Raw genomic sequence first — 267,905 nt, forward strand, 5'->3', positions numbered from 1 at the left:
AACCCTCATTGCAGGACTGCTTTAGTTGCAGTAAACGTCATTTGCACCGCCTATCACAATACACTTGATTCCAGATTGTAAGTGCTACAACACCGAAATTATTATTGTGTTGCACACGCGCTATTTAGCTTTGTGAACTCGAGTGCGTTAAATAAAAAAACCCTCGTACTTTCCGAAATTGAAAACACAATTGTTGTTGCGTGTAGCACCTTAGACGCAGAATAACTTGTTTCGCTGGATCGGCCGACACTTGTGGCGCACTGGTGGTAATTGACGTCACGATCGGTGTTTCTTCAGTTGTAGTTGTGTAGTTGTTACTCGTATTTCAGTTTTGTCACTAAATTAAAATAATTCCGAATGATAAAACAATCGCGGGGCAAAGGAGAAAGCACGCGGGCCGCTTATGCCCGTGTTTGCCTCCTGCTGCCCCAACTTCATCTACTTCGATGGGTCGATTGCCGTTAGTGACCTCCGTCAAGTCAATTGCGTTTACCTATACCAGGCAGAACGCAGAAGGCACTGTGTGAAGTTTGGAGATAGGTCAGGTGTAGCTGTTAATAATGAGAGGGAAGCAGGTGTTTCGTATATTTCTGCTGAGCTTTTGCTTGCAACTGGGAGTTAATGCTGCAGTACCGAGAATAGGTACGGTTCAGGGAATCGAATGCCGATTTTCTGTAAGGTGCAATTTGAAACTATGTACTGTATGCTAGTATGCCGGTAAAACGAATAGATAATGACAGCTGAAGTTTACAACTGCAACCGAATCTCATTCAGCCTTCGTAAACTTTCTTCTGTAGTATCCACAGTGGTTTAAGAGATATGTTAGTAAGGCGTTCTGCAGATACGGGCACCCCTAAAAGTAAAATTGTGGGAGCCGAATGGTAGAGAAATGAGAAATAAGTTCCTAACCCGCGCCGTCATTCGTTGGACACTCAGGCCGTAGAGGACAAGAGAATATACTCTATTAGTCGGTGTCAAAGTTTAGAAACGTGACGACAAGTGCACTGTGTGTTAAAAAAATAGAAAAATACATTTACCACCTGTGGATTTTCGTATAATTTCTGTTCCACGTAACTGGTGAACTGCCGTTGCTTTGTATGTGTTACAGCTTGATACGAAATGCATGAAACACCGTTTTACCAGATACTACAGACAGTCCAAGCCTTTTGCTTTTGTCCCTTTTGTAAGAATTTTCTCCATAATTTTGCATCATGCAAGAAACAATAAATTCACCAGCCTCTGGTCATTTATTTTCACTCAGCAGTACGCACATCCACAAACCATATTCAATTTCTAAAAGTTTGAATTGTTTAGTTGTTTGGTACACATTGTTTGTACTTGAATTACAATAATCCATGTTAATTTACAGATATGAATTATTTGGGTTTCAGTCTGTTATTAGATTAATTTGGAGGGGAGGGGTCAACTGTCACTTAGTTTTAAAGCGCTTAAAAATTTATGCTTCATAACAAGGTACAGGATATAGTGTCCTGCCAAAACAAATCAAAAATTTTTCGAAAACTTGCCCTTCTTTGTCACTATTAATCTGTTGTCAGTCTGATGATTAAAGAATATGAACTAAAGCACATCACTCACTTGCAGGAGTTATTGGTGGAGGTATTGGTGGAACAGGAGCAGCGTATTTCTTAAGAAAACTCTTTGGACCAAAAGGAATTAAAATAGACGTTTATGAACAAGGAGCTATTGGAGGCAGATTGGCAACTGTAAATGTTGATGGTTTTGAGTATGAAACTGGAGGATCTGTAATACACCCAAAGAACCATTATGTTGTGGGGATAATGAAAGAGTTAGGTTTGTATCTGCATTATTATCAGCACATACTCTGAGCAACCATAAATACTTTAATTACTGAGATACCATTATGAATGAGTTTGTTAAATAAAGCTAAAGCCTTACTTGTTAATTTGCAGCACTAGTTGATGTAGTACATATTTTCAAGTTAGATAAGTGTATGGTGTGCTTGTCACTGGCCCAGGTCAGATCTGATGGTGAGACTGGTATTTTTGTAATCCTTTGTTTAACTCTGAATGCTGACATAGATAAGTGGTATAGGTAACTAGTTCCACTAATACTGGGTACTTCTGTTGCTGCTCACTCTCCCTGCCCCTCCCTCCCTCCTTCCCTTCCCCCATACTAACCCCACCCACCCCTACCACCACCATTACCTCTATTTTCCTATCATATACATGAACTGTCTGTGGAAATGACGAGTCAGAATGTCTTTTTTCCAGTTTCCTCATTATGATCATTCTGTGAGGTGTGTATTGGAGGAATTAAAATGTTGCTTGATACTTCATGAGTGTATGCTCTTAGAATTTTAGCAGTGAACCTCTGTGTGATAAAATATATCTGTTGTAGCCTTTAGCATTAAAGTATCATGAGTATCTCTGCAATTCTCTCACACTTACTAAACAAACCTGTGACCAAACAGTAAGCAAGATGGCACACTGATCAGACACCAATTCAAATTCAGGTAGACTGCAATTGAATTTCCATCAAGGCTCAGGTTGTCCATGGTTTCATTAAATCGCTAATGACAGTTGCCTTTGGAAACAGTATGGCTAATTTCCTTATCCAAACCTAGCCTGTGCTCTGTCCCTAATGACCTGATTGTCAATGGCAATTAAAACACTAATCTTAACTCCTTCCTTTTCTTCTCTCTCTAAGATTTTGAGTTTGTCTGGACTAAATCTATGCAAGCTGTTCCTGGGGAATAAGTCATTACTCCCCCACAAACCTCTCAGGTTTTTTGAGCGTACAAGCCTCAAGCCATTGTAGTACTTCTTCCTTTTCTGTGCTACCATTTTACTCTGACTATATCTTTGTTCCGACTTAATCTCTAGGTCCAATTCTCTGCTTGCTTATAGGAGATCAATTCTGGCTTATCTCTCATCGTTCCCTCACATTACACCATGTAATTCAGTTTGACCTCCACCTCTTCAAAATTGTTTTACAGATTGTGTAGGCTGTATGGGGAAACTTGCTCAGTACGCAGTATGGTATGGAGGGAGGGGGGATCGTCATCAGACGCTCAAACGGTTGCAGCCCTCCTGTACAAGCAAGAATTACACTATTAATGCCCAAGCTGTCATCTCCCCTCACATGCCAAAGAGCAGGTGTTTGTCCATATGGAAGCACCGACCCTCTATGCAGTGACCATCATGCCAGGTGGCCTTTGCTCTGACTGGGTGGGAAGAGATCTCATTTGGAGTAAGCGGCATCATGGCAGATATTTGGTGTTATGAAACAACCAAAGTTATCAGCTAGTGTGTGCAAGATCCTTGCATTGTTGTCAGACCGACCGCAGTTCATCGCCAGTTTTTATGACTCGAGGAATTTTCCATTCTTGGCTGTGCCATGGGAGAAAAACAAAATCAAGTGACTTGCACACAGTCATTGCCGTAATTGGTCTTTGTGCCCAAACAGATGAAGGGTTCTCTCTTAAGTGATTTTTTTGTGTGGAAAATACTCAAAATGTACTTGACAAACTCTCTTTCCTTAAAATTATGAGGCAGTTCCATCTTAATTAATTCGGCATATCGTACCCAGTCCTAGGTGCTTCTCATCAACAACTTGGTGATGCACCTTTTACCATCACACGCTATAAGATCCTCAACATGGTACATGGATTAATTTTTCTCTGGGGCCTTTCACTAAAAATAATAATAATAAGTACTCGAACATTTATAGAGCAGAGAGATCTACATCGTAGGTTATATGCAACAAGGCCTGTTGGAAAACAATGTAGAGATTAGCAGTTTCATCCGTTCTTTATTTCACTTCCAGAAAAGGTTGAAATCATCTGTGTTGTGAACCCATGTTTCCCACCCACAATGTGGTGTTTTAAATGCCAGTGCTTCAGGCATATGCCTTCCTGGCATACACACTACACTGTCAATTGCGGAAACGAAATGACCACCCTCAACAACCCAGAAAGTGTGCTAACCTCCATTTTCTCTGTGAAAGTACTTATCATTACCAGATATAAAGTTTTACGTACTCGTACGTCCTTTGCCAGCTGTCTTGATCTTGTCTCTTTGTCACTATTTTAACTGCTTTTAGATGTAACTGTCAGTATCAATGAAATCCTCCAACTGCAATCTTACTAAGATGTTACTTTATTTTATTTTGGAGCGTACCAATTTCAGCATTTCGCTATGCCATCTTCAGGCCCCATATGCATCTCTCCAAATAAACGATAATGTTATATAGCTCAACTAATTTCTGGATGATGTCAAATTAAACACCTTTCAACCATCTATTGTCAGCTTTATTTTATTGGGTTATTGGGAAACCAGTTTCAGCATTTCACTATGCCATCTTCAGGCCCCTGAGCTGAGCGACATGTAGGAATAATCTACCTTGCTTGTGATTAAAAACAGGGACCAGCAACACTGGTAGTAGTAGATATTTGTTACAGTGACCACTTCAACCATCACCTGCCTCAAAGTCAGCAGGTGAGGGTTGAAGTGGTCACTGTAACAAATATCTACTACTACCAGTGTTGCTGGCCCCTATTTTGATCACAATTGAGGTAGAATATTCCTACACATCGGTCAGAGGCCTGAAATGGCATAGTGAAATGCTGAAACTGGTTGCCCAGTCAAATAAGGATGACAACTGAAAGGTGTTTAATTTGACATCCTCTGTTGAACAGCTGAGTCCCGCAACCATTGCTAAAAAGACTTGCTATCAAGTCTTCAAATGAAGGACCTGTGAAACGTTTGAATTCATGACATCCAGGGATTTGTGACACTATATGACATTATTGTTTATTTGGAGAGATGCGTATGGGGCCTGAAGACGGCATAGTGAAATGCTGAAACTGGTAGCTTCCAAAATAAAATAACATCTTAGTAATACGGCTTTCGGAGAATCTCATTGATATTGACAATTACTTAACCAGCCAATGTCTCCTGTCCATGATGGATCTAAGGTGTTGGGTTTTCTGCCTTACCTATTTTCATTTGTAGGGGTAAATCTCCGATGGATAGTGTTCTTTCTCTTTTTAGCACTGTGACTGTTGTGTTTTGTGGGTGAGATGGCTGTGGGAAGGATGGCCTCCAACATATGCAGAACCACAGGAAAACACTCCCCTGGCCCCATCCACATACCTGACGTCCTGATTATTTCTCTGACTTTATGTTGTTATTTTCTGTCAGACTAATGCCAATTACAGTTTTTAACCTCGTCACTTCCTCTGGCATAAGATATTCTGTACTCTCTAACTGCCTTTCTCATAACTAGATTGACAGGAATTGGATGTTGATGAGGTTTCTCCTGCCACAGAAGCCCTGGTAGGCTTATTGTTTTCTCTGACTGATGGAATAGCTCGACCCATAACATTTTGCTTCTCCCTAAATTATTTTTCAGTCCTGGCATCAATTTTGCATTCAATACCTTGATTTTAGCACTGCTACATACTTTCATAATTCAGTTAAATTTCTGGCAGATGTCACTAACTCCAGATGAACTTCATGTTAACCAAGGGTCTGATGAGCCTGCTGTTTAGACCCACAACCAGCCCACATGGTGTTGATCAACCTGTGGTGTGTGTCTGAGTAGTTCGAGAGGGGGTGGGGCTCAGCAGTCCTAGGAATTTTCAGCACCTTAGACATCAAAAATTAAGATGGAGTGTATTATATTTGTGAAAGCATGTCAGAAAAGTATGTATAAACTAAAATTTATAACAAGTTTTTGTTACCAGTTTTCATGTATTGCAGTGGGACTTGGATCTTTTATTTGAATGCAATTTAAGTTTGAACAGAAAGAAATGTAGATATTCATGTTCATAGTGGTAGAGATTTTGGGGGGGGGGGGGGGACTTCAGAAACTCCCCGATAAAATAAAAACACTGAGACAAAAGAAATAAACCTTCCAGAAATCAGCCGTGGCACAAATAACACTTTGATATCATTAGCAATCAATTTTAGTCTTTATGCCTACTTCTCCACAATGTCATACCACAGTGAGCCTTTTAGTACAGTTCTGAATAGAATGCATTTGTTTTGGTAGACAGTATTTACACCACTGACGTTGGTTTAAAAAGCTGAAATACTGTTGAGATTCTAGTAATTATGTTGGTGAAATGAACTAAGCTTATGTTCCAAGCAGAGTATTAAAATTCTGCTTCATATTAGGACAACTCTTGGTCTATCTATTGTTGTAATCGATCAGTGACACCTATAAGAAGCAGATGTAGACAAGTAACCCCTATTGTCAGACCCCTTTCACATTTGTATTTTCTCGGAAATATTTGGAGACAGTTTGTTTCATGCTCCATAGATCATTTACATGATAAATGATGATGAAGTGGAACAGGGTCATTTTAGATTCAGATAACAAATTAATGTGGAAGTATAGCTGAATGCTGCTTTTTTAAAATATACAGATTTGAGTTAGTAATTCTTGCCTGCTACCTTTACACATTACAGTAACAGGAATTCTTCTACAGCATATGAGTAGTAGACCAGGAGACAAATTTTCAGTTTGTTTTCAAATTTTACTTCACTGTATGTCAGACATAATATGTCATTGAGTAAATGATCAAAATTTTGGGTGCAGAATTGTGCACCCCTTTTTTGCTGAAGGCAACCTTATGTGGATTAATAAATGTTTTTTTTCTCCTGGTATTGGAATTATATAATTTATTGTTTGTTTTGAACTGTAATGAAACAATAACTATACTGTGAAGCAGTAGTCAAAATATCTGACCTCTTAAACAGATGTCTGCAAAACTGTAGGTGAGTGCCACATGTTATTCTTACAGCACCTTGTAGAGAAATGAAGACTTTGTTAAAGATGGGTTAACCTAGAACATTATTCTATAAGATATTATTGAATGAAAATTTGCAAAATACATCAGCTTACTGGTTTGTCTTTCCAAGATTTGCAATGATTGCAAGTGCAAATGGAGCTGAACTAAGTGTTTTTTCCAGTTTAAACTCTCATCAGTATGGATACGGAAAAATTTATTTATTATTTCTTGACACTAATCATCAGTGCAGCACCTCTAAACGTATAGAACTGAATATGCTGTTGTCTATTTTAAACTGAGAGACCACTTGCAGAGAACCAGTTGATGATGCTTTTAAGAACAGTGGATATCATTTCTTCAGTTACTCTATGTATGCTTGGATTGATTACAATACTAGTGTCATATGCAATAAGAAATGATTCTGTTTCTTGTATATTAGACGGAAGATCGTTTATGTGTGCGAGGAACAATAGCAGACTTAAGATTGAACCTTAGGGAACCCCATATATGATTTATCACTAGTCAGGAGGCTGTTCCCTGATTACGTTGGTTGAATTACAAAGTACAACTTTCTGCTTTCTTTTGGTTAGATATGACACCATCCATGGATTGGCTACTCCATCAGTTGCATGAAATATCAATTTATCTATGAGAATACTGCGCAGTACCCAGTCAAATGCTTTAGATAGGTCACAGAAAATAGCTGTTGGTGCTATTTTGTTATTTAATACTTGTAAAATTTGGTGAGTGAATGTGTGTAAAAAAAATTGCATTCCCAGTTGAGTAAAACTGTTTATTATTGAGGGACTACCTGGAACCCTTAAACATTACAGCAATAATGGGATAGCAGAAAATAGCATGTCAAATTGTATTTATTCCCCCTTGCATACACACACATATCCATCCGCACATACACAGACACCTGTCCTTTTTTCCCCCCTAAGGTAAGTCTTTCCACTCCCGGGATTGGAATGACTCCTTACCCTCTCCCTTAAAACCCACATCCTTTCGTCTTTCCCTCTCCTTCCCTCTTTCCTGATGTAGCAACCGTTGGTTACGAACGCTTGAATTTTGTATGTATGTTTGTGTTTGTTTGTGTGTCTATCAACCTGCCAGCGCTTTCGTTTGGTAAGTCACATCATCTTTGTTTTTAGATATAAATACGTATATAGTACAATTCATACATTTAAATATTCTTCATTGGAGTAAAAGCAGCTATGTTGTAAATATGACTTTAAAGATTTTTCAATGATTTTGACCTCTGTGTTTGCATTTATGTTTTCAGGAAGTTGGTTGTATAATTTAACTCTCATGTGAAAAGTATTGCTTTGGCACAGGACTGTGTTGATTTGGGTCATATTCTAACTACTCTGTAATCAGATGACTGAACTTTGATTTTAATCCCTCATTGCTGCAGTTAACATTTTTGTAGCCTGAACTCTTTTTCTGTGACTGCTCTCAACAAAAACTGTTCTAGAACTGAGCACACAACCAACTCATAACAACTGACTTATGTGTTAACTGTCACACAGTTGTAAGGAATATTACAATAACTGACAAATGATTTTACATTATTGGAAAGATAGTTTTGACAAAATTGCTATTAAAATTGTAAAGATTTATGAAAGTTGCCCAAGACATAAGTTACAGTGTGTTACACATCATCTCGTGCCGCACTTATATTTCAGAATATTTTATGAGCTTTGTGAGAAATTATACTACATTACTTTTTATAACAGTGTTTTTGACTAATAAGCACATTACTTCCAAATTACAGTAGGCAGTTTGCTTCTAATGTTACTTCAATATCTGCATGTAAATTGTTGACCTAGTGTATAAAGACATTAAGGCTGAGTACCTTGACAATAATGCCAGAATGTTTTTATCCGTTACTAATTTGTGTAGTGATATTGTGGATCTGGCTCAAAGTTACATAAATATAAAATAGAAATTGAATACATAGTTCATACAACTTAATCATTGCACCTTGCGTGTGTCTAAAATACTCTATTGTGGTTTCCGTTATTGAAACTGACTTGGACTTAGTTAATTTGGTAAATGTTATACCACTCTCAGATTCAGATTCTTTATTTGTCATTGACTACATGCAGTAGAATAGGCTTTCTTAGTGATAGCAACTTATAGTTGTGATCGAAGTATTAAAATTAGTGTTCATATATGTACAAATTAAGTTTCTTATATACAGTTATAATTTTATATAAATGTTAGCATGGGCTGTATCATAAAATGCTTTCATATGGCAGCATGGACTTTAGGTAGACAGTCATAAAATTTTAATTTTAATTTTTTTAAAAATAACAAGGATTGAGCAGTGAGAGGAAACTTTATGCAAATTTCATGTTATTGCTAGCATGTGTCTTGGAGTGTTAATATTTGCCTCATTTCTAGTGTTATATTCATAATTGTTTCTCTGATGACACATTCTTTAATGTCGTTTCAAGAAAGAGTGCAGACTCATAGATATACAGATTTACCACTGATAGTATCCTAAGCCACTGGCGGCAGGAAGGCCATATGGCCACCCCTTAAATTAACCATGCCAAATCCGACCTTAACCATGCCGACCCTGTGAAAATATTGCGCAAAGGCACAAGAAAAAGAAGAAGAAGAGTACCCTAAGCCTGGTGAAAAGAGGGTGACAGTGCTATTTAGGACCAGCCTTGTAGATTACATATCAATATTTGTTTGGGCTTTTAAAATGTTACTGGTATGAAGAGAATGTCCCCATATGAGTAGGTTATATGATATATGTGACTGAAAGGGTGTGAAATATGTCATACAGAGATAATTGTTGCTGACCATAACTTAGTTTCCACATTAGGTGGGATGCTTATGAGACTTTTTACACACTTGGGTGATACACTTTTCCCAACTGAGTTTGTAAGAGTTTGACACATTTATTATCTACATTTGTAGACAGTGCTAACATAATCTTTTGGGTTTTATCTGGATTACAAAAAAGTTAACTAGCTGCAGGCCAATTGAAAGCAGAGTCAAGAATTCCGTGCGTAATCTTATCAAGAATTGGGAAGCCGTGATGTGAAGTAAGTGAGGTTGTATCATCAGCATAGCAGATTGTTATACACAGTGAAGCACGTCAGTGACAGCCACAATGAAAAAGAAGGGGCCAAGGATAGAGACCTGTGGAGCACCTGTACCAGTTTCTACTAAGGGGGTGTGTCTATTGCTAATTGAGACAAACTGTCTTCTGTTGTTCAGGTAGGAAGAAATTAGTACTAATATAGGTTTTTCTACACCGTAATACTCCAATTTTGTTATAAATATGTTAAAAATGAATGCAGTGACATGCTTTACTTGATCACATAATACAAGTAAGCTATTAATGTCTGAGTGACAATTTGCAGAACAGCTGCAAATAGATTGTAGTAAAGGAGGTCATGCTTTTCAAAATAATTGCTTAGTTGAATGCAAACGAGCGATTCAAATATTTTTGAGAGTATTGGTGCAATAGAAAGTGGTTGGTAGATCTGGGGTAGTTGTTTATCACCATTTTTGAATTTTAGGGATAACTTTTGAGATAACTTTTGAGATTTTGAGTGGATTCGGAAAAACCCAATACTCTAAACATTCATTAAAAATCAAACTCAGTCGCTTACTTGTAATGTGAACTCTTCATTTAACAACATAATCAGACATTAAGTAGCAGTCCATACTTGCGGAAGTAGATAATTTGGTAACAGTTTTACAGGTGTCATTGGGCATGATTCTATCCCAATGAAACAAAGGCCCTTCAAGAAAGATCCCTTGCAAATGTGTTTGTGGCCTTAATTTTGTTTCCAAATTCTCTGACTGATGTGACAAAGTAGTCATTCAATTCTTCTGGACCTAGCAGAGTTTGCCATACCTGTGTGGAACAATTGTTTTGTATAATAACTTCTCAAGCTGCCTTACACGTGTTTGGAGCAACTTCTATGTGCCTTTCACTTGCTGCTTGTTTGCATGTATGAGCTTAGCTTTGTAATACCTTTTTATTACTAAGGTCAGCATTGTAATCTAAATCCTTCTGTTGAGCCCCTCGATTATCCCTACTTTTACACAGGATGAGTCATAAACGAGGAAAAATATGTTGAGGACCGCATGCTGCTATGCGTAACACGTGACGCACCACTGTTAGTTTCGTTCTCCTCGGTGAACTGTGTACTTATAACAAAAACACCTGTTAACCATTGAACAGGATACTGACAAGCCTCACGATAATCACGACACGTCATTCACCCATAGATACAACACATGACACGCCAATGAGCTGATGTGTATCTGCCAGCATTTGAAAGATACGAGAAAGAAAAAAATCTCTGCGTAATGCATGTGAATATATATCGGAACTTGTGAATCACATGTTGCCGGCGGTAATGGGGCGTGCAATCCCATTTTAGGGAACGTGTGTCCTGTAAGTGGAAAGAGTGGTCAGCGGCAGAAGTAAGACTGCGGCGTGCATGACGTGTTTACAACACCTCTGCACTGCTCACTGCGCCCAACACTCACCGTGTCGACAGCTGCTAATGGCTGCGTCGCAGTGTTACTACAATACCGTGGCAAGTTTCACAAACGAGGAATACGCTGACATCCACCTCACCTACAGGCTTGCTGATGGGAGAGCTGACATTGCAAGGCAACTGTATCACTAGAGGTTTCCTAGCCGGTGCCTTCCATCCGCAAAAACATTTTACTCTGTGGACAAGCACTTGAGGGAGTATGGTGCATGTGTAGCACCTCCAGGATTTAGTGGTCATGGCTGACCATCGGCATACAGTGCTGATGACGAACAAAAAGTGTTACAAACTGTCGCGGAGGACAGAACAATAAGTACCAGGTCTCTCGTCACTGCGGTCGGAATGTCACAATCTACTGTTATGCAAGTACTCCATAGAACCCGTTACAATCCCTTTCGCATGCATAGGTACAGGCATTATTGCCGGAAGACTACCAAAGGAGGACTTCTGCAACTTTATCCTATGGCGTCAGATCCATGACCAGCATTTTTCATGAACAATATTGTTCACCGACGAAGCCTACGAGGGGCGTTTGAAAAGTCCATGCAAAGTCCAAGAGATGGCACCACCGGCACATATTGAGGTCATGTTTAGTTAGTAGCATCTTTGGATAGAATGCACACCAAGTTTCAGCCATATTGGTCTATTTCTTTGTGTTTGGCATTCGTGTGAAACAAGGAAGTCGAGTAATTGTCAAAAAATGGATGTAAAAGAATTTTGTGTGGTGATTAAACATTACTTCATGAAAGGCAAAACTCCTCAGGAAACTAAAAAGAAGCTTGATGAACATTACAGTGACTCTGCACCTTTGATTAGAACAGTTTATAAGTGGTTTCAAAATTTTCGGAGTGGCCATATGGGCACAAGTGATGCTGAACATTCTGGAAGCCCTGTGGAGGTTACGACCCCAGAAATCATTGATAAAAATCCATTATATGGTGATGGGTGACCGAAGAGTTAAGATGCATGAGATTGGTAGTGCTGTGGGCATCTTGAATGAATGGGTACATAATATTTTGCACAAACATTTGGACATGAGAAAGCTATTCGCAAGATTGGTTCCGAGATTGCTCACACTTGACCAAAAATGGAATCATGTAAAGTGTTGCAACGATGCCTTGCAGCTGTTCAGGAAGAAACCACAGGACTTTAAGCATCATTTTGTCACTGTGGATGAAACATGGATACATTTCTATACTCCTGAGACCAAAGAACAATTTAAACAATCGGTTACCAAGAGAGAATCTGCAGCAAAAAAGGCAAAGACCATTCCTTCGACCGAACAGGTTTTGGCGACTCTCTTTTGGAATTCTCAAGGTATAATCCTCATCAAATATCCGGAAAAGGGTAAAACTATTACAGGTGCATATTATTCATTACTATTGGACCGTTTGAAAACCGAGCTACAAGAAAAGGGCCGGTGATTGTACCACAAAAAAGCCCTTTTCCATCACAACAATGCACCAGCACACACCTCAGCGGTTGTGGTCACAAAATTAATGGAAATAGGATTCCAACTCGTTTCACATCCCCCTATTCTCCAGACTTGGCTCCCTCTTACTACTATTTGTTCCCCAGTTTGAAGAAATGGCTGGTGGGACAAATATTTTATTCAAACGAGGAGGTGATTGCAGCAACTAATAGCTATTTTGCAGACTTGGACAATTCCTATTATTCGGAAGGGATCAACAAATTAGAACAGCACTGGACAAAGTGTATAAGTCTAAAAGGAGACTATGTCAAAAAATAAAAAAAGGTTTACCCCAAACATACAAGTAATTTTTATTTTGCACGGACTTTTCAAACAGCCCTCGTATTTCACAAAGGAGGTATAGTGAATTTGCATAATTGGCACGAGTGGGCAGAAGAAAACCCCCACAGCACAGTGATGTGAGGGTACCAACAACGATGTGGTGCCAAAATCTGGTGTGGTATTATTGATCACCATCTCATAGGGCCACATGTGCTACCACAAAGGCTTACAGGAGAGCGGCACTTTCATTTCCTGGATGCTACATTACCGGAAATGTTGGAAGACGTTAGTTTGGCCTCTGGTATGAACCTGTGGTACATGCCTGATGGTGCCCCCACTCACTTCAGCGGCACAGTGTGATGACACCTGAACAATGCCTTCCCTTCGAAATGGATCGGTCATGGAGGCCCTGTAGCATGGCCCGCAAGATCGCCAGATCTGAATCCCATGGATTTCTTTTTGTGGGACCATCTGAAATCTGTGATTTATGAAGAAGAGGTTGTTGATGTCAACACCCTTCAACGCAGAATACAACATGCCTGTGATATTACGCAAAGAGTACAGACATGTTGGATCATGTTCAGCAATCCTTCATGCGAAGAGTTCAATTTTGCCACACACATCGTGGCCATCATTTCGAACAGTAATTATAAACCACCACTGCAGCATCTGGTCATGTATTTTTATGTTAGTTTTGATTTTTACAGCTGTATTGTGTTTGTTTGTATTAACTGCTACATACCTGTATAGTTGTATTTTGTATTCTGCATCTCTGTACTTGTTTCCTAAAACTAAGTCCAGGACACAAAAACCAAATTATAAAACATACATGTACAGTAGTGCAGCCCCTCCTCGTGTTCCTTTCCCTATGCCAACTAGCCACAATACATAATACCCGGCTAGCATAACCGGTATGAGATAGATGTGGATGCTGTCATTGCTCGCGTTGTCACGCAGACCGTCGCTTGAAACTGCATGTCTCGCCTTCTCGTGAGCGGATAGACTACCTACGACACGCGCATGTTATGCCCTGTTGCCGATCTATCCCCTTGGCCAATGTCGGCACACAGTAACACCCAAAAGTTCACTTCATATTTCCAGGTTTTTACCATTCAATTGCACCATCATTTATTGACATAGGAACATGTGGAAAACGAATTTATGTTTGTAGCTCAGTGTGTGACAATTTGCACAACATATTTTTCCTCATTTATGACTCTCCCTGTATACAGGGTGTTACAAAAAGGCACGGTCAAACTTTCAGGAAACATTCCTCATACACAAAGAAAGAAAATATGTTATGTGGACATGTGTCCGGAAACGCTTACTTTCCATGTTAGAGCTCATTTTATTACTTCTCTTCAAATCACATTAATCATGGAATGGAAACACACAGCAACAGAACGTACCAGCGTGACTTCAAACACTTTGTTACAGGAAATGTTCAAAATGTTCTCCATTAGCGAGGATGCATGCATCCTTCCTCCGTCGCATGGAATCCCTGATGCGCTGATGCAGCCCTGGAGAATGGCATATTGTATCACAGCCGTCCACAATACGAGCACGAAGAGTCTCTACATTTGGTACTGGGGTTGCATAGACAAGAGCTTTCAAATGCCCCCATAAATGAAAGTCAAGAGGGTTGAGGTCAGGAGAGCGTGGAGGCCACGGACTTGGTCCGCCTCTACCAATCCATCAGTCACGGAATCTGTTGTTGAGAAGTGTATGAACACTTCGACTGAAATGTGCAGGAGCTCCATCATGCATGAACCACATGTTGTGTCGTACTTGTAAAGGCACATGTTCTAGCAGCACAGGTAGAGTATCCCATATGAAATCATGATAACATGCTCCATTGAGCGTAGGTGGAAGAACATGGGGCTCAATCAAGACATCACCAACAATGCCTGCCCAAATGTTCACAGAAAATCTGTGTTGATGACGTGATTGCACAATTGAGCGTGGATTCTCGTCAGCCCACACATGTTGATTGTGAAAATTTACAATTTGATCACGTTGGAATGAAGCCTCATCTGTAAAGAGAACATTTGCACTGAAATGAGGATTGACACATTGTTGGATGAACCATTCGCAGAAGTGTACCCGTGGAGCCCAATCAGCTGCTGATAGCGCCTGCACACACTGTACATGGTACGGAAACAAACGGTTCTCCCGGAGCACTCTCCATACAGTGATGTGGTCAATGTTACCTTGTACAGCAGCAACTTCTCTGACGCTGACATTAGGGTTATCGTCGACTGCACGAAGAATTGCCTCGTCCATTGCAGGTGTCCTCGTCATTCTAGGTCTTCCCCAGTCGCAGGTCATAGACTGGAATGTTCCGTGCTCCCTAAGACGCTGATCAATTGCTTCGAACGTCTTCCCATCGGGATACCTTCGTTCTGGAAATCTGTCTCGATACAAACATACCGCGCCATGGCTATTGCCCCATGCTAATCCATACATCAAATGGGCCTCTGCCAACTCCGCATTTGTAAACATTGCACTGACTGCAAAACCACATTCGTGATGAACACTAACCTGTTGATGCTATGTACTGATGTGCTTGATGCTAGTACTGTAGAGCAATGAGTCGCATGTCAACACAAGCACCGAAGTCAACATTACCTTCCTTCAATTGGGCCAACTGGCGGTGAATCGAGGAAGTACAGTACGTACTGACGAAACTAAAATGAGCTCTAACATGGAAATTAAGCGTTTCCGGACGCATGTCCACATAACATCTTTTCTTTATTTGTGTGTGAGGAATGTTTCCTGAAAGTTTGGCCGTACCTTTTTGTAACACCCTGTATATGATACAACATGTAAGTTTTTGTTTAGTTTGGTTGGTGATCATGAATATCACAATTTTTCCCCAATCTGCTATCCTTGATTGTCATTTATAGAGAATATAAGGGTTTTCATAATGTAGATACATGATAAAGGAGGGGTATTAGAGATCTTAGACAGAGCTTTACAAGAATCTCTAGATTTGCAACCAAGCATAATTCTGATGACCTTTTTTGCAGTGTGATAGATGCCTTAGAGTTTCGCTAAAATGTGACCCCACATGTGAGTTGAGAACGTAAGTTGGAATGATATTGCACTCTTTACTGTTTCCTCACTACAGCAGGATTGTAGTAAGCAAAGAATATAGCAGGTATTGCTCAATTTTATGTTAAGATAGTCTATATGCTTATTCCATTTTACAACACTTTGCAGCCATAATCTTAAGAATTTGGTTTCTGTACTGGTACCAATTGACACAACATTGGTAGGGAGAAATGAGATGTACATATCGTTATTCAGTGTGTTGTGAAATTTTTGTGCATTATTTTTTTACTCTTTTTAAAAGCTGATTATTCTGTGCCTGGTTGCTAAGTTGTTTTGTGACATTGTTTACTGATTGCTGTTATTCTATCATGCCTTCCCCTTTTAAAAGAATTGTGGTGTTTACTGCAAATATGATCATTTTATGAGCACCCACATTTAAGCTAAAGTTGTTAACATCAAAAAGAACAGAAGTGCTTCCATTGCTGATCCTTGAGGTACACCATATTTAATTAGATTATGCTCTGACAAGTGTTTAGTTGTTGGTTTGCTGCCAATTGTGGAAGTCGTAATCCCACAGAGACTCATATTATGCAACTTCAGACAAATAAAAATTACATAGAGGCACTACAAAATGATGTTAATAGTGGCCAATTAAATGGAATACTCTGAGTAAAATTCATAGGGATCCAGTTGAATACAAGCTAAACTGAAGTTAACATACAGATGAACAATCAAGAACCTGATTACATGGTTTGTTCTTAAAAATCTCTCTTGTTGTGTTGACTTGAAGATCAGGGTGCTGACTTATTTTGCTTCCTTCATGTCCCAGTTTGTCTTGTAGGATAATTTGGAGCAATTCAGTTAAAGTAAACAGCTTTTTCAGCCATTAAGATAGTTCTTAATGATAGGATACAGGAGTTGGCAGTCATATGTTGATGTTTTGGGCAAAGTACAGTGTGTAATTTACCTGTGAAACTCAATGTAATTAGAATACACATCCCTCCCTCAGACACTGCTTCTTCTATAGATATGATTTTCCTGCCAAATGTCCACTCATGTAACTGTAAGTGGTGTGTTAGTGGCAGATCTACAGGAGTTGGATTAAAATATAGAAACATTGCAAGAAACATGTTCTTGAACATAAATGCAGGTGCCAGTAATCCTGCAGTTTGTGCTGTAGTATTTGGCCATGAACATCACCTGTGCAATGTTCTTGGTAAATTGCAAGTGTTAGTCACGGTCAGAACAGTATTCAGTGAAGAGTTGCAAGTGCATTATGTTGGTACTAAGTGTTCTCGAATTCGGGTAACTTGTAGGCACTCGTATGGTGAGTGCTTCTGTAACCAAGGAAGCCGAAGTATGTGGTGTTTCAGAAGACTCTATATCGAAGATTTATACCACATACAGGGAAAGCAGAAAAGCATCATCTGCTAAATCACAATGTGGACGGAAGTGTGCATTGGCTGATTGTGACGGGTGGTCATTGAAGAGGACTGTAATGAAAAATGTGAGGAGGACAGCTGCAGAAGTCACTGCAATATCACACACATGAATGCTGTCAGCATCTAAAAAACATGAAGGAAGCTCCATAAACAGGGAATTCCAGAGCAAACTGGAATTCCGGAACTACTCAACAGTGATGGGAATGACCATATTAGGTAAATGTGGCACTGAAGCCATAAAACCTGGTCTGTGGAGCAATGGAAGAAAGTCATTTGGTTGTACGAGTCTTGTTTCACACTGTTGCCAACTTCAGGTCAAGTTTGCAATCCAAGAGTGAAAGATGGTGGCAGTTTGGTGATGATTTGGGCAACCATATCATGGTATTCCATGGCCCCCATGAGTACTCTGTAAGGTTGCATTAACACCAATGATTATGTGACCATTTTGGCTGATCAGGTCCACCACACGATACAATATTTGTTCCTCAGTGGTGATGCTGTGTAAAGATAGGGCCACTGTTCATACAGCTTGCGTCATCCAGTACTGGTTTTCTGAGCTTGAGGTTGTATTGTCACATCTCCCCTGACCACCACAATCACCAGATGTCAATGTTATTGAACCTTTTTGATCTACTGTAGAGGGAAGGTGTAGGATTGCTATCCATATTCACTTTCATTACCTGAATTTGCCACTATTCTCCAGGAAGAATGGTATAAGATTCCCTTGAAAAATGTACAGGACCTGTATTTATCCATTCCAAGATGACTGGAAGCTGTTTTGAATGCAATCAGGTTTCCTACACCATATTAAGCATGGTAATGTGTTTTCGGCAATTCTGTATTTTGGCCAACCCTTGTATGTGCTCTATACAAGAGAAGCAGGGCAAGGGAAAAATAGTATACTACATCCATCCCACATATCAAGAGATACAAATTACATTGATCAAACACATTACCTGGCCTTGGACATAATATATGTTTCCTTCTGACAACTGTTAGAGAACCAACCCCTCTTATGGTGATTCAAGCAGATATGCACTGTGCATCACTGTTGTTAGAGGTGACCAGAAACCTCTGTATTTGAGCAAAATGAAAGCCCTGGCCCAGAGACTTTAGTGACTCTATGACAGTCTAAGATATGTTTTGTTAAACTTATCACAGAATTGAAATCTGTATAATTCTCCTAAATGGCACAGTGGCAGTTAAAAGTTTTGTTTATTGTTATGTGGAAACCATGTCAGGGCTTTTTAGATTGTGTGACTGCTTGTTTAAAATAATTCTATTCACAGAAGCCTTCAAAACACATCAAACCAAAAGAAATGAGAGCATCGAGGTAAAAATCAGAAACTAACCTAGTCACATATTTGAAGTAAACATCAGTGTATACAAAAGGACAGATTACTTGGAAAAGCTCACACACACACACACACACACACACACACACACACACTTTGTCTCACTCTGTTACCTTTGTTTCCCCTCCTGCAAGTCCAGGGGTTAGAATAGGCGCGAGGTATTGCTGGCCTGTCGTAAGAGGTGACTAAAAGGAGTCTCACGCGTTTCGGCCTTTATGTGGTGGTCCCTTGTTAGGTTTGACCTCCATTTTTCAAAATTTTATCGAAGAGCGAGCCAATTGGGAAAGGGCGCCTAACATGGTGGATCGTGTCCACCATGTGCTGAGACCTCTTGTGTCCTTTGTCACCATGGATCTGCATTTCCGCCCATTCTCCAGGTATTGGGCGAGCTCAACCTCCTGGGTGTGTTTTCCTCTGTCCAATGTGCCGTGTCGCTTTCTGCGCTGATGACTATAATGGACTTCTTAGCTCGTTTGCACCTGATATCCAGCATGGTATCCAGTCCGTTGTGGTGGGGCTGCCATGTACCCTGTTGGTTGTAGCCCCCCTGACCCCAAGGGATCGCTCTGCTGATGCCTGCTTGGTTGCTCCTGACGTATGCCAAGGAGTAGATGCCCATCCCCCGGGATCGTCAGGACTCCCGGCAATGGCCATCCTGACAGGTGGCCTTTGCTGCTGCTGGGTGCCACCTGTGGGGAAGACCCCTGGTCTTAGTGGGTGGCATCAGGGTGGTGACATGCGACGAAGCTCTGTACATCATCTCTTGTGCTGGATAAACACCAGCAGTCACTAATCATTTATGGGGTCAATTCAGTGCACAGAAATACGACCCCAAATCATTCACCTCCCTGACCACACCATGGGAGGAATGCCAGGTTAAGGATGGCAGCGCATCTTATTTGCCCCAGTACCTTGTATGTTGAAGAGCTGATGGGAATCTTTCGTGCTTCTGAAACCTCAGTTTTTTGTTGAGCATTTAGAGAACAAGTTTGTGGAGGTGGAGGGATTGTCCAAAATGTGATCGGGTCAGTCTTGATCAAAACAGCATCCTCTGCCCAGTCAAGGGCACTACTCGCCTGTGACAAGCTGGGGGATGTTTCTGTTTCCATCATGCCCCATAAGAACTTAAACACGGTCCAGGGTTTCATATTTCAGAGGGAACTGCTTTTGCAGTGTGATGATCAACTTGTGTGCCAATTTAATGCAGCGAGGTGTTCATTTTGTCCGGTGCATCCACCTGGGTCCGAGGTATAATCAGGTTGCCACCGGTGCCTTCATATTGGCCTTCGAGGGTGACACATTACCCGAGAAGGTCAGGGTGATGGTCTACCGCCATGATGTGAAGCCATATATCCAATACTCCACGTGCCCCACCTCCCGCCTGTGTCAGCTGCAGAGAGCCTTGCTCGCCATACTGCAGGATTCTCCAGAAAGAAAGGAAAATAATGAAATACAAGAGCCTGGACCAACTGACCTCCACCGAGACTAAGAGAAAATATAAGGGGCTACATCCTATGCATATGACTTAAACCTATGCTACCGATACGACAAAGGTTCTACCATCTTCCGTTCCGCCGCGTACAGTTGGCTCTCAGAGTCATCAGATTCCACCTGCCACCTTTATGGTGGGGAACACTTCCCTTCCTGTTGCTCCTGCACCATCTACTTCAGGAACAACCCTCCCCCTCCAAACATCGGGGACTTCAGTCCCCACTTTTCAGACAGAGAAGCGAATGTCTTCTTCGGTTCCTCTCACTAGGAAGTGGTCCCTTGGGTCACTCCCTCCCAGGTTCCTACCAGCGGCAAAGCTGACACCTGCCAGTGGTTGAAGTGACCACAGGTCAGGGCTTCATGATCCTCCTCATTCCCTGAGACTGAATCACTGAAGCCATCCCTGCCGAACAAACCTAAGGAGTAGCAAGAGAAACCAAAAAAGCAAAAGACCCCCAAGAACCAAGGCACTGCGGTGGCACCCACACCACTGCCACCTACAAGCTCTGCATCTGAGGATGAAGTGGAGATTCTGGCCTCCGCTGATGACATAGATCTTACTGGGCGCTCAGACCCAGGTACTCATCTGGTGGCAGCAGGTGACCCTGAGGCATAGACTGCGTCATTGAGTGTTTCATGCCTTCCCAGTCTCACGATCACGTCATCCTCCAGTGGAATTGCAGCAGTTTTTTCCACCATGTGGCTGAGCTATGGCAACTGCTAAGCTTTACACCTGCTTTCTGCTTTGCCCCCCAGGAAACCTGGTTCCCAGCAATGCAGACCCCTGCCCTTCTTGGCTACAGGGGATATTACAAGAATTGTAGCGAATATAATAGAGCGTCAGGTGGAGTTTGCATCTATGTCCTGAACTCGGTATGTAGTGAACCTGAGCTCCTTCAAACTCCTCTTGAAGCTGTGGCTGTCAGGGTACGGACGACACAGGAAGTAACTCTCTGCAAATGGTGCAGTACCACTGAATGTATTGGCTGCACTGATTGAGCAACTCCCTAAACCTTTCCTACTTTTGGGAGCTATTAATGCCTATAACCCCTTTTCAGGGTGGCACTGTGCTTACTGGCTGAGATAGAGATGTCGAAAATTTACTGTCACAACTCGGCCTCCACCTCTTAAATACAGGTGCCCCCACACATTTCAGTGTGGTACATGGCACATATTCAGCCATTGATCTCTCGGTTTGCAGTCCTGGCCTTATCCCATCTATCCACCGGACAACCTGTGTGGCAGTGACCACTCCTCCGGCATCATGCCCATGGATGCCTACCCAGATGGGCCTTAAACAAGGCAGACTGGGTAGCCTTAACCTCTGCTGACACCGTTGAATCTCCCCAACATGGTGCCATCAATGTTGTGGTTGAGCAGGCCACTAAGCGATCGATTCTGTGGTGGAAAATGCGATTCCTCATTCTGTAGGGTGTCCCAGGTGAAAGACAGTCCCTCGGTGGTCGCCGGATGTCGCTGAGGCTATTAAAGAGTGTCGGCGAGCTCTACAGCGGCACCCTGCCCTAGAGCACCTAATAGCCTTTAAGCAGCTCCGTGCCTGTGTTTGCCAGCTTATAAAATGATGGAAACTGGAGTGTTGGGAGAGATACATGTTGACTATTGGGTGCCATACATCACCTCCCTTAGTCTGAACGAAGATCAGACATCTTTTCGGGTACCATATGCCAACAGGTGTCCCTGGCGTGAACATCAGTCGTGTGTTTTCTACCGACAAAAATGTGATTGCCAAGCACTTTGCTGAGCACTATGCTCGAGCCTCTGTGTCGGAGAACTACCCCCCAGCCTTTCGCACCATCAAACGGTGGATGGAAAGGAAAGCCTTCTCGTTCACTACATGCCACAGTGAACTCTACAACGCCCCATTTACAGAATGGGAGCCCCTCAGTGCTCTTGCACATTGCCCCGACACAGCTCCTGGGCTCGATCAGGTCCACAGTCAGATGATTAAACATCTCTCATCTGACTACAAGCGATCTATCCTTGCCATCTTAAACCAGATCTGGTGCAATGGTGTATTTTCATCGCAATGGTGGGAGAGAACCATCATTCCGGTGCTCAAACCCAGTAAAAACCTGCTTGATGTGGATAGCTATTGGCCCCTCAGCCTCACCAACGTTCTTTGTAAGCTGCAGGAATGAATGGTGTGTCAGCGGTTGGATTGGGTCCTGGAGTCATATGGCCCACTGACTCCATCTCAGGGCGGCTTCCGCCAGGGTCTCTCTACCACTGATACTCTAGTTTCCCTCAAGTCTGCCATCCGAACAGCCCTTTCCAAATGCCAATACCTGGTTGCTGTCTTTTTTGACTTGTGTAAAACATACAACACGACTTGGCGACATCGTATCCTTGCCCCATTGTATGAGTGGGGTCTCCGGGGCCCACTCCCGATTTTCATCCAAAACTTCGTGTCATTCCATACTTTCCGTGTCCAAGTTGGTGCCTTCTATAGTTTCTCCCGTATTCAGGAGAAAGAATGGCATTCCGCAGGGCTCTGTATTGAGTGTCTCTATTTTTAGTGGCTATTAATGGTCTAGCAGCACCTGTAGGGCCGTCAGTCTCACCTTCTCTGTATGCGGATGACTTCTGCATTTCATATTGCTCCTCCAGTACTGGTGTTGCTGAACGGCGCCTACAGGGAGCCATTCACAAGGCGCAGTCATGGGCTCTAGCCCACGGCTTCCAGTTTGCAGCTGCGAAGTTGTGTGTCATGCACTTCTGTCGGCATCATACTGTTCATCCGGAACCATAACTTTACCGTAATGATGATCCATTCACTGTAGTGGAGACATATTGATTCTTAGGACTGGTTTTCGACACCCGATTGACTTGGCTACTTCACCTTCATCAGCTTAAGCGGAAGTACTGGCAGCATGTCAGTGCCCTCCGCTGCCTGAGCAACACCAACTGGGGTGCAGATCTCTTTACACTGCTGCAGTTCTACAGAGCCCTTGCTCAATCCTGCCTTGACTATTGGAGTGTGCTTTACGCTTCAGTGGCGCCCTCAGTGTTGTGTGTACTCGACCCAGTGCACCACTGTGGCATTCACCTAGCAATGGGAGCTTTTAGAACGAGTCTAATGTCCAATGTTCTGGTGGAGGCAGGAGTCCCTCCATTGCAGATCTGACACGCACAACTGCTCGCCAGTTATGTTGCACATATTCGTAGTTCTCCAGAGAATCCAAATTACTGTCTCCTTTTCCCACCCGTGGCAGTTCATCTCCCGCATTGGCAGCCCAGGTTAGTGCTAACAATTGCAGTTCATGTGCGATCCCTTCTGTCTGAACTGGAGTCCATCCCTTTACCACCTCTGCTTGAGGTCATTTCACTTACACCTCCATGGTGTACATCTCGACCGAAGCTTCTTCTGGACAGCATAACAGTAGGCAGAATAAACTGCGTGTCGTTAAGGAGACTGTGGATTTGTGGATCTCTTCCTTGCAGGCTTCTCACATGGAATCAGTTGTCCTTTGTCGGCTCCACATTTACCATACGTGGCTAACACATGGTTACCTCCCCCGTTGTGAGGACCCACCTCAGTGTCACTGTGGCTCACAAATGACAAGTCGTCCACCTCTTGCTGGACTGCCCACTTTTAGCCACTCTGGGGCTGACTTTTAACTTTCGCAGCACCCTACCTTCGGTGTTGGGAAACAATGCCTGAACAGCAGCTTTAGTTTTACATTTTATTTGTGAGGATGTGTTTTATCATTTGATCTAAGTTTTTGCACATGTCCTTCATCCCTCTGTGTCCTCCACCCTAGTGCTTTTTGGGTGGAGGTTTTAATGTGTTGCAGAGTGGCTGGCTTCTTCTTTTTATTTTCATGGTCAGGCAGCCGTGCTAATCTGCTTTCTTGTTTTAATCTCTTCTACCTCTTTCTTGCTTCTCTCTGCAGTTTTGTTGTCCTCTTTTGTTCTTTGTAGTGTTTGTTGCCTTTCCTTAGTTCTTGTCATATTTCTGTCCTTTTGGTATTGTGCTCTATGTCTCTTTTGTTTTCTTCTTATCCCTATATGATTGTTTTAACAGGAACAAGGGACTGATGGCCAAGCAGTTTGGTCCCTTCCCCACCTTTTAAACCAACCAACCTACCTAACCTGTGTTTTAGTAGCCAGTGATGCTAACTACTAGAGTGCAATGGAGCCTAAGGGACCAGAGATTTTAGTAGGGATCTTGTTCCAGCTGGCACACACGTCCACGTACAGGAGGCTGTGATATATTCCTAGATGCCTAATGTAATACTTGTTCTCAAAACTTTCTAAGTAAGTTTTTGCAAAATGGATTGTGTATTCTTCAGGTGTCTGCTAGTACGTGTTTTGCAGCATTTCCTTGACACTCTCCCATGGATCAAACAAACCTGTGACCATTTGTTCTGCCCATCTATGTATATGTTTAATATTCACTATTAGACTTATTTAGAATTGTTCAAGAACGATTTCATCGATCTTCTTAAATGAAATAATACAGATGGGATCTGTAACTGCCCACACATACTTTCATTCACAAAATATGATATACCTTACTTGAATAATTTAGAGAGTGGTGGAAAGACACTTGCATCATATCATTTTCAAGAAACAACTAAAGCTTTTTTTAACCTTTTCTTAAGTCACTGGATGAGCAGGGAAACAGTAAATTTACAGTATAATGCTTACCATGTAGGAATACTTTTATCGTGGACCTACTGTATTTATACTGTCATTTGCTTAAAACATGCCTCCTCTCTAAGAGGTGCTTTGTTCCATTTTATACTTTCTTTACTTTTGATGTTTTTGTACCAATAACATCTTTTGCTGTGTGCATAATTATTTTTGCTAAGTGATTTCCTCTTTCAGCTACGTCTGTGGATTGTTCATTTTCTGAGATGTTGAACTTGTTGCTTAGTTTAATTTGGTACATCTATCTGTTTTAAATAAATTCTTGTGATTCTATGTTTCTGACTTCATGCCTTGTGAGATTTTCTTTCTACTTTTATATCTATTTTTATCTGTGCATTATGAGTCTGTGGTTCCTTGCAATTTAACACCTTTTAAACCCATCACATGGTGAAAATTTTCTTTGTTTGAAAAAATTTAATCAATTTAATTTTTTCCGCTTGAAAAGTCCATTTTCTGTTTGTTATCTTCTGTAGAAATGGGTTATGGACAAACTTATTGATGTCGTAAACTCTACTAACATATGACCTTGATAATTTCAAGTATCATGCACCCATTTTATTTATTCATCAGATTTTGTGAGACTATGGGAGCAGAGCTGTTTTGGCATGGAATAAGTCAGTGTGTAGTTTAAACAGTGATTGAAAAATTTATGAACAAAAGAAAGAAAATAATTAATTAAAGAACAAGAAATGAGAGTATATGAAAAATAACAAATCACAGAAAAAGGTTCTCAGCTATTGTGAGGAACTCTTGTATAAAATAAAAAGAATGTACCACAAAAAACCTTTCATGTTAGATTTGAAGACTTGGCACTATTATTTTTTCTTAGTTCTGCTGGAAGCCCGTTGAATGGCGAACACCTATCTGTACAATTTGGTATCCCAGTGCAAATCATTTTTCAATATAGTATTCATTGTATTCTAATACAATCATTTTCTGGTCTAAGAATTTTGTTCTTTAGTGCACATGTTTGCCCCATTATGTGATGACATGAGAGATAGTAGAGTAACAGTAAACAAGTGTTTGCATTTCAGTGTTCGAAACATTTAACCTTGGTCTAGTAGTGAAGGTAGCAGAATTCAGTTTCTGCACAATATCTTGAACATAATACTTCCAAGAAAGCTAATTCTTTCAAGAGAGCTCTCAGTCCTAAAAGTTCAAAATGACCAACTTCACTGATGTTTGCTTTTACAGAAGTTCAGTTTCAGAAACTTTATGTGTTTTAATTTTTTTGCAGTTACACTTTAATCTGTCCTCTAAAAGTCATGTGTTGATTTTATCTATTAACCAACTTGCTTGTTCATTTTCATTCCATTCCATGCCTTTCACAGAAACACTTGTCATCTGCAAAGATCAAACAAAATCACTGGTCATCTGTAAAGAGAGATTTTTGTGACAGCTATCATTTTTAGTGGCAGATCATTGTTACACTTATACCAAGGAAAGCAACTGATATGTGTATGGTGTCTGTTCTTTTGGACATGTCCAAAAGAACAGACACCATGGAGGATTGTGACAGTCGTGAAGAATCAAATTTCAATGAATTACAAACATCAGCTAAGCAGGAGATCTCGGGTTCGAATTCAGGTCAGGCATGCATTGTTTCAACTTCCCCATTGATTTCTATCAATCAGCTAATGTTTGTAATTCATTGGAATTCCATTCTTCACAGCTGTCGCAATCCACCGTGGTGTCTGTCCAAAAGAACAGACACCACACACATATAATTACAGTGATCACAAGCCAAATATCATTTCTGTGTGGATGCATACCTATACTCAGGTAGGGAGCACTACTTTTGTAGTGTGTGGAATAAGTTGCAAATGTGAATCTGCTGGAGAGTGTGCTTGGGATAATTCTGCGCAGTCGCACCAGTTCCTGTGTTGTCGTTCCGTATGGGTTTGAATGCCTGCCTAGTAAGCCGGAGATCCTGGGTTCGAATCCTGTTCGGCCACACATTTTGTCAGCTCTCCCTGTTGATTTCTATCAATGTCCCGTACACAGCTGATGTCTTTGATTCATTGAAATTTTAAAAGCAGTTGACCCAGAACAGAACCTTCCACTTTCATAGATTCAAATTGTTTTCCCTATTTGTCTCGCATACAAAACAATAAATTTCATTTCATGTGGATACTCCTTTCTTTCAGTCATACTGTAAATCTGACAACAGATTATGTGTACTGAGATGTGCCTTTACTCTCTTATACACTGCTTTGTCAAAAAAATTTAAAAACACCGATAACAAAGGAATTGAGTGGTAACTGTCTGCATTCTCACTTTTTCCCTTTTTACAAAGATGTGTCACTAATGAAAATTGGTCTGTCAGGAAATTGGCCACATCTGACACATTGCTCAGATGGCTGTGCACACAATTAATACATGGTGCGTCAATTCTCATAACCTTACGTGATATTTCACTATACTCATGGGAGCCTTTACTCTTTGGTGATTTAGTAATTGATTCAATTTCATCTTTGATTGTTCCTTGTAGCTGCATGTGGTATGTCTTAGAGCATCAGCTTAAGGGTTCTGCTTACTTATCTGTACATATAAAATTTTGGTGCAATTTTCTGGCTGTTGTGCAAAGTATTTAATAATGAATTTTTGTCATCTCTGTGGGTCCCTAACAGTTTCAGTCTCCCACATGAGAGGTGTAATATCGAACATTCAGCATTCTGCCCTTGTACACTTTCAAAATTGACCATATAGTTTTAATTTTGTTCTGAGAGCTTGCTATTAATTTGGTGTAATGCATTGTTTTAGTCAATCCAATGATGCTACTGCACGTTTCAGTATTGTCAGTAGCAACTGGGCTCTGACTGCCCTTCATACTTCCTTGAAGTGACCGCCTGAGTGTTCTCAGTCCACTACTTGTAATATTCTTTCCCCTGGCTGAAATACCAATGTCCTAGCAACAATCACTCATCAGCAGGTCCTCAGAAACGGTGCACAAGTCTGCCAGGCCCCAAAGAGTAGAAACAGTAGTAAATATTGGCAGATATATTTTCACATTGGTCTCAGCCCAGGCCTGTTTGCTTGCTAAATTTCAGTAAAAGTCTTAATGCATGACCAGTTTGCACAATAATAACATATTAGGAGGGACATCATATCGGTATTGTTATTTAGCTGTCTGTCTATCATGGCTCATAATGTAGCTTGCTGAATAAGTTTGAAGTGTTTTCCCATAAATGTAATAAGCATACAGATACACATAACAGAGACCTTAGTCATTAGTAGTATATTCTCCTTTACTATTTACAACAGTCCACCAATGCTGGGGTAACTTTTTGATTCTGCTACTATGAAATCACATCGTTTTGAGGTGAAGAACATGTTGACCCATGTTCAGAGCAAATTTTCATCCAGGAAGGAAGTTCTTTGAAGGTTGTCCAATAGAAAGCAGGAAAGGTGAAAGCATCCAAGATGAGGTGAATAAGGGATGTGTGGAATATCTTCCCAACCCAACTCCTGTATAGCATTTTTCGGCAGTGTAGTAGAATGCAAACAAGCATTATCATGGATTAACATCACTACACACAGTTGTCCTGGTCACTGTTCTCAGATTACATCTGCAAGGTGCCTCCGTTGTCAATAATAAATATCAGCAGTGATGGATACACCTTGGGGAAGCAATTTATAGTACACCACACTGTTACCTAACATTATCTTTAGTGGATCTGCACAGGTCTTTGTACGGAGAGTTGCTGCTTTGTTTGGGCTCAACCATTCCTTTCTTTTCCTTATGTTAGCATAAAGACACCATTTCTCACCAGTAACAATACAGTATAGGAATGATTGATGTTATTCATGAGCCACTTGATGATGAGCAAGCAGAGATGCATGTATGGCCACCCGCTGATTTTTGTGATTTTGGCTTAGAGCATGTGGTACCCAACCACTCAATCTTTGAATCTTCCCCGTTGCATGCAAATGTCTCATGATGGTGGAATGATCACAGTTCATCACATTTTGCCAGTTCTTGAGTACACTGAGGTGGATCATTGTGGATTAATGTGTTTAAACGATCTTTGTGAAACCCAAAGGTCATCCTGAATGTGGAGAGTCACTCATGTCAGAATGATTATCCTTAAAACAAGGAACCCATTTTCTTGCTGTGCTCTGTCCAGTGGCATTATCCCCATACACAACGCAAATTTTTTTCTGGCTGCCTTCACTGCTGTCGCCCTTCTATTGATTCCAACAAAAGAATTTCTCCAATTGGTTCTCCATTTTCTAGCATCCACAGCTTCACTTATTCTCCCCAAATGACAAAACGACAATATGTACACTCAAAGAGCACCAGTGAACTAAAAATAAGAAATGACAAACAATAAATAAAGCCAAAGCAACATGTGAAACAAAAACACTACAAACTTATGAACCAATCTAATACATTTGGTCAAAAAAAGAAGCAGACTTGACTCACTGTGCTGTCTGCAGTGTGGGACAGTTGGCAGCTCATCCATATTTATTCCCTACAAAGTGAACAACCAAGACTATCTAATGGTTGCTGAGTGCTGCATCCAGGAGCTTCTAGACTGGATATTGGGATCATCTTTGGTTGTTTCTTTTAATCCTCTCTAAGATGCAATTAAGCTCTCTCCTCCTAGTTCTGCTCTCCTCATTTTCAACCTTTCTATGCATAAAATCATAAAAATATAAAATGACTATACAGATATTTACCTACTTATTAATACAGATGTACTTGCCATGAAACCTCTCTGTACTAGATGGCAGTTACAGTTTGACCTCCTTTTGATATAAAGGAAGCTGCTGCAGTAAAATATTTCTGATAGTGGTAATAAATTTTGACACTGCATTTTTTTATTATTATAATTTTTGTACTTTTAAGTCTCGAACGATGATGTTATGTGTCTTTGTAAGTTGTAAAATAACTAGAACACATATGGCAGAAAGCTTTATCTGATGTACATCTATAAAAAGTGTGCACAGAGCACTTTATCTGCTGAATAACATGTGGTATGTTTTATAGGTTTGGGACGAAGAAAAACACATGAATCAACTTTTGGTCTCTATGATGGTAACAAATTTCTTTTTCGTGAAGCAAACACTTGGAACTTCATTAACACACTTAAAATATTGTGGCGGTATGGTATCAATGTAATCACTTTACAAGACTATGTAAGTGACATGCTTGGAAAATTTGAAAGGTAAAGTTTTCTTGAGAATATTATTTTAAATTGTGTCATTGCAAATGCGGTGTGTGTGTGTGTGTGTGTGTGTGTGTGTGTGTGTGTGTAACAGTTAAAGGCATTCATCAGTGATGAATATTGAATAATCATGAGGATTATGAATGGAACATTAAAGATTCCACTATATTTTTCCCATGTGCCATAAAAGCCCTAGGGATCCTTTCGTGATGTGATTTAGGTTTTCTGTGGTTTTCCTAAACTGATTTAGATTTTCTGTGGTTTTCCTAAATCAGCTGAGGCAAATGTAATGATGATTCCTTTAGCAAAGCCACAGCTGACTGTTGTCCTCTCTTCATTAAATACATCTGTATTTATTCGCATGTCTGTGTGTTTGTCTTATGTTTCTTTCCTTTATTAAGCTGACAAATTCTATATCATTGTAGAATGACCCTGGAATCATTCATTCATTCATTCTGCATGCATCTTTTCCATAAATCTCATAAGGAAGTAGAGCTCTTTGCATGTGAAACCAGCTGAGTCACACGTTAACAGGCAGTTGCAACCACTGATAGTTACTTCTGCAAAGTACAGTAACATCAAATTATGACTAGTGCTAATCTCATCAAATTGATTATTTTGTGTAGACTGCTTTATGTAAGTATGCAAGGAGAAAAACTCTCACTAGAAAAAAAAAGAAAGAGCTCAAAATTTGTCATTTCTGTGTGCACACTAATCCTCTACAGGTAAGTCATTGCCTCTCCCTTATTTTACATATTTTTTCCATTAAGGAGAAAAACAGCTACTTTGGGCAAAACCACTGCTCCTCCTCCAGTACTACTCATCTCCTGTTATTACCTACCATTTCACCTGCCTGGATAGCTGCGTGTGTTAACACGACTGCTTCCAGAATGGTAGTGTACTCTGGCCACTGACAAATCCAGCCGGTGGATTAACAATGATGGGTTGGTGTACCAGCCAGCCTGAATGTGGTTTTTAGGCAGTTTCCCACATCCCACTATGTGAATATCACTCAGATGTATGCTTTGCAAATATTTGGAATGCTTTCTTGCCCTTGCTCACAGAATTTAATCTATACTCAGACAGATTGGACACATTGTTTCTGTCTAGGAGGTGAATAGGAGACTGATGACCTTTGCTGTTTGTCTCCTTAAACACGTGATCAGCAACTGCAACATCTAATATTTCAAACAAAGCATTTATTTAATCTTACATGGATCACTAATGGGAAAATTAGGATCTTTCTAATACAAATATTAGAGTTATGTGGAATTTGCAGGACCTTTCTAATACAAATATTAGAGTTATATAGAATTCGCATTCTTGGATCCATGTAATCTTATAAGTTGAAGGAGGAGTGACTTCATTAGTCACTCCTCCTAAAGTGGTGTCCCATTGCCCACCCAATCTCCACAACAGCCCAGTCCATCCCTATGCCATTCCCAATCCCAACCCCTTGCCACAAGGATCATATCCCTGTGGAAGACCCAGGTCCAAACCTGCCCGATCCACCCACACAGCACTTCCTTTCTCAGTCCTGTCCCAGGTTTATCCTAACCCATCAGGGCTGGGCCACCTGTGAACGTAGTCATGTCATTTACCAACTCTGTTCTAATCATTCACAGCTTTTTATATTGGTATGAATACCAACTAGCTGTCCACCAGCAAGAATGGCCACCGCCAAACTGTGGCCAAGAGCAAAGTAGACAACCTTGTGGCACAACATGCAGCTGTGCATAACACACTTGATTTAATGGCTGCTTCATTATCAGAGTCATCTGGTTCCTTCCCTCCACCACCAGCTTTTCTGAACTGCACAGATGGGAGTTATCCTTACAGCACATTCTCTGCTCCCTTAATTATCCCGGCCTCAGCCTTCAGTAGCATACTGTCCAAACACTCTCCACCCAACAGTTTCTACCCCCTCCGTCCTACCATCTCCTCCTCATTCTCTTCTCCTACCCTGTTTATTTGCAGTGCTCTGCCAACACATCCACATGTCTTTACCCACTCCTCTCCTTTTTTCCTCACATCCCTGCCCCACAACCTCCTGATGCTACACCAGTTCGCAGTCTAGTCTCTGCATACTCCACCACGCAGCATTTGTCTCTCTCCCCACCCATACACTACTATCCCTTCCACCACCCCACCCCCCACGCCATCCAGATTGCTGTTTCCATCCCACATTATGTTGCATTCCAGCCAAAGATACTGGAGTTGGTGGTCGTGTGTGCATGAGGTGTGTGTGTGTGTGTGTGTGTGTGTGTGTGTGTGTGTGTGTGTGTGTGTGTTTTACTCTTTTACTGACAAAGGCTGTGGCTGGAAGCTATATGTGAGTGTCTTTTAATTGTGTCTGTCTGCAACTTGATGTGTCTTATTTATGGTAGGGTCTAAGTAACAATCTGTCTTTCCTATATTGTTGATATTCCTACTTGAAATTTCCATTGTTTGATAATGAAGTATTCTTTTACTTTATTTTTAAACATTTGAGGATATTCTTTCCTGCATAACATGCGCTGGTAGTGTGTTATAGACTTTTGCCCCAGAATATAAAACTCCATTCTAAACCCTAGAGAGGGACGTAAAGTCTACATGGACATTATTTCCACTTTTACTTTTGTGGTTGTGAATTTATCTTCAATTCACTCTTGTTTTTAACCACAAATATCATTAGGCAGTATTTGTATTGATGTGTACATGTAAGAATTCCTAGATCCCTCAGAAAGCTTGCGCCAACATGTTTGGTTATCAAGTTTACAAAATATTCTTATTTGCCACTTCTGTAGAAGGAACACTTTCCACCTTAGCTGCAGTGCCCTAGATTATTATCCCAAGGATAGAACTGAGTGAAAGTATGCAAAGTATGTTAACAAGTCGTCCTCCAGTTTGACATAGTGAGAGACATTTCTAAGTGCCCAGTAGACAAAAACTGAGCTTGTTCATTAACTTGTTCACATGCTGGTGCCACCTCAGTTTGTTATCCATCTGGATACCCAGGAACATGACATTTGAAGCCTTATCGAGTATAAACACACTGATCTCTACTACTAGTACCTGGAAGTCATTTTTATTTGTTTGGAACTGCACAGTATTAGTTTTTTTTTTTTTCAATATTAAGGTTTTAGTTGCTGATTGTGAACAAGTAGTAAGCATGTTTCGTTATTGTCCTGGCTTAATCTGAAATGGAAGTGCTTGAGCCTTTTATCAATATACTTATCATCAGCAAACATCTGAAGAGACCTCAGATTTCCCCAATAAATCATTTATCAAGAGCAAGAACAGCAGCGGTCCAAGCGCTGAACCTTTCAGCATGCCGTAGTTAATGTTTCCCCCACTCTTAATTTAATCTTATTCCTATCATATTATTTGCTAATGTGACACACTTTTTTTCTATTGCTAAGATATGGCTCCATCCATAGGAGGAAGCCCTTTAATACCATAACATTTTAATTTCCATAGCAGAATTTTATGATCTACACAATCAAAGGCCTTTGCAAATTCACAGAAAATGCGAACAGAGTAATTTTTGTTGTTTATTTCCATGCAGAGTGGAGTGCACTTGATAGGGGGTGTGGTGGAGTGGTAGGCTGGTGTGTCCAGTTACACACAGGTGGCAAAGGGAAATATTTTGTTTAACTTCAAATATGTATCATATCATTAGCAATGAGAGGCAGACACGTCACACATTGGTGGCATTGGCTCGCAGGTGGCTGGCTCCTGCTATGGAGAAGAGATGCATGCATCGACACCCTGTGTTGCTGACATCAGCAATGGCTGGTGGCTTGGCAGTAGGCTGTAACTTTGACATCAGCAGCCCTCTCCTAACAAATTTCACTACACACTGGGTAGCAACACTACAATTCCTCTCTCCATAGGGAAGACTCTGCCGTTCGGTACTTGTTGAGGACTGCCTCCACCCTTGATGCATTATAAAAAATTACACACTCTCAATATTATACTACAGTAACAATTTTAAAGCGTATACATTTACATCAGTAAATTACATAGCTGTTTCCCAAATTCCTTATGTGCTAACAAATTCATTTTTAACTGATATCAATACTACATTATTTCTCATAAGCTTACTATAGCTGTTGTTACCTTGGAGTGTCTCCTTATACTGCTTAATCTCTCAAGAGCCCCCTGCTGTGTTCATTATCTCAAATACTACAAAATGTATTTCAATGATAGGTCTCTTGCCATGCCCATGCACAAACATTCCAGACTTAAAAACTAAAAATGACACTTATGTGTATACTGCTGATGAAGATTTCTTCAGTAAAAATGACACTATTTCTTTCTTAATAAATTATCCTTAACATGTCACCTTTGACAGTACACAGGCTGGCTCTATTAAACCATTACACTTGGCACCCCATTTGTCTATCTGGTGGTTTTTTAATTGTTTGTTTAGGAACAACTTTCAAAACTTTGTCCTTGCAACAGATTCACCCTTTGGCTTCCCAGCAAATATACCCCCAACAGTATCATCATAAGAAAACCACAAACAGCACTACCATTCAAAATACATTGACAAGTTGTCCCATTTACTCCTCCCCTGTAGTACTTATTACAGACTAAATTTCCCTTGAAATGCTTGGTTTTCTGGTACTTCTGCTCATCCGAAACAACTTCCTGATGCCTAGTGGCACTATATCATGCAAATCGTGCCTTAGTGTATTTGTCCATGGTTTAACTGGTTTATCTTGTACAACAGACAATCTTTGCGACAGCTCTACACTGGCAACAGCTTTCTGTTGCCGAAGGTTAACTTTGTCATGATATTCAGTCAGAATGTTTACTTTCACATTGTACCCTTCACCCACTTCATATTTGTCATGTACATCAGTTGTCACTGTGCTGTAAAAAGCTCACTGCGTACGTCAGCTGCTTGCCGTTTTTAATCAGCTAGTTATTGTACACTCTGCGCAACTTCTCTCCATTTTCCGGAGATTTTTGATAAGCTATTTCCTTCTCCTCGGCATCAGGCGCTTCTAATATCTTAGACTGCTTTGCATTGTCAGATCGCACCTTATCTGATTTGTCTCTTTAAAATTCTCAGTACCTCCTATTTGGTAGCACTCTGTGGTACTGAAAGCCCTGCTCCCTGTGGTACTGACCATGAGATTATTACCTCTTATCAGTTATGCAAAACATAAAAGAAAAGATACAACTAAACATGCCACAATCCCAACACTGAATGTTACTTCATTAAATACTGAGCCATATTCCTTGCTCTCCACGAAACAAAACCAGATTATGAGAGCACTTAACTGTAACTCTGTCATGTCACTTCTAGGTATAACTTAACTACTGTCACCTGAGTGGCTGCTTGTAATTAGCACTACACATTGAAATGATGACTGAACTCAGCTTCATATCCTGAACTGCTACTCACGGTTAACACTTGTATACTGCTAGACAGTGACCCATGCCTCTTGCCTGTGACACTCATATTGACCATATTAACCAGATGAAAACTAACATTTATCTTACACCTCCTCAAAATATGGCCTGCGTTCATAAAATCCACTGACTTACCATGACACTCACAATGAAAAGGGTGGTATTGGGGGGGGGGGGGGGCACCAGGGGGTGGGGGGGTAGGGGGGGGGCGAGGGAGGAAGACTCCACCATGTATCACTCCACCTGCATCCCTGCAGCAGTAGAGTCAACTTCTTCATTTATGGATGATGGTTGTTGGCATTGTCTGCTCCCTCTGCTGTCACCAAATGGTGTGGTGACAGGCTCGAAGATCCCACTCTGTAGGGTACGGTCAGCACTTGGAAATGTGAGTGGTGGAGTGACAGACTAGTGAGTCCACTGACACACTGGTGGTCAAGAGAAATGTTTTATTCAACCTCAAATACACATCACATCATTAACAATGTGAGGTAGATGTGCCCCACTTCAGTGACCATGGCCAGCGCCGGCTAACAGATGGCAGGCTTCTGGCCTGGTGAAGATATGCTTACATAGGCATCCTACATTGCTGATGTTGGGCTAAGCAACATCTGGCGGCTTGACATGAGGCTGCAGCATTGATATCAGCAATGCTCTCCTAGTCCAGCTGCGACAGCATTCCACTATGGAACGGCCTCAGCAGGCAACTCAGGCCCCTCTCACATCTACCATGGAGGCAGGTGAAGATTACCATGCACAGAACATGACCCGCTGCCCCCCCCCCCCCCTCCTCCCCCTCCTCCGGCAGGATTCCAGTGACAGCAGGTGCAGACGGCAGGTTGGCACCAAGTCGAGTCGTCGTCATCGTCGTGGTTGGGTCTTCAGTCCAATGACTGGTTTGATGCAGCTCTCCATACTACTCTATCCTGTGTGAGCCTCTTCCTCTCCAAGTAACTACTGCAACTTATGTCCTTTTGAGTCTGCTTACTATATTCATTTCATTGTCTTGCCCCCAGTGCTAAATTGGTGATCCATTGATGTGTCTCAGAATGTGTCCTATCAACCAATCCCTTCTTTTGGTCAAGTTGTGCCACACATTTCTTGTCTCCCCATTTCTATTCATTACCTCTTCAGCTTTACTGTATGATTACATGATGATGGCGTCCTCTTGGGTAAAATATTCCGGAGGTAAAATAGTCCCCCATTCGGATCTCCGGGCGGGGACTACTCAACAGGATGTCGTTATCAGGAGAAAGAAAACTGGCATTCTACGGATCGGAGCGTGGAATGTCAGATCCCTTAATCGGGCAGGTAGGTTAGAAAATTTAAAAAGGGAAATGGATAGGTTGAAGTTAGATATAGTGGGAATTAGTGAAGTTCGGTGGCAGGAGGAACAAGACTTCTGGTCAGGTGACTACAGGGTTATAAACACAAAATCAAATAGGGGTAATGCAGGAGTAGGTTTAATAATGAATAGGAAAATAGGAATGCGGGTAAGCTACTACAAACAGCATAGTGAACGCATTATTGTGGCCAAGATAGATACGAAGCCCACACCTACTACAGTAGTACAAGTTTATATGCCAACTAGCTCTGCAGATGACGAAGAAATTGAAGAAATGTATGATGAAATAAAAGAAATTATTCAGATTGTGAAGGGAGACGAAAATTTAATAGTCATGGGTGACTGGAATTCGAGTGCAGGAAAAGGGAGAGAAGGAAACATAGTAGGTGAATATGGATTGGGGGACAGAAATGAAAGAGGAAGTCGCCTGGTAGAATTTTGCACAGAGCACAACATAATAATAACTAACACTTGGTTTAAGAATCATGAAAGAAGGTTGTATACATGGAAGAACCCTGGAGATACTAAAAGGTATCAGATAGATTATATAATGGTAAGACAGAGATTTAGGAACCAGGTTTTAAATTGTAAGACATTTCCAGGGGCAGATGTGGACTCTGACCACAATCTATTGGTTATGACCTGTAGATTAAAACTGAAGAAACTGCAAAAAGGTGGGAATTTAAGGAGATGGGACCTGGATAAACTAAAAGAACCAGAGGTTGTACAGAGATTCAGGGAGAGCATAAGGGAGCAATTGACAGGAATGGGGGAAATAAATACAGTAGAAGAAGAATGGGTAGCTTTGAGGGATGAAGTAGTGAAGGCAGCAGTGGATCAAGTAGGTAAAAAGACAAGGGCTAGTAGAAATCCTTGGGTAACAGAAGAAATATTGAATTTAATTGATGAAAGGAGAAAATATAAAAATGCAGTAAGTGAAACAGGCAAAAAGGAATACAAACGTCTCAAAAATGAGATCGACAGGAAGTGCAAAATGGCTAAGCAGGGATGGCTAGAGGACAAATGTAAGGATGTAGAGGCCTATCTCACTAGGGGTAAGATAGATACCGCCTACAGGAAAATTAAAGAGACCTTTGGAGATAAGAGAACGACTTGTATGAATATCAAGAGCTCAGATGGAAATCCAGTTCTAAGCAAAGAAGGGAAAGCAGAAAGGTGGAAGGAGTATATAGAGGATCTATACAAGGGCGATGTACTTGAGGACAATATTATGGAAATGGAAGAGGATGTAGATGAAGATGAAATGGGAGATATGATACTGCGTGAAGAGTTTGACAGAGCACTGAAAGACCTGAGTCGAAACAAGGCCCCCGGAGTAGACAATATTCCATTGGAACTACTGACGGCCGTGGGAGAGCCAGTCCTGACAAAACTCTACCATTTGGTGAGCAAGATGTATGAAACAGGCGAAATACCCACAGACTTCAAGAAGAATATAATAATTCCAATCCCAAAGAAAGCAGGTGTTGACAGATGTGAAAATTACCGAACTATCAGTTTAATAAGTCACAGCTGCAAAATACTAACACGAATTCTTTACAGACGAATGGAAAAACTAGTAGAAGCCAACCTCGGGGAAGATCAGTTTGGATTCCGTAGAAACACAGGAACACGTGAGGCAATACTGACCTTACGACTTATCTTAGAAGAAAGATTAAGGAAAGGCAAACCTACGTTTCTAGCATTTGTAGACTTAGAGAAAGCTTTTGACAATGTTGACTGGAATACTCTCTTTCAAATTCTAAAGGTGGCAGGGGTAAAATACAGGGAGCGAAAGGCTATTTACAATTTGTACAGAAACCAGATGGCAGTTATAAGAGTCGATGGACATGAAAGGGAAGCAGTGGTTGGGAAGGGAGTAAGACAGGGTTGTAGCCTCTCCCCGATGTTGTTCAATCTCTATATTGAGCAAGCAGTAAAGGAAACAAAAGAAAAATTCGGAGTAGGTATTAAAATTCATGGAGTAGAAATAAAAACTTTGAGGTTCGCCGATGACATTGTAATTCTGTCAGAGACAGCAAAGGACTTGGAAGAGCATTGAATGGAATGGACAGTGTCTTGAAAGGAGGATATAAGATGAACATCAACAAAAGCAAAACAAGGATAATGGAATGTAGTCTAATTAAGTCGGGTGATGCTGAGGGAATTAGATTAGGAAATGAGGCACTTAAAGTAGTAAAGGAGTTTTGCTATTTGGGGAGCAAAATAACTGATGATGGTCGAAGTAGAGAGGATATAAAATGTAGGCTGGCAATGGCAAGGAAAGCGTTTCTGAAGAAGAGAAATCTGTTAACATCCAGTATTGATTTAAGTGTCAGGAAGTCATTTCTGAAAGTATTTGTATGGAGTGTAGCCATGTATGGAAGTGAAACATGGACGATAAATAGTTTGGACAAGAAGAGAATAGAAGCTTTCGAAATGTGGTGCTACAGAAGAATGCTGAAGATTAGATGGGTAGATCACATAACTAATGAGGAAGTATTGAATAGGATTGGGGAGAAGAGAAGTTTGTGGCACAACTTGACCAGAAGAAGGGATCGGTTGGTAGGACATGTTCTGAGGCATCAAGGGATCACCAATTTAGTATTGGAGGGGAGCGTGGAGGGTAAAAATCGTAGAGGGAGACCAAGAGATGAATACACTACGCAGATTCAGAAGGATGTAGGCTGCAGTAGGTACTGGGAGATGAAAAAGCTTGCACAGGATAGAGTAGCATGGAGAGCTGCATCAAACCAGTCTCAGGACTGAAGACCACAACAACAACAACAACCTCTTCATTAGTTACATGATCTATCCAACTAATCTTCAACATTCTTCTGTAGCACCACATTTTGAAAGCTTCTATTCTCTTTTTGTCTAAACTGTATCTTATCTATATTTCACCTCCATATATGGCTGCACTCCAGATAAGTACTTTCAGAAAAGATTTCCTAACAATCAAATCTATATTCAATGTCAACAAATTTCTCTTCTTCACAAATTCTTTTCTTGCTGTTACCAGCTTACATTTTATATCCTCTCTACTTCAGCCATTATAAGTTTTTTTGCTGCCCAAATAGCAAAAGGTATCTGTTACTTTAAGTGTCGCGGTTCCTAATTTAATTCCCTTAGCGCCACATGATTTAATTCATCTTATGTTAGTGTTCATCTTATATCCTCCTTTCAAGATGCTGTCCGTTCCATTCAACTGCTCTTCAAAGTTGTTTGCTGTCTCTGACAAAATTACAAAGTCATTGGCAAACCCCAAAGTTCTTATTTCTTCTCCCTGAGCTTTAATTCCTAATCTAAATTTTTCTTTGGTTTGCTTTACTGCTTGCTCAGTGTACAGACTCAATAACATTTGGGATAGGCTATAACCCTCTCCCATTCCCTTCTCAACCACAGCTTCCCTTTCATGCCCTTCAACTCTTACGACTGTCGTCTGATTGCTGTACAAGTTGTAAATAGCCTTTTGCTCCCTGTGTTGTATGTTGCTACCTTCATAATTTCAAAGAGGGTATTGCAATCAACATTGTCAAAAGCTTTCTGTAAGTCTACAAATGCTACAAACGTAGGTTTGCCTTTCTTTAACCTACCTTCTAAGATAAGTCATAGGGCCAGTATTGCCTTGCATGTTGCTACATTTCTCCAGAATTCAAACTTATCTCCGAGGTTGGCTTCTATTAGTTTTTCCATTCTTCTACAAAGAATTCATGCTAGTAGTCTGCAACCATGATTTATTCGATTCAATTCAGTTTATTGCTCGTAACATGTAATTTTACATGCATGTGCATTTTCAACTGTGTAGAAAGTTTTTACAATTACAATTTTTTTAGTTTACGTTATTTTTCATTACATTGTAATTCATGATAAATTCAAGTTATAAGGGCATTTTTGGATAAGCCACTGCTTGACTCGCATTTTAAAAGTATCCACTGTCAATATCGTAACTTCATTTGGTAACAAGTTATTAAAAGCAGCTCCTTTGACATAGGGGCTTTCTCCTGTTAATCTTCTGTTAACCATATGAAAATCTTTTCTATGCCTTGTTTCATAGCTGTGAATATCCATGTTTCTTTTTGTGATGTTAGTGTATTCTTTCACTAGCATTATAGTTTCTAGTATATACATGGCATATACTGTGAGAATATTGTGTCTAATGAATAGGGGTTTGCGTGAATTCCTGGTTTTACTTTTGATATGGTCCTCAAGGCTCGCTTCTTCAGTATAAAAATCCTTTTCATATTAGTTTGGCATTTCCCCTTCACACAATACTATTCCATAGGACAAGAAAGCATACAATAATCCACAATATACGCTCCTTAGGGTTTCAGAATTAAGATATGGTGATAATCTTCTTAATCCATGAAAGTCAATCATCTATGCATAAACCCAAGAATTTACAATCTGTACAGGTTTCGAGCAGAATTTCATCAATCACAGTAATTTGTCTATTTGGACCACTTGGTTTAAAACGAATAGTATTATTTTTTTATATGTTTACTTTTAGGTTCTATGTTTCAAAGTGAGCTCTTGCTTTTTCAGTAGAGTTACGTGTCTCTTCAACTAGGATGGGCTCATTGTCTGCATAGCAGACACCAGTTGTATCGTCTGCATACATAGTGATCAATTGCTTATTGTCAAGAGAAATTGGGAAATCATTTACACAGCGTATGAATAGGACTGGACCATAAATGGAGCCCTGAGGAACACAAAAATTTATATTTCTTATACTTGACCTTCTCCTCTCCAGTATTTCTCCATTAGAGTACATAATATCCATGCACCATTGTCTATCCTTTAAATATGTTTCTAGCAATTGCATGAGCTTTCCAGTGACACCACTCTTCACAATTTTTGATAAGAGCGTGTGATGATGAACTCTATCAAAAGTCCTTGAGAGGTCCAGGAATACTTCTGCTGCTTGGGATTTTTCATTTATTTTTTTAGGTACATGATGGACAAATTGTACTGCTGGCGACGTGGTACTTCGACCTCTTCTGAAACCATGCTGGAAATCACTTAATATGTCAGCATTGTTGTAATGTTCAAACATTTCTTAAATATAATTTTCTCTATCAGTTTGCTGAAAGTTGAGATTAGGGCAATGGGTTTGTAGTCCTGAACATGCTTTATTTCCCCCTTTTTGTGTATTGGTTTCACTACAGACAGTTTCAACTTGTCAGAGAACACACCGTCTTTGAGAGCACAGTTTATTAGATGAACTTATGGTTTCATTAGTTCATGGTTGTTTTTCTTCAATAGATATGGAGAAATTTCATCTAATCCTGCTGATTTTTTGTTTCTCAGGTTATCAATAAGTTGCAGGATGTCACATATGCTTACTGCGAGTAGTGTACTGCAGTTCTGTTTGTTACAGGACTCAAGTGTTCTGTATATCCTGTTTCATAGACACATCATTTTTGATAGAATCTATGAAGTAATTATTAAAAATATTGCTGACTAGAAGAGGATCAGAGATATATTCGTTACTCACAGTTAATTGTACATTATTAATTTTAGTTTCTGTTTCATTGTTTCTGACTTTATTTACAATTGACCAGCAAGCCTTTGAAATGCTATCTGAACCTCGTATCTGTTGGCTGATTCTTTCTGATTTTAATCTCCTGACTTCTTTGAGGTACTTATGTTTGTACTGCTTGTAGAGTTCTTTATGTAACTCTGTTTAGTCAGTTTGTGTAAGCTATACATGTTTTCCATTTTTTCTCTCAGATCTTTTGTTTTAAAATCTAATTGCGAAGGTTTTGATTTTGAGGGTTGATTTTTCTGGAAACTCACTTTTTTTAATGGCATGGCTCTAGGTGCTCAGTCATAATTTGTGTGAACATGTTCCATTTATTGTTGACCCCAGTGGTAGTCATAACTGATTCCCATGATTCCTGGCTTAAACTATGTCTTAGTGTAGCAATGTTGTTTGCAGATAATATTCACCTGTGCTTGTACATTTTTCTTGGTTTGAATTTGGTATTACATTTTAGCATGCTTGGCCTAAATGATCTGAGAGGTGACTATTTATTACATCTGTTGAGATGATGTGGTCATAATTTGTGATAACATGATCTATTGAACTACTATATTTATTAACTATTCTGGTGGGTACTAGTCCAAGAAGATCTTGAACCCCATAAGGCAGGATACAATCTGTAAAACACTTTCTTTCCTGACCATCATGTAGTGTTGATGTTCAGATCACCCTGTATGACAAGATTTACACTTCTGCAGCCTGGCATTAATTTACTTAAAACTCCATCAAGTGATTTCAGAAAAGCACCAAAGTTTCCACAGGGCGATCTGTGTCTTCAATAGATGTGGAGAAATTTCATCTAATCCTGCTGATTTTTTGTTTCTCAGGTTATCAATAAGTTGCAGGATGTCACATATGCTTATTGCGAGTAGTGTACTGCAGTTATGTTTGTTACAGGACTCAAGTGTTCTGTATATCCTATGACATAGAAAGGAACAGTCCAAAATGTGATTTTAAGAATTGCAATTTCGAAATCTTTGTCAACACAGAAATTGTTCCCCCATAGCACTTTTTTTCCATGATGGCTATGAACTTACATTTTCTTGAGTAGATGGGAACACCACCACCTTTATTGCATGTTCTGCAGTAGAACGTAGCTAGATTGTGGCTTTCTAATTTGCAATATTGAATGTTGTCCACTGTTTTCTAGTGTTCTGTAACTATTACTACATATGGATATAGTCCTGTGATAAATTATTCAAAAGCATCTGCTTTGTTTCCTAAACCCTGTACAGCATAATACAAAAGTAATAAATTATTCTCATGTGGAATGACTTCTGTTTGAGGCACATATAAAACACTTACATTTACATCTGGTGGTGTGCTGGTGGAAGGTTTTATTGTCGTAAAAAAATATTCCTCTTGTCCTGCCAATGTATTGTTTTACTGACCTGGCATTTCTCCAAAGTATTTGTTATTTTTGTCCTTGGAGGGATGGCCTCTGTTGCACAACACAGTACATTCAATTTGCTGTTCTGTACTTCTTGGATCCATTTTATTACTGAGTCCTTCCCTAGTCTATTGAGATGTAAGCCATAGTATGTGTGGAATCTTCTTCCTACGCAGCTTATGTCCACAAGTGCAGCATTTTCAAATCTTGTGCATATATTTAGGATTGGTTTATTTGCACTTCTTTATTTACACACGACCACATTGGCAAGTCATCTCAATGTGGAACAGAGAAGACGATCATGTTTGAGCTTCTCAGCTCATGTAACCTTCTTTTAAGTGAGATTACTAAGCCTTTCATTTTGTTTTTTGCTACGTCATTTGTTCCCACTAAGAACACGAAAAAGTTGTTATTTGTTGTTGCTGTTTTCATGTCATGGTTCATGGAAGTCACTACTTGAAATTTTGCTCCTGGTTTCACTATGCTAGTTATTTTTTGACTGCTTCTAAACTGAAATTTGGCTGCTATGTTCCACCCTTGACTATCTGCAAACAGGTGTATTGTACAAGCTTTTGCTGGTTGATGATAACTGTTTTTAGACCTGCCGGTACTTGGATGTTGCATGGTGTCACTGTCTGTTTTGTCTTTTTTGTCTGTATCAGTCGATTATCCATCTTGGGGAACACTTGATTTTGATTCACTGTCGGCGACTACACTGGCGGTTGAATTATTGTCCCCCCCTGTGGTTGAAAATGACTGTGTCATTCTTTATGGTGTCCTTTTTCTCTGCATGCAGTTTGATGCAGCTTGTTGAAATATCACAATCTACAGTTAAAAGCTCTTCAAAAGGGTTTTCGTGCACAAACATTGTGTCATCGGTCCTTTTACCATTTATACGATTTTGCAGTTCTTGCTTGCTGTTTCTGTAAGTGACTTTAGACCACTTTTCGCTAGCAGGCGCAATGCATTATGGAACTTGTCAAGTATTCCGCTCACTTTTTCCAAGCTGAAAATTTGAGAGATCCACTTTGAGAGCACTGATTATAAATTGTAAGCTTGACACACGTTCGTTTAACTTCCTGATTTCACCTTTAAAATTTGCACCTGCCTTCTTTTTAACACCAAAATTAACACTTCTCCTCAGAGAAACATGTCGAACTTCCACATTGGCCGCCATGTTACAAACATTGCCAATTATTAAACTGATAGCTCAGTAAGTGTCGTACCTGTCAGCAACTTCTTTCTTTGGAAGTGGAATAATTAGATTCTTCTTGAAGTCAGATAGTATTTCACCTTCTCATACATCATGCACACAAGTTGGAAGAGTTTTGTTGTGGCTGACTCTTCCAAGACTATCAGTAATTCTAATGGGATATCCCAGGGTCTTGTTTCGGCTAGATCTTTCAGAGCTCTGTGAAATTCTTCTCAGTGTTTATCATCTTCCATCTTATCTTCATCTAGGTCCACCTCCCATTCTATAATGTTGCCTTCAAGTTCATCTCCTTTGTACAGACCCTCTATACAGGATGTTACATAAAGGTACTGCCAGACTTTCAGGAACCATTCCTCACACACAAATAAAGAAAAGATGTTATGTGGACATGTGTTCAGAAATGCTTAATTTCCATCTTAGAGCTCATTTTAGTTTCGTCAGTATGTTCTTCCACCTACGCTCAATGGAGCACGTTATCATGATTTCATACGGGATACTCTACCTGTGCTGCTAAAACATGTGTCTTTACAAGTACGACACAACATGTGGTTCATGCACGATGGAGCTCCTGCACATTTCAGTCGAAATGTTTGTACGCTTCTCAACAACAGATTCGGTGACTGATGGATTGGTAGAGGCGGACCAATTCCATGGCCTCCACGCTCTCCTGACCTCAACCCTCTTGACTTTCATTTATGGGGGCATTTGAAAGCTCTTGTCTACGCAACCCCGGTACCAAATGTAGAGACTCTTCGTGTTCGTATTGTGGACGGCTGTGATACAATACACCATTCTCCAGGGCTGCATCAGCGCATCAGGGATTCCGTGCTACGGAGAGTGGATGCATGTATCCTCGCAAACGGAGGACATTTTGAACATTTTCTGTAACAAAGTGTTTGAAGTCACGCTGGTACGTTCTGTTGCTGTGTGTTTCCATTCCATGATTAATGTGATTTGAAGAGAAGTAATAAAATGAGCTCTAACATGGAAAGTAAGCGTTTCCGGACACATGACCACATAACATATTTTCTTTCTTTGTGTGTGAGGAATGTTTCCTGAAAGTTTGGCCGTACCTTTTTGTAACACCCTGTATACTCCTTCCACCTTTCAGCTGGCCCTTCTGTACTTAGAAGTGGTTTTCCTCTGAGCTCTTTATATTCGTACAGCTGTTTCTCTTTTCCCCAAGGGCCTCTGTAATTTCCTGTAGGTGCTATTTATCATTCCCCTAGTGAAATATGCTTCTAAATCCTTACATTTGTATTGTTGGCAACAATCAGATGAACAGTCAGTTTAGACAGTTGTTGGAAAACAATCAACTCATTTGGTTGTAACTTTATGTATCATTTAAATTATTCATTTGTTCTTTTGAATGAAACCAGTCTTAGGGAGCAACCAAATGGAGACACGCAAATCAGTCGGTTGTAGCTCTGTGTATCGGTTGGATTATTACACTTTCATTTCTTTTGAGTGAAACCAATCTATGGGAGCAAATGAATCAAAACAGTCGACAATCCTGCATACTGGCCCAGTTATTTGTTCTTTCTTTTCAAGTGAAACCAGCTAGTCTTTTTAACTGTAGCTAAGTGTCCTGCACATTCAACATCAGCATCCTGCTGCTGCCAGGGCCAGGGTAGCAGCTGGCATCGCCGCTAGCACAGATCCTAGTAGTGCTGCTTGTGCCGGCCACCACACTACCTTCTTGTGCTGGCTGCACCCCTATCCCTGGCAGCAGCAGGAGGCGGCTATGCCAGCAGCGCCACCCACTCGCCCCCATTGGCCATCATACCCATGGAAAATCGTGAAAAGTATTGGAGTTAAATCACTCAGTCTCTGGGACTGAGTGATTTAACTCCAATACTCATATAACTGATGTAACTGACAGACACTTGTCTCAGTCATTTGTCTCGCATTGAATGAAATCACTCAAACCAGGTGTGTGAGTGAAAACATTCATGTAATGGCCACAGTTGACAGATTTGTGTCAGTCGGTTGTCTTGATTTTGAATGAAATCACTCAAACTAGATGAGTGAGTGAAAACATTCATATAACAGCCACAGCCGATGGAGACTTGTTTCAGTCGGTTGTCTTGCATTGAGTGAAACCACTTAAACATGGTGAGTGAATGAAAACATCTGTATAGCTGACATGGCTCCAGAGACTAGTTTCATTCGTTTGTTTCATCTGACTGAAAAAACCGACTGAAGAAACAAAAAGCAATCAGCTGGCCAGTGTGTTGTTGAAAACAGTCAGTTGCCCCATCACTATACATTTGTCCTCTAGCCACTTTGCATTTCCTAGCAATCTAATTTTCTAAACATTTGTATTCCCATTTTGCCTGCTTCATTTGCTGCATTTTATTTTTTTCATTTCACCAATTAAATCCAATATCTCTTGTATTATCCAAGGATTTATACTAGGCCTCGTGTTTTTACCCATTTTATCCTATGCTGCCTTCACTATTTGATCTTTTAAAGGTACCCATTTTTCTTCCACTGTATTCCTTTCCCCCGTTCTCCTCAACCGTTGCCTAATGCTCACTCTGAAGTTCTCAGCAACCTCTGGTTCTTTCAACTTACCCATGTCCCACCTCCTTAATTTTGTATCTTTTTTCAATTTCTTCAATTTTTATCTACAGTCCACAGCCAATAAATTGTAGCCAGAGTCCACATTTGCCCCTGGAAGTTTCTTACAATTTGAAATCTGGTTCCTAAATGTCTGTTTTACCATTATATAATCAGTCTGAAATGTTCTGGTGTCTCCAGGTCTCTTCCACATATACAATCTTCTTTAATGATTCTTAAACCAAGTGTTAGTGATGATTAAATTATGCTCTGTGCAAAATTCTACCAGGCAGTTTCCTCTTTCATTCATTTTCCTGAATCCATATTCACCTGCTATTTTTCCTTCTCTTCCTTTTCCTACTATCAAATTCTACATCTACATCTACATCTACATTGATACTCCGCAAGCCACCCAACGGTGTGTGGCAATTCCAGTCCTCCATCACAATTAAACCTACTATCTGAATAATTTCTTTTATATCATCATAAAATTGTTCATTAGCTGCAGAGATAGTTGGCATATAAATGTGTACTACTGTAGTGGGTGTGGGCATCACGTCGTCATAGTGTTCTCACTATGTTGCTCATAGTAACTTTCATGCATTCCTATTTTCTTATTCGTTACTAAACCCAAATGTGAAGTATGGAAATGTAAACAAAAAGGATGTTTACTTGTTCATGAATTTTGTGAACCCCTTTGACTTGATCTACAGGCGAAGCCTTTGGAATGTAATGATGAAATTTGGATTTCTGATTAAACTTGTAAATCTTTCTAAAATGTGTGGATCATAACATATGCAGGGTGTTGCTAAATGAAATAAAATGTGACCAAAAAGTTTGGACCAAGACAGGGAAGAGTCTCTGCCCCTCTTCTTCTTAATGTAGCTTTGGAGAGAGTTGTGAGAAACTGCTCACTGGGATCATCCAAAGAAATAAAGGTGTTAGAATACGCAGATGGTATTAATAAAAGATCTGTTATCAGATTAAGCCCGGAGAATAATGGTACATACTAACAAATGTTTCACAATGGTTTATCCTTAATCTGGAAAAAAAAAACATGTATTGTGAAATTTCAAACAAATAAAAATTACTTCTAGGTACCAGATGTGTAGAGTTGAACAAAACAACCAATCATGTCTGATAATCAGAAAACATAAATTCGGACCCACTGAACTGTTCAAATTTCTGCATGCAATGATTGATGAACAAAATCAGAGAAAGTAGAATTGAAAATGAGACTACAAAATGCTAACTGTGTTTACTACTCCATACAGAAATTTCTAGGTTCTGATGTGCCTAGGCAAACTAAAATGAAGCTATGTAAAGCAACCCACAGATCAGCCCTAACCTAAGAAGCAGAAACAAGGAGTTTAAACTGAAAGAACACCGGTTAAAAGTTTTTGAAAACAAAGTTTGTAGGAAAATTTGCAGTCCATATTATGGTAATGAACCACAAAGCTGGAAGAGAAGACACAACACAGAAACCCACATGTTATCACAACAAGCAATAACAGTGAGACTAATAAATTCCAGAAACTTAAGTGGAAAGGCAATGAGATGAGAAGGCCATGTGATTACAGTAATATTCAAGAAGAAGACCAAGCAGGAGACTCAGGAGAATATGACTATATGAAATTAAAATAATACCCAAAGTGTGGCCATTAATAATAATAGGCAAGAAGTAGCAGAAGACACAGAAGCTTTTGAAGGCAACATGTCAGATTGGCATAGGATCGTCAAGTCCTTTAGCAACCAAGAAGTACAAAAAAAAGAAGAAGAAGAAGAAGAAGAAGGACATTCTACTAGAATTAAGTTCATGAGGTCATATATTGCACACTCTTGAAGGGAAGCCACTATGGAAGCCAGACTGAGCTATTGTTAAAAGATTATTCTCAGAAGGTGGTTCAGTATTCTGTTTAAAGCTAGTTTCTCAAAAAAATTTGAGAGCAGGAGAAGGAGGGAGACTGGTTTCCATTTTTGCATATTGCTGTTACTACTACATATTTCAGCTTTCAGGAAGTATTCCTTGTCTCATTGACTGATTACAAAAATAAATCAACCATCAAGTCAGCATATGGTTTTGGTACATTGTCTAGTAATATCATCATTGCCAGAATAGTTAATATTTTTTAGTGAGCTAATGATTTTTATATTCTCTCGAACAACTCAATTGGCAAAACTGATGTTTGATGGTGGAGTACGCACTGCCTGTCTAACAAGAAGACCACAATGGCAATCAGATTTTTGTACTTTTTTATATTTGTGGTACATGAAGTTGAGAACTCAAATATCAATCACCCAAAGCAGTCAATGCAACTCTCAGTCATTCTCAAGAAAATTGGCTTTGAAATTTTTTGAGCATCTGTTGTTATATCCTAAAGCAAAGCCAATTTTTTGTCCAGTAGTGTGGTTCTGTGGTAGAATGTTTGCCTGCCACATAGAGGGGCCTGGGTTCAACTCTTGGCCAATGCCAATTTGTAAAAAAAAAAAAAGGTGCATGTTCTGTGAGCATTGTCCTGAAGCCTAAAATATATAAAGATGGGGAAAAAATCAGTCTTGTTTCAGCATTCTTGTTTCTAGTTCCCTGCATCATTTAAATATAAATTTCATCAAATGTGCACTGATTAACGCATATCTGTCATTTTTATTAATATAATTATTTCTAATTACATATTGCACACAAAAATCCAGTATTCACTGCAAACATAAATTCTTAATTACCAATTTTTTATAAAATATTATTAACAAAGATTATATAATTGGATAGATAAGAAATCTACTCACGAAGTGGCAGCAGAATACGCACATAAAAGACTGTTGGAATTGGCAAGCTTCCAGAGTCAGTGGGTCATTCTTTAGGCAGAAGGGTTGCTGCCTTTGTTGATCAAGGCCTGCAACCCACAGGTCAAAGACTCCCCTGCTAAATCAAAGATACCAACCATTTCCTAGATCGTCTGAAATCCATGCCCATCCCACTCCCGCTACACACCTTGCTTCTCACCACTGATGCCACCTCCCTCTATTATAATATCCCCCACATACATGGTCTGTCTGCTGCTGAACATTTCCTCAGTCAGTGCCCACCTAATTCCAAACCTATGACATCCTTCCTACTCACCTTAATCAACTTTATATATACCAACAACTACTTCACCTTTGAGGGGCAGACATAGAAACAGACCAAGGGTACGGCCATGGGAATCAGGATGGTTCCTTCCTATGCCAGCCTTTTCATGGATCTCTTGGAGGGGGCTTTCCTGGGATCTGTGTCTTCAGCCCCTGGTTTGATTTAGATACATTGATGACGTCTTTCCTATATCGACTCATGGTGAGGCTGACCTGCTAAAATTCCTGGAATCTCTAAATACCTTCTCCCAATTAAATTTCACATGGTCCTGTTCTGAATCCCATCCCAATTTCCTTGATGTTGATCTCATCCTCACTGAAGGCCAGCTACACACTTCTGTCCACATTAAACCTACCAACAAACAATAGTACTTACATTTTGACAGTTACCACTTCAAAGTCAAACATTCCCTCCCATACAACCTTGGTATCTAAAGCAAACGTATTTGTTTGGATGCAGACTCTTTGCAGCAATACACCACCATTCTCACCTCAGCCTTCACTGCACATAGTTACCCCACCAGCCCATTTAAAAAGCAGATTTCCCGAGCCATCACATCCAATCCTGGTACTGATGATCCCTCCACAAAACAGCTTCAGAGCACACCATTGGTGACTCTGTATCACCCTGGTCTGGAATGTGTTAATCATGTACTTTGACAGGGCCATGACTTCTTAAAATCATGCCCTGATATGAGATCCACTCTGTCTGAAATTTTGCCCACCACACCTAGAATAGCTTTCTATCACCCTCCCAATCTCCACAATATTCTGGTCAAACTCTATCCTCCTCCCGCACCCATCTCCCTACCCTGTGGCTCCTACTCCTGTGACTGTCCCCACTGCAAGACTTTCCCTATGCACCCTTCTACCACCACCTATAATAGCACTGTAACTGGCAAAATATATATTATCAAACAGAGAGCAACCTGCAAAATGACACGTCATATACCGGCTATTATGTGAACCCTTTTCAGCCTTCTACATCGGCATGACTATCACCAAATTATCAATTAGGATAAATGGGCACAGGCAGAGGGTGCATACTGGCAATTCACAATGTCGTGTTGCAGAGCATGCTCTACAACATGACATTCATAACCTTGGCACCTGTTTCATCACACACACCATCTGGATTTTTCTCCCAGACAGCACTTTCTCAGAACTCCGCAGGTGGGAACTAGCACTACATGATGTCCTTGATTCTCGCCACCCACCTGGCCTTAATTTACATTTATTTATTCACTGTAAAACTACCCTTTTCTTCACTCTGTTTTATTTTTCTATATCTTTCATTGTCTTTCCCATCTATTTTTCACCGCCCACATCTGTTCTTTACAATGCACTTAGCTTTTCACTCTTATAACTTCACAATGTCTTAGTAGTAATCTCTGTCTTGCATATTACCCTGTCTTCCTCCTTTAAGCTCTCAGGTTTTCAAATCTCGTCTGATGCAGTTCAAAACAATCAGTCTTTCCTTCTCATCCCATACAGTTAAGTCTCCCCTGACTGCAGTTCTGGGTGACTTTCCCAAAATCTACCCCTTTTCCTAGACTTCTCCAGTCCTTTTCCTTCACCCTTCTTCCTTCCTCTTCAACCCTTCTGTCTGAAGAAGGAGCCACTGGCTCTGAAAACTTGCTAATTACAAGTCTTTTATGTGTGTGTTCTGCTGCTGCTTGGTTAGTAAATTTTTTGTCTATCCAATTATACAACTTTGTCAATAATTGATTGTTTCCACTGTTATATTAACAAAGATTGTTTTTAAAAAAACTATGAATTAAGTTTTTCATATTTATGTAGTCTAGCTTCATGAAAATGCTCATGTAACATGCACTTTTGTTTAAAAATTTACCAAGGCTAGGAATTGAACTCGGGCCAATCATGCTGTAGGCGAGCATCCTACCACAGAGACCCATGGGGCATTGAAAAAATAACCTTGCTTTGGGGCATTAAAGGTGATTTACTTGAGAATTTTTTAGATACACACTAAACAACTTTGTCATTGATACTTGATTTCTGAACTTCATATACCATAAATATTTAAAAAGTACAAAAATCTGATTCACAAGCTGCGACATTGTTGCGAATAAAACAGTGACCCATATATACAATAAGTTTCCTTTAATTTACTTCTTTGGTCACAAACTTTTTGTTAACAGATTACCAGTTTCGGTCTACAGATTACCAGTTTCGGTCTATAATGACCATCATCAGATCTGCAGCAAAAATGGGAAAAAATGTAAATACACCACAATGAAAAGTACTACTGACAAATATATGCATTTGAGCACTTTTTAAGTATGAAGAGGCATACCTGTTTTATAAAAACAAAGTCCTAATGTACTGCAGCCATAGTGCCATCGTCAAATGTTAAATGCAAAATCGGCACCAGCATCATCAAATATAAATAAATAACATCATATGTATGAGTCATGTTGTCAGTATCACTACTGTTCAAAACAAGCTGCCATACAGTAGCCACAAGATGTTTGTGTTGCAGGTTCACCAGATGTCACTTATGTCTGCATAAACTAGTTTTCAGTAATTAATTGAACAATGTAAAATAAAGGGAGTAGAATAGTTGAAGTCTGTAATGAGCTTATAATGTATAAAAGGCATTACAGTATCCCCCTTAGACTGTCAGAAATTCTGTTTTGTATGTTTCCAAATCTGTTACTGAATAACATTGCTCAAATAGCTTTTCAGTACAGTATTTACTGAGATCTGAGGCCTTGGACTTTTTTTCCACTTTTTTGTGTATGCAGCTATTCCACCTTTCCTTATATTACACCTACAGTAATGTGCTACTAACTTGTATGCATCTAGGTACATCTGTTCAGTTTCTCTGACTTTCAGTTGATGTTCTGCTGTGCGTAGCACATCTGTAGAAATACCTGTAGATTTTTCAGTGACTTGTATTGGTATTAGAAACTCATTTTCCTAATGAACAACTTCTTATATTTTATATATCTAAAAACAAAGAAGATATGACTTACCAAACGAAAGCGCTGGCAGGTTGATAGACACACATACACACTGTGTACACTGTGTATGTGTGGATGGATATGTGTGTGTATGCGAGTGTATACCTTTCCTTTTTTCCCCCTAAGGTAAGTCTTTCCGCTCCCGGGATTGGAATGATTCCTTACCCTCTCCCTTAAAACCCACATCCGTTCGTCTTTCCCTCTCCTTCCCTCTTTCCTGATGAAGCAACTGTTGGTTGCGAAAGCTTGAATTTTGTGTGTATGTTTGTGTTTGTTTGTGTGTCTATCAACCTGCCAGCGCTTTCGTTTGGTAAGTCACATCTTCTTTGTTTTTAGATATATTTTTCCCACATGGAATGTTTCCCTCTATTATATCCACTTATTATATATTTTAATGGACAAGTCCTTATTATTATGACTGTTAACTCTTTGTAGCAACTGTGTCTATAGTTATTCAGCAACTCTATCTTTTAAAAACATCCATCTTAAAAAACGCACCGTGAAAATGTTGTAAATTGCAGGGATTGGACAGACAGTGATCTGGCTGTACCGAATGTGTCTGGAAATTAGTCATGCAAGTAACAGTCTTTTGCCTGACACATACAGGTACAGACTATGTCATTTGGGGTGCAACTGCATGGGGGTGATGTATTGATCATATCCACTTGTGATGCCCCAAACCATTTTGTTGAGCATCTTGTGAAGCTCTGCATTTACACATTCACCCAGGCATGTCATATACTCTTAAGAGTGCCACAATCTTCACACAAAACCTTTATGAGGACTGTTGAATCAATTTGATCCTTCATGAATCAGTTGCTGTGTACTGTACTTTTTACTGGCTTACAAAGGAGACAAAACAACCGTGATCTTAATGCACTGTTGCCCACACCAAAACTGAGTTTATTGTGTGATTTTTCTCCCTGTAATTCTAGTAAAGCTGGTACCTTTTAAGAGTAGCAGGTCTTTTACCAGTTCTTTATTAGTAACAGTTTCTTCAGGAATTAATGACCTGAATATTCTGAGCCTTTCGGTCTTTTATTGGATGATTAAACATGATGCAGTTTTGACCTCCTCACTGCGGTGTCTGCACATAGGGACTTCTTTCTGCAGGTATTTCCTTAACTTCCCATGGCCAGTCAATGGCCCTCCCTTTAGTTTAATCTGTCTCCTCTTTTAGTCCAGGATGACGAACTTCTCTTGAAACGTGACTTTGGCATTGTTAGCTTCCCACGTTTCTATTTTGGATCTTAGTCCAATATTCTGCATGGTGCTTCCTAATCCAGCTACTTAGTTTTCTTCTTACTGTCTTCTTAGTAATCTGATGGAGTTGTTGCACCTATCCTGGCCAGCCTGTCAGGTTGTTCGTTGCCACTGTTTCCTGAGTGACAAGGGACCCACAGCAGGTTTACACTGTTGCTTATTCCCTAGTCTCACATGTGCTTCATGGCAGTCTCCAATAATCTTTGATCTACTTACAGAGATTCAGAGCTGTTTGAATGAATGTAGATGCCGTGATCTTGTAGCAACTACGCAGATTTTCCTCTACTTGCACTCTGATAGCAAATATTTCCACCTGGAATACCATGAGCAGCTTCCCTAAATTGGTTGCACTTTCATCTGTTTTCCATCCGTCACTAAAGTAGACTCTGTCTTGTGGAAGGTATTTAGGTTTGTTCTTCCACTGCTCCTTACTTCCAATTATTACCTTGAAAGGTTTATTGAAGCAGCTGGAAGTAGTTGTACAATCATCTGGCATTTTCCCTGACAATTCCTATCTTTACTGCACCATTCACAGTATTGGTGTGGAATTCTGAATTTTCTAAAGGTTTCCAATTATTTTGAGTTTGTAACTCCATGCCCATTCTGCTGCCTCCATTGTAACTCAAACAGCATATCCAGCCTGGTCTCCATCCCAGCAATGTGTCTGTTGCTATTTCTACCTGTTACGTCTAAGTGGGCCAATCTCTTTACCTTGCCAAGCTCCTTAACAGCTGCCTTCTGTTTTACTTTATTCCACTGTACTGTAGCCCCATAACTCATCATACGTCTTACTACAGTGGTGTGTATCTAGTACAGGACTATTACAAATGATTGAAGCGATTTCATAAATTCACTGTAGCTCCATTCATTGACATATGGTCACGACACACTACAGATACATAGAAAAACTCATAAAGTTTTGTTCGGCTGAAGCCGCACTTCAGGTTTCTGCCGCCAGAGCGCTCGACAGCGCAGTGAGACAAAATGGCGACAGGAGCCAAGAAAGCGTGTGTCATGCTTGAAATGCACTCACACCAGTCAGTCATAACAGTGCAACGACACTTCAGGACGAAGTTCAACAAAGATCCACCAACTGCTAACTCCATTCGGCGATGGTATGCACAGTTTAAAGCTTCTGGATGCCTCTGTAAGGGGAAATCAACGGGTCGGCCTGCAGTGAGCGAAGAAATGGTTGAACGCGTGTGGGCAAGTTTCACGCATAGTGATGTGGAAGATTCAGTGTTTAAACCTCCTCTACCAAGAAACGTGCCAGAACTGCGAGCTTGCATCAACAATGCTTTCGAACTCATTGATGGGGACATGCTGCGCCGAGTGTGGGAGGAACTTGATTATCGGCTTGATGTCTGCCGAATCACTAAAGGAGCACATATCGAACATTTGTGTATGCGTAAAAAAACTTTTTGAGTTTTTGTATGTGTGTGCAAAGCACTTTGAAAATATCTCAAATAATAAAGTTATTGTAGAGCTGTGAAATCGCTTCAATCATTTGTAATAACCCTGTACATGAGGCATTTTTAGCCAGTAAGTTCTTTATTCCTTTATCCAAATAAAAGTATTAATTATGTAATGTGTGTGTGTAATTCATTAATTAGTGAGCTATTCTCTGTTTGTTCTTTCAGGATCTATGGACTACAAAAATCAGGATTTGCATTTCCAAGTGTAAATGATTTAATGGCAGGAACAGATTTAGAACTTGCAGAGGCTCTGCATGTGTCACTTAAGGAAGCTCTTCTACATGAGGGATTTTCCAAACTGCTGATTGACGAATTAGTAACAGCAGCAATTGTTGTAGACTATGGTCAGACCACAGATGTCCATCAGTTTGTAGGTGAGTTAAAAGTTAATTGCTCATAGCTGTTAAGAACCCACAAGTTTGATGTTTGTTACAAATGTTAGGTATCTGTTTTGACACACATACACTAACCTTAGTTAGTAATGTTATTGAATCATGCAGATATTAAGAGCATATCATAAACCTTTATAATTAAAAAATATCTCATGTGTAAACATTTGGTCATACATTTTGCCCAGTCTTGCCAATGGTACACAGTTCATTATTGTCTCTATGCTGCTCAACAAATTATTTTCTCTCGTAGTAATAGTAGCACTAGTATAAAATATAGTTCTTGTTAGTATGAAAAGCGGTGTGCATATTGGAATGAAATTTTCCCATCACCTTGGCTCAGAGTTTAAATGTGAATCATTCCAGCGATTGGCGGAGAAGGCTGAGAAGACCAGTGTGTTTCACAGAATTTCAAAACAGCTTCAGTCTGCAGCGTTGTTCCCAAGACTGACACTGTCCCTCTGGCCCTGAGTTAAGTGGGAGGCATGTACCAGAGACTTTCAAGTTTCTGTACTGTGTCAGCCCCATGCTGTGACTTCCTAGACTTGCATGATAGGGCTGAGAACCATAGGGTCCTCCTGAATGGGTCAGAGTTGCACTTTAAGCTCATATTTTGGTTACATCCCATAAAAATGCTGATGTGTTGCACCTTGCCAGCATTGTGGAAGTGTCTCCTTTTATTTGGTATTCGAATATTATATTTCATTTGAAAAGGGGCAATGTTTGGTAATATTTAAAAGAAAATATGCTTCACTGAACATTTTTTGTTGGATGTCAAGTCTAACGAGTCACAGAAGTCAGACTGTAATTAGTTGTTTTGTCATAACAATGGCGGATGCCACAATTTGCCTAATAGTTAGACGTACAAACAACACAAAAGGTGTAAAGCTAACTCTGTTGTTGTCATTCAAAGGTGTTATTTGTTATGGACATAAATCTTTATAAAACACTAATATCACATGTTTAATTTATTGGTTTTTATGTTGTTATTCACCATGTGCTCAGATACATTGTCGAACCTCTGAACGGTACTTTCATTTCATTGTTCATTGTTATAGTGTTTACATTGGGGCTTCCCGTCATGTAGGAAACAGTCATGCTTTGTTGCCTTGTACATTTTTCAAACAATCCATCATTTATGGGGTTGTGAAAAGTCCCTGGCGATCAGTGCACCTGCTTGCTTTGAGGCCAGAAAAGAAAAGTCATGAGCAGTTCAGTATCACAGCTAGTAATGAGAGCATCTGAATGTTTCAGTATTAGTGAAAGTACACTGAAAGGAATTTCAAGAGGATATAGAAAAACTTCTACATCTATATGACTACTTTGCAATTCACATTTAAGTGCTTGGCCGAGGGTTCATTGAACCACAATCATACTATCTCTCTACCATTCCACTCCCGAACAGCGCGCGGGAAAAACGAACACCTAAACCTTTCTGTTCGTGCTCTGATTTCTCTTATTTTATTCTGATGACCATTCCTACCTATGTAGGTTGGGCTCAACAAAATATTTTCGCATTCGGAAGAGAAAGTTGGTGACTGAAATTTCGTAAATAGATCTCGCCGCGACGAAAAACGTCTTTGCTTTAATGACTTCCATCCCAACTCGCGTATCATATCTGCCACACTCTCTCCCCTATTACGTGATAATACAATATGAGCTGCCCTTTTTGTGTCTGTATAACCAAAAATAAATTGTGGCAGGAGACAGATGTTTGCATTGGATGAGTTTACACAAAGGAATCATAGAAGGAAAATCTACAACTCCTGTTTGGGAAAGCAGTTTCTATCCATAGTGGGCGTATTGAAAAAGTTGAAGACTGAAATGTAAGACTTCTCTGAATGCTATTCAGAAATAGGCTTCAGATACAAACTGAGTTGAGGGAAAATAACTGAGTACCAGGAAAAAAGAGATGAGTTCTTGCATAAAGTAAGAGACTTGTGAAACACTGAATGGGCTGTTTATTACATTGATGACAGTTGGTGTAGTGCAAATCATTCAAGAAAGTTTGGATGGCAAGAACAAAAAAATGCCTTATGCGTCAGAAAATGTATACAGTAAAAAATGCCTTATGCATCAGAAAATGTATACAGTTGACAAGGAGAAATAGAGCATTTGACTGTTTTCTGGGAATCGCCTTAATGGTTAATTACATCATTTTATGCTCATAACATGGTTATTTCCCCTCTTGAAATTCTGTATTTTTTTATAAAAATGGAAATCAAATTCAAATAATTTGAAAGCCCACTAAAATGCTCCACTCAATTCATATGATACCTGTGACATTACTGCTACCTCGCTGCTCCTATTATCATAAAACTTGTTCACAGTGATGTCTTGTTGTGGAATTTACATTTCAGAAAACTGATTACAAATTGTGTGTATTGCCACACTATACAAGTACATCCATAAAAACTCTTGAAAAGTTGTTTTAGTGTGTCCCAAAGGATGAGAAGGTGTGTAAAAAGTGGCTGCACTGCTCCAGCAAAATGCCACCACATTGATGCCCAAGTTCCCTTGGTTAATTAAAAAACACAATGACATCAAATTCTTAGTAAAACTTATTATACTCGCTTCATTGTGCATCATTTGGTAGCTCGATTGGTAAGAGTGATGGACTATCGAATATGTGAAGATGATATCCATAGGTTGCTGGTTCGAATCCAGCTATCAGAAATATTTTAACATTTTGTAAAACAAATTGACAGTCCTTTTATATGAAAACCAAATCACAATTACAAAACTTCACCACACAGGTTAGAAATGTAGTATATTGTTTTTTCTTGGCATTTGCATGTGCTTACATTTGCAATAGTTAATGTGACCACACACTATTTCCTTTTGTGAGAAACCATGTGTTCTTTTAAAATCTTTCTACTATCTAATTAGGATCCTTATTGTTTAAGTTTTTGAAGTTTCATCAGCTTACATAAGATGAAGTTAAGTCTGATGTTAGCTTACACTCACAAACAGCACAGCCCATATTTTGTGTGTTGTATGTGCTTTGTATCTCTCCGCATACAAAACTTCATCATCCTTCACCACATTGTACTGTGGGAGCATGTTGATATCTTCACTAATAGCAGTGCTTTCCAAATGAGGTAATTGTTTTTGAGCAAAGTAAATGCATTTGTCCTCAGTTGTTTGCAGTCCATTGTACTATATGTTGCACCACATAGTGCATGCTGCAGGTAGCACATCTGTTGAGTGTCTTATATAGCGGAAATGAGCACTAAGATTTGTCAAGAATAATTTTATTGTTCTTTGTCATAATTCATGACTGATAGTCAACAATCTACGTCTAAGATATGGGCATATTTCCTAAAGTTCTACATTTGCCTAGTTTTGTGTGAGTATAATTATGTTCCAGGGAACAGGGACAAGAAAGTCCATCCTTGCACATATTGCTGATCTAATTGAGCGGAGCATAAACACATCAACTTTCGTAAGGTTTCCTCTATCAGCATTCACAATATTCCTCTCTATTGTTACTTAAAAGTTGTAAATACGTTTTTCATCACTGAATTGAAATGGAAATGGAAATGGAAATGAAGTTCCATGCTTCTTGATGGAGCGTAGGGGAACAATGCTAGGCATGATCCTAATGGGTGGTTTTCCGTTGCCTTCCTCTGACCGTAATGGGGATGAATGATGATGATGAAGATGACACATCAACGCCCAGCCGTCTTGGGGCAGGTGAAAATCCCTGACGCCACCGGGAATCGAACCCAGCACCCCGTGCTCGGGAAGTGAGAAGCTACCGTGAGACCACGAGCAGCGGACCATCACTGAATAGCTAAACTATATGTAAAAAAAGTACATAAAAACCTAGTAACTTCGGCTAACACTCCTGTAACACACACATAGCTTTGTCTGTGACATCATCAGAGCTTTAGCCAATAACAGAATTTTTTCAGTCACATGATGAAATCTTGATATTTAATGATTTTTAAGCTTTAATTACATAAAAATACCAGATAATTTTTAAGAATATTGACTGTAAATGAGAGTTACATATTATAATCATTCAAAATCACAAGTGAAACTGTATTTTTAACGTAAACTGTTGTTGAAGACTGGAATGGCTGGAAAGGAGGAATTCAAACACCATCTAGGTCTGGGATTATAATGTGCCACATTGGGAATGAAGATGGGTTTGTGTAAAATGCTGGCTTAGAATTTATTGGCCAAAAAGAAGATGCAGATTATCATTTTGGGATAAATAGCTGACACGGCAACAAGTGGTTTAGGAACATACTTGAAGAAATTACCAAACAGATCTGTAATTATTATAGATCAGACTCCATAACACACAACGATAAATCAAGTACCATGAAATCCACATGTGAAATAGAGGAAGGATTCTATTATTGAATGGATAGAAAGCAATAATGTGACACTTTCATCTAGTGCCTTGTGATATGAGTAATTTACTAAAGCAAGCGTACTGCAACTCACACATTCTCACTTACAATTTCATGTTTTATTTTCCTCTACTCGAAACGTCAACTGTATGCTGCAGTGCTGTATTGGAATGCTGGTACAAAGTTGCCATTCATTGCTGGTGAATAGACACTTTTCAGATATTATAGTAGTGGCAACGCACTGGTGCAACAATTATGTTCCATGATAGCCTTGCATGGATTGCAGCTGCTAACGCAGTTCCTTTACAAACTTTTAATGACACACACAGAGAGTATTCATTAGTAATGACATACGATGTAACGAACAAAAGCTCAGACTTTACTCCCATGCTATGCTGTCTCTGCTGCAATAGCTGCAGTGATAACTCAATTGCAGCATCTTTCATTAGACATTATAGCAATGAAATGAATAATCAGAAATTAATGGAAATCTGCCTGCAAGTAGAAAAAGAATTTCTCTCCTAATTGTGGTCTGGCTTCTGTGACTCCACATTGTTGACACTTGCGAAATAATGCACAAAATAGCATACTTTCTCTTAAATATTGCCGCACGTGTCGCCTGTTTTCAACTAAAATGTGACATTCGTACACCAAATAAAAGTAGGCCTTTCCGCTATACTAGCAAGGTACAACACATCAGTGGTCGTCATGCAGTGTAACCAAAACATGAGTTCAAAGTAAGGGGTGTACCATTATGAAATGGGTAACAGGTCGCTGATTGTGCGTGGGATGTACACAAGACTTCATTTGATTAGGCAACTCCCATCCAGTCCAGATAAGAAGGTTGTAGGAGACCTTACTGTATTAGTATAAGATCAAAAGAAATACCACACTATCCTCCACCCGACCCCTTTTCCCACAAACCCCCTCTGCAGATAAAACTATTAAAATGCTAGAGATCAAGTATGTTGTGATCCTCTCTATTCATGTTGTGTATTAATGATCTGCCAGAAAATATTAATAGTAACCTCAATATTATGAGAAGGAAAGTTGCTACTCACCATATAGTGGAGATGCTGAGTCACAGGTAGGCACAACGAAAAGACTCTCACATTTAAAGCTTTTGGCTGTTAAGGTCTTCATCAACAATAGACACACACTTTGGACATTAAGGCCTTCATAAACAATACACACACACACACACACACACACACACACACACACACACACACACACACACACAACTGCCGTCTCAGGCAACTGTGACCACACTGCGACTAGCAGCACCAGTGCATGATGCGAGTGGGTGGGGGTAAGGAGGAGGCTGGGGCAGGGAGGTGGAGGGACCATATGGTGGGAGTGGTGGACAGTGAAATGCTGCAGGTGGGCATGGGAGAGGTGTAGAGGGGGAAGTAATGGAGAAAGAGAGAAATAAAAAGACTGGGTGTGGTGCTGGAAAGGCAACATGGTGGATGGGTGAGGACAGTGACTAATGAAGGTTGAGGCCAAGAGAGTTACGGGAACATAGGATGTAATCCAGGAAAAGTTACCTTCAGTGCAATTCAGAAAAGCTGGTGTTGTGGTGTTGGTGGGAAGGATCCATATGGCACAGGCTGTGAAACAGTCATTGAAATGCAGGATATCATGTTTGGAAGTGTCTTCAGCAACAGGGTGGTCTACTTGTTTCTTGGCCACAGTTTGTCGGTGGCCATTTGTGTGGACAGACAGCTTGTTTACTGTCATGCCTGCATAGAATGCAGCACAGTGGTTGCAGCTTAGCTTGTAGACTACATGACTGGTTTCACAGGTAGCCCTGCCTTTGATGGGACAGTGATGTGGTGACCGGACTGGTGTAGGTATATGGGACAGATCTTGCATCTAGGTCTGTTACAGGGGTATGAGCCATGAGGCAAGGGATTCGGAGCAGTGATTGTGTAAGGATGGATGAGTATATTGTGCAGGTTTGGCGGACGGCAGAATACCACTGTGGGAGGGGTGAGAAGGATAGTGGGCAGGACATTTATCATTTCAGGACACGGCGAGAGGTAATTGAAACCATGACGGAGGATGTAATTCAGTTGCTCCAGTCCTTGGTGGTACTGAGTTACAAGGGGAATGATCCTCTGTGGCCGGATAGCGGTTTTGAGGTGGTGGGAGACTGGAAAGATAATGTGTCCGAGATTTGTTTTTGTACAAGGCTGGGAAGATAATTATGGGGATGAGAAGATAATTATGGTCAGTGAAGGCTTGAGGTACTGATGTAGCCATCTTTGAGGTGAAGGTCAACATCTATGAAGGTGGCTTGTTGGTTGAGTAGGACCAGGTGAAGCAAATGGGGGAGAAGTTCTTGAGGTTCTGGAGGAATGTGGATAGGGTGTCCTCACCTTTGATCTAAATAGCAAAGATGTCATCAATGAATCTGAACCAGGTGGGGGGTTTAGGATTCTGGATTCTTAGGAAGGATTCCTCTAGATGGGGTTTGGAATCTGCCGGGCATTGGGAAATATAGTTTCAATAGCAGTAAGGCCATGGCCATTAGGAATGTTAGTGTGCAGGGAGGTGGCATCAATAGTGACGAGCACCGCACCGTGTGGTAAAGGGACAGGAACTGTGGAGAGTTCGTGGAGGAAATGGTTGATATCTTTTATATAGGAGGGTAGGTTCTGGGTAATAGGTTGAAGGTGTTGGTCTACGAGAGCAGAGATTCCCTCATTGGGGGCACAGTACCCGGCCAGAATGGGGCGTCCTGGGACCTTAGGAAGCATGTAGAAGGTAGGAGTATGGGGAGTGGTAGGGCTGAGTAGAGAGATGGACTCCGGGGAGAGGTTCTGGGATGGGCCTGAGGATTTGAGTAGTGACTGGAGATCCTGCTGGATTACTGGAATGGGGTCACTATGGCAATATACTCATCCATCCTTACACAATTGCTGCTCCAAATCCCTTACCTCAAACTGTTTGCAGATGGTTCACTTATCTGTAATGAAATATTGTCTGAAACAAGCTGCACGATCATTCAGTCAGATCTTAATTAGTTTTCAAAGGGGTGCAAAGGCTGGTAACTTGCTTTAAATGCACTTAAGCGTAAAATTGGGCAGTCCCCGTAACATATAAGGGTAGTCTCCTATAACTTTTACATCAGTGAGTCATAGTTCAAAATAGTCAGCTCATACAAATACCTGTGTGTAATTACTTTTGAAGATATAAAATGGAATGGTCCCATAGACTCATTCATTGGTAAAGCAAACGGCAGACTTCGGTTCATTGATATAATATATGAAACATGTAGTCAATCTACAAAAGAGATCCATTACAAAATACTTATGCATGCCATCCTTAGAATGTTGTTCAAAAGTGTGGAACCCGTACTAAACAGGTCTATCAGGATATTGAATATGTATAAAAGAGGACAGCACAACTGGTCACAGGTTTGTTTCGCCCACAAGAGTGTCTTGTGGGAAGCTGAAACGCCTGAACTAGCAGACATGGGTGGTAGATGCCAACTATCCTTCAAAAACATACTTACAAAGTGTCAAGAATCAGTATTATTTGAGGAGCTTAGGGATGTACTATAGCCTCCTATATATCATTGTCATAGGACCCACGAAGACATGATGAGACTAATTACAGCGCACACACAGAGTCATTTAAACAATCAGGTTTTTTTTTATTTTCCATACGCAAATGGACTGGGAGGGTATCATAAAATGTGGTGCAATGGAAAGTATCCTCTGACATGCACTTCACAGCAGTTTGCAGAATGTAGATGTAGACATTGAGGAATATCTGTAGCATTGTCTCAGTTTTCATTAGACTTCATCAGTATTGTGAGCAATTCAGAATTGGAAGAGGAATTGGGCATGGGCCTCTTATATTACCAAAACTATTCTCAACATTCTTAGAGGAAGTGTTCATATTCTTAAAGAATGCAGAAAGAATATGTGTCAATAGAACATATCTGTATCATCTTAATTTTTTATGGTGTTGTACTGCTTGTCTCCAATGCAGATAAGCTTGTTAACAGAACAAGTGTGAAAGTAGACCTGAAATTCAGTTATAATGAGAGTTAAATAATGTACAGTGAACACATTGAAAAGAAAATTTTACAATATAATAACCCCCCATGAACCACGGACCTTGGCGTTGGTGGGGAGGCTTGCGTGCCTCATCGATACAGATAGCCGTACCGTAGGTGCAACCACAACGGAGGGGTATCTGTTGAGAGGCCAGACAAACGTGTGGTTCCTGAAGAGGGGCAGCAGCCTTTTCAGTAGTTGCAGGGGCAACAGTCTGGATGATTGACTGTTCTGGCCTTGTAACACTAACCAAAATAGCCTTGCTGAACTGATACTGCGAACAGCTGAAAGCAAGGCGAAACTACAGCCGTAATTTTTCCCAAGAGCATGCAGCTTTACTGTGTGATTAAATGATGATGGCGTCCTCTTGGGTAAAATATTCCGGAGGTAAAATAGTTCCCCATTCGGATCTCCGGGCGGGGACTACTCAGGAGGACGTTGTTATCAGGAGAAAGAAAACTCGCGTTCTGCGGATCGGAGCATGGAATGTCAGATCCCTTAATCGGGCAGGTAGGTTAGAAAATTTAAAAAGGGAAATGGATAGGTTAAAGTTAGATATAGTGGGAATTAGTGAAGTTCGGTGGCAGGAGGAACAAGACTTTTGGTCAGGTGAATGCAGGGTTATAAATACAAAATCAAATAGGGGTAATGCAGGAGTAGGTTTAATAATGAATAAAAAAAATAGGAGTGCGGGTAAGCTACTACAAACAGCATAGCGAACGCATTATTGTGGCCAAGATAGACACGAAGCCCATGCCTACTACAGTAGTACAAGTTTATATGCCAACTAGCTCTGCAGATGACGAAGAAATTGATGAAATGTATGAGGAGATAAAAGAAATTATTCAAATAGTGAAGGGAGATGAAAATTTAATAGTCATGGGTGACTGGAATTCAAGCCTAGGAAAAGGGAGAGAAGGAAGCATAGTAGGTTAATATAGATTGGGGCTAAGAAATGAAAGAGGAAGCCATCTGGTAGAATTTTGCACAGAGCATAACTTAATCATAGCTAACACTTGGTTTAAGAATCATGAAAGAAGATTGTATACATGGAAGAACCCTGGGGATACTAAAAGGTATCAGATAGATTATCATAATGGTAAGACAGAGATTTAGGAACCAGGTTTTAAATTGTAAGACATTTCCAGGGGCAGATGTGGACTCTGACCACAATCTATTGGTTATGAACTGTAGATTAAAACTGAAGAAACTGCAAAATGGTGGGAATGTAAGGAGATGGGACCTGGATAAACTGACTAAACCAGAGGTTGTACAGAGTTTCAGGAACAGCATAAGGGAACAGTTGACAGGAATGGGGGAAAGAAATACAGTAGAAGAAAAATGGGTAGCTTTGAGGGATGAAGTAGTGAAGGCAGCAGAGGAACAAGTAGGTAAAAAGACGAGGGCTAGTAGAAATCCCTGGGTAACAGAAGATACATTGAATTTAATTGATGAAAGGAGAAAATATAAAAATGCAGTAAATGAAACAGGCAAAAAGGAATACAAACGTCTCAAAAATGAGATCGACAGGAAATGCAAAATTGCTAAGCAGGGATGGCTAGAGAACAAATGTAAGGATTTAGAGGGTTATCTCACTAGGGGTAAGATAGATACTGCGTATAGGAAAATTAAAGAGACCTTTGGAGAAAAGAGAACGACTTTTATGAATATCAAGAGCTCAGGTGGAAACCCAGTTCTAAGCAAAGAAGGGAAAGCAGAAAGGTGGAAGGAGTGTATAGAGGGTCTATACAAGGGCGACGTTCTTGAGGACAATATTATGGAGATGGAAGAGAATGTAGATGAAGATGAAATGGGAGATACGATACTGCGTGAAGAGTTTGACAGACCACTGAAAGACCTGAGTCGAAACAAGGCCCCTGGAGTAGACAACATTCCATTAGAACTACTGACAGCCTTGGGAGAGCCAGTCCTGACAAAACTGTACCATCTGGTGAGCAAGATGTATGAGACAGGCGAAATACCCTCAGACTTCAAGAAGAATATAATAATCCCAATCCCAAAGAAAGCAGGTGTTGACAGATGTGAAAATTACCGAACTATCAGTTTAATAAGTCACAGCTGCAAAATACTAACGCGAATTCTTTACAGACGAATGGAAAAACTGATAGAAGCCGACCTCGGGGAAGATCAGTTTGGATTCCATAGAAATGTTGGAACACGTGAGGCAATACTGACCCTGTGGTGTCACCCCCAGACACCACACTTGCTAGGTGGTAGCCTTTAAATCGGCCGCGGTCCGGCAGTATATGTCGGACCCGCGTGTCGCCACTGTCAGTAATTGCAGACCGAGCGCCACCGCACGGCAGGTCTAGAGAGACGTCCTGGCACTCGCCCCAGTTGTACAGCCAACTTTGCTAGCGATGCTACACTGACGAAGACACTCTCATTTGCCGAGAAGATAGTTATCATAGCCTTCAGCTAAGTCAATTGCTACGACCTAGCAAGGCGCCGTATTCAATTGATATTTATTATACGAAGCATGTATCATCAAGAGCGATGTTATACAATTATGGATTAAAGTTAAGTATTCCAGAAGCTATGTATTTTTCTTTATAGCATTCATTACGTATCCTGTTTCAGACCTCACGCCAGCCTGCGTGAGTTTAAGAGCGTGCCTTTCGGCTTCCTCTCATTGTGTCTAGGCTGTCTTGTCTAGACACAACAGACCCTACGACTTACCTTAGAAGAAAGATTAAGAAAAGGCAAACCTATTTTCTAGCTTTTGTAGACTTAGAGAAAGCTTTTGACAATGTTGATTGGAATACTCCCTTTCAAATTCTGAAGGTGGCAGGGGTAAAATGCAGGGAGCGAAAGGCTATTTGCAATTTGTACAGAAAGCAGATGGCAGTTATAAGAGTCGAGGGGGATTGAAAGGGAAGCAGTGGTTGGGAAGGGAGTGAGACAGGGTTGTAGCTTATCCCCGGTGTTATTCAATCTGTATATTGAGCAAGCAATAAAGGAAACAAAAGAAAAGTTCAGAGTAGGAATTAAAATCCATGGAAAAGAAATAAAAACTTTGAGGTTCGCCGATGACATTGTAATTCTGTCAGAGACAGCAAAGGACTTGGAAGAGCAGTTGAACAGAATGGACAGTGTCTTGAAAGGAGGGTATAAGATGAACATCAACAACAGCAAAACTAGGATAATGGAATGTAGTCTAATTAAGTCGGGTGATGCTGGGGGAATTAAATTAGGAAATGAGACACTTTGCTATTTGGGGAGCAAAATAACTGATGATGGTCGAAGTAGAGAGGATATAAAATGTAGACTGGCAATGGCAAGGAAAGCGTTTCTGAAGAAGAAAAATTTGTTAACATCGAGTGTAGATTTAAGTGTCAGGAAGTCGTTTCTGAAAGTATTTGTATAGAGTGTAGCCATGTATGGAAGTGAAATGTGGACGATAAATAGTTTAGACAAGAAGAGAATAGAAGCTTTCGAAATGTGGTGCTACAGAAGAATACTGAAGATTAGATGGGTAGATCACATAACTAATGAGGAGGTATTGAATAGAATTGGAGGGGAAGAGGTGCTTATGGCACAACTTGACTAGAAGAAGGAATCGGTTGGTAGGATACGTTCTGAGACATCGAGGGATCACCAATTTAGTATTGGAGGGCAGCGTGGAGGGTAAAAATCGTAGAGGAAGACCAAGAGATGAATACACTAAGCAGATTCAGAAGGATGTAGGCTGCAGTAGGTACTGGGAGATGGAGAAGCTTGCACAGGATAGAGTAGCATGGAGAGCTGCATCAAACGAGTCTCAGGACTGAAGACCACAACAACAACAACAACAACAACAACAGCAACAACATGACAATGAAATCATAGAACCAGGCAATGATCTCGCTTTATTTTGGGCAGTTGAGGACACTGATTAGTAAGAGAAATAAACAGAAGACTGAAATCAGCATGTTGTTTCTTCGGTAAAAAAAAGTTTTCAAAATTAAGCTTCCAATGTGTCTAAAACAGGAAATTTACAATCATTGTGTATTAACACTTTTTATGTACAGCAATAAGACACAAACTTTTAATTAAAAAAAAAAACTTTCAAACTCTAAAACCAGACTGTAAAGAAGTGGAGAGATAAATGTTAGAAATTATTAGGAGAGATACGCAAAGAGTGGAAATGAAATGGTGATTGTTGGAGAATATAGTGAGATGAGTGATGATTCCTGGACGAAGTAAATTCTTTGCTGAATTCAGAAACATAAGAAATTCCCAACATGATGGTTTAATGGGAAGGGAATAGATGACATTACAAAGTAAAGCAGTTGGAAACTGAGCATGAACAAAACAAATTATCATTAATCTTTATTAAATTTCAGAGGAACTATGTTCTGTTGTTTACTGAGGCAATGTTAAGGGAAATATGAGTATTAATCTACTAAAATTGGGAAGCATGTAATTTCAGATAATTTTATTGGTCTCAGAAAGTTTGTTCTTTAAACAATTTTACAGTATAATAACCTCTGGTCACACTTATGTGTTCATTTTTGCTGGTGATGAGCATTTAGTATCATCACAGATTGAAGTTGACAGGGCACAACCCTATCATATGCTATTGGCCAATGCCTAGTAATACCCATAATTTCATAGATGCCAGCTACTGTATAAAACTAACAATGCGTAAGACCTCCTTTTGATGTAATATTTTTCAGTCACCTTATAGCATTTCTACTATTTCTGATCCAATAAATGCTGAATTTGTTTCAATTTTCCCTCAAACATAGTGAGTAGCTGTTGCTTTTTTTCCCCCACGGTTATAATGTAAATTAATGCTCTTGGTTATGTTTACTTTGTGTTAATGCTTCATACTTCCATTACTGAGAAGCATCTACCTGCTCCATCCCAATTTCAAAGTATATTTTTGTCATACAGGTCTGTGAATCTTCACACTAACAATAACTGCATCTCCTACCAATCAAATAAGTTAATAGTCACAAAATATAACTTTCAGGTTAACTTTCTTCTACAATACCCACATGTCTATGAACTTGTCACATCAGTTCAGAAACTGCTATCTGCAGCTTTGGTGTAGGTAACCAATCATTACCTCTGACATTTTACATAATGCACAAATTCTAATAACCACAACTTTCCCTCAAGGTGACAAAAGTCATGGGATACCTCCTAATATAGTGTTGAACCTCCTTTTGCCTAGCATAGTGCAGCAACTCGATGTGGCATGGACTTGATAAGTTGTTGGAAGTCACCTGCATAAATATTGAGCAGTGCTGCCTCGTAGCCATCTACCATTGCAAAGGTGTTGCCAGTGAATGATTTTGTGCATGAACTGACCTCTCGATTATGTCCAACAATGATTCAATGGGGCTCATGTTGGGTGATGTGGGTGGCAAAATGATTTACTCAAATTCTCCTGAATATTCTTCAAACAAATTGCAAACAATTATGGCCCATGACATGGCACATTGTCACCAATAAAAATTCCATCATTTTTTGGGAACATGAAGTCCATGAATGGCTGCAAATGGTCTCCATGTAGCTAACTTCATTGAGGCCCCAGTCCATTCCATAAAAACACAGCCCACACCATTATGGAGCCACCACCAGCTTGCACAGTGCTTTGTTTACAACCTGGACCCATGGCTTCTGGGGTCAGTCCACACTTGAACCCTACCATCATCTATTATCAACTGAAATCAGGACATATCTGACCAGGTCATGGTTTTCCAGTTGTCTAGGGACCAACCGATATCGTTACGAGCCCAGGAGAGTGCTGTTAGAAAACTCGCTCACATTGGTCATCTGCTGCCATAGCCCATTAATACCAAATTTTTCTGTGCAGTCCTAACAGATACTTTCATTGTACATCCCTCATTGATTTATGTGGTTATTTCATGCAGTGTGGATTATCTATCGGCATGGACAACTCTACTCAAGCACCACTGCTCTCAGCCATTATGTGAAGGCCACTGACCACTGCATTGTCCATGGTAAAAGATAATGCCTCAGATTTGGTATTCTTGGTACACTCTTGACACTGCAGGTCTTGGAATATTGAATTTCCTAATGATTTCCAAAATGGAATGCCCTACCATCTAGCTCCAACTACCATTCTGCATTTGAAGTATGAAGTATGTTAATTGCCATTGTGTGGCCATAATCATGTTGGAAAACTTTTCAGGTGAATCACCTGTGTACAAATGAGAGCTCCACTGCCCTATTATACCTTGTGTACGTGATACTACTGCCGTCTCCATATGTGCATGTTGCTATACCATCATTGTCATCTCAGTGTATGTCTATTAATCAACCACTTGTCTCATGCCAGGCTGATTCATAACATGGTATGCATCAGTACTAATACAGGTGGTTGTGCAAAAACTAATGGTCCATCTCCGAGGTATATGGGGCTTTAAGTTGCCCAGATGTGATTATCTGATTCCACCCAACATCTAATAGCCCAGGACCTTCATACAGCCACTGCACATTCAAGTAAATGCTGTGTTTCAGGCATTCACCAAATTCTGTACATTGACTCATCACTACATAAAACAGACATCAACTGCTCCGCAAACCAATGACAATCTTTTTATATTATTCTAAGGGAGATCACACACAAATTCTTGTGACCAGTGGTTTACAAGCAGCAAAGTGCCAATGATGACAGATACCTATTTCTCTCAACCATTTACTACGTTATTGTAAGTACCTGAGCATTGGTTAAAGTGCTTTGCAGCAACTGATAGGCTACCCAATGATTGACTTTTACAGTATGATGGTAATTAATAATTTTAATTCATAGATGTAATGGAGTGATTGGGTTTAATGCTTTTCTTTATGCTCCCACTGCAGCTTAACAATCCATAATGCACATTGTCCCATCAATTCCTGCACAATCTCAGACCTAATGCCCAAACTTGTGGGCCCATACATTCTCACCTCATTTGAACCCTTTCTGGGAAACAGGTAAGCTGATACACTGCCATAGAAACCTGTAATTATTAAAAAAAAATTAAGAATGCTATATTGTCCTATTAACTGTAATCTTACATTTGAATGAGAAGATTGTGCACCAGTGGAAGGCAGCATGGCTGCAGGTGAAGGACAAGAAGCTTCATATAGTAAAAGAAACAATCTGTAGGTAGCATTCATCCTGCTTGCACTTACCTTTCTCTATGTGAGAAATTGACCCTTTATGCATGTCTTTTTACTCTGATGGGAGATATTATCTGATGACAATGTATGAAATTCAGTACATTATTTTTTTAAAAATCAGTTTCATATTCTTTTTTATTTAAGGACATTAGTAAATTTAACCAACCAACCTATCCTCTTATTGTACCTGAAAATGAAATTGTTGTAAAAGTTTGACAATTTTGACTACTGTCTTGATTCCAGCCTAAGCTTTCAGGTTGGAGAGTGTAGTGTTTCGCAGAAACTGGTTATTCCTTTTTTCTTTTAATTTTTTAAATTTTTTGTGGGACCAGTCAGTCTTGCATTTCTGTTGTGTGTGTGTGTGTGTGTGTGTGTGTGTGTGTGTGTGTGTTTTATCTTTTCCCTATAGACTGATATAGTGTATGATTTATCATTGCTGTAAGTGCATATACTCCTGTACACCTTTTAAGAATTTTAGTGAACTTAGTGATGTTGAGTCCCCTAAATCCCATCACCATTCTACCTGTGATGTTTATGCATTATTCCTGTGGTTATATACCCATTGCACATTCAGTTTGATGTTACACTGGTGAGTTTGGTAGGATGTACAGGAGCAGCCTTTGGTTTAGTGTCATTGATATGCACATATGTGACTTATTTTAAAATAGATGTATACTTTATTAGAGAGTCAGTGTGAAATTAGTTTGCTTCAGCACTGAGTTAATAGAAACAATGTAAATAATAACAAGATCTTTAAAGATGCAGTAGAATATAATAGATTCTGGACATTGGCTAATGGTGGGAAGGTCACGTGCTGGACGCAATGAGTCATTAGTTTGCTGTGGTGAAACAATGTAAATAATAACAAGATCTTTAAAGATGCAGTAGAATATAATAGATTCTGGACATTGGCTAATGGTGGGAAGGTCACGTGCTGGACGCAATGAGTCATTAGTTTGCTGTGGTGATGCAGGATGTAATGGGTTACAATGATAACTTTTGGAATGTGACCAAGCCAGCTAAGATTTCAATATTTTTTTGAAATATCATCATAGCCAGAAGAGCTACTGCTGTTCAGTGACTTAATGATCTTTGTGATCTCTCTAACAGATGATTTGGCAAAACTGATGTCTGACAGTGGAGTATGCAGTGCCTGTCTAAGACTAATGGATCTGATTTTGATGGCCCATTTTATGCCCCTATGTTTTCTTTTAGTGTTAGAAAGAATTTTTTGAATTTAGTGACAAATTATTTGAGTTTAATATCATTTCATGTCTGATAGTACTCCATATTGCCTCTGCTTTATCAGAATATTCAATTTTTAGTGCATCATGCACAAAGGTTTGGTTTTTTGAAGTGAAAGTAATGAAATTTGCTATACTGTTAAACTGCCCTTTTAATTATTGATTAGAGCTGGCCTTTTGCATTAAATGAAGTTGAAGTTCTCACCTTCTGTCACTAGTGCTTAGGTACCATATGTTAGTCTCTCTTTTGTTGATTCCCACTGTAACTGTTCCAGACCCATTGCAGAAGAAAACTGAATTTGTAGTATTGTAAGAATATTTTTAGGAAAGAATTAAATTCCCATCTTCTGTGTCTCATTCATAGTGTAGTCTTTCTGGGTTCATGACTGTATCAGCATTTATGATTCTATGAAATTGTGTGTTCTTTTTTAGTTAAACTTGTTTTATGGAGTGCTTTATTCTTACCTTTTGACCACCATGGTTTACCTAAACCATTTACTATGGCACTCATATCTATTTCATGAAAGGCAGTTGGATTTAGATGTAAATTCCCAAATGCTGTTCCACTATGTTCTCTTGTTCTTGTTGGGATTTTTCTATGGGGACTTAACATAAGTTGGACATTGGCAACTGTCAGACACCTTCAATCAAAGCTATCTGAAAAAAAAAATCTATAATTGGTTAATCAAGCTTAAAATATATGTTTTTGGGGGTGGGTTTGTAGACTGTCAGAATTCATTGCCTTGTGTGTAAATTGCATTAAAAAGAGAAACTAGAGGAAAATAGAAACTTGTTAGAAAGCATGTTGAAAATGGGTTCTACATCTGTCAGTGTATTTCAGAATAAAGAAGAGTGGGCTGGAGTTCTTCAAAAAACAATTCTTCATTTTGGGCAAAATTTCTAATACACAGGGTGAGGCATTTAAAACTGTTTGTTGGAATACTTGTCAAAATACGCATAGGATTAAAAAAAGTGGAAGTCAAATCAGGTGAACGTGCAGGCCGTGATTGAGGGCCTTCTCGTCCAATCCATTGACCCAGGTACTTTCGATTCAGATCTCGAGCTAGTCATGAATAATGTGCTGGATGTTGAAACCACACTTCCAGTCTTGTTTGAAGTGCAACATTGTCCATTAGTATGGTAAAACATTATCCACAATGTTGCTGTGCATTTGACCAGCCAGATTACCTTCTGTGAAGTATCGACCAATTACCTGGGTGCCTAAAATACTGCACCAAATGTTGACACTCCATGGGCATTGACATTCAACTTGCCTTACCCAATGGGGATTCTCCAAGGACCAATAATGCATATTATATCGATTCACTTGACCACGATTCGTAAAATTTGATTCACTGGAGAAAAGTATCTGTGAAATGAAATTATCATTGACTGTCAGTTGTTCCTGTATGCAGTTGCAGAAATTCAGGCAGTTGTGAAAATTGTCACCATGCAGTTCTTGATGCAGCGATAAATGAAATTGGTGTCATTTGTATGCATGCAGTATGCGTAGCACATTTCTTTGTGAAATTCCTGAACCTCGCACAATTTTCTGAGAACTAACGTGAAGATTTGCAGCAACCACAGCTAAAACATTCACTATGTTGTTTTCGTCATGGGCCACGGTCGGACTCTTTCTCTAGGTTTAACACTTCTCATTTCAATAAACAGGTGGACAGTACTGTGAAACTTCATTGCAGATGGAACATTCATATCGGGGAACAGAGTGGCATTCCTTTGACAAGCTCTTCAACATTTCTATGGGCCTCAAAATACGCAGCAATGATATGGACTCTCTCTGCAGTCGTTAACATCATGGAACAATTGCGATGAGATGTCTACAGTCCAAATCATTGAAGTAATGTGCACAGGCTGAGCAGAGTCTGTGCTTCGTTTGATTGTGGGAGGTGTCACATCATAGCATTACCAAAAATATCAAAAAGGACTTCAATTGTCATAATATGATGTGTATTTGTTTGAGATAGTACCATTCTGCAACAGTTGTTACCTCATTCTCATGTTTGCTGATTTCAGTACCATCTCTCATGCAATGAAAGAAATATTTCATTCAAAAGGTACATATTTTTTCATGGGGAATCCAAATATGCAATAAAAAATAGGGGCTCTTATTTAAGATTTCCAAGTAACCCCTCCTGCCCCTGGGGGTGATGCATGGGGGGTTGAGCGTCATGTTAATGGATGCCGCTCTTCAATTTAAACATCATTTATTACCACTTTTTTTTTATCCGATGTGTATTATGCCAAATATTCTGACAAACAGTTTTAAATGCCTCACTCTGTATGTTCAGTTAGTGTACTGTGTTCACATTTTTGTGCCTGATTATCAAAGGAACAATAACTTTTTAAAATTATTGATCACGTGATTCTTAGTACAACATCGGTTTGATGCTGAGTACATTAGTTCAATTTTCTGTTTGGCCACTATAATCTGAATTTTAAGGTAACTTTACTCATCTTTGCAAAAACTATGTTAGTGCACCATCTGTTAACACTCTCGATGTTAGTGAGCATGTTGTATCTAAGTCCCGTTGGGATAGAGTTTAATAACAATCTCATAACAAGGCATTCAGTGCACCCTAAGAGGTCTACACTAAAAAAATAAGTGGTGAATAGAATAAACATTTGTTTAGTCAGATTTAATTAATGTTACATTTCATTGTGCATATGGAAATGTTTTTTTAATTTATTTACGTAACAGCTCTTAAGGTTTATTATATGAATTAACCACTGTTAGTTTGTGTGTTTTTGCATTTCATGACTTACGCAAAGGGCTTGAATCGAACTCTGTGGAATTAAATTATGTTTAGGAAAGAAATTAAAAAATAGTCTTATGTCCTTTCTTTGACTAAATGTGAACCTTTATAGTTCTTATATACTTTTCAGTCTAATTATGTGAATGAATTTTTGAATCAGTGAATATTTTCAGGATCCGTTGCTCTTGCTGGGGCTGGTGCTGGTTTGTTCGCAGTTGAAGGTGGGAACTTCAAGTTGCCAGTTAAAATGTTAGATGCTTCCGGTGCTACTTTAAAGAAAGTACATGTGTCATCCATTGAGCTGCTCAATACAGGAAAATATTTAATACATAGCACAGGAAATCATTCCATAAAATATGATGCTGTTATTATGGCCTTTCCATATGCTGAAAACATTAATTCCAATTTTACATTTAGAAATTTCCCGTCTACATTTATATATGAACCCTCTGGTAATTATCATCGTACAGTAAGTACAGTTGTAAAAGGAGAACTCAATCATACATTCTTTGGTTTTGAAGATGCTGCAGATGTTGTTGATGAGATTTTGTGTGTGAGAACTGACTTAGCATTTAATTCAATTGGTAGGATCTATCCTGTAAGTGGTACGCCCAACAAAAAGTCTGATGTATGGAAAGTTTTTTCTCAAGTACCTTTGTCAAGAGAACAGATAGATAGTTTGTTTAAATCAGTAGATAAAATAGTTGTGAAAGATTGGCTGGCATACCCACACTATCGTGCTGATTGGAGACATGATAAATTTCGAATACATGATAATCTCTATCATATCAATGCTATAGAATGGGCTGCAAGTGCAATGGAAATGAGCTTGGTTGGTGCCAAAAATGTAGCACTCTCATTTTATCATGATTGGGGAGAACCCATAGTGGAAGCCACTGTTGAAGAAACTGTTAAGCTGAACCTAAAAGTAGATCTGTAGTTCCAAAACAGAGTTTTTATACTCCATTTCATTGTCAGTTATCTACAAATGTCATGAAAAACAAGTTATAATTTGAGTCTCTATAAGTCCATCTTTATACCGGATGGTCGAGGGACTTTGGCTGTTCAGTATAAAAGTCAGATCAGAAATACCTTTAGCTGCCTATATTTCAAATATAATTTTACTTAGGTGACCAGTTGCATAATTGGTGTCCATAGATTACTTTTTTAACAATGTGACCCACTGCAGTTAATGAATGAAGGGATCACATTGTTTTAAAAAAATGGTCTATAGGTACCAGTTACTAAATGCAATTCCCTATTTCAATTGTGGGCACGACTGGATTCTTCCTAAATGTAGGTCAAGGGGCTTGAAGATGATGTAGTGAAATGACGAAAGTGGTTGCATAAGTGAAATAAAATTTGAACTGTAGACAGTTGAAGGTGATTCTGATTTAACGCTTTATAGTTGTAATTTGTGATCCACTTCTGTATTGGGATGGAATTCATTTACTCTTGATAGAGTGCAAATTTTGCGGATCATCTGTGACAAAAGTAAAACTGTGGATCATGCCAGGACTTGAACTGGACATTTGGCTATCACAGGTCCTTTTGTTTCAGTTGGGGTTTGAATAGCTCCCCACGAGTCAAATCAGAGCTTCAGTTTTGCCACTAGCTGCTCTCTGTTCCTTCCAAATTCAAAAGAGGCTCACATGTGAAGAAGTGGAGTTTGGAGAGGAGGCAGTGGCAAATTGTAGCCTTGTGGCAGTCTAGAAGTCCCTATGTGTGACAACTGGAACAGCCCAGTTCACACAAGACAGTTGTCTGGATTTGAGTCCTGGTTTAGTCTACAGTTTTATCTATAATGTAATATTATATAACATATGTGTTATGTAACAAAGAAAAGCTCTTAATTTGTTGAACAATATATTATCCACAAAAGTTTGTCAACAGTGTCTCCCACTGTTCATGTATGGTTGTGAAATTTCATAATGAATCACAATGCATAGACTACACCTTATCAGTATTAAAAGCTTAAGTATATATTTTTTTTAATTTACCACATTGTAATACAACTAATTATGCCTGTGAAAGTCCCAGTGAATCGAATTATTCTGGAGTAAGGCTTTCATTGGAATCAACTGATACCAAAAATGGTTTTAAACAGCTGATATCCTACCATAATTAAAAAGACTTTTAATTAAGGAAAAGCTCTTACCTTATCCTTTCGTGCTAGACTGATTGCAGAAGGTATGCCTATATTGTCTTTCACATGTTGGCAGGTCTAAACAGCATTAAACACCAAAGAGAACTAACATTTAAAAACTGTTAGCATAATCTTCATTTTTGTGTTGTGATTGACAAAGACCCCTATAATATTTGGAAAGGGAATACTATTATCTAAGAGAAAAAAGAGTATAATTATCTGTTAGCATTCTACACTAAAAGAAATTGCAACACACTGAAGGATCAATAAATTAAATTTATACTTAAGAATATTTGTGTTTTTCCTGAAAACCAGCGACAATTATTGTGACAACACAGGATGTGTGACAAAGTCCGGGATGACAAATTTTCACCGTTTTAAAATGTGTATTTTGTTATTGTCAGTATACATTAATAATATAGCATCTGCAACATCAGCCTTCAGTACAGAAATAAATGACTCACAATAAGAATTTTTGTGCTGCGTATTGTGTTACAGTAATGGAAATTCCAGATGGAAACCATAAACAAAAATCTGGAAAGGCAAACACTCGTCTATACCTGATGAACATATGTTGCATAGAAACAGGTAATAGCACAGAGACTATAGTATCTTGTGCACTACACCCAAGTGCTCCTACCCATAATCACAGTGGCACTCAAGGAAAGCATTTTTTGTTTATCATAGTCAGCATCAAATACTGAAAATAATTTGGAGAGATATGTTTTGATAAGTACATAAGACATGGGTTAAATTATTAACATATAGTAATACCATGAAACAATATATGCAGTTATGTCAAAATTGTAACAGTGACTGACTAGATTAGACTAAATTGATGTAAATATATTACATCACCACAAACCTGGGTCAAATTTACAAAGCACTTGGCAGCTGTGCCTCTCCAAAACATGGGACCTCATCCCACATCACTGCCATACTCACCTGTGATGGCCATTGGGGTTATGCAGAACTGTGATTCATCGCAGTAAAATATTGTCAGCAAAAAATTGGACCAACTTAAAAATTATTCACTTGCTAGTATACCAGTTCCACTTGAGCATCATTACATTGAATAACATATCTAATACGTCAACAGGTCATAGAAATTCAATTCTTCTCCCAATTACTATAAGGAGTTGTGGCACAGTTGGACAAAATTCCCCATTAAGTAGAAATATAGTAACTTACATTTTTCAGATATTTGAAACATTTTACCAACAGTACCAATAAAAGATTTTAATTTGTTTAATATTTTTAAGTTGTCACATACACCAACAAAAGTGCCAACTTGTAGACTACTTTATTTTATCAGACATTTAAAATATCTGCCTTTGTTTCCTGATTATTTGGTTTGATAATATCCTTGTTCACTTCCCTATCCTCAGTATGAATCTTCTATACTTCCTTATCAGGGAGACAAGGTAGTGGCATAATAAATAATCAGTGAATTAAACACTGTTCTGAGTAAAGGCAACCAACATTGAAACAAAAAAAATACATTGTAATAAATAAATGATGAAATTTTCTGAGTCATTAGACCACATCATTGACATCCACTATAACATGGTCAGCTAAGAATGTAAAGATCAACTGGGAAACAACTGATGTGGCAGCAATATTATTTGTATTTCCCCTCTCTTTAAGCACCTGTTTCATTATTTACCCAATGACAACAGCTCACCAATAGCTAGAGGATTTTTACTCAGTAATTACACTTCTCAAAATGGTGAGGAAAAATGGTCTTTTGTAAGTGCACATGACTCTCTTTATCCAGTGTTCAGTCAGTCAGTGGAACCCTGAAGAAGATCCCAGCAGACAGATTGAAACATCATTCATTAAAGAAGTTTAAAGACAAATGTGATGCAGGCTAATGACATAGAAGATTTTATCATTAATGACAACCACCACAAAAGCCTGCATATTTAATAAAGGTATAAATAAGCATAAAAATAATACATTTACAAAAGAAAATCTGAGTATACACTGCGTGAAAAAAAAGTGAAGCATATAGAAGGGTATGATGGAACAAAATGAAAATCCATCAGTCGAGAAGTTATGTGATGTTATTTTTGTGCACTATGAGCGCTTATTACTATGACGTTGCATCCCCACTGACTTGGGGTATGCAGGGAAGAGTGTTGTATCTTCTCCTGAAGCAAGCTAGCCTACTACGTCTGTTGTAATTGATCCTCGATATCATGGAACTGGGACAGAATTGACATCCGAGCTGGTCCTACACACGTTCTGTTTGGTAACAGATCTGGAATCTTACTGGCATAGGAATACCTCAGCCTCATGCAGATAGGTCATAGAGACAAGTGCAATGTGTGGACGAACATTGTTATGTTGATAAATGACACTATGTTACTGTCACACGAGAGGCAGCACATGAGGGCACAGGGAGTTTGTGAGTTACCATTGTACCATCAGAGTTCCTTCAATGACTACCAGCTAAGAGCTGAAGTCATACCTAATGGCTCCCCACAGCTTTGGTAATTAAAACAGGTATATGTATGACACATATCCTCTCCAAAACACTGGAAGAATCGGACCTCTCCTCAGGTCACCAACATACTTGCTGATGATGGTCAGAACTGTGATTCATCACTGAACACAGTGCAGTGCCATTCATCAGCAGTCTGTGTATCCAGTAATGGCACCGATTCAGATGCAGCTGTTTGTGTTGTGTTAATGACAGTCTATGAAAATGATGATAATCCCATTGTCCAGCTGCTGCTAGTTTTTGTCCAATGCTGCAGGATGACAGACTGTCACAGGGATTCTATTTCTTGTCCTCAGGTAGCTGTGTTCTCAGGTAGCGGGTGCAGATTTGAAGGGTTTAAGATGTGATTGGTGCGCAATAAGATGACCTTCCCTTGTTGTGGTCAGATGTGATCAGCTGGAACCTTGACGAAAAGTATGTTTGCCCTTATGTTCCCATGCAGTGTAACATTGGGCTGCTGTCACATCTGAATGCCCCACAAATCTGTATATTGCACACTTCTACCAACTGGCCAAATGGAGACCGACAATGAAGCCCCTCTCAAATTCTATCAGGTGCTGAGAATATTAGACAACATTGCTGTATCCTTCACAGTGATCACTCAACATCTGATGCTCTTCACACCCCTTATATACCCTAGAGGGCCTGGTAACAACACTGATACTCTGTGCTGCTCATGCAGCAGAGAATTGAATCATAATCATTTACCTACCAATTGATGATGTGCAAGTGTATGAAGTGACACTACACATTCAACCATGTCTTCTAGGTGCTTCACTTTTTTTTGTCTGACAGTGTATACAGCAAATAATGAAGCCTAATGAACAAGGGATCATAAACAATCTTGATGAAAGTTGGCAGGTGTGTAGAGGGCGAAAAACAGCACAATAGATATTTTTTGTTTTTGCCCAATTTCACTCTTAACGGTACATCCAGAAAGGTAATCTGATGTATTAGGTTTGGAGGGAATATCTTCAAAACAATGACACATAAAAATGTTTCTTGTATAAAAGTTGAATGCAGTTAACATTCTTAAAAACTATGTTATAAAATTTTGTAATAATTTGAAATTTCACAAAGTACCCCACCACCATTAATTAATTTTTAAAAATAAAAACTTTTTTATAACAAATTAATGAAGCTTTCAAGCTATTTACATCCATGTGCAATAAATCTGATTTGTGGAATACTACTTCTGGAAAATAAGCCATACACAATGTGCTGTCAGAGTATTTTCAGCGTACCTAATTAAAATATCTAAACATTCATTACTAGTCAAGCTATTTATTTTACTTATGCTTGTTTTATGTTTTAAGTTGTTATCTTATGTTGTACATTCATGTTTGCTTGATTTTGTTTTATGGTTTCACATGAACATATTTTGTCAACTGAAAATAATAACTAACTCTAATTACAAAATAATTACAATATGATAATCCGTAAATCAATGTTTGAAACACAATGTTTTCTTACACCATGCACAAAAGAATGATTTTCTTCACATTATATACATGACTGAGAACATAATATAAAATAAAATTCCCCCATCTCTGCACATCCGCCAGTTTTATCAAGATCATTTACTGACACCTGGGAATGTTCCCTTGTCAGCTGTGCTGACAATATAACTACAGCAACATTTTTGAGACCGTCAGTAACAGAGCATGGGCAGTGATGGGGTGGAAATGAGGGAGGAGAGGAAGTACTATTTCCTTGCTCCTGTCATCACTTCACTCGGGCATTCTTCTGAGGTACGAATTGTATGTACACAGTGAATCTTGTCAGGAACTCTGTGACACCAGTAAGCAGCCATTGAAATTGTCTGTACTTCGTCATTTTCTTGTCAGTAAAACTAAGTTGTGATTCTTCCTTATTGAACAAGATATTGAGGTCAGCTTTCTCAATGTATTCTTACAATAAGTTCAATTTCCATTTTTAGGTGTTGAGAAATATGTCTATGTAAAAACAAGATTCCAGGGCACTGACACTTACACATTGAAGGCATCATACTGATGTATTTTGTATTTACATTTTTGTGTGTTCCTTTCAATGTAGTGGACTGTTACTACTCATACCCAAACATGTAAAATTTTAACCATTTACAGAAAGGTCATGCATTGGTTTTCCATATTAAAACTGGCATCAGTAATCATGGAATAGATGTGACAACAAGGATTACTGAAATACAAAGGGCAAAGAAACAAATAGAAAGATGTGGATGCCCTGTAAGGTGGATAAGGAGGCAGTTATAGCATATCTTAAAGAGGAACAGTGGTTGTCAATCTTTATTGCTCAAGAGCTAATACTGACATTGTGGGATGGACCTCGGGCCACATATGTACTGTGACACCAGTAAGCAACCATTGACGTTGCCTGTACTTTGTCATTTTCTCGTTAGTTGATAACCTACATAAATTAGTATGTTAAGAGCTCCCACTGGCTTAACTACAACAAGAGTGTGATAATTTGGCTGAAAGCCCGAGTACTGATCATTAGACATTGATATCATTCACCACAATGTGTGTCGACTTTTCAGATTGCTGCCAACCTCAGGAGCGCCAAAGCTGTGACAATGTAATTGCTTGATGAAATGTTGTTATGTTGTCTATGTCAGCTGATGATTAACTGATTAATAACAGTAACTGTGCTTATATTTCCGTCCATTGTACAATATGACATAAGATCACTGCAAGTAAGTGCTGCATTTGAAGATGACCATCTCTGTAATTCACATTCACGAATCCATCTCACTTCAGTACCAAAATTTTTACCATAGCAGCTAATCAGTATGAATCACACATTCCTGTGAGTTGTCAGTACTGGAAGACAAACAATGAAACATTCCCAGGCTCACATATTCTAGCCCTGCATTAGCTACACTGCTTAGCCTCCTATCCCTGAGGTAAGCAGCCAACCTAGATCAGGGCCGAATTCACCAGTGTCAGTTTCATCTGTCTGTAACTATTTTTGTTTGTTACTGAAAAGGAAAACTACTCTCTCACGATGCCCTTATGTTAGTTGAAGTTTTTGGTTTTGGCTGTTAGTTGCTAGAAGCATATTGTAACAAAGTATGAATGTACAGAATATCAGACCAACTGTGTGAGTGAATTGAAGAGTTTCTTGCAAACAGGACACAGCATGTCATTCTCAATGGAGAGAAATCTTCAGAAATAAAAATAACTTTGAGCATACTCCAAGGGCTTATTATAGGGTCCACTAGTTTTCACATTAAGTAAGGAGTTCAAATGAAAATATTGAAATGTTGTAACAATCAAACTGTTAAAATTTGCATTTTCTGCTTTGGAATAATGTAGTGAGACATCTAGGAATGTGAATGTATAGTGTTGTCATCTCCCCCTAAAAATTCAAAGCTGTGTCCTCAACAGGCAAGGTGATGCTCACTGTCTTTTCCGACATCTGAGGTCTGATATGCAACAAATTCCTTGAATCCACAAAAACCATTAACAGTGACATGTACCCTGACACACCATGTAGCCTGCACAAGTTCATCAAGAGCAAACGTCCTGGGATGCTCATGGAAGAAGTGATTCTGCTCCACAATAATGCGTGTCCACACATCTCCAAAGTCGTACAAAGTGTAATGGCCAAGTTACGGCCAAACCGGTCATCCTGTGATTTCCATGTGTTTGGTCCACTAAAAAAAGAACTCAAAGAGAGCACTTAAACTTGGATGTTGAAATGAAGGACACAGTGGAGGACTTGCTTCCATCGCAGCCATAGGGATTCTGGGAACAGGGAATCCTTTGGTCTGTGAAACAGTGGGATAATTGTCCTCTGACATCTGTTAAGTACTTTTGAATGAAGACTTCAATTACACCAACAGTGTTGTTTTGTACCATTTCTTTTGAACACCTCTCATATATAAATGATACAACATTGGGAAGTTCCACGAGGATTTTTGCGGATGGTATTGTGTACAGAGAAGTCGCAACTCTAGGAATTGTATTAGCAGTAATTTTTAAATCTGTTGAACCAGACAAAAACATTTGACTGGCTCATAAAATTATCTCCAAAAGCTGTTTTTAATAGTTCATGAGTCTCAGAAGCTGATTTCCTGGTTTTAAAACAAAATTTCACACAAACTCGTTGCTACATTTTTACGTCCATTTTCATGCAGACTGAATACGGCAACAAACCCTAACAGACCCACACTCAACCAGCTGCCACAATGAACTGAACAAAGGAAACACAGTTTCCTGTCAGAGGGTGTTCAAGTACAAGGCAATGACTCACTCCTCATCCTCCATGCACCTGCCCGCCAAAGCAGTAAGCAGTAGTGGGCCCATTCTTAAAACTTTCCAGCTCCACCTCATATGTTATGACAGTAATTTGGTTTACAAAATATGTAATTGCAATAATTTTTATGCCTGTGTTAGGAATAACATATTTGTGAGTACAGGTGCCATCTTAAAAATTATGATGAATTAAGCAGTTTCTTAATAAAAAGCTTAATTACTTAGTGAAGGGTGTCATTCTGTTCATAAAAATTAGGGCAACAAAAGGACAACTGGAACCCAATAAGTACAATTGCTAAATCTCCAATGGAAAATCTAGGTAGGTTATCTGGTAGATTAATTAGTTTCAGGAAAATCAAAGTATGGTACTATAAATTCTCAATACTAGTCTCTCTGAATGATGCCAATATGTCCTAAATAACATTAGCTCACTCATAGTCAAGTGCTGCATACTGTAGTAATAAGTTCAATTGTTAGTCTCTTTCAGTTAACTGGTTTTACCATAAAACTAGAAACACTAATGGGATCAACATGTTGAAAATAACAATCTGAATAATAAATCTAAGTGAGACATAGTCACATTAATGATTTGATAAATTCAGGTTCATACTACATATGCACTATGTAGATACTTGGACAAAATGTGAAAAATGAGTAAAGAAAAAAATTATTATTACCAGGAGTCCAGTCGTAGCAGATTTAATAGTTCCAGCTTGCTGTGTTATAAGTGCTGTCCCTGTTCAAATGTCATACTACTGCAAAGATTATTGATATAGGTATTACTGTAAGTGGGATTCAGAAGCAGCAGAAATCACTAAAAAAGCTACAGTGCTTGAAGGAACTTTCTTTCAGATTCTATACAGAATTAGCAGCCGAGCTAGTTCCCATTTCAATAATAATTATCATAGATCACTCTCACAAAAAACTATGCTCAGTTGCTGAAAGCAAGCACAGGCCACACCTGTCTACAGGAAGGGTAGCAGAAAGGATCCACATAACTGGCAACCAGTCTCATTGAATTTTTTGAGTTGTAGACTCCTGTAACATACTCTGAGCTTAAACATAATGTGGTATCTCAAATGGAATAATATTCTCCTTTCCAACTAGCATGGATTCTCAAAACATTAATAATGAGAAACCCAAATCCTATTTTTCTCACATGACCTTCTGGCAGCCATAGAGCAAAGCATTCAAGAGGGTGCAGTATTTCTTGACTTCCATAAAGCATTTGACATGACACACATCAATCATTATTATCCTAAGTACAATCACATGGGGTATCAAACAAAATTTATGGCTGGACTGATAATCTCTTTGGAGGAAAGATGCTGCATTTTACCTCGAAAGGGGAGTGATTGACTGCAATAGAAGTAATGCCCCAGGGAAATGTATTGGGATCCTTGCTGCTCTGGTACACTTATGACCTAGTGGACAATACTAATAGAAAGCTCAGAATTTTAGCAAATGCGGTGATCTATAATGAAGTAATATCAGAGATGCCCAGTCCACACATAGAAAATGTTGTGGGGAAACCAAATCAAAGACAGCATTTTATTGACATAAAACTTAGAAAATGCTGCAAATCTACTAGAGATACTGCCTACACTATGCTTGCCTGTCCTCTTCGGATTAAGGCTTTTTTCTTGCAGTGAGATCTTTTCACACAGTTACAATTGTCAACTTTCTACTCTGAATGCCAAAACATTTTATTGACCCTCACCTACACAGGGAGAAATAACCACTATGAAAATATAAGAGAAATCAGAGCTTATGCAGAAAGATTTTGGTGTTTGTTTTTTCCACATGCTATCAGAGAGTTGAATGATACATAAATAGTCTGAAACTTGTTCTATTAACCCTTTGCCAGACAGTTAAGTGTGAATTGTAGAATGTATATGTTGCAGCAGAGTGGAATGAAGCAGAGTTTGGAGCCAAGAACAGCATGCCAGGAAATGGAAATCGGCCACTGCCAGCTGTTGCCCCTGCTTGATCAGCACCCCTCAGTAGCAACAAGACATTTCCATGACATCATTCCAGGCTTCAATGACCTGAGCCATCCTTCCAGAAACCACTTAGCTTGACTGACTACTGCGTCATCAATGTGTGCTGCCGTTTGCAACAGCTGTCACGGAAATTGCCTTTGCTCCATATCATTCAGAGTGACATACAAACACAGCCACTACTATCAAATCAGCAGGGAATAGCAGTGTTTAAGCTCCTCCCAGACCAGCCATATCACTGTTGAACAGCTGGGCACCAATGTAACATGCAGTCCATGTTGTTCAGCACTGTATGGATGATGCTGCTGCATCTACTATCACCAAGCTCCAAACCTCTGCCCACCGCCTGAGAATTCAGGTGCTCAGGCACTTCACTGCCTTCTCAGGACTATAATCAGGTCTACCCAATTCCACCTGTGCAGTAGGACCAATTAAGGACTTCCGTGTCCTACACCACTGGATGTGGCACAGTCTGAAATAGTCACTGTAGAGCAGCTATACTGGACTGGTGTGACAAGGGCCCTGTCTTATGCAGCATCTGTAGTGGTGGCATCTGCTCAGTGCAATTTCCTTCAAACCATGCCAGAGGTTGGTGCACTGGGTGATGCTGAGTGACGTATTAGCTTCGTTTACCAGTGACACTAGCAGCTTCATAGTCTAATGATTGTAAACAAATAGCATAAAATTTGTATTGTAAATAAGAATTTTACAGATTAAATGTTATAGGATGAGTAATGATGATGGAAATAACATGTGTATTAGTAATTAAAGATAGGTGTCATGTAGAATTGAGGTTCATGGCTAAGTCAGGCATATTAGCAGATGTAATCTTGGAAAATGTGACCCCCAGGCAAAGCAATATATATATCTGTGTGTGTGTGTGTGTGTGTGTGTGTGTGTGTGTGTGTGAATCAAATATTGTAACATTTATTGCTAGATTTCAGAAATAAAATGTAAGTAATATAGTATTAATCCTCATTTATTTCATAATATTTGTAAAATGAAATAAATGGCAAGAATACTTACCAGAGAACGTTATGTGAAATCCAGTGTCACAATTGTTCTCTGGTAAGTGTACTTACCGCCCCATAGGACACCATGCATTTTGAAAATCAAAAAATGAGTATGTTATACAACCAACGTCTTGTAATGGATATGAAATAAAACCATTTCTTATTTATTTTTGGACGTACATAATACTGCCCTGTGAAAGATTAATTTGGCCCACATCTAGAATGTTCTGGACACTGCTGCCTTGCATATATGAGACAGAGGCAGATACTTATACCTTCACATCCCATACTACTACATTTACTGGGTACAGCTGATACTCCCCAGACCACAACAAGATCTGAGAATGTATGCTTATATGCAAACTGCTGTGCATATTGGTACAGACATGGTACACAAGAGATATGTTTGACGCTAAAATATTTTGTGGTCACAGAGCTTGGAAGTGTGTTTGGTGGTCATCACCACCAGTGGGTGTGCATATACAACCTGACATTAAGTCTGTAGAAAACGTAGAATAAGAGAAAAACAATCACTCGCCTATAGTGGACTGACGTGTGGCACATAGACACACATAACAGAAAACAAAGTTTATAAGATTTTGAGCTCTGGCTCTTCATCTAGTAAAAAGTACATATACTCACTCACGCAGCCACATAGACACCCAATTGCACACCACTGCAGCCATAGTAGTGTGTGTTTGGTTGTCTATGTGGTGGTGGTGGTTGTATGTGTACTTTCCAGTAGGAAAGGAAGCAATTGCAGCAGTGGGTGTGTGTGCACATTCTACTAGATAAAAGACCCTGAGCTTGTGTGTGTGTGTGTGTGTGTGTGTGTGTGTGTGTGTGTGTGTGTTCACATTCTACTAGAAAAAAGAGCCCGAGCTCAGAAACTAGTGAATACTGTTCTGTGTTGTGTGTGCCAATGGATCACGCATCAGTCTGTTATAGGTGAGTGGTTATCTTTCCCTTATTTTACGTATTATTTCACCCAAGAATTTCCATTATTACTATAAAGCCTGTAGAGTTTAATAACATTCAAGAGATGGAGGATGAAATGTTGGAGGAAAATCATTGATCTTAACAACAATGTTAACAGGAATCTTTACTGGTCTCCCTGTTAAACAAACTGCACTATCTTGCTTGATCCCTGCCTGTAGAAGAGGAGAAAACTACATGAGAGAGAAGTTAATGAGATATTGTTATAACAGACAAAATGAATGAACCATGGAGAAGGTGGATTGGGATAACTAAAGTATGTAAGGTTGGAAATACAGAGAGAAAAAAACTAAGATAAGAGTTAGGAACTGTCTCAAACACCACGGCATAACTAATATTTTGATATTTTTTCCATTCGCGTAAAAGCAATGAGCTAAAATTAACTTCAGGCAGTCTCTATTTATATTTACCTTGGAAACAAATGGCATTTCAAACTCAAATATTCAGATTAGATCACATCTGTTTGCTTTTAATTTATAAGGTTTTCAAAGCTGGATTCTACCATTTCATTTATGTGATTTACAAGGAAAACAATTTCTCCTGGTTACAGAAACAGATTTTTTTTTTTTTTAATAAATAAGTTACAAATCATGATGTTTGGGTAAAGCAGGTGATAGACTTCGGTTTATTGGTAGAATACTGGGGAAGTGCAGTCAGTCTACAGGAGACTGCTCACGTATCACTCATGCGACTGGTTCTAGAATATTGCTAACTGTGTGGAACCCATACCAAATAGGTCTAACAGGTCATATTGAATGTATACAGAGAAGAGTAACATAAATGGTCACAGGTTTGTTTAGCCATGGGAGAGTGTCACAGTGATACTGAAGGAACTGAACGGGAAGACTCTTGAAGATAGATGTAAATTACCCTGAGAAACTCTATTAATGACTTTTCAAGAACTGACTTTAAATAATGGGTCTAGGAATATACTACAATCTCCTATGTATTGCTCACATAGGGATTGTGAGGATAAGATTATAATAATGCACAGAGGCTTTAAACAATCATTCTTCCTGCACTCCATATGTGAATGGAACAGGAAGAAACCCTAATAACAGGTACATGGGGGCATATCCTCTGTTACGCACCTCACAGTGGTTTGCTGAGTACAGATATAGATGTAGATGTAGATTTGTGAATTCAGCCAAGCAGCTACACTTACTTTGTTGAAAGATTATCTTTTTATCTGAGGAATTTTTATTCACAAAGTCCCATACTGAAGGAGCTGGAGCAATACCATATTCTCATCATAGAGCATTTTCTGCTCTTTTCACTACAACATATTAGCCTTTTCTTAAATGTAATACATTTTGGTGTAAAAAGCTCACGCGTGTATGTGAATTTCCACCTTGACAAATAAGATAAATCTGCCGATTAGTCTGTGTGTTTTTCCCAAAGACTGATACACCTCCAGTACCTTCTAAATCTACTTCTACATTATTATGGGTCACGGGGGGAAAATGGTTCATAGATACAAGAACATCTGTATTGCTGTTTGTTTGCAATCATTGGACTTTGAAGCTACTAATATCACTGGCAAGTGAAATGAACACATCACTCAGTGTTACCCAGTGTGCCAACATTTGGCACGGTACAAAGGAAATAGTGCTGAGTAGGCATCAGCACTGTGGCTGCTGCGTAAGGGAAGGCTCACATGTCCTGGCTCATGTCAGGCTGATCCAGCATAGTTGCTCAGTGATATGGGACATAGAAGTGCCTAGTTACTACCCAACCAGGGTTGGTGGTGACTAGACCCCCACATTATAGTCCTGAGAAGGCAGTAGAGTGCTCATGCCAGGATACTCAGGCAATAGACAGAGGTTTGCAGCTTGGCGACAGCAGAGGTGGCAGTGTCAGTGATGTAGCACTGAACAACATGCACTGCACATCACATTGCTGCCCATCTGTTTGACGACGATGGCTGGTCCGGGACGAAATTAAATTCTGCTGTTCTCTGTTGACCTATTCCTGATTCAGGTTATCAGTTACACTAGGAGTGTACAATGCAAGATTCTCAGCAACCTTCTCAGAGTACATTTTAGAGATGTCTTCATCTCTGAGAAGGTTGCTGAGAATCTTGCATTATACACCCCTAGTGTAAGTGATAACCTGGCTCAGGAATTGAACACTTGCAGGGGTGCAGTCATTGAAGCAGCAGAAGAAGTGCTAGTGAAAGAAGGAAAATAATTGAGGAATTCCTGGTTTGATGAAGAATGCAAGAGAATAAGTCAGGAGAAAAATCTGGCATACACATAAATGCTTGAGAAATCATATACTTGTTTAGCGGTAAGGAATTATCAAGATAAAAGGAAGGAAGAGAAGAAACTGCATCAGAGAAAGAAAAGGGACTGGGAAAGAAAGCAGATTGAAGAACTGGAGACTAATGGAAAAACAAATGACGATAGAAAATTTTATCAGAAAATTAATAGTGAAAGAAGAGCATTTAAGCCACACATCAACCTGTGTAAAAGTAAAAATGGGACACTACTAACTGATGACCAAGAGGTGTTGGAGCATTGGGTGGAGTATTTCAGTGTGCCCTATCGAAGATATCCCAGTCACTTCAGAAGATAATGCCATAGTACCTCCCCCTTCCCAAGGAGAAGCGAACAGAGCAATTGCCCAATCTGAACTATTGAAAGCTGGAGGAGTTGAGCTAAATCATAGGATATACAAGATTGTGTACCTCATCTGGGAAAAGGAAGAGTTACCAGAAGAATGGAATGTAGGGATAGTGTGTCTGGTGCATAAGAAAGGAGATCTATTGCATTGAAGGAGTAAGTTTTTGTCTAGTGTGTAGCTTCATCTTACAGTTTTTTGAGTATTTATGAGTAATCTATTTGCATCAAACCAAGATTGCAATTGACAAGTAGTTTCATTGACTACATCTTGCAATGTGTCACCTCTACTGGTTATCAGGATATTTGTTTCATCAGCATCCAGAAAGCAGCTGGCATTTGGTATGTGTTCTGCGAGATCATTTGTATACAATCTGAAAAGAACAGGGCTAAGAACAGATCCCTGAGGGACGCCATTTGTTGTATGTAGTGTATCTGCCCTGCCCTGGATATCTTCAATTTTCTTATTTCTACACATTGCTTTCTTTCACGGAGGTAGCTACACAACCAATTGTGGGCTACACCTCTAATATCATACTTCTGGAGTTTCATAAGAAGCAGCTTGTGGTTGACCATGTCAAATGCCTTGCACTGATCAAGAAATATACCAACAGCACATTGTTTATGGTCAACGAAACTTGAGCACTTTTCTAGAAATGCATACAAAGCATATGTGGTGGATCTATTTTTCTGAAATCATATTTTAATGAAGTAAAGAACATGGGGCAGTTTATAACAAAACATTGTGTTTCTTAGGATTAAGCAGCTCTATGATGAGAGCTGTTTTACATGGCATTTAAATTGACATAAATCTGTATCTTGTATAAGTGTAACTCAGTTTCCACATTGCCAACATCAAATGAAAAGAAGAGACATTAAGGTTTTCATTTAATTCTTCAGAATTCTGGTTTGTGGGGTTGAAGGGACCAGACTGCTACGGTAATTGGTCATCAGAATTCTGGAAACAGATCTCAAATTCGTTGAGAAGATCACTGAGTATATTTTGATAAATGAACATTACATATTTTGCTTTTCACTAAAACAGCAATACCTGTTACCAGTTTTGAGCACTTCTAATTCGAAGGCAAGCTATTAAATTGAAGTCTGTCAGTGAGCTTCTTTGGGCAACTTTCGTTCTCTTCACAGTGGAAAGAAGTTCCTCATGTACATATATTGTTCCAAACTTCGACTTAATCATAACTGTAGAGTTGTAAAGTCATGGAAATTTGTCTCGAGGAAAAGTTTTATAAAAGTCTGTGTGAGTAATTTTATTATCAAACATGTCATATAACTGCCTGTCACACAGCAGGTCTAGAAGTTATAATGCAGCTCAGTTTCCACATTGTCAAGGTCAGCTGAAAAGAAGAGACATTAGTGTTTTCATTTAACCTTTCAAAATTCTTGAAATGGATCTCAAATTTATTGAGAAAATCACTGAGTATATATTGATAGTATTCAAAATACCAATCTGTTCTCATTCGTAAATATGACAGCTTGGAAAAATGAGCAGTGTTCCCACTTCCTAGCTGTGTATTCCACAAAGAGACTTACACCTTAAAGCCCTGAATACAGTGATACATCTCTGAAATTAACCTTTTTCTTACCCCACAATGATATATTCAAAGCATTCATATGGTATGTAATGTTACAGATGAAGGCCACATTTGCTATACACCATTCGTTTTTCAACTGAGCAACAGGATTTCCACTCATGACCTTAGATATATCTATAAAATCTCTCAAGGACTTCATCTTGACTCAGTCAGCGTATTCACTGTGATGTGGTGCATCGCCATAAGTGTTTTCCAGGTCTTCCAAAGGCTTTGAACTGGCCATATTTAAGAGCATGACTATGGATGAAATTTGTTGTGTAGGTCAGAACGCTCAAATACGTTGCTGCGGTAATGGACTCTCGAGTCCGGTATGACCAGTGAGTGAGTGAGTCTGAGTCAGAACACTCATCACTTCTCTCAAGTTCTCTTGGTGGAGAATACAATGAATTGAAAAAAATCTCATATCGACTGGGCAATGATTTTAGCATCTCTCATAAAAGAGCCACGAAACTGATATTTTGACCAATATTTTGCTGCGATGTCTGTAGACACAGGAAGCAAGATTCTTCTATTGTAGACCCATATTTTCAACACTCTCTTTGACACAAGCGAGAATATCTACCACTGTTGTTGTTTATATTATCAGATCCACATGTTGTAATTTTTCTGGGGCGATCTACTTTGCAAATGTAAACTACCAACTGAGCAATGTCAGAAACGTCTGTGCACTCACCCAGTGCCATAGAAAGGCCAATAACTTTTTTTTGCAAGAACCATTACCTTATCTGCAGTGTTATTTACTATTTCTTGAATTGTGGTCGATCAGATGAATGAGAAAGATTAACTGTCTGAAAGTCTTTAAGTCTCTCACGAGCTATATGTTCAGCAGTAGACATCGAACGTCTCCTTGCAAACTCTCATTCAGCGAAACTGCACATTGTTATGGCAACTTTGAAAAGCAAAATAGTAACTATCTACACACATCAAAAAAAAGTTGTGCATCACCCCAGTTCCCAGAACTCCTGAAAATAGACGTTGACTGTGGAATATTGTACCACAGACAGTCCCTTTGACTGTTCAGATATATCACTAAACCTGCCCAAAGATGTAAACAACCATGCTTGAGCAGCGCCTATTAGACTGAGGGCATCTGACAGCCGATCAGTTCCAGTCATTCCACCAGGAAGGAGGTATACAGCACGTGTTGTCTGTAGTTCATCCATGTCTAGACGGTCGATACCGCTGTTCGATCGCGTCCGCATTGTTGCTTTGTGCCAGGAAGGACTCTCAACAAGGGAAGCATCTCAGATAGAACCAAAGCGGTGTTGTTCGGACATGAAGGAGATACAGGTAAACAGGAACTGTCGATAACATGCCTTGCTGAAGCTGCCCAAGGACTACTATTGCAGTGGATGACCGCTACCTACGGATTATGGCTCGGAGGAATCCTGACAGCATGGCCACCATGTTGAATAATGCTTTTTGTGCAGCCACAGGACGTTGTGTTACGACTCAAACTGTGTACAACAGTCTGCATGGTACGCAACTCCACTCCTGACATTCATGGTGTGGTCCAGCTTTGCAATCACGACACCATGCAGTGCGGTACAGATTGGCCCAACATCATACTGAATGGACCGCTCAGGATTGGCATCACATTCTCTTCACCAATGAGTGTCGCATATGCCTTCAACCAGACAATCGTCGGAAACATGTTTGGAAAAAAACCAGTCAGGCTGAACGCTTTAGACACACTGTTCAGCAAGTGCAGCAAGGTGGAGGTTCCCTGCTGTTTTAGGATGGCATTATGTGGGATCGACGTACGCCGCTGGTGGTCATGGAAAGCGCCATAATGGCTGTATGATGTGTGAATGCCATCCTCCAACTGATAGTGGAACCATATCGGCAGCATGTTGGCGAGGCATCCATCTTCATGGGCGACAATTCGTGCCCCCTTCATGCACATCTTGTGAATGACTTCCTTCAGGATAACGACATCGCTCGACTACAGTGACCAGCATGTTCTCCAGACATGAACCCTATTGAACATGCCTGGGATGGATTGAGGAGGGCCGTTTATGAACGACATGGCCCACAAGCTACTCTGGGGGATCTATGCCGAATCGCTGTTGGGGAGTGGGACAATCTGGACAGTGCCTTGGTGAACTTATGGGTTGTATGCCACGACGAATACAGGCATGTGTCAATGCAAGAGAATGTGCTACTGGGTATTAGAGGCACCAGTGTGTACAGCAATCTGGATCACCACCTCTGAAGGTATCGCTGTATGGTGGTACGACATGCAATGTGTGGTTTTCCTAAGCAATAAAAAGGACAGAAATGATGTTTATGTTGATCTCTATTCCAGTTTTCTGTACAGGTTCCGGAACACTCGGAACTGAGGTGATGCAAAAGTTTTTTGTATGTGTGTAATTTTACACGTCTGAAACTCAGTGTATCTATGAAATTATGAGTGTTTCCTATAAGCTATAGATTAGTTTTTTTCTTAATTGGGATATTCATTTTCCTGGCTGAACGACTCTGCAACTTAACCTCATAGCTTAAAATACTTAACCTTTGTTTTCTAACATAAAACAATGCACTACAATATTTTCATCTGACTGCAGCACGTACTTAATAATAATACGATTCTACATTCTTTACATCAATATTCGTCTACACTATAAAATCATCTTCCATTAAGTAATCTTTTAGATAGTTCTGGAATGCCCTTCCACTAACACTGTCCTGTAGACTCTTAAGGAAGTTGCTTAACCAATTGTATACCTGAGTATCAAGGGCCATTTTCAGCAGCTCTCAGTCTGTGAGGTACACTTCTCAGCTGACCTTTATGTACTGTGTCATATGAACGAACATTTGCATTTTTTCTAATTCCTTTTGATTAATGACATTGTTGTGTTGTACATGGGAGGAAAATCAATATTTTTAGTTTGCTGAAGGGAGTTCTATGTTAGTCTGTTTTTTTTTTTATTCAGAATGGTCCTAATGGCCTTTTTTCAATCTAAATATTCTTTCTGTATTATTAATGCTGGAGGTTCCCCAAACAGTAATTTCATACTGTAAGTGTACTTCATATAGAGCATTGTACACTGTGAATAGAAGGTTTGTTAACATAAAACTGCAAGCTGTTCCACAATAAATACTACTGAGCTTAATTTGCAACAGACATTGTCTATAGATTGTCTCCATGGGAGCTTATTGTCAACAGTACTTCCCAAGAATTTTGTAGATGCAACTACTTCCAACCTTGTTTCAACTATGAACATAGCTAGATGATCTTCCTTTTCTCTATTCGTGAACACCATGAACATTGTCTTTTTTAGATTTACAGTTAAGACATCGCGTATGAGTCGCTGTACAGCAGAATATAAAACTTCATTGTCATCTCTAGAAAGGGAAACAGTCTTTCTGGAAAGTTGAACTTGTGGTAATGTGGAAGTGAATTCTACAGTTCACTTTTAATTCACTCTTGCTATGAACCATATATTAAATTAGGATTTCGTTAATTTGATTAGCTCTTTGTGATAAAGGGGCCACAATGAAGTTTTCTCTATTGTTACCATTTCCCTTTTTTCCATAGGGTCAACCGCTCGAATTTCCTGTATTAATTCTCGAGTGTGTGCATCGTTTTCCATATCACAAGCGGACACATGGTGCACTTTGTACTCATGTAAAGAATAACTGTCTTTATGTTACCAAGGTAAACATGTATGAGCAAAATCATAATTTAATCTTAGTTTAATTAAACAACGATAAAATAAACTTACATCATGTGTGATAAATGACCATTTGATAAACAACAATAAAATAAACTTTTCATTACATCATTCTGTTGCCACATGCAGTTATCATTTATTCCGCAGTAAAGACACACTAAACACTACCATTACATTAGATCCCTGCGAATCACTTATTTGATTAGTAATTATCTCACAGATAATTGTCTCTTTGTGGAATGATGCTCCTGGTTCTGAATCTGTGTCATTTTCTTGCACAGATCGTAATTTTTTTCTCACCAGCTCACTGTTTACTTTATATTACTGTTGTTCACTTGCACATATGGCAGCATAACTTTTTATGGTGGTTGAAGCAATAATGAAGCAATAGGTATGCCCTGACAGTCGTGAAACAATAATGAAACGGTACAAGGCAATGTTATTTGTGGTTGGCGCACTTTATACATTGACGTTCCCCTCGAGGTTTAAAATTTTTTTAATCTCAATCGCTGTTTTCCTAGCTCTTAGTTATCCAGAAGACGTGTGTTACTCCCATGCATTTCAGTAAATTCCGCAATGAACTATCTAAAGCACTTATGCGTATCTGCCATTTTAAAATACACTGTGCTTACACAGAGGAGAAATAATAGACTCAACAATCGGCTGACTCAAACAAGTCTTGCGCCCCAGGTTTACAGCGATTTCTTGTCCACACACAACGATTTGTTTGCGTGAAGGTGGTTGTTGCCTAAAGGTCCACCATATGCAATGATTTGTCTGCGCACAACACAGATAGATCGTTGGGTGTGAAAAAGAGATTTGTGCAGTATGAGATATGTGCGAACCTGGAAGTTGGAGGTTTCATCGAAATTGCTCGAATCACATCTGTGCAGATATGTTAGAACGTGTGGGCAGGATATCGCAGCAAATCTGACACTAAAATGTGTTTGAGTCAGCTGTTTGTTCAGTCAGGTGTTTTCTTGTCTGTGTGTGGACAACGATTTTTAAAATGGCAGAGTCACACCAGTGTTCCAGATAGTTGATTGCCGAGTTTATCGAACTGTATAGGAGTCACGCATGTTTGTGGAAAATTAAAAGCAGGGAATACAGCAATGTGGATAAAAAGGCAGCTCCTTCTTTAACAAATAAATACGATAGGTTGACCCAACACCAGATAGGGGAAATGGTACATAACAAAATAAATAAAGGGATCGATACAGACTGTTTACCGACCTAGTGCTGGGGGGACTCCTAGCATGCTTTCACTAAGTACTGTCATATGCCACAATAAGCTCTGTTTGTGCTACAGAAGAAAGCGATCATAATATTATGTCAAGCTGATGATGGAAGATCTTGGAACAGTGTCTTCAGGGACACAGTTATTATTAAACTTATTTTACCTCATAATGTAATACATGGTTTATAAAAAGAGTGATTTGGAGGTTTGCTGTAGCACTCACTACCACAATACTGGAAGTAAAACTTTCCAGTTGCACTGGAGGTATGAATTAAAAAACGCCGACACGAGTGGCCGTGCGGTTCTAGGCGCTACAGTCTGGGACCGCGCGACCTCTACGGTGGCAGGTTCGAATCCTGCCTCGGGCATGGATGTGTATGATGTCCTTAGGTTAGTTAGGTTGAAGTATTTCTAAGTTCTAGGGGACTGATGACCTCAGCAGTTAAGTCCCATAATGCTCAGAGCCATTTGAACCAATTAAAAAACGCCTTCTGTCACAACTTTTCGTATTTTATTAAATACACGACGAATTTCGGACCCTGTGGGTCCATCATTACGCGTAATTTGTCTTAATGAATGTTTTATTTTTCTCTTGAATGAGGTGAAATGAATATTCCACAAAATCTAAGAAAAGCGTTTTTAACGTTTTAGAACCTGCAAACATTATTTTCTCCATCGTTTTCGTACATGCACTTCATTCAAGAGGCACACTGGTACAAACACAGAGGTGAAGGGTTTACAAACATGTGTGTGCAAATGTGCCCCTTGAATGAAGTGACATGTACGAAAATAAAACATGTATTGACAAAAATTATTACTGATGATGGACCCACAGTGTCCGAAATGCATCGTGTATTTAATAAGACACAAAAAGTTGTGAGTGAAGACGTTTTTTAATTCATACCTTCAGTGTGCTGAATACAGTCACGTTTGAAGCTGCAAAATATGGATAAAATTAAACTTTCCAGATGTACAGAATGGAGTTTTATATTCTGGTGCAAAAGTGTTGGTAGACTTCAGGCAGGGAACAGGAAGTCCCGACGTCGAAACAAATTGAACTATATCTTATTAGCCATGTATCTAACTTCTAAAAATATACTGCGTCTGAGACACGTCTAAAACTGTAAAAATATTATCTCTAACTTGGCAGAATTTATATACACTACTTTAATTGCTTTCGTGAGATCATCCTTCACGACAGAGTAAATAGCTCGCGTGTATTGGGTATAACTTCACTCAATGCTTATTTAAAAATTGCAGTAACAGTTTCTAAATCCTTGTAGTTCCTATTGCCAGGAATCTTATCGTCACCGTCAACCACTCATGTGACGAAATTGCTTTCTTCATACAAGTTATATATACTAGGAGCCATCAGCGTCAAACAATAATCACACTTTTTAACTCCAACCTCTAATAGTTACACCAGTCCCCGAGTCCACCTTGCAACTCGTGAAGTAAATTTATGTGGAGAACGCCTTCACTTAAGCAGCCACTGGTCTTTCTGTTTCCCACATTTTGTTTACAAGTTTTCAGCAACATAAACTGCAAACACCGTCAAATAAACTTTGAGGTTACTGGACAAGTCTGCGGTCGCTTGCCATGAAATTTTGTAGTGTAGTGTGTACACTAACAGATGGTATGTGAGCAGTAGATTGGAACATAGGTCATGTGAACGTACCACATTTGCAGCGATTTAATGCGTATACAGACTTTCCAGTTTCCACAACTATCTATGCAGGCAGATTGTTGCATGTGGATGGGGATTAACTCCAGCTTCCAAGTTTGCGCACATCTTGTTTGTCTGCATATCTCCTACCCGCACTTACCGAACTGTCTGTGCAGACGTGATGTGCGCAATAATTTACACACATAAATCGTTGTATCTTTCTGGGCCTTCAGCAATGAATTCTATGGCAGCTACGAGAGGCAGGTGTCTTTGGTCGCCAGGTCCCAGGGGACAGTCTCGCGCCAGTAAACCGCCTGGCTTCGTTGACCACTTTCACGTCACTAACTGCCGTAAACTCCTACCGGCAATTGCAGATGAACAGCTTTCGTGGAGCACTGTGCTCGAGTAGCTATAAAACTCGTATAATTTTCCTCATCTTGATCTCTCAGTTATCTATATGCACTAAACAAATTAGCGAATATACTAAAGTGCCCGACTGCTATTAAAGGAAGAAAATATGGTACCAATTACATTTCAGTTGTGCTTAAGAATTTTCACTTGAAAGAAAGCATGTAATTACTATTTTTGTAAGACTTATGTGTGACTCCATTGTAGAAACAGACGCAAGATTAAACAGTAGTCGCCATTTGTTGTAACGTACATGGTCAAGGCAATTGTCATTCTAAACTAAATACTGATGTATGTTTTATGGTATTGAAGCTTTTCCTACAAACTTAATACAGTAAGACCATAGCATCTGCTACTGCTACTTTGGGGATTACTTTAATTACACTCAGATATTTTAAATGTAATTATTATTCCCTGCCCAAAAATTACTTCAATGTCGTATGATTGTTTGTCTAAACCAAGTAAAAGACCTTCAAATTTCATAAACATTTCTCTGTTAGTGCTTTGTGTAGGACAGCAGACTCTCATATTTTTCTAGGCTTCTGTATCACTGGTAAAGGTCATTCACGGGTATCTCCATGCCAGCGACGAAAAAACAATCGAGTTTTACGCAGTCTGGAAACGAAATCTAGATTACTAACAAATGCAGGATCATGTCTGTGTACATAACGTCTTTGTGATAATGACTCACTAAACTTTGATTTACTGTTGGAATAAGGCATCTTTTTAGCATACAGTTAAGTTGCAAATTACTGAAAAGGACGGCCTGTATACTCAGTCATGTACAGTATTAAATATTCCTTTCATAACTCTGTTTAATGTAGGACTAATGTTACTGTACATTAATTTAAGCAGAGACTAATACAAAGGAAAAAATGTTAACAGAAGAAAGTGTACATGTAAGCAACTGTTTTTCACTTATAATGGTTTCTAATTTGTGAAGGATGAAACCGTAGTTAATAGCTTGCTGCATATCTAATGAGTGTGTGTTTAACATGTCAATTTGAGGCCTGGATGAACGACTAGCCATCTGACTCAGCGTACTTTTTAACTCTGTCACTGAGTTTGCAATGGAAAATGTAAATAGCATCAGCTGCAACGTTATTTGCAATATAGACGTCACGTGAAAAAAAGAGAGTACCTATTATGCCTAATTTTTTCCAACCTTAAATGTGGGATAATATTCTAGAGTGATTTGGCAGGAGCTAGGCGAGTTTTCAAAATTCAAAAAAGGCCATTAGAATCACAAAGGACGTGAACTTAAAAATTCCTGTAAGCCCCTGTTGAAGAATCTAGGTACTCTACCTTTACTGTGTATTTATATTACGGAAACTCTCGTCTACTTTAAAACTGATGTAACGGGAAATGTATAGCAGACTATTTAAACAGTGACAATCGTCGCCATAACAATGTTGCTGTTGTTATGATCTTACGTCCCAAGACTGGTTTGATGAAGTTCTCCAAGCTACACTATCCTGTGCAAGCCTCTTCATCTTTGAGTAGTTACTGCAGCCTACATCCTTTCGGGCCTGCGTACTTTATTCGTCTCTTTAACAGCATTAACTGTGTAAGATGTAAATAAATTCCAGCAACAAATATCAGACAACAGAAACAAAAAATGACAAAGAAAGCAAGCATGTGAGAAAAAGTAAGCGTTATGTGAGTATACAAGTATAGCATATACCCCCGACGTAGCCAGGCGTTTTACTGGTGCGAGAAATTCCCGCACGGCGTTTCACTGGCGCGAGACATCTCCAGGGGTCAGTCTATCTTTGTTGCAGTGCTGCCACTCATCTTTGCTCTTGTTTACGTTTGGGAATGTGTACAGTTGTACACCAGTCAGCTGATACGGGTAATGTTGCCGAAGTCGCGCGTGGTTACGTTTCTTGGCGGTCTGTTACCGACAACGATAACATCTTTAGACAGTGTTGACAAGGAGAAACATGACTATTTATCACTTTACAAGTCTTCGAACGCTGAAAATGGATGGGATAGAGTACGGATGATGTTCAGCACAGAGTAAGCAAAGTTTGTTATGGACTTCGTCATTTGTAGTAATACGTATATGACATTTACCAAAGACGTGGAAGTGAAACGTAGGCGATAGAAAGTTGACAAGAAAAGAAACTTTTTAAGTGTGGTGCTACTGAATAATGTTGAAGATTAGATGGGTTGAGCGCTTTGCAAAGGACGAGGTACTAGATAGATCTGGGAAGAAAAGAAATCTGTGGAATAACTTGACTAAAAGAAGTGGTTCAGTCTCTTAGATTTATTTTATTGAGTTCAGAAACCGTGGGTATCGTACACACATATTACTAGAAGAGGTATAATTTCTTTCGGATTTGTAAACTGCGTAGTGTATTGTTGATTATAATTAGAACGCAGGTTTCAAGAGCAGATACTATTCGAAATGTTGTTAGCATACTTTCCCAATGCTGGGTAGGTGCATTAACGGAATGACGTATTGTATGTGCTATTCCACCGTGGAAAACCACAGCAAATTTCCATAACAGATTCAACTGTAGCGTTGATAGAGGTATAGATTAGGCTGGAAGTTGACATTTTTAATGAGAGTTTGTGAAGTTATTGAAGAATGTTGTGGTAATTGTTTAATATGTAACGTAACGCGATACCTATGTTCGTGCAATATTTAACTCCCTTTTGTTATTAAAACAGAAACTGAAAGGAAAATTTGAAAAAAAAAATAAAAACTGCTTCTACCACGATGTTTGTGTTGATGATTGTGTATGTGATGATGGTACCCAGATTAAAATTTCACTCTGCAGCAGAATGTGTTCTGATTTAAAACATCCTGGCAGATTAAAACTGTGTGCCAGACCAGGATTCAAACCTGGGTCCATGCCACAGTTTTAAACCACCAGAGTCCGCAACTCGTGGTCGTGCGGTAGCGTTCTCGCTTCCCACGCCTGGGTTCCCGGGTTCGATTCCCGCCGGGGTCAGCGGTTTTCTCTGCCTCGTGATGACTGGGTGTTGTGTGCTGTCCTTAGGTTAGTTAGGTTTAAGTAGTTCTAAGTTCTAGGGGACTGATGACAATAGCTGTTAAGTCTCATTTTTTTAAACCACCAGAAAGTTTCTAGTGGTGTGTATTTGTTGAATCCAAGTTCAGGTGACAAACTTTTGGGAAGGTTAAATACGTTATCGACAGATGGATGTACGGTGGGTTTGAAAGAGTTTTGAGAACAACAAAACACTTGGTTTTAAATGTGCTTAAAAATGTGTGCTACTATTTAGGAACAACTGTCATTTCCCAGTGCTTCCAGTCTATGATAGCCTGTTGGAAAAAGGATTCTTCCAGTTATGTGTGAATTTTAGTTTATTTTTTCCAGAGATCACACTTTATGATGATACACCGTCATATTGCAAATTTATGCATAATAAACAGCACACATTTGCCCAATTCCAACATATCAAAAATCACAGCTGCGTACACAAACAGTGTAAAAGTGATATGATCTGTAATAAAGTTTTGTGTGAATGGTATGAATAATTGCAAGAACCTTTTTGCCTCATATTTGTTTGAATGCATGTTGTGGCGGAGGAGATACAGTGGTGAGAATTATTTATTTATTAAATTTATAGAATAATTTTGTAGAGTTTATAATAATGTATAAAGTTTGTGTTCTGTTCCATTTTGTTGTTTCTGATTATAACTTCATAGTAGCCTCAGGAGTAAAGGAGCTTATTCACCAAAACGCAGAAGCATTGAGTTGTCAACATGCACTCACAAATCACGCGCGCCCGCTCGTTGTGCAGTGGACTAGACGTTGTGTGGTAGGGAGGTGTTGAAGGGGAGAGAGAGAGATAGAGAGAGAGACGGGAGGCACGAAGAGGGGTTTGGGGTGGGTAGCTAATGGCTTGGAGGGAGGCAGCTGCTTTACTGGCTACGAATGCGGGACGGAGAGGTGACAGGTGCGTGTGTTTTGGAGCTGATGGGGACTGGTGCACAAGGAAGGTAACAGGAGTAGGAAATGCTGGATGGGTGGATTGGGCAGGTTTTGGACCTCGATTTTCCACAGGGATATGATCCTTGTGGCAAGGGGTTGGAAGTGAGAGTGGCGTAGGAGTGGAATAGGATGTTGTGTAGGTTGAGTGGGAGACACCACACCACATAAGGAGGGGTGGAAAGGATTCTGGGTAATATGTACCTCATTTCAGGGCACGATAACAGATAATAATCAAAACCCTGGCAGTTGTTCCAGTCCAGGATGGTAATGGGTGGCGAGGTTGATGCTTATTTGTGGCTGATTCTTGGGGGGAGATTGGAGGACAAGGGTGTGTGAGGATATGGCATGGAAAATCTGTTTGTGGGCTAGGTTTTGTAGGGTATTACCTGTCTGTGAAGGGCTTCATGAGGCCTTGAGTATACTGTGCAACTGAGTTCTCTTCACTGCAGATATGCCGTCCACAAGTTGCAAGGCTGTATGGGAACTTTTTTATGTGGAAAGGATGATCGTTCCCAATTGCAGAAACTGTTGGTAGTTGGTGAGCTTAATATGGACAGAGATGTGACTGGAGCTATCAGAGAGGTGGAGGTCAAGATTCAGGAAGGTGCCACATTGTGTTAAGGAGGATCAGGTAAAGTGGATGGGAGAGAAGGTGTCGAGGTTGTGAAGGAATGAGGATAGGGTGTCTTGGCCCTGAGTCCAGATGATGAGGATGTCACCAATGAACCTCAACTAGACAATGGGTTTGAGGATATTGGGAGACTAGGAATGTCTCCTCTAGATGGCTCATAAAAAGTTTGGCTTAGGTGGATGTCTTGTTGGTGCCAGTGGCTATACCGCAGAATTGTTCATGTACCTTCACTGAAAGGAGAGGTAGTTGTGTGTCAAATAGGTAGCACAGCCATAACAACACAATAAGGCAAGTACACTGAGGTGATAAAAAGCATGGGATAGTGATATGCACATATACAGATGGCGGTAGTATCATGTACATAAGGTATAAAATGACACTGCATTGGCAGTTGTGTCATTTGGGAAATACGGAAGCGTCCGATCCCACCCGTCTGCTTTGCCCCATGACGTCACAAATATGGCGGAAACAAAAACAAACACACACACTTTCCACAAGAAGCCTAATGACACTAATGGGACAAGCGCGGGAAATGGAGTGTTTTGGGTGGGGGGCAAACTAAATATAAACAAATTTAGACGCCTTGCGTAGCTACAACGTGTAAATTAAGACAGCCATGCATGAATACCACCTCCCCAGGGGTCGTAACCTCTGCAACCCATAGAAGATAAAGATGCTTCAGTAGCTGATTAGTGTTTTTTGTCTTTAAAAAAAAAATCTCACGGGATAGAACGAACAAATCAGAAAGATAAATATAATAAACTAAAACAGAAATTCGAGGAAACAGATAATTAAAATAAGTAATAAGTGTTTTTAAATTAAAAAAAAAAAATCTCACGAGATAGAACGAACAGATCAGAAAAGTAAATAAAATAAGATAAAACAGAACTGGAGACAGCCACACTCAAACCAAACTCCGCGCCGTCATGATGTCACACACGACAACACCCTTACATCACGGGTCAAAGGCGACGCGTGGGATCAGACGCTTCTGTCGACCCGTCATTTGTACTAGGTGATTCATGTGATAAGGCATCTGACGTGACTGCGGCTACACATTGGGAATTAACAGACTTTGAAACCAGAATCGTAGTTGGAGCTAGATGCATGGGACATTCCACATTGGGAATCATTTGGGAATTCAATATTCTGAGATCTACAATGTTAAGAGTGTGCTAAGAATACCAAATTTGTGCCATTTCCTCTCAACGCAGGCAATGCAGTTGGTGACAGCTTTCTCTTAATGAGCAAGAGCAGCAGCACTTGCAAAGGGTTTTCAGTGCTAACAGACAAGCAACACTGGGTGAAATACTAACAGAAATCAGTGTTGGATGTAAGAGGAATGTATCTGTTAGGACATTGCAGCAAAATACGAGGTTAATGGGCTATGGCAGCAGACAGCTGATGTGAGTGCCTTTGCTAAAAGCACGACATCGCCTGCGGTGCCTCTCCTGGCCTCGCCACCATATCATTTGGACGCTATATGACTGGAAAACTGTGGCCTGATCTGATGAGTCCCAATTTCAATTGGTAGGGTTCGAGTGTGGCGCAAACTCTAAGACACCGCTGATGGTGGTTCCATAATGGTGTGGGCTGTGTTTACGTTAAACTGACTGGTTCCTCTGGTCCAACTGAACAAAACGTTGACTGGAAGTGGTTATGTTCGGCTACTTGGAGATCTTTTGCAACTATTCATGGATTTCGTTTTCCCACACAACAACTTAATTTTAATGGGTGATAATGCACCTTGTCATTTGGCCACAATTGTTCACAACTGATTTGAAGAACATTCTGGGCAATTCGAGCAAAAGGTATGATCCCCAGATCACCCGACAAAAATCTCATCAAACATTTGTGGGACATAATCAAGAGGTCAGTTTGTGCACAAAATCCTGCACTGGCAACTCTTTCGCAATTACGGATGGCTATAGAGGCAGTATAGCTCAATATTTATGAAGGGGACCTCCAGAAACTTGTTGAGCCCATGCCACTTTGAGCTGATGCACTATGCTGTGCAAAAGGAGGTCTGACATAATATTGAGAGGTATACCATGACTTTTGCAACATCAGTGTGTTACTGTTAGAAAATGTATATTTATCTTAAGGCAGAATAACTGATGGTGCACAAATACAAAGACTTTATTCATCTATTATTTGAGAGTGAGAGTTCGTAATAACTTCCAACAAACTTTACACACAGTTTCAATATTTAACACACTAACTCATTTGTAAAGCAATCAAGCATTTGATGTGGTTTTATACATGGGAGTTGGATTCTTTAAAGAGACAGGATTTATTGGTTGTAGCCTAATAGACTAAGATACCTGCTGAATTCATTTAGGATGCATAGGGCATTACAAATGAGCGCACAGACTGGTAACCGAAAGCTGACTCATGAATAGTCATATTCAATTCCATCATTTGTCAACTGATCTGTTCCCAACATTGTCATGCATTGGTGGATATCAGATTAAAGGTCTACAGGGTTGTCAGGTGATCCGAGGACTTTTCTGTGTCACTTATCATTTCTTTAACTTCTGGAAATGATTCGTTGATGTTAAAAAGGCTAGGCGGGGTATCAGTTAAAATAGCAGAGGGAAAGGATATACCTCATTCATTATTCTGTGTCATGTAAAGCACTGCAGTGTTCAAACTAATCTTTAGTTTGAGGACAGCTTCACCTTTAAGCTGGCAAAAGTCGCTGTCCAAACAGGCATATGCTGTTCAAGTGAGGGTGTCGTTTGTCAGTGAATGGTATGTACAAAACTGCTGGTTCTGTTCATGTGCCATTGACTGAGATGGGCCAGTCATAAGAACTGGACTCTTATTCAAAAGGGCGGCAGTTCGAAACTCAGCTGGATTTGGGTTTGCTGAATTTTTAAGGCAAATACTGTGATGGTTTGTTTGAAAAGGTACGACCAGTTTCCTTTCTCTTTCAGAGCTTATGCTCTGTCTCAAATGTGTATGCCATTGCTAGGATGTTAAATCTTAATCTTTCCTTCAGGTGATATCATCTCAAATCATACAGGTCATGTCGACTCACGGTCATGAATTTCTCTGGAAAAAATATGTATTAGACGTCTGTATCATAAGTGTTATGAAATAAAATATTTTAGTTTTATCTTAATTTTTGTAAAGGGATGACCCTTTGAAAAATATTTATTTTGTAAATAACTCTTAAAACAGTAGAGGGCAAAAAAATATAACTAATAAACTAAAAGTACTGAAGACCTGGCGGATGTTTTGTGTTAAAGCTCCCTCTTAGTGTGCTAAAATTTAGCTGACACCCACATGCTTACGGGCTTCCTTTAACTTATAAATTTAAGATGAAAATATGAGATTTAAGTTAATTTTTCCAATTAAAAAAAAATTTTTTTTTTCTACTTTGGAAAGTCCCAGAACACTATCTTTTCTGTCATATTACCAGAAATGACTGGTGTAATTATAAACAGTATCTTCTCAGTTCCAGCTATCTGTATTATATAAATATTTGTTACTAAAAATGTGAAAAATTGCATTTTTTTTAGTTTTTATGGATCATTTACTTTAAAACCACCAGTGGAAAACTTTTGAGAATCACGCAAAATATTGTTTGCTTAATATGTTAGTAGTCAGTGCAAACACAGTGGGCAATATTTTTCTGTGTAAAGTGTTAATAATTTTTCAAAATTCTGCATATTTCGTATCACTGAATTTCTAGTGTAAAATATGTATGTTGAAAACACTGCTTCCAATGCTCTTCTGTTTATAACGAATGAGTGAGAACTTGCACATAAGCCATTCTGCATTGAGTATTGTGTTTGTTTGGTTTAACTTTTTGTTAGATATGGTGTCAATGAGTAAATACAGTAGGCTAGTGAAAGAGTGTGGTGTATGGACTGTGAAAAAAAGACACAAGAAAATAGTGTTTAAGAAAAGTGAAAAACACTTCACAGTTGTTGGAAATCTGTCAGATTTATTGCAAAAATATCTTGGTCTTCAAGTAACGGTATTAGCATCACATCCTTTCTACAGGAGTTGCTATACTCACTACAAGAAGAAATTTAGTGACAATCCACCTGAATGATCACCACCACTCGAATATGAAACTGAAGAGGACAGTGCAGATGTTTATATTCCTGGGTGCGAAGTTGTTGATATGTTGAATGTTAGCATACTATATCCCCGCTAGAACGTCCAGGAAAGGTAAGAAGCACAAGAAGAAAACAGTATGTAAAAATAAAAGTGGAAGAAATTGAAACAAGTTTTACACAAGCAATGGCTTCAAAACTTTGTGAAGTGTATAATGTAGATGCCCTTGGTGCAGAACCTGGACATAGTGACATGAGTACGAAATGTGATGGGTGGTTTCAAAACCTACATACTGCTATGACAGCAGCCACCTATAATGAGGATGCCAGGTAGTTGCTCTAAGCAACTGATACAGAAATATATACCCACTTCCTCCCATTATTTGATTTCAAAAGCTCATAAAATACAGAATGGTTAAAGGTATTTGGGAATGCCCAGATTGTTGCTGTGGGCATCCGTTGCAAGAATATATGCTTACTGTTGCTCTGGAATATTACCTAAGTGATGTCAAAGATTGCAACAGGCAAAGCCCTAACAAGGCTGACATTATCTCTGTTAGTCAAAATGGTGAGACACTTAAAGAGATATATTACAAGATCAATAAGAGAAGCATACGTATCTCCTAATGAAGAAGGAGAACCCGAATTTAAAAATTGGTTTCACAAAATTCTACTCCATGCGACCGAAATGGGTGAAATGCTAGGAGGTGAAGGGAGTTTGCACATGTATTTACTGCACCAATTTGAAACTTGTTTGTTTCGCCATGGGCAGTGTCAGAGGAAAGGTGTACACAGAGATGGAGGTGATCATTTTGTGCACATGTCAAGAGCTGCAAGATAAATGTTGGTTCCAGGAGTGTGCACTGTGTCCTGGTGCTGAAGCGATGGCTGTTTAATTATTACACCTTCAGGATACTGACAATGATGTAACTTATGCATTGTGGAAGAGAGGAGAGTTGGTGAAGAAGTCAATAGAGATAGTGAAGTTTGTTACTGAAGTTAGGCATTGGGTCATGAAAGGAATAGCTCACCATCATATCTGTAGGATTCAGAGACAGGCCATAGCACAAGCTAAATCAGCTACATCCCACAATATTGGCACATTAGTTCTTCATTTGGCCTTTGCTGAGAATGGGTCTGTCGTTTTGCAGAACAAAATTCAAAGTTACCACTGGCACACACCACAGGTATCAATATTTACATGCGTTGCTCATTTCCTTGGAACATCATGTTGTTTGGCTATTGTCAGTGATGATGTCATTCATGACAGCTGCACATTCACGCTACATCTACATCTACATGATTACTCTCCAATTCACATTTAAGTGCTTGGCAGAGGGTTCATCGAACCACAATCAAACTATCTCTCTACCATTCCACTCCCGAACAGTGCGCGGGAAAAACAAACACCTAAACCTTTCTGTTCGAGCTCTGATTTCTTTTATTTTATTTTGATGATCCTTCCTAGCTATGTAGGTTGGGCTCAACAAAATATTTTCGCATTCGAAAGAGAAAGTTGGTGACTGAAATTTCGTAAATAGATCTCGCCGCGACGAAAAACGTCTTTGCTTTAATGACTTCCATCCCAACTCGCGTATCATATCTGCCACACTCTCTCCCCTATTACGTGATAATACAAAACAAGCTGCCCTTTTTTGCACCCTTTCGATGTCCTCCGTCAATCCCACCTGGTAAGGATCCCACACTGCGCAGAAATATTCTAACAGAGGACAAACGAGTGTAGTGTAAGCTGTCTCTTTAATGGACTTGTTGCATCTTCTAAGTGTCCTGCCAAAGAAATGCAACCTTTGGCTCGCCTTCCTAACAACATTATCTATGTGCTCTTTCCAACTGAAGTTGTTCGTGATTTTAACACCCAGGTACTTAGTTGAATTGACAGCCTTGAGAATTGTACTATTTATCGAGTAATCGAATTCCAACGGATTTCTTTTGGAACTCATGTGGATCACCTCACACTTTTCGTTATTTAGCGTCAACTGCCACCTGCCACACCATACAGCAATCTCTTCTAAATCGCTTTGCAACTGATACTGGTCTTCGGATGACCTTACTTGACGGTAAATTACAGCATCATCTGCGAACAACCTAAGAGAACTGCTCAGATTGTCACCCAGGTCATTAATATAGATCAGGAACAGCAGAGGTCCCAGGACGCTTCCCTGGGGAACACCTGATATCACTTCAGTTTTACTCGATGATTTGCCGTCTATTACTACGAACTGTGACCTTCCTGACAGGAAATCACGAATCCAGTCGCACAACTGAGACGATACCCCATAGGACCGCAGCTTGATTGCCAGTATGATGATTGATGTTGTAGCATCTAGAGCCCATGTATTTCCTAAACATGTGTATGTGACTGATGGTGCGGCATCTCATTTTAAAAACTGCCTTCAGCTTTGTGAGCTTGGTAAGCACTGTACTACAGGAATTAAGACAAAAAATTGATATTTTCAGCGACAGGTCATGGAAAAAGTGCATGTGATGGGGTAGGAGGTCCCTGTAAACATCTTGCAACAAGATTTAATCTCCATCATGAAGCTGTTGACACTATAAGAGATGTTACTGGATTTGTACACGCTATGTCAACATTAGTAACGTACATGAAATTCTTAATTCTAAATGAAAGTATGTTAAGGGAATTCCATTTAAAAATGAGTGGCACATACATTACAAGAAAGGTTCTCCACAAAATGCAACCTGTTACTGTGTGTGAATGCTGAGACCACAGTATACATTAGAAGACTTTGTAGTGAGCCTCTTCATTTCTGATATGCATGATAATCAGTAGTGGGTGGGACAGATAATAAGTGTGTCTCATGAACTGCTAGATATAACCATCTCCTTTATGACAACTGATAGTTCTGTTAATGCTTTCAAAAGATCAGTGTGCAGTTCCTGTTTCCAAAGTACTGGTCTTGTTGGATCATCCTAGTCTGTGTGCAAATTCAGCTCGGCTATACAAGTTCAGTGAGAAGAGAAAAGAAAACGAATGAACTCTTTTTCAGTGGTGCAGTGTTGATTGTTACATTTTAGGCGATTTTAATTAATGGAAAATCATGAATAAGTGAACTCATGGCAGAAGACAATAATAATTTGTGAATAATATCATTAAAAATGGGTATAAATATTCTGTATCTCATTTTCGTTATAAAACACTTTCAAACAAAACTATGAATTGTTTTCCCACTCATTTATAATGTAGTACAGTAATTATTTTGATACGGAAATACCAGTTTTGCATGACATTTACTTAAAATTAGTAGTCAATTTAAATAAGTATTGCCCACTCTGATTGTACACTTCATAAGTAAAATGACCCACTACTGTACCATAAAATTTTTACAACATTTAGGATGGGGTTTTTGAAGAAAATAATTTTTCAATGACCAACAAATTTCAAATTCTTTCATCTTTATGTTCAAATATTTTGACAGTTTAAGAATTTCATGCAGTATTGTGATAGCTCACAATCAGCAGTCCTTACACTTTATAATTTCTAAAGGCAGATAACATGCGGTGACTATTCATACTTTCAAACCATAATTTTGAAATTAGTACAATTCTCAAGGCTGTCAATTCAACTAAGTACCTGGGTGTTAAAATCACGAACAACTTCAGTTGGAAAGAGCACATAGATAATGTTGTTAGGAAGGCGAGCCAAAGGTTGCATTTCTTTGGCAGGACACTTAGAAGATGCAACAAGTCCACTAAAGAGACAGCTTACACTACACTCGTTTGTCCTCTGTTAGAATATTTCTGCGCAGTGTGGGATCCTTACCAGGTGGGATTGACGGAGGACATCGAAAGGGTGCAAAAAAGGGCAGCTTGTTTTGTATTATCATGTAATAGGGGAGAGAGTGTGGCAGATATGATACGCGAGTTGGGATGGAAGTCATTAAATCAAAGACGTTTTTCGTCGCGGCGAGATCTATTTACGAAATTTCAGTCACCAACTTTCTCTTTCGAATGCGGAAATATTTTGTTGAGCCCAACCTACAACTAATTTTCATAGTTTATTTTTCTTCATATCTCTATCACTGTTGGTTTCTTTATTACAATTTCTCAGTTTTCCCTTTCATTTCAACATTTTCACAAATACTCCCTTTTGGAGAGGTCTGTAGCATTTTAACATGTCATCAGAAAATCAAAATATTGTAGCTTTGGAGAGCTGTCATGTGGAACTTCAACATATATTTTTTCAGAAAACTGAAATAGTGATGTGTGACATCCGTTATTGACCCGTGTGATTTGAGGCGAAATCACCCCGTCATAATTCATGTATCTCACAGGGGGCTCATGGCTTGTGAACACAGCAATTGAACAGTTGCAGCGTTATTTCCTTTCCCTTATTGCAGTCTCTCTCTCTCTCTCTCTCTCTCTCTCTCTCTCTCTCTCTCCCACCCTCCCTCCCTCCCTCCCTCCCTCCCTCCCTCCCTCCCTCCCTCCCTCCCTCCTTCCCCCCTCTCCCCCCTCTTTCTTTCAGAATTAATACACCACAGCACAATAGGGGCTATAGTATGCCTGTGGTAACACCTGCCTGGAAATTAATACAAGGTTATCTTTCATGACCGCAACTTGGCATTCGTTTTACAACCTGGAGGGAATGCTTTACTTGAGATGACATTCTCAATTTACCTCATTAATTAATCACTTATATCTTTTTGCATTGATACATTTTTCAAAACTTTACAGAAGTATGAACCAGCTGCAGAGACACACTTATTTAGCACAGTCCCTATCCACTGTGCGTGAAAACCTAAATCACTCATCAGCTGAATGGCTTAACACTATAGCCCAGCACCCAATTTGGTACCCACCTATGTTGGGGCGGGAGGGGGGAGGAAAGTTCCTCTACAGTTGCAGCCACCTTACTGTCAGTGAAGAGATCAAAATGCTGATGTGTGAGCTGTAAACTCTTGATGTCAGGCATGCCAAGGAGTAGGTGCATATGCATTCTGGGGCACTAGGACTCGCAGAAAAAGGCTACCATGCCATGTATTGCTAAGGCATGTCCGCACACATGTGAAGGGATTCCAGTCTGGACTGTCTGCAATGAAATGGGTAAAACTAACACACAATGGCAGCCACACTGAAATGGGTCTCTAATTAAATCATTAGCAAGGAATGAGAATTTTAATACAGAGAACTATAGTTCCATGGTTTGTCTGTTCTTATCAACAGCATGGGAAGATGGTCAGATGAGGAGAAGTTGATTCAAGGAATTTGCCCAGTACCTTGTTTGCTCAAGTAATAATGGAGAATGCTATGGCTACAAAATAACATTGAAGATAGGTTTACTGAAGTTGCTTTTGTAGAGGAGATGGGTAGGTGCTCTCAATTAATCAAGACACAAAATGCTGCTTAGTCAGATGCTCTTCAGTCTTGTGACGAACTAGGCAACATACCAGTCTCCTTTACTCCTTATAAAATATTGAACATAACTTGGAGCTCCCATTTCATCAATATTTCACACTACAAACTGCTGAGGAACTGTACCCTAGTTATGAGTGCTGATGTGTTCACTTTGTTCATCAGGTATAGTGAGGACTTTAGGAAAATAGAGTAAACACCAGCACATTAATCCTTTACCTTTGAGATGTGCATCGTACCATAAAAGCCTAAGGTAATGATGTACAGATGTGAAGTTAAACCCTTCTCCTATGAGGTGTTTTAAGTTCTAAGGCTTAGGCATATGTCTCCCTACTGGACCTGCAGTCTTAACCGAATTAGGCTAATGTACTAAGAAACGCCATTCTAACAGTCTCCATATACGTGAACTGCGGGGCAACATTACCCTCTTTTGCTAACCACCTCTGCATTCAAAAAGAGGATAATGTAAGAAAATAAAACTCTTGACTGCCTCCTATAGCAAGACACCAGAAGGAAATAGGAGACATACTGTCCAGTTGACACAAGTTCAAGCTTTGTGGGAGCAGTAATAAAACTATCTTTAAAATCTGCATGAATATTCAGACAGGTGATGATTGTATTTCAGAGTGGTGCAAAGCTTGAAAGCTTGAGATAAGTACTGAGAAATATAAAATTGTGCATTTCACAAAACTAAAAACGTAGTATCTTGTAACTAAAATATCTTTGAGTGATAATTGGAACCGGTCAACCCATACAAACAATTTGTGGGTACTTGAAATGGGATGATCACAAATGTTCAGTATAGGTAAAGCAGGTGGTAGACTTTGTTTCATTGACAGAATAATGGGAAAATGTAATCAGTCTACGGAGTAGTTCTCTTATAAGATGCTGGAGCAATCTGTAATATCTTTGAAGTATGTGGGATCTATATCAAATAGGTCTAATGGGAGGTATTGAATAAATTGTCACAGTTTTGTTTGACCTACAAGAGTGTTACAGAAATACTGGAAAACCTGAACTGGCAGATACTTGGAGAGAAATGTCAACTTTCCCCCAAAAGCCTACTTACAAAGTTTCAAGAACCAGTATTAAGTGAGGAATCTGGAAGTATATGATTGCCCCTTTACATTGCTCCCATAGTGACCAGGGAACAAGATTAGATTAACTATCGGACATTGCATTTAAGTTGTCATTCCGTCTGCAATCCATACACAAATGGTGTACATGGTACTGTGCAAAGTACCCACTTCCATGCTCATCATTGTGGATTCCAAAATATAGATATGGATGTAGAAGCTTAAACTAAAATTTCCTTCAAGACAAAGTGGAGCTTAATGTATTTTACTATCTTCTAGCTGAGTACCCCAACTGAGCTCTACTTATCCTGCTATCTTTGTTGCACTATAAGAAACTACACTCTAAGAAAACTTTAATGCATTCAATAAGCACTGTTCTAATTCTAACACAGCATTTGGGGGAATTTGAAGACTGGTTTGCTCTTATATCTATTGTGAGCATGTGTTCTTGAACACTGTATTAGAAACAGTTGCATCCATGTTCAGATTCACAATATCGTAACATTATGCTGTGCCTGTATTCCACCAGACATGGAAAATACATCCCAAGATATAACAGGCCTTATGGAACAGCTTCTCCCAACCTTATAACTTCTGGAGGACATAGATGTTGACAATCCACTGTTGGGTAGTACAAATAAGTCTAGAAGACATAAAATAACAGGAAAATAAGGACAAAACTCAATCTGTGCCTATAGAATTCTAGAGCTCCATCTCATTTTAGTACAATTCACGCCACATACTTTGCCATAGGCCTCACAATTATGTTCCAACCCTCAAACATTTATTTCAATAGAGCACCAATGATGACCTATGCCACAATGATAATTTTCTCATTTTTGATCCCTTTTGATCTAGCAACCAATAGAAAGTCCAATGTGATGGTTATTCAGAAAAGCAATTTGGCCAGCTTTCAGTATTTAAGTAATATTCGAAGTTAAGCAGAAGAAGGGAACTGGTGATATCACACACAAAAAATAGAAACAATAATGCATGACATGGAAGAGAGAATCCCAACCCCTTGGGGGCCATTCCATCAGTAACTTATGCTCTGGTGGTCTAAGGAGATCACTACAGTCATCAAAGTGCACAGACAGGAGCCTCATCAGTTCAAAAGTCCTCTTTCCACAGCAAATCTTTTTATCTTTACAAGACTTTAGGTAAAGGCTCACTTTTTAAAAAGAACAGGATATAATGAATGCTGGGTGCAGTGTATGTTATTAATGGTGGTCACACACATTTTCACTATTATGGGCTAAATATGGCCATATTTGTGTCCAATAGCTCTCTGCAACAGTTTACAGTGCCCTTCTGCCATAGAGAAGCTCTTTGTGTTGCACTTAACTAAAACGTCCACTCTCAGAAATTTCCATTCCTCATTCTTCTCCCATAACTGCACAATGGTGTCTGACAATATATCACTTTGTACTCAACATCTGGAACTGCATAACTTTCCTTTCAGTGAATGGGAGCTCCATTTGCACTGTCTCGAGACATGCCACCAGAGACAGACAGAATTCATTATCAAATGTTGAAAACATAAGCAGTTGTAGCAAAATCTAGTTTCTTGGGTTCTTTAATAACATGTTGCGAGAAGGGGAATTTCCCTACCAGTGGTGAGAGAGTATAGTTTCCCCAGGCTTGAAAGGACGTGCGTCTTTTGAAAAAGTACAGATTGATTTGTCTCATGTACAAGATGTGTAAACTGCTACTGCTCAAAAGGTTGGTGAACTGATGACTCCTCTGATGTTTGAGAATTCTGTGACAATACCAACCATCTTATACGGAGCATAATTTGAGAGTCATTAATGTACCACCAGCATTTAATCACAATATTATTTTATTTACAGAAAGTGTACAAAACTACCTGTCACTACCATATCCTTTCAATAAGTGGAGATTGCAGAGTTGCTTACCAATATTTATCCTGAATATTTTGCATTCCAATGGTTTTGTGTTTGAGTTGGAACATCCATCAGCAACCAATAACAAAAGAGAATGGAGTCCCCCAGCGATATGTCTTGAGTGCCACCAATGTCACCCTTTCTGCAGTCACTATCAATGGAATCGCATTCACAGTGGATGCCTTGCTTTATGTGGGTGACTTATGTCTACTTCACAGCTCCAAATCAATGGGTACAGCTGAGCACCAGCTCCAGAGAGCCATTCGAAAGGCTCAAGATTGGATGCTAAACAATGGCTCCCAGTTTTCCTCTGTGAAAACCTTCATTACATATTTCTGTAGCCTCTGAAGTATACACCCATATCCCAAACTTTACCCAGGTAATAAAATTTTAGAAGTGTTGATGTAATTTTGCTATATAGGTCTTATTTGTGGTGAGAAACCAACTTGGTTACCACACACAAGTCATTTATTTTCATCTACTACATCTACATCTATACTTGACAAACCACTCTGAGGTCCATGACAGAGGGTATGTCCAATTGTACCAGTTACTAGGGTTTCTTCCCATTCCATTCAAGCATGGAGCGCAGGAAGAATGATTCTTTGAATGCTCCTCTGAGTGCAGTAATTATTCTTATCTTATTGTCACAATCTGATACATAAGGGGTTTTAGTATATTCCTAGAGTCATCATTTAAAACTGGTTCTTGAAACTTTGTTTATAGATTCTCTCCGAATAGTTTGTCTATCTTCAAGAGTCTTCCAGTTCAGTTCCTATAGTATATCTGTGATACTGTCCCACTGATCAAATGAACCTGGGACATTTGTGTTGCTCTTCTCTGTACACATTCAGCAGCCCCTGTTAGTCCTATGTGGTAAGGGTCCCACACATTTGACCAATATTTTAGAACTGGTTGCTCAAGTGATTTGTAAGCAATCTTCTTTGTAGACTGATTGCACTTCCCCTGTATTCTGCCACCTGCTTGACCCACAACTGAGCCTATGTGATCATTCCATTTCACGTCTCTACAAAGTGTTACTCCCACGCACTTGTAAGAGTTGGCCAATTCCAGCAGTGACTCATTGATATTATAGTCATATAATACTACAGTTTTTTGTTTTGTGAAGTGCACAATTTTACATTTCTGAATATTTAAAGCAGTTTGCCAAACTTTGTACCACTGTAAAATCTTATCAAGATCAGACTGAATATTTATGCAGCTTCTTTCAGACAATACTTCATCATAGATAACTGAATTGTGTGCAAAAAGTGAGAGGTTATTATTAATATTACCTACCAGTTAACTGATATACAACATGAACAGCAAGGATCCTAACACATTTCCCGGAGGGACATCTGAAGTAACTTCTACATCTGATGATGACTCTCCATCCATGATTACATTCTGCATCCTTCCTACCAAAAAGTCCTCAATCCAGATACAAATTTCTTTTCATACCCCATATAATCATACTTTTTACTGTAAATGTAGGTGTGGTACTGAGTCAAATGCTTTTTGGAAATCAATAAATACTGCATCTTCCTCGCTGCCTTGATCCAAAGCTTTCAGTATGTCATGTGAGAAAAGTGAGAGTTGGGTTTGACATCATCAGTGTCTTCCGAAATCTGCTGGTTGACATTGAGGAGGTCATTCTGTTCAAGATAGTTCATGTTTCAACTCAGACTATGTTCTAAGATTCTACAACAAATGGATGTCAAGGATACTGTACAGTAGTTGTGTGAATCACCCCTACTACCCTTCTTGTAGAGTGGTGTGACCTGTGTTTTATTCCAAGAACTGGTCATGGTTTTTTGTTCAAGGGAGCTATGCTAGATTAGAGCTAGAAGAGGGTCTAACTCAGCCAAAAATTCAAAATTCTATCAGGCCCTGGGGCTGTGTTTGATGTTAACTATTTCAGCTGTTTCTCAACGCTACTGACACTAATACTTGTTTTGTTCATCTTTTAAGTGGCACAAGGATTAAATTGGGGCTGAAAAAACTCGGTACTCTCTGATTCCTCAGAAGTATATCCCACAGAGCTGCTTGTACTGTTCTCATATGACTATATAAACCCTTAATCCTCCCTTGTTTAGATTATGGTTATGGGTGCATAGTGTATGGATCCAAAAAACTGTCAGTATTAAGCTTGCTAGATCGTGTTCACTGTAACTGTATGAGGCAGCCACGTGATCCTTTTGCACAAGCCCCATTGACAACTTTCTGGCAGAAACAGGCATACCACCATTGTGAGTCAAGTGTTAGGCAATAAAAATTTGGTAGAAGCCTAGCCACCCATGCCACCAGTTTTATTTGGCAATGTAGAATCTATACACAACATTTCCAGAGCCAGTAGATCAAGTGGAATTTGACCAGAATTGTTAAAAAGTTATCTTCAGATTCCTCCATCTGACTGCTTACACAGATTCTCTCCTCTTACTTCTTCTTTGTAGCTCACCCAAAGGGCTGCTTTGACCTGGTCTCTGGACCTACGGGGAATACAGAACCTACATATGAGTATTTATTACAGTCCTTATTGAGTATCCGAATTCAGAAACCATGTGCACAAATGGCCATGAATTGCTCTTAGGAGCTGTAATTGTGACCATGGGCTGCTATCTGTACCAAATCCATGCAGTCTGTTCTCTGTGGAACTGACAACCAGCACCCAAACCTTATTATACATTAAAAGCCAAGACGGTAAATAGTTGTTGTCATTTTGTGTGTGTGTGTGTGTGTGTGTGTGAGAGAGAGAGAGAGAGAGAGAGAGAGAGAGAGAGACTGAGACTGGGACTGGATGGACACACTCTGCTCTCTGACCATCCCAGTTTTTCTAAAAACATTACTTCTCTTTCATGCACTAAAAATTAGAAGCGTGTATTATATGTCTGGACATTCTTCCCTCTTGTTATGGCTTTATTTGACTCTGAAAAAGCAACTTTTTATCACTATATTCCTCATCATCATTAACAGTAGAGTTCACCAAGGATGGGCTTTTTTATGGAGGCCTCATTCAAAAGTCATTCATGCACAACCAAGTTACTTACTGGTGGATGATGGTAGCATGTCCAGAGCCCCATACCAGGAATCGAGCTGTGACCTGTGCATGTGTTGGGTCACTGATGATGCTGTTGAGTGTAGTGTGGACAGGAGTTAAACTAAAACTGGTAGTTAAGTGCATCCTCCACTATGCTGTGACACAGCTATCATCAGAAACTTTTGTATTCCTCTATGGCAGTGCTGTGTTTCAGGCTGTACTGAGTCCCTTTTTATAAGCCTAACAGTATCCCAAGCCTCCCCCTCCCCCCTCTGCCCCAGTTCCTTAAAGAATTGAAGTCTCATGTATAAAACAGCTTCAAACGTCTGATTGCTCTACAAATGATTGACATTGTGGTTGGAGACCCAAAATCCTAATTATGGTAGTTTTATTAGTTTTGAGTTATTCACCCATTGACTATTTGAAGAGTCAAATCTAAAACCATCTGCAGAATATTTTGTGAATATAGTTAGTAGTAAAGAAGTAATAAAGTAAAACATGCCTGATGCTGAAGTTTTGCTGCAGGAACAGTGAAAATGTACCAAGTGATAAACTTTTTTCCTGTTGTCGTTTTGTGGGCTGTGTCAGTGGAGAAAAGTGTCAAGTATGATTGTGAAATTATGTGTGAAATTTGCTAAATGCTCTCATTCTCAAATACTAGATGAATGTAGACTGCATAGTTTGAGCAGTGTGTATTATGGTGCCTCAAGACCTATACACAGTTTCTAACATTAATAACTGACTTAGTGTGTTAAGCCTTTAATGCAAGACTCTCTCTTAAGGAACAGATTATGACAGCATTTTAAATTTCTAAATTCCGCCAGGAATTGTATGAAATACTAAAAAATCAGATTTTTGTTGCCCCTGGAAGCCATTTGATAGGCGACCTGCAACTGTATGTGGTGACTGTGTTAGCCATTCGGCAATATAGATCTGTCATGAGAATATTATTGCCTTCATTATCACAAAGTTCCAGAAGCGAGAAACTGGTGATGTAATATTTATCGTCTCATACATTATGCACTCACCTGCATACAGTCAATGCTATATTATTGCAGATTTATATGATATTGGCCTTTATTATGCCGGTTTTGCACCGTATGGTGTGTCTGGCCAATATGTCATTCCATACTGTTGCAGAATCTTTTATACATATAAATCTTTTTCCCTAAGGCTGAGAGTATATTTGACGGGACCCAGTAAATTCCTCAGTTTTGTAGGTCGACAAAAGCTACATCTGATATTATGTTTGTTGAGAACTCTTATAATTCCTAAGGAAATTCGGATGATGTACAACAAGAAAGCTATGGCAATGTGTGCCTCCATTTATTCATTTTATTCCCTTGGCTGGACTTGTTTTCATTGGAATGCACAATGAATTTATGTTTTGAAATATGTGTTTTGTCAAAAAATGCCTTTAGCTGTTCAAGTTCACTCAGCAGGCTATAAACAACACTTGCTCTGTGAACCAGAGTGCAAAATATGCAACTGCGCTATGCTGTGTAGTGACAACTTCTAGCCCGAAAATATGTATTGGCGTGAATGGGTTTGCTATGCCCCAGTGTTCTGTCAGCTTTCCTTTGTGCCAAAATTTCCAGGAAGAGTAATTTGCATCTTTTTCCATGTACGTTGTAAACTGAATATTTGGAAGGAGCAAATTTAAATGTAGAAGAAACATGGGTAGTGTTTCTGTTCCAAGAGTCTATACCGCAAATGTGTCATCTACATACTGCAAAAAGCAGTAAGGTTTTAAGGCTGATGAATGCCATGCTTTCTGTTCAGAGTCATCCATTCAATAGATAGCTATCATGAGAGATAGAGAATTACCCATGGCCATCTGATCAATTTGCTCAAACTACCATTTACGAATGGTAAAAGACATAACTATCCCTTGTTTCTTCTGTGTCAGGTTTGTGTCACCTAGAACTAATTTGCAAAGTGTATGTATTTTTATGAGTCTAGGAGCTCCAACAAAAATAAGCCAAGAAGAGTAATGCAACAACTGTAGACAGCTATGAGTTGTGCAACCCACTTTCAATGTGTGTGGGTGAATTTTCATTCTCTCTCTCTCTCTCTCTCTCTCTCTCTCTCTCTCTCTCTCTCTCATTTTTAAAACTCTTACATGTGGAACCATGTTCACATTTTCTTCCACAGTTTTTTTTTTTAACCGCTGAGCTAATAGATCTCATTTGAGTAGATTGCTGATTCTGGGAAACATTGAGGGGTTAAATAGTAGGACTCGGATGATATTCCACATTTTTGTACTAACACAGTATTTATTGCCAGAAATGGTACATTATAATGCTGAGATGCTGGACTTTACATTGGAAATAGTCAAATTGATCTTCTCACATTACTTAAAAATTTCTGTGATTCTTTTTTCTAAACTGCTGTAGATGGATATCAGGATGAATTTTTCGAAATCGTGACAGCCAATACTTCCTACAGTTATCAAATGCTGATTTCATGAATAACCTCGAATGTTTTCACTATGTGTGGTATCCTTAAGAATGGAGAATATTTGCAGGAATCAGTATCTTCATCCATGTTTATGTACCAACTAAGTTTGTTTGTTCCTATGCTTACATCCACAGAAATATTTTGGAAAATGTGGTAGAAATAATGCAGGTATAAAACTGTCATATATGGTCCACATTTTGAACAGAAAATAAATAAACTAATTTCCGAGGAGCTAAGTCCAAATCATCCTGTGACCATCAAGATTGAAGGTTTCCATGGCACCTGTAAATCAGCGGAGGCAAACTCTTTGGTGGTTCTTTGTGTAAGAATTGGTTGTTTGCTGTCCCCATCCTTGTCCAATGAACATAACCTTCCTTCCATTTTTGAAAAAAAAAAAAAAAAAAGATGAATTGTGAATTGTGGTTTATTAGTCTCATAACGTACATAATCTAAATCATTTAATTTAGGTACAGGAGACACGTCAAAATTTTGGTAAAGTTTTACCATATACATACAACACCTGATTTTGACAAATGGTACCATAACAATAATACAATATAAAAATACACATACAGTAAAAAAAAACTAACAATTAATTACAACAACTTATTTTAACAAATGGCATCAGATGGTTACAGGTCAGATAAAATCTCCTGTACCGCATGTTACTAGATATTTAATTCACCAGTTTTTGTGACAGCGTGGAAAGTTATAAAATCTTCATAGTGGAAATATCAATAATTTAGGAAAAGACAGATTGCTACTTATCGTAAGGAAGACATGTTAAGTTGCAGACAGGCACAGTTAAAAGACACTTACATAAAGCTTTCGGCAACAGCCTTCATCAGTAAAAGAGAGAGACACACACACACACCATTCATACACACAAGCAAGCACACCTCATGCCCACATGATCGCCTTCTCCAGCATATTGGGTCAGTGCAAGATGCTTGAGTTTGCAGTTATGTGGGCATGAGGTGTGCTTGCTTGTGTGTGTGAATGGTGTGTGTCTCTGTTTTCCTGATGAAGGCTGTGGCTGAAAGCTTGATGTAAATGTCTTTTAGTTGTGCCTGTTTACAACTTAAGGTGTCTTCTTTATGGTAAGTAGCAATCTGTCTTTTCCTCTGTTGTTGATACTCCTACATGGAGTTTCCATTGTTTCATACTGGAAGCATGCAGACATCACAGTATACACTAACCTGAAGCTATTACACTATAAATCTCTTTTCCAAAGATTTATTTTTTACTGACCTTCTTAATTAAGCATGAAATTACAACAATGTTATGGAAAAGGGTAGATTACCATTTAGAGCGGAGTCGCAGGCATCCACAATAAAATGACTGCTACTCATTTTAGCTTTTTGTCAAAAGGCTTTCTTCAGAAGTAGAAAACACGCACTATTCACACAAGCACAGCCAACACACACATTACCACTGTCTCTGCCTCCTTACCCCACAAACAGATTCCTGTTCCCATCAGGTGGATTTACGACTCAGTCCAGCTACTGAAGCCAGAGACAGCGGTAATGTATATGTGAATTTTGCTTGTGTGAATGTTGTGCGTTTTCTACTTCAGAAGAAGATAATTTGGCCAAAGGCTGAGATGTATAGCAGTTATTTCATTGTGCATGTCTGCAACTCAGCATCTCCTCTATGCGATGAGTAGCAATCTACCCTGTTCACAGTGTTGTTGTTATTCTATCCTGGACTTCCCATTGTTTAATTAAACATCAAACTTCTTTTTATCTTTCAGTGAATTTGGAAACATCAGTCCAGAGGTATTTAGTGTTCTTCAGACTGCATTCTTTGGTTCCTTTCTAGGAGGTTGTTATGGAGGCTTCCTTTTTTCACGAAAAGCATATGTGGAATTCATTGAACGCAATCAGGCCACATCATTTACAAGTCACTTAGAAGCAAAGGTAAGCTTTCTTTTTTAAACTCTGTTTAATGAATAACCTATATAAACCAATAATGCTGTTGCTTTTCTTTTTTCTGTTGAAGGTTTATATTTCAAACAAATAAGTCTATTCTCATCTGGTTTTGCCTTGCAGGTATCTGTAACCTACTGAATGTCTGAAAACAAGTTCCCCTCAGCTCTTGCTTCTACCTCTTTTGTTAATGAAAGAAAACCCCAGTGTCTGAGAAGTGCCGTCTTTTGTGTGTCTGTCACTATCTGATATGTGGTTTTTGAATTTTATTAGGTGGTAAAGATGATACTAAATTATTTGTACAATGTACAGGATGTACCATTTTTATCTGGTTAGTATGTACTTTTTATAGATATTTGAAGACAAGTTATCATTTAGCAAACAGGAGAGACACTGAGAAGCAGATACACATATAGTAAAGGCAGAAAAATGCTTAGTGTTTGGAGGAAGTTCTTTGATAGAGTTGACAAACAAATTTGACCCTCACACACACACACAGCTAATGTTGTCTTTCATATGCCTACCATCTAGTATTTGAGCCTACTAACTGTTATTTCTTACACGAAGAAAGAAAGGGTTGTCTGTGAAAACGCCAATCATATACTAACTTTACTGCAGCCATTTTAGAGCTTTCTCACTATTATGACCATAAAAAATTATCTGATTGCATGAACTGTCATCGCTACATTATGGGCAAAGGCCAGTTGGAACACCTGGTTGAAGAGCATGCTGAACAACACATTTGGCTGTCTCCAGTTGCTGCTTGACTTTCCCTGCAACCAGTCCAGCTGTTCTAAGTCTCTGCTAATGCTGCTACCCAGTTGCTTTTCCATCTACACCTATTCTCCTCCCTCCCCCCCCCCTCCTCCCCCCTTTGTATTCCTCCTAGTGGGCGTCTTGCACACATATACTTCTTTCGCCACAGCACCACATTTACTCCCATTGTCCCATTCCTCCCTCCCACTGCTCCACACAGCCCCAATCTATCTTTATTATGTGTCCATTTGCTGCTGAAAATCTCTCCCATATTCCATCATGGATTTTCTGTCAGTGCTATAAATAATTACTTGTTTTGTGTTAACAGTGATAGGGTCTTACACAAGAATTTATTGTATTGGCATAATCTTATAGTTCTGATATTTTTACAGAGACAGTTACAGAACCATGTAACAGTTAATTTTGCAAAAGGTGCACTAAAATGGGCTTGGCGTGTTGGATTTTTTAGCAGTTCATATGTGTAAGTATTTTGATGGATTTATTACATTTCTTATTAAGTATTAAAGAATTTTATTTAACATTAAGGTCCCTTTCTAGTGTATAATTTTGGTAGGTGTCTTGATATGAGACACTGAAGTTTTTAATGTATGATTATGTCTGTTAGAAGAAAATAGGTAAATAATTCTAACACATAAACAGAAGCTCCATACTGTCACATGTTACGATGCTCTACTGTCTAGGTTGCTTTCCACAATGTTCCAAACATACCGGGGAGAGTCACGCCTAGTTGATTATGTGGCTGCTGGTGGAATTACAGGAGCTTGCTACAGGTTACATCTTGGTGTTCGTGGTTTTCTGGTTGGAGGATTACTAGGTAAGATTTTATGAAATTTTTGTTTGTTTTTAGAATGCAGCTATATTATTTACAAATGCTATTTGGTATGTTGTTAAATATTAGTTTGCAGGTGATTATATTTTTCTGTGTTTGCAGTAGGCGTAAATACTCTGTAAATATAATTATTGTAGCTACATTTTTCTGTGTTTCCAGTAGGTATATATACTCAGTAAATATAATTATTGTAGTAGAAAGTGCAAAAGACTAATATGATAATAGGAGATTACTTATCAAAAATATATATATTGTGGCATTAAGGTAATTGCTATTTTTGTGAACTTTGTATATCAGTCACAAATAGTGATCATGTTGTAAATGAACTCGTGAAATGCCATGGCCAGTTTCATGTCACATTCTTGTCAAGCTTAAATGTGTGATTTATCTCTAATAACTTCATTGTCAATGGGACATTAAATCCTAATCTTTCTTTGATTTAAGTTTTTTTTGTTCCCATCTTCATTACTCCATTTTTGTATTTTTTGATGAAATTTTGGTACATGTGTCCACTTTATTTTCTGTTTGTTATGCAGACATTTTTTTGTGAGCTATGAATAATTACAGTGTAAATATCGATTTGGGTGTAGACAATACCAGTACCAAAGAATGTTATCATTTATGTAGAATGATCATAATTGTTTACAATAAAATTAATGTTCCTTTAAAAAGAAATGAGAGTTGGACTTCCTAAATCTAAGGCAACTGGATAAAATTATTAAAGCCCACTTTTGAAGACTGTGATGATTGGAAACTATTTTATGTGAATGAATCACATATTTTCTGTTTTCTATAGGACTGTAGGACGCTGTATTTGGCTTATGACTGCTGAGGAATACTGAATTGTTTCCTATAGTTAGTTATTGCTTGAAAGCACAAAATGTGAAAAGGGCTTTACTACACTGCAAAATGCAATGCGGATAGTTAAATGCGTTGCCGATCAAGATGTGATTATAATCAAAATTAAACTTCCAAAACGCTGTATAACTAACACTACAGGCCAGAATGGCGTCAAATTTCAATGGAATATTATCTACAGCTGCATCTACATGTACATTTATACTCCGCAAGCCACCCAACGCTGTGTGGCGGAGGGCACTTTACGTGCCACTGTCATTACCTCCCTTTTCTGGTTCGCGGGAAGAATGACTGTCTGAAAGCCTCCGTGCGCGCTCGAATCTCTCTAATTTTACATTCGTGATCTCCTCGGGAGGTATAAGTAGGGGGAAGCAATATATTCGATACCTCATCCAGAAACGCACCCTCTCGAAACCTGGACAGCAAACTACACCGTGATGCAGAGCGCCTCTCTTGCAGAGTCTGCCACTTGAGTTTGCTAAGCATCTCCGTAACGCTATCACGATTACCAAATAAACCCTGTGACGAAACGCGCTGCTCTTCTTTGGATCTTCTCTATCTCCTCCATCAACCTGATCTGGTACGGATCCCACACTGATGAGCAATACTCAAGTATAGGTCAAACGAGTGTTTTGTAAGCCACCTCCTTTTTTGATGGCTACATTTTCTAAGGACTCTCCCAATGAATCTCAACCTGGCACCCGCCTTACCAACAATTAATTTTATATGATCATTCCACTCAAATCGTTCCGCACGCATACTCCCAGATATTTTACAGAAGTAACTGCTACCAGTGTTTGTTCCGGTATCATATAATCATACAATAAAGGATCCTTCTTTCTATGTATTCGCAATACATTACATTTGTCTATGTTAAATGTCAGTTGCCACTCCCTGCACCAAGTGCCTATCTGCTGCAGATCTTCCTGCATTTCGCTACAATTTTCTAATGCTGCAACTTCTCTGTATACTACAGCATCATCCGCGAAAAGCCGCATGGAACTTCCGACACTATCCACTAGGTCATTTATATATATTGTGAAAAGCAATGGTCCCATAACACTCCCCTGTGGCATGCCAGAGGTTACTTTAACGTCTGTAGACGTCTCTCCATTGATAACAACATGCTGTGTTCTGTTTGCTAAAAACTCTTCAATCCAGCCACACAGCTGGTCTGATATTCCGTAGGCTCTTACTTTGTTTATCAGGTGACAGTGCAGAACTGTATCGAACGCCTTCCGGAAGTCAAGGAAAATAGCGTCTACTTGGGAGCCTGTATCTAATATTTTCTGGGTCTCATGAACAAATAAAGCAAGTTGGGTCTCACACGATCGCTGTTTCTGGAATCAATGTTGATTCCTACAGAGTAGATTTTGGGTTTCCAAAAACGACATGATACGCGAGCAAAAAACATGTTCTAAAATTCTACAACAGATTGACATCAGAGATATAGGTCTATAGTTTTGCGCATCTGCTCGACGACCCTTCTTGAAGACTGGGACTACCTGTGCTCTTTTCCAATCATTTGGAACCTTCCGTTCCTCTAGAGACTTACGGTACACGGCTGTTAGAAGAGGGGCAATTTCTTTCGCGTACTCTGTGTAGAATCGAATTGGTATCCCGAATTATCGGAGAAGTGGGAAAATGTATGCCAGAAGAAAAAGAATAGTATGAAAATTGATCAGTTGGTATAAACATGCTGGGTAGAGGGTTTTCCTCCTTTGGCCTCTTAACGTTTTCCATGTCTGTCTCAGTGCAGGAGCGCGCTCTGCTTGTAAAGCTGTTTTACAAGAATGATAACTGTGCACATGTCGCTCTGCAGAAGTTCCGGACACTGAAGGGTTTGGAAAAAGGTATTGGTCTGATCACTGCCATGAGTCTGGAGAAAATGGAGAAAATGATTCAGAAATTCGAAAAGATGGGTTCTTTTGGTGTGCAACCTGGTAGAGGGAGGAAACGAATTGATTCGACATCAGTGGAAGCAGTGCCCACAGAAATGCAGAGGAGATGACTGGTGGTGTGCAAATGTGCCTGAACATTGGACATACCCATGAGCACAGTGCGTAAAATCCTACGTAACATCCTTCTTTGCTATCCATTCAAAATTGTCCATGTGCACGAGTTGCTTCCTGGTGACCTGCCAGCGAGAGAGACCTTTGCTTTAGAATTTCTTCATCATCATCTTGGACAGTTTCCAGCCACTGCTTGCAAATAAATGGACAGTGATTGGCCGTGGAAGATTTTGTGGACATATGAAGCCCACTTCCATCTGACAGGATATGTCAATACACAGAATTGTCGATTATGGGCAACAGAAAATCCACACGCAAATCTACCAGTACCACTTCATCCTGCAAAGGTCACTGTGTGGTGCGGTTTTACATCATCATTTATCATAGGCCCATATTTTTTCGAAGGGACAGGTCCTTCCAATCGTGTTACCTGTCCCATCACTGCTGAGCACAATGGATGTCTTTGCTGCTGCACCTCTTCTGAAATTCTCAGCCTCTAGAGGCTTTCTGCTATGGTGAAAAAGTAACATTATAGTGTAAAGGCTGTGGAAGTGAATGGCTTGTTTACATACAACATTCTTTCTCTCAGCTGTTGACTGATGCTGAAATGAAGTTTTGTAGAGACAACACTACTTTGAGTGGCACAAGAATGATAAAGGAGCTGTAACATTAAGTTTATTCATTAGGAGAGCTTTACTTGCTCAGCTGACAGAGCAGTGCCTATGAAAGCCAGTGGTGCATATTTGAGTCTCTCTCAATTCAGAACAATTTTAATGTCAGTCCTGCTTCAGCAGAAACTGCTGCCGAATGGAACACATCATTTAATAATACACTGCTTACAAAAATGCCTGTACCCTTTGTATAATGTTCAATGATCTTTCTGATCCTATTGAGTGTGATGATGTGACAGATAAGTCAGTGCCTCCTGTTTAGGAGAATCCCAATGTGATCCACTAGATTTAGTTTTTTTTTTGCGGTTTCTTTCAGTTAAGACAAATACCAAGGTGATTCCATTGAACAAGACATGCCACCTATCCAAGCTTGTGCACAATCTCAGTGGTGCCATCACTGAAGGTACATCCAACCATTCCTTCTTCATTCTTTTTGCTCCAACAGCATTTCATTGTAACTTTCTAAATTTTTCATAAATTGTAATTTTGTTCACTGATAGTTGATGTACCTGAAAATAATTAGAATCTTCAATTAGCATATGTGATATGTATTAACTGGGGGATGGGGACACTGCTGTATAACTATTGATTTCCAGAACCGAAGAGCAATAATATTGCAGTGCAGATGAAATAATTGTGGATTGTACCTTAATTTTGCAAGTGCTTTTCAATTATTTGAAACCTCAGAACATGTGCCTACTGTCTTCTTGATACTATTTTGATAATTTTAAGAATAACTCTGGTTATTTAAATTTTTGTTTGAAGTATCTGAACGGTAGTAAATTATTGTTTTCTTTAACAGACAACTACCAGTTATATGATGATAGCTAGATAAATATTTGAAATTTTGTGGCAGATTAAAACTATTTTGCCGAACAAAAACTAGAACCTGGTAAATGCTCTATTGGCTGAACTATCCAGCCACAACTCAAAGTCCATCCTCTCAACTTTACTTCTACTACCTACTACATCTATACTCTGTGAAGGGCATGGCAGAGGGTACATCCCAGTGAACCAGTTATTTGGGCTTTTTCCCATCCCATTGGCATATGCAAAAAAAAGACTGTTTAAATGCCTCTGTGTGTGTTGTAATTAATCTAATCATATTCTCATAACTCCTATGGGAGCAATATGTAGAGGGTTGTAGTATATTCCTAGAGTCATAATTTAAACCTATTTCTCGAAACTTTGTTAGTAGACTTTCTTGGGATAGTCTGTCTTCAAGAGCCTGCCCATTCATTTCTTTCAACATCTCAGTGACACACTCCTGTGGATCAAACAAAGCCCTGACCATTTTTACTGCTCTTCTCTATATATGTTCAATAGTCCCTGTTCTATTTGGCATGGATGCCACACACTTAAGCAATATTCTAGGATGGGTCACACGAGTGATTTTATGCAATCTCCTTTGTAGACTGATTACATTTCTCTAGTATTATACCAATAAACTGAAGTCTGCTACCTCATTTACCCAAGACTGAGCCAATTCATGTCCCTTCTAAGTATTACAACCAAGATTACAGAGTCCAACTGTGACTCACCAGTATTATATTCATAGAATACTGCATTTTTTTGTTGTGTGAAGTGCAAAATTTTACATTTTCATCAGTATCCCATCTCCTACCTTCCGGACTTCACAGAAGTTGTGCATACCTTGTGGGACTAACACTCTTGGAGAGATACCATCACAAGTTAGACTTTGAGCATTTGCTCATGAAAGGCAAAGGTTTTGGTATTAAGACTTGGTCCAGCACACAGTTTTAATCTGTCCAGAAATTTCAAACCAGTGTACATCCTGCTGCAGAGTGACAACTTGTTTTGTAAACAAATATTTGCTTCTCTTGATTTAGCAGGGCGAGCAGGTCCTTCTTTCAGAGTGAAAAAGAGTGGAGAGATAGAATAAGTGTTCAGAGGTTACAGCGAGAGTAAAGAACCAGTGGAAATAGTAACTTAGGAGACAAATGAAGTCATAATGAAAGGTGTTGTACTTTTGCAGTGTAAATAAATGTGTTAAACACTTTTCCTATGGTCATCATTTAAACCCATCCTGGGATTTGTTAGCTTACTATGTGTGCTTTGTTCAACTTTTACAGGTTGCGTTTTAGGAGTTATGGCTGGTGGATCATCAATGCTATTATTGACGGCAGCTGGTACTTCAGTGGAAGAAGTAAGGTTCTGGCAGTACAAATGGAAGACATCGAGAGATATGTGAGTATCCCGTATTATAAAGCCATACATGGTAACAGACTTTTTTCAGATTTGTGGTGAGAATTTTATGTGCTTCAAACCGCATGGTGATTGCAACACTTATGTCAGAACTTCAAAACTTTTCTTTTCTGGATCACGTGTTTCTTTTGTATATGAAAAATCAAGGTGGCCCTAATTTTAATCTGAACTGTCCACAAAACAATGATTTATTTTGTTTAGTCTTTGATAAAAGTCCTGCCTTCCAGATGGTTATACACATGCTTCTGCCAAACAGTTATTTCCATGCATGCATTGTTACTGCTCGCAGACTTTTATTTATGGAGTTGTTTTTTGTTAGACTCTTAGTTATTTTACCAATGGTTCTACTGAGTGACTACAAGCTAAGAAGTGTGTCTCTCTTGACTCCAACAGTGAAAAGTTTCGTACATCTCTGCGTTCAGTTTCAACTGTAAGCTGACACACCACTTAGTGAAATTAAAATTAAAATTAATGGTACCGACTGAGTAATATTCAGCCACTTGATGTAGCAGTACCATCTCAGAAACTGTTAGTATTCTGATGGTGGCATATTAATAATGCATTTTAGGATACCAAGTATTAAATTAGGAACATACTGCACTAACTTTGGGGCACTGAATAGAAACTCCACTTCTAGTTGAGCATGGGAAGCCTCCTGCACTCATTATTTATGTTGTTTTTCATTTTAAGTGCACAAATTGAAAACCTCATTCACCAGATGGTTTTATTGAAAAAGCATTCTCTAGTGGTCATGTGGAAAATGTTTCATATATTATTTTTATTATAGACCCAAAAATTGACTTTCTTTAGAATTCTCCCATTGGAACTACCCTCAAAATAAAAATAAAACACCACTATATGTGCATTCTAAGAAACTCTCAGTGATATGGCAGATGGAAGTAGCTGAATTGATACATTGATATACTGTTTCCTGTTGTCTCTATTTTAACTAGCTAGACACTACGTTTAATTCATTTAACATGTCTGTAACTAAAATAATCAGACTTAGTTACTGTTAACAAAATGTGATATAAAAAACTTATCTAATGAGTCGCGTTGCATTTAAGCTGCACACTGTTTAACCACAGGACCACTAACACATATACCAAAGGACAGTTCAAGGGGAAGCGAACATTTTATCCACAAACTATCCCAGCAGCCATAGTTACTTGCTTTTTCAGATTGCTGGGCAAATTTATTGTAGCATGTAAAAGTTGACTCCGACTTAATCAGTGTGATGGCCACATTACAGTCAGGCACTTGTGAAAGACTACATATATGTCACTGGCAGGAGAAAAAAAACCTTGGATGACCTATGGAAGAGGTGGAAAAGAGGAATTCAGGAAAATGTACCTGAATGTATACCGTATTTACTCTAATCTAAGCCGCACTTTTTTCCCGGTTTTTGTAATCCCAAAACCCGCCTGCGGCTTAGAATCGAGTGCAAAGTAAGCGGAAGTTCTGAAAAATGTTGGTAGTTGCCGCCGCAACTAACTTCTGCCATCGAATTATGTAGCGCTACACAGGAATGCTTTGCAGGCACAACGATAAGCAATGGTGACAAAACCTCTGCGTCAGTAAAAAAAAAAAAAAAAAGAGAGAGAGAGAGAGAGAGAAAGAGAGAGAGAGAGAGGTGGAAGACGAGCTTTTTTTTCTCCGCCCCAAGTTTCGACCACTGCATTTTCATACATTATCCAATGAAGTAAATACAAATTCCGTATTGTTTATCTTCAAATTTAGCAGCATTTCAGCGTACTACAAAAATCCGACTGGCAAGACTGTTTGAGATGTTTGTCAATATGGCCAACTCGACGTTCTGAATTTTTACCTACCTGTGACAAGAGATTGTTGCTAATAAGAACTTTTATGAATCGTGAATCACATGCAGTATTCTCTTCACCATAAGAATAATATGAATATAAACATTTTGCCATGTATTCTTTCGTGTTTGCTGCTATCTCATTTAAATCCTGTCTGCCTAATAAACTACGAAACTAGAGTGAGACAACAGCAAATGCGGAATAATATACATATCATGTCATGTTTATATTCTATTATTCTTATGCCTAATATTGATACAGTCAGAAATGAAGCATGTCAATTGACAAGATTTTTAAATCTAAGATGACTAATTTCTGTGCAGAATGTAATGTACTACAGAGGCGTCTGCAAAGATTTTAAAACGGAGAAAAATTTTCGCTAAACTCTTGTGCAGAACATCTTCTATCATATGCAGTCTATTATTTGGCTCTTGTTGATCATTATCAAAGAAAGCAGCAGTGTAAGTAACAAGAAATAGCAGTCTCTTGCCATTGTTTCGCTAATGAGATGATTCCTCTTTTCTTTTTTGTTAAATTGTAAGCGGCGGTAGCGCGCACAAAAGCAAGCCATGCCGCAAGCGGTGACAGGTCGTAAACACTAATTATCAGAATGCAACAAACAATGCATGACACAGTACAGTAATGCATTTTCAGCTTAGAGTGACGTAAACACCTATAACAAAGAGAATGGCACTAATCAGATCAAAGAAAAATAAGCAATAAATTCAAAGCAGATGAAGCACATGAAAAAGGAATGGTACCCATATAAATACGGACGGAGCACCTGACGCATAGCAATGGCTACATGGTAAAGCTTAACTGCTAAGATTAAGACTCGAACCAAACTACTGTAGCTGTATCTTCATTCATTCGACCTAAATTGTGTCTCATATTACAGTGGACCAACTTTGTTTCGATTTGGAGGTGCGGCCTAAAACTTTCCTCTCCCCTTGAATTTCAAGTCTCAAATTTCAGGTGTGGCTTAGATTCGGTAAATTTTTTTTTCTTTATTTCGAGTCTCATTTTTCAGGTGCGGCTTAGATTCGAGTGTGGCCTAGATTTGAGTAAATACGGTAATTAAATAAGAAATAGAGCTTTCATGTATTCATTCATCTAATGTGCATTACGGTCTGTTGAAAAGAGGTGATAAGTAGATTAATTCTTTAGTTACAAATACAGCCCATATTTTTAATTGTTAGTATTTAATGAGGTGGTGTTGTGGTTAAAGTCTTCCATTTTTTCCCTAAATTATTTAAGGCAAATGCTTAGATGATGCCTTCTCAAAGGTTACAATCAATTTCCCTCCCCATCCTTGCCCAATCTGAGGTAGTGTTCTTTTTATAATGAGATCATCATCGGCAAGATTTGAAATCCTCATTTCCCTTTTTTTTGTTATTAGTACTTTAATTACCTGCATCCGTAGCCAAGATTGCTAATGCAGTTGTGTTCAATGGTGTTTGACTCTGAGGTTCTAATCCTGCTGGCAGAAGAAATCTTCTTCATTAACATTTGGTTGGCAAAGGAAAGAGTGGTGACGGTGTACGGTTATTGATCACCAGTCTTTGTGTCTGGATTAAATTCCAATCATCTCCATGTTGTCTTATGGAGTGTGAGGACATGTGATACTGTTGATGGTGATACATCCATCGGATGGAAATTTTAAGTTTGATGGTCCCCATGGAGCAAGTAGATTATATATTGGCACTGGATTTCATCATACTTGTTCCTTTCAACCGTAACAACACAACTGCTTGACAGTGATGTGCAATAGTTGACAATTTGTAATGGGTCAGAGGAAGGCAAGGCAATCCACTTCTACTAGGACCTTGCCAATGATGGAAATGTGAGATTCATGCATCTGCCACAAATACACATTTCCAGAGAATCTGACTTAAACTTGAATTATTTGAATACTTTAAATTTTTGCAATGACTTGGTGAGTTTGTTAATTTCCATTCAAATGTCATGAGCAACCATTTCAAAAATTCATTTGAAATAGAAAATATTTATCCTTATAAATGTTAGTAATTTCAGTTTGTTCATGGCATGAGGAGGCGCTTCATGCTTGCTTCTTTTACTGTCTAGCTACTGCTGGTAAATGGAGGACAAGTCAGCCATGGAAGGAATCTGTCTCTTTACATGAATACACTCTCACATTGTTCAAATTTTTTGTTGTCTGTCTCCACAAATCACCGTCTCTGTTAAATTTCACCAAATGTCACGCCATTTGTTTTGGAATTATAAGAACTTTACCCTGATTTTAAAAAGTTCTGCAGTGTGTTTGAATTCTGTCCAGTAGAAAATACATTACAGTGTTGAACACCTTTCAGAAATCTACCTGTTCAGCAACACCTTTTTACAAGATATGTGAAGTGATTGGTTTCCCCAGATACAGAAAAGCAAATTAAAATTGTCTCCCAAATTCAAATTGTGTCTTCTGAACAGCTCCTTGTTTATATTACGTGATTCTAAGAATGCAAATCTCTGCTAAAATTAAAGTGCACATACTGTAGCCAACAAGAATGTTGTTGTTGTTTTCTTTTGCTTTGTAAATAATGATACCTCATACTTTCTTTCATTTGTAGAAATTTAAGTTTTGATATTAATATTCATCTAGTGAATAACATTGTAAATTAATGTGTGTTTAAAAATTACAGCTATATGTTTATGACAATGAACACTATAAACATCATAAATGAGCCGTACTAAGTGCACTTCAGTGCAGTTGTAGTTTTGTGAAAGTGTCACATTTTGTAAAAGTGCTTTCAGTGTTGGTGTATTTTTTGCAGCATGCTAATACCCACATGGCTTTGCATGCTCATGTTGAACAAGCAGTAAAAATATTTACAGTCTTGCTTGTCAAAAATACTGTGCTGTTTTTCACAAATATGTCACGATTTCTGAACGTGTTGTTAGACAGGAACCTCAGAGCACGACTTAATTTGTTGCAAGTGAAATGAGCAGCAATATTTATGTAAAAATGCACTTCTGAAGTTGCATATTATTATGCCACGAAAAAGCTGTTCACAGTGCAAGTGTACTTTCACCACTGCCAAAAAATGAAGCTTGATTCCTTGTATTAATTTGTTGGTTTTCAAATATATTTGGCCATTACTTCCAAACGTATGATTTTTGACATTTTTTTTATGATGCTTACTGATAATATAAAAACGTAAATTGTTTTGATTTTCCGTGGTTAATCATGCCATTACCAATAGCTGCGTGTCATGTGAAAAACTGCCAATTTGTAATTGTACTTTTAACCTCTCTTAGGGACCTATATGTATAAGATGTTAATACTTTTTACTGCAATCATAATTTTTGTGGTTAATGTCACACAAGCAATTAACAGTGAAGGTGATATGAAGAAGCAGTTTGGACTAACAGTTTTTCCGTATTTATTTTGTTCTCACATCAGTACTGAAGAAATGTGTGAATGGATGAAAAGCCCATTCAGTTCTTTTTTCACTCTGCTGTAACTTAACATTCCATGAAACTGCCATGTGTAAATTTAACTGATGCTGATGGTTTAGTTGAAAATAAAGAATTGCAACCATAGTTTTTGTTAACAGCTGAGTATGTTTACATTGCTAGATGCCTAGCAGTGAAGGATTTCTAACAATTTTTAACTTTAATCGGCTGTGTCACAGCTACTTTGAATCTATGTGTATGTTACAGGATGAAGAAAGAGCAGGCAGGTGCTGCCAGAGGTTACGACGATCCTCTGATAAAATGGCATGACGAAGTTCACACAAAGGACTCAAACGAGTCGACTCAGAAAAGTGAGAAACAGTGACTGTAATGCAGAGTAACATGACTGTGATAGTTGTGAATTGTTGATACACTTTACATTAAAATGTGATGTTCTTATAATGTTTGCTCTGTCAAGAGAATAAAGTAAAACCTGTGTAGGATTATAATGGTGTAACCAATCAAATATCCTCTGTAAAATACCCTGTTACAATGTGAAGTTCATTTCTTCTGGAATTCAGCAGCCACAGAAATAGTATAGCACACATTTAAATACTGAAACAGTTCTCAATAAGAGTAAAGAAAAAGAAAATTGCTTGAAACAAAAGAAGTTACAAAAATTTTTGGTTTACTGTTATTTTGATATAAATTGACTTATTACTTGTCTAGAAAGACAGCTATTTTCTGATTATGTTCTTATTGAAATAATCTAGCAGTTGCTATTAGTAATAGACAGAAATGTTGTTTTATGATTAGAGAATTCAATCTTTAAATTTCGATGAAGAGTCAGAATTTGTGTTTAATTATTGACTTTCTCCAGCAGGACAAACAAAAAATATGTAAAAGAAGGGGCACTACTCCACTTCTGCTGTATTTATTTTATTGATTCACAACTAGTTTCTGCCTTCTAGGCAATTTACTAGCGATTTTCTATGTACAAATAAAAGAGAGCACACTATATTTCCTCCTTGAATAGAAATGCAATTACATTAGTTTAACTTACTAGAAAGATAATTTTCTGCAATAGAAAATATCCTTTATGCATTTAAATGGCGTCATCATACATTTTCTACTTGTTGTGGTTCACGTATATGCCGTCTTGTTTGTTTGACAGCTTGACATTTCAACACAGCGAGAAATTTTGAAAGTTATTACACTGAACAAAGAATAAATCTAAGCAAGTAGTAATAATTTCAGACAACAGTGACTGTATATTTATATGTATTTTTGAGAAAGTTATTCCAATATTATAGTTTCGTTGTGAGTTGTCGAAGCCAGAAAACGTGATTGGAAGAAAACAGGCTGCGGTAACAAACGGATCTTTAGTGTAGCCTGAGATCTAAAACAAAATTAGGTAGAAATGTTAGATTGGTGTAACCTGAGGTATGGATTAGGTTAAAATGTTACAATTTGGCTGTAAGTTGATGAGACCTACCAATGTGATTGAAGGAAAACTGGCTGTGGTGTTGCACTGATTTTGTTGAGTATTTTCAAAATGTTCTTGTTTCCATGGTTGCAGTTATACAAGACCCTAAGAGTGCAGATTAAATTTTGTGGAATATTCTGTTTTACATGACAGCATTCTACACAATATATTCCATTATGTTGCCATGTAATTTCATACACTGCAGATTGTGACAACATTTTTTCAACCGTGTTTTGTCATTGGTTTTGCCATCTTTCTAATCATACAGCTCATGATTTTTCATGTTCACTTCCCATCATTCACTAAGCGAACAGTTATTAAAGCTGTCAGTGGCTCTGTTCAATATGCAGAAACAAACATTTTTGATCTTTTGCCCAGTAACATCATTTTAATAAAGCATTCATTCTAATGATATATGGAAAATGTAGATAACTGTTTTACTAACTGCAGAATATAGCAGAAGAGCTGCTGACACCTTAAATGCACTTCTAACTAAAGGTTTCAACCATGTTGGGGATCCCAGTTACCAAGTTGTAAAAGTAACCTCTTTTGTCCAATATCCTGTATAAGATCCTATCATTTTTCTTTTTATGACTGTATGAGTTTGTAAACTCTCGCATAGTTATCATCTCCCTCCCCTTCCTCATATCCCCTTTTGCATGTAACTTGCTTTCACTTAGCAAATAAATGACAAAAATTATAAATTACATTCTTTTCTGACATATCTTCACCATGTGAAGATTCCATTGCAAACAGCACATCTCTTAACATTGGTTCTATCATGAGCAGTTATGACATGCATTTCCTTTGAAAGTACTATAATTTAAAATTATACACAGCTCTAATGGCTGTATAACAGATGTTACATTGGTAATGACCCTACCACATTCAGCAAAGAATTTGTCGGGTCAAATTGTGACATTAAGAAACTGAAATGGCAGACACTTGAAGACCCATACCAGATAGGACTAACAGGGGTGATTGAACATATACAGAGAAGGGCAGCATGAATGGTCACAGGTTTGTTTGAGCCATGGGAGAGTGTCACAGAGATACTGAAGGAACTGAATTGGAAGACTGTTGAAGATAGATATAAATTATCCCGAGATAGTTTATGAACAAAGTTTCAAGAACTGGCTTTAAATGATTAGGGTTATACTGCAACCTCCTACGTATCACTCACACAAGGATTGTGAGGGTAAGATTAGAATAATTGCTGCACGCCCAGAGACATTCAGACAATAAGTCTTCCAATGCTCCATATGTGAATGGTACAGGAAGAAACACTAATATCTGGTACAATGGGATGTACCCCCTGCCAAGCACCTCACATTGCTTTGCAGAGTATAGATGTAGATGTGGGTTGCTACTTACAGACACGTCAAGTTGCAGACAGGCACAATTAAAAGACACTCACATATAGCTTTCGGCCATAGCCTTTGTCAGTAAGACACACATACACATGCTCCATTCTCTCTCTCTCTCTCTCTCTCTCACACACACACACACACACACACACACACACACACACACACACACACAAAAAAGCAAGCAAGCACACCTCATGCACCCACAACCGCCAACCCCGACGTCTCACTCAGCCCAAGATGCTGGGGTTGGCAGTCTTGTGTGTGTGTGTGTGTGTGTGTGTGTGTGTGTGTGTGTGTACGTGCGCGCACTCACATGTGTGCATGCATGTATTACTGGCATAAACTGTGGCCGAAAGCTATATGTGAGTGTCTTTTAATTGTGCTTGTCTGCCACGTGACATGTCTTCTTTACGGGAAGCAGCAATCTGTCTTTGCCTACATTGTTGAATTTCTACCTGGAGTTTCCATTGTTTGATGTAGATGTAAGTCATTACCTTTTTTTAATGGCATACACAAGCATAATCAGCCATTGTTTCATGATTGTACCTGTAACACATTTTTTTATGGTAATTCTTGTGAAAAGGTAAAGTATTTCACCAGTTTTTCCTTTCCGTATTCACACAAATGAAAAACAATCTAGATTTTGCAGCTAAAATTGGAAAGAAGTATTCAATTTGATCCCCATTATGAAAGTTCTAATTTGCAACTTTCAGTAAGGTGACTTTCTCCTCCCAGTTTTAGTATCCCTATTGTTTTTACTGATTGCTTCATATTATGAATGTGGGAAGTGTTGAATTGTTTCTTTCCTGATTTCTAAGCCGTTACATGACCCATTGGTACTAACTTTGGAATTGTCCAGCTCGTGCATTTCTAAATCATTCCCTGGTGGTCGAATTTATTTCTTTACTGGATGTTGCTTTTCTCAACCATTCTTTCCTGGGATTACCATAAATAGTTTAATTGTTGCTTTCTGTTATAGTGTAAGCAGTAATTTTCAGTTTTAAATTTTTGCCTATATTTTTGATCACAATTTTTGTTCTTTTGCTCTGTGTTTTATCAGGATATAAGGCCTCCTATTATCACTACAATTGTACATACTTTATAAACATCAAAATGCTCACTCCTATGATTCATGAGCATGGCATCCGATGCAGCTGCAGGAACTCCACAGTACTCAAGAACATAGGAATACAAATGGGAAAAAATGAACCACATGTGCTTTGGTCCACAAACCAATCATTTTATTTGGTGGAAATAGAGAAACATTGATCTGTATCTGCAAGTCGCTGTGTATTGGTAAGATATATATTGAGACACGTTAGTGATAAAATTCAACCTATACTTGGGTAAAATAAGACTGTGGACAATTAATCAAATACGATCATCTCATCTGACATCAGTGGCATTCCTTGAGGAAGTGGCCACATTCTTCAGAAACACAAAAACGCATAGTTTTGTTTTCATAAGGATGAGCTAAGTCTGTGAAAACAAAGGCAATATTACATTGCTGGGATGTATCGCCTTCAACTGTGGGCAGCACTTTGAAGAATTGTATTAAAGTTGAATATTCTCAGAGACAATATGTACAAAAAAAAATCTTTCATTGTTCGAATAGTCCACAGGTGTACTGCCGGTTCATAATGTCCAACGGGCACTGTATTTTGGTGATCAGACATGCCGCCATTGTCAGGTGCACTAATGAACTGACCTTCTGAGGGCACATGTACAACTAATGTCCCCTGCCTCGATGAGCCATTCCCTCCCTGCCTGTGGCTGCATGTTAGTGGTCTCAGAGACGCAATCATCAGTGTCTGTGATGTAGGTGCTCGATTCACTCTGGTCACCTTTTTTTCTGAGAATCTCCTATCTTAAACTCAGTGTTGGTTCCCAAGCCTTGCTAAAACTATAACTGCAATCTTGGTTGCTGAGATTGTTCCTAGTAAGAATTTCTATGGCCTCTCTAGGGACGGGTGTCCCGGTATTTGGAAGTCTGTGCCAAGATCCTGGTATGTTCATACTCCATTGCATGATTCTCGGACAAACAGTGTTCTGCGACCACTGACTTCTTGAGATACATCAGTCAAGTGTGCCTCTGGAATTCGTGGAAATGATCTTCGATGGTGTGCACTGTCTGTCCAATATGTCTGTCCACATTGCCATGGAACCTGGCATATGCTGGCTTTCTGCAAACTGAGGTCATTTTTGATGCTTCCCAATAATGCTAACTTTTTATGGTGTGGGCAAAAGACAGTTTTTAATCGGTGTTGCTTCAATAAGCATCTGATTTTCCCAATAGTCTGCGAGTGTACAGTATAAAGGCAGTTGCTGCTCCTTCCTCCATGACTTTATCCGTCTCCAGAGGTTGCACTGTAGTGTTGGGGCAGAGCGCACACCTAATCTGCCATTCTGAGTACCCATTTTTTCAGAATACGGTTCTGAGGTGTTCCAGCTCCGGGGACAGACTCTCTGCATGTGAAATGATGCACGTCCTATGTACTAGTGTTTTAGTGCCCCATTCCTCTGCGAAGGGTGGTGACAGCTGTCTGCATGCAAATACAGGTCAGTGCACATTTTCCTCTGGTACACTCTTTCTTCTGTATTGGTCTCCATAGTCAATATGATGCTGGGATGTATGGAGTTCGAATGTGTAAGGAAGTCAAGGGGTTTCTGCCTTCCATGGGGCCACGTGATGAATGTGTCATCCATGTAACAGAGGAAACACATGGGTTTCCATTTAGATGACACCAGAGCTTCCTTAAAGTATTTCAGATACACATTTGTGACCACAGGTGAGAGTGGGCTGCCCATTGTGGCTCCTTTCATTTGTTCACAGTCTTCTCCATTAAACAGAAAATACATGAAGGTCAAGACATGCCTGAAAAGCTCGGTGGTCTTGTCAAATTTCTGACCATTAAGCTCTAGTGACTGTCATAGACCGTTATTGGGGAGCATCAAAGATGATCTCAGTTTGTGGAAGGCCAGTGTATACCAGATTCCATGTCACTGTTGAAAGACATATACTGGACAGACAGTGCACACCATCGAAGATCATTGCCGATAATACCAGAGGCCTACTCAACTGATAACAATATACGTGGCTATGGGCACAGTCCATGGAGGAAACAGCTCACGGGGACAGGGGATATTAGTCGGCCGTTCGCCCTCAGGAGCTTTCATCAGCAAACCTGACAATGGGGCGTTGGACACTATGAACCAGCAGTACAACCTTTGGACTGTTCATTCAACAAATACTTCAACAGAAACTGAAGAATCACACCATATACCTATATGGGGAGGAGATGTATTGCAGCATGAAGAAATTTGACAAGTTGTGCCACCAAAGACGCCATCTGCTGAATGCTCTTGCATTTCTCAAGAGATGTCATGCCCAGCATGTTGTGCCAAACTTTGCTAAGGTCAAGCATCACATCAATTCTGCAGCAGCTGGGAGAATAGGAAGTGGGCCAACCTTGTCTTGGTACATGAGAGAGTGCACTTTACCCACTGGAGCCTTGAGTACAACTCCCTGGAACTATTTAGATTACATTTACAACTGGCCAATCATTTTAATTCATGGACCTGGAACTGGATTGATGGTGTTACCTGGGTGGTAGCAGATTCTGCCCATAGGAAGGCCACAAGGTGTCAGATATCAAAATTCTTACATCTCTCTGACAAACCATCACTGGAGGCACCATGCAAGACGGTGATCAATCTGACTGACATGGAGCTGAGTGACAACGCTGTTTCAGTTGTGGAGAAGGGTGTTAACTTTGATCCCACCCATAAGTTCACTCCAGTCATGGACATTGTCAGTGCAGTTGAACAGGGTGTGATGTAACTATCACCTGAAGCAGCTGAAGAAGTATGTCGTGAAACCTGTAGTGCTCTGATGAGAACTAAGCCTGTGAAGCTGAACATTACAAGCAGAGATAGGGTGGCTGTTCGGGATCTGAGCGAAAGCCCAGAGAGTGTTGTCTTACCTGTGACAAAGGCAACATTCTTGTTGTGCTTTCCCGCAAGGACTACATTGCAAAGCCTGCTAGATGACTCCTACAGGAAGATCAGCGCTGACCCCACAAAGAAGGTGGAGAACAATACTAGGGCTCTTGTCAAGGACATGGATTTACTGAAGGTGGTCGCCATGGAACTGTTATCTCAAGGACCTGTACCGCCTACACTTTATGGAGTCTCTGAAGCCCACATAAGTGGGGTGCCATTGCACCCCATTGTCAGCAACATTAGGACACCTATCTATTTGCTGGCAAAATACATGATGGAAATACTAAGTCCTTATGTGGGTAAATGTGCTCATCATATCCTCAATTCTGTGGATTTTGTAAAATGCATTGACAACTTCAGGGTGAAAAACTCAGGTATCCTACTGGGTTTTGATATTGTTTTCTTCACCAGGGTATCTCTGCATGAGTCACTAGAACTTATTCTTCAGGAATATGATGAGAAGACCACTGACCTTTTCACACGTGTCCTGACCTTCACATATTTTCTGTTTAATAGAGAATACTAAGAACAAATGCAAGAAGTTTCAGTGGGGAGTCCACTCTTGTCTGTGGTTGCAGATTTGTATATGGAGTACCTCGAGGAGGAAGCCCTGGCATCATCCAAATGGAAACCCATGTGTTTTTTTCCGTTATGTGGATGATACATTCACCATGTGGCCCCATGGGAGGTAGAAACTCCTTGACTTCCTTGTACATTTGAACTCTGTGCATCCCAAAATCAAATTTACTAAGGGCACTGAAGCAGAAGGAAGATTACCATTCCTGGATGTCATTATCAGGATATCCATAGCTCATGGTCTAGTTGCTACTGTTGCTGCCTCTGGATCGTGGGGTCCTGGGTTCGGGCCCTGGCCGGTTTGGGGATTTTCTCTGGCGGGGGACTGTTTATATTGCCCTCTTCATTTCACCATCAACATCATCATCATCATTCGTGGTGGTAGTTAAACTGAACTGTGTAAAAATTGGGACTTTGTACGGGTGCTGATGACTACACAGTTGAGCGCCTCACAAACCAATCATCATCATCATCATTATCAGGAGGAGAGTTTACAGCACCCTGAGCCACTGTGTGTACTGGAAGAAAATGCATGCTGACATTTATTTGGCATGTAGACAGCTGCCACCACCCTTCACAAAGAAATGAGGTACTAAAAACACTAGTACATAGGGTGCGCACCATTTCAGATGAAGAGTCTGTAGTAGCCACCAGAAAGTTCGCGGGAGGCGCACACTGGCACGGCACGGCGCGTCACGGACAGTAGTTGCTGCAAGTAGAGTCCCGTCCACCAGAGGGCATGCGAGAATTCGGACGCGACCTCTGCCGGCATAACAACAACAAGAACAACTCCGGCAGCACGGGCCGTGCCCAGTCAGTTAACATCGAGCATGCCTAGGACACAGTCCCGGTCTACGCTAAGTGAAGTGCTACGTAAACGTGAACAGTGTTACTACACAATTGGCGACGAGTAGGGTGGTTCTTTCGTGTGTTGCGTCGTTGTTCCGGTTTCGCAGCTTCTCCAGGGCATGGAGGATTTGGTGCGGGTTTTGGTTGCGCAGCAGACGGAGCTCATGGCCACCATGAAACAAGTGCTTCCAGCGTTGCTCTCCACGCCGTCTGCTCCGGCGCAGTTCCCTCCTCCCTTTCCCCCGTATGACGAGACGGCGGAGGATTGGGACGCATATGAACATCGCCTTCGGCAGCATTTCCAGGCGTTTCATGTTGCCGATGCGGAGGTATGTCGTGCTCTCTTCTTGTCTTGGATATCTCCCTCGCTGTATCAAGTTTTGCGGCAGCTAGGGCCGTTGCAGGAACCCTCGTCCTTGTCTTTTGACGCATTGTGTTCATTGCTGTCTTCATATTATCGCCGCCGCACACATGTTGTGGCGGCTAGGGTCGAGTTCTATCAATGCAAGAAACAGTCCCATCAGTCTTACCGGGCGTGGGCCGCTACCCTGCACGGTCTTAGTCACAAGTGTCATTTTGTCACGGAGCAGTCGCGAGAGTCGTATGCCCACGTTATGGTACGCGACATCATTGTTTGTTCGGCCCCTGATAGGGAGGTCCGGCAACGGGCCCTGCAGCTAGAAGACCCTTCCCTCGAGGAAGTCCTGTCCATTGCTCAATCGTATGAAGTCTCTCACGCAGCAGGTCAACAGCTGGAAGTGTGGTGCGACGTTGCGGAAGTTCAGGGCGGCACGGCCGCGTTCACTGTGTCCAGGGTGGACGACGTGCGAGCGGTACCATCCGGCCGTTACGGCCGCTCCCGCACGGCGCGTAAACAGAATTCCAGCCGCCGGCCCCTATTGCCGTCCTGTGCGTCGTGCTATATACATCATGATCGGTCAGAGTGCCCCCAGCGTTGGGCTATTTGTCGCAAATGTCATAAAAAAGGTCACATTGCTAAAGTTTGCCGCTCAACCTCAAAAGAATCGAAGGAAGCAGGTACAGAGGACATGGACGTTGACATTCAGGAAGTTTCATCGGGCCAGGCACCCGACGCATCGGCACGCAAACTCTTTATCGAGGTGTCGGTTCGGTCGTGCCGGTTACAACTGCAAGTAGATACAGGCGCGGCAGTTTCGTTGTTGAATGCACAAACTTATTCCGACCTTGGATCACCCCCGTTGGCGCCAGTTTACCGGCGTCTACGCGGTTATGGTAAACAGTTCATTCCCCTACTGGGTCAATTCACTACCGACGTGACTTACAAATCAGTTACTCGGCCTATTACTTTTATTGTTGTCAGTGATGTGAGCTCCGCTAACCTTTTTGGCCTGGATGCCTTTCAAGCTTTCGGTTTTTCTATCGCTGACACCATACAGTTGGTCTCCGAAGACGTTCCCTATCAATCATTGGAATCTTTGATCTCAGACTTTCCCGATATTTTTGAAGAGGGCCTGGGGCGTGTTTCAGATTTTGAAGCTCACTTAACGTTGAAGGCGTTGGCTCACCCGCGTTTTCTACGCGCGAGGCAGATCCCCTTGGCTCTCCGCCCTCAGGTAAAGGAAGAGCTAGACCGGCTGACAGCCCTAGGGGTCGTTCTTCCCATTTCTTCCAGTGAGTGGGCTTCGCCCCTCGTTATTGTCAGGAAACCCTCGGGAAAATTACGTCTTTGTGGCGATTTCAAGGCCACCATTAATTCCCAATTGGTGGTGGACACCTATCCTTTGCCTCGTGCTGATGAATTGTTCTCCGCCGTGGCGGGAGGCCAATATTTTTCGAAAATCGATCTGTCGGAGGCTTATCATCAGATACCACTTGATGAGGACTCCAAACGGCTGGCGGTCGTCAACACCCCGTTTGGCCTTTACCAATACCAGCGGTTAGCCTTTGGAATATCCAGTGCCCCGGCGATATTCCAGTGTTATTTTGAGCATGTCACGTCGACAATCCGTCATTGTATTAATTACCTGGATGACATAATTGTCACAGGCCGCAGCACGATGGAACACTTGCACAACCTTCGCACCCTCTTTCTCAAATTCAGGTCTGTGGGCTTGCGTTGCAACCTGCATAAGTCAACCTTCTTCCAACCGTCCATTGAGTATGTGGGCTATACCATCTCTCGGCACGGCATCCAGCCACTAGGAAGTTTGATCCAAGGTATCGTCAACCTTCCTCGGCCCACTTCGCTGAAAGAGTTACAAGCTTTTTTAGGCAAGATAGCCTATTACCACTGGTTCATTCCCAGGGCTTCCACTATAGCCCACCCCCTGTACTGCCTTCTGCACAAGGGTGTTCCTTTCGATTGGTCGCCTGCATGCGAGGGAGCGTTCACCTTGTTGAAGAGCCTCCTCACGTCAGCCCCTTGTTTGGCTACTTTTGATCCCCATAAGCCATTGGTCCTGGCTATAGATGCTTCACAGTATGGGGTGGGGGCGGTCCTGGCCCATCGCAACGCAGATGGTTCCAAGCAACCACTGGCGTTTGCGTCTAAAACGCTTAGTCCCGCTCAGGCCCATTACTCCCAGGTGGAAAAAGAGGCTTTGGCCATTGTCTACGCTGTTACCAAGTTTCACCCTTTCTTGTATGGCACGAAGTTTCAGTTAATCACTGACCATAAGCCGTTAATATCGTTATTTGGCCCCGCCTCTCAGATTCCGGATAGGGCGGCCCACAGACTACAGCGCTGCGCCTTGTTCCTCTCTAAGTACCATTATGACATTCATTTTCGCCCTACAGGACAGCATGCCAACGCCGACGCTCTTTCCCGTCTTCCGGTGGGCCCGGATCTTACGTTGGATCGAGATGAGATTATGTGTTTTCATTTGGATGTGGCGGCCCGCCAAGCGGATGATGGCTTCCCGATCACTAGTTCTCGAGTCGCCAGGGAAACGGCAGCTGACCCGGTTCTCTGGCAAGTAGTTCGCCTCATTCAGCAGGGGTGGTCATCCCGCCCTCCGGGCCGGGCCTCGGACCCTCTTCGTAATTATTTTCTTCTACGAGACCGCCTCTCAGTCTTGGAAGGAGTTCTCCTTCTGGCTACCGATGATACAGCTCCTCGCGTGGTTGTTCCTGCAAGTTTACGAAGGGAGGTCCTCACGTTATTACATGCGGGGCACTGGGGTGTTTCCCGTACTAAAACCTTGGCTTGCAGACATGTGTACTGGCTCGGTATTGACAGAGAAATTGAGCACTTGGTGGCCGCCTGTTCCCAGTGTGCGAGCCAACAAGCATCTCCCAGGGCAGCGTTCTCTTCATGGCCGCCGGCAACCCAAGCATGGGAACGTGTTCACATCAATTTTGCGGGCCCGTTTCTCAATGGCTTTTGGCTCATTGTCATTGATGCTTATTCCCGATTCCCATATGTAGTTCGCTGCTCCTCAACCACTTCAGAAGTTGCAATTCAGGCACTAGCAAAAATCTTTTCTGTGGAAGGTCTGCCAATCACCCTGGTCTCGGACAGTGGACCGCAGTTTATTTCGCAGACCTTCCAGGATTTTTGTAGGCGCTTCGGTATTCGGCATGTTTGCTCTCCCCCCTTCCATCCACAATCGAATGGGGAAGCCGAGCGCATGGTGCGCACATTTAAGACGCAGATGAAAAAGTACGTGCACGAATTTCCTGCGGAGGAAGCATTGACGTTTTTCTTGACGGCATACCGGACCACACCAATGGGAGAATGCAGCCCCGCAGAGCTCCTCCATGGGCGTCAACCTATGACTCTGCTGCACCTCCTCCGGCCTGGTCCTCGCCAGTCTTCACAAAACGGAGTACCTGGCTTTCCTCTGGGTATGTCGGTCTGGGCCTGTGGGTTTGGTCGCAATCCACGTTGGATACTGGCGGTGGTCCTGCGCCGAAATGGCCGCCGGCTCTACACTTTGCAGGCGGGGGACCGGGTGGTACGTCATCACCAAAATCAGCTACGTCCACGTTTGGGCGCCCACCCTCCGACCTCTCGGACACCGGCTTCCCCATTGCCGGCACCGGTGTTGGTTTCACAGGGGACGTTACCTCCTCTCCCCGCTGTGACTCTGCCGCACTGCGAAGGTTCTCAGCCTTGGCAGCCTCCAGTAGCTCCAGCACCAGCATCGCCATCGTTCGAGATGCCCCAGCGAGAGCCGGCCCCCCTAGCAGGCCCGGTTTCTCAGTAGGCTGGTTCACCTGTGGTCGTCCCTTCCCCTTCATCCCAGCCACTGGGTCTTGCCCCTCCCACGGTGGAACAGGATCTGGAGTTCGACAGCTTGTCGCCCGTTCTGTCCCGGGCTCCGGTTGTGGGACGACGGGGGCCTCTTCGTGTGGGTCACTTCCAGCCGTATTCGAAGGTTCCGGCTCGAGGGTTGGCAGATCCCCTCGACTCTGGCCATCCAATGGATGTGGAGGTCATCGCTCCTGCCCGACGCTCCACCTTCCGACGCAGTGGATCACAGTGGCTTCACCCCCCGAAGGAGGAGGAGTGTAGTAGCCACCAGAAAGATCGCGGGAGGCGCACATTGGCACGGCGTGTCACGGACGGTAGTTGCCGCAAGTAGAGTCCCGTCCACCAGAGGGCACGCGAGAATTCGGACGCGACCTGTGCCGGCATAACAACAACAAGAACAACTCCGGCAGCACGTCAGTTAACATCGGGCATGCATAGGACACAGTCCCGGTCTACGCTAAGTGAAGTGCGACGTAAACGTGAACATTGTTACTACAGAGTCTGCCCCAGGAGCTGAAACACCTAAAAACTGTATTCTGAAAAAACGGGTTCCCAGAATGGTAGATTATGTGCACTCTCCATCCCACCACAACAGTACAACCTGTGGGGATGGAAGAAGACACAGTGAGAGAGGCAGTCACTGCCTTTATACCATACACTGGCATACTATCAGGGAAAATCAGATGCATATTGAAGAAGGATCAAGAAAAAACTGTCTTTTCCTCGCCAAATAAAACACAAGCATTATTGGGAAGTGTCAAAGATGATTTCGGTTTGTGCAAGCCCAGTGTATATCAGATTTTGTGTTAACATGGAAAGACATACTAGACAGATAGTGCACACTGTTGAAGATTTTTGCCAAGAACACCAGAGCCACACAATTGACTGATTTATTCCAACAAGTCAGTGGTCGCAGAGCGCTGTTTGTCCCAGAATATGAATTTACCAGGATCTTGGCACATGCTTCCGAAATCAGGGACAGCATCATTAGGCTGTATAAATTTGCACCAGGGAAATATCATCAACCAAAATTGCAGCTGCCATCTTAACAAGGCTTAGGAACCAGCACTGAACTTAATTAACAAGACTGATCTGGCAACCAGGGTGAGCAAAGCACCTACATCAGCGCCACTACAGATGTCGACACCAGCATCTCCGAGACTGCCGATGTGCTGCTGAGTCCACTCTGTGGAGGGAATGGCTCGCGGCGGCAGGAGATGTTAATTGGCTGTACTCCCTCAGGAGTTCAGTTCATTAGTGCACCTTGTAATCTTCCACCTCCTTCCTTCTTCCATCCATTGTCTACATTAAACAATGTCTAGTCCAAAAGTCTGTTATGAATATTTTGAGAGGAACAAAGATCACAATAAACTTTCAAGTTTACTTAGCTTGTCATGTTGAGATGGCTCCAGCTCTTCTTGTCTAGGGATCTGATTCTTGAAAATGAAAATCTAACATCAGGTCCTCACATTTAGTTTGAACTAAATTAATTTGAAGATTGTTGTCGCAGAATTTTTTATGTAAGTATATTTTCCACTGATTTTCTCACATTTTAGTATATCACACAGTATTTTGATTTTTCACATTAACAAAGCCAAAATTATGTTGTTCACACCTATTAACCAAAAATATGTCCGATCACACAAGAGGCAAGTATACGACTCACACGCTCTGCAGGAATAATAATATTCCAAATGATTTACAATTTTTCTTAATAAATGAATTCCCACTAGTGTTTGTTACATTATTAGTTTCAATTATTATTTCATAAATGAATCCAAAAATAAACATTATAAACAGTACAGAATTGCATAATTAATAATAGAAATTTTAAGTGTGCAAATAATTTGTAATTTCAAATGTTTCTAAAGAAAAAAATTAATTTTAACTGTACGTTCAGAACAAGTAATTATCAATTAAAACACCAAAACTAAAATATTTCATAAAGTAATTCTTTTTCCTAAGTTTTAGCGTGAATTATAACATACTGTGTATACAATTATATGGAAGTTTTCAGAAAAGCAAGTGAGATAATATTGTGCTGTCCAAAATTCAAAAAATAATACTGGGATCGACAACTACTATTCGTGAAAAGTAATGCTAGAGGAGGATATCCTGTTACAACCTGATGATGGTGGCATGACTTGATCACCAAAATATTGTGTCCATTGGACACGAACCGACTGTGCACCCGTGAACTGTTTGATCAACAAACATGTCAGGAAAAACTGAAGAACGACATCTTTCATTGTTTTTGCAAACACTTACGAGGAGTGTTCACAAATACAGTGAGGTGGGATTGGAAATTGGTAATTTCCTCTTTTGCTTTTGTTTGTCTATTTGGAAAACAGGAGGCAAATTGAATAGAGTTGTACAACTCCATCAGGTTTTTCAAAAATTGTCACACATGCCAGGCCAAGAGATGGGGAAGACAAGGAGAATATCAACAGCTGAGCTGCTTCCATAATCTCACTTAATTATATTGTCTTGGTTTTCTATTAATGTAAGAATAGCTGCACCATTTATGTTTGTTGACTTACAGCCCAATGCTAGAACACAGGAACTATGCCTGTCACAAATTAAGTAAGGTGACTGTCTGGGAAATTTCCTGATATGTCATGTGATATGACTGGTTTTGGTGGGTAGTGGAGTCACGTGATTGTAAATGAGCCACCTTGTAGACTTATACATGCTGTCACAAGCTGGAGTGGTGATGGTAATATGTGTTGTACTGTGAATTGACAGTATGCCTTAATTTTATGAATGAATAAGGTGGTTCCACCTTTCCTATCAATTCAGTCTTCTCAAATCATATTGTGTCTGGTGAATCTATCTTTGAAGTAATGCTTAAACTATGTGTCTGCAATTATCATAATTGATGGATGAATAATATGCATCACATGGAAGAGACTGTCTCTTAGATTGCACATGTCAGGAGGGGGTAAGAACATTAATTTCACGTTGTACTGTCACTAACTCTTGGATATGAGTATTACACTATTGCCTTTCAGACAGTCGTTCTTCCCGCGAACCATACGCGACTGGAACAGAAAAGGGAGGTAATGACAGCGGGACGTAAAGTGCCCTCTGCCATACACCGTTGGGTGGCTTGCGGAGTATAAATGTAGATGTAAATGTATATGTAGATTGTACATTCCATTGGAGGATTTTAAGTTCCATTTGTAGACATGATTCTGTTCTGAGTGGTTGGTGTGGCATTTGGATCCAACTGGCCTTAGGCAACATCATGTATTAAAATAAGACAAGATGCGATGTGTTGTCGGTCAGGTTTTAGGTGTTATTTTGTGTGAGTATGGTCTATAATATGCTCCAAACTTGGCTGATGAATAGCTGCAGATTGTACCATCTCCTGTGGACTGGTGAATGTTGGTTCTTAACAGTCATAGAGCTTGAATATGGCAGACAGACATGTAAAAATATTTTGTGGATAATTGCTCAACTTCTGAGCCATTATATTTCTGTGAAATTGTATGCGTGATACTGTGGCAAAATGTTTGCCACATTTGGAAGACATTATTTGGCCCTTGCATTGTTTGCTGATGTGACCAAATTGGAAACAATTTAAGCATGCTTTTCAATAGCAATACACGATTACTCCTGGCATCATACCCCACGAATAACAATATAAGTCAGAAAATCTTGAGAAATGTTAGCAAGAATGTCTGAATTTCAAGAAGAGGAACAGATTATCTTGCACCAACTTCTTGGTGGATCTCCTTCAAGAAGAGGAACAGATTATCTTGCACCAACTTCTTGGTGGATCTCTTAGCACTGACAGCGAGCACATCTGATTTTATGATGTATTTAATTTCTATCAATAGTTGTGGTTTTAGCAACATTTCAGATGATTCCTGGTCCACGAACCATATCTGCGGGAATATGAGCATCTAAATTTTTTCTCACCTTTCACTTGTGTTCATGAACATGTTTGCATTTGCAGCCAGTTTTAACTCTATTTGATGCCTAATGCTCCCAACTTTACAAATGTTAACTGTAAAATTGTTTGCAAAAGGCTTCTTCGGCTATAAAGTAGTTTCTCAATAACCACATGGTGAAGTTCTCTATATTCTTGTCTTTTCCTTCCATGTAAACCTTAAATCTTCCTGTGTCTGTGATTCTGTATGTGAGCTTCTAAAATACTTTCAAAGAATCAGTACTTCACGTGGGTCTAGGCGCACTGCACACAATCACATCTTGGTTATTGGATAAGATTTTGCTGGAAACAGTCCATGAGTTGTCTTTTCGCTTCAGAATTTCTTGATTTTGTACTGAGTTGCACAACAATTTCCTCATTCTGTTATTTCAGCATTGATCTTCTGTAGTAGGGTTAAGCATGAAAATGTCTGTGGTATGACTGATTTGTCCAATGCACTCCAGTTGGTTGGCAACCCACTGAGTTCCGCAATATTCTTTTGTCAGTGAGTTTTGAAGATTTTCTGCCGATGACTGTGCAGTGTTATAAGCATGTTCACAGAGGACAAGAAGCTTAGCTCAAATTTTCGAACTTCCCCATAGATGTATCATCAAACATGGTGAGTTGCTGAAGGGGTAAGAACATTAATTTCACGTTGTAGTGTCACTAACTCTTGGATATATTACACTATTGCCTATTGAATTTAGACCGCTCACTTTCAGTGACTCAAAGTGAGCTTGCTACTGTGGACCATGCCTGGGAATAAGGCAAACTAATACTTCCTGAGTTAACCGATATAATTAGAGGCGATTAGAGCAGTGACTTTATAAAATGCCATTGCTGGGCAACTCGCAGAAATATGGTGAAAGTCTTGCAACATGCAACCCAACTCCACCCCTAACCCTCCTCCCCCCCTCCCCCCACCCTCTCTCTCTCCCCCCTCCCCCTCTCCCTCCTTTCCCTTTTTATTCTGATTTCATTTTTAATTTGAGAAATGAGCCATGCCTCAGCTGTTACATGCATTTATGAAACTGAGACAGAGTACAAGCAAATGAAGGAAAAAATGAAACACACAGTAACATCGGGAGTGGTATGTCCACTACATATAAATTCATCAAAGAACTGGGGGGCTTAGTTGAGCATCATGCAGCTGGCAAGTTTTGCTAGATCGGGTAGGTTGGCCTGTAGTTATTCTGTGTTAAAACTAAAACTTCAAATATTCACCAAAAATTCTAAAATCTAATGACAGGGTTGAAATTGCAATAGAGTGATGAGTCCAATGAAATTATTATCTTATTTATGCAACAAATATTATAAAGGTACAGTATTAACATTTGTGTGTGAAGTTGTTCATAACAATAGTAACGTAAGTTACATGGTTACAACACAGTGTCTGATAGTGCTTGAAGTCAACTACGTTCATTATAGTACAGAAAAGACTGGCTAATTGTTATGAATAAATTGTGTGAATGCCAAAACAAATAATTCTCTATGTCTACATAATGGATTAGCTTCAGCACGAAAGATTTATATTATTGTTCCAATCTGTTTATGTTTGCTTAAGAAAATTTGGAAGTCATTGTTTATCAGTATGTGTTTGAGTAACATAGTGAGGAAGTGGCAAACTGAATAAAGTAGTGTATTTGATTAGCACTTGCCAGTCTGTTCTGTTTCGTGTGAAACATAAAATATTAGTTAAAGATGATTATCCTACAATATTTAATGTATAAGGAAGTAATAGCTATCTGAAAATCACTTAGACATGTATATTTGAAATATTTAAAATTGTAAAAACTTGTATCCAATAGAATGGTGGTCTAACTTCCAGATATTCACTTTACATAGTCAGTCACATATGATGGAAGTGATAAAAGAGGCAAGCAGAGCAAATTTTATGGTATTTTGATGTACATAGCTGTGCACCTACTAGTGACCTACTCCTTTTGCTGTATATCAGCTTGTGGTTTGAATGTATTTGAACACTGAGTGCTAGTTTAGATGACTCACTGAACTTTGCTGAGGTGAATTGGTTATTACACACAGACTTGGACGAATTGTTGAGCATTGCAAATTTGAGTTTAGGTGATTTTGGTGCAATGCACAATATGTTCTGTTTACATTAGTCATTGTCTGTGAATACTCTAGTAAGTTGGTTATTTCATATTTTATTTGTTTCACTGTGTGTAATATTATCCTCCATAAGGCCGCCATTCAAAGTAACGTGTGTGTGATTCTGTGATTATGGCACACTAATATTCTGAGGGATCACCCTTTTATTTAATAATTTCCATCTTCATTTGTGTGCTTTTGTATATTATTCACTGATTGTTCATTAGGCTGGCTTATAAATATTAGATGTCTTCTTAAGGGCACAGTGCAACAGTGCACAACCAAATTACTATGTATGCAGATGAGCATTCAACAGATTTAAGGTTATGTATTCACCCGCCCTCTAGTGATCTGGTGCTAATGAAGCAACAGCTTGATTTCAAATTATGATTGATTTCACAAAATTTATCTGTTACTTCAACAAATTGACTGCCACGAGGTCGCCAGCAGCATAGCAGAGCTGCCTGCTATGGCTGCGACATGACCGTGAACATGTTAAACCCTCAGTGCAGTTGGTTGGTCTCATCTGGGATCAATCAGCAGTCACTCATTCTGCCATGTCAACAAACAATTACAGTCCTTTGATTGTACACACTTCTGCAAATAAAGGAGTAAGTTTTTCCCTTACCTTACGTATAAACCTTTAAGTGGTTTTTTGACCACTGTTGCACTGAAAAAGGAACAGTACACAAAACAGTAGAAGGTAAAAACACATTTCAATTGGAATGCTTATAATCCGTCTCTCATTACTTTATTATGCAAAAAAGCTGCAGTCAGTTGCCACACTGTCAATACCAGATATGTGCCAAATGTCCTTGCAGAATTGTGCTATGAAAATGACTTGGTTCTGTGGGAGAGGTGAACAGTTGCTGTTTTTCTGCCAAAATGCAAACGTCAGTGGCTTAAGGTCTGTAAAAACTGTGAACTCCCTTGCTTCCAGTTGCTGGCGGAAGTATTTCATTGCCTCATATGTTATGAGGAGTTCCCAATTGTATGTGCTCCACTTCCGTCGAGATGGTGGCAGTTTATAGGAGTAGAGACCAAAAGTTTCCATTTACCTTTATTTAACTGTTGCAGAAAAGGCCCGATTGCTGTTTTGACTCATATCAATTTCCAGTGTCTGGGTGCTTTTAATTCAGAGTGCTGTGGTGAGTGGTTCTTGTAATGCTGAGTGTGAAAAATGTCGGCAGTAGAAATTTAACATTCCGAGAAAACACTGTAAACCTGAACGGGCATAGATCTGCAAAATGGCTTTTACTTTTTCAGGCAGAGGAAGTGAGCCTTTGGATGATATTCAGTGCCCTAAAAAACCAATCCGTGGCTGTCCAAAAACACACTTGGCTGTGTTTAGCACTACACCGTAGTTGTTTGGCCATTTCAAAACTTGCAAGTATTGCTCACGTTGTTTCACAGTTGATGAGAAGATGAGGATGTGGCTGAAATGGGAACAGTGTGTCCATTGTCATTTTGGTCTCATAACCCTGAAGCATAAAGAACAGTGTAAAGCCTTCACTACGTTACATGGAAATGTCACCTTGGACAGTATTGTGTCCTGATCTCCATGTTCAACATCAACATACATTTTGCAATGTAACCTAGCGCTGAGTGCTAAATTTTCCATAATATATGACAGGGTGCAAGAAATTTTTCATACTGTCCATATGCTCGCACCAGTAAAGCCATGACACTTACATATAAGATGTACTTCATATCAAAATGTCTATCTGCTAAATACAATTTTTGTTTATTAGTTTAATTCACTCAGTAATTGTTTTGTTGAAAATGTAATAGACTGGCACTTTCTTAGTTTTAATGTTGTCCAATACACAAAACAGTGTTCAAGTGTTACGATTGAGTGGCTTTGTGTAAGGTAAAAGTGTGGACAAAGACAGGGACCGAAACCAGTTGTGTAAGGTGGCGATGGATTGTTATGATAAGACACGCATGTGTGAATGTGAGTGAGACTCGTTCTTGTGCAAAAATGTGAAGTATGCATATTGAAATGTGAGAGGCATCACGACTGAAGACGGCAGTTTTGGATGATAGGAAAAGTAATCTCCACAACACAATTTGGAGTGCAAGAATTTCCCACTGAATTGATGGCAACATGGAGTCTGCCTAACCAGGCTGTAATGGTGTTGAGATCCACATAGGTGTACCTGTAACAATGGTTAGCAGTACAGAGACGTGAAGACATTCTAGCCACTATTCTGACTCAACTATGGCGTCTCAACTCGTAACAACAAAAGGAAATCAGAAAAGTTTTGTTAAACAGTTTTCAGTGTTCAGAGTACTGCCAGTAAGTAATTGCAATTTGTGATTGATTTAGTAGTAATATACAAGTTATTGCAATTGTTCTAAAAAGTAAATTCAATTTAAATATCAGTACTAGTATTCAACTTTATTTGTAGCACAGTATAAAGGTGAAAACTTATCATCTTATATATGGTTACATTACAATGTTATATAACCCTTTAGAGCAGCACTGTTAGTGTGTAGACAATATGGTCACTTTTTTATAGGTCATTTGTTTAAAATTATCTTTCATTTCTTTACAAAAGTTATTGCAAATAATTATTTATAGCTAAAATAAATTCATACATTTTTTATCAACATCAGAACTGCATTAGTAGCAAGACTGCTAAGAATATTAGAAATTCAGATCTGTTTTCCTTCTTGCATCTGAGTTTACAAAGAAATAAAATTTCGTTCACACAGGTAACTTTTCAGTCAAACAAGTCAGTAAAGTCATCTAAAATTTGCTAAAAAATTCAAGTTTGAGATTTCAATACATTCACATTTCTTTCAGAAACATGGAACAAAATCCACTCCTTCAGAGCTGGGACCGATCTTTGTAGAATTAGTCAACTCTTGACGGGAGATAACTTGCAGCAAGTGATCAATGCTCTTGTCAAGTCATGCTGAGGTTGTCTGTTGTTATTACCACTGACTGGAATTCAAAACGCACAACAGTGTGTGTAAGATAGGAAGTGTGAATGTGTACAAAAAGTAGTGCAGTGTTCTACCTAGGATTGAATCGCCAATCAATTTGCAATTTATTTTGTGACTTACTCAGATTAAATATTTTCTATAGGACTATGTGTCAAAAAGTTTATTATTTAGTAAGGAGTGAAGTGACAAGGAACACACAGAACAAGGCTGGCGGCTTGCATTTTTGGGAACAAGTGCTGCGTGACTATCAACAGAAAAAGAAACAACAAATATTGCGGGTGTAGTAGTAGTATGTGACTGCCGATTTTAGCAAAGTTACTAATCCCTTAATCGGGCAGGTAGGTTAGAAAATTTAAAAAGGGAAATAGACAGGTTAAAGTTAGATATAGTGGGAATTAGTGAAGTTCGGTGGCAGGAGGAACAAGACTGTCAGGTGAATACAGGGTTATAAATATAAAATCAAATAGGGGTAATGCAGGAGTAGGATTAATAATGAATAAAAAAAAAAAAAAAAAAAAAAAACAGGAGTGCAGGTAAGCTACAGCGAACAGCATAGTGAACACATTATCATAGCCAAGATAGACACGAAGCCCATGCCTACCACAGTAGTACAACTTTATATGCCAACTAGCTCTGCAGATGACCAAAAGATTGATCAAATGTATGATGAGATAAATGAAATTATTCAGATAGTGAAGGGAGACGAAAATTTAATAGTCATGAGAGACTGGAATTCGATAGTAGGAAAAGGAAGAGAAGGAAAAACAGTAGGTGAATATGAAATGGGGGTAAGGAATTTTCAGAGGAAGCCACCTGGTAGAATTTTGCACAGAGCATAACTTAATCTTAGCTATTTCAGATAGATTATACAATGGTAAGACAGAGATTTAGGAACCAGGTTTTAAATTGTAAGACATTTCCAGGGGCAGATGTAGACTCTGACCACAATCGATTGGTTATGACATGTGGATTAAAACTGAAGAAACTGCAAAAAGGTGTGAATTTAAGGAGATGGGACCTGGATAAACTGAAAGAACCAGAGGTTGTAGAGAGTTTCAGAGAGAGCATTATGGATTGACTGACAAGAACGAGGGAAAGAAATACAGGAGAAGAAGAATGGGTACCTTTAAGAGATGAAATAGTGAAGGCAGCAGAGGATCAATCAGGTAAAAAGACGAGGGCTAGTAGAAATCCTCGGGTAACAGAAGAAATATTGAATTTAATTGGTGAAAGGAGAAAATATAAAATTGCAGTAAATGAAGCAGGCAAAAAGGAATACAAATGTCTCAAATATGAGATCGACAGGAAGTGCAAAATGGCTAAGCAGGGATGGCTAGAGGACAAATTAATCACTAGGGGTAAGACAGATACTGACTACAGGAAAATTAAAGAGACCTTTGGAGAAAAGAGAACCACTTGTACGAATATCAAGAGCTCAGATGGAAACACAGTTCTAAGCAAAGCAGGGAAAGCAGAAAGGTAGAAGGAGTATATAGAGGGTCTATACGAGGGTGATGTACTTGAGGATAATATTATGGAAATGGAAGGGGACAGAGATAAAAATGAAATGGAAGATATGACACTGTGGGAAGAATTTGACATAACACTGAAAGACGTAAGTCAAAACAAGGCCCTGGAAGTAGACAACATTCAATTTAGAACTACTGACAGCCTTGGGAGAGCTAGCCATGACAAAACTCTACCATCTGGTGAGCAAGATGTGTGAGACAGGCAAAATACCCTCAAGACTTAAATAATATAATAATTCCAGTCCCAAAGAAACCAGGTGTTGTTAGATGTTAAAATTACCAAACTATGAGTTTAATAAGTCACAGCTGCAAAATACTAACACGAATTCTTTAGATGACTGGAGAAACTGGTAAAAGCCAACCTCGGGGAAGATCAGATTGGATTCCATAGAAATCTTAGAAGATAGATTAAGGAAAGGCAAACCTAAGTTTCTAGCATTTGTAGACTTAGAGAAAGCTTTTGACAGGTAAAAAGACGAGGGCTAGTAGAAATCCTCAGGCAACAGCAGAAATATTGAATTTAATTGGTGAAAGGAGAAAATATAAAGGTGGCAGGGGCCAAATACAGGGAGTGAAAGCTATTTACAATTTGTACAGAAACCAGATAGCAGTTTAAGGATTGAGAGCCATGAAAGGGAAGCAGCAGTAGGGAAGGGAGTGAGAGAGAGTTGTAGCCTGTCCCCGATGTTATTCAATCTGTATATTGAGAAAGCAGTAAAGGAAACAAAAGAAAAATTCAGAGTAGGAATTAAAATCCATGGAGGATGACATTGTTCAAAGAGCATTCAAAAAGTTTTGCACAGTCATCTCTAATTTTTTTATTTTTTGCAGCAGGAGAATGGAATTTTTTGTGAACATACTTGGAACATTTAGCTATAAGTTGGTATATAAAAGTATTTTCATTTATTTACAGGTGAGCCATAATGGACCGTCAAGTAGATGTCAGGTTACAACAATGGTCGGTGATGGAGTTCCTCTTCAACACTGGCGATGATTCTGCCACATCAATTCACAGGAAGTTACTCCCTGTCTATGGGGAGGACACAGTGGATCACAGCAGTATCGAGCAGTGGTTGCAGATGTTTAAAGGTGATTTCTCTCTACTGGACAATCCACGATGTGGTAGACCATCAACGTCAGTGAGTGATGTGAATAAGGAGATCATTGATCAAATCATTCAAAATGACAGAAGTGAGACGACATGACAGCTTGCTGAAATGACTCGTTTGTCGTTGGGTAGTGTAGTATCACTGATAAACTCACTAGGGTACAGAAAAACCTGTACACGTTGGGTGCCTAGATTATTGACAAGAGAAATGAAAACGACGAGGAAGAATGTGTGCAAGGGTCTCATGAAGACCTTTACTGACAAGTGGAAACAGTGTTTTGACGGCGTCATTACCCAGGATGAAACATGGTTGTTTTTGTCCGAACCTGAGAGCAAAACCCAATCCATGGAGTGGCATCATCTGGGTTCCCCTCGGAAGAAGAAACCACGACTTTCACGAACAGCAGGCTGAAAGGTGATGACCTCCTTCTTCTGGGATCAGTGTGGTGTCATTTTCATTGACTTTTTGGAACCTGGCTCCACAATTAACTTGGACCATTACTGTTTGTCACTGGAAAAGCTATGATGTGCCATCAAGACCCACAGACCACAGCTTCAGGGTCAGCTCATCGCATTACACCATGACAATGCCAAACCCCCATACAGCCTTTATGACGCAGGAGAAAATCAGGAAAATGGGTTGGAAAATTGTTCCTCATCCTCCCTACAGTCCGGACTTGGCTCCGTCTGATTTTTACCTCTTTGGTCATTTGAAGGTCCACCTGTGCGGTAATACATTTGATAGCGAGAAAGACCTTATTTCCTGGTGTAAAACTCAATCCCCAGAATTTTACCAAAGTGCATTTACATCATGGAAAGAACAGTGAGCCAGATGCATCACAGCTGATGGAGACTACATTGAGTAGGCGCAATGTATAGCTAAACGTTCCAAGATAGTTCACAAAATATTTCATACTTCTCCTGGAATAAATTAAAAAAAAAAAAAATTAGAGATGACTGTGTAAAACTTTTTGAACGCCCTTTGTAATTATGTCAGGGACAGCAAAGGACCTGGAAGAGCAGATGAACGGAATGGACAGTGTCTTGAAAGAAGGATATAAGATAAACATCAACAAAAGCAAAAAGACGATAATGGAATGTAGTCGAATTAAATCGGGTGATGCTGAGGGAATTAAATTAGGAAATGAGAAACTTAAAGCAGTAAAGGAGTTTTGGTATTTGGGGAGCAAAATAACTGATGATGGTCGAAGTAGAGAGGATATAAAATGGAGACTGGCAATGGCAAGGAAAGCTTTTCTGAAGAAGAGAAATTTGTTAACGTCGAGTATAGATTAAAGTGTCGGAAAGTCGTTTCTGAAAGTACTTGTATGGAGTGTAGCCATGTATGGAAGTGAAACATGGACAATAAATAGTTTAGACAAGAAGAGAATAGAAGCTTTCGAAATGTGGTGCTACAAAAGAATGCTGAAGATTATATGGGTAGATCAGATAACTAATGAGGAGGTACTGAACAGAATTGGGGAGAAGAGAAATTTGTGGCACAACTTGGGTAGAAGGAAGGGGATAGGACATGATCTGAGGCGTCAAGGGATCACTAATTTAGTACTGGATGGCAGTGTAGAGGGTAAAAATCATAGAGGGAGACCAAGAGATGAATACACTTAGCAGATTCAGAAGGATGTAGGTTACGGTAGGAACTGGGAGAAGCAGCAGCTTGCACAGAATACAGTAGCATGGAGAGCTGCATCAAACCAGTCTTTAGACTGAAGACCACAACAACAACCACATTAAAACTTTAATTATTCATTAAATTTCATCAATGCTTGCATTAAACAAAGTCCATTGATGAGAGTAATAGTGAAGAGAGCCAGTTTACTTGATGTTACAGGGACTAAAATTAAATAAACATCATTTACAATATAAATGAAAGTGAAATCAAAATAACAACACCCAAGCAATGTGGTTTGGGTTCACCATCCAAGTTACAACTCTTTATGCCCCAATTTTAATTATATTACCAATTAACATTTTTTGTGCTGTTGCAATGTGGAACATATCTGCCATTTTATTAATGCATCTGTGAAAGCATTTGTCTGTGGGAGGTAAACAATTTTCATCATGTGGGTGATGTTGAAACCTGAAATTATCCTTCACCTGAAAAACTTTCACGATCAGAGATCACCACACAGGGTGCCCCATACTTCCAAATAATGTCTTCTACAAGGAAACTTGCTATTTTCGGAGCTTCGGCAGTTGGTACAGCTTTGGTCATAGCGTAATGGTTGAGGTAGTCAGTGTGGAGTGGTATTCAACATTTCCCATTTGTCAACTTCGGGAACCACCTCAAGATTTCAATTCCAATTCGGTGGAATAGCACTGCTGTAGACATCAAATGCCCTGGAGGTAACAGTGACATGTGTTTCTGTACCTGGAATTTCTTCCTGGACTCAAATAGTGTGTACTGGATTAGTAGAGACATGGTCAGTAAAGTGTAAATGTCGTGTGACTAGGGCTTCCCATCGGGTAGACCGTTCACAGGGTGCAAGTCTTTCGATTTGACGCCACTTTGGCGACTTGCGCGTCGATGGGGATGAAATGATGATAATTAGGACTACACAACACCCAGTCCCTGAGTGGAGAAAATCTCCGACCCAGCCAGGAACCTGGTCAGTGATACAGGATACCTGCAACTAATTCAGTCTAGTGTCTTATGACCTGGAACAATGAGCAGCAACCATTTCCACTCAACCGGATCAGAATTCCTCCTAGACAATGGTTCACTTATTAACAGGATTTCTCTTTTGATCAGTTCCTCTTCCTTCAAGGTTTCTATGGTTTCCAGCAGTACCGGATCTTCTCTTTCTTCAGCAGCAATATCATTTAATGCAGCAGTGGCTGAGATTTCATCCACATTGCTATGTTTTGTTACTGGATTCCATGAAAGGCAGCCAATGTCCTTGTGTTTGTGTGTGTTTCTATATACCACTGTGAGGTCGTACTCCTGAAGCCTCAATGCACATCTTACCAGTTGACCAGACAGATCCTTCTGGTAGTCAGCCAACACAGAGAATGTTGGTCCGTTGGTCCATCAAAACAGTGAATGGTTTGTCAAATATGTAGGGCTGTAACTTGCTGGTGGCTCTGTAACACAGTCGCTAATTTTGAGTGAGAATCACCTCCATTTCAGCCGTACATGAGGCTAACATGCAGGCATGGTGGTGCTCATATGCAGTTTCACAAGCGAGTCTCTTTGTCCACAAGGTGGCCAGGTTGAACTGTGCATTGTGACAACATTGCAGAAAGGCCATGCAGCTACAAAAGCAGCCTGCAGAGAATTTCCACACCTTTGAGACACGAAAGTGTGGATCTGTATGTACCTGGGAACAATGCATTGGCCAACAAGTGTGCCATTGTAGTGCAATTTGGCAGCACTCTCCATCACCTTATGTGCAAGCCAGCAGCTGAAGGCAATATAGGCAGCCATCTCCACTGGACCAGTTCATGATTAACCATTCCCCAACTCCACACTAGCAACTAAATTCCTGCCTTGGAAGGCAGTGGTTCACAGCTAGGGCGATACTGCCAACATCCATCTGCACCATGTAACCCAATGGTGATAGGTGCCTATTATAATTCAGCGGGCATTTGCATCACTGCCACTGCTTACTTTGGTTGCACAGTGCTGACTCAGGCATGCACTGCCAACTGAGGTAAAGGTCAGCAAAGGATGCTAACGTCAAACGGCCATCCCGTCACTGCGATATTTTGACATCAATGGCACCGCTGGTAGACCACATGCCTGCAGAGTACATATCCTGGGGTGTCACAACACTTCAACGTTGTACCTCAAGACTAAATAAAAGATATTAAACGTTGAAGCTGAGTTTTTCTAGCCCCTCCCATCAGTGCCATTGCCTCCTTAACCTACTATCTCTATACCGAAGCAGCCCCACTCACCCTGGATGACTACAGAGTGGTGTCAGAAGTATTTTAGTATCAGTGGACCTCATCTGAAAGCTGGTGCCAACACAGTTATCTCCACACAACATGACTTTGCAACCGCAACATACAGTTTGGTCAGTGTGCAGACTTAGTTTTTGTGGTGTTTTCCTGTTTTATGTATAGAGGCATGAAGTCTAAGCAAGTAATTTTGAAGGTATGTTTGTGCAGCCAGGTGAACCAGCTGATATTTCAGAATTCCGTGGTAATGCAAAGGAGCATTATTTAAGACTTGTGAGATGTAATCAACATAATTTGCCCAGGGTGTTCAGCAGCATGTAGGAGACGGTATCAGTAGCTTGTGTTAATTGTCGTTGGAACGGGCTTATGGCTGTTCAGTGCAAAGAGTCAAAATGGATGATGATGATGAGACGTAAGATGTAAGTGCATATTGTGTCATAAGACCATTTGTGTGTGTATTGTGTGCTTCTTATGCATTTTGTAAATTTGGGTTCTGAAATGGTACAGTCTCAATAGGTGTCACTAGTCAGGTGGCAGTACAAGCATTGGCTAGAGAAATGACACAACTGAGAGCAGATAATACAGACTAGTGTAACAGATTTGGAGCTATGTATAGAGAGCTGAAATCAGCAGAGCAGTGTACTTTTTTTGTTAGATCCAACCATAGCCAGTGTGATCACAGCCTTCTCTGGAAAGCTGACTGACGATATACTGTATTTTTTGAATGACATTTAGTTAGCAGATAGTATTGAGGGGTGGTTATGGTATCAATATTACAGTTGCGGGCAGTTGGGTACTTAATACGTCCGTAGAGAATTTTGTGGATAGAACAGAAAAGTGAATATGCTGACATATGAATAAGAGGAGAGTGACAAGGCAAATGGAGTCGTACTCCATGAAGCAGAACAGAGGACACTGGAGGCATTTTTAAGGGTGAGAATGCATGCCTCAAAGGATTTATACTCTGCTGTCAAATTAGCTATGCAGTTTGAAGAAATTAATATAGTAATATAGTAGGGTAAGAGAGGAATATTCTCCACTAACATGTTATAGGTGTGGGAGGACAGGACATGCAGAGGCAATGTCGCCAACCTTAGTAAGGTAAGTGGTGTGGTTGGACACCAAAACTGAGATTGCATAAATGGTAAGGGGAAACGGGACGAAAGAGCAGAACTTAAATACACACAGAATTCTCATTAAAGTTTGATGCAATTAAAAAGGATGCAAAGATGGAATGTAGTACAGTGGGATTTTTTTATTGGATACAGGGGCACACGTGTCGATGGCAAGTATGGGCCTAGTAGGCAGAGACGATTAAACCTTCCAACCAGGGTGAATGATGGTTACTGCATGATCCTAGGATTATACTTTCTGATATGGTCAGTTTTGACATGCTGTGTTAAGTGACGTAGGACAAAGTTCCAGCTAGAGGAGACAGTCATCAGTAAATTACAGATGCAAAGTGCCTCAATCTTAGTGAAACACTTCAACTGTGGCCAACAACACTAATGATTATTTCACATATTATTGTACCTTATTGGGACTTGAATGGCCTGTTACTACATTGTGCTTGGCAGAACAACTGGCGAAAATGATGTTGCTTTGTCAAGAGGAACATTGTACTTGTACGGGAGGAACCTGATGCAAAAGTAATGCCCTCGTATTTTGATAATTTTGCACCGATGGAGTTGAGTTCACCAAAGGAATGTTGGTAGCTAATTTGGAAGTCATGGATGGTGTAGATAGGAATTCAGTCAGTTTGCAACACAGTAGTGTGCCAACTGCATATAAGACTACACTGTGCAGGAAGTTGGAGCATCTTAGAGGTACAGATAGGTTGGAGAGGGAGAAACTCCAACACTTTGACTGACGTACATTTAATCCCGAACATCACTAAAACTATTAACAATTTGGGTAGTGCAAGTACTTCTCTACCTTAGATCTGAGGAGTGGTTACTATCAGACAGAGTAATGCCCAAAATTAGTGACGGCATTACAGCTCAAATTTGCATGGCACTCTTTCTCGGATCTAAAGTAGTTCATCTCCGACTTGGAGATAGTTGAAATATAAGCCACCAGCTTTTCAGTACCTTCCTGAATTTGCACAAGAACTACACCTATTCTATAACTGCAAGTGTAAGTGTAAAGTTCAAGCTTGGCATTATCTTCATAAAATGCTAAGCAGGCCATTTTAAGGACAAGGAAAGATTTTTCTTGCAAATAGTTCCTGGAAAATTTGGCATCTCCCTGAAATAGTTCTTACAAGGATATGACTTGATACAGAAATCCTTTATAAATTGCTGCCAGTAGTATGAGCACATTCCGATGAAACTTCTTGCATCAGGAATGTGCCAAAGAGGTGGAAAATCTATGACTGCTCTCATTTTCTCTCAATAGTTCATCACCATTAACCAAGTACTCCAAGATTTTTATGGCTTGGGCAATGAAGAGGCACTTCCTCAGATTCAGACAGACGAATGCAGTCTGAAAAACAACAACACTGTTATCACATGGCTTAAATGTTTTCTAAGAATGACAATGTCAACCAGATGGCAAAGACATGCTGCCCATATAAGGAGTCAAAGCAGATTGCCCACCACACGTTCGATGGTAGCTGTTGTGTTACACAGTCCAAACACCATAACTTTGAACTTGTAGAGGCCGCCAGGTGTTAGGAAGACAAGTCTTTTCCCAATCAGTGCCATCAACCTCTATTTTCCAGTAGCTTGTATCCATGTCTTTAGCTGTAAAATACTTTGCCCCTTTCATGTAGTCTAGGGTGCCATCAGTCCTGGGCAACGGGCACATCACGTGGAACAACCAACGGATTGCGTTCAGCAGCACTCCTTGTTATTTAGGCGTCACCCTTGATCGCACACTTACTTACAGACATCATGTAGACAAGGTCAGGGGCAAACTATCAACAAGAAACAACTTTCTGAGTAAGCTCATCTCCACAAAATGGGGTACCGACCCACATACTTTACGTACGTCGGCACTTGCACTCTTGCTACTCGGTTGCTGAATACGCTGCCCCAGTTTGGGAAAGATCAGCGCATGCGAAACGAGTGGATCCTCTGCTGAACGATGCCTGTCGCATAATCATGGGATGCCTAAGACCCACCCCGGTTAGTCAACATTATTTGCTTAGTGGCATAGCTCCACCCAACATCAGATGAGCTATAGCAAGCGAAGCAGAGCGCCTCAAGCAGCTGCGCGACCAGCGCCATCCTCTCTTCGGACAAAACCCTCCACACACACGTCTAAAATCAAGACGGAGTTTCCTCACCTCAGTTCAACCGATCGAAACCTCAAAACAAAAGGCCAGTTTGTCAAAATGGAAAGCAACACTGCCTATGGGAGACCAAGCACCTCTAATCTCACCCAACGAACAATTGGCCTCTGGAAATGAACTAAAATGGCCATTATGGAGAACTCTCAACCGCCTACAAACTGGGGTGGGCAGATGAAACGTAAACATGTGTAAATGGGGATACCGAGACGGGACGGACACGTGCCAGTGCGGACAGACCCAAACAATGGACCACCTCCTGGAATGCAGCAACATGGGGGAAGTGTGCAGGAAAGAAGATCTGGCAAACACTACGGCAGTGGCAGTTAAATGCGCTGAATTTGGGCGGGACGTGATATGATATATATACTATGTTTGTCTTTATATTGTAATGTGACTCCCCATTTTGGGTTTGTTTTACTTATACATATGTGTATTGTATTTGTATGTATATGTAATACGTGGGTTGTCTATGGCTTGGACACGATTAAATAAATAAAAATAGGCAGACATCTTATTTCATGATTCTGTTCAGTCATTGGTAGTGAATGCAGAAACACCATGTGTCATCTTCCTCCTTCATAAGGACCACAGGAGAGGACCAAATAGTCTCTGAAGGTTCAATGATGTCATCATGTCCACTTCCTCAGAATTATGTGCCGTTCAGCCTGCAACATTTTTTGAGCACTGGATAATTGGTGGATGATAGATACCACATGATGCTTCACCATGGGTCACTTGGTCTGTCTTCTCTCCACTCCACTTTCAAGCATCCGAAAAATGATTCAGAATAGGAACACCTGCTGATGTACTTCACCACACCAGATTGATAGAAGCTTCCTCCACTGCACTGTCTGCAATGGTAGCACAGCATAGTTCATGAAAAACATTGAGCTGCTCATCCTGGACCCCCTCCCCCTCCCACACACACACCTTTAAACATAAGTTGTGGCTGCTTGTGACAGTTATTGATCTAAAGATCTCTTTACCACCAGCAATGCTTATGATTGTAGCTGATATGTAGATTTCTTTTGAGAGCCTGAGAAGCTTTTTACAACTGACAAAAGCTTCACAGTTTAACTCAGAATCTACACTACTGACTGGAACTCGCAGCAGGATTTCACTCCTGACGTGGGGGTCAGCATTCATGGCTGCTATGTCTTGTGTACTCAGTCCGACATTTCTGGCTGCCATAAATAAACTAAGATCTCTTATTATCTGGTGTATGAGAGGGGCAACATTATGGGGTCTTCCACAACTGCCACGAGACCATATTTGGGAGTCAATCATACTACTTCTGTCCACCTCTTTTTATGTTGCATTTCCTTGATGTGCTGGCAACACTTGAGAACTTCCCCTGTTGTGACAAACTTGGCCAGATGAGCTTGGTAAGTGTCTTTTGTGACTCCTTTCAGCAAATGTGAGATTTTCTCAGCTTGTCATTTTTGGATTCACAATGTGGCAAGGGGCAAAACATTCTGTATATAAGACTGTCATTTTTACCATGGCACCACGCCCTGTACTTCAGTTCTTGCGCTTAAGTGGATTTTCTGCTGGTTATCAGCAAATGTTGTCTTCAGTTTGGCCTGGAATTTCTCCTAGCTATCGGGGCTTCTCTTTGTTGTTCTTGAATCAATGCTGGTCTGTGCTGTTCACGTCCAAGTACACATTTTCCACATGTACAATTTCATCCATCATGATCACAGGTTCTGGAAAACACTGGTGGAGGCTTGATGTGCAGGAGGCTTGCTACTGTTTTGGAATCCACTGGTCTACCAAATATGAAGACCTTGGGAAAGACGTACTGCTTGTATTCCAGTACCTGTCCGTTAGGGAGGAACCAGTGATTTACATATTTTGAACTATTCAGCATCTCCTCCAAGCAATATCACATTATGGCCACAATCAAATCCAGAAGAAGGACCATCAATGAATATTTCAGAATATTATAAAAAGAAATTCCGAGAACCTTCTAGAAATGGCAAATACTAAACAACAAATATTTGCTGGAAATCAGATTTGAACTGGTCATTCATAGTACACCAGCCAACGAAAGTGGTACTCTACATTGCATGCAGCACAGCTCTCAGCAATATGGTTTTATCAAAACCAAGCATCCACTGTTCCCTGCCAACAGACCACCTACAATATCTGTACAGTACTTTGACAGTCATCTTTTTGTTCATAATTTGTTGAAATGGTAGATTAAATCTATATGGTTAATATGAATGGAATGTGGACCTATGATTTATATGGCCTTTGCTGTAGCAATGAGTTATCTCAATGCATCTCAAAGCCCAGCAGTCCCTTTCAACTGACTTTTTAATATTTCAACTATTTTTTAAACTATTTTTCAACTATATTTTTTTTAAATGCCTGCAGAGTAAATGAGCATAGACAGAATAAAACATTGTTTAGCAAGTAAAACTTCACTAAATGTACAAATCATGCAGTTTTTACATCAATTTGTCTAGTCAAGATAACTTCAAAAGTAATGCAATGTGAGGAACAATGAAAGTAACCTACATTAACATTTTGTATAAATATACCACCTGATTGAACAAGCCAATATTTTTCCTCATTTTTATCTAGTTTTTCCATTTGAGAACTACTGCCCTTATGTTTTACAAAAATAACACTTAATAATGAAAGGAAGCCCAAGAAAGTGGAGTGTGGGCCTCGCGATGAGGACAGCACTGTGGCATGGTGTTTTTCAGTTATTTTTGTAGTACATTCCACCTGAATTAATTCTAAAATGCCCCATTCTCCTTCCAAGACACATGCTTCCCTTGAATGGGTGTATCTATGAAAAATCCAGTGCAGCACCAGCATGAAATGGAGTGAACTTCAAAAGTACATTATGAACCCAAGCTTTGACAGCATTCTTGTATTTCCAATTTTCTCTTATCTCTGTACACTTTCTAATAAAGAACAGTTACTTCCTAAAAATGTTTCTGAACAAAAGAAATGATACAATAATGCAATGAATCACAATAAAATCATGCAATGGATCATACCAAATATTTTATAATGAAAGGATATTTTTTCTTCAGAAACAGTTTTATTTTGAATAAAGCAGAAGCTACAATATAATAAATATAACTTTTTGCCTATCTTTAAAGACTGATAAAATATTTATAAAGAAAGTTTAAAAGCTTAAATATTTACATAATAAATAAGGTACCACTATTATATTTTTTTCAGTATTAACGTACTGATGTTCCCATAAGGAGAATAATTGCAATCATAATTTACTTTAGTGCCTTCTGAATAATATCACAGAAATATATGCATCATTACATTCACACACACAAATATTTTATACGTAATCAGCTTGTTACATTATCAAAAATACTGTTCACAGAAAAAAATATTTTTTCAAGGCTTTTCCGCAAATATTAGCATGATAGTTTTGAAGCAGTTCGACCATGTCAACTTTCACACTTCATGTGGTCCAGCAGAACCATCACTTCCTGACAGGCAGCATAACCATGCTGCCCGATGTGAATGTTACTCAGCTTGCTGGGTTCGAGTTAATCTCTTAGCTCCACGATTTGGTGGGCCCTTTGGTTTTGCAAATTTTGGCTGGTGAAGATTTGTTTTTGGATGAATCGCATCATACAACGCAGCTTCTGTGAGCTCATCCCCACCATCTATTTCCATCTGAAATTGAAATTTCAACATGTATTTCCAGAACACTTTCCTTAACAGTTATGCTTCTGGTCACGTACAATACTTGGAGGAGGTCCCCCCCCCCCCCCCCCCCCCCCCACACACACACACAAGTGACTGAGGCCACATTTCTATTCCCTGGTGCAATAAAACCATCAGCTCCAAAAAAATTATAACTAGGGACATAAAATTTTGAGTGAACAATAACGTGAAATTAGAGTGTTAATGGAATGCTGATAATGAAAAATTGGCAGGTTTATGGCACACTGATAATACAAAATTTGTAGATTTTATGAAATAATGCAAAATTAAACATTTTCCCTGTACTGTGATATAGTATCATAAATCTGAGGACAGCAGTTCACTAATACTGATAAATGATAGATATTTAATGTTGAAACTGGTTGTTGACTTTTAATGCCAAGGACACTCGTTCAGCTGTCATCACAAACATCATTCACAAAACAGTAAAAATATTGCATTAATATCAAAAAAAAAACATTCTCAGTGTTCTACAGGACATTATTAGTTGTTCCTATGATGTGCTGAGGTACAAGCAAACAGAGAAGGCGCTATGTTGATTTATGTGTTTGCAGAGAGAAAGTGCTGCATCTGGTAGCTTTTGTATTTACATTTGTGTAATATGAAAGCAAAAAGTTTAATTAATTATTAATAATATAATGTAAATGGATAGATAAAAGAATCTACTCACCAAGCGGTGGCAGGGGAACATGCACACAAAAGGATTTAACGTTTACAAGCTATCGGAACCAATGGTTCCTCCTTTGGCAGAATAGTTGAAGGGGAGGAAGAGGGGTGAAGGAAAAGTACTGGAGATGTTTAGGGAAAGGGGTACAGTTCAGGAAAGTCACCCAGAACCCTGGGTCAGGGGAGACTTACTGGACGGGAAGAGAAGGAATGTATGTTCCTTTTGCCATAAACTAACTGAATGTGGTGTGTAATACAAATAAATACAATGTAGTTGATATGTTGAAAATGAAAATATATCTAACTTTGAAAAGCAAAAATACAGTGCTTGCAAAATAACCTGTCAAAAAGAACACCAAAATTTGTGAAAAATAACATCAAAGTTGGTAAAAAAATATAGGAATTTTCAATAAAACATGATTTTTCTCTGTCTCTCATTATACAGAATCTAACTTACAATATTATTAATTCAGCATTCAGAATTCTGTAAAGAGCGTTACATTATTCTGTGTATATTATTCTCGTGCGCACATTTATGGAGATCAGTAATTCCTCGGCTAATCAATTGCTGAAACATGGAGGAATGAATAAATGACTAAATAAAGCACTCATGAACTCAAGGATTGGTTTGGTTGGTTTTACATCACAATACTTTATTACCAGGCCCAGTTCTATGGGACAAGATATTCCCTTGTTCCCTGATCCACCAGACTAGTTACTGGCATTATACAACACAGTTTATGGTACAATCCTATTCACAGTAAACCATGGCATTTTTCATGGTCTCAGAGATAAAATGGTGAAGTGATAGAAACAAGCCAAAGATTAATTTAGGATTGAACCAAAGTATAATCATTTGGCTAATGGAATATAAATTTTGCAACGTGACTGCTAAAACTTGACAGACCAATGATATGTCACATGTGCACACTAGCAAATTTACACACACACACACACACACACACACACGCACGCACGCACGCACGCACGCACGCACGCACAAAAATGCCACAACTAGGCCAGATACGTCCATTCCTTGGTTTTCCTCTAACAGATTCTGTGGCTCTGATATACTGAACACAAGATTTTGTACTAGTGTTTCTACAGCGTACACCATGCTTACTTGAGCTTGTTTGATATTGAAACACAACTCGTAAAACCTTTATAGCTTCTCCAGCATTAGGAGGCAAAATGTTAGGTATGCCTTAGTTAACTGCTTATGCCACACAACAAAACCACCAAGAACATAAATACTCGCCCTGAAGGCCTTCACTGTATGATCTTTCTGAAATGATCAGCAACTTTTTCCTGGATAGTGTATTTGAGGAAATAGTAATTAATACTTCTGTACTTCCATCATCTCCATTTCAACAGGTCTTCTGATCTTTTTCTTTTAAATGTTTGGAAGTGGATTTGAAAGACTGAAGGAGAAGCACTACTTTACTTTCACACTCTTGTGCCAAAGACCAAATTATTTTCAGTTATGTAGTTCGAATATTTTGCATACAGATGCCTCTTTCTCAAGAGAGAATCAAACTTTTTCCTGTATCATGGGAGTTTCTCAATGATTCAATTGATTGTGAGCATGTAATAAGTTCACAGAACATGGGCACAGCAGCTGCAATCCACAAAGTCATTTCTTTTCTACAACTACTGAAAGATATTTATCTAATTGTTTACGGCTCAAAGCAGGAATTGTTCTAATCACACTGGGCTCAAACCAAATACCAGCTTCTGTCAACAAAAGTTCATGAAGATCGAAGGAATATTTTGCGTATTACTGACACAGTGTTCATTTCAGATAGGTCTGATTGCTGCACTGAAGTTTTGAAATCCCTGGACTCTGCAGTTGTAGGAATGGAACTGACAGCACATTGCACTGCGATTCTCAGAGAAATGTCTTCAAATCAGACAGTAAAAAAATACAAAAAAAATCATTTGTTGGGAAACTTTATGACTCATTTATAATTCTTGCAATTAAAATTTTCAAGTTTGTCTTTCTGTTCTAAATGAATTTACTGATATGCAGAGTGATGGAAATTGCAACGTTTGTGACATCTGCAGTCTCCAACTACCTAATAAACTGACTTTAATGGATAAATATCAGAAAATATTTTGGAGAGCTCTCAATTAGGATATGCAGTTCAACTGGAAACATGCAGCAAAAATGACCAAACAAAAATTGTGCAAGAAAAGTTTCTCAAAATAGTTCTTGAGTGATGTTTTCTCCCCTGTCTGATGAAATTATTGGCATGAAATACAACAAAAAAATCTATGAGTCAGATTTTCCAAGTAGACCAATAGAGAATATTGTGACTGTGTATTGCTAACCAGACAACTAACTAGTGGAAAATCAAAAGTACTTTGTTTGAAGTTTTATCAACAGTTCTAAAAGTTGTTTACCACCCTTGGAGAGCTCATAGTTACAGTTCTGTCATAATTCCAGGACAGCATGAAACAATATAAAGTATATAACAATTCTTCATGGCAACACACTTCAAGCTGCATAGGTGGGGGACAAGGGGACACAGCCCAACTAATTCAGTGCTAATGAACAAAACACGTTTAAATGGCTATCTCAAGCAAATCGAGAAAGAGAGTGACTAAAAAGATGTTACTTTTGACACAATACAATGTTCTGGTTTATAAGCACCAAAGAAAACCTCTGAATATTATAATGAAATCTGAAGAAGTCTTCAACATAGACCTCTCTGCACAAAGACACCTGACAAGCAGAATAAACAGTGTAGCAGCCGATCTTAACATTAAATAACTACTTTTCGAAACAGCACTGCACACTGAGGTGGCCAATATTTTTGTAAAAGCCATTCAAAAAGAATGAACAAGTATTACTCCAGAAGAAAGATGCTCACATTGCCAAAAGCATATCCAGAGTGTAAAACAAGGCATTGCCTTTTCGTTTTGTGCCAAAAATTAAAAAAAGTCTTTTAAGTTTAGTAGCTTTTGCCAATGACATCGTGATCTTATGCAACTTCATAGAAAACACTAGGATCCAATTCAACCTGTTAAAGGAAACTTCAAAACACAGTGCAGTTTGGCCAAATTGCCTAAACACAGTTAAGGGATTTTTATTTACAAAACAAATAGTTTAGGGATTCTGTGAAAAGTTTTTATTTCAAAGGTACCAGGCATATCTTTCAAACACTATCCCAGCACCAGTTCCACAGTGCCTACAAACCACAGAGCTACCATCACGCCAAATTTTGCTTGATGGTTAATGAAGTAGACAACATGATTCAGCACCTCCCTTCTGATGTTTACCAATCCTACTCCATATCCTGTGCAACACACTGTCTTATGGATGTTGTTTTTGTGGTCATCATTCTGAAGACTGCTTTGATGTCCTCCTCTATGCTAGTCTACTCTGTGCAAGCCTCTTTATCTCTGCAACCTACATACATTTTAACCGGCTAAATGTATTCAAGCCTTGGTCTACCTCTATAATTTTTACTTCCACACACTTCCTTTCTTTACCACTTTGACAATTCCTTGATGCCTCAGGATGTGTCTTATCAACCGATCCCTCCTTTTCGTCAAGTTGTGCAATTTTTTTCTATTTCAATTCTGTACTTCTTGACCAGCTATTTGATCTACCCATCTAATCCTCAGCATTCTTCTGTTTCACCGCTATTCAAAAGCTTCTATTCTCATTTTGTCTTAACTGTTTTTTGTTCACTCTTCCATTTCCCTACAAGATTACACTCTAGACAAATACCTCCAGAAAAAGACTTCCTAGCATCTAAATTTACATATTTTGATAAATTTCTCTTCTTCAGAAATATTTTTCTTGCTATTGCCAGTCTGCATTTTTCATCCTTTCCACTTCGGCCATTGTTATTTTGTTGTCTTAATAGCAAAACTCACCTACTTCTTTTAGTGTCTCATTTCTCCATCTATTTATATCAACACCACCAGATGTAATTAGACTAGATTCAATTTCCCCTGATTTACTTTTGATGGTGTTCACCTTATAACACTGTCCATTCTGACAACTGATCTGTAACTGCTGCCCGCTTTCTCCAGAAGTTGTAGATAACCTTTCGTGCTCTGTGTATTATTTCTGCTGACTTCAGAATTTCAGAATTTATTCCAGGTAACATTGTCAAAACTTTATCTAAACTTACAAGTGTTGTAAAACCTAGGTTTACCATTCTTCAGACAATCTTAAAAGCCGCAGTACTGCCTTGCACATTCCCACATTTCTCCCGAATCCAGACAGATCTTCCCCAGGTCAGCTCCTGTCAGTTTTTCCATTCTTTCATAAATAGTTCTAGTGAATGTTACGAAACCACGATTTACCAAACTGATGGTTTAATAATAACTGTATGTCAGCACCTGCCTTCTTTAGAATCAAAATTACTACACTGTTCTTCAAGTCTGAGAGTATTTAATCTGTTCTGAATTCCCTTGCATGTCCACCTAGGTTAATCTCCTTGGTGGGAAGATTGGAAAACAGTCCTCTCAGTCTCATGATGCCAACTAAGAAGCTAATTGAATGAGAAGTTAATGGCTCCTAATTTTGGGAAGCTGACAATATCCATGAGAGCTGTGTGCTGACCACATGCTTCTCCACAGCCCATGAAAGTTATGCCAATAGCAGAGGATTACATGGCAGACAGCCAGGACTGAATGGTACATCAGGGTCAGAGTGTGGAGCTCATCATAAATCTTGTATATTAGGTAAAATAGTTTTGTCAGGTCTGGCTCTCTGAAGGATTTCAATAACTCACAAGAATGTCATCAACTCCAAGGGCCTTATTTTGACTTAGTTCTTTCATTGATCTGTCAAATTCTCACCATGCTATCTTTTAAGAAAACAGAAGTAATGGCGAACATGAAAGTTACCCCAGCAGAACTCCCAAGGTCGGTGATTGTAATGAAGGGGATGCCTAAATATATGGGCTATCTCCTCATATGATTTCTCAACAACCAGCTTAAGAGACTTACCCTTCATGAAAAGGAAAAACATCACAGCTGACAAAATGTCCCAGTCCTTAAGCTCATATCAACTATGCTACTGTATGAAGTCCAGAGAGTTAGATATGCGGTATCCTTATTTCCTAATGTATGTATTGAGAATACTCTACAGGTATGGCATAGTGATTTGTCAGTTGGATTGGGATGTTGAGCTCAGCAGCGCACTTGGTGCTATTTGAGTGGAGTCAGCTGTGTGCTTGAAGAGTATGCTATGCATAGGCACCGGGTTTCACCCTCTTCTTTCACTTCATCCATAAAAACACAAACCCAACATTATACACTGTACAAGCACTCATCACAGTCCATCTACACGACACAGGTACACATCTGACACTTCAAAACAGGTCGCAGCAAGGCAATGGAAAACCATCTCAACAAGAACCTTGCCCACAGAGATGCAGGATTCCTGCATCTACACCGTACACTCATTCACTGTATATGTGACTACATTATGATTATATACATCTTGGCAGTGACGGTGCTTTTGTATGAACTTGCTGGTAAATTCTTTCAGAATGTTAGAAGCTCTGAAATGTGTCAGTATTTCATATTTAGATGTTCTGTCAAATCCTCCTGTTGTCTTCTATGGGCAAGATTGGCTAGCATGCATTCAATCTTTTCCACACAACACTCTTTCAGTATCCATACAATTGTGTTGCCTTTATCTGTCTTTCAGTATTATCATTGTTCTCTGATGTTGCAAAGCTGCACATTATTATCTTGAGAGATGATGTTTATCACCAGTCATGGTGTCTATCAATACAACATCTCCAGTCTGATCTCCTTAGCCTCTCTACAATCCACTCCTGAAGTGCCCCATTCCACCGAACTGATGAGTCCATGGATGGGTGCACGCAGCCATCGACACTGGAACGCAGCTGAGATCATTGCAGTGTAGTTCCTTAGCAGTCCAGGAGCAACTGCTCCAGCCTCCTGGTATTAGTGCACCTGGTGACAATAATTCCGTCTATATTTCAAATAAATGATATGAATATAATAGAGGGAAACATTCCACATGGGAAAAATATATCTAAAAACAAAGATGATGTGACTTACCAAATGAAAGTGCTGGCAGGTCGATAGACACACAAACAAACAAACACAAACATATACACAAAATTCAAGCTTTCGCAACAAACGGTTGCTTCATCAGGAAAGAGGGAAGGAGAGGGAAAGACGAAAGGATGTGGGTTTTAAGGGAGAGGGTAAGGAGTCATTCCAATCCCGGGAGCGGAAAGACTTACCTTAGGGGGGAAAAAAGGACAGATATACACTTGCACACTGGAGGTAGGTGTGTGTGTGTGTGTGTGTGTGTGTGTGTGTGTGTGTGTGTGTGTGTGTGCGCGCGAGTGTATATCCGTCCTTTTTTCCCCCTAAGGTAAGTCTTTCCGCTCCCGGGATTGGAATGACTCCTTACCCTCTCCCTTAAAACCCACATCCTTTCGTCTTTCCCTCTCCTTCCCTCTTTCCTGATGAAGCAACCGTTTGTTGCGAAAGCTTGAATTTTGTGTGTATGTTTGTGTTTGTTTGTGTGTCTATCGACCTGCCAGCACTTTCGTTTGGTAAGTCACATCATCTTTGTTTTTAGATATATATTTCAAATAATGTGTACATCTGCTATGACCAAATGGCCAGTCACCGAATAACTTCTTGTTCATTATACAAACTGGAAAAACTGAAGAATCACTGTTGAAATGTCCAAGTCTTTCATAATTTCTTGTGACTTTCAGAATCCTCCAATATTCCCTAGAATTTTCACAGCAAAGTCGAATACTCTGCAAATTTTGGAATTTTCAGAAAATTTGCCACCCCAGGTAGTGCAAATAATTTAATAAGAAAGAAGTATCTGACCATCAATGGTTATTGAATATACCAAGCTTCATTAGGAAATATAGTATCGGGGAACGATATCAGTACTCACAGGAAAGTTTAACTGATGTCTGAAATTGGATCTCACCTATAAGCAACTGCACATAAACCAAGGGACATAAAAATGTACGTGCACACCAAATTTTAACAGTGAAAAACACTGTTGGCTGAATCTACAGCCATGGACAACTATCTCATGAAGCGAGAAATCACTTTCCCTGTTGTGGCATTTTGACAAATGTGCATAATTTCGGCAAACTGTAGTGCATCGTACTTATGAAGAAGTGTGGAAGACCTGGGCTTGATTTTCTTGATTTGTCTTCACCAGCTGCTGAAGCATTTCAGGCAATTTGGTGCATTTGTACTACAATAACAATCTGGAAAGGGTCTTTTCTTTCCTTATATGATAGTACCTCCCCACGAGTTAATTAATAGCCAAAATTCAGTCATTTTATGAATCTGAAATAAATCAAATCAAATTACCAGTTCAGAGACCACATTTCAGACTGTAGTGGTTAATAAAAAAGAAAAAGAGAAGAAAAGAAAAGGTTGAAAATGTGGGAAGAAATGGTGAATAAAAAGGGGTTTTAAAATCGTTAATGACCGTGAAAAAGGGAAAGAATGAAATGCAAATCGGACTTCGTATTACAGAAAAGCTATCGGACTTTGTGATTCGGAAAAGCTATTGTTGGGGTGGTCCTTGTGGCGTTTCTGAGCAAAAGTCAAACCAATTTCCACTACAAAATTATTTGAAAGAGAACAGAGAATAACAAAATGTGATTAACAGGGGGTAATGGCGTAGATAAGAGTTCATTCATTACCAAGTTAATATGTCTTCTCTCATGCAACGTTCAGGTCTTGTTCTCCAACAATCTCCTGCTTCATTTCTGCATGAAAAAGTTGTAGCTGCTCCAAAATCTTGCAGTAAATTTCATCGTCCAGGAATTACTAACGTCTACGAGTCAAAACCATCTTGATATTGAATGCAATGTATTTTACGGCTGCTTCCATCCTCCAAATTTCATACAAGCTTCCACAATACAATATGTCTGCACATCAATAAGTTTTTACGTCTTAATCAGACCAAGACTAACGAATAAGTTTTTACGTCTGAATCATACCAAGACTAGCGAATAAGTGAAGTTAAGCTTCCGCTCTCATGAGACAACAGCGGGTAGAAAACAAAAAGAATTTCCATTTTTGTACCTTCATTTTATTATAAATATTTTCTCTGCTGTCGAGCACTCATACAGCTCCGATGGTATAATTTATATCTGAGGGAACGAGTGTAGCACGGCGAAATTCAAAGTCCCGCTACTAGACTAACTGAGCATCTCTACAATGAAGTGTGGTGTCAGATGATGGGCTGATAAGGCAGAATTGATCAAGTTATTTAGGCTCTTGCACATTGGTTTTATGTAAACCAATAAACTACAAAGAAATCTTTGATAGCCATTCCATTAAATGCAGCAACATACATCAATACACTAATGAAGAATAAGATACTAATTTTCCTGCAGTGTACACTGCTGGCTATTAAAACTGCAACACCAGAAAGGATAAATAACAGAATTTTATTTATTGTGTGTATATAAATGGTTTAAAAAATACATTATTGAATTTGTAGATGATTTGGGGCATACAGGGTGCAAATTCAGTAACACAACTGCCACCTCCTGCAGCAACTGTGCATCAAATTGAACCAAGCTCTGATGACACATATGGGTACATCATTCCATTTTAACTATAGGCCAGCGTTCATCTACTGTGGCAGCTGATGAGTGGTGATGTGCCAGTCTCTCAGCAAAACATGAGCAGATGTTTTCAATGAATGAGGCACTTTAAGGCCATGTTAGCCAAGGTAGCTGTTAAATGCCCTCTGTATTAATGTAGGTCACAACAAAATGGGACACTGTGTAGTCTTATATTGTCTTGTTGAAAGATAACACCAAGGAAGGCTCAAAGACAGGCACAGCCACCAGCATATGTCATACCCACTGTCCAAATTATTGGTTATGAGAACCAAAAATTATCATGTTGCATACCCAAAGACATCCCATATTATGATGCTAGGTGTTGGGCCCCATACGACAATGACAAATGCAATCTAGCATTGTTAGTTCTTGGAGCATGCACAAACAGATACATTTATCAGCCAGGCCACCTACCTGTTATTAATATAAAGCTGCCCAGGTGATAGCAGTGTCATCTGGCAAGGAATAGCTGCTAGCCAGACACACAGATGGCGCATGTAGTATCAGTGAGCATGCGGCCCATGTGTAAATGAGAAAGGCGCATGTTTTATCTGAGATTGACTGAACGCAGATTGTGATGGCCTGAAGGCTCGGCATGAGCATTTTGGAAACTGTACAACTTGTCACGTGTTCAAGGACTGCTGTCGTGAGTGCCTTCAACACATGGCGAAACCAAGATGAAACCATGTCCAGAGTTTATAGTGTTGGGCTGCCACCCATCATTACAGATGTTGGACATCATAGGCTGGGCAGGCTTTGTAAACCAGAACAGGCAATGAACTGTAACGGAACTGACATCAGGCATTAATGCTAGGCGAAGTACAAATGTGTCTGAACACACAGTGCACTGAACACACCTAGTGATGGTCCTCCACTGCCAATGACCCATGCATGTGCCAATGTTAACACCACGACATTAGCAACTATGACTGAAATGGGCACGTGACCATCAGCATCGGATGTTGGCGCACTGGCAGAGTGTTGCACGATCTGATGAATCCTGATACTTTCTTCATCATGCCGATGGGAGGGTGCGAGCCTGTCATCTTATGGGGAAACAGCTCCTTGACATCTTACTGCAGATGGAGACATGCTGGTGGCAGCTCCATTACGCACTGGGGAATATTCACGTGGCCATCCATGGGTTCAGTGGAGCTTGTGCAAGGCACCATAAAGGCCAAGCAGTATTGTACATGGTTCCACACCACATACTCACTTAAATAATGACCATGTTTCCCAATGACAGTGTCGTTTTCCAGCACGATAATGTGTCATGTCACAAGGCCCGGAGCGTAATGGATTGGTTCAAAGAAGATCCAATTGATGTGCTGGCCCCCCAACTTGCCAGATCTGAACCTGATCGAACACATCCGGCATTTGACTGAACATGGCACCAAAACTCCTAGACCTCTTCCCGCAATTTAGATCACTTGTGTGTGCAGATGTGATGCCAACGCCCTCCACCAACCTACCAAGGCCTCACTGGTTCCATGCCATAACATGTCACTATTGTTATCCGTGCCAAAGGCAGTCATTCCGGCTATTAGGTAGGTGATCACAATGTAGTGGCTGATCAGTGCACTTTCATAAAGATGCTGTACACAGTATTGGGTTTGTCTTAAGACATTGTTCATTGCTGTATCGTGTTGTCATTAGTGTGAAACTGCTGACATGCCTCGTTCTGCTGCCATGTCAAGCGAAGCCACAAATGGTTGCCATGGTGACAGTCTACAGGACTCAAGACTTCATCACAATGCCTGTGTGGGTGATTGTCTCACTGCAAACTGAGCAAACAATATGTCTGTTCTCTCGGGTGCTAGTAATGTGGGGCCTTAAAGATCCTGCAATATGCTGTGTATATGGCCCTCCTGAAACCAATGATTCCATATGCACATGAGCCTGACCAACGCAAGCACTCTCACATTAACAAATTGCAGTCCCGATAGTCCACAATCCTGCTGTATCTAATACCAACATATACTGATAGACATTTATCCTCCTTACACACATGATGATCTCTCAAAAGTCTCGACATTAAAATGTAGTTTCCGAATGAGAAACATCCTGCATAATCATTCTTTATAGAGAGTGCCCCAGTATTCAGGGATATGACAGGGCAATCAGTCAAAGCAGAGCTAGAGGGCATGTGTTTTATGATAGCGAAGATGAACAAGGGCTCATAGCTCTTAAAGGCATGCATTTTGGAGCCCACATGTTCTAGAGAACTTTTTCTTGTTTTGGTTCATACCACCACCTCTTAAAATATGGAAAGCAAAGAGCTTGTAGTCGAAGAGACTTGTTTCACAGTACTGAAGAAGTAGTGCTCATAGCTCTGCAATCTCAAATCCAGGAGAGATTGCAAATCAAAATTAACATTTCACACTGTGATAAAATGTGAATGCACTTATTAGACTGAAACGGAGGGTAAATTACCTTTCCTTGACGTCTTGGTCAAGAGAAGGGCTGACGGCACCCTAGGTCATGGGGTGTATCGGAAGGCTACGCACACTGATCTGTATTTGCATGCAGACAGCTGCCACCACCCTTCACAGAGGAATGGGGTACTTAAAACTCTAGTACATAGGGCGCGCACTATCTCTGACGCAGAGAGTCTACCCCAGGAATTGGAACATCTGAGAACTGTATTTCGAAAAAATGGGTACTCAGAGTGGCAGATTCAACGTGCTCTCCGCCCAACCACTGCAGCACAACCTGTTGAGATGGATGAAGTCACGAGGGAGGAGGTAGGCACTGCATTTATTCCATACACAGGCGCACTCTCGGGAAAAATCGCCCGCATTCTGAAGAAACACCGGGTCGGAACTGTGTTTTGTCCTCCAAATAAAACTCGTGCACTGGTGGGGAGCGCCAAAGATGACCTCGGTTTGAGGAAGGCCGACGTGTACCAGATTCCGTGTCAATGTGGCAAGTCGTATATTGGTCAGACGATGCGTACCGTCGAGGATCGATGCCGTGAACACCAGAGGCACACTCGACTGATGTACCCGAGCAAGTCGGCGGTCGCTGAACATTGTTTGTCGGAAAATCACGCCATGGAGTATGACCGCACGAGGATTCTGGTACAGACGTCGAGATACTGGGACAGCGTTGTTAGAAAGGCCATCGAAATTCGCACCAATGACGACCTCATAAACCGTGACTGTGGCTATAATCTTAGCAAGGCTTGGGAACCAGCGATCGGGTTAATCAAGAGTAAATCGAGCAGACGTATAATTGTGACGACCACGGCGGACAGAGCCATCACACCGACGTCATCTCAGACACCGTCGCAATCTGTTCCACCGCGCGACCGTGGCGCTGGGCGCGGACGGCGGAGGGAGCGCGCCGCAGGCGGAGGGTATTTAAATCGGCCGCCGCCGCGACCGAACCCAGTTCCCTCTGAGCAGCCATAGCGTACGGATCTCCGTGCCGGCACGTTCACAGGAGCTCAGTCCGTCAGTTCACCTGATGATGGCGACATGTTTGATCGCCGAAATATTGTGCCCGTTGGACACTATAGACCGGCAGCATACCCGTGGATATTTTGATCACTTATTAGATATTACAAGTGGTAACCCTCCATCTCTCTCTTTCTCAATTATGCATATTCAACAAATGTCATACGAGCAAAGTGAGTTTGCAAGAGAACAGTACACACATTCTTTACTAAAAGTGGCCACATTGCCTCCATGACACTTTAAAAAAAGTGGTCAGTAACTCTAGAATGATATGCTCGGGCATAACTTCCTAAGATTTTTGAAAGAATCTAGAAGAACCAGCCATAAATGAGCTTGTGCTAGACTTGGTTCCACCAAAAGGCATCTCTTCCCAAGATTAGGTGTCTAATCTCTTCTCAAAAACGAAAAAAAGAATGTTAAGGAAACATTAATTCAGGTTGAATAACAATCTGAAAGAAAACTGACTGCATTCTTTTAAAACCAACCACCCAGGCAATCATCTCATGTGTGTTATGGAAACCATAGAAACAGAAAGGATGGATTGCAAAATGGGATTTGAAAACCATTCCTTACTGACCATCTAGAGCCTTTAAGCACTATGCTTAAGCATCTAGTACAAAACAGAAATAGAGCATTCTCTGTCATCATAGACTCTCAACAATCTCATCAAGGAGGCATCATGCAACCACTACTACATAGTTTTAGAGGTCACATTGGTCCACAAAACTTGAAAGGGGATACTTTGAAAATACATCAAAGCAACCTCCAAGAAAACTTTCAGATGACCCCCCATGGGTAATGATAAAGGGCATATCTCATTCCTACAAGGTCTGTTTAAAAAATTCTGGAACTTTGTCCACAAAATTTTTCTACACTTACCTTTTACTTATTATGCTTGGTCTCCTTCAAAATACTCTCCTTCACAATTGATACACTGCTCCCAATGGCGTTTCCACTTTTGGAAGTAGCCTTGGTAGCCTATTGCTGGATCACACAAAGCCCAGTCTGCGAATTTTCTTTTATCTCACCTATTGTTGCAAATCTTTGCCCTTTCAATGAGATTTTCAACTTCAGAAATATAAAAAGCCTACAGAGACCAGATCTGGAGAGTATGAAGGATGAGGCAGCACAGTAATTTCGTTTTTTTGTGCAATAGTCATGCACTGGATGAATATGCGGGTGCATTATCGTGATGCAAGCGCCATGAATTGTCTTGGCACATTTCAGGCTGTTTCCTTCTCACATTTTCTCGCAGGCATCTTAACACGTCCCAATAGTACCACTGATTCACAGTTTGTCCCTCTAGCATGAATCTACAATGAACTAATTCTTCAAAGTCAGCAAAAACTATTCTTCAAAGTCAGCAAAAACTATCAGCATGGTTTTGACTTTTGACCTGACCTGATGAGGTCTTTTTGGTCTTGGAGAACATTTTCTGACGATTGTGAAGTTTGAATCTTGGCCTCAACATCATATCCATAGACCCACATTTCATCACCAGTTATGATTCTCTTAAGGAACATGTCATTCTCATTTGCACAATCCAAAAGCTATTCACAGATTGCGAGTCGAATGATTTTCTGGTCTTGACCATTGAGCTGTGGGACAAACCTGGCGGCAACACAATGCATTCCAAGATTCTGTGTCAGGATTTAATGACATGATCCATAGATGTCGAAGGGCATCCTGAATGAGGGTCATCTGTAACTTCTGTCCAGCAATTTTTAAATCATGTGAACCATCCATAACACCGAGTACGACTTAAGGACTTATCACTGTAGGCTTCCTGCATTGTTTTGTGTGTCTCTGTAAAGGATTTCTTGAGTTTCATGCAAACTTTTATGCAGACGGTTGCTCCTCTAACTACTCATCGCTCCTCTAACTCTGCCATCTTGAAATTCGCAAACTGTGTGACACAACATTCTACTCAATACAGCACTGAACAATAACTAACAGACAAACAACAATGAAACTACTGACAGTTACACATTAAATACAGGCGTGTGCAGGGATACCAACCCCATTTCGCACCAACACACCATTGGCAAGAAATTATGAATGTTCTGGAATTTCTTGAACAGACCTCGTACTATAAAAACTCTTGATGACCTGGTTCTTATTGCTGTCTTGCTATTAAATGAGAACATATCATAGGCATAAACACGTTAGCATATGATCTCGCACACCAGATCATGAATTTCAGCAATTCCTCATGTACTTCTGTAACTGCCAACAAATTCTGAAAACAAGTTTCTTTCAGACATAAACACGTGACAATGTTGAACATGTTGGGTGCGTTAGGAATGGAAATGAAGTGATGTTGCTAATACGTGCTGGAATTTTCAAGATCAATAAGACTTTTCATACTACTAGAACATTCATTATTCTTATGTGAGAAGAAATAGTAGTCTTGGTAAGCTGAATATCTACAATTGTAGTGTAAGCATAAACATCCTCACCTTTTTTGTTACTGAGAGACCAATTTCTGTCTCAATCGTTTCCAGGAGAGGACCTTTGCAGCTTGAATACAACATTCTCTCCTTTATTGAACACGAGTACCCTGGCATTGAATATATGAACACTGTAACACACAAAAATTTTAATTTCAGAAATAAGAATTTAATACATTCTAAAACCACATTCTTAAATTTATGTAAAGCGCACAAGAATTACAAATAAACAGGGAAACACTTTGCTTTTTGGTAACAATAGCAAATTTGTAATAGTTTTAAGTTTATACATACATGCATATATACATAGATGTATCACACTGAATACCTTATAAAATAAAACGTAACACCCCCACTCATATCAAGAAATGCTCGAATGTAGACAAAAGGCGCAGCTATGACAAAGGCATTTTAACAATACACAAACTTTTACTCCCTAATGGCAATTCAACAAAAGAAAAATATACTACTAGAACATTCATTATTCTTATATGAGAAGAAATAGTAGTCTTGGTAAGCTGAATTCCTACAATTAATGAACGGTCACAATGCCCATATAGTACTAGGGACAGAAAGTTGGCTGAAACCAGACGTAAACAGTAATGAAATCCTAAACTCAGATTGGAATGTATGCCACAGAGACAGGCTGGACAGTGAAGGGGGAGGGGTGTTTATAGCGATAAGAAGTGCAATAGTATCGAAGGAAATTGACAGAGATCCGAAATGTGAAATAATTTGGGTGAAGGTCACGGTTAAAGCAGACTCAGACATGGTAATTGGATGTCTCTATAGGCCCCCTGGCTCAGCAGCTGTTGTGGCTGAGCACCTGAAGGATAATTTGGAAAATATTTCGAGTAGATTTCCCCACCAGGTTATAGTTCTGGGTGGACACTTTAATTTGCCGGATATAGACTGGGAGACTCAAACGTTCATAACGGGTGGTAGGGACAAAGAATCCAGTGAAATTTTTTTAAGTGCTTTATCTGAAAACTACCTTGAGCAGTTAAACAGAGAACCGACTCGTGGCGATAACATATTAGACCTTCTGGTGACAAACAGACCCGAACTATTTGAAACAGTTAACGCAGAACAGGGAACCGGCAATCATATCGCGGTTATTGCATCGATCATTTCAGCCGTAAATAGAAATATTAAAAAAGGTAGGAAGATTTTTCTGTTTAGTAAAAGTGACAAAAAGCACATTACAGAGTACCTGATGGCTCAACACAAAAGTTTTGTCTCAAGTACAGATAGTGTTGAGGATCAGTGGACAAAGTTCAAAACCACCGTACAATATGTATTAGATGAGTATGTGCCAAGCAAGATCGCAAGAGATGGAAAAGAGCCACCATGGTACAACAACCGAGTTAGAAAACTGCTGCGGAAGCAAAGGGAACTTCACAGCAAACATAAACATAGCCAAAGCCTTGCAGACAAACAAAAATTACGCGAAGCAAAATGTAATGAGAGGAGGGCCATGCGAGAGGCGTTCAATGAATTCGAAAGTTCTATGTACTGACTTGGCAGTTCTATGTACTGACTTAGCAGAAAATCCTAAGAAATTTTGGTCTTATGTCAAAGTGGTAGGTGGATCAAAACAAAATGTCCAGACACTCTGTGACCAAAATGGTACTGAAACAGAGGATGACAGACTAAAGGCCGAAATACTAAATGTCTTTTTCCAAAGCTGTTTCACAGAGGAAGACTGCACTGTAGTTCCTTCTCTAGATTGTCGCACAGATGACAAAATGGTAGATATCGAAATAGACGACAGAGGGATAGAGAAACAATTAAAATTGCTCAAAAGAGGAAAGGCCGCTGGACCTGATGGGATACCAGTTCGATTTTACGCAGAGTACGAGAAGGAACTTGCCCCCCCCCCTTCTTGCCGCGGTGACCATAGGTCTCTAGAAGAGCGTAGCGTTCCAAAGGATTGGAAAAGGGCACAGGTCATCCCCGTTTTCAAGAAGGGATGTCGAACAGATGTGCGGAACTATAGACCTATATTTCTAACGTTGATCAGTTGTAGAATTTTGGAACACGTATTATGTTAGAGTATAATGACTTTTCTGGAGACTAGAAATCTACTCTGTAGGAATCAGCATGGGTTTCAAAAAAGACGGTCATGTGAAACCCAGCTCGCACTATTCATCCACGGGACTCAGAGGGCCATAGACACGGGTTCCCAGGTAGATGCCGTGTTTCTTGACTTCCGCAAGGCGTTCGATACAGTTCTCCACAGTCGTTTAATGAACAAAGTAAGAGCTTATGGACTATCAGACCAATTGTGTGATTGGATTCAAGAGTTCCTAGATAACAGAATGCAGCATGTCATTCTCAATGGAGAGAAGTCTTCCGAAGTAAGAGTGATTTCAGGTGTGCCGCAGGGGAGTGTCGTAGGACCGTTGCTATTCACAATATACATAAATGACCTTGTGGAAGACATCGGAAGTTCACTGAGGTTTTTTGCGGATGATGCTGTGGTATATCGAGAGGTTGTAACAATGGAAAATTGTACTGAAATGCAGGAGGATCTGCAGAGAATTGATGCATGGTGCAGGGAATGGCAATTGAATCTCAATGTAGACAAGTGTAATGTGCTGCGAATACATAGAAAGATAGATCCCTTATCATTTAGCTACAAAATAGCAGGTCAGTAACTGGAAGCAGTTAATTCCATAAATTATCTGGGAGTACGCATTATGAGTGATTTAAAATGGAATGATCATATAAAGTTGATCGTTGGTAAAGCAGATGCCAGACTGAGATTCATTAGAAGAATCCTAAGGAAATGCAATCCGAAAACAAAGGAAGTAGGTTACAGTACACTTGTTTGCCCGCTGCTTGAATAAATGCTCACCGGCGTGGGATCCGTACCAGATAGGGTTGATAGAAGAGATAGAGAAGATCCAACGGAGAGCAGCGCGCTTTGTTACAGGATCATTTAGTAATCGCGAAAGCGTTATGGAGATGATAGATAAACTCCAGTGGAAGACTCTGCATTAGAGACGCTCAGTAGCTCGGTACGGGCTTTTGTTGAAGTTTCAAGAACATACCTTCACCGAGGAGTCAAGCAGGATATTGCTCCCTCCTACGTATATCTCGCGAAGAGACCATGAGGATAAAATCAGACAGATTAGAGCCCATACAGAAGCATACCAACAATCCTTCTTTCCACGAACAATACGATACTGGAATTGAAGGGAGAACCGATAGAGGTACTCAAGGTACCCTCCCCGCCACACACCGTCAGGTGGCTTGCGGAGTACGGATGTAGATGTAGATGTAGACAACATTCCCTCTTCCTCTCAGTTTGCATGCCTTCGTCATCCAATCCCCCCTCTCGCCTTTCCACAAACACACATACAGAGTGGTTCAAAAGCGATACAAAAGTTGACAACTGTAAGTAAAATGTTAACATTTCTACAGCAAGGAATTCCCTGGAATTTTGTAGTAAAATCTTGTAGCTGGTTGTAAACATGGAGATGCTACAATCTAACAACATAGCAAGCAGATTTTATATTACAAAATAAATAAATCGGTAGCACAAATGTAGAAATTTCAGAAAAATTTAAGTAGGATCAAAACATTCTCATAAACTAAAATTTATGGGTTACCATAAAATGTCAACAAAACATGCAATACATGACATAAAATAACCACAGATAGATATTTGTAACTAATGAGATGCTCTGTGGTGAAAGATGATGTTTCTGGAAATAAAATGTGAAATCAATTTGCCAGAAATATAAATCACATTTTCCATTGTACAAGTGATGATACAAACAACTGTTTGATTATTAATACGCCAACTGAGGACCAAACAGATCGAAAATAAGTGGTAGTCAGCAAGCAAACAAACAAACTGCAACTCATTATGTTGCCCTATAAAGAGGTACTTGCTTACAGTGATTAATCGACAAAGAGAATCATAGACCTGGCTGCAGTGAGAACTTGGCCGTATGACTAGGTACAGCGAAGTTCCAATTCCACATTGCAGGCATTGTTTTCTCACACAGTAAACACACAATGATTGCAGAAAATATTGCTGCAGGCAGGCATGATGTGTTGCTGTTAATAGCATTAATTTTATTGATGCTGTGGAGGAGAATGGTGTGATAGTGTCAACAGAGAAGTCAATGGATTGTGGTGCAAGTGGTACACAAGCAAAAAGTAAGTGGTCACATTTTTACTTGCAATGGAGTGTGCACAGATGTGATTTCTTGCCAGATTAAAACAGTGTGCTGTTTATTCTCCTGGAATAAGTTTTGAAAGTTAAGTATGTCGATGATGTGCACATTATAGATAGAGGGATATGGTGCCAACCAAAGTGGGAGTCTGGTATCTGCTCCAAGCTAGAAGCAGCACAATGCACAAAACTGATATGGATGACAGGCAACAATTTCTGCATCACTATGAACAGTACAAGGAAATACTAACTTTCTGAATCTTTTCAGCTTTTTGCGCACAGATACGGACTTTAATGGAAGGAAAGAAATTCTGAAAGAGACTGTTCTATCACTGGGATTCAGATTTAAAAGGTGAAAAAATAAACAAGAGGGCACATCTGAAAAGATGGAATATACTACATTTTTACAAAAAATGAAGCACCAGAATTAAGGCAGCCATTGGTTTAATTAGATGAAATATGAATTCATACACATCACACTGTCAATAAACACAGGAACAGTGACAAAATCAGAATGAGTACTGCCAAAAAAAGCAGCACCACCCGAAGCATCCTTGTCATGCATGAAGACAGTGATACGAGTTATGTTTCATCTTCACTTCTCCTACATGACTAAAACAGTAAAACTTTAGAAAAGCATAGAGATAAGAACAGAACGAATTTTAAAAACCTAGACAATGAAAGTTGAAATTTTAAAATTAACTATATATAGCCAAACAATGGAAAATCCAGGATGGAACGTAACAATATTATGAAAAGGAAAGTTGCCACTCGCTGTATAACAGAGCCGCTGAGTCGCAGATAGGCACAACAAAAAGACTGTTCCAAATAATGCTTTTGGCCCGTAAGGCCTTCATCAAAAATAATGACACGCACACGCGTGCGCACGCAAACACAACTCATACACGATTCCAGTCTAAGGCAACAGTTGTGACTACAATTGCTTTAGACTGCAGTCATGCGTGTGTGCATTGTGTTTGCGTGAGTGAGTGAGAGTGTGAGTGTGTGTGTGTGTGTGTGTGTGTGTGTGTGTGTGTGTGTGTATTTTTGACAAAGCAAGCCAAAAGCTTTATTTGGAACAGTCGTTTTGTTGTGCCTATTGCAGCTCAGCATCTCTGCTATATGGTGAGTCACAATTTTCCTTTTCATGATATTGTTATGAGAGTGCCAACCTTCTCTTGTTTATTCCAAAGACAAATTTTCCAAGAAAATGTTTCTCGTCCTACTGTCATCATATCATCTAGACCAGAGTCCTATAGAACTAGTGTGAAACCTAACAAAGATCCTTAATCGTAATATGTCAAATAATGCATCCTACAGGCTTGGGGAGGGGGTAGTGGTGGTGGTGTGATATATGCTTTTTCTGCTAACAAGTATACCTCATTTGCCATCCAGCCTGGTTCAAGCCCTTTGACGTGATGCCACTCTGACAACTTGTGTGCCAATTTGGCTGCTTTTATATTCAAGAAGTTTCTCATTAGGCGTCACAAAGGTAAGTGGACCTCCTTTCAGAATTTTCCACCACAAAAAATCTGATGTGCACAACAGGGAATCAAACCCAGCGAGCTGGTGGCACCAGAAAAAATGCTAATCAATATGAGAGTGGCCTGTTTTTTAGCTGTGACATTGGAAGACTATAGAAAATAACATGTCATTTCAAAAAAGTTCATGATGATGATTGGAGAAAACAATATTTGACAGACGAGGAAACTGAAAATATAATAAAATCAGTCTGCTTGGATATGAACAAAGAGTTAGATTATCATCCATAACAGAAACAGCAGATGATGGACTGGCATAGCTTCAAAACAAGATAGCAACACCACTAGGGTAGTGGTGTTATGAATGCTGCCAACAGAGGTGAGATGTACTATATGTTACATTTCTATTCATGTTATAAATGGGCATTTCATTCAGTGACACTTAGAAATGTAGCTTGTGAGAGCATTCCACCTGTAAGAATACTGGAGTGCCTGCTATTAACTAACTCCCCTCCCTGTTTCTCAGGCATAAACACACCGATGTTGCCATCCTGGCCTGGTCTTTGGTTTCCTATGGCAGGTACTAATTTTATTAACTGTCCCTTTAATCAGTGTCTGCAAAATTTTCGTTTTCTAAGATACTGGAATGGTTGCTTATTTAATCTGTTGTATCTCCCACTCGTGAAATAAATTTTCATAAGTTATGGTTTTTACTTCTTGGTTGAGAAGTCAGTTTTTCCCCTACCTTTGTGTCTATTTTTGCTCTGTATCTTATGAGTCTAGAGTCACTTGTAATTCAAAAGCAGTTTGGGATAGACAATCCTAGGTAAATTTCTCAATGCTGTAGTTTGATAAAATAAGCACAAATTTAATTTTTAAATCCATTCAGACCTTGCAAAGTCCATTTATTACTTTCCCTTTGTTGCAGAATGTTTTAAGAACAACATGATGTCTTTCTTGGCATTTTCTACTATGTATGACTTCAGTCATACCCAATCATCATGGCCAATGCCATACCAGTCATCATGCCCAATGTTTTCCCACCAAAGAATCATTCTTTAGAGCTTGTCCTGCTTTTGTATTAAGCTCTGTTTTATCCTCTTGCTGTGAAAGCTCCCACCATTTATCAGTGTTTGAAATTCTTCATAGGTGCAATCACCCCCTAATCAGAATATGAACGTGGTGGTGCACAGACGTGAATGATTTACATGAAATTTAAAAAAATCCAGAGTGAATGAAAGTATTAAAACTATTACTATACTCTGATAAAAATTACTCGTTAGTTGATACTTCGTACACTGAAGCTACTTTTCTCCAATCACAGCACTCAACATCACGCCTGAACGGTTTTCTGTTCCAAACTGCCACAGCAAATGGTCCACTCACTTCCAATTCCTTGTCTGGTTTGTTTTCTTGATTTGTTTCAATCCTGAATTCTGGGTCTGGCCCAATTATTTCATATTTCATCAAAATGATAACTGCACCACAAACAACACACAATCACAATGATGGTACTGAAATATGTTTCATACACGTCACTATGCAAACACTGCTGGATTCTTTCACCCAAAATGTGATTCAGCATCATATATTCAATCATCATCATCACAGATATCAGGCTCCAGCAGATAAGCTTCAAATGGCACTGCATGAGGCTGAACATTTTGAAGGCACCAAATCATAGTTGCATCTAGTTCTGCACAGGAACAAATACAGTGCTGTAAATACAAGTGGTTGTATGGTCTGGTGGTAAAGTTTCGATCCTGATGTACAGAATGTGATGGGTTTGAGTCTTGATATGGGATAAGAGGTTTTGTATTCTTAAATCTTTAGCAAAATGACTGATTATTGTTTTTATTCAATTAATCAGTTGAAATGTAACTTTTTTAAATTTTAATCCTTTGCCATATATTTTTTTATCATTGTATTGACTTTATGTGTGCTGATTTTTTTCTTTCTATCATTCTCTTTTTTGGTTGAAACCAAGCTGTGTCACCTATCACATGTCACCAAAGTGCCAATCAGGACTGCTCATTGGTTGGCAATGTGTCAGCTTGTGTAGCCAGCATGAGGATAGGTTTAGGTAAACAATGAAAGTGAGAGATTACAGTTCACTTTCAGAGATGAAACTGAATTTTTTCTGTCTTTAGTTTGCTCATAGAGGTCAGCTTTAATCACCATGATCAATGCAAGTGTGATTAATAGCTGGTTAAGTTAGGACATTAGTGTAAATTCAGGGCTACAAAAAGTGTTGTCTGCCATAGTTCAGTCATTGGTCACTTAAAATCACCTGTGGATAGAGAAACTTGCATTTCCATCATACCTGACGGCAGCAGTTTATAACATTGCTCTAAGTTCCCTCTTGTAAAGTGACCTGCCACATTTGCATGTTGCCTTTAAACAAGTGGAAGCCAATGTCGCTATTCTGTACTGGTAAGTTATAGACATCAATGAACAGGCAATTGTCACCTTACTGCGGTTTGATACGCACAGAATCACAGCATGTAAGACATAAATGTTATTCTCACCTATGGTTTCCATGTAATCACCTTCATGAGTGTGCTTGAAATTATATAAGTGATAGCGGGCACTATCAGTAGGAACTTTCTGGCTTAATTTAGCTACAGGAACGTTTCCAGCACTGGCAAGATGTATCTTTTCTTCATCGAGATCTGCAAAAGTACACAAGAAAATCATACAATATTCAAGAATTTCCAATGCGAAGCATATTGATACTCCTAAACTATGACTATATAGTTTATGACAACATTATGTGAAACTTTATAAAAAATAAAAGGAAAAAACTGAAATCAGGAAAGAGAGATCTTTATCTACCACACTGGTTAACCAAAATCGCCTTACAAAGCAAAACAAAGTTTTAGGATGGTTCCACCACCACCACCACCACTTACAGTAATAGTAGTCAGCAGTAACAGTCGTAACTTTTGTTTTTGCACCATGACAAGCATACTATTTCTATTCAGCCCGGTTTACACCAGGGCAAATGAGTATCAGCAAATAAGAATTCTCTCTAGCAAGGTGGCAGGCAAATCAAGCAGAGAGCATTTGGGAACTTCCAACATGCAGGAATAGCTTGGGTCAGTAACTTTTGAAGTCACTAGAATCAAAAACCAGTCCAAGTTGCAAATTTTTACTTTTTATTCATTTGATAAATAGTTTTGGGTTGAGACCCATTTTCAAATCATCATAACATAGTCATAAATGGCATTTCTGAAGATTCAAAAATGTGCTCTGAACATTTACAGTGTGTATAGATAGCAGTGATTTGAAAATGGGTCTTGGACCAAAACTATTTATCAAGTGAATAAAAAGTAAAAATCTGCAACTTGGACTGGTTTTTCGTTCTACTGAAAGAACATTTGGTCATGTCAGGTTCATTTTCACTGGTTTCCACCTCTGCCCGTGGCCGTAGGTGTTTCAATATATCATCAAGGGAACTATCTGTCCCCTGCATTTCGGTACTAACAGTGCACAGAGCAGCAGTCGGCTGTTTTGTATTCAAACTCATTTTGTTGCTGACTTGAGTTGTGTGTGCAGTGGATGGATCAAAAGATAATGCTGTTCATAGAAGAATGGAAGTATATGTGTCTATGGGACCCAAGAGATCCACAGCACAAAATGCTGCACAAAATGAAATATAACTGGTAGGAAATAGCTGAAGCACTCAAAGGTTCAACTGGGAATGTGAGAGAGAGACAATAAAATCATTCAATACTTCCAGAGGTGGAAATGAGTGCATAAGAACTATAAATTTCCTTAAAAGTAAACAAATACAAAGATGAAGCTATTGCGCAACCTGAAATTAAAATGTACAAAAGACCTAGTCATGCTTGCTGCTTAGGTTTATGTTAAGCACAAACACACTGTTCATGTATCACTATTATTTTAGACGTTTCTAACGGAATAACTGAGTAAATAAAATCCCTTTCCTACAACAAAGCTACCTCTGCTCTAACAAATTATATAGCACTTATTATCAAGTGACCTGTTACAGGTTTATGTACATAGCACACTTCATTAATCATATTTTGACATAGTCTTTCTTTTATGCACTTCAATCAAACCCTTGAAGTACTTTGCATGTGTCACTCAGAAATCAGGATCTATCTGAGATATAGCAGTTATTGAAATGCGAAAAAATTACAATGTCTCCAGTAGTTAATAACCAGAATGTAAGTGCTAACTTTCCTCAGGTTAAGCTCCCTGTCAGCAATCAGTGTTCTGCTTTAAACCCCCTCCCCAATTGAAATTGCAAGGATTCCAAATAATGTTCGTTCACTGTCATTTACTGATCAGAGCCCTGATAAGACAGTACATTTCTTTCTCTGCTAAAATACATTAACAAGGAAGACCGTGCCTTCCCTCCCAATAAGTTAAAATAATATAGTTACAAAATTCCTGATTTTCATAAAACAGTTAATGATATCTTTTATGTCAGACAAATTACTCTCTATCTTATTAGCGCCAAGTTTTTCATTAATCACTGTACTACTCTTGAATGGGAAGGGAAGTGGCCAAACAATTTAAAAAAGAACACAAATTTATACTTCATTTAATATGTTAAATCAATAACATCAAATATGGATGATTAAAATAAGGACATAACTTACTCTACCTACATCTAAGGGCAACATATTTTCAGAAAAATACCTATCCTTAACTGTACATAGTTGTATGTGTCATCAAGCATTCCACAAATGGCTTGGCGAGCTTCTTTTGTGATAGGAAAGGCGACTCCTGACAAAGTCTGGTGTCTGGCATCAACACTAACACCAACTTCAGTGCGTTTGAGTTCTGCTAATTCTTCTTCGGCTGTTGTCAAAGGCGCTGGTTCCTTTGCAGCTTGTTTATGACGCATAAAGCCATTTAATGTAATGTCTTCCTGAAAATCAGAAAAAGGAATAATGAAAGTAAATTTACATATACTGAATATTTACTTTAAATTAATTGAAGCACAAAATTAACAACAGAGGAACTTCTTCCCAACAGCAGCTGAGATGCATGTAAATATACAGGATGAACATTAATAAAACTGACAAAATGCATGGAAGGATTCCTGATTGGAAACGGAGGAATTTTCAGTCAGGCATCCTTCCCTGCCATTTGTCAGTCTTATTAACATTCACACTGTATTTCAACAAAAATGTGCTACAGACCCTTTGTTTAGCAATGTGAAACAAATGAGGGAATAGTTGTAGGCAATGGGATTGTTTACTGGTTCGATAGAATTCATTCCCTGCACAGTTCCATTTTGTACAATCATTTTCTCAATTTTGGTCAACAGTTAATGTCTAGCTCTCAACGCCTTTGTGTAGATTTATTTATGTTTTTTAACAGCACCAATGACAAGCTAGTCACACTCTGTGACTGGTTTCAAGTTTCCATTGCAGATCTTAAAATAATAGAAAAATATCATCTACATCTAACTGAACTATAACTGTCAAATGAACAAGCAAACAACAACCACAAATTAATCATACCAAAAGCCCAGTACTAACAACTTCATGATACTGAAGCCATGCACTGTCATCCTAAAATGACTTGTCACATGTGCACTTATTTATTGGGTTGGTGCACAAGTTTGTAATGTTTTTCCACAAGTTTAATAAACAGAACAGGTATCCATCACAGATTTTAGCCATCATCAATAACATATTCTCCTTCACTATTTAAAACAGTCTGCCAATCCTGGGATAACTTTTTGATTCCGTGGCAGTAGAAATCGCACGATTTTGAGGTGAACAACTCACCGAGCGATGTTTGGAATGCATTTTCGTCCTGAAAGGAAGTTCCTTGAATGTTGTTGGGCAGGGAGTGGAAAAGGTAAAAATCTGAGGACACAATATCAGGTGAATAAGGTGGATGTGGAATGACTTCCCAACACAACTTTGGAATCAAATGGGGGAGAAAGTGTTGAGGTTGTGAAGAAATGAGGATAGGATGTCTTGAAGAGATCATCAATGAACCTGAATCAGACTAGGGATTTGACATTTTGGGATGTTATGGAGGTCTCCTGTAGATAGCCCATGAACAGGATGGCATAGGAGGATACCACGTGGATGCTCATACTGTCCCATGGAACTGTTTATATACCTTCCCTTCAAAGGAGAAGTAGTTTTGAGCAAGGTTAAAGTTAATAAGCAGTGTGTATACGCGGACAATAAAAAAAGGTTCCCAGATTTCCCAGTTAAATATACACTTTTCCAAAGTATTGTGAGTCGGGGTTTTGTGACACTAGATACTGAGCATCAATGATAGAAGGGAGCGAAGATAATTATTTTATCAGGGATGGCATGATGGAAAACAACACTTATTGGACGGTAGAATGGTGGAAAGGGTTCACTATCAATCATTTATTGACACATAGGACCCTTTAAACAGAGTAATATACTGTGTTTTAATTTGCTCAATTCCTTGTAACAGCAGTGCAGCACAGTGTCGTAGCGTGCAGATTCCAGTGACTGCTGAAGCAGCAAAGGCTCACGTTGCAGCAGAGGGCCAGGTGGCATATTCTTCCATTCAGTACTATACCTGTGACCCACTGTAGTGGCAGCATGGTCTTCTCCTTGTGAATTTGCTCGTTGCGTTATTAACAAGCTGCTACAGTGTGGTGTTGAGTGCTCCGTCTCTGAATTGAACCAGCAACCCTCAGGTTCGACGTCTTCTGGTGAAGTTAATCAACCCCTAGGTTCACACAGATGACCCAATTGGTGAGGTCGTACTCCCTTCATCCTCACCAGCCATCTGGGTAAGTAACACACAAACTTCTTTCTGATAACACCTGGGATGTCATCTTCTGCACTGACCAATTGGCACGGTAGAGACATCATCTTCTGTCGAGCAGCATAGCAGCCAAATTGTTTCAGTGAAGTATGACGTCCACTGTCTGTCTGTCCAGGTGACGTTTCTTCATTTCTTCTTTCTTCCCTCAAAGGGTCCCCTCATGCCCATTTGTTGGAGGTAATGTCGCAATGTTTCCAGGGTGGTGACTGACTCTTCAGTCTTCAACCTACGCTTCTCACATTGGACAGAATCATGACCAATGCTGACACACGTGCTGGCTTTTCTTCTCTTACCTCTATACTGGAGTGGTCGGGCATTGCCCTGTCATCGTCCTCTGCATCGCCAGATACGTCACGCACATGAGTTCAGTATGATGACAGTTCCTGAAGCACTGACCAATGATATGCGAACTGCGCTGGTCATTACTCTCCTTGGAAACACTGCCCATCTGCTCAGTCGTTGATCTGTCGAAGTGCTGAATGCTGCTGCGCAAACTCCGCTGGTCATTGGCCTCCTTGTTCGACTGCTGCCACTTCCAAATATTGTGGCTTAATTTGTCAAAGTCTAGAATGTTTACTTAACATACGTCTTAGCGTATTTTTCTGCCAGATCTCTTCTTTGAATAACCATAAATAACACAATTATTATACACCCTACACAGGTGAACATACACTTTTTCTATGTTAAGGGACATATACTCTCTCTTGTCAATCCTTTGAATGTTTAAGGTTTTATACACTGGTTCAAAACTTCCCGGCACTTCAGAACCCCTGATACATCTAGATATGACGGACAGGTGGCATATATGTAAGGATCCTGTCTGATCACCTACTTCCATTCATGTCCATTGTGCGTTCCAACGGACTTGGCCAGTTCCAGCTGGCCACCAAACTCCCCAGACATGAACATTATTGACCATATCTGGAATCCTTGCAATGTGCTGTTCAGAAGAGATCTCCACCCCCTCATACTCTTACAAATTTATGGACAACCCTGTATGATTCATGGTGTCAATTCCCTCCAGCACTACTTCAGAGATTAGTTGAGTCCATGCCATGTCGTGTTGTGGAATTTTGCATGCTCGCGGTGGCCCTACATGATATTAGCCAGGTGTACCAGTTTCTTTGCTCTTCAGTGTAATTCATCTTGCGTAACAGGAAATTTACTTTAAATGTAACACTTTTCAAACCACCACTCACAGTATTTTCCTGAAACTCGTTAGAAATAGCTTTGTCTAAGCAGCCGCTAGAGAGTATCAGAAAACAGGTGTTACTGCGCATGCGCAGCTACAGTGGTGCAGAAATCCCGCACGTTCATACACATATAGCATTAAGAGGCCTTACATTACATCATAAAAGAAACAGGACATCAGAGCATACTCCAAGAGCATTGGAATTTTGTAAACGATACTAAAATGTATAATTCTGCATAAACTGCACATTCGTATATCCAGACAGATTCACAGTGATGTATGCCTCAACCTGATATTAAGCTTTCCAGTGTGGTTAACGGGATGCAAATTTTCTTGGTGTGCCAATACTGTATTATCTCATGTTTGGTTCTTTATTATGACACAATGGCATACGCGCCAGAAGATGAAAACATGCACTTGAAATTCAGCAAAAGGTTGAAAGTAGCCAAAAGTGTGATGTGAAACACTTCTTTTCAAATTAATTAACTGCCTCTGTGGAAAAGATTAATAAATTCCAATTTTCTTAAGCAAATCAACAAAAATAACTTCATTGTTTTGCAAGGCGATTAATGCTTGACTGCCGAAAACATGGAAATATGATAAAGGCAGAAAACGGAAACCAATAACATACTTTAGCCTTTCATAACTATGTGAATGTATTTTAATTCACTTCATAGCTCCCAGCCACTGAAATTAGTTCTGTTTTCATTTGACTTGAGAGCTGTAAATGAAGAATAAACAGCAAATCCACTAAATGTAAACACAGGTAATGTGGAAAATACCCTCCTCACTCCAACTCGGATTGCTCTGTAGATTCACGAATCACGCAGCTTTGGCATGCCAAATTTTTTTTTTTTTTGAGGTAACCAGAAGCAGAAGATGGTACTGCTCATACATGACTCAATTGTGCATGCGCATGAACCCACTGGCAACCACTCAAATGAACTAATGCAAACAGTTGTAACTTCATGCTCATCAAAAGCATTACGTTGTTCTGAAGTATTGCATAGTCTTCGTCCTAAAGCCTTTGATACATTTTGCTGTTGGCAGATGCTTGTGTGTGTGCACTGTGGTGGTGTTGTAAATGGTGCACTTCCTTTGAAACTTAAGTTTTATTTTGTTTTCTTTTCTCTCGTTTACATTTTATTGCTGCAGTATTATTGTGCAGTAATGGGATACGGTAAAATTCTTCGTTATTGTATCTGTTGTTACCAGTCAAAATTACAAACATTTAAACTGAGAAGTAAAACAATGATACATTCTCACAATCCTCCAAAATTTCCCAGTTTTTCACCATTTTTGCCTAGATGAAAAAATTCACAGGTTTTTCTCGGATTTCTCAGGGTGTATGCGCCCTGGATAAGGTATAAGAAGAATGAGGTAGTGGGTCTGGGGTCAGAAGGATGTTGGGAAAGGTAGTGCTCAATAGTTGTAAGACCATGGGCATGACGGATGTTGCAGTATAGGAAAGTGGAGTCAACAGTGACAACAGGGATCCAGGAGGTAAAGGGGTGGCGATGGTGGGGTGTCGGTGAAGGAAAGGGTTGGTCATTGATGTAAGAGGCCAGATTATGGGCAATTGGTTGGAGGTGTTGGTCAATGAAGGGAAAATTCTTCCAGTGGGGGCACAATAATCAACAACAACAGAGCATCCAAAATTGTTGGGTTTGTGGATTTTGGGCAGCATACAGAAGGTGTGTGAGTGGGGTGTTATAGGGGTGAGAAGGGAAATGGATTCAGGGGAGAGGCTCTCGGAAGGGTCTAAGGATTTAAGCAGGGTTAGGGGTTATGTTGGACTTCTGGGATGAGATCACACTGGCTGAGTTTATAGGTGGAGGAGTCAGGTAATTGGCAGAAGCCTTCCACCAGGTAGGCACCACGATTCATTACAACAGTGGTGGAACCTTTGTTGGCAGGTAGGATGATTAGGTCAGGACTTGTTTTGAGGTTGTGTAAAACTGTGCGTTCTTCAGATAAAATGTTGGTGTTCTAAGGAAGGCACCCCCCCCCCCCCCCCCCCAGCCACCAAACATTCATTGTGGCTGTTTCTTCTCTCTGCCACCTGTACTCTGCTATCCCTCAGCCTTCTTCATTGCCCCATCCAGATTACTGCTTCTGTTCTACTTGACAGCTGCATTCCAGTCCAAGCTGCCGGAGGTGGGAGTTGTGTTTGTGAGATGCGCTTGCTTGTGTGAATGAATGTGTGTGTATGTTTTTTTTCCTTTTTCTGAAGAAAGCTTTGGCCAAAAGCTAATGCGTAGGTGTCTTTTTGTTGCGTCTGACTACAACTCAACATGTCATCTTTACACTGCGTACCAGTCTATCTTTTCCTTATACTGTTGACATTCCAACTGGAGTTTGCATTGTCTAACTGTTTGTTTAATATTTTGATAATTATAACTTCGGGACCATCTAATCGCAACAGAATAAAACACATTTTTTGTTTCATACGTACTTCGCCTTTACTGTTTGCAAGACCTTCAATGGCCTGGAAGATGTAGATATTTTTGTTCATATTATTTAGTTTACATTTAGGTTGTTGTATACAGAGTTTATAAATAGTCTATCACTTTTTGCTTTTCTATGATGATGTAGTAATTTAAAGCTCTACTAACAGATTTCATGGATGCTGATATATATCTAAAAACAAAGATGATGTGACTTACCAAATGAAAGTGCTGGCAGGTCGACAGACACACAAACAAACACAAACATACACACAAAATTCAAGCTTTCGCAACAAACTGTTGCCTCATCAGGAAAGAAGGAAGGAGAGGGAAAGACGAAAGGATGTGGGTTTTAAGGGAGAGGGTAAGGAGTCATTCCAATCCCGGGAGCGGAAAGACTTACCTTAGGGGGAAAAAAGGACGGGTATACACTCGCACACACATTTAAAGACAAAGAGTTTGGGCAGAGATGTCAGTCGAGGCAGAAGTGCAGAGGCAAAGATGTTGTTGAATGACAGGTGAGGTATGAGTGGCGGCAACTTGAAATTAGCGGAAATTGAGGCCTGGTGGATAACGGGAAGAGAGGATATATTGAAGAGCAAGTTCCCATCTCCGGAGTTCGGATAGGTTGGTGTTAGTGGGAAGTGTCCAGATAACCCGGACGGTGTAACACTGTGCCAAGATGTGCTGGCCGTGCACCAAGGCATGTTTCGCCACAGGGTGATCCTCATTACCAACAAACACTGTCTGCCTGTGTCCATTCATGCGAATGGACAGTTTGTTGCTGGTCATTCCCACATAGAATGTGTCACAGTGTAGGCAGGTCAGTTGGTAGATCACGTGGGTGCTTTCACACGTGGCTCTGCCTTTGATTGTGTACACCTTCCGGGTTACAGGACTGGAGTAGGTGGTGGTGGGAGGGTGCATGGGACAGGTTTTACACCGGGGGCGGCTACAAGGGTAGGTGCCAGAGGGTAGGGAAGGTGGTTTGGGGATTTCATAGGGATGAACTAAGAGGTTACGAAGGTTAGGTGGACGGCGGAAAGACACTCTTGGTGGAGTGGGGAGGATTTCATGAAGGATGGATCTCATTTCTGGGCAGGATTTGAGGAAGTCGTATCCCTGCTGGAGAGCCACATTCAGAATCTGATCCAGTCCCGGAAAGTATCCTGTCACAAGTGGGGCACTTTTGTGGTTCTTTCGTGAGAGGTTCTGGGTTTGAGAGGATGAGGAAGTGGCTCTGGTAATTTGCTTCTGTACCAGGTCGGGAGGGTAGTTGCGGGATGCGAAAGCTGTTGTCAGGTTGTTGGTGTAATGCTTCAGGGATTCCGGACTGGAGCAGATTCGTTTGCCACGAAGACCTAGGCTGTAGGGAAGGGACCGTTTGATGTGGAATGGGTGGCAGCTGTCGTAATGGAGGTACTGCTGCTTGTTGGTGGGTTTGATGTGGACGGACGTGTGAAGCTGGCCATTGGACAGGTGGAGGTCAACATCAAGGAAAGTGGCATGGGATTTGGAGTAGGACCAGGTGAATCTGATGGAACCGAAGGAGTTGAGGTTGGAGAGGAAAATCTGGAGTTGTTCTTCACTGTGAGTCCAGATCATGTAGATGTCATCAATAAATCTGTACCAAACTTTGGGTTGGCAGGCTTGGGTAACCAAGAAGGCATTCTCTAAGCGACCCATGAATAGGTTGGCGTACGAGGGGGCGATCCTGGTACCCATGGCTGTTCCCTTTAATTCTTGGTATGTCTGGCCTTCAAAAGTGAAGAAGTTGTGGGTCAGGATGAAGCTGGCTAAGGTAATGAGGAAAGAGGTTTTAGGTAGGGTGGCAGGTGATCGGCGTGAAAGGAAGTGCTCCATCGCAGTGAGGCCCTGGACGTGCGGGATATTTGTGTATAAGGAAGTGGCATCAATGGTTACAAGGATGGTTTCTGGGGGTAACGGATTGGGTAAGGATTCCAGGCGTTCGAGAAAGTGGTTGGTGTCTTTGACGAAGGATGGGAGACTGCACGTAATGGGTTGAAGGTGTTGATCTACGTAGGCAGAGATACGTTCTGTGGGGGCTTGGTAACCAGCTACAATGGGGCGGCCAGGATGATTGGGTTTGTGAATTTTAGGTAGAAGGTAGGGGTGCGGGGTGTCGGTGGGGTCAGGAGGTTGATGGAGTCAGGTGAAAGGTTTTGTAGGGGACCTAAGGTTCTGAGGATTCCTTGAAGCTCCGCCTGGATATCAGGAATGGGGTTACCTTGGCAAACTTTGTATGTGGTGTTGTCTGAAAGCTGACGCAGTCCCTCAGCCACATACTCCCGACGATCAAGTACCACGGTCGTGGAACCCTTATCCACTGGAAGAATGATGATGGACCGGTCAGCCTTCAGATCACGGATAGCCTGGGCTTCAGCAGTGGTGATGTTGGGAGTAGGATTAAGGTTTTTTAAGAAGGATTGAGAGGCAAGGCTGGAAGTCAGAAATTCCTGGAAGGTTTGGAGAGGGTGATTTTGAGGAAGAGGAGGTGGGTCCCGCTGTGACGGAGGATGGAACTGTTCCAGGCAGGGTTCAATTTGGATAGTGTCTTGGGGAGTTGGATCGTTAGGGGTAGGATTAGGACCATTTTTCTTCATGGCAAAGTGATACTTCCAGCAGAGAGTACGGGTGTAGGACAGTAAATCTTTGACGAGGGCTGTTTGGTTGAATCTGGGAGTGGGGCTGAAGGTGAGGCCTTTGGATAGGACAGAGGTTTCGAATTGGGAGAGAGGTTTGGAGGAAAGGTTAACTACTGAATTAGGGTGTTGTGGTGCCACATTGTGTTGCTTGGAATTTTGAGGTTTTGGAGGGAGTGGAGCTGGAAGTGGGAGACTGAGTAGGTGGGAGAGACTGGGTTTGTGTGCAATGAGAGATGGTTGAGGTTTGCTGGAAAGGTTGTGAAGCGTGAGTGAGTTGCCTTTCCGGAGGTGGGAAACCAGGAGATTGGATAGTTTTTTGAGGTGAAGGGTGGCATGCTGCTCTAATTTGCGGTTGGCCTGTAGGAGGATGCTCTGAATAGCCGGTGTGGATGTGGGAGAGAACCTTCCACAAAAGAACCACAAAAGTGCCCCACTTGTGACAGGATACTTTCCGGGACTGGATCAGATTCTGAATGTGGCTCTCCAGCAGGGATACGACTTCCTCAAATCCTGCCAGAAATGAGATCCATCCTTCATGAAATCCTCCCCACTCCACCAAGAGTGTCTTTCCGCCGTCCACCTAACCTTCGTAACCTCTTAGTTCATCCCTATGAAATCCCCAAACCACCTTCCCTACCCTCTGGCTCCTACCCTTGTAACCGCCCCCGGTGTAAAACCTGTCCCATGCACCCTCCCACCACCACCTACTCCAGTCCTGTAACCCGGAAAGTGTACACAATCAAAGGCAGAGCCACATGTGAAAGCACCCACGTGATCTACCAACTGACCTGCCTACACTGTGACGCATTCTATGTGGGAATGACCAGCAACAAACTGTCCATTCGCATGAATGGACACAGGCAGACAGTGTTTGTTGGTAATGAGGATCACCCTGTGGCTAAACATGCCTTGGTGCACGGCCAGCACATCTTGGCACAGTGTTACACCGTCCGGGTTATCTGGACACTTCCCACTAACACCAACCTATCCGAACTCCGGAGATGGGAACTTGCTCTTCAATATATCCTCTCTTCCCGTTATCCACCAGGCCTCAATTTCCGCTAATTTCAAGTTGCCGCCACTCATACCTCACCTGTCATTCAACAACATCTTTGCCTCTGCACTTCTGCCTCGACTGACATCTCTGCCCACACTCTTTGTCTTTAAATATGTCTGCTTGTGTCTGTATACGTGTGGATGGATATGTGTGTGTGTGCGCGAGTGTATACCCGTCCTTTTTTCCCCCTAAGCTAAGTCTTTCCGCTCCCGGGATTGGAATGACTCCTTACCCTCTCCCTTAAAACCCACATCCTTTCGTCTTTCCCTCTCCTTCCCTCTTTCCTGATGAGGCAACAGTTTGTTGCGAAAGCTTGAATTTTGTGTGTATGTTTGTGTTTGTTTGTGTGTCTGTCGACCTGCCAGCACTTTCATTTGGTAAGTCACATCATCTTTGTTTTTATATATATATATATATATATATATATATATATATATATATATATATATATGTGTGTGTGTGTGTGTGTGTGTGTGTGTGTGTACTGGTATTTACATGAATCCATATTAAAGCAAAAAATAAAGGAAACACATATAATCACCGATACCACAGAAACACATTCAATATGTAGAACAAACATTCAACAAATTGGCAACATCATTCAGAACATAATACCAAAATGCTGTTCAGTCCCTACTGGTGGGAAATTTAAACTTCAAATGGCCGTAAGCAGACAAAGAACAGGTATAAAAAAGACAGCAAATATAGATCAGCATCCATGAAATCTGTAGGTAGACCTTTTCAATGGTACAAAAGCAAAAAGTGCCAAAACTGTTTATAACCTCTATATATGATGTCCTAAATGTAAACTAAATAGTATAATCAAAACATGTATATTACAGGTCACTGAAGGTGCCTTACAAACAATAAAGGTGCAAGAGATATAGCACAATAATCATGTTTTATTCTGTTGTGATTAGATGGCCCGAAAGTAATAATTATCAACATACCATAACATTACACATAAGTGAGGGCAACAGAACTACAAAAGTTGAAAATAACTTGTTGGGTTTGCCTTCCTCATGGCTTTAATTGACTCCACTGTAAACTTTGAAAAATCCAAATGCATAAAAAATGCTGAAAGTCTAATAAAGATTCTGATTCTGAAATCTCCCTTGATTGTAAACAGATCAAGGCTGCCATAATAGGAATGTTAACAACTGTACTTCAGAGCTATATGCCTTTAACTGTTTACTTTCACATGTTACATTCTATTTGACTTGTGTGGCTTCTTAGTCTCATTAAGTGGATACATTCATGTTAGCCCTCTTTCACGTGCTATAATTTCCGCCATATGGCTACTGTTAACTTTTCACACATTCTGAATATGTACTGGATCCAGTAGCTAGATATTGGCTTGTCCAATTTCATTACTGTACAAACATTTTAACATAAATGAAAGTGTGCCAAATTTGTTTCCATAGTTAGGTTTTCTTTTCTTTTCTTTTCTTTTTTTTTAAATAAATTCATTACCTTTCCTATAGCTTCTCATCATAGCTATGCAGGCTTCCACAGTTAGTATTTACAGCCTCCGTGATTTTTGGTTTTAGGCATTCAACCACAATTCAAGGCATATTTCTATGTGTAATATTTTGTCTAGTAATGTGTAACACACATTGCTGTGACTCTGCGATATAGGCAGTGATCTGAGGACATCCAAACTGCCTGTTGGATGGAGCCATATAAAAAGTTTGACTTGCTGAGCTTTCTTAAGTTTGAAACTAACATAGTTTCTGATGATGTCTCCAGCATTAAGAGACGAACACATTAAGCACAGAAACAAAAAAACATCTAGGAGACTGTAGCTTCTATTTTTAATTTTTGCAAACATTTCTATTTCGGTTGCAAAAGAAGTATTGACTCAGTAAATGTAATTCTTGTTCTTTGCATGTTTGACAATGATGATGATCATTTTGTTTGTGGGGCGCTCAACTGTGTGGTTATCAGCACCTGTACAAACTTCCCATCTTTACACACTCCAGTCTTGCCACTTTCACAAATGATGAGGGCAACAAAAACACTCAGTCCCTGGGTGCAGAAAATTCCCATCCTGGCTGGGAATCATGCTGGGGACCCCTTGATCCAGAGACAGCAAAGCTAACCACTTGCCCAGAGGTTGAAAGTACCACTACAGTTGTAAGTTTCTTTTATTTAACACACAACCGGTTTCAGGCTCTTATACGCCCATCTTCAGGTGTCATACTGAAAATAGCAAGAGGCGGGAGAAGTTTTACATGCAGCTATACACACAAAAAACAAAACAATCCATAAAAAATTTAAAAAGCTACGGGTCAGGCTAGGTGCTGTGAAACCTAGTTCAGTGCCAAAGTGACACCAGACAGTACTACTGACAACTGCCTGGCTAAATAAATACGCAAAGAATACCAGGACGCTTACACTTGATGCTGTGACTCTGAGCGCCGTGGTGGACATGAAGCAGGAAGCAAACTGGTAAACCAGAGTGGCAAAAGAACTGCTACCTGTTTATGGGTGGAAGGACGTGGGGCCACTAACCCGACCATTCACGATTTGAATTAGTGATTTACATTTAAAATGAAGAATAAAAAAATAAACATTACATAAAAAGTTAACATGAAAAACGTTAAAAGTGCATTATACATGGTAAAGGAACATGTTGAACACTGGCAGTACAGAACTGTAGTAAAACTGAGTGGAAGCAGTGGCATAAAATTTATGTATAAACCGTAAAACACATATGTTTCTTAAGTTCCTTCTTACTTTCTGCAACGAACTTAGCTGTGGGGTTAAATGAGTATGTTTTGAAAATAGGGCTGGAGGGGAAGTCACCTTATTTCTTTAAATAACTTTAATACCGATGAATCCGAGAATGCCCACTTTCACGGGTGTCTAGCAAGTCTCGACATCGTAAGCATGTGTATGAATATCCCCATTAAAGAGGTGATTCCTATTACTGAATTCAACTTGACACTACTAGATTCACAAAAAATGAATGAATTCCTTCATTTGCTCAGAATTTTTCTGGAGCCTTCAAAGACATTACATATGGACAAACTGATGTGTTCGCCATGGGATCCCCCATAGCTAGTATAAGAGCTAATATTTACATCAATTACATTTAACATCAGTTTTTTTTCAACCCACCCACAACACCTTTAAAGAGTAGTATGTTACAAAAGATATGTCACTGACATCATACTTTTGTATAACGGGACTGACGCCCAGCTGCAACTCTTTCATCATGACTTTAACAAAATGCACCCAAAGATTCAGTGTGTAAAGAATACCACTCTGCACTCTGGCCTTTACACTCCCATTTTTTGATTTGGAAATTTCGTTACAGGACAGTAAAGATCACTTTAACATATTTAGGAAACCAACTATGACTAGTTCTATTATTCATTGCTCGTCAGTTCATCCGAAGTGGTAAACAAAAGCAGCTCTTCATGTTATGTTTTACTGTGCGACTAGAGCCCCTCTCCCAAAACAAAACTATCAGTGTGAGTTGGATACCATTAAATTCACAGCACATTCTAATGGCTACCAGCCAAATGTTGTCGATGTTCTTCATCAGCAAATGCAGTCAATAGTAGTTTCCAATGATTTGTAGGGGATTACCCTGTCATCTACTATTAATGGTAACTCTACAAAAAAATTTTTTTGTAGGATCCATATGTAGGTGTTATATCTGACAGGATTTGCAAAAGGTTTAGAAAAAGAGGGGTTCACACCCACCTTTTACACCGTGCATGAAGTCGAGCACCTATTGAAGCACCACAAAACCAGAAAAGACAATCGCTATGCACAATCGGGCATCTGTTGCATCCAGTGTAGTGAGTGTCCTTCATCATACATAGGCCAAACTGGCCGCTCCTTTAACATACGGTTCAGAGAGCATCAGGATCTTAGCAACTCCTAATCCGCTGAAGGATCATAACAATTCAATTTCCAATATAAACACAAATTGCCGCATTCTACATATCCAACATAAGGGCCTGGTTTTAAACACTTTAGAAGAAATAGAAATCATCCGCAGCATTTGCCGTGATCCGTCTGGCAGTTTGAAGGAGCAAACTGCACTTAAGTACACAGTTCTGCTGAAAAACTTTTCTTTTTTGAATCAGCATCGAGCCTCATTTCCTTCACTCTCTGGTTTCCGATTATTGTACGCTATACATGTATTTTTTTACTGGGCCAATGTTTTCCGCCATTATTTTTGTGGGTCTGTTTCCTATAGTGAGATCTTCAAGCTCCACTCAGTTCATCTTAGATAGCTTTAAAATTGTCCTCTTTTAATAGAAGTTTGCATGTTTTCTATTTTGTCCTATGACTGTGGCGCACTATTGTGCTGCATCACTATTTGTGTCCTCACTAGTTTAAAATTTACATCTTTCATGATGTAAAATGCGTCTCAGGTCTTATCTCATGTAACCATTGATTAGTTGTTGACTTTTAGTCAGCAGGTTTTAAACTGACCCCACTTTTAATGTGTCCTTTTAGTGCTATTGCTGCTAGCTGTTAATTGGCACAATAGTTTGACAGTGTGAACTATTAAGGTTTCACTACTTTCCCCTTTGGTTGGTAGAGAGATGCTTGTAAACAGGAGTGGCACAAGTACGTTCTTTTAACTGATGACCTGTGGCGTGTTGTTCGACGTCGCCACATATATATCCCCACTAAATTAAAAACTTGCATGCCACTCGTGTAAAGGGAAAAGCATCACTGCGTTTTACGATTTGTACATAAATTTTATGCTGCAGCTTCCACTCAGTTTTACTACAGTTCTGTACTGCCCTGTACAACATGTTCCTTTACCACACACAATGCACTTTTAACAGTTTTCATGTTAACTTTTTATGTAATGTTTCTTTTTCTTATTCTTCATTTTAAATGTAAATCATTAATTCAAATTGTGAACAGCTGGGCTAGTGGCCCCGCGTTGTTCTGTCCGTCAACAGATGGCAGTACTTTTGCCTCTCTGGTTATCAGTTTGCTTCCTCCTACGCGTCCGCTACTCCATGCTCTGTGCTCATTGGTAGCACACTATGTCTTGTATAAGTCCACCATGGCGCTCGGGGTCACAGCAGCAAGTGTAAGTGTCCTGGTATTCTTTGCATATTTCTTTACCCAGGCAATCGTCAGTAGTACTGTGTTGTGTCACTTTGGCATTGACTTAGGTTTCGCAGCACCTATCCCGACCGGCAGTTTTCTAATGTTTTTAAACTTTTGTTTTTTATTTGTATAGCTGCCAGTACAACTTATCTCTCATCTCTTGCTATTTTCAGGACGACACCTGAAGATGGGCATATAAGAGCCCAATACCTGTTGCGGATGTTCTTCCAACAGGATTGTTAGCTGTACGCGGACAAGTAAAAAAAATTCCTGGATTTTTCCCGGATTTCCCTGTTACAAATACACTTCCTCCCGGGTGAAAACAAAATTTTTCTGTTTCAAGTGACAGTATACTTTTCCTCAGACCTGTAAAACTTTTTAATCCTTTGACTGGTTATGTTATGGTTTTATACACTGACATAGAATTTCACAGCACTTTAGAAAAACCTCGGAGAAAAAAAACACGTTTTGGAAAGATGTCTGATGTGCAGCAGTATGTACACTGCATATTTTTGTATTACGAAAGTACAAATTCTAGTCCCAACAAACACCGCATCTTACTTTCCGAAGCATTGAAATTGAGACTGCAGTGCACTTTTGTACGTCAGTCATAGTTCATGTCATGTGATCTCGCCAGCCAATGACAGCGGTTATTCAGTGCATAGGACACGTGATGTAGTCAGCCAATAGATACATCACTGTTAAGTAGCACGAACACACGAATAGGAAAAGTTAATGGTTTAAATTAAATACATAGTGTTGCTACAAGAAAAGAAAAGCTTTCACATATAGTATTGATCTATAAGATTAATAAGCTGCAAGAGAAGCTAAGCTTTCACATATAGTGTTGATTCTTTTTGCGTGCATTACGCTTTAAGATACGTCACACAAATAAGCCAGTAAAACTTTTAACAATGACATAAATGTCTGATCTTCTGGGCTCAAATTTCTTCTAAATGGTCGTCCTCAAAGAGTTGATTTTTAAACAGGAGTCAAACGCTCTGGGTTTAAGAGACTTCTTGTACATTCACGCACATAGTTCATCTTGCATAAAAGGAAATTTACTTTGAAAGTAACACTTTTCAAACAACCATTTGCAATTTTCTCCCGCAACTTGTTAGAAGTAGGTTCGTTTCAGCAGTTGGCAGAGATCACCACATAACAGGCATCACCATGCTTGCACAGCTACGATGACGCAGGAAGCCCGTATGTTCGTACGTGTAAAACATTAAAAGATCATACATTATGTCATAAAAGAAACAAGACATTAGAGGATACTCAAAGAGCATCAGAATACTAAAATTCATAATTCAGCTTAAAGTACACATTCATATCTCCAGATCCAGATGAAAATTTTCTTGGAGTACCAGTACTGTATTATCTCACGTTTGGTTCTTTCTTCTGGCATAATCCCATATGTTCTAGAAGATGTAAAAGTGCACTTGAAATGCAGCGGACAGTTGAAACTAGCCAATAGTGTGGAATTATACTCTTCATTTTAAATAAATTGAGAGCCTCAGTGGAAATGACTAATGGAAGGCAAATCTCTTTAGCAAAGCGACAAAAATAACTTCATTGTTCTGCAAAGCGATTAATGCTCGACTGTCAGAAAGGAGGAAATAAAATGAAACCTGTAACTAATAGCACATTTTAGCCTTCCATAATTATGTGAATGTATTTTAATTCACTTGATAGCTCCCGGCCACAGACATCCGTTTTGTTTTCATTTGATGTGAGAGCAATAAACGAAGAGGAAACAGCAAAATCACTAAACGTAAATGGGGGTCACATGGAGACTACCCACCTCTCCACTACAACTCAGACTTCCCTGTGCTCAGCCCTGGATCTACACTATTTCATAACTGGGGCAATAATAGATAGTGGCGACCCCGCCCTCGAGTGTTTGAGGAAGGATGCCAAAAATTTTAAAAAAATCGACTTTTCAAAAATCATTTTTTAGTCCACATCTTTCTGAAGAGTATGATACATAAAACATAAGTGATCGAGGAAATGTAAGACATGTTATTTGGTCTTAAGTGTGCCAAAGTGCAGTGCCATGCCTCTTCACACAGCGTTCTTCAATCGCCATCACTATATTTCGCTCCGTGGAATTCAAACATGTTATATTTTGTAATTGATGCCATCAAACTATGACAGTGGAAATTAAAATGTCCTGTAGTGCCTCTCCTGCTCCCAGTCGGCTGGTCTGACGTCCTGCCCTCCCCCCCCCCCCCCCCCCCCCTCTCCTTTTTTTTTAAAAGAGAAAGACAAAATGCAATTAATACTGGATGGGATTATTTGTAATCGGGAGAACAACAGCTCTTCAGAAAATTTGCACTTTTTATTGCCTATTAGCCAATAACTTTCAGTTTGTACGACATAAAATTAAATACAGGATACATAAAACCAGAAAAGATAAGAGACAAGCAATACAGTACACATTTCTTCAATCCTGAAGTCCTAGCATTATTTTCTCTCTAATCTTGCAACAGCTTTAGATGGCATGCTTTCCTTTCTGGGAGAGAATCTATTACCTCACCAAAGTTCATCAAACGTTTAGCTGCACGAAAAAACGAAATGTCACTGAACTGGCCTTACTAGTGTAGCAGTCTGGCCAAAACTTTTCTGTCAAAATTTCATCTTCGAGGATACACCGAGAAGATAATATGTAATATTTCTTACGTCTTATTCCTGTTACTCATTTATTTCCACTCTGGATCTAAGGATTTAGCTAGTAATTGTAACAACGCTGTGATCATTCGCAAACCCAGTCAACCATACAAACAGCGACTGGCATTCACCCGTTCGACTTATTCCACACAGTTTGTATAACCCCATCCCCTTCTGTCTGCAGGAAAGTTTATTTCTAAATGCGACAGGGATTCCCCTAGCAGAGACATCACACACACTATTCAAAAATCAACTTATGATTCATTCAGAAATCAACTTAGAATGTTTTAAAAATGTTCAAAAACCAACAGGGATGCGTTTCAAAATCATATGAATAATTGGTAGACCAATGTGCACTGGGTGCTAGGCGCTTTGTGAAACAAGGTTTTACAGCTAGCTGCCACACTCCTGTAGCCATATGTGGCAGAAGGCACTAGTCTACAAGACTCAACTGCGCATGCGCATAAGCTCGCAACTGCTCAAATGAATCTAATGTAAACAGTCGTGATGTCATGCTCATCAGAGGCAATTTGTTGTTATGAAGCATTCCATAGTCTTTCTAAAGCATTTGACACTTGCTGTTGGCTGACACTTGTATGACCACTGTTTTGTTGTTGTATATGGCGCATTTCCTTTGCAACTTAAGTTTTGTTTTTTTTTTTTTTATTTTATTTTTTCTTTCATTCATGTTTTATTGCTGCTGTATTATTCTGTAGTAGCGAGATACAATAATATCCTTTGTTAGAGTATTGGTTCTTACCAGTCAAAGTTACAAAAATTTAACTGAAAACTACAACAATAAAAATTTTTCGGAATTCTAAAAAATTCCTGGGTTTTCTCGTTTTTCTCCCAAATGAAAAAATTCCCGGGTTATTTCCGGATTTCCCGGTTGTCCCGGATCGTATACACCCTGTAACTACTAGACCATGAGCTGCAGATTTTTTGCATGTAACAGGATAACAGCTTTGTAGAAATACTTTACCTCATCATTATAAATAATGACCATTGTGAAATCTCACCAATAATCAAGTACATACACTTAGCAAAATTTCCTTGTTGAGGTGCGATTGCATGTTACTTACTTTTCACTATGTTTCAGACTGTACATTTCGATGTATGAAATGTAGTCGAAGGTTCAAATAAGGGTTTTAGTCTTTGAAAGACACTGATTTCTCTCCTGTTTATTATTAACTGGATGTGAGGTAAAAGTCTGAGTACTGCATTCTGTTCATATTGGTGGTGGACACCATCAGCTGCAGAACAACTGTTGGCTTTCGCTATCCACAGCCATTTCATTGTTGTCATAGTTGTATCTGGGCTTCCAGTGAACAAGCAACTAATCGCTTTGTGCATTTTTATTGGCAACATTGACAACAATAGTGCCATTGAATGCCTTGGTTTCATCCTATTAATGAAATAATATAATTGTTCAATGCTTTTCAGCTCCTGTTTGAAGAACTAAGGAACAACAAAGACAATTTTTTAAAAAAATAATATGCATGTCTATCACAAGTTTTTATGAGCAACATTGTCATTTGAAGAAACATCTACAAAATCTTTGATTAAATGCAGTACATACCACAGTTCATTAAAAAGGAAGAATTATTGCTTTCACAAGATATATACCGAACCTGCATGTAGGAAAAAGCTTTATGTACTACACAAACTAATGCATAGACTAAGTTAATGAACATGTAACTGCCTTTTTATCCCAATTCCAGGGCCTAAAATTATTCATTAAGAGCTGTACACATTTCTCTCCAGGAAATTGTAGCCACCGTGTGATCTTTGTATATGGCTGTAGGCTTATCCGACAGCACAGGCCTTCCCTTAATGCTCCTGTGTTGATATCAACATTTAATTTCCCAGAAAAGTACCATTCACACATTAAAGAATGCAAGTAGTAGTGCAGCTTGTTGCTCAACAACTGCTCACTATATCCAGCTTTCACCACATCGTTTGAAGACCGTTGCTGCCTCACAAAGGCCTCCAACACAACAGGAAGACAGCAGTTTTGCTGTACGATGGCTGGGCTCTTGCAATGGAGAAGCATGGTTACAGGTAGTTGTCAGACATGCATTTGCTGTGGTCTGTCAAGACATTCATTTGCTGTGTTCTGTCCACTTGGCACAGTGTGTGAAAACCCACATTTAATGTTGCGGATTATCAAAACCCCAGTGTTAGGAAGGTATGTCTTTTGTTTAGTTTTAAAGTCGAGTGATAAGTTAAGAAGCAAAATTACATGACTTACCAAAGTTGTACCATGAAGTTCTTCTTTTATCTGTCCACTACCGAATTCTTGTTTAAGTGTGGCTTTTGTTGATGCATAAAGCATCTTCTGGCGGATAGGAGAGTTGTCTGGTGACCAGCTAATAAGTAACCATTCATAGCCAGATGTATTTTTTGAGTCCAACCTATAAATAGAAAGTTTGTAACATAAACCACTCCACTCCTCTTAACATTTCTATTAAACGTTAACCTATTCCAAAAATTCTGCAGTGAAGTTCAGGAACACAAATAAACCCCTAAGCCACCAAGGCTTATAAAACATCATACACAACTACATTAATCACTGTAACAGATTTCAAACCAGACATACAACCTCTGACAATATCTTCATTAGTACTTACAGTACTTCCACTGCAAGTAGGTTCAACATGTATTTTCATTGTCATAAACCTAATATAACAATATGAGTCAGTCTTGTCTAATAAAGACTTGCTGTGCATGATATTCAAATTAATTGCAGATGTACAGTTTAGTCTTTCTGACTACATTCAGAATTCAATGTTGAAATCTTACATCTTCTCATCATGGGACAAAAATTTGCACCAATCATTTCTGAAGCAATTTTTTGTTGTTGTTATTTTCGTTTTCATGTTGAGAGATGATGATGATGATGATGACGATGATGATGATCATACATTCACACTGCTCTTGGATGTTTTCTAGTGTAATTTGCCCACAGAGCATTTCGTCCTCACCTTGGTCTTTTTTTACCTTATCCAGCAAAAATTGCCTTTGCATGTCTACCACCCATTTACCTGGCTACTTGTCCTGTCCACATATTTCATTTTCATTACATTGTAATTATATTCTTCACTCCAGTCTGTTCCTTCATTCACTTGTTTGTCCCCACCCCCCACCCCTTCTCACTCTCAACCTGCACCTCTCCGTTGTTGATGAGTTAACACCTAAGTTAGGGTCTCCTGAGTAGCAGAGAATGGTGTGAAATCCGCAAGTAATGTAAAATACCATTTTGTCTGTAGATCTCAGAACAATTCTTTTGCATGTTTCCACTCATCAAAATGTCGAGCCACTGATTACAGATATTTTTTCTGTCAAGAGTTATAAAGTGACAAAAATCACAAAATCTAATATATTATTTTAGATTTCAATATTATGTTGCGTGTGTATTACATCACTTGAGAGAGCGAAGGCAATGGCAGAGGCATCTGGCAAGAACAACAGGAACACGGACCACGGATGCTGTTGGATGTCACTGTGAAGGAGGTCCTTATTGTTACAACTTTTGCAAAGAATAAAAGCGCTGCTACTGTGTTCATTTAAGTGCCTGCGTGAGATTGTTCATGGGAATTAATCCTGAGACAGTACATCTAGCACAGTGTTGTTTTGTATTCTGGAGTTTTATGTTAAAACACAGTTAAGTACACGAAGGATGCGTGCTTCGAATTCCGGACGTTGACATGGATGTCTAATTTGTTAAACATTTTGCAAAGTAATAATGGGAAAGTTGAATACTTTTATAGGTGTGAGAGTGGTGGAGCTGTATATGATTTGCTCCAGTTTACGATTGATTGGTTGATCCATTCATTCATTCATTCATTCACTGAGCGGGGTTTTGAGAAAGGGTCCACTAAAATGGGATCAGAGGAGTGAAACTATAAAACCAGGAAATTAAAACACACACAGTAGAAGGCATAAAAGGTAGACCAAATATAAAAACTGGAAAAACAGAGGGATAAAAGAGCAGTCTTTGCACGAGGGAGTGATCATGGTCACGGGCCCCAGACAGAGAAAACATGAAGAGAGGCCGCAACCACAACCATCCTGCCCCTGTTCCAGGAGTAGAGCAAAATTTTGTATCTGAAAATAAACACCACTTTCATGGAGGAAACCATCTGCAAATTGTCTGATAATATTAAAGGTAAGAGATCTGGAAGACTATACAAACACATAGTAAGATGAGCCAAAAGTGGACATTCCATCAATATATGGGATACCATCAGTCTGTCTCCACAACCACACTATTGCAGTGGATAGTTAGCAGAAGAAAACAATGGGTGAGCATGGCATAACAAATGTGTAGATCGCATAAGACAGCGGGCTCCTTCCGAGAGGAGCAGAAGGAAGAGCACCAAACCGCATTAGCCGCCTTGATTGTACGGTGTTTATTATTGAGAGCAGTAGCACACCAGATGTCATTTAAGTTTTAGGCAAAAAGAGATTTGACATACATTTGCATAGCTGCAGCTGCAATCATGAAAGGGAGTGGGGATCAGTATCTGCTTCTTTAGCCAAGTTCTAGTTTACGTTTTATTCCTTCAGAGTAGGAAGTGTAGGTTGGAGATGGCTAAAGAATTATAGGGCTTGATTTTTACTGACTCGGCACCAAGCCAACAAGTGCAATAATTTTGAAGAATAAAATAAACAGTTATATACCACCAATACATCTATTTACCTTTAATAATAGAACTCAGCATCGATGAGACTTCTAATGATTTTGGTTCGTACGAAAATGCATTCTACTTGCGTATTTCATAAAAGAAGTAATAACACACCCAAATGATTTATGTTAGTGGTATTTAATGATTATGATTAAACAACTGTATGTTTAATAATGGTGAAATTTAAGACCCTTAGGAAACTTCCATTTTAACCAGCTCCATTTATACTGAGTGTCCTGGAAGTATCAGATCTCACTTTTTAAAAATACAGGGTGGTTATAATTAAACTTCCCCCCTTGAACCATGCACCTCACCGTCAGTGGGGTGGCTTGCGTTTCTCAGCAGTTCAGATAGCCATACTGTAGGTGCAACCACAATAGAGGGGTACCTGTTGGGAGGCCACGCATACATGGGTCCTGAAGAGGATCAACAGCCTTTTCAGTAGTTGCAGGGGTAGCAGTCTGGATGATTTACTGATCTAGCTTCGCAACATTAACCAAAACTGCCTTGCTGCACTGTTAATGCAAACGACTGACGGCAAAAGGAAACTACAGTCATCCCGATGGCATGTAGCTCTATTGTATGATTAGGGCATCATCTTGGGTAAAATATTCCAGAGGTAAAATAGTCCACCCATTCGAATCTTTGGGTAGGGACTATCTGTTAAGGATATAGTCATGAGGAGAAACAAAACTTGTGTTCGGCAGGTCAGAGTGGAATGTTAGATCCTTTAATTGGGAAGGTAGATTAGAAAATTTAAAAAGGGAAATGGAAAGATATAGTGAGATTTCTACATCTATACTCTGCAAACTACCTTGAGGTGAATGGCACAGGGTATGTCCCATAGAACCAGTTATTAGGGTTTCTTCCTGTTTGATTCATGTATGGACTGTGGGAAGAATGAGTCTGAATACCTTTGTGCATGCAGTAATTATTCTAATCTTGCCCTTATGATTCCTATGTGATACCAGGATTGCCACAAGTTTTCCCAAGTGAAATTACCTGATATTTCCCCAATTTCCAGACAAGTTTTAGGATTTCTTCCTGACAAATTTTGAGATCTCAAGGGTAAGTTAAAACATAAGTTAAAACAAAAGAGACTTCTGTATTTCTAAATGTGTGAGAAAAAATCTTAAGTATTAACATAAACATCTTTTGTAATGAACTGTTTTTAGATGGAGAAAGCAAGCCAAACGGCATATATGTTTTATTAAGACCACTGATATTTGATTTAAATAAAGCATAACACATTTGATGACAAAAATACACATTTTGTTGGAATCGCAACACTGCTTTCAGAAATAACCTCAGAAAAAAGTAGGCCTCTTGAGAGAAATGTATAAGGTGGGGAAGAGTTGTGTAAACCAACACTATAGGTGACTGCCAATAAAATAATGGTTCTACTATGTTTGTTATTGTCAGTTATTGTCCACAGTGTTATATCTATTATTCTACAGGTATTGCATGATTTTTCTTTCAAGAAATACGTTACTACATACTGTACAAACTGCCAGAGACTGCCACAATTATTTTCTTCTTATTATTGTCCATACCTTCTAATATATAAACTACTTTTGAAGTGCTAAAACGTACTAGAATAAATAAAATGTCTGTAAAATGTTGCACTGTACAATGTACTTGTGGTGAGCCAGTCACGATTCCTGAAATCCATCGCCCATGGCCTCTAGCCTGCCAAGGAGCACCACAATGCTGGGTCCGTGGATAAACCATGAAAATCCTCCACATTACGCCACACACAGACAGACCCAGCCTGCAGGCAGATCAGTGAGATTAGATCCGACAGGCAGGACCTGCACATTAGGTGGAACCTACGGGCTTCAAATCAGCAAGCCCGATCCGTTAAAGAGATACCCACAGAAATGGCCTGTGGTTTCGTGTGAACAGCTATTCACGTGTCACAGACACCATATTGATGAAACGAGCCCACACTGATCGCCCATGCAACAGATACCTTTGACAAATACTCTGTGAACCAATACCAATGAGGTTACATAGCAACTCACCATAAAGATGATCGCTGAGCCACAGACAGGCACATAGAAAACACAATCACACTCTCAAGACTAAAGTTTTGGCCATAGCCTTTGGCAGAAAATGAGAGTGCACACACAATCACTCAGTCACAACTCACGCACAGATGAGCATTGTCTTCGTCCGCTGCATCAACAAGCTCTGAGAATCAGATCCAAACAAACCACTCCTCAGCCCCCTCCATCTGCCTCTCATTGGCAGCTGCTAAGCTAGCAACAAGTAGTGGTGGCAGCACTGACTGCAAGCTGAGAGGAAGGTTGAGAAGGGGAGATGCAGTAAGAATAAGAGTAGGGAAGCGGCACACATACTCAGCTGTGCCCAACCAGTGACGAAGCATGACATCTCATTAAACAAACAATTTCATGCTACTGAGACAAAAAAAAAGAGATTTTTCCAGTGTTTTTTCCCTAAATTTCCCTGTTACATTTGAAATTCCCTGATTTCTAGAATTTGTGGCAACCCTGGATACGTAGGGGGTTGTAGCATATCCCCTAAAGCAATCATTTAAAACCGCTTCTTGAAACTTTGTTAATAGACTTTCTTGGGATAGTTTATGTCTGTCTTCAAGTCTGCCAGTTCAGTTTCTTAAATATTTCTATGACACTCTTCCATGGATTAAACAAACCTGTGACCATTCGTCCTGCCCTTCTATGTATATGGACAATATCCTCTATTAGTCAAATCTGGTACGGGTCCCACACATTTGAGCAATATTCTAGAACCAATGGCACAAGCGATTTGTAAGCAATCTTTTTCCCAGTATTCTAGCAATAAACCTGCTTTACCAATAACTTAACCTATGTGATCATTCCACTTCATTTCATATCCCTACACAGTGTTACACCCAGGTATTGGAGTTGAGCGATTCCAACAGTGACTCACTATTATTATAGTTACAGAATACTACTTGTTTTGTTTTGTGAAGTGCAAAAGTTTACACTTCTGGAAATTTATAGCAAGTTGCCAACTATGCGCCATGTTGAAATATTATCAAGATCTGACTGAATATTTACGCAGCTTCTTTCAGATAGTACTTCATCACAGACAACTGCATCATCTATTAAAAGCCTGATTTTACTATTAATATTCACTGCAAGGTCGTTTATACAATATGAACAGCAAGGGTCCCAACACACTTCCCTTGGGGCACACCTAAAGTTATCTCTACATCTGATGATGACTTTCCATCCAAAACAACATGCTGTGTCCTCCCAACCAAAAAGTCTTCAATCCAGTCACAAATTTCACTTGATACCCTATACAATCATATTTATGACACTAAGTGTAGGTGCGGTACTGAGTCACTTGCTTTTCAGAACTCAAGAAACACTGCATCTAACTGGTTGTCTTGATCCTAAGCTTTCAGTATGTCATGTAGGAAAAGAGCGAGCTGGATTTCACATGATTGATGTTTCCGAAATCCATGCTCGCCTTAGCTGAGGTGATCATTCTGTTCAAGATACCTCACTATGTTTGCCCTCAGAACATGTTCTAAGATTCTACAACAAATCAATGTCAAGGATATTGGATGGTAGTTTTGTGGATCCCTTCTACTACCATTCTTGAAGAGGGAGTGACTTGTGCTTTTCTCCAAGAACTGGGCACTGTTTTTTGTTCAAGGGATCTACAATAGATTATAGTTAGACAAGGGGCTAACTCAGCCAAAATTCAGTATAGAATCTGACAGGTATTCCATTGGGGCTTGGAGCTTTGTTCGATTTTAACAATTTTTCTGTTGTTTCTAAACACCACTGCCACTAATACTATTTTCTTCATCTTTCCAGTGGTACAAGGATTAAATTGGTGCAGTTCTCCTGGGCTTTCCTTTGTAAAGGAACGTTTCAGTTTTTGCTTTGCTATCATCAGTTTCAGTTCCGGTCTCATTCACTAGGGACTGCACACTAACTTTGTTGTCACTAACAGCTTTTATACACAACCAGAATGTCTTTGGAGTTTGTGAAATGACATTTGACAATAGTCTGCTATGGTAGTCGCTGAGGGCATCATAGACTGCGCTCTTCACAGCCAAATCCATTTCATTCAGCATCTCTCTATCTATAGCCCCACACTTTGTTTTACAGTAATCTCTGTTTATTTACAGTGACTGTATACCAAGGAGGTTCCTTGCCACTATGAACTGTTTTACTATGTAAATATATATCCAGTGTGTGGTCTACTACTCTTTTAAGCCTGGGCCAGAGTTCCTCTACTACTCCTGACCCATGCTGAAAGTTTCAAGTTCCCCACCGAAATATAACACTACTGATTTTTTTAAATCTAGTTTACTGGACGTGTATATCTTTCTGCTTGTTTTAGTTGTCCTTTGTATTTTGGTAATCACTGTTGCCACGATCGCATCATGATCACTGATAGAAGTTTCGATGTGGATAACCTCATAGACATCAGGTCTATTTGTTGCCATTAGATCCAATATTATTTCCATCATAAGTGGAGTTACAAATTATTTGTTCTAGTTAGTTTTCAGAGAACGCATTTATCACGCCCACCACTAACAAAATTGTAATATTCTCAATTAACTGTTGGATAATTAAAGTCTCCATTGATGATAAGAGTATGATTGGGGAACTTACGTGTAAGTGAACTGAGGTTTACTCTAAAGTTTTTGGTTACATCAGGAAATGAGTCTGGTGAGCAATAGAAGGCTCCAATCATCATTTTATGCTCAGCCCCTGATACTGAGTGATGCCTAAACAGTCTCACATGCAGCTTCAATCTATATCTCAGTGGATTTGAGTTTCTTGACTACTGCAACAAATACACCACATCCACATCCTATTTGCCTATCCTTTTGATATACCCTTAAATTTTCCTCAAAAATCTCACTTCTGTCAATTTCAGGTTTCAACCAGCTTTCTGTACCTAGTATTAGTGGGCTTCACTGGTATCATGAGTGCTTCAAATTCTGGCACATTGTAGCGAATGTTTCGGCAATTTATAATTAAGATTTTAAAACTCTCGCCTGTGGGAGGCATTTCTTTCGATCTTACGCTGATGCTTTTGGATTTACTACAGCTACTGTTATCTTGATTGAATGGGGAGCTGCCTAATCTAAAAAACCTTGTGAGCAACCTACACACCTTCAGCTACCTGAGTAGCAGCCTCTTATGTGTAGTGCACACCTGACCTATTTAGGGGGACCCTACAGCTCTCAACCCTATGATGCAGGTCTGGAAGAGACAGCCTATGTCACAGAAACTTCGAAGTATCTGGTTCGGTCCTTGAGACAATGCTCCAAATCTGTTAGCTTCATTGGCACTCCATGCACAAGACTGGTCTTCTGCACCTTCTCTGCCAGATGCTGGAATATCCAAGAATGACCTTGGAGCCTGGATGATGAGCACCATTTGTTCCAACATGTGCCACAATTTGCTGTTGGTTGCACCCTGTTCCCAATGGCTGCCAGAACAGCCTCTTCAACATGTCGAATGAGGCCCCCAGACACACACACACACACACACACACACACACACACACACACAGAGAGAGAGAGAGAGAGAGAGAGAGAGAGAGAGAGTGTCCTTTCCTGTCCCTTACGGACATTTCCCTAAGGGATACCATCATTTGCCGTATGTTTGAACTGCCAATGATTAATAGACCCCTACCCTTTTGTGTTTGTCTCTTCCTGACACAGCAGGTCTCCCCGAAACTGGTGAAGTAAGTCCCACTGGCTGCTTCAGTTACAGTGAAGGACGGCATCTCAAACTTGTAGGTTAAGGGGATCGGTACGCTACCCTGAGTCCTCCCTGGTCCCCATCCACCATGTACAGGACACCTATGTCGACCATTGACATGCCACTCGCAGTCAAGTGGACAGCTAATGACAGATTGTGTACTTTCTGCAGAGGATAGTATAGGAGAGGATAGTACTCGAGGTACCTCTGATAGAATTATCACAGGTACACGACTCTTGGAAGCTCTTCCAACACCCCTATTCACAGAATTCAGGGCAATTTACAGCTGCTTATGACAGTCAACCAACTCATTCCATGTTTGAGAACAGCATTCATAGTGGGGCTGCATTTTGACTTTAAATTAAACCTGCCAATTATCTTTTAATCTGTTGAGATAGAAAGCTGCTGATTCGCTATAAGAATTGAATTGGATATAAAAAACAAGATTTTTAATAAGGCAACACACAAACCTGTGTTAAAAATTACTAGTTTTCTAAAACGTTTTGATGTTCATTGTAGTTGTTAGCAAACTCGAAAACAGAGTCAATTTACGATAAATGCAAATAATATCTAGGGCTACTCCCCTTTAAGGATAAACTAGATACAACAACAGGTTAGCTACAAATTCTCGTACAGTAAATAAATCACAAATGCTGATTTGTTACAAATTGCTCATACATTATGTAAAGGTCAATGGAGGCTTCCAAAAATTCTCAAAAATTTATGTTCATTTGCTTCGATATACAATGACATTCAGGGGTGACATATACTTTGGCTTAACTGTGAACCACAAATGCTGATTTGCTATGAATTAAATTACATATCCAAAACACAAGAACCACTAACTTATGAAAATATAATTTTGTAAGCATTCGAAAATTCTGAAACTAATCTATTTCTCATGTATTTGTACAACAAAATTAGAGAAAGATTGTTTTAAATGAGGATAGGCCTACTGTCCTCAAAAAATTTAAAAGAGCACAATTTAGTTTAAGCTTACAATTGACGATAACAGTGCTAGTTTATCACGGCACTCGCGAATGTTCGGAATATCACAATACAAAAGAGTACAGATACAATCAAAGAAAGATTACACAGAAGAAGCGACACGAACAATAAAATATGTGAATCCAGAACTTTAAACCGTCAAACTGTCTTGTACATGCAGTCTCACACAAGGGAAAATTCCCTATATATAAAAACAAAGATGATGTGACTTACCAAATGAAAGTGCTGGCAGGTCGACAGACACACAAACATACACACAAAATTCAAGCTTTCGCAACAAACTGTTGCCTCATCAGGAAAGAGGGAAGGAGAGGGAAAGACGAAAGGATGTGGCTTTTAAGGGAGAGGGTAAGGAGTCATTCCAATCCCGGGAGCGGAAAGACTTACCTTAGGGGGAAAAAAGGACGGGTATACACTCGCGCACACACACACACATATCCATCCACACATATACAGACACAAGCAGACATATTTGTCTTTAAATATGTCTGCTTGTGTATATATATATATATATATATATATATATATATATATATATATATATATATATATATATATATATATATATATATATATATATCACACACACGCGCGCGCGTATTGCACAGATTTTTCACTTAGCTGATTCCGTGCACACTTCTACAATGGTGTGCCAAAGAAGAACACTGCACTGGAGCACTGGAGTGTTAGTTTATCTCTATCAAAACTGCTAAAATGTGTAGCACCAACAAACCATGTCTTCTACCTTTAGCAGCTAACAACACGATGTGAACAGATACAGAGGGAATTAGTGAATTTCGGTGACAGGAGGCACAGGACTTCTGGTCAGGTATATACAGGGATAGAAATACAAAAATCAAATAGAGGTAATAAAGGAGTACGTTTAATAATGAAGGAGAAAATAGGAATGTGAGCAAGCTACTACAAACAGCACAGCGAACACATATTTGTAGCCAAGACAGGCACAAAGCCAACACCTACCAACTACCGCAACCTCATATGCCAACTAGCTCTGCAGATAATGAGATTGAAGAATGATGGGATAAAAGAAATTATTCAGATAGTTAAGGGAGATGAAAATTTAATTGTGACTGAGGAATGGAATACGATAGAAGGAAAGTAGGGAAACGAAGAGAAGGAGAAATGGTAGATGAATATGAACTGGGCAAAAGGAATGAAAGAGGAAGCCACCTGATAGAAATCTGCACACAGAATTATTAAATCAGCGCTAACACTTGGCTTAAGAAGCATAAAAGAAGGTTGCATACATGAAAAAGACCTGGAGACATCAGAAGATATCAGATTGATTATTTAATGTTAAGACAGAGATTTTGAAGCTAGATTTCTAATTGCACCATATTTCCAGGGGCCGATATGGACCCTGACCACAATTTATTGGTTATGAATGGTAGATTGAAACTGAAGAAACTGCAAAAAGGTAGAAAATTAAGCAGATGAGATCTGGAAAAGTTGAAAAGAACCAAAGGTTCTTGGGAGTTTCAAAGGAGGCTCTAGGCAACCACTGACAATAACAGGGGAAAGGAAGACAGTGGAAGATGAATGGATAGCCTTTAGAGATGAAACAGTGAAGGCAACAGAGAATCAAACAGGTAAAAAGACAAGGCCTAACAGAGATAATCATACAATACAGGAGATACTGAATTTGACTGATGAAAGGAGAAAATATAAAAATGCAGCAAAGAAAGCAGACGAAATGGAATGCAAATGTCTAAAAAGTGAGATTTATAGGAAGTGCAAAATGGCTAAACAGGAGTGGCTAGACGGCAAATTTAAGGATTTAGAAGCGTATTTCACTAGGGGATGGATAGATGCTGCCTACAGGAAAATGAAAGAAGCTTTAGGAGAAAAGAAAAGCAGCTTTAAGAATATCAAGAGCCCAGATAGAAAACCGGTCCTTAGCAAAGAAGGGAAAGCCAAAAGTTGGAAGTAGTATATAGAGGGTCTACACAAGGGACATGAAGATGCAGATGAAGATGAGATGGGAGATATGTTACTTTAAGAAGAATTTTACAGAGCAATGGAAGACGCAATTCAAAACAAAGCCCCGGGAGTAGACAACATTCCGTCAGAGCTACCGACAGCTTTGGGAAAGCCAGCAACAACAAAACTCTTCCGTCTGGTGTGCAAGATGTATGAGACAGGCAAAATACCCTCAGACTTCAAGAAGAATATGATAATTCCAGTTCCAAAGAAAGCAGTTGCTGACAGCTGTGAAAATTATCAAACTATCAGTTAACTTGTTCACAGTTGCAGGATACTTACCTGAATTCTTTACAGAAGAACAGAAAAAGATTAGTTTGGGGTTCAGAAAAACAGGAGCATGCCAGGCAATACTGACCGTATGACTTATTTTAGAAGATAAGTATAGGAAAGGCAAACCTACATTTACAGCATTTGTAGACTTGGAGAGAGCTTTTGACAATGTTGACTGGAATACTCTCTTTGAAATTCTGAAGGTAGCAGGAGTAAAATACATGGAACAAAAGGCTATTTACAACTTACACAGCCATCAGACAGCAGTCATATGAGTTGAAGGGCATGAAAGGGAAGATGTGCTTGAGAAGGGAGTGAAACAGGGTTGTAGGGTTGTAGCCTATCCCCAATGATATTCGATCTGTACATTGAGTAAGCACCTAAAGGAAACTAAAGAAAAAATTGGAACAGAAATTAAAGTCCAGGAAGAAAAAATAAAAACTTTTAGGTTTGCCGATGACATTGTAATTCTGTCAGATACAGCAAAGGGCTTGGCAGAAATGAAATGGACAGTGTCTTGAATGGACCATATAAGACAAACATCAACCAAAGCAATACAGGAGTAATGGAGTGTAGTAAAATTAAATCAGGAGTTTGTACGGAAATTGGATTAGGTAATGAGATACTTTAAGTAGTAGATGAATTTTGCTAATTGGGCAGCAAAATAACTAATGATGGCCAAAGTAGAGAGGATATAAAATGTAGACTGGCAATTGCAGGTAAAGCTTTCCTGAAGCAGATGAATTTGTTAACATCAAATATAGACTTAAGTGTTAGGAATTCTTTTCTTGTGGAGTACTTGTCCAGACTGCAGACATGTATTGAGCTGAAACATGGACGATAAATAGTTAAGACAAGAAGAGAATAGAAGCTTTTGAATTGTGGTGCTATAGCAGAATGCTGGAGATTAGATGGGTGTATCACGTAATAACTGAAGAGGTACTGAACAGAATTGGGGAGAAAAGAAATTTGTGGCACACTGCAACTAAAAGAAGGAATCGGTTGACAGGATGCACTCTGAGATATTAAGAGATTGATTGTTTGAGGAGGGTTAAGGGACTAAACGGCAAGGTCTTCAGACCCGTGATTCCAATGTTACTTGTGGAAGAGAGAGGGCCCACTTAAGTCAGAGGAGTCAAACTATAAAACAAGGAAGTTAAAAAACACACAGTATAAGGCATAAAAGGTTAGACCAAATCTAAAAACTGAAAAAACAGAGGTATAAAAGAGTGGTGTTTGCATGGGGGGTCGATCATGGGTACCAGACCGAGAAAACATGAAGAGAGGCCCCAACCACAATCACCCTGCCCCTGCTCCAGAAGTAAAGCAAAACCTTATACCTGAAAATAAAAACTTTCAAGGAGGAAACTGAGGACCAGTTCAACCATCCGTGAATCATCTGCTAATATTAAAGATAACTTGGAAGAATACACAAATAAATAGTACAAAGGGCCAAAAGAAGAGGACCTTCCACCAACATATGGGATACTGCCAGTCTGGTTCCACAACCACATTGTAGGTGTGGCTCGCTAGGCAAGGGAAAACAATGGGTGAGCCTAGCATGAGCATTGCGTTGACGGCATGACAGTGGAGTGGAAGGAAGACTGCCAAACCACAGTAGTCTCCTTGATTGTGCAAGAGTTTATTACTGAGGGCAGTAGTGCACCAAATGTCATTCCACTTTTGCGCAAAAAAAGATGTGACGTACATCGGCATAGCTGCAGCTGGAATCATGAAAGGAAACAGGGAGTAAGTATCTGCTTCCCTAGATAAACTGTCTGCCAGTTCATTCCCTGAGATACCCATATGACTTGGGACCCAGAGAAAGACAACTGGGCAGGTGGCATGGCCAAGGGCAGAGAGGTGGTCATGTATAGCAGAGACCAAAGGGTGGTAAAAGTAGCATTGGTGAATAGCCTGCAGGCTGCTCATTCAGTCAGTACATATGAAACACTGTGGAGGGAGGCCTGAGTAACAAAATGGAGGGCCTGTTAATGGCTAGCAGCTCTCCTGTGAACACACTAAATGATCCCGGCAATAAATGGTGTTCTAAGCCAGTAGGAGATGTCAAAGCATATCCTAACTTATCCATTGTCTTAGAACCATCAGTGCAGAAGATGGTAGCACCCTAGAACTCTGCAAGGACTGAACATACAAGACACCAGAAGACCATAGGGGTCACAGAGACCTTAGGACCCTGGAACAGATCAGTCCTAATCCGTAGTATAGGCACCATCAATGAGAGGGGGGAGGAAATACACGGGGCACATTCCAGGGAGTGGGGATGGAGATCCCAACAGAGGGAAGTAAGACGCATTCCAAGCGGCAACCCCCCTGTGGGCTGTCAGGAGAGAGACATCCCCGTTTGCACAGAGGGCAGGGTACATGGGATGGTCAGGGAACTGGCGAATGGCAATTGCATAAGAAACCAGGAGTTGGCTCTGGTGCATCTGTAGAGGGTGAATCCTTGCTTCTGCAAGGAGACTTGACGGCATTAGTGTGAAAGGCACCAACAGCCAGATGCACCCCACAATGGTGAACAGGGTCCCGTGTTTTCAGAGTGGAAGGAGCCACTGACCATAAATCTTACCACCATAACATAGTCTGGACAAGATCAAAGCACAGTAAAGATGGAGAAGAGTAGCACAGTTTGTACCCCATGATGTATGGGCCAGGACGTGGAGAGCATTAAGCTTCCGCAGGCACGTAGTCTTCAGGTGGCGAATATGGGGCACCTATGTCAGCATTTTATCAAAAATAAGGTCCAAGAAGACATGAAGGGGTCATCAATTTAGAACTGAAGGGAAACAGGGGGGTAAAAATTGTAAATGGAGACCAAGAGATGAATACAGTAAGCAGATTCAGAAGGCTGTAGGTTGCCATAGTTATTCAGAGATGATGAAGCTTGCAGCTGTATCAAGTCAGTCTTCAGACTGAAGACCATAACAACAACAGCAGCAGCAGCAGCAGCAGCAGCAACAACAACAACAACAACAACAACAATAATAATTAAACTTCCGCTACTTGATAGGGGCCCCTTGAAAAAATGAGTGATTAAAGGACAATGAAACTTTGTGGAAAAATTTGTAAAGACATGGGGAAGAGAAATAATAAATTAGGTTATTTTGGTGGCCACATAGTTTGGAACAATTGGATAATGATTCAGTTTTCTCCAGATTTATTACTGAGTAACCTCACAAGCAATGTGAGGTGGTGTTCCTTCATGCATCAAAACAATTGAGTCCAAAATACCCCTCTCCCATGGAACAGGTATCACATGTTGGCAAAACAGATCACAGTAATGTATGCCATTCATATGGCACGGGCTTTGTCCTTGGTCTTGGGAACAGATTTCCTCCTGCTTCGCCATACCAGTACCTGTGCCTAAATGCATGTCATGACACTAACACTACTAACAATGCAAAACCTGCGGCACACTATCTGAAAAGTGGGGTACCCATATGGTAAATAGTTTTCTGACTACAACGGGCTCAAGTCAAAAAGTATCTGATGCTATCCTGAAGTAGTCTAAGCAAAGCTGTAGCACTGGTCCATATGTTTTTTAGCATATAACATTTAACACATTCTGAGGTGATGTCTTGTTTCTCATAGGATGTCGGTACACATTTTGATGAAACTTGTTCTAAGCTTTTGACTCAATGATACCTGCCAAACTGATATTTCATTCTCACTGTTCCATTCAATAAATTGTTCATGACCTGAAAATGGTACACTGTGCCAAATTCACTTCTTAAAACAATCTGTTCCTTTGCCAGATTGAAATGCCATGTGTTTTCTATGCAGTTGCTGATAATTTTAATGACTATGTAGTGGTTCTTGATTATTTGGAGCAAAATGTAAAATTTTATACATTCAACTGTAGTTTACCATATCTAAAACTAGAATATAAACACACCAGACAAATAATCAATACCGATTACATTTATTGTGAGTGACTGTCACAAAATACAATAAAATTCAAATTTACTGATTATCAACAGTTTTAGATTCAGAAAAAATACACTGTTTCAATTCACTAGTTACCTAAATACTTTTAAGTATGCAACAAAAATGTCCACAGGCAAAGAGAAACAGAATATTTTGTTAACATAAGGAGATTCTCTTAGCTTCCATTAATTGTTTATCTTTCTATGTTTTCTAAGCTAGAATTACTAGCCTTACAACACAATCCACAGATCTGGATTTGCATTAATTAGAGGTCTGTACCTCAGTTAGAAAATACGGGACCCTTATAGGATCACACTGTTGTCTACCTGCCAGCCTGTGAAGACACTTTTTTCTCAGGAATGGAAATAGGTATCAAGTTGAGATTTATGTCAGTTACTAAGGTCTAAAGTCCCTTGCCTGTGGGGAAAAAAAATTTAAGCTTCTGAGCCAAAGTAATCAAAAGATTTATGTCACATATTTAAACTCTTGTGAACTCACTCATCAAAACCTATAGGGTACTTTCTGTTCACTTAGAACAAGGAATTTTACAAGAAGCAAAGATTCATAGTACAGGGGAAAAGAGCTGGAAATTGTTAATTTGTACTTGTATCGCATAAAAAAAATATTTTTTTGCCATCTGTTGTCCATCTGTCAGTCTGTCCATCTGTTAATACCCCCTTTTCTCAGGAATGGGTAGACTCAAAGTTGCAATTTATGTCACACACTAAGGTTTACAGCCCCTTGGAAGTGTAAAAAATTTGAGCTTCTAAGTCGATGCAACCAAAATATGCAGCCAGATATGTCAAATATTTTGATACTCACTAGCTCCCACATCAAAGTCTACAGATGAACTACATATATACATGCCAGACCTGGTGGCCTAGTGAAAAAAACGTGTGCCTGGTAACTGAGGTCTTGGGATCAAATCTGGGTCAGACCACAGATTTTTTCACCCTTCATTTTAACCGAACCTTCACCTCTCAATGCTGTGAGGAGTTGCCATAAACAACACTTCATTTTAAGTCCACATTAAACAGTAGGCTCCCTTTCCTCTACCAGATAACTGCAGTAGGTTAGGGATACACAAGTCACCAAACTGGCATTCAAAATATAAGACTCTCACAATGTCACTGAGCCATACAATATTATTATCACCGCCACCACCACCACCACCACCATCTATAGAAATAATTAAGTTTGTACAGAACACTCTGAGTGAGAGTCACACTTGCACTTGTCTGGATTTTAACACAATCCACAATATAAATACAAGATTGGCAAATATTTTAAATCTGCAGCCGGCCACTTGCACGTTGTTTCCTTTCAATAATGACGATTTTGCACTGTGAAACAACTTGGAATGTGCTCTGTATCACTGCATTGCCCAGCATAAAATTCTCCTCCAACATGCCCATAGTTCTGGCATTATCCTAAACGTTATAGGTGGGTTGTTAAAGAAGTTTTTATTCAAACTTATGAATAATTTTACGTACTTGGCCCAGGGGATGAAAGACTGCTGCACTCACTGAGACGAGGACAGACACCTGTTGGGATGTTTGGAAGACATTCTGAATCAGACAGGAGTTTGGATAATTCCTCTGCTAATAGCCTTAAGGGACTCCCACAAAGCCTGGGCATAGTATGGAATTTCGAAAAGTTTTCACTGAATGAAGTATCTAGTGGATTTCTTGTGCAGTTCCAACAACAAGGGGACCCAGAAGTTAATGATTACATAAAAGAGATGGAGGTGGAAGAAACTGACCTGCCAATGTTTATTAAAGTAAAAATAGACAATACTCTTTCCAGAATTTTTGATTCTGGAGCAAATTTCTTTGAACTGTTGCACTGCGTAGTTTCCTTTGTTACGAAGTTGCAAAGAGTCAGTAGGAGGAACACTTTATTTGCCAGTAATGGTGCAATTACAGTGTACATTACAGACGCATATATCACAGTACAGACATGCTTTTGTGAAATCTTGCTGTTATGTAAGCAGCAGTGGATTGTTAGATTTGGTGACATCCAATCTAATCCCCCGGTGATCCCATTAGATGATTTAAATATGAAATGAATATTTATTGAAGATCAAAGAGTGCAGAATAAATAAAGAAAGCATAGATTCAATATGCAAAAATGAGTAAATTGTATCCATATGCATACTCCTAAGAAGAAATTGTGTTATTTAAATTTTTCATTGAATGTGCATTGGTCTCTACCTGAGCAAATTAATAATATCATATACATGTTTTTGGTAGCCTACATGCTCATGCCGGACTGGTGCTTGATGACCAATATTCACTAATGTTTATAGTACTGGTTTTTTTTTTTTTTTTTGGTCACACTGACATGCTCATTAGTAGTTTATGTTACAAATGACAGGGCACACTTTTAAAGAGTATAGTCTTGTCCCCCTCTCCTCATCTTTTTTGTACGGATATGATCACTTTTTGCATCGGGAAAAAACACATATCTATGGACTATACATGTGATTTAGTATGTTTTTACGTGTCCCTTGAAGCGTAACACATTATTTTAGGGATAATGATGGGTTACACTCTCAATCCATCTAAACAATGAAAGACGAGAGGACATTTAATGAATACTTTTGTTAGTAGTTAAGTTTCAGACAGCATTTCTTGGAGAAATGGTTTATTATTACATGTAGGTAAGGCAAGGTGTACGGTTGCAGCGTATCTGCAAGACTGAACAACAGGTTTAGTGGGTTCGCCTGTTTTCAGCCACTTGTTCTTCGACTTTGTGGTTTGGAAGTGTGTTGAAACCATGTAAGAACAGTCCTCATAATAATAATAATAATAATAATAATAATAGTGATTTTGTAGAAGAAAAACAAAAAAGGTTTTAAAACTTGTCATTCAGTCTTATGTTCTCATTCAGTTTGCTTCTCAAAGTGTAATCTCATTGCGCACAGTATTTGTGTCCAAATAATTCTGATACGATTGTAATATACAGGGTAATTACAAATGATTGAAGCGATTTCACAGCTCTACAATAACTTAATTATTTGAGATATTTTCACAATGCTTTGCACACACATACAAAAACTCAAAAAGTTTTTTTAGGCATTCACAAATGTTCGATATGTGCCCCTTTAGTAATTCGGCAGACATCAAGCCAATAATCAAGTTCCTCCCACACTCGGCGCAGCATGTCCCCATGAATGAGTTCGAAACCATCATTGATGCGAGCTCGCAGTTCTGGCACGTTTCATGGTAGAGGAGGTTTAAACACTGAATCTTTCACATAACCCCACAGAAAGAAATCGCATGGGGTTAAGTCGAGAGAGCGTGGAGGCCATGACACGAATTGCTGATCATGATCTCCACCACGACCGGCCCATCGGTTTTCCAATCTCCTGTTTAAGAAATGTGGAACATCTTTATGGAAGTGCGGTGGAGCACCATCCTGTTGAAAGATGAAGTCAGTGCTGTCGGTCTCCAGTTGTGGCACGAGCCAATTTTCCAGCATGTCCAGATACACGCGTTCAACCGTTTCTTCGCTCACTGCAGGCCGACCCGTTGATTTCCGCTTACAGAGGCATCCAGAAGCTTTAAACTGCGCATACAATCGCCGAATCGAGTTAGCAGTTGGTGGATCTTTGTTGAACTTCGTCCTGAAATGTCATTGCACTGTTACGACTGACTGATGTGAGTGCATTTCAAGCACGACAAACGCTTTCTCGGCTCCTGTCGCCATTTTGTCTCACTGCGCTCTCGAGCCCTCTGGCGGCAGAAACCTGAAGTGCGGCTTCAGCCGAACAAAACTTAATGAGTTTTTCTACGTATCTGTAGTGTGTCGTGACCGTACGTCAATGAATGGAGCTACAGTGAATTTATGAAATCACTTCAATCATTCGTAATAGCCCTGTACAATCTGAGGACAACTAACTCTATGCATGAAGGAGCTTAAATAGACTGATGTTGAAAGAAGAAATAGTGTTGGTCAATACATAAAACTTAGAAGTACTCCAGCTTTCTTTCAGCCTGTAGCACTGAAAACAGCTGTAAAGGAGTAGTAGTCTGCTAGCAAGAAAAGGAGCACAGTTATCAGGATTTTACTGACTGGCCCAGTTACTAGTAAATTTTATGAAATAGGCTATCACAGAGATCACATTACATAAAGAGATGGTATAAACTCAAATTTAATAAAGTACACTCCATTTTGGCTCAGTTCTGCAACAGGACAGAGAAAAACTCAAACTCTCCATCTAGGCATCGTCTGTAGCAACATTACTAAATAAAATTTTCTCTGTTTTCAAAGCCATCCCAATTGAGTTGTAATTCCCAAGCTTTCAACAGTTATTATAGTCACCATATACAGGAGTTCAAACTGACTGACTCCAGCAAATTGTAAGGTAACCTTTAAAGCACAAAGCACTCTAGTCCACCTCACCAGAGACTGACCAAATATGTACACTTGCAAAGATTCAGTCCTCCAAGGAGCCATGTGATATTGTACAAATAAGGAACCGCCACCACCTCTGAGACAGCCATTTCTCTAACTACTGAGCATCATTCTTTTCTTTTTGCTTGGTGTCCAAAGCCTGCTCCTATGTCCTAACATGTGCACTCTGAACTCTATGGAAACAACTGTGCTGTAATGTAATTTTAGTTCTCCTTTATAATTAAATTTCAACATGTCAAGATTCAATTACAGCACGCTAATTTGAGCAGAGATCAGAGATATACACTTTGTACCAGCTCCCCAAGCTCTTTGATTTTACAAGGCTCTTTGGTAGGTTGAATCTGCCATGGGCAATTTAACACACCTTTCTGCACCTGTATAAATTGACTCATCTTTGGAAGATTCCGGGCTTTGTTGCTTCATGCATAGAAGGGCACTTTGCCATTGCCAGCAGCAGTTTTTGATATTTGAATCATTAGTGCTAGAAAGTTTAAAGGATGCTACAAAAATAGTTGTTTTGTTTATTATTGAGGCCCGTAATTCTTGTAAATTGTTGAAATTTCAAATTATTCTTTTCTTATAGGGATTCACGCTATACGTTTATACACTGATGAGCCAAAAGATTGACCATCTGCTTAATAGCTTGCTGGTCCATCTTTGAAATGCAATACAGCACCAATTTTGTGTACCATAAATTCTACAATTTGTTGGTAGATTTGTTGGAGGTGTTTAGCATCAGATGTTTATACACCACTCACATAATTTCCATAAACAATGGGCTGCTGATTTGTGTACGTGATGATAGCACTGTTAGTGACTCACAAGGGTTCCACTGAATTCACATCATGCAGATTTGGTGGCCAAGACATCAACTTGATTTCACTGTCATCCTCTTCATCAAACAACTGTAGCATGATTCTGCTTTCGAGACATGAACAAGCATGATGGTATGCACGTGGCCTGCGGCTGATATGATGACTTGGATTACTACCATAGGGGCCATGCAAGCACAGGAGAATGTCTTCCTTAGCATAGTACTGCACCACCAGCCTACGCCTGCAGCGCAGTACATGTTGGGAGCCGCCTTTCGCCCCGATGATGGCTTTTGTGAAGACAACCACTGACCTGGTGTGGCAAGTACCATGATTCGTTCAAAGAGCCAATATGTTTTCAATGATTCACAGTCGAATCCCTGTGGTCCCATGGCAACTGCAGTTATAATTGTCAATGTTACTGGGTCAATACGGGAACATGTATGGAGTCATTTACTGTGGAATTCTATGTTCAGCAATGTACCATGAACAATGTGCTCCAGAACACTTGTGCACGCCCCAGCTTTGTGGTCTTTCAGCTGAGATGCCACAGATCACCATCTATACTTTACAGAGCAGAAAAGCCCCTGAACCCCACACTCTGTCTAACCACTTAGTGGCTAGTGGTAGTTTCACTGTTTTTCTACCACTTTCTGTAGATGCTCATGACAGTAGCACATGAACATTCAACTAGCTTCATTGCTTTTGAGATACTCATTCAAAGGCTCTACATAATAATAATCAGCCATTTGTAAAAGTCATTTATCTCAATGGATTTCCCTATTTACAGCCCATATCTTCACTAGGGTAAACCTCCACCCATCTGCTCCGCTTACGTACTTTCCTTACTGTGTCACATGACTGCAATGTCACCAGGTGGCATCCAACATCACATGAGCAATGGTTATAATGTTTTGGCATTCAGTGTGCATTATCTTTATTTTATTAATAATCACTTAAAATTTACAGCAATAATACTTCACAATCTAATGAAGCTGCATTATTTTGCTACTTGTTCTCCTTTACTACGCTACTTGTTTTCCTTTACTACTGAGGACTTTTTCTGAGTGCCATAATTTCTTTTTCATTTACAAACGTATGCAATGTGTCAATTTTGACCACATGTGAGACATGTGAATACTCCACGTTAATACCAACCAGCTACCCTTTGATGTTGTGTCATTAATTGTTTAAGCTACTGATTTTAGTTTTCTTTTCAGTACGTGTTCAATATGTCATTAAAAAGAGGGGACAGTGTTGTGTTTATCTTCCAAGCCAACAGGTATCGATGGCTGAAGAAGGCAGGCACTTTCTGGGATTTTTGGAAGATGTCCGTAACAGCACAGAATTTAGGATATTCCCTTTACTGACATCCTCACAATGATTTTCCTACATCCAAACACTGTGAAACATTCGGCAAAACTACATTTCTGCTATGTTGCTGCTGGGTAATGTCAACTGTATCACAGATGTATGAATTTCTGGGTTGGACTAACTGAGTGCGAGTTTTTTGCCAACAAAGGTGGAAACGCAATGTAGTAATGATCTCACGTGCATAGACAGCAGTACAGACATGCTTTTACTAAATCACACCGTTAACAAGAGGAGTATATTGTTACACCCACTCCATTAAGATAATAGAAATGAGAGCATTAAGTGTGAGGAAATATGACATAATCACCATTTAACATACTTATTATTAAAAAACAAGCAATGTTATGCATGAGTACATTAACATCCACTTACAAGTAAATGCAAGGTTCAGAGAGATGATCAGACTGCACTTACAACAAGCACCGAGGACAAACCAGGGACAGGTTGAACCATGATATATGTGTTTGTAACTTTCTTTTTCATTATTGTTATTCTTCAAGCTACTGTAGAATAGTGAATGATTATGAACAGCTTAACAGCATAAATGATCATCTTGGTTACCACAATTTTAAGCTGTGATAGGGAGACTAACATAATGCTACCTTTCTATATCTAACAAAGTACAAAATACGGCCCTGTCCTCACCTGTATAATATGTATGATGGCTGCTCATCTTCGACAAGAGGAAGAATACAGTTGTCAAAATCTTCTTGCCATGTTCCAACTGCCTCTTTAAATTTTGCCAAAGAGAGTTGCTCTGAAACATACAAATGTATATCACCAGAATCGAATTTACATGTGAAGATAAATCGGTTCTTGCCTCTTCCTGCTGAAGATTTTCTAGTATATAGGCACACTATATGTTTCCAATGACCTTACACTAAATAGTAAACTCTATAGAAAATGTATAGAGAATTGGGAGACGCATAGAAAGGAGTGACAATACAGACAACATACAAAGATTAAAATACATCTACAGGCAAAGTGCTAAAACATGAAATGGAAGAGGAATTTATTTAAGCATCATGCAGTACAATTTACAAATAGTGTCAAAATCATTTTATGCTTGTCGAAGTATTGCACTGACATTTATTCCTTGAGTATCTAGTGTCATTTTGTTAATATTAAGCCCAATCTAGCAATCTGTGTGCCTAAAGTAGCAACAGAACTGTGTCATGTCAAGTTTTTAATTTAAATACTTGCAGCTATTTGAGTACTCGTGACAAAATAAAATTGCAGCACTGGGTATTTCTTATTACTATCATTATCATTTCTACATCTACATATCACCGTGAGGTGCACGGCAAAGGTATCTAAGAAGTTCTGAAGTGCTACCTCCGTTACTGATAAAAGAAATATTTTCAAGATTGTAAATTCTATTTTTCTGCATATTTTGACAATTAGATTAGTTCACAAAAACATGTGCAGCAGAATATTAACATATACAGCATTGGACACCCAGAAATACAGCTCCTAGTCTCAAGTTTTCTTCATAGATTTAGGGAAGGGGAGGAGATGCAACCAATATGGTAATATTACATCTGTTCCTGAAACTGCAGGTGGAGCGCACACAAAATAACTCTGCCCCCGTGGAGGAGTGGCCAACAGTAATGGTGGGGGTTACTATGTGAGGGGCCACCACATGGTAGGGGAGGTGTGTTTCAGCAGTTTAAGTCTATCCAGAAGCAGAACAACTACGCTGCAGCTAGTGTGCCTGCAATCAACTGTATTAACACATTATGCCAATACGACCAATAATTTGACAAGCCAGTAGTCCCAACTAGAATCATGAATAAGGAAATAGGCACATGAATATGTGAGATGGCATACTATGTTGTTAACATAGTGATACTACAAAGTAACCCCTCTCTGTGGGGCAGTTACACACAAATTCCCTGATAATTCATGATATTCCCAGTTCATGGTCACTTTGCTCTGCCTAGTCCACCAGCTGAAATGCAATCTCGCCAATGTGTCCACTCATCTCATGTCACTGTGTCTAGACAGCACAATGTAGCGTAATTCTCTGATACTTTATGAAATTCACTGATAATTCACGTCATTACCAGTATGTGGTCATATTGCTCTACCTAGTCCACCTGCCAAAATGCAATCCCATCAATGTTTATGCCCCCCCCCCCCCCCCACTGTGTCCAGACAGCACAGTGTAGGGGTTTGTGTGTGTTTGACACTCTACCTCAACAATGAATTTATTCCAAACAGTGCTATCTTTTACTCCTAAATTAGTTACTAAATCATTACAAGATGAATGTTGCCAAAAACTATAAACTGCAAAAAAGTCCTCACTCTACTTGCCAGCCAAGCCTTGAGCGCACAGAACCTGTTGAAGAATTTTAGAACATGTTTTTTGCTCGAGTATCATGTCGTTTTTGGAAACCCAGAATCTACTATGTAGGAATCAACATGGATTCCGGAAACAGCGATCGTGTGAGACCCAACTCGCTTTATTTGTCCATGAGACCCAGAAAATATTAGATACAGGCTCCCAGGTAGATGCTATTTTTCTTGACTTCCGGAAGGCGTTCTATACAGTTCCGCACTGTCGCCTGATAAACAAAGTAAGAGCCTACGGAATATCAGACCAGCTGTGTGGCTGGATTGAAGAGTTTTTAGCAAACAGAACACAGCATGTTGTGATCAATGGAGAGACGTCTACAGACGTTAAAGTAACCTCTGGCGTGCCACAGGGGAGTGTTATGGGACCATTGCTTTTCACAATATATATAAATGACCTAGTAGATAGTGTCGGAAGTTCCATGCGACTTTTCGCGGATGATGCTGTAGTATACAGAGAAGTTGCAGCATTAGAAAATTGTAGCGAAATGCAGGAAGATCTGCAGCGGATAGGCACTTGGTGCAGGGAGTGGCAACTGACCCTTAACATAGACAAATGTAATGTATTGCGAATACATAGAAAGAAGGATCCTTTATTGTATGATTATATGATAGCGGAACAAACACTGGTAGCAGTTACTTCTGTAAAATATCTGGGAGTATGCGTGCGGAACGATTTGAAGTGGAATGATCATATAAAATTAATTGTTGGTAAGGCGGGTGCCAGGTTGAGATTCATTGGGAGAGTCCTTAGAAAATGTAGTCCATCAACAAAGGAGGTGGCTTACAAAACACTCGTTCGACCTATACTTGAGTGTTGCTCATCAGTGTGGGATCCGTACCAGATCGGTTTGACGGAGGAGATAGAGAAGATCCAAAGAAGAGCGGCGCGTTTCGTCACAGGGTTATTTGGTAACCGTGATAACGTTACGGAGATGTTTAATAAACTCAAGTGGCAGACTCTGCAAGAGGGGCGCTCTGCATCGCGGTGTAGCTTGCTCGCCAGGTTTCGAGAGGGTGCGTTTCTGGATGAGGTATCGAATATACTGCTTCCCCCTACTTATACCTCCCGAGGAGATCACGAATGTAAAATTAGAGAGATTAGAGCGCGCACGGAGGCTTTCAGACAGTCGTTCTTCCCGCGAACCATACGCGACTGGAACAGGAAAGGGAGGTAATGACAGTGGCACGTAAAGTGCCCTCCGCCACACACCGTTGGGTGGCTTGCAGAGTATAAATGTAGATGTAGATGAACCTTAAGCTGCCAAGTCATCGTCTTTTAATCTATTGTTGAAAATTTATACACAAACAGAAGAAAGTAAAATATCAAGTCAGCAAAATGTAGCTGGCTGGTCCCCTACACAATAGACAGAGGAACCAGCCCCACAAGGAAACACTAAGATCTCCTACACAACAATTAGTTTGAAAGTCAAATTCAGCAAAGACCTTATCTGGAACTGGATTATTTTATCAAAACGGGGTCAGATCAGTTCTTAAAACAATGGCTATCCATGTAACACATTCAGCAGTTATAATCATGTATATGAAAGACAATATGGCACAAACACTATACTCTGGGCTAGCCCCCGGGTCTCACTAAAGAGGGGATTACACTATGTGATCAAAAGTATCCTGACATCCCCAAAAACATACTTTTTTATATTAGGTGCATTGTGCTGCCAGGTACTCCACATCAGCAACCTCAGTAGTCAAATGTGAAGGGACACGTACCACACAAAAGCGTACAGGTTGACCTTGTCTGTTGACTGACAGAGACGGCCGACAGTTGAAGAGGGTAGTAATGTGTAATAGACAGACATCTACCCAGACTGTCACACAAGAATTCCAAACTGCATCAGGATCCACTGCAAGTACTATGACAGTTAGGTGGGAGGTGAAAAAACTTGGATTTCATGGTCAAGCAGCACACATCACACTGGTAAATGCCAAACAACACCTCGCTTGGTGTAAAGAGTGTAAACATTGGATGATTGAACAGTGGAAAAACGTTGTGTGGAGTGACGAATTATAGTACACAATGTGGCGATCCAATGGCAAGGTGTGGATATGGCAAATGACCGGTGATTGTCAACTGCTAGCGTGTGTAGTGCTAACAGAAATTCAGAGGCGGTGGTGTTATGGTGTGGTCGTGTTTTTCAAGGAGGGGGCTTGCACCTCTTGTTGTTTTGCATGGCACTATCAAAGCACAGGCCTAGAGTGATGTTTTAAGCATCTTCTTGGTTCCCACTGTTGAAGAGCAAATTGGGGATGGCGACTGCATCTTTCAACATGATCTAGCACCTGTTCATAATGCACAGCCTGTGGCGGAGTGATTACACTACAGTAACATCCCTGTAATGGACTGGCCTGGACAAAGTCCTGACCCGAATACTACAGAACACCTTTGGGATGTTTTACAACGCCGACTTCATGCCAGGCCTCACCAAACAACATCGGTACCTCTCCTCAGTGCAGAACTCTGTGAAGAATGGGCTGCAATTCCCCAAAAAACCTTCCAGCACCTGATTTGAATGTATGCCTGTGAGAGTGGAAGCTGTCATCAAAGCTAAGGGTGGGCCAACACCATACTGAATTCCAGCATTACCAATGGAGGGCACCACGAACTTTAAGTCTTTTCAGCCAGGTGTCTGTATACTTTTGATCACACAGTGTACACGTTTTACAACACTATCCAAACCCAATGCATGTCAAACGCATGCCCTGGTGGCTGTACCAAGCCGTGTCTAGGAAGCTGGTTTTACTGGTAGTCATCATCACAGATCATCCCCCATATCTCCCAATCCTCCTCCCCCTCTCCAACACAATGCCACTCCACCATCTTGACAAATGATCCTGTGATTCAACAACAACATGACGGCGCATAGATGGAGAGTACATTGGGCCACTAAGTCCTCAACTACATTATCCTTAGCCTTGTTTGCCCTAAATTCACATGTGCCACAGTACCCAACACAATCATTCCTGTCTTGGAAAGCAAGTGTTGTCTTTGAGAGTCTGCAATTTCTTGACTTGTCTGTTGCGTAGATTGAATGGCAGTTATTTATTTCACTCAAGGATTCTCTCACAATGATATAGGAATTTGTCATGGTTATAGAATAAAAATCAATTACTAAAAATATAGATACACACACAATACTTAATTTTGCTTTGTAAGGACAGGACAGCTGGCCGACCAAGGCCTCGATGAAGCTGAAGATTCTCGTGACTCAAACATATCTCACTTACCAGCTGTAGTGTCCTCAGAATCGCACATAATTACACATCATAATGACATGCTAAGTGAATTTTAATGACAGAGAATAACCAAAGAAGTTCCCCTAGACCATCTACAAAGCTGTCGAACTCAAACTGTGGCCCCTAGTTCCCAAGAAAATTGATGGTGAAGTTTTGTGCATATCTCTCACACCGTAACTTTATTCATGCTTTGACTAAACCAGCCAAGGTTCACTACTATCATGCTGGCACTATAGGCTGAAATTTTAGCCATCTACTTTTTTTTCATATTACTATTCATCATTTAGATTATGTCACGCAAAATTATTCAAAAATGGTCACTTTGGCGTAATAATGTCGCTAATAAATCAATCATTGCAGAATTATTTCTTCAGATACCTGTTCAGTTTGTTATAGAACAGATTACAAAATCATCTTACTTGTTGTGCTAAAACAGAATTCTGTATGGCAGTTTCAGTAGCAGCACATATGTTGATACCATGTTCCTTAACTTCAGGAAGGCATCTGACACCATCCTACACAGCCATTTAGTGAAAAAAATATTAGCCTGTCAAGTATGGGATTGGAATCTAGACTTCCTTGTAGATACAACTCAATACTTTGTAATGATACAAAATCTATAGAAATAAAGGTAATATCTGCATATATTCATCCATGAAGGAAATGGCTTAAAGGTGCTTGTTCGAACCATTCTTGATTATTGTGGAATCCTTATCGGGTAGAACTGACAGGAGGGAGAGGGAGAGGGAGAGTGGCACAATCCATCTTTTATCGTTTAGTTGGTGCGAGTGCGTTACCAAGATGCTCAACAAACTCCATTGGCAGTCATTACAAGAGAGGTGTAATAAAAGACAGAGAGGTTTACAGCTAAACAAAACATGATTGAAATTATAGGTATAGAAGGTACAAATTAAACTTACACATTGATTTTCTTGGAAACAAGGGATTGTCACACACAACAAAGCCGCTACCCAGGTACTCAGGACATTCCCTCTACAACATGCCTGAGACTCATCAAAATCCATGATTAACAGATCTGATGGTCCCTTTGTAAGTCTCTTTAGTGAGCATAGATTGTGACCTCCTCCAGTCTCAATCGGTAGTTTTGGCCCATATGTAGTGGCACTTAAGCTTCCCCCAGCCTGCCACCTTGTTGCACCACTACACATAATGATAGGCATACTATGTGCATGGCAGTCATGGATCCCTTTGCCACATTACGAATTATATCACACAACAAATTCAACCTGTTGCGCAACAAGCATTGTCCGCATGTACCATTAGACATCATTTGCAGCAGAGAGGAACGTCTGTGAGTAGTCCATTGTTGCATTTACCGCTGAGTCAACACCACAGGCTTTTGCATCGGCAATGGTGCGATGAATGACAGATATGAACAACCGAATGGAATGACATTTTTTTATTGAAGACTCACAATTCTGCCAATACCACGATGTTTGGATTAGAGTCAGGAGACATCATCGTGAGAGATAGTTCCACTGTTGCCTTATGCATGACCATAGGATCCTGTTACCAGTATTATGGTCTGGGATGGTACTGGATTCCACACCTGATGATTGTGGAACGACTGGCCCGGGATACACAATCCGCTGCTATACCAGATCAACTATGGCATATGTGGAGGCAGCATGGACTCCAATACCCAACAACACATCCAGAGCCTTTTTGATTCAATGCTGAAGTGTGTAGCAGCAGTTATAGCCAGCAATGGGAGTAACACTCAATACTAATTTCATCTTCCTCACTTCATATGGGGCTGTATTTTCAAGCACATGATCTTTGTATAAAATGTTGTCTCCCAAATCATTTGGCTGTAATATCTCCAGTCCTACTCGGTGTTGCAAATATATTACAAAAATGTATGTATGAATGTACATAAGTGCCACATCTGCTCTTATCTATACCTGTGTGTGTGTGTGTGTGTGTGTGTGTGTGTGTGTGTGTGATGTAACTTCTACATCTCCTCTTAAGCCACTAGACCAATTTCAACTAAACTTGTACACATATCCTTTACTGTTGAGGAAGAATCACTGTGGGGTAAGAACCGACCACCTATCAAAGGGGTGGGGATGAAAAAGAAGTGTCACCCATGATGTGAGAATAACCATACTTTTGGTCGCCCTGCACGACTGGCGTGTTGTTTTGGGCCAGTTTGCGAGGAGATCCTGGACAATGGGAGAGGAGGAGGAGGAAATGGACAGAGACAGGGGAGGAGGAAATGGAGAGATGTGAGATGAGGAGATGGACAGAGAACGGAAAGAGAAGGAGAGGGTCAGAGATAGGGGCAGGAAGAGTTGAATTGACATGGAATGATCGTTCAATAAAGCGAAACACATTTGGTGACAAAAATATGCATTTCCTTGGAGCTGCAAGATAGATTTAAAATACCTTCACTGTTTTCAGAAATAACATCAGAAAAAAGTAAGCCTCTAGAAAGAAGTGTATAAGGCAGGGAAGAGTTGTGTAAACCAACACTATAGGTGGCCACAAATAAAATGTTGGTTTACCACGTACATTATCAGTTATTACCCACTGTGTTGTGCCTATCATTTTACAGGTATTGCGTGATATTTCTTTCGAGAAATATATGAGTGCATAGCCTACAAACCACCAGTGACTGCCACAATTTTCTTCTTCTAATTGTCCATGCTTTCTAATATATAAACTGCTTATGAAGTGCCAAAACGTACTACAATAAATAAAAGTCTATAAAATGCCGCACTGTACAATGTGCTTGTGGTGAAACAGTCGCAATTCCTGAAATCCATCGCCCATAGCCTCTGGCATCACAGTCCTGGATCCATGGATAAATCACGAAAATCCATTGCATTACACCACACAGACAAATTCAGCCTGCGGACAGATGGTGAGACTAGATCCTACTGGCATGGCCTGCACATAGTGGGAAATGACAGGCTTCAGATCAGCAGGCCCAATCCATTAGTGATACCCCATAGGCTTTGTCAGAAAATGAGAGCCACACACATTCACACAGTCACTCAGACACATCTCATGGACATGCGCCAACAATATCTGAGAATCAGATCCAAACGAACCAAGCCTCACTGCCTCTCGTCGGCAGCTGCTAGGCTAGTGGCAAGAACTGGTGGCAGCAATGACTGCAAACTGCGGGGAGTTGTAGGAAGGGAGAAGCAGTACGAGTGAGGGAGTAGGGAAGCAGCGCACATACTCAGCTGCCCCCAGCTAGCAATGATGCACGACATCTCAGTAAACAAACCATTTCATCTACTGAGACAAAAGCGAGATTTTCCATTTTTTTTTTTTTTTTTTTTTTTTTTTTTTCAAATTTCCCTGACACATTTGAAATTCCCTGATTTCCAGAACTTCTGGTAAGCCTGTTAAGTTAGTTATTTCTTTCCTTCAGTAAAAGTTTTCATGAAAATATTTGGAAATTTTTAATACAAACACAATACAATGATGAAAGAAAGAGGCAAAGAATACAAAAGTTTAGGAAGCTATAGTTTCCTACCTTAGACTGGTTCATAGGATATAAGCCAGGAGCAATCACTGTACGCTCTCAGTTTTGTTCTGTTCTGTGTTAGGCACACTGTGCTCTAGATAATCTCTGTAGGCAATTGCTTTGTGATTTGTGTGTAAAAAGAAATGTTTAACAATATATATCATATTCATTTCAATTGTGTACCCAATCATTTATGAAAAGTGAAATCAGCCACTAGGATGGAAATTCCATTTCCCAAAAGACAAAGTCTTCCCCTAAAAACTGAAATTAATAAAAGAATATCACAAGCAGTGTCTTCTAGACTGGTCAGAGAAACAGAATCAGTGATAGTTAAAACATCACACTGGGTTGGGGACATAGGGCCACACTGTTAAGAAAAGAAAATCCACCTAAATATGTTCTGGGAGATTTGTACTATTAAGAATGAAGATGAATGAGTCAGATTTAATTATATCGCCAGCACCCTTTTCACAATATTCTGCACTTCTACAAAGCCTTCTTGGGTCCACTCAATTTTCAGGTCTTCTTTGGGGATATCCACCAGGTCCCTGCATGTCACAACACTTTTACTGTAATTTAATGTAGTCTCAATGGCAAATTCCCTTAAGTTTTTGGCCTTCTACAGTTTTTTCACTTGTCAGGAATTTGTGGTTTCCACCAACAGTCCCATTTTGCAACTGCGCAACAGATTTTAATGTACCTGCAATTCTCTCTAAACCATTTATCTAATAAAAATACATTGTTACTAATAGCATGTATTCAGTTACTATACAAACTAGAGTTCTGAAAGAGTTCAAAGTTGGGAATACTGGTTATACGAGTTCTCTTTGTTAGACTGGATGTTGCTACCTTCCTGAGGATCATCCTTTCCACTGGGAGCAAGAAGGGAAATTTTTCAAAGGTTCCCCCTTGAGGCCACTAGCAGCTAGGGAAATAACAGTTCACCTGGACAGAGCGCTACATGGCTGTATTAGCCTTGAATAACTTAAGTGCGGCAGGTTCGCCTGAAGTTGTCTGCTAATGATTGTTCCACCTCAACAGTCATCCATCTCATCAGTGCACAGCATACCTTGAAACTGAGGGTTTTTTTATATAGGTTTTTGCCATCCTCTTAATCCAGCTGGTCAAGCCAAGATCCCCATTCCGTGTGACACACAATGTTCTGCTGCATGGTGGTCGCTGAAGCACACCCAGAGCTTAAGAATGACAGATGGTTGGTGGCGTTACCAGTCACCAGTTCGGGAACCCTCGGATCACCAACCCAGTATCCAGCCAATGAACGCTGAATCCCTGAGGGGTAAATTTCAGTAGGAACAAGTTTGTAGCATGACATATCCCTGCTTTATTTTATGGTTATTTGTTTGAAACTAAGTTTTACTTCTGAGCTATACCAAGCCTGTCAAAAGTGCTATCCAAAGAATTAAATGGAACCACCGCTTTGTGGCACAAGCGACTTTATATACACAAGTTTCTGGATACTCCAACAAACAGAATACATGATTCAATCATATTCACTCAAAAGAATATTGGTGCGGCACAATGTGTAATCATCATTTACATATTTTCTGTTAAAAATGAAAAGGGAGAGAACTGATAGAGTTTGAATGGAGTATTCAATACAATCAACTACAACAAATGTGTTATTTATGTGTTCTCTTTTTTTGTCTAAACGTGTAGAGATATTTTTGGTTTACTGTGTTTTACTTTTATTATCTGATCTTAATTTAAATTGTTTAATATTTGTCCATTGTGGTCACATAACCATCACAGAGATCTCTGCTCTGAGAAATAAGTCACACCTACACATAAGGTGTCAAATATAAAATCAAAACAATAGCTTCTGCAAACAATGATTCCCAAAATATTCTAATTGTATGCTGGAATTTGAGGTCAATGGAAGCATTCCATTCCACCCGTCTGCTTTGACCCATGGCATAAGGGTGTTATATGTCATTAAGGCACAGAGTTTATGAGTTGGCTGTGTTAGTAGATGTTGTCTTGTTGGGTTTGATGTCGTATATGTCAAGGGAAATGACCCCATTCTAATTTGTGTAGTTTTATGTGTAGGTATTGGTGTTTTGGTATTGTCAGCTGTGGTCAAAGAAAATTTCTGATTCCAATTTTCATAGTTTTTGCTGTAGGCATTGGTGTTTTGGTATTGTCAGGTGCAGCTGACCTATATAGGTCAAGGGAAGTGTCCGATTCCAGTAGATTTTTGTAATTTTTTTTTGTTCATTTTGTGTTTATGGATTGTGGTATGTTTGTTTAACTGCTATATTTAGCTTGTCCGCTCCCTAAAACGCCCCAGTTTCCCACAGTTCTCTCGTTGGTTTGATTGTGTTTTAGGAGGGAGACATTGTCTTATTTATACATATTTTCGTGTTTGCTGCCATGTGTATGTAGTGACATCATTGGCGCCATATTGAAGACGCTTAGAACAGCCATTTTCGTCATATTTATGACGTCATGGGTAAAAGGAGACGGGTGGAATCGGACACTTCTGTAATCCCGGAATTTGAACTACTTCTTAGTGTTTCTAATATTGTCAATATCATTAGCTTTTTTTTATTCCTAGGTGGCCTACTGTGACACAGCACCTGTGTTCAATGCAGTACATATTAACCCTAGCATATACCAAAATTGGTATTGTCATAAGGAGTTTCAAGTGACAGTTATGTAGTGTCTCTTGTAGTTTATGTGTACGATATATGTACATAATATGTGAAAAAAATATGGCTCGTAGACTTGTGTATTATCTACCACAGGGTTTCTGAACTAACTTCCTAGCAAAGTGCCTTAAATATCGTGGAAAAGTGGATAGCGCAAGCACCCCTACATATCAATCTTTTGCCACAACCTTTATTTCAAAACAACATTCATTGGCTTCAATAACTTACCTTCCAACTAAGCCTAGGCTTCAGTCTATGCTATAAATCAACCACAACCACCCACTCAACCAGTATGCCCATCCAGTGTTCTAATGATTGTGCAGCTTGTTTCTGTTGGGTATATAATTTTAACTCTTTATTCAACCTGCCAACATATGGTATAACCACATTTAACAGCTAATAGCATGCCACACAAGCCAGAAGTAACCCAATTGCTGAAGCTCTTTATGGCTACTTCAGTCACATTTTCTGCAGCGCTGCTTTCAGCAAACACAAAATTCAAGGTAGTTCCACACATATTCCTGAAGAGTCAATATACATCTAATATCTGGGTCAAAGCCTGATTGTAATGGTCTGGCTGTTATGTAACTCTGACATTTATTGTCAAAATAGGATCGATAGACAACTGAATTCCCACCATAGTGGATGTAGAAAAAGAAAACAGCATTAAGAAAAAAAGACACTTCAAGTGAATACATTCCTCAAGTGTCATGTATCTGAAGTCATCTCAGCATCCACTTGAGGGCATGCACTGCAAATACAGAAATCATCAATCAGGATGGTAGAACAAGAATCTGAAGACAACTCCAGTATCTTAACGTTTTTCTGTTGACTTGGTGACAAGCCAATATTTTTAATGTTTATGGGCGATTTTGACCAATTACTTTATTTTGCTCTCCCTTGGATGGGCTTTTAAAAATTATCATTAAGTTTTTAATGAACATTTATTTTCTTCCAAACATTACAATTGTACTACAGAGAACAATATACTTAACTCACCATTCTCTATAGAGACCTTAAATACACGAATATTTCCTCCTTTGCATTTCCCAAAAAACTTTTTGAGGGCGTCATTTGCTGCAACAGAAAATACATATTTGGAAACTATGAACAAATCAATTACTCATTCTGTGTGTGGTTTAAACTACGCGAAAACTAACAATACGCGTTTTCGTTACGAGTTCTATTCAGGTCACACACGTGAATATTTCCCCTAAAGCTTTTAATAATTCTTGCATACTTCGGCTACATGTGCCCGAAATTCATCACCCAATAAACCCATGCTACCGGCCCACTGGAGTACAGTTCGATCGTGTACTGTAACTACGAGATGAAAGTCAATTACACATGAAAATTGTTACAAGTCGTTTTTTGGTAACAAAGTCATCCATTACAATCTGATGACGACTTAAGTTTAACCACCGGTACACTGAACTCAGTACTTTGTATCAACTATTCATGACGAATTTGTAAGTATTAAATATCGTCAGACTTGTAGATTAGAAGATATGAATATTTCTGAATGAATGTTTACTTCTGTAAATGCTAAAAAAATCAAAAATTGTATTTTACCGCGTATCCCCGTCTGATGAGACATTTAATACTGTGGTAAATATAAATATAGAAACAAAATACGTCCCAACCCCTCCTTTTCGGAAAACCTACCAAAGACTTCAATGCAGCAACTACATCTATGCCACTCAACGTCACGGTAAGCAGGGTTTCCACAGGCAAGAATTTCTTACACGTGCTTCCCCCACCACCACCATCGCGTAAGTCAACTTACATGTAGAAGAACTCTACATGCACACTGTCATATCAACTTACGCGTAAGTTACGAAAGTTGAAAGGCGTTTTCTTTTCTCGATGTCACTTCCCCCACATTCGCCTACGAGAATCAACAACTGCAGATTGATGGATCTGTTCTCATTCTGCTCTAGTTCGTTCGACAGCAGAGATCTGAAACCGTTTGTTAATATGCGTCAAAAGATAGCGTCATGTTAAAATAATAGCAGTCTTCAACTAAGTAAATAAACACATTTAACGTTGCAAAATGTTCTTAGACAGTGCGATAGGAATATCATTCTAGCATCCAACAACTACTTATAAACACTTATTTCTAGCAGATTACTACACCATCATTTGGAGTGATGAAATGGTTTAAAAATTGTTGAAACTTCAGAATGTAAACTAGCTGAGATTCATTTCACTGGAAAACAGTCAATACCACTGTCCAGGTATTTTTTATTTCAATATAATGATACTATTTTTTTGCTGTAGCTTTTGAGTATTAACATTACTGTGAAATGGAAATTTATTTGTGGTTTTAGGTATTTAAAAGTAATCTTGGCCCTCATTAAAGTCTTATATAAACATACGCGTTCACATTAGCTGCGGCACTGAATAATGTCTGTTCTGAGAGGTAGTACAACGTTTGTTTACAAAATTAAGTGACTAAAACAAATGTATATTTACAGCACCTGTGATCTATCAAAAGCTTGACTAACTCTGAAAATAAAAACAAAACTGAATTGTTGAGACAAAAACCTTACTTTTCATTGTACCTTCAGTGTATTGTAGATAACATAAAAATTAAAGACAGCACTTTTCAGAATGCAACACGTATATTGCAGTCACTCCAGTTACTAGATATTTCAGCGTTGCTTGTAATTTAATATGAACTGGTACTGCATAATGCATAATTATACTCGACCTTGTACAACAGCCTGAAATATGGCTTTAAAAGATTTCAAAATGTCTTTTATTCATTCCAAAATTATTTTCGAATTAAACATCGTTCTCATCTGAAACCTTCCTTATTAGTGTATTTTATGTTCTCAAACGATTCCTACAAGATGCCCATACCCGTATCCACCGTATGTATTTACGTTTTTCTACCGTAAACGTCACTATAAGCTCCTCGGCTAAATTCAGTGCAGTTTCCAAACGAGTAATTTCACTTGTCGCCATCTTGAAAGTCGCCTAAGTAGTGTTTCCAACTCAGGTGTGTGAAAACGCTAATGATAAAGTAAGGGAAATGATGGGAGGGGATGCAGATGTAAACAACTAAGTGTATCTCAGGAGTGAGCTTTAAATATTTATTAAATAATCCAAGGATCATCTTAAAATTGTGTAGGACTTTTTGTCATAATACAATGAACTTAACTCAAATGTACATCCATAGAGAATATATGAGAACAACTTATTTTTTAGAATTTTTTTTCATCTCATGTTAACCAGATTTTCAAAATTCACTACATTTTTTCATTGTCTAACAAAGTGCACTAACGTGTTTGTCGGGATTGTTTTTATTCTGTATCCTGTTCATATAGGTTTTTATTCTGCACAAAGCACCCTGTCTTGCATTTTACACAAAATAGTTAATGTAATGATCGCATACCTTTCATATCCGTGAATGTATGTTCTCCACCTAGACTTCTATATCCATTCATCCTACTCTACCAGTAACATCAGTTTCCAGCAGATCACAGAATTTAAGCGTTCTTGGGATTGGCTAGCACTTGGGTGGGTGACTATCTGGGTCTGCCAAGAGCCGTTGGCATGCAGATGCACTCAACCCTTGTGAGGCAAATTGATAAGCTACTTGACCGAGAAGTAGTGGGTTCAGCGACGAAAATTGACAGCAGCATGGAGAGCAGTGTGCTGACACATGCTCCTCCATTTCCGCAACAGTGTTGCTCATCAGCCGAGAGTGATGCAGCAGTCGATCGGTATCACTGATCATGCTGAGGCCTATTCAGGCAGTTTCAGTTAACCTGCCTCCTGTACTGGCTGATGGAGAACTCATCTCCAAAGAAAATTTTAATACCTTTGCCTGTCCTCCGTCTCCTGCTGTTTCAGCTCTCTGCAGCCCAATGTACCCCTATCCTTGAGAATGGAGCCTGCTATCTCTCTTCTATCAGCATGTCCTACCTTCCTTACGTTTCCACACACAGCACGTTCTCTTCCAAGATAATTGCAACCAGCTTCCCAGTGAATTATAATGTTATTCCGGTTATCTATCAATCTTATCAACATTAACCTACCCTACATCTTCCATTTCAAATAAAGGCTCCAGAAAACCTGTTCGCCACATTGCTGCAATTCTACTCGCCTCCAATCATTTACATTCGTTTTTTCCCTTCCCAATACTAACCTCTTTCCATTCACATATTACTTAGTCCACAATCCCATATGCAACCAAAACCATTCTTACAAGTTGTAACCTCCCCACAAAAATTTTAAAAACAGAAATAGTAAATGAATAGGAGCCAAACGTCCAAACGTAACCTCCCTGCAATTAAATTTAATGACAATAAAACTGATAATCGCAATCTGACTCAAATATAAATTCTTCACCAAAAAATTTAAAGTCCATTCAGTGATAAGAAAATTCAATTAAACCGAAATATCGGTCTTTGGCCCTGTGTAAAACAATCAGAATTAAAGTCTTACCTCAGAATAACTGGATGTCAAATTTCTGCTCTTATTTCTGCGCACGGCTTGGAGGAACTGCATTGCAAATAATAATATTCCTTTTTTCTGTGAATTTACTGAAATTTTTCTTCAAAAGAAGTGGAATGAAATGGGAAGTGCAACGAAATCTTTAGTTCAATAAAAAATAAAATTTTTTTTGAAAAATGCTTTTGAAATCAAAATTATTATTGGGGGACTTGTTGGAGATTGATTACAATAAATAAGTTTTACATTGTCTAATGATTATATTAATTAACAGTATACCTCATTCAGCATCTTGACCAGTGTTGCCGACCGCCTACATCACACAACCGCACTGGGCTGCTACTACTGACCGACCGCTCTGCATGTCGACTATTAGCGTACTGCTCTGCAACTAAACAGAGCTACAGACTCGCAACGACTGACTGACAGACTGAGAACCGCTTGCAACACTCGCGCGGTCAAGAGCATACTCTCTGGTCACAGATGCTACAATGCCTCGCCATCGCTGCTATGTTACATACGTGTTTCAAAGTCTAAGGCCCACATGCATCGTCATCTCATGAAGATTAAGACTATTACTTTTATTCAATTAAATGCACTTAACAGTTTTATTCAAATGCAGGAGCCTCCCTCCCCCTAGTGAGACTGTAGATAATAGAAAAAGGATTTCTAGCAAATATGCCTAAATCCTCTTCTACTGTCCATTTCATCATAACATACCAATGACACTGCCTTACATCTCGCCCTCCAGAAATGGTAACGATCCCTTCAACTCCTCCTCAAGCAGTTTATCTCCCAGCCAATGATACCTCAAGATCTACATCTACATCCCTACTCCACAAACCAATATGAAGTGTGTGGCATAAGGTATGACCAGTTATACAACTTATTAGGCCTTTTCCCTGTTCGATTCATGTATGGAGTGCTTGAATACCCCTGTGTGCACAGTAATTTATCTAATCTCGTACTTGCCATCCTTATAGGATCGATAGGTAGGAGACTCCAATATAACCCTCAACTTATCGCTTAAAGTTGGTTCTAAGATCTTTCTAAGAAGGTTTTTGTAGAATAGTTCATACCTATCATCAGACGGGCACCACTTCAATTTTTTCATCATCTTGCCACTCTCCCATAGTTTGCACAAACCTGTGCCGATTTGTACTGCTCATCTTGTATCCATTCTATATTCCTGTTAGCCCCATTTAGTAGGAATCCCATACACTTGAACAATATTATGTCACATGAGTGTTTTGTACGCAGTCTCCTTTGTAGACTCAGTCCATTTCCCTGATATTCTACCAATGAGCTGCAGTCTGCTACCAACTTTACCTATGCGATTTTTCCAAACCTTTCAAAGAGCAATTCAATCATTATAGAGTGAACCACCAATAGATTCTGCCTCCATGGCTTCTTTATCACTACAGTTGCTCTATCCAATTAATTAACGTTCTAAAATACTTTAGACTAGTGCTCGCTGTAACATGACAGTGCCGGCCGTTTTGGCTGAGTGGCTCTAGGTGCTTCAATCTGGAACTGCACTGCTGCTAGAGTCGCAGGTTCGAATCCTGCCTCGGACTTGGATTTGTGTGATGTCCTTAGGTTAGTTAGGTTTAAGTAGTTCTAAGTCTAGGGGAATGATGACCTCATATGTTAAGTCCCATAGTGCTTAGAGCCATTTGAACCGTTCATTGTAATGTAACATGGAAACTCCATCTGCTAACCATGCATCAAGAAGCCCACAATAGACTAAAACTACTAGCCAGCCAAACATGGGACTGCAATCCTCCACCATCTTCCATACCTGCAAAATCACAATCTGACTCTTCCTCACTTACGCCAATGGCTTGATTTACACCTCCACCAAAATTCTAATGTTCTTCCAAATCCTCGAATGGTTTGCATGCCATATATTTTACTCTAACGTTTTCAATTCTGGGATTTGTCTGTATCAGATGTGTATATAAGACATAAATCTATATCAAATGTGTATATAAGACATAAATGAGTATTAAAATCACTGTACAATAGTGAAAATTACTAGACTAATTTACAGTGGAGAAAAATCTCTGACAAACAGTTTATGTCTGAATTGATGGAGAAAGTGGATGCATTGTGGATGGGACAACTTTGAGAAATGCATAGTGGCATCAAAAGAATTACACAAACGGTTTTCTGTATGTTTTCAGGACACTGCAAGTCTTGCGTCCATTTTTGAGCTGTTTCAAGAGTGTATGCAATTTCTTTTGAAAGTGATCCATGCATGGACAGATTTAACTGATCTATCTGCAATTTAACGCCAACTCACACTCACTTATTATGTTTACAAGTGCTTCCAAAACTGGATTTTGCAACCCAATTTACCAGTGCTGCTTCTGATTGTTCATATAAACAAACCAAAATATTTTGTGGAAATCTGTTTCTGGCTGCTGGTTTTGCACTTCGTACATAAATACATTTGTACATTAATACTTATTGTACAGATCATGAATACAAAATTTCATAATGACGTGGAATGTGTCACTTTAACATAAGTTTTCTTTACACAAAATAATTATTTCATTTATTTATTTACTTTTACAGTTACTACTTCATATCTAAAAATTCATCTATTGAGTAGAAGGAGTTGTCACACAGTTTTGCATTTACCCACGTGTCACAGTCAGTGTACCTCCATGGAATTAATCTGGGCAAAGGGTTAAGGCTATGTGGGAGACAAAAACAATACGTTCAAGATAAAATACACTGAATTGCTTGAGCATGAGGCAATAGACAACACCCCATCTGTAGTGTGGGCACAGTCTGTGTGGCTTGCTGAAAAGCTTCAGAAAGAAGGACTTTGACAGAGAAGTGATGATGGATATAAGATTTGAACGTATCATCATAAATTTACAATCAGATTGTTTGGAAACAGTCTCAGATAGAAGCGATGATGGTATTACAATTTAGACCTCGGAACAAAGTAATAATAACCCTTAGTTTTAAAGACTCATGGTTTAAAAATGTGTTTGTCAATATATCAGTTGTATGTATAATAATGAGAGCTTCCTAGCCTTTTTGATTATGACTTTGTATCCTTTGCAATATGTAGACTATAATGTTCAACATATTGCCCAAGGAGAAGTTAAGCTTCTCCCTCCATGCTGTATGCTCGAATAACACGTGAAAATGCAGCTGGATGAATTCGTCAGAAGTCCGATATTTCCACATTTCCTGTTATTTTCAAGGCATGAACTGAATGAGGCCCTAAAATGATAGTAACTGTTACTTGTCGAGGAATCGATGGTTTTCGATATTATTGACCAGCATTCCCTGGAGATATTCGTCGATCAATGGTTAACTGTTTGCTTGTTCAATGAATTATGAATGCAGTCTCTCACTGTAATGTCGAGCGAGTTAGCTTACATTCATAATGCACACTAACAGCGAAAAATATGACAGCTTAAGGCCCATTTTTACTATACTCTGATACATTAGCCTTTTCTACCACTAATTATTTTTTAAGTGCAGTGATTACACTTAACTACAGTCAAAGACACCCACACACAGACACCTTACACATTTTTAAAAACTTTGTTGACCAGAAGCAGTTCTCAAGCAAATATGATTTCGGTTTGTGCTTGAAGTTAATTTTGTTGTGTATTAAATTTTTACTTATAATACAGTTAAAATCTTAATAAATTATAATCATTGGAAGCAGTTTCAATGATCATGTGGTTAGATAATTGTCATTTTGACGAAAATTGTACTTCACATCTTCACAAAGTTGTGTCAGCTGTTCTCCCCTGCAACATCATGCAGAGTAAATTTGCGGAGCAGTGGACGTAACGTTGCAAGACGTGAATTAATATTTCTCTCATGACTATTGATCGAAATTTGTTTTAATCCTTACTATTCCCCTCATAGATTTGAACGTATAATACAAGATACCATAGACAGAAGTGACTGACTGTTATCCACAGCAGTGCAATTCGGCAATGTGGACTTTGTTTGCCCACTCTCTACTGCCGCGAATGTGCAGTTCTCATCCTTCCACACTTCCTTACCACTCCACCTCTATGTGCAGGAATACCATCCTACATGCTGTGTGCTATGATCACTTCTGCAGCAACCATGATCTGTGCAATGAGATCTTCCTCCAACTGGAGAGGGATCTCATAAACAAGACTGTTCATGTGGTCTGAGAAGAAAAAGTCTAAATGGGTTTAATATTGGGATACTGGTGGCAAAGCATGTGGTTCACCTCGAATAATATGTTCAGATGGTTTCAGACTTGAACTGCAAAATATAGTGCTGTGTCATCATGATGAAACCACAGTTTGCGCTGAATGTCCAATGGCTGATTTTCCAAAAAATTCCTCCAGCCGTTTTTGTAGGAATATCATGTACCTGGCACCCAATAGGTGGAAAGAGGGATGTACAGCCCAATCACACGACTGTCACAGATACCTGCTCAGACATTGATGAGAAATGTGTGCTGAAGCCTTCCTGTATGTGTGGTTTGCGGTTTTCTTGATGCCAAAGGTAGTGATTTCGAGCATTCAAAACACCTTCGCTGTTGAAATGCGCTTCGTCGGTGCACAAAATTTGTCTTGGAAACTGAGGGAAATCCACATAATGGCATAAAAAACAACTACAGAAATTGACACATGGCTCAAAATCCGCTGGGATTGTGTTATGTACCTTCTGAGGGTGATATAGGTTGAATCACTGTTCATGCAGAACATGCAAGACAGACGAGTGAAACACATTTAAGTCATATGGAATGGCTCGAGTACTCATTGGTGGGTTCTCTTCAACTTGATGATGCACTTTATCTTCCAGTACGACAGTGCACTACCTTCTTAAAGCACCACAATTTGCTCTATCGATTGTGAATTTTCCATTTTCCCGCAATAATTGTTCTACTCTCATGAACACGAGATGCAATGGGATCATAAGATTTGGAAACTACTTGTGGTGCAGATATTCAGCTTCTCTTCCATTATGGTGAGCTTCACCATAAATTAGCAACATTCGGTGTACTCTGTGAATATGTACTCAGGCATCCTGTTAACTCAGCCATCGTAATGTCAACTGACGCATCACCAGGAAGCATGAATCCAAGGTAGATAGAAACAGAGGACATCATGTGACATTGCGCCAGCTAAAGTGGCCGAGCAGCTCTAGGCGCTTCAGTCTGGAACTGCGCGACCGCTACGGTCGCAGGTTCGAATCCTGCCTCGGGCGTGGATGTGTGTGATGTCCTTAGGTTAGTTAGGTTTCAGTAGTTCTAAGTTCTAGGGGACTAATGACCTCAGAAGTTAAGTTCCATAGTGCTCAGAGCCATTTGAACCAACCATGTGACATTGCATCATCGTAAAATTCATGTGTGTGGGTAGCCTACCATAGCAGGCGAACTGCATAAGAAGCATCTAGCATGCGAGTAAGTGGCTCGTGCTTTCCATGTAACATGGAAACGAATTTTTTCCGGCCGTGGGTAGTGTTAAACTTGTCCCCTCTACAACCTCTTGAAGTGTGCAACATGAGTTGTGAAGCACCCTGTATATAAGCTACCGCTTTATATGTATGTGCACTTCCCACATACCAAAAGTTGAGAATAATCTTGCAAACACCACAGTTCACCGAAGAAAACTGTGGAGGACAGTCATGCGAGTTGTGATTACGTGACTGATTGATCTGATAGCTGAACAAAGCTCCAGGTCCCAGTGGATTCTATACTGACTTTGCGGCTGAGTTACATCCTCTTCTAATTACACTCTATCGTAGATCCCTTGAACAAAAAACCGTCCTTTGTTCTTGGAAAAAGGCCAGATCATGCCTGTCTACAAGAAGGGTAATAGAAGTGATCCCTAAAACTACTGTCGAATATCCTTGACATCGATTTTTGTTGACTCTTAGAACGTATTCTGAGGTCAAACATAATGAGGTATCTTGAAGAAAATGACCTCCACAATGTCAGCCAGCATGGATTTCGAAAAATCGATCTTGTGAAACCCAACTCCTCTTTTCTCACATGGCATACTGAAAGCTTTGGATCAAGGTAACCTGGCAGTGCAGCATTTCTTGATTTCCAAAGAGTATTTGAGTGCGTACCACACCTACACTTAGTGTCAAAAGTACTATCATATCGTGAGTTGAGCGAAATTTGTAACCAGATTGAGGACATTTTGGTAGGGAGGACACAGCATGTTATCTTGGATGGAGAGTCGTCGTCAGATGTTGTAGTAACTTTGAGTGTGCCCTAGGAAGTGAACTGGGATCCTTGTGTTCATATTGTATATTAATGACCTTGCAGGCAATATTAATATTAAAATCAGGCTTTTTCTAAATGATGCAGTTATCTGTAATGAAGCGTTATCTGAGTGAAGCTGCATAAATATGAGGTGTAATAACTGGAAACTTGCTCTAAATGTTCAGAAATGTAAGATTTTGCGCTTCAAAAAACGAAAAAAACGTAATATCCTATGAGTACAACATCACTGAGTCACTGCTGGAATCTGCCAACTTACACAAATACCTGAGTGTAACACTCTGTGGGGATGTGAATTGGAATAATCAGATAGACTCAGTCATGGGTAAAGCTGGTGGTGGACTTAGGTTTATTGGTAGAATACCGGGGAAGTGCAATCAGTGTACAAACGAGATTGCTTACAATTCACTCATGTGACCCATACTAGAATACTGCGCAAGTGTGTTTTACCTGTACCAGATAAGACTAACAGAGTACACTGAACTTATACTGAGAAGGGCTCCACAAATGGTTACAAGTTTGTTTAATCCACGGGAAAGTGTCACTGAGATACTGAAGGAACTGAATGGGCAGGCTTTCGAAGACAGACATAATCTATCTCGAGTAAGTCTATTAATGGCTTTAAATGATTACTCCAGGGGTGCACTATAACCACCTAGATATTGCTCACATAGGGATCATGAGGACAATATTAGAATAATTACTGCATTCACAGAGATGTTCAGACAGTCGTTCTTCACACATACCATACATGAATGGAACTCGAAAAAACCCTAGGAACTGGTACAATGGAATGTACCTCTGCCATGCACCTCACGGTGGATTGCAGGGTGTAAATGTAGCTGTAGAAGTTGGTGGTGCCAGGATGGTGCTGTGACACACAGTGTGGCTTCGCCTTTATTCTCATTTAAAAACATTCTTTTACATTAAAACTGTTCAGGAAGAGTTTCCAAGATTTCAAAATGTTGCTGCGTACGTGATACCAATGATTTGATCAACATATCTGTGTGAAACGCTTTTTTCAATTACCCACTTAAATAAAGACCGTTAAGGTCAATTCGCTCTGGCCATCACTGCATCGTCACATCATGGTGTATTCGCACTGTCCGTCATATCACGGCACATCATGTCACATGATCTCAGCTTGAATGGCTTCTCAGCTGATTTCATCGCGAGAATTGCGACCTTTGCAAGGTACGAAAATGGCGTTTATTGGTCTCAAATGGTTTGCAGCCTGCAGATATAGCTTGTATATTAGAGAAGGAAGACAGAAATGCAAAACAACACATAAAATCAAATGGTTCAAATGGCTGTGGGAACTATGGGACTTAACATCTGAGGTCATCAGTCCCCTAGAACTTACAACTATTTAAATCTAGCTAACCAAAGGACATCACACACATCCTTGCCCGAGGCAGGATTCGAACCTGCGACAGTAGCGGTCACGCAGTTCCAGACTGAAGCACCTAGAACCGTTCGGCCACACCGGCTGGCAACACATAAAAGAGTGTGGGTCCAGAAAATGTCATTACGTGATACAGAAGGGGAATGTCACACACTGTACAAGAAACTGGAGGAACAGGAATCCGAAGCATCAGTTTTTTCATTTCCAGAATGAGATTTTCACTCTGCAGCGGAGTGTGCGCTGATATGAAACTTCCTGGCAGATTAAAACTGTGTGCCCGACCGAGACTCGAACTCGGGACCTTTGCCTTTCGCAGGCAAGTGCTCTACCAACTGAGCTACCGAAGCACGACTCACGCCCGGTACCCACAGCTTTACTTCTGTCAGTATCTCGTCTCCTACCTTCCAAGGTTCGCAGGAGAACTTCTGTAAAGTTTGGAAGGTAGGAGACGAGATACTGGCAGAAGTAAAGCTGTGGGTACCGGGCGTGAGTCGTGCTTCGGTAGCTCAGTTGGTAGAGCACTTGCCCGCGAAAGGCAAAGGTCCCGAGTTCGAGTCTCGGTCGGGCACACAGTTTTAATCTGCCAGGAAGTTTCATATCAGCGCACACTCCGCTGCAGAGTGAAAATCTCATTCTGGAAACATCCCCCAGGCTGTGGCTAAGCCATGTCTCCGCTATATCCTTTCTTTCAGGAGTGCTAGTTCTGCAAGGTTCGCAGGAGAACTTCTGTAAAGTTTGGAAGGTAGGAGACGAGATACTGGCAGAAGTAAAGCTGTGGGTACCGGGCGTGAGTCGTGCTTCGGTAGCTCAGTTGGTAGAGCACTTGCCCGCGAAAGGCAAAGGTCCCGAGTTTGAGTCTCGGTCGGGCACACAGTTTTAATCTGCCAGGAAGTTTCATATCAGCGCACACTCCGCTGCAGAGTGAAAATCTCATTCTGGAAACATCCCCCAGGCTGTGGCTAAGCCGTGTCTCCGCTATATCCTTTCTTTCAGGAGTGCTAGTTCTGCAAGGTTCGCAGGAGAACTTCTGTAAAGTTTGGAAGGTAGGAGATGAGATACTGGCAGAAGTAAAGCTGTGGGTACCGGGCGTGAGTCGTGCTTCGGTAGCTCAGTTGGTAGAGCACTTGCCCGCGAAAGGCAAAGGTCCCGAGTTTGAGTCTCGGTCGGGCACACAGTTTTAATCTGCCAGGAAGTTTCAGTTTTTTCTTTTGTTACATCAAACTGCACCCAGAATTTCTAAAAGGAACACAGTGATACGAGCTGCCTTCACATCCCTTGTAAAATTGGTTTGTTTAAGGTTAAGTTTAGTTTCTCACCCAACGAAAATTTTTGTGTTGTAGTCATACCTCCCTCAATACTTTTCCCTTCAAGATTTATAGGTTCCCTTTACATCTTGTATTTTCCTTTTAATAGATCAACTGCATTTAGCTAGTGAAACCATATAAATATTAACATCAGATGCTTGCAAAACTGTTGCACACACAGTCCAGAGAACTACTTAATAATTAGTAAGCCTGCCACAAACATGTATGAGAACAAACAACTAGCAGTGTCTGAAGGTTTCAGTCCATTTCTTTATGAAACACTATACTGATAACAGACATCTAAATTCCGCTTACTAATCAGCCGCAACCTACCCACAGTACTTTTTTCACTTCATTGCAACCTTATTGCAATCAATTTCACTGTAAAATTTTAAATACGGCGCCAGTGTGTATAAAAACCGCTTTATAAATGTTGTAGAGGGAAGGTAAAATAGTATACTTGTGTTACGCAATTCAAATTGCTGCTTCACTGCTCCTATTTATCGTTCGTCATTTATTACAAATTTTAGCACATGAAATAACGAAACGAAACAATTTATAACAAGGAACTATCTACAAACAACTGGTCTCCACCACGAAAACTACGACGAAACGAAATATGAAGATCTGTGCACAGCTGTATATTGGGAGGAAATGAGGTTGGGAGTCAGGTGATCAACAACGAACGGATAACCTCAGCCATCGAAACTTTCTTCCTGAGATACGTTGACGGTGCCGTGACATGATGTTTTTCACCATACAGGTGGAGCCCCTCCACGATCACACTGTCAAGATGGCCAACTCAAAAGGTCTACTGCCATCCCTGTATAAGGGTTAATTTTCAATAAAGTGAGTTTTCGCAGGATGTGGTTACTGCGATGTTTGCGTACGTCTGGTTAAGGTTAACCATTAATACGCACTCATGTGGAGATAGATTGGGTCGAAAGTCAAACTAAGGGTAGCGGTTTGAAGGGCAGAAGGAAAAAAGTGCCAAGGCAAGAGCCAAGGGAAAAAAACCTTTGCGATAGTATGTCGGGTAGTAAGAGCAATAGCGTATGTCTTGCTGACTGCGACATGTCATGCAAGGGTAGGCTTATTGAGTAGTGGGTATCGTGTGTGTCGACACCTTTGACATTGTGTGGAGCTGTTAAGCGGCGGCTGCCGCTGGGTGCCGGTGTCGATCTCTCGTTCATCATCGTTTTGTGCCCGATAGGTCATATATCAGATGCACAGTGTAGGGCGATGTTGGCGACTGGTTTGTGCGTAAGTGTGCGAGCTCATTGGCTTCCCTACTGTAGCCCCTTGGTCGGCTTTAATAGCAGCTGGCAAATCTGGCCAATGTTGCTGATATGCAGAGGTTTGCCGACGTTTGTGGCTTGTTGGTGTATGTTAGCTTGCCATTGGTGGTTATGCCCTAGCTAATAGTGGCATGATGTGACGGCACAGTCTAAAATATACAGTCATAACGCTCTCTGGTGTGAAAGTTGTTACCGTTGGACAGCTGGAGCGATACTAGCGCTCCAAGCGGTGAGAATGCCTCATAAGGATAATGCTCGTTTTTTATTATTTTCTACTTAATTAACGAAATAGTTTTTATGTTGTTGCGTTCCATGTGTTAATAAATTATTAAGAGACACGAATCATCGTGAAATACGTGTAAAAACAGCCAAATCACACTGATTCCATGACATTAGCTACAAATTATTCATCGAGAAAATGTTTCGAATATGTATATATTTGCAGCTTATTCTACTGAATGCAAGAGAATATAAACTCGTATTTCAAGTGTTCCTCTTGTTGTCTCTTATCATAGGCCCTTTCTTGGCACTTAATTTTTTTTATAGAGTCGAATGACCTGCCCTTCTCACACTTCGTTTGACTTTTTAATACACCAATATTCTAGTAAATGTAATTACTTTTACTTCAAAGGCGAATGTGTTGTAGAGTCTTGACGTTTGTGACTCAGGTTTAGCAATTGTGAAATTGGTTTCTTCTATGCCGGGGAACAGTTTTATTCCTTTTGACGATTTATTATATCATCTGTGTGGTTTTTCCTTAAGCTGCAGTTGTGGTGGCTTATTTGGTACGTTAAATAACGTAGCTCTTACATTCTGCAAAGGTTTCCTACATTCTACATTCACTGATTTGGCTGAAAATGTACCGAACAATACTCTGCTTTATTGAATAGATATACGCCGTCTTTCTGCAAAAGATCGGGCCTTCCAGTATTTAGTAGATATTTTTTGTTATTAACGGAAAACGTCATCATTCAACAAATTCTGTACGCTGCAAGATAATCGTAAATAAAGTAGCCTGTAAGGTACCGTTTCGTACCTCCCACAGTTCTTAGGAAACTAAATAATGACAAATGGTGACATCATTTTTTTTGTTATTGTCGGCTTTTATGGCACTGCACTTTCTTGATATTGTAAATGTTATGTTATAAAACAGTACAAACGTTAGTATTCTCACTTATCCAGTACCGTATTCAGAGGTGTCGCTTTCTGGCCTCTTGGGGCGATGCTATTGCTGTGGATAACAAAAACTAGGCGGAGTGTCGCTACTGTTATGTTGGATTTATTACGTTTACATGCGGCACATGTTCCGAAAGACGAAAATCGGAAACCGTTTTTCGCTGTCGTGTTTACATGGTAAGGTTTTAAGTGGATTTGCTGGCCCAGTTAAATATGACGCCTGGAAAACAGCTTTTACATTTTCTGATTTAGTCAGTACAATCGCTATTTGTCTTCAATTATACGAGGTGCAAAGAGCTGCAGTCTAATATTTCTACTTATCCTTCACTATACAGAAAGCT

At 39.8% G+C, this 267,905-nt stretch overlaps 3 protein-coding genes across 3 annotated transcripts; 2 read left to right on the plus strand and 1 right to left on the minus strand.

Moving 5' to 3' along the window:
- Positions 1-472: 472 nt before the first annotated feature.
- LOC124600092 (prenylcysteine oxidase-like) lies at positions 473-79,161 on the plus strand. The gene is made up of 5 exons (XM_047136132.1): positions 473-642; positions 1,603-1,812; positions 30,076-30,253; positions 56,725-56,933; positions 76,717-79,161. The coding sequence occupies exons 1-5, from the start codon at positions 561-563 to the stop codon at positions 77,481-77,483; spliced, it is 1,446 nt and encodes a 481-aa protein (XP_046992088.1). The 5' UTR covers positions 473-560; the 3' UTR covers positions 77,484-79,161.
- A 23,337-nt stretch (positions 79,162-102,498) lies between these two features.
- On the plus strand, positions 102,499-138,257 carry LOC124622721 (RPII140-upstream gene protein). Its single transcript, XM_047148515.1, has 6 exons — positions 102,499-102,701; positions 124,973-125,138; positions 126,296-126,384; positions 126,605-126,738; positions 132,388-132,502; positions 138,019-138,257. Exons 1-6 carry the CDS (start codon positions 102,538-102,540, stop codon positions 138,134-138,136), a joined length of 786 nt encoding a protein of 261 aa, XP_047004471.1. The 5' UTR covers positions 102,499-102,537; the 3' UTR covers positions 138,137-138,257.
- Positions 138,258-172,214: 33,957 nt separating this feature from the next.
- On the minus strand, positions 172,215-253,356 carry LOC124600108 (twinfilin). Its single transcript, XM_047136133.1, has 8 exons — positions 253,243-253,356; positions 252,670-252,747; positions 240,535-240,646; positions 217,874-218,036; positions 198,367-198,598; positions 196,224-196,367; positions 188,035-188,156; positions 172,215-172,779 (listed from the first exon to the last, which is right to left on the minus strand). The coding sequence occupies exons 1-8, from the start codon at positions 253,265-253,267 to the stop codon at positions 172,627-172,629; spliced, it is 1,029 nt and encodes a 342-aa protein (XP_046992089.1). The 5' UTR covers positions 253,268-253,356; the 3' UTR covers positions 172,215-172,626.
- Between the last annotated feature and the right edge of the window lie 14,549 nt (positions 253,357-267,905).

This window comes from Schistocerca americana, chromosome 1 (assembly GCF_021461395.2).
Source record: "Schistocerca americana isolate TAMUIC-IGC-003095 chromosome 1, iqSchAmer2.1, whole genome shotgun sequence".
Taxonomy (NCBI): domain Eukaryota; kingdom Metazoa; phylum Arthropoda; class Insecta; order Orthoptera; family Acrididae; genus Schistocerca; species Schistocerca americana.

Excerpts from the sequence above, each read along its gene's own strand:
- LOC124600092 (XM_047136132.1), top strand. The coding sequence starts at position 561 with ATGAGAGGGAAGCAGGTGTTTCGTATATTTCTGCTGAGCTTTTGCTTG. Across the intron at positions 643-1,602 it reads TGCTGCAGTACCGAGAATAG|GAGTTATTGGTGGAGGTATT; the intron begins GTACGGTTCAGG and ends ACTCACTTGCAG. Across the intron at positions 30,254-56,724 it reads ATGCTTGGAAAATTTGAAAG|GATCTATGGACTACAAAAAT; the intron begins GTAAAGTTTTCT and ends TTGTTCTTTCAG.
- LOC124622721 (XM_047148515.1), top strand. The coding sequence starts at position 102,538 with ATGTTGCCGAAGTCGCGCGTGGTTACGTTTCTTGGCGGTCTGTTACCG. Across the intron at positions 126,739-132,387 it reads TCTGGTTGGAGGATTACTAG|GTTGCGTTTTAGGAGTTATG; the intron begins GTAAGATTTTAT and ends CAACTTTTACAG. Across the intron at positions 132,503-138,018 it reads TGGAAGACATCGAGAGATAT|GATGAAGAAAGAGCAGGCAG; the intron begins GTGAGTATCCCG and ends TGTATGTTACAG.
- LOC124600108 (XM_047136133.1), bottom strand. The coding sequence starts at position 253,267 with ATGTCTCATCAGACGGGGATACGCG. Across the intron at positions 240,647-252,669 it reads TAAGGTCTCTATAGAGAATG|AGCAACTCTCTTTGGCAAAA; the intron begins GTGAGTTAAGTA and ends TGTATGTTTCAG. Across the intron at positions 172,780-188,034 it reads GTCTCTCAGTAACAAAAAAG|ATGGAAATAGATGGTGGGGA; the intron begins GTGAGGATGTTT and ends TTTCAATTTCAG.